Source organism: Takifugu rubripes, chromosome 4 (genome assembly GCF_901000725.2).
Source record: "Takifugu rubripes chromosome 4, fTakRub1.2, whole genome shotgun sequence".
In the NCBI taxonomy this organism is placed as follows: domain Eukaryota; kingdom Metazoa; phylum Chordata; class Actinopteri; order Tetraodontiformes; family Tetraodontidae; genus Takifugu; species Takifugu rubripes.
The window spans coordinates 8,475,083-8,709,015 of record NC_042288.1 but is presented as its reverse complement, the minus strand read 5'-3'; the positions used below and the strand labels follow the sequence as shown (position 1 = coordinate 8,709,015).

Here is a 233,933-nt window from a genome sequence, read left to right as displayed (position 1 = left end):
TAAATATCTTTTATGAAAGGCAACATTCATCATTTTCACCATGAAAACAGAGCAGCCAACAACGCCGATCAAACTCTCCAGAGACTTTCCTCCTCCAGAACCTGATTTAAGGCTTCCTTGGGTCCACTAACAATGGAGTAGGAGGGGCAACAGGGTAAAACATAGGAAGTGTTGTGACAGAGGAGCAGGCACATACATCAAAGCGTGTAATTTCACCAGATGTTGCTGGCAGTCGCCTACAGTTGCATTGTTTTACCCTGCAAGAATGCGTGGAAATAAATGCTGACTGGGTGGACTGATAGGATCTGTTGTATGATGCCACTGCACCTGGGGTCAGTCTCTATGATCCGACTAAAAAAAAGAGTAAAAATACGATTCCTTCACAAATGCAAGCATCACCTGGTGGGTTGAATCCAGGCCCCAGTTTCTTCACGCTGATGGGAACACTGGGGAAATAGATTCACACACGCAGGAGTGATCGGAGGCTTTGGTATTCGCAGCAAGACGCCTCTCTTCTACACTCTCCTTTTTACCTTTATTCCCTTTTTCTTACTTATACCAACACAGCCAACCTCAAAATGGGGTTAAAAGCAAAAAAAAAGGTTCTGCTTGATGTTTTGCACTATGAATAATGAGCGATAATTTCAGATTAATCATCCCAAGAGTTGAAAAAGTCACATGCATCAAATATGCACCTTCAAGATGAACAAATAGTATCACCCCAAACCCGTGGAGGAAGCTTCATTTAAGCAATTTTTATGTCTGGTTTTGTTTGGGGGGACATTTGGAAGCAGACTCCTGTGTATGCCGGAGACCCGGCAGTCTATAACGATTTTCACTGTATCAAATCAACTGTGAGGTTTTTTTTTCCCAGGCCTAGTCATAGATTTTCAGGGACTGAAAAAAAAAAATCGAAACCATTTGTCAACATCAACACTTGTAGCTGCATTGAAAATGCCGAACCTCCGAGCGCAGCGGACTGACTTATGAGCTTCTGTGGCTTTGGGCGAAAATTCCTCGGCTGCTCCTTCACTAAATCTTTGATTTTAACCTCTTTGCTCAATAAACAAGAGCACGGACAAAAAAAAGAAAAGCCAACATGTGACACACTGAGGCCTAGAAAGTCCAATGTAACATTCCGTAACATTTATTAATAAGAAAAACCAGACACTAGACCTTGTCTTTTATGATATTGGTAGCCAGGTCAGCTGATATGACAAGAACATTCAAATATCTAATTACAGTCGTTAAAAGGGTCAATAATCAACACCTCTCCCCAGTTGTCAGCCTTGTCTTAGGTGACTCTCAATGATCACCTGTTGGGCTCTATCGCTACAGAAGAACGGGGAGAAAAATCCCAGAAAGCAGCTCTGACAGCTAATCCCTGAGGCAGTCTGAGCTGCCGAACAGCGGCCGAACTTCTACAAAGAAACTTTCATGAAAAGCAAATATGTTTATAGCTTTAAACTATTGATCAGTCTGTGTGCTGTGATTCCTTAAGCTTTGTCGACACAGTTATGGCCTGTTTAGCGTGTTCTGGAGCCATAACCGGAGGGTATGTTAAACAAGAAATCAAAAATCTGTATTTGGCACTGTAGCTTTCTCTTTTTTTCCTGGTGTTTAGGCGGGTCAAAACAAGAGCTGTTTGTGCTTGTGTTGATGGTCTGAATGCAGACTAGCATGGACCAGATGAGCACTGTGATCTTTCCATTTTCATCTACCTGCATCATTCCAGGAAGAGTTCCAGCAGGTGCATGAAAGCGTGACGACCTCGGCGTGACCCAAGAGCTGCTGCGTGAATAAGAAGCCTGCGTGGACGCAGTTCCATTCCATCTGGTTCCATTAAGTCTTTTGCAAGAGCTTTTCCCCCAGATCTAAACTCTTCATTCATCAATATTGGTTCTTTTGACAAAGTCTACTTTAAATAACGTTTGATTTATAGTTTGTTTGCAGTGAGACTACCGTCTAAACGCCAGGCTTTATTCATCGCTGTTTAAAGTCTCTGCTTTGAGCTGCAAATGTGCCACACTGCTATCTCAGAGGTTTTCTCACTCTCCGCCTCCTGGACAATACGAGTCCTCTCTAAAGGAGACGTCTCCTGTCACCTGTCCCGCTATCTGCTGTGTTTACGCCAGCAGAGCTGTTAGCGTCACAGAGCTGTCGCAGGCGCCTCTGCCGCACTCACCGTCCCCGGCCTCTGTTTGGACTTCCTATTAATGTGTCACGGAACAAAGATATGCAAAGACAGACAGACGGACGGACGTAAAAAGTGTTTGCAGCACTGAAGACGTCAGGCTCAAAGATCCTGGGAGTCCATCTGAGTGCATAAAACCACTGCGTGTTCTTCCATCGTTTATGAAAGATCAATAAATAACTGCCTAAAAAAATAAAAGAAACTTTAAGAAATCGCAACAAACGGGAAGACAGGAGTAAAAGAAGACTGGGTGTTTGCAGGCTGGAGGGCTGTTGACTACAGGCAGGCTGGCGGTGATCAACCTGAGGCTCAACACCCTGAAATTAAAAGGCTGGAAGAAGGCTGGGAGCCAAAAGAGCCTTAGTCCACTTTCACAATGAATTTAAAGTCTCCCTCTAATGAAATGCAGTTAATGTTGAAGCACTCAAGCAGCAGGGTAGCCACTCTCCACATGTCTGGAAGTGGAGACATTTAAAAGGCCGCCGCTGTCCTGTCCAGCACAAAAACGCTGCTTATTTGCTAAAAATATGAGATAATTACTATAATATCCACTTTTTCTATTATTTAATTAAAATTGTGCTGGATTTTAGACAAATTAGGAACAAAGGCAAACCAAATGAGAGGAAGAAAATAAAAATAGAATTAAAAAAAAGTGCAATTAATGCCGATAAACCCTGAAAAAACTAGCCACTGATGATTGAATAACTGCTCTGTAAGTGATATTGACTGAGCTTTTTTTTGGCCATTGAGAAATTCTAGAGCCTGCAGCCAACTTTCTCTTTAAACTGAAGTGTAACTACAGTACATGGCTCAACTAAACATTGGTGTTTTTCGATCAGAGCGTCATGTTTTTGCCTGTTGGAGAAAATTGCATCTCCGGGCCTTTAATAACATTGATTTCCTCCACATGGCCCATCAACCCCACGTTTCCAGCACCCGGCTTTCTTTTGAACGTCCTGGGCCGTAGCTAAATGTCTTCTGACTGTTATTAGCCTGATGTCTGGTGTCTCCAAATCCTCCCTGTGGGAGCTTTAGTAATGGAATAGACATCTTCTTTTTTTTTTCTATGAGAATTTATTTCTTATGTGATGCCATAAGCTGCCGAGAAGCACCAGTCCCCGCGCACTTCACTGTGCGAGGAGAGGGAGAGTTTAATGGAAGATGTGAGAGAATTGGAGCTCACAGAGGGAGAAATGGAGGCTGCAGTAGATTTTACAACAACCTGCAAATCTATTGTGGCGTCTGATTGGTCAGTCATACTCTTCCAGTACTTTATTTCATGGGTCTGTGGGTCAGCGCTCTTTAGCAACATCCAGACAACCAGCGAGCTAACAAACAGGTGGGCAGTGCTAAGTGGAATAAAACCTCGAACCAAGATGAAGGCGAAGTGAGTGACAAGCAGCCATCCTCATACATATTATATGCTGAGATGCTGACATGCAGATTCCCCGCCTGTACCACTGAGGCGCCGCAGCAACAAAGAGGAAGACCACTCAAAAAAGGCGCCTCTGAAATATCACTCACAACCATATCCGGAGCAGTCACCAGAGGGCAGCAAATAAACATTAGATTATTTATGTTAAGTTTGAAAAAGTGAATGAAGCCGTTACACAAGCAGTGGAGAGGAGCACGATCATGATGGCGGATACACAGCAAAGAGTGGCTCGATGTGATGCTTCCAGAGAAGAGAGCAGAAGGAAGCGCCGTTCTTCTGCATGTGCCATTAACTGACACGTGCTGATGAGGTGAGTGTTTCTGGAGACTCGCTGAGCTTTGTGAACTGGAAAATTGCACCATGATTGGGAGAAAAGTACAAATTGGCATACAATCATCAGAACGGGCCCCCCAGTTAGAATGTGGATGATAACGACCTGGGCAGAGGAAGGAAAAGGGATCGATGAGCTGGGGGAGGGGGAGGAGGAATCAAAGGTCACTATGGTAATCCACAAGGATCTGCTGAGGTTGCAGCCGGTGACACCCTCAGCGTGAGAGAGAAGATGAACACGAGGCTGAAGTCTGGGAAAACCGCAGAGAGAAGGGAAGAGTCCCCGAACACACCTGGAACTATTTAACCTAAAGAATCAGAAGGAAACAGTCAACCTGCAAGTTAAAATCCACTCGTTAATTTATTATGCGGTTTAACCCCAAATATAAGAAAGATGAAGGAGTCAGACCTTTAGATTAATTGGAATCATCCATCAGTTCTGACAAGATTCTCCTGATGGAGACAAACAATGTGGCTTAAATTGAGTCAGGCCAGTGTCTCCTAGATTTACCCCAGTATCACAAATGTGGCCGAGGTCCCAGTACCATGGAAAAGATACAGAGAGAGAGTAGGAGAGAGCGAGGAACTAAAGAAGATAAATAAAATAAAATGAAACTAAAGGAAACGAAGAGAGCTTTAATGGACTGTTCCAAAATACAAGCAGATGAGAGAAGCCGGGAGGAACCACTGGTGTTGCTGCAATAATCTGGGACAGATAGCAGCACACTGGGGGCAAAAATGGGATGCACACCTTTTTAATGGGTCTAAAAGGTGTGATCAGGGATTTTTCTTCCTGTGATATAAAAAGAAAGAACGAAAAACACCTGGTTGAGTCGAAGGAGCGACTCGTGCGCAGACCTGTGCCGCTTCCACCGAGGTGGAAGTGTTGTGATGTTCCCCGAACGCGAGATGAAGACAAAGGCAAGTGGGAGAACTGGGAAGAAAAGACGTGTTCGGCTCCAGTCTCAAAGCCCAGCAGAGTCTCGCCTTTCATGATTTCAGGGTAGGACATTAGTCTCCTCGGGGCTTTAAAATGGAGGAGAAATGTTCTGATGAAGACTGCTGCTGTGAGAGGGAGAGAGGAACTGGATGGTAAACACATGTGAGAATAAATCTTTTTATTTATCCATCCAACAGGAACATACGTATATAGATGAGGATAGTCTGGTTTTGTGAGGTTAAGGTAAATAAACATACCAGGATATCTTGTGTTTGCATAGATGTTATTTGCAAAGAATAAGACTTTTAATAGGAGTGCTAATTGATTCTGCCAATGGAGACTTTTATTTAGATGATTATAGAGTTGGATTTATGAGAGAACAGATCAGGGTGCCAATGTTGTGGTACTTGAGGGGTGTTTACCTGCATGTTTACGAATATAGCCAACATTTCTGCACAGAATGATTTGTTCACGCCGATCATAAATAAAAACAACCTGGATTTTTTTAAAGTCTTGTTCAAATGCTGTTCCCGACTCTGAAGGTTTGTGTTTTTAAAGACAAAAAAAAATGCTAGAAAATGTAAACGAGCATAAACTCTGTCTTTCTCCTCATAATCCATCTGGTCTTTCACAGGAGTCTCATTAGCTGGCATTATGGGGGATATTCAGAGAGGAGAAAATCCAGGTGAGACGCCTTTGTCTCGACGCGGCTCTAATTGAGCTCCATCCCGGAGTCCAACCGGTCGCTCTCAGGGATTATTTCAATCTCCTTTGAAACCAGAAACTAATATGTAACATGGATCTATAGTCTTGCACAAATTAGATATGAAAAACCAAACTTTGTGTTGGACACACAAACAAAACAGCAGGAAAATACTCAGGAAGGTCGATTGACTGATTTTTCCTACAGCGGTAGCGCACAATAGCTCTGCCTGCCTGAAGGTGTCTGCTAGGTGATAGGATTCTCCAACCATTAGGGAAGCTTGCACAAGAATATTATTATTGATTTTGATCTTGAGCTACAGCTTACCAAATGCACAGACTTGTTCTATCAGCAGCAAACAATGGTCGCGCTAGCTATCGTTCAGCGCTAATGACATCATTTTGCAAGGATGCCGTCTTTCCCCTGAATAGGCTCTGTAAATATATTTATTTATCTCTTTTCCCCACTGTTGAGGAGAGAGAGGAGATTACCTGTCGAGATTATACCGCGTGATTAATGCGCGTTTGGACGCTGCAAGATAGAGCACATTTGATTTAAGGGCTAAAATGAATCTGTTTTGGATGAGAGGGACTAAATTGTCCACATTCGTAAGAAAGGGGAGAGATGCTAGATCATCCCAGGCTGATCTGCCTCACTAGAAACACCTGCTGCTGTTTCCTCCATCTCCCCCTGACACAGACAGTTCTGATCACCTCTGGCAACCCTTTAAAGTACTCGTCGTATGCTGATCCTTCCTGCACTCAAGCTGGAATTCTACAAATTCCCAACACTGGGACTTTGTTCGTTTTGAGCCATCACATATTTAAAATATGTTTTGAAGTAGACGGGAGATATCTGCAGAGAGAGGAAGAGAGAGAGACTGCTGACAGGACCCAGTAAAGATGGATTTTAAATACTAGGGACCAGTACTGACGGCAGAATGGCTCCCAATTATCCCAGCTGTCCGCTCGCTGATGCCATGCCTCTGATGATGACTACTGGTAACATTTACAGCTAGCATGTTTTCTTGCCAGGAGCTCATTTCTCTGAATCACAGCAGCCCCAGTTTGCTAATTTCTCTCCTCTCCTTCAGTATGTTGCCCAAATAGAGTCTTTTATTTGTATCTGGAATGTTGGAATTTGGGTCTGCAAACCTGGAACATTTAGTCAACACCTTCTGTTTGCAGACTGATTAGATTAGACGTTTAGATTAAACATTCATCCGATGTTCCGTGTCGCTTCTTATAGCAGCGACGTCGGTCTGAAGAAAGTTTCACTCACTCCTCAACTCAGAAGTCTTTCACCCTGGGGGTTGTTTAAGGGTTTCTGTCACGTTCGGCCCCCTCAGTCCCACCCCCACCATTTCAGGATTCCTGGTGGATTTGCTTGTTCTGGTTCAGCCTCAGCTTCCTTTCCCCCCATTCTTGTTCATTTCAGGCTATATAATGGGAAGCAGATCTTTATTGTGTTTTTGTACGACAGAACAAACATCCTGACAGTGAGTGACAGCACAGAACTTTTGCTCTAATGCAGAATTGAATGCAGCTTAAAACTGAATGAGGGGACACTAAAAAAAACAGAAACATCTTATGTTCCTTGTCCGCATTACTTCCTGTCCTATTTTAGCGCATTAGTAGAATTCCATTAACCCAAATTTCATATTTTTGGTTTTAAAAAAAGGCCTTGAATATTTTACACCAGAAATTCAGAGAATGAACTGAATGATCATGCATGAATTTTTATGTCCTGCCCTGTGGATGTTTTTCCAATTAAACACCAAAAATACACACCATTGGAGCAGATAGTTGAAATATATTATCAAACATTAATTTCTCTGAAATCTTCCATGGGAAAAAAAAAAGAAGTAGATCAGCCCCCAGCGATCAGAGACTCACAGATTCCTTATTTATCTGAACTCATCCTGTTGGTGTGGCTTTTTTAAAGTCATAAAAACAACAACTTTTTGCATCTTTCGGGGGGTTCGGAGCACCAATCAAATCTGTCCTCTTCAAAGCTGAAACTTGTTTCTTCACGTGGATATCACGAATACTTTCAGACTCAGGGTGATCTTCACATGGGGCCCCCTGGAATCCCAGGCATCCCATGTGTGATGTCATCTGTGCTCCATCAGGGAGTTTCATTCTTTCTGAAAGAAAGAGAGAAGCCTCTTTCTGCTCCTTGACAGTCGTAAACAGAGTAAAAAGTCCTCAGATGATTTTTTTTTGCTAATAACGAGTTTGTTTAAACCAACCTAGAGGATTATAGTAGCGCCCCTAGTGGCCTCAGTAAAGGTTTACAGGGAAGATTCAGGTGACACTATATGAGAAAAAAGCTAAGGTGAATCCAAAAAGCCATTTTAGGCAGAAGATCACAATGCTGATCAACTCTTGATGCAGCTCCTCACTGACATTTGGCTGCATGTGTCTGTATCAGGACGTGGAGGCAGGCTGACCTCTGCAGCTGTAGTTAACAAGATAGATGGAGCGGAGCGCCAAAAGGAGCTGCCTTTTATATTTGAAACTGGAAGGTTAATGGAGGTAAGCAGAACATTAAATGAATGGACTGAGGCCAAGGGGAGTGGTTTCTTAAAAAGGTTTAATGCATAAAGAAGTGGAATCAATAAATGGTTCTCCTGATTAAACCCTTTGCAAAATACTGGATTTGACCACAAAACGACAGCGGTGACGATTCTAACATCCACGCATTTGAAAGGTTTCTGCATCCTGATTCAGGCCCACGTCAATCCCTTTGGACCTGAGAGAGATTCAGGATTTAATATTTCCTCACCATCTTTGCTCCCGGGGAACTGTTGGGTCCCTATTCTCTTAGCAACAGCTGATAAGACACATGTTAAGTGCAACGAGGCCACTTTGTCGGGAATTGGTGCTAGATAATTCAAACTGAATTGATTCCGGAATGAAGCGGGGACACGACTCAACCCTGTGTGGCTTCTTTTGTGGGTATTCCCTCTAGTTCCCAAAGACAGTTTTCCACTTGTCACCAGCTTAAAGCCCCAAAGACCCTTAAAGGAACAGATGGAGACATTTCATGAAGTCGGGTGAAGAAACATCCTGATTTGTTACGGTTCCACAGGTTGTTTGAGGAGACGAACTGGGATTTCTGTTCGTCCACCATTTTAAAAAGTATAACTGGTGGCCTGGACGTGTTGGATGAACCTGAGGTCACACTGAGGACCTTGTGATCCTGATTGGAAATGTTCTTCACCATCATCAATACAATATGAGCCCCCAGAGTCAAACACAGATTTCCCTCAGTAAAATTTAAAAGAGGTATTAGGACGCCTTTAGTACCAGTATTTCAGGTGTTTTCTTGAGCCTTAAGCTCAAGAGCAGAAAAAGAGCGCTTCCAAAAATAATGCCAGTAAAGATTGGCAGCAGGTGGGTAGATGGGCGGAGCCACCCAGGTGAGACTGGTCACCTGACCAGGTGGTTCTGTGCGGCACAACAAAATCTAGCTGTCTGACAATGAAACATTTACATAGCATTCAAAATCCAATCATTATCCAATATCAGTAGTAATCAGGTTACTGAAGTAATCAAATAAACAAGCATAGTCTGACGTGTTATAGACAACACTCACTATCTGATTATAAAAACCTGCAGTGACGTAAATAAACAGGATTTTCTGTATTTGTGGTCAGTGCTTCTGGACGTAACAGTTGTTTTTTCTTTCCGCCGTCACCTACAGGTTATATACATGTCATTTCTACCTGCTGAGTCCAGTTTTGAAGGAGTTTTGAACCATCACCTCAGTGGTTCCACGCTCAACCTTATCTGGTGTGTCCTAAGTGTGCCGCGATTAAATCTGCTCAGAAGACGAACAGAACACGCAGGCACCGAATGGAACCATAGCAACAACCAACACCGCCGACTGGAAGATAACAGGATGACGTGGTGATAAGAAGAGGGATTTTACTCATTTCTCACTGTCTTCAGGTCACACAAACTTCTTCCAACTCCCTTTTTTCCAGTAAATTCCAGACGTTCACTGTTTTCCACCATCTGTTGTTCACACTGACATCACAGCTAAACATTGTGAAGCATTTCCCGTGTTCAGGCGATGTTGTGAACGTGTGCATGATGGGCTGGGACACTCAACGCACCTCACATGTTCTGTTTCACGTGCGCCGGCTTTTACCTTCCTTCTCTTTGTTGCTAAGGTTGCGCTGTGTCTTGCAGCAGCTGTAAATCAACTCTGTTTCTGTGTCTCCGTTCACACGCCACCACCTCTGTCGACTTTGGTTGCCTTTAGTGTGGAAAAGAAATGAAGGATGACCTCACAATGTTGAAACCCTGTTTTGCATCTTACGTGGAAAAATGTGAATAAAATATACCGACCCACTTGACACATGTTGCATCATAGCTCATACTGAGATGTAATGCATGGAACAGGCTCATTTATTCACGCTGAATGTGTGTTCTGCCCTGCAACTGCTCATTATGGGTTGCTGTGTATCTTAAAGCATGTGAAGAGCAGCAGCTCTGGAGATGCAGGATTGCTCCTGGCTGATCCTGAAGCTAATTCAATGTACGGTTTTACGGAAAATGAGCGAATGACAGGCTAATCTGTGAGTTTTGGTGAGGCTGTGGGTGGTGGAATCTTTCTTACCCTCTTCCTCCATATGTTTCAATGTTGTTTAACTGATGTAACACTGGTAAGGGGCTGCCGGGAGGAGAAGCGCTGTTAGAGACGAGAATCGGAGGACTGGATGGTGAGTTAACACGTAGACAGAGTCAGACTCTTGGCACCTAAATCACCCACAAGAGGGCATTACCTTTCATACTTCTGGTACCTTTTATAAAAACAAACAAAAAAATGGAAATATTTTCTGACATTAATGAAGATGACAAATGTTGAGGGAAGATTTGGTGACATAAAAAAAAGCAAGCTACACATGAAGTGCCTAATATCAGCACTCACTGGCACCTCAGACTGGCCTGCAGTTTGGGTTTGATGTGGATGCCGAGCCTGGCAGTCCGGCGCTTCTGCAGGATCAAACTGGAGCTCTTATCGGTCTGGCCCGACGGCCCCACCTCTCTCTCTCTCTCTCTCTCTCTCTCTCACACACACACACACACACACACAGACGCAGACAGACACATTGGACTGATGTTCTTCTCTGCTTTTTTGTGCCACGCGACCGACTACAGCCCAACAGGCTAAATTGTTTAGACCATAAATCTGAGATGAGAAAGGAAGTGAATGCAGGCCGAGCCGTGCAGGACCATCACACACCAGCACGCACCCGACATGTTATTATTCAATGTTGTGAGCACATTAATCATAATTCTGGTTTGTTTCATGAAAAATTCCCCTCATGCATCAATGGGGATGTTCTGCTCCATCCTCCCTCACAGCCTGAGCTCGCCTCCTTTGTCACAGCCAAGTTTCCTTCAACCATTCAGCCGTTATCATCCCACATGTTCTACAATGGACATTTGGATCTAAAAGAAAAATCCAAATGAATTAAAAATCAAATCCAGATATTACTGTCCTGTATGTTGTGATACAGCAGAGCAGCAATGTTCCCTGCCCCCTAAAAGCATTTCAAATCATGCGGGATGGAGCGCAGAGACACATTTAATGAGTTTTTCCTCCTCTCTGGGTTCTAATTGCTGATGCTCTGATGAACATTGAGCTTAAGTACCCACATGACAAAGGTCACTGTAGTTTTCTCAGCGTGCAGCAGTGACTGGTCTGGAAGTTGACTCATGTCTCTGTTCTGCGTTTCAGGACCTCGTTTTTACATTTCACCCTAAATGTGAAAACATGCAGCTAATAAAGATTTCTACAAGGACTCAACTCTGTTAATAAAATCAAAATAATCCAGGCAGCAGCCAAGGTAAGCCCACAAACTCACCACAAATCAGACTCTTTGGCTTGTGTTTTCCGACTGCCTCACCACTCCCCGGGATTTGTTGAAGCACAAACTCATGGCTGGATGGATTTTATGGTGTTTACTTCTGCGGGTCAACAGGTGATATCGAAAGGCTTCTTTTAAGGGATTAATAATTGGGCAAACTAAGTCCTCAGATAAACGAAGAAATCTCTCGGGCGATGCTGGTGTGCCAGAGTTCTAAGATTTATCCACGCCATTCAGGTGTTTGTATATCTAAGGGGCTGAATGGCGAATGCTCCCAAGGATCAGCCTTTGTGAGAGATTTGATGAAGTGTGACTTCTCAGGTGAAACCGAGTGTTGCAGTGAAACAAAAGTGTGCTGTTTGAAGTGAAGAGCACCGGCGCAATAAAGAACATCGTGTTCACTAAAATGGGCTGTAATGTTCTCAGCGTGAGGCTTTGGGGGGGGGGGGGGGGGGAGGGATTTATTTACCTATGTCGAATCCAGCTTTTACTTTTGCAGCCACATTTTACTGTTATCAAATAAATAAAGTTAAAAAAAAAATCAATTTATTTGCAAGATCTGGTACCGCTGCAAACACATCCACGTTTGCACGCTCCTGGTTTCATTTTCCTCCAAGTGGCATGTGTGTTTTTGGAACATCCAGTTCTGATCTGGCCGACGCTTCTCATGTCATAAAAGCACCATAAATAGCAAAGACTCATCCGAGGAATGTATCAGAATCCCATCCATTTACAATAAAATCAATCGGGGTAACAACATCAGAGCACTCTTAAGCCAGAGTCTTACCAACCAGCATTTTGATTGAAGTAACGGTTCATGTGGCCAATTGGTGGCAGCGGCGTGTGTCGTTCCACCCTTTAGTGAGTGTGAAAACAGCTGTTGCTATTAGTAACTCTTGTGTGCGGCAGGAGGGGGGCTTGGGGGTTGGGGGTGTCTTGCCAAAATGGCATTCATGTGCACAGAAAAGAGTGCGAACAGAAAACTGTTCTGCTGCCAGCGACAACTCGAGGTAAGTCGCATTATTGTTGGTGTTTGGCATTATGGCGGCTATATACTGTAAAGAAATCCTTGACACCAACAGCTCTGTGACTCGCGGGGCTCGCTGATAAGTGCTTCATTTCATGCTTCATTGCTGCCGTTTGGATCGTTGACGTGAGCTGTGGAAGCTTCGACGGCCAATGACGACGTCGGATTGTGAAGGATTCAAATGTTTGCTTGCAGGTTGACTGTGCAAAACCATGATTTTCTTGAAAGCATTTCTTGAAAACATAATGCTCAAGTGATTTCTGTATTCTGGGAAACATGCAGAGACTGTTTAGCCGATGCTTGTTAGGCCCAGTGGCCAAAGTACAGGCAAATTACCAATTAACAGTACAAATTTGAAAAACAAAAACAGAAACCCCACAATCATGTAATAATGATGTAATAAGCACCCTTTGCTCCTGGAGACCATTGCTTTGTGACTTCATACAGAGATTGAAGAGCGCCCAGTTGATCAGATACAACATAGAGACATTTATTTCTTGTTTCAACACCCAAAAACCACATGTTTCTTACTCCCATCAGTCCCAGAAAGCAGCATTGTTCATAGATACCCCAAAACAAAAAAGCAAATTAAAAAAATGCCACATCAGCTCCCGTGTTAATCTGCAGGCCTCTCTCTTTTCAATGTCCATCTTACCATCCACCGAACAATGTAAATAAATGCACACATGTGTATGTGTGTGTGTGTGAGTGTGTGTGTGTGTACATCTGTGAAAATATTATGACGAGATGAATGATTGGGTTGAAACGATGTCCAATGATGAGGCCGCATCCGGGCCGTCGTCATGAATCCGCCATCCCAAACAATTTTAATTCCAGTTGTCTTTTCTTAATTTCTTACATTGCTGATGCACTGGCATCTGCACACGTACGCACGCACGCACACACACACGCACACACACACAAACCGGGAGTTTTTGTTTAGTGCTGTAAATCCTCAAAGTGTTGTTGGTGAGCGTGGAGGGCTCTCCTCCTGTAATTCTTGGCTGGTAGGACAAGCTGTTCAAAAGGCAAGAGGGGGAAAATGTGAGTTCCTCTCTCCCATTTTGCATCTTGTGCAGGCTTCAGCTCCCCCCTCTCTCGCACGGCTGAGGGACGCTCACCAGTACTTTTGTGTTCCGTCATTGGGATGAAGCCAGGACCGACATGTGACTGTGTCAATACAAAACAGGGCGCAGAAAACCAAATAAAGAAAAATAATTACATCATTCCTGTGTTTCCATTGTACTTGGTCACTTTTTGAATTCCATATATTTATATCCATATATATTTATATATATTTATATATTCTTTTTACATTAAAACACCATGGATCTGACAGACTATTTGGTTTCTTTATGCCTAAGGAGACGCGTTTGTCATGTTTTGTAAATAAATGCATGTTTTTTTGTTTTTTTTTTCTCCGTACTGTCAGGGGTTGTGAAGGCGACCACTCGGAGTGTTTGTATGCAGAATGCATCATCGGCACATTGCTTTTTTTCCCCCTTCAATTCTGCATTTCTGTTTTGCTTCTCGCAGATGATGGAGCCCAAAAACTGTCAAAGACTGTCTTACTGAACGTGAATGTCCTCAACTGCGTCCCCTCAGTGGCTGCTTTGGCCCAGGTCTCTGTGTGATAGGCTCGGGCTAAGTAATTGGGTTTGTGTGGGTCCGTTACAGCTCGTAGGCCCGCCACTCCCATTAAGGTTCAGGAAGCAGACAGTTTCTCTGGGCTCTGCGGTGCCGCCGAATCCTCCCTCCTCCTGCTTCCTGTGAGCTAACACCAGCGCCCTGAGCTGCTCCTGTGCCTCCTCCAGCAGCAGCACCACCTCGTCCTGCTGCTGGCCGATGGCGGATGAGCAGGAGGAAGAAGCCAGGGTCGTGTGCTTCTTCCTCTTGTCCTCCTTGCAGGTCATTGACATCATGTTGTTTGCCGGGCCGAGGCTGGTTTGCATGCAAGACGCCTCGCTGTCGTTGTGACACTGGACGGCGGGGATGATGGGGATCGAGCAGGAGCGAAACGGGGGAGGTGAACGGCTGTGGCGACGTCCGGACCTGCGCAGGCTACGGGTAGAGGGACTGGGATCAAGCAGGGTGCACAGGCCTGAGCGTGCACGGCCGCTCCAAAGTGACGGGGACATGGAAACAGAGAACTGCCTGGTCAGGAAGGAGTCTTGTTTGGTGTTGTCACATTGGTTTTGTCCCTCAATTTGGCAACTAAAAAGATAGAAATGGACACAACAAACAGAGAAGTGAGCAAAGGTTACACGACTGGGGAGAAACTTTTTCTTTACACCTGAAAGAGAAACCACTCTGTCCTTCAAACTGTCTCCTAAGTAACCCAACCCTGGCAGAACAGGGACACGAGGCTGAGAAAGTCTGTCAAATTTCTTTTTATCTCTCAACATCTAAGTCTGTGCGTGCACACCGCAATCTGAAACCCTCAACTCACTTATGTAAGTGTGAGGTAACCTAGAGTTCATGTTTTATTGTATTGATTTAATTACTTTGAAGTATGTTGAAAATGAGGAATGCGTTTTTTTCTTCTTCTTCTTTCAGCTTCGGTCAAGGACACTTGAGCTCCTGCAGATATTTCTATTGATTTTGGAGAAGTTTTACTTCTGGGTCAAAACAGTTTCAATGTTTGAAATCCCTTTTGAGCAAGTCAGTCTCTTGTCTGAGAGAGAGTTTGTAATTGCACTAAATTCTTCTAACTTTTCTGCCGACTGGAAGACTAAATTGGCTCGGCTTTCTCCTCTGGTTGCTCCTCACAAAGAATCTGATGAAGCTGATCCGTACTTGTGCATCCTGCTTGTCTGCCATCATTATTTTCTACTGAGTCACTGTTTCTCTGGGAAAATTATGGGTGAAAGCATAAATAAGGCCACCATGATGGAAATAAAATCTCTCTCCCTCTATATGTATGTATGTGTGTGTATGTATGTATGTGTGTGTATGCATTTTTTTCCTTCTTCTTTCAGCTTCGGTCAAGGACAGTTGAGCTCCTGCAGATATGTATGTATGTATGTATGTGTGTGTGTGTGTGTGTGTGTGTATGTGTGTGTGTGTGTATGTAGTGTGTGTGTGTGTGTGTGTGTATGTAGTGTGTGTGTGTGTGTGTGTGTGTGTGTATGTAGTGTGTGTGTATGTAGTGTGTGTGTATGTGTGTGTGTGTGTATGTAGTGTGTGTGTGTGTGTGTGTGTATGTAGTGTGTGTGTATGTGTGTGTGTGTGTGTGTATGTAGTGTGTGTGCGTGTGTATGTGTGTGTGTGCGTGTGTATGTATGTATGTATGTGTGTGTGTGTGTGTGTGTGTATGTAGTGTGTGTGTATGTGTGTGTGTGTGTGTATGTAGTGTGTGTGTGTGTGTGTGTGTGTGTGTGTGTGTGTGTATGTGTGTGTGTGTGTGTGTGTGTATGTAGTGTGTGTGCGTGTGTGTGTGTGTGTGTGCGTGTGTATGTATGTATGTATGTAATGTGGGAGCGTGTATGACTAATGTGATCACCACCAAGTTTCTCTGATTGCCTCAAACCTGGAGCTTGGTTATGAAAGTATTGTCATAATCAAAATCAAAAATCAGTGGATTTAGCTGTCTTCTTGTTTCTGGTGTGCACAGGTGATGCCTTTGGGTGTCTGTGAAGCTATTTTAAGCACACCACTGTGGCTCAGACATGAAGAGCTAGGTGGGTTCCAGTCACCGGGCACACCAGTTTTCAGTACTGGTTTGTATTAGTGTTTTAATTTATATTTGCATTTTAGTCACTGACCCACTTAAATCTGAAAATACGGCACTCTCCATTTAGATGTGTGAAAATGGAGTCAAGGAAAGGTGTTTTCTCTGATCCAAAGGAGTTCTGTGTCCTTTACTGCCTCAGAATTTCTCCTAGACATGAAAACCCAACCAAAAAAAAATCCACAGTGGGGATTTAGCGAGTCCGCAGAGAGGATCTCAGCAGTGATAAAGACGGATGATGCGAGGGTGCTAATTCCCAAGATAACATTCACAGACAAATCTCTCTTTTGATGTGCTGAAACACAATCAGATTGCAAAAATCTATGAAGCAGGGTTCAAATATAGACCCCGGAGTGACGAGGGAGCAGCTCGCGGGGTATTACAGAGCGATTGTGAGAAAGTGAGGTGAGATAAGTGACTGGGCTTTTATCTTGTACAGGAGCTTATTACAAGTACAAGTGTTGTCATTTTCATTAATCCCTTCTCCCACAGATACAAAGATCCCATTTGTTTGCTCTTAAATTCTAAGCAGAGTCTGCGTGTGCAACACGCTGCACCGACTTAGACTGTTGGCAAATGTTTGCAGGGAAGCAGCATCCAGTGATAAATATTAGGTGTGAACACCTCCACACCGACACAGACGGAAGCTGCTCGGCTTGACTGACGGACACATCTCATATAGAGAAAAGGCAAAAACTGGCATGCTAAATAGCTGGGTAGGAGCGGGGGTGAGGAAAACTGACAAAGCATGCAGCCTCTCCATCAGTATTCTGGAGACAGCTTTATCTTTAAATAGTACTAACAACACAGGACACGCCGTCTCCCTGTCAGCCATTTTGCTGAGATAACTCTGGGCTTCTCCACCAGGCATGGAATGGAGCGGGCAACCTTTCTTTAAACTATTTTTTAACTGTCATATGCTATCTGAACCCCCCTCTATCACATTCTTTCCCTCCCTGGTTGCAGCTTTTGCCTTCTCTTCTGTATATTTCAGTGCTTTCAGCCCGTGTCACAACGAACGAAGCGGCCGTTTCTATTTCGGTGTCTGAAGCCCAAACGTCATCACCTTTGTTTCGGAGTGAATGAGTAGGAAGGTGAGTCACTGTATCTGCAGGCAGAGGTGCGTGTTTGAGGGGGCATGACCCCCGTGTTCCGCTCCTCTGGTATTTGCTACGTCCAAGCATAGATTTTTCATGGGAGGGGAGATTTGTGGGGCCTGTGACGCTCAGACTGGATCATTAGGAGCAACAGCTTACATTTGCTAACCAAAGCTTTGTAGATCACCTGATACTTCAAGAGCCCAGAGCTAAATAGGGAGGATTAGATCTGTCCAAGAAAAAATAAGTTGTTATAAGAGGATTTGAATTGACTGGGCGACATTTCACAGAAAATCACAGCCAGTGAGGCAAAACATGATCTATCACAGAGGGTTCTTTGGACATGCTGATTGATCCTGAAGCCAAAACATCTGCAATATGGCTGCTGCCATCCAGTCATGTCAGATGCTGTCAATTTCAGCTGTCAATCACGGTGCTGGTTGCCTTTATTTCTATGCCACTTAATATCTAATCACCATCAAAATAAACGACAGCCCGATGAGTCAAAGCTCAGACCTCTGTTTGTGCTGAATGGATTTTAAGGCTGCTTTTTGAACAATTACTTGAAAGAATGGAGAAAATACTGAAGCTCTGTTGTGCAGCCCACCACAAAATGCCCTACTTTCATCTGCCGTTGTATCGGACCCCAGGGTAAAACTAAAGAAAGGAGCTGGAGTGAAAGAACGTTAAGCCTGATCACAGGGGAACCTGAGCAAAGTGGGTGCAGCAGATCTGAGCTGACAGTTCAGCAGGGATGGATGTCAAAGAGAGTCGTGCTAGAGCTCAGGAGGCCTCCTATGATGGCCATATTTAGGTGATAACACATATAGAACACACAACCATTAAAGCAAACTGGAATGCTTTTAAAAGGGTATGTTTGACCTGTGACCCAACCTGCCAAACATGCCAAGAATGTGGGTCTAACCACTCCAACACTGCATTTTCCAACCATCAAACACGCTGGTCATTAGCATGACCGTAGCATGACCCCGGTCAATGGTATACTGCCACAAAACTGGAATTGGGTAACAAAGTTCACGATTTTAAATTAGAGCAGCCATAAGACATCAGAGAGGGTAAGGCAGAGGGAATACAGCCTGTATCATATCCTTTAAAGCACAAACACCAGGAGAAGGATTTCCATTGAACTGGTGCCAGTCCTGCGGACTACAACGTTGCATGACCTCGTTTTTATCTTTACTCAGCAGATTGGAAAAGAAAGGGATGCCGTGGCTGTTATGGGGATTAAAAAAGAGAAATGCAGTCTTAAAAAAATATATATTTGGGAATTGGCTTTGAAATATCCACTCTTGAAATAAAATCAAAAGCTTTGTCCATGACAGGCTTGCATGTGTCTGCTAAAGTGGCTCCACTGATATGGCTTAAGGCAAGAATATAGCACAGAAACAAAGCTGAGACCATCAGGAAGAGAGAACAAAATGAAGATAAAACTTAAAAATACTCCAGACATCTGAGCTGTAATAACACTTCAAGAAGGTTTTGTGCGTGTGCATAGCTAAAGCTTCAGTGTTCTGTCGGTCTTCATAAGACTCGATTTCTTTATTGATCACAGACCAGATTTGGTCTCTCAAAAAAGTCAAAGTTCAAAATCTATGCCCCAAGTGCTTCACTTACCCCGCATGTGCTTCGGCCTCTCTCTCAGATGAGTCCACTTCTTGAAGATGTTGGTATGCGGGGCCTGAACACTTGGATCCTCCAATTGGATTTAACCTTCCCTTGGCTGTTGGGGGGGTCCTACGAGGAACTGACCAGTGGGCTGACCGGACTCTATGATCCGGAATGGGAGACAAGGAGCCGCTTCTAAAAAAAAAGGAGCAGAATGTAAAAAATATTGGGGAATTATTATTGACAGTCACAAAATGCCTCATTTGACGTGTCTCTCTTTCTACTCCACTGCCTTAAATGTGCCTTCACATTGAGAGTGATTTGAATGGTATTATACTGTATTTCATGAATGTTAACTTCATTTTCTCAGGGGAGAGTGGCATCCAGGTGGGATATGTACTCAGACAGAAGATCCTCTTGAAAACCGCTCAAGAAATTAAAGGGGACACTTAACTTGTGCATCCCAGATCTCCATGAATAAAATAGTCCAGCTGAAAATCTTTCATAACAGTTATTTGTTGACAGCACAATCTGATCAGCGGGGACTCAAATAAGCTGCTGAAGGCGGAAACTCAAGACAACGTAGGACTAAAAGCGACTCTTAATATGGCTGCTATGACCTTCACCTGCTGCACTGACTGTGCTCCTGATGATGGTCTCCTGGGGGACCTACTTTGTGTGAACCTGCTGTCATCTGACAACATAACAGGGCACCAGTGGCCAATCTGCCAATTCAGGTGTCAATTGGATAGCACGGCCCTCGGCTTGTGGACATTGGACACTCATGTCGCCCTCATGTAGTTTGATTCTGACAGTTTGGACAGAGACATGAACAAGAGTGGTTCCATCTCTTTTAGGGCTCTGGCAGAGCTTCTGCTGTCCCTTTTTGCAAACTGGAGCAGATGGTGTCTTGCCTACCTACGACCCCCTTCACTTCCCCTGCTGTACTGGCCTGTCTCCTGCTATCTCCTCCATGCTCTTAACACCCTACTGGGAGAAACAGCAAACCTTCTGACAAAGTCAACAGATAGATGTGTCCTCCTGGAGGAACTACACTAGTTTAACAACTTCTGAGGGATGCAGATACCACCTTATATTAACACTAATGGTGAGGATAAAATACAAAAAGGGTCATGAACTGATGTTGCCTGCCTGTAACATTCCTGACTCGGAATGCGTGGTATTTCACAGCATCTCAGCATCTTTGCTCCAAGAGAAGAAAATGCCTTGAATTCTGGTGTATGATCAGACAACCTCCAGACCTTGTTTTGATTATCTGGGGAAATCCCCCTGCTCTGCATGGATCCCCTTAAAAGGAAGCTTTACCCCAGAATTGCTGCACTGTGTTTGCATCACAGATGAAGGAAACAGCACTGAGACGCAGACGCTTAAAAATCGAGAGTGACACCGCAGAGCAAAAAAAAGAGGCATGAATGTGTTTTACTCATTTTCCCACTGTGCAGATAAAAGGTTCCTTTTCATGTGGAATCCAAAAAGTGCCGTGTTGTCACAAAAACACACAAAACCTGGTCCGCAGGTAAACATAACCCACTGAAAAGAGAGGGATCAACATTCTATATGCTATAAAACAAGCACTGGGGGGGAAGGGTTGATGTATAATGAGGCACCCGATCAAGTGCTCTCTTGTTTTTGGCACTGTTTTGGGAACGTGTCCTTGCATACTGAAGTAGAATATCCAGCTTTGGCGAGACATGAATCCCAACTCCGTCAGAAGTCAGTATTTGTTGGACTCTGTCGGGGCAGATCCCACTCAGCTCTAACACAGGACAGAAAATATACATTTTAAAGTCACTAAGGAGTCCCGCACACATGTGTTTCATCTGTGCTGCATCCAGTCTGCTTTCCCGGCTTTGAGAGAGATGCTTATTAGCATGTTTATAGCTATAATTATATTTACAATTATTCATTCGGAAGCAATTGGCTTTGGTTGCTCTGTAATGTGAATCACTTAATTTCTCTCTGCACTGAAGGGAGGTATTATAGGGAGGGAGGCTCAACTGGCCATTTGTTGGTATAGTTTTATAATAAAACTGTTATCGGTCAGTGAGTGGAGTCGACATCTCCATTTTTTTTTTTACCTTTGATGTTTTTCTATTCCTTTGGAGTTGCTGGATGGAGTGGTGATGTGGCAGTGTTCAAAGCTGGACTCACAAACGTTTCCCTGGTGGAGCTGGGAGGACCGCTTGCAATACTGTCAAGAAAGCAACACAGAAGTGAGTCATGTTTGTTCAAGTTTATGCAAAAACACAATAAAAACATGGGATTTTCAGAATGAAAGTGCACCAGGTTTTAAAGGTTTCGTTGCTATTTTATTGTTTCTTCATCATTTCCGGTGAATTTTCTGTTTTTTCTCAGAGGTTATTACAGGTAGCTTTCGATGTAAGATGCATTTTCTCTTATTGGAAGTCATTTAAAACCAAACTGTAGAACCTATATGCCTATGGAACCTTTTCCATCTGCCATTTCACCATCCATATCTGGGAAAATATCAGGTTTTTTTTTTTTTTTCTGCCCGGTTACACAAAAACCACCAGAATTGGCAGCTTCAGACATCTGGAGCGGACCTGCGGCCTTTTCTGACAGACGGGCCTCCAGCTAATGTCGTAACACTTTCAATGACATTTCCATTTGTTCAGATTGTAAAAGTGAAATATTAACTGATCAGAACATCTTGGTACTTTAAGTGTTACAGTTCTTTTTTAGGCTACTTTATGACTGAATATCAGGGATTTTTTAGGAATATTCCTCAAACGAACAATAAAGTCAAGCCTCCCTTTTCTGAGTGGCTTTAAATATGCTGTTCTGATGCCTGTTCCATCTGACGTTTAAAACAAAGGCACCAAAAGGTCACAAGTGCTCGCAAAATTGAGTTAAGCTTAGGAAATTGCTGATGACATTGTGACAACGTCAAAGACAGCTGTTCTGACCTATTTAATGAGTGTGCATAAAAAAAAAAGAAGGATGGGACAAAATGTTAATGATGAGGAACGCGTATAGGTGGATATTAGCAATGTGCGATGTAACTGAAGTTAGGAGTTATTTCAAGGTTGAGATACCCACTCATGCAAAATCTCCAACACCACAGAACTGTTCATTCAAAGAGGGACTTGATTCTTTACAGGGTTTCAGAATTTAAATCCTCAGTGATGCAGCTTGACCTCCCCTCCTGCCACAATCAAAGGAAGTGACTAAACCACAGAAACATATTTAAAATAGTGTAGTATTAATATTACCAATGGTAAAGCTCTAGTTAAGGCTCGGAAAGCTGCTGTTTGCTTCATAAGAAAGATGGAGAGCAGCAGCGAGCACAGTAAATGGAGAGAACCAGTCTGAAATTATCCACGGCAGCGCTTCGTTGAGACTTATCAAACCGCAAACACGATCGGGTAATCGGAAAATCATTTTCTGAAGGTAAAAGATGAGGTCAGCATTCTAGAATTTCTGGGCGTAGGGCAACAGGTTTGATGCCATTCTTGTAAAAGATGGAATATAAAAGGGGTCAGGGATGAGGAACAGTGCCTGCAAGTCTAATTGGCCTCAAATTGCTCATTTCAAGCTCAAAAAAAAATCTTTCTGTACGTTATAAAGACAGAGCTGAGCTGCAAGGCGAAGCTCTCAATTTACAAGTGAAAATGTTTTTACAACCTTCCCCTCTCGCTGCAAGCTAAGCTAAGTGATCAGGATGGTGAATTCAAGTGGGCTGTGCTCATCTAAGAGTCGCGGTGAGCAGCCCAGACGTGTAGGAAGAGCTCAGAGCGGAGCGGCATCTACTCTGACCACGCAGACGTGTCCAGGCGTCTGGCCTCCTGGGAAGGGTGTCCAAGACAGAGATGATAGGGGCAGACCCAGGACAACCTGGTGAGATTGCATCTCTCCTCTGGGAGAACCTCAGTACGTTTCCAGAGGAGCAGAAGAGAAGAGGAAGTGTCTGGGCTCCCCTGCTGAGACTGCTGTCCTCCTGACCCCGACATCGAATCTTCAAAATCCCAGGATAAAAAAGGAACCAAAGCTCTTATTTATCCCGATTTCTATCCACCATACTTTTATTTCTTCAGTGCAAGTCAGACATTTTTTCTTGGAGGAGACATATTTAATTTCTTCCCTGAACATCAACAGATGAGTCTTGAAAATTGATTGTCAAACGATTATGACAATTAAACCTAAAGTGCTGCGACTTTCCTCCAGCACAGAAATGAAAACTGTCTTTTAATTCTACTTAAAAAAAATCACATTTAATATCAGCAGCAATCAGCAAATGAGGGGCTGAAATTATTACGTGAGTGTGACACCTTTCAAAATCTGATTCTGGAATGCAGATCAATTCTACTGAAGAGAAAATCTATTTATCATTATTCTTATTGTTATGTGTCTTTTCCAAGATTTAACACAGTGGCCAATTTTAGCATCCAAACTAAATTAATTAAGTTACCGCAGTGCTTCTATTGAGACATGTGTTGAGATTAAAGAGACAAAAGCATCATTACCGGCACCATTTAGACTCCTCTAATAAAGAAAGAGGAACCTATTTTTTGCCAGCTTCTCTCTCCAAGGTACAATTGTGTCTATTTGATACACAGAGTTCTCAGTTTGATGTCGGACTAACGAGGCTGTCGCGGATGCAGCAGCATCGTTATATGCCGCCACAGTGATGCAGGGAATGTTGGAATTGGTTCTAGTTAAACCACTAAAAAATGCTGCTAAAACTCTTAATCCACAACTTTCTTTTGACTTAAACAAGAAACTGACAAGCCTCATGTTTATACTGAAACTGTAGCAAATTTCCCTTTGACTGTTGAATCATAGATGAAGTCACAAAAGCTCAAAACGCTTAAAATGATGAGAAAAAACAACATTGAAATGGGGAAAACCATAACTGGAGACAACTGAAGGCAAGATGTTAAATTGATATATCAGATCATTGGTGTAAACTCACAGGCACGTCGTTGCAACCTGTTATTTATGTGTATGAATCACTTTTAGACACCAATGAAAATGGAGTTAATGTGACAAATGACTCATATCTGCAACACAATTAAGACTTGCCTCAGGAATAAAGAGAACTCAACCCAGGGCAAATGCATCAAACGTAACTTGAATAATAATGCTTTGGTCTCCTCCTTCCAACAGGCCTCAATTTTTGAAGGACTGAAGAAACCAGCAGACGTGTTTCACACAGTCAGGACGACCACTGAAGGACAGCAGTCTAAATGTGACCATTTCCCCCACAGCTACAGACACAGAAGCTCCACAACAGGACTCCACGACCAGTGAACACATGCTGGAACCAGATAGGGAGGCTGTAGTGCCGTGCACTAATGGGTACGTGAGCACGGTAATGCATGTTTCCATCCCAAAGACACGAATCCGCCGTGTGCCCGAGGCGCTGCCGGTGACGCGTGAGGAGGGAGACATCACACAATTTTGTGCCGAGACGCTGACATCAGGAACACAAACACGCACGTGATGATGGTTCATCATCACTGGATAATTTTGCTGCATTTTTCAGTGATCCCTCCTTTACACAGAAAATGATTTCCCATTTCCTATAACCAAACCCTGGAAATAGCACAGGGATTTAACAGTAATGACAAAAGCAATCTTATAAAGAGGGACAGCTTCAGCTTAGACGCCTGCTGCCTGACATATTTGTGTGGCTGCATGGTCCGAAGAATTCCATTGACCCTGTGTTTGTTGCACCGTGTTGAGCCGCTTTGGTAATTGGTGGCCTGCAGACAAAAATCAATTCCAGCCGTGTTGAGTAGGTGCAAAATAAATAAATACAATTTATTTGCATGGATGTCTCCCCAAAGGCTGTTGTAGAAATTATTTTTAAAAGCAGCACTCGTGCACTAAAATTCAAACCTGACCACGAGAATCAGTCATTCATGAGCCGGCGCTAACAGAAGGATTAGCAAAAGGTTAACTATATCATTTTGTTCTGTAGGGTTGGTGTTGATGATATGGTTTGATTTCATTCTTGTCTCGTGGACGTCGAGGTCGGCCGCCATGTCATGAAGACATGAAGGTCGTCGCGAACAGATGTCAGAGCAGCGCTGAAGACAAGGTTGCTGACACAAAGGAACGGTGACCGCCCGGGTAGGAGGGGGACTCGATCGTGTAAGCAGAGGAGATGGAAGGTGGCAGCAATGTTCCGCTGCTGTTTAGATGAACAAACAGAGGCTGACCAGCACCGAGGAGATTCACTTTTTAATTTCACACCCTGTTGCTGCACAAAGGCCCATCTTTTGTAGGTGAACACCACGATTTAACCCTTCCCCATGTAAAAAAGCTTCTACACCACCTGTCTGGCCTGAATGTGTTCTCTGACCCTAGCCTGCAGCTGGGGCTTACCTGCTCTGATGACATTGAAAACAGATTTCAGAGAAGGAAGCAAGAATTTACGTGTGTGATATCTTCTGTTGCCATAAAGCAGCAATGCTAATAACACTCATCCCTGAGGAGAATCACCCTCACTGTCTGCGTCTCGGCTTTTCCGCTGGATTCAAACTCTGCTGCCTTTACTTTCGTTTTCCAATTACACAAATGGAATTAAGTTCCAAATCAGCAGGTAGTTTCCGCTGTCTGAAGATATAATTTACATATCAAATGTAGGGTACTGAAGTAAAAACAAGGATCACTTTGCAGGTTCGAATTTTCAGGAGGAAGGAGTTCAGGAGTTTAAAGTTTGTGCTGTGTACCATTTAATTCACCACCTTTACCTTCAGAGCACAGTTGCCCCAAATTATTATAAGCTCTACAAAACCCCACCAGAAATATAAAGCCTAATCTATGAATTCTGATAGCACATGGAAGAAAAAGGAATAAGGAAACCTAGTGGAACTCATAAAGAAAAATCCTGGCAGGAGAGAGGAAATGAGATTGGTCTGAACAGTCCTCCCATTTATTCACATTAAAAAGGTGGAAAATGTTTCAAAAGTAGCACCGATAACATGTCAAAGGAAAGAAGTGTAGGGTTCCATTAGAGATTTAGAGAATCTTCTATAAGGTTGATTCAAATGACGTAATGGGGCATCAACGCTGTGGACGATGAACCGAAGTTAATTCATTCACAAATACACACTTGCACTTCTAAATATCCTTCCCAGAAACGTTGTAATGTGCAGATCTGACTGGCATTCAAATTAAGGCAATGCTTTTAATGACGGTTACGTCAGGCTGCACATCTGAGACGACGCTGAGCGCCGCGACAGTGATGAACGACGTCTCTTTCCAACCTCCGAATGATTGTCAGCCGCATGCTTGTGGCCAGGTGGAGATGGGAAAACACGCTGTTTCACATGCAGCCAAAAACTCCGGGGGGTTAATGGATTTTTTGATAAATATTCTCCGAGGAGACTGCACATTTGTGAAAATCTCTTCACACGCTGCTCACATGTCACATTTTAATGGATTTTGACTCTAAAATCTAATTTTGGCAACTAATGGCACACTTATCTCATAATTACGTTATAAACAGCAAAAGATGGGCTTGTCATGAAGGATATTGGCTCTTTTAATGCATTCTGTAGAAGGGAGCTAGACTAGAAGTAAAAACAGCTAAATTCACCTCATGCATGGGCATGTTGATGTCAGGCGTCCTGGTCTTGGTCTCCAGAGGATTGTGGGAATTAACAGCGTAGGTTTTCAAGCTGCGACTCTCCTTCAGGTGAGCCTGAAGCTTCGTTCTGCGCCTCCTGAGAATGGGAAAAAAAACAAGGCAATAATCGGAACGTTTGTTTGGACAAGGAAACTTGTGTGAGCAGGCTGAAATTTTTGAGGTTCTTAGATGACCTCATCATCGTATGACAGTAATAACTGGTGTATAACATTGTTCAAAATACACAAACTGATGCCTGAAATCTAATTAGTTTGACATTTTGAATTGGTCTGGTAGGGAGAGAAATAAATCAAAACAGCCCCTCAAAGAGTTGGTGACACTTCCTCAATTTCGTGTCCAAGGATCAATCACAAATCCCGGACTTGCATTTCTTTGATCGCAGGAGCGACAGACCCTGACAGCAATTAAAGGTAATTTCCAGTTTAGCGAGTCTGCTCTACAGCTCACTCGTGCCTGGTGGCCGTTTCTGCAGGGAGGGTGTGGGAAGCAGAGAAACAACACCCGATCTTATATCCTCAATCTGTAGCTTTCAAAGCCAACGATGAGGCGAGAGCAGGAAATGCTCAGAGTTGTACGAGCCTCTCCTCCTGATGTGCCTACATCTCCCTGAACGCACTGTCCTGTCCCCCGGCTCTATTACAGATCCACTGAAGGATCTTGTCCATCATGTCTGGATTTGATTATCCTTGTTGTCAGGCTGCTCACTCACTAACTCACAACACCATATTGCTGAGAGAAACCTACAGACTCACAGCCCAATCCATCACAGCCCACCGGTCCCTACAGCCTGAACCACTGGCTGCCATTACATTCTGATCATTCCCAGGAGAAAAATAGAATCCCTGCATAGGAAGAAGCTCTTGGAGGCAGGAATGGATGTTGGCCTATCCATATTTATTAGATTAATAAGTGTATACTGCAGAAATAAATATGCAGAAAAGATATGGAGGCGTAGTGGAGCAGCCACACCAGCTGATCTTCGGGCTATAATAGGCCCAGGAAAATGTGTGTGTGTGCACATAATGAGATATACAATTTGTTGCAAATATCCTGTCTGGGAGTTCACTCAAAATGTCCGATGCCCTAACACTTTTTTCTGGACTTAAATTAACAAAATGTCTCCTGTGGGTATTTTCTCAGCCCACACCCAACTGGGCTCATTACCAGCTTCCATCATTTCTTGCTTACTTCGGTCTTATGGCAGATTTAGTCACCAATTTTATCGTCAAAGTAAGTTTTGAAAGTTCATTGGAGCGTCTTGCGGTTTAAATGGAATCAGGAAAACTGATAGCCGGGACAAAATTACTTGTCATTGCAGCTAATTTACCTGTCAAATTAAGAACATTGCATGACTGGAAAAGGCGACAAAGATCTGGGTAAAAAATAGATGGAATGTTCTTTCCATCTGTTAGTCACGAATATTTTCATGTCGTGCATAAATGTCCAGTCCTACAGTTGTAAAAGCACGTTTAAGTGATCGAAACATTGGAGGAGTAAATATTTAAACAGCATTGGGAATGAAGGCTACATGAGCAATAAAATGGAAAGCCACAAATAGAAAGAAAACAATAAATAGAAAATAACATTAAAGAGAAATCAAAGCTATATGTTTGCATGCCCACATGATTGTTATGGTTCTAAACCTGTCTGGTAATTGATATTTATATTTTCATCGGAACATGCGTGTATGATTCCTTACTTGCTGCGGCAGTAGAGGGCCATACACACGGTCCCCAGAAGGCTGATCGTCACGGCGATGGATGTGATGGACAGCACCTGTCTCTTGTACACCTCTTTGCTCTCTGCGGGGAGCCCAAAGAGAGGCGAGCGTTAATATCGTAATATTTGATTCTTCCCGTAGGTGTCGGCGACTGTGTACGGGGGCACAGAAAGGACACAAGAGAACGGCTTTTATTCCAACTTCAGTGTGTATCCATGTATGAAATTCCACCCTGAGTAATTCAACCAGCCAAAAAATATTTCAAAATTAATTCCCTGCCATGCTAGAGCCCTAAACCCTGTTTTGAGGCCTGTAGTAATTCAGTTTTAATTTCTAATATTACTCTTCTGCAGCGCCCAAACCACCATTTTAAATCATCAGCCATAACAGCTCTCACAGGCATTGTGTTGCGTCTGCCTCGCAGAACGCTTCCGGTTTCAATCTAATTACTCAGTGATGAGAAATCCAAACCGTCCTTAATAAGAACAGCTGAAACTCCGTGCAGAAGACGTGTACTGCAGCAACATCTGCTCTCCTTAGTTACCACATGCTCCCATTTACCGGCTCCAGCGCATGGTGATGGTCCTGCGCTGATTTCAAAATGGATGCTGTGTGTAATGGAGCCCCAACACATGGAGGGAGAAAGAGTTATGGAGCGCGTGGACGCCATTAGCGGAGAAAAATGGGAGCGGTCTTGTTTCTAAGAACAAGTAAATCATAATTGCCTCCAGATACACTAAAAGGTCATCAATCAGGTGTTATTTAGCGAGGCCCGGCCAGGGAGTTCTGACACTGAGAGAAATAATCACATGGAGATGATTTTCCTGAATGCCCAGCCCAGCTCAAGGCCCCCTCCCCCCCCAGTTTTTATACACTTAAAGAAAACAGAGCTTAAAACCTGGATTCTGTCAACACAGACCCACTGTTGTAGCCTTTAGCCCACACAGATATTGCGTAATCACATATATTATGTCACAACCACCAGCCCATTATGTTGTACTTGTGTTGTTGGTGCAGCTCGTCCTCTCTTTAGTCTCTGTTTCTCTCCCTCTCTCATCTAGATTATGTTTGGGCCAGCGTTGTTATGATAGCGCTAATCAGCCTGAGTCATCACATTGGTTTGTTATAATTACACTATTAGAGAGATTTGGGGGAGGTTCCTCTGGATGCAGGTCAGCTGCAGGGAACACACAGAGGATGGAGGGAAAAACAGGAAATGGGAGCCGCGCGGATGCGCCTGCATCTTCTTCACAGACAGCCACACAAGAGAGCAGAAAGCCTGTTTTACTCACTTGAATCCTCATTTGAATTCCTCATGAGGCGAGCCAAAGCTGCCATAATCCAAACCCAGCAGGGTTGATTCTCTCACTGAGCGCGCGCTGTGCTTTTCATTGTTCATCGCATCAGAATTCTGTAGATTTACCTACATGGTTGCACGCGATGGTCGCTGCCATTAGGGTGCAAAAGTTCAATCTATCACACGCAGCCATACGTGGATGCTATATATGCACGGAGCGTGCTTGGTGTGAGGCCAATAATAAATATACGGCCAAGGTCAAGAACTTCTTCATCTTCTCCCCCTGCCCTCCCACGTCCTTGTTAGGACACCCCTCCTGCATGCGCCACAGTATGAATGTGAATAAATCATACAGCTCCAGGGAAGGGATGTGAAACGCACATGTTTATTCTTTGGGCCGCAGTTTGTATTTATTTCGGCCTTCAGCCGCCGAAGCTCAGCATTCCTACAGCCCAAAAGTCTTATTTTACAGCAGCCGCAGCATTATTGCAACATCTTGCGTGTATATAATAACATAGTGCCGCTTTTCTGAATTGCAGTTAAGGCTCCTGTGACGGAGACGTACGCGGAGATGATTTACGATCGGCCCCAGACTGAGGTGACATTTTGACAGTGTGTTTCTGAGCCCCCCCCCCCATGGTGGGTCTGAGTGTGCACTGCAGGGGACATGTTAACATACATTCAGCAGATTGGATTCTGCTAAATCAAGGAAGGGGGGCGCCACTGTGCACCATCACCGTGCGGTGGAGCCGGTAAATAGGAACATGTGGTAACTCAGGAGAGCAGGGACAGAGTTTGCCTGTTCTCCCCTGAGTCTGGGGGGGGGGGGGGGTTCTGGGTACACCAGATCTCCAAAGCTGCTCCTCAATATGAGTGATTTGACTGGATGTCCCACGGGTTGCTGGCAGATTCAGACCTTGTTATGGTCTGCTGGTGATATTAGGATTTAATAAATTCAATATTTGTACACTCACCAATTGACTCTGCCCTCCAGTTTGATGTGGGTCACATTGAATGTTCACTGGCAGTTTATTTATCTGGGATCAATGAGCCATACAATAATGGCGTGTTTGTGCCCATCAGAGGTAAAACATGACTGCCGCGTCCCGGTTCAGCTTGAAATCATTGTGACTCTTTGTCAGTCTGTTGTCCAGAGAGACGGGGGAAATTTTCTCATTTCACTATAGTTTCTCCATTTTTTGTTCCTTTTAAGGGATGTAAATGTGAGTCTCAAACACGGTCGGCAAAGACGGCGGACCTTTGAAAAGATATAACGAGCAGAGGAGAGATCAGAGGACGGAGACGGAGTGAGATGGGATTTCCAGCATTAGACTTTTCATGTTCTGCGCAGACTGCTGATGGAGGATAAAACATTTATTTATGCAGGCCGTCTGCGCTAGAGTAAGCATGCTCTCTTGGCTGGTCGTGGCTCTTTCCTCTATTACTCAGATGGCTTTATTTGCCTGTTTAAATATGGATTAGCTTTGGGTGGGTGAGGCATTTCTTTCTTTGGTTTTCTGAAAAGTCAAAACTCTTTCTGCCTTGTTCTCTTGATTTTTTCACGCTAGTCTTCCCATGACCCCCTTTGTTAGCTGGTAGCTAGCTGGTAGTCAGAGGTGATACAGTTGGGTCTTGGTTTCCTTCTGTGTTGCACGTTGCATTTTGCATCTCGCACAACACATGCCTCTGTCTTCAGGAGGAGGATCCATGTGTTTAAATTAATTTTCCTCTCAGCCTGGAGCCTGATTAATGAAAGCACAGTGAGTTTAAACATTGTTCTTTGTTAAAATTGGAGTTTTGAGACCGTGTCTTGGGGACAGTAACGCTCAGCCAAGAATTTGAATTGAAAGTTCTCTTTTTGCCAAGCAGTTTAAAAAATACATTAAGACAAATGTGGAATCTAAGAATGGTTGAATATGATCTCTGTTTCATGGTAGAAACATTCCAACCACTTTTTTTTCTTTGTAACTGTGCGTCTCCACTTTTTGGCACATGTTTATGGCTGAATTTAATCTTTTTTCATGACAAATATTAAGATCACCATTTGTCATCATTGGTGACCATTACAACTATTTCTATTTAGAAATATTCCAAAAATAAGATCTGATAATATTAAATAGTGTCTATAACGGGCTTCACATGGTCCAAAAATGAAGTGTTTCCATAAAGGGCACAGTTAGAAAACACTTTAACCTTTATCATAATGACCAGATCATTGGAGAATGAAAACAAGTGCAGTCACACATGCTGCAAATAGAGGAAGAACTTCACACTATTTGGTGATGTTGAAAATTTATTGGCATGCTCACACAAAAGGCTTTTGCTGAACACCATCCCACCTGGGTAATTTGTCCCATTAGATAAATTATATTTCCCAGGAGAATTCATCTTGTTTTGAAATGGATGTAATTTTAAGCAACATTAGCCAAAGTAATTTCACCCCGATGACATTTTTTTTCTTTTACCCTTCCAAAAGATCCTGACTCTAATTAAAACATTTAAAGACACCAAGTATTAAGATTTATCCATTAATAACAGGCTATTTGTGAACTCGTAAAAGCCAAAACATTGTTGTTAGCCGACTTGAGCTCAGCCAGGCTCCCGCTGCACAAGCTTGCTTTTGACAACAGCTTCACACTAGCAGGGGAACACTTTAATTACCTCTTACAAAAGAGATGACCCAATTTACAGTGGGCACGCAGTCCCTTAAGTGCTGTGCAGCTAGATGTTTGATGGAATCTGTCACTGTGAGAGTGACCGTTCTGCTCTTACCACCGCGCGTCACATACCACTTAATGCTAACGTATTTGCAACTTCTTATGACATGCTAGCAGAGTAAACTTTGAAATTACCCCAAATTTGAGAAAGGATAAACAACTCTGATGCATGTGTAATAGTGGTCCCACATCTGAGATGTGTCAATCCATCTGCATGGACTGTGGGGACAGATGAGAGCTGGAGGGACATCAGCGAGGCAACGAAATGTACAGCCTGAACAGTGTTGACGAGGTATAAAACCTGCATATGCCCGAATGGGAAAACCCGCAAAATTGGTCTGCTAAACATATCACCTGTCTCTGTCAGGTTTGCAGAGGCTCAGCAAGTTTTAACAAAAAAAGGGGCTCCTCTTTGTTTCCCAAATGAAAATAGAAGGCCCCCACCACCTGTTTCTTTGTTTCTTTCTTTTTTTTTTTTTACAGTCGCAGTCGTGTCAAAGCGTGGGAAGGCCATTTCCCAATAATCCGAGTCTTTAATAACATGTCTATAAGCATGGCAACGTAAGGGTGGGATAACAACAGCCTAACAACATGCTACCTCGTTAATAGCTACGATGCCTGATGCCGAGCTTGTGATTAGAGCCAAGACCAGCAGAGTGGAGGCTTGGCGACGTGTGGAGGAGCCACTGGCGTCCACCCTGCTCAGCATGCTGTTGAGGGAAAATCTTGCCTTTGTTAAAGAAAAAAAAACAACCCCAACACACGCTGTTGAGCGTGTGCCATGCATGTGCCATATATACACGCGCACGTGTTAATGCCAAGCACATTTGGTAGAAAGAAAGAAGAAAGAAAGAAAGGGATGGTGCAGGAAGTAAATACAGTACAGTAGAGAGCAGATAGATAGATAGATAGATAGATAGATAGATAGATAGATAGATAGATAGATAGATAGATAGATAGATAGATAGATAGATAGATAGATAAGTCTTGGTTCATGCAGATGGAAGATGACAAAAGATTGCTTACCCATGAACTCGATGCCCAAGTGATCTGTCGTTTCAGCGGAAGGGTGGGGGGAGAGAGCAAAAACAAAGTTATTGTTAACAACAGTGCACGTAAGCATTGTGTCACAGCGCGTATTCACATGCTCGCTGAGTTTTGGCCCCCCTTCATGTAGACCGCTGCCTCGCTGCTTCGGCCGGTGTCACATGGAGTCAGACGCCACGCGCTGGTCAGTCATGACACACGGAACGACACGCGGAGGCGCACGTGGGCGCACACGCCCGCTCTACTCCTCGACCTTGACCCAATCCGCGTGGCCCCTTTCTGTTGTTTTTAATCATCCTGATTGATGAGCGCGTTCTCAAGGTTGATATCTGGGAATCCAGATGGAGATATGACGGCCTGGCTACATCTGAATGAAATGCTAATGATCCTTGAGTGCACGTGGTCCTGGTTCCTCAGACGCTCCCGTCATGATGTGTGTCTACGGTGAGTCGGACCAACACCCCTGGAGCAGCACTTGGTTCAGTCCAATCAAGCTGCTGTTGTTGTCAGCAGAAATGGAGAAACGCTGAAGTTGCAAGATATTAACGGAAAGCAACAGTTTCGCCGATTTGACCAGGACAGGTTTGACCCGTCCGTCTGTCCGTCCATCTCCGAGAGTCCAACTTTCAGGCCAAATAACGGAGGTATTAACTGCTGCAGAGAAAAGCCAGAGCTGACATTTGAACGACATTTCTGACAAACGGCGTGCGACTAAATGGAAACATCCGTCTCACCTATGGCTGAAAAGGTAAACCTGTTTTCCCTGTGACTCTCTCCGGAGCGGCCCCTGGTCCCCGCCAGAGTCGCCGAGCTTCTCCGATCAGCCCCTAATCTTTTTACGTGATCTTGTGTCAGCAGATCATTTCCCACTGCAGCCGTGAGCCCCTGACCAGTGCCACCCTCAAAAATGACTGATGCTGTGTGATGGTGTGTGTGTACTACCTATATTTACACACGAGGTTGAAATTGAGGCAAAATTGGATATATTGTCATATTCTTTAAAGAAATCATTCTTTGAAAAATGCCTTCGACGACTGTTTTGTGCAACCTAACGGCTGTTGCACAAGAGGCTGAGAACATGTTAAGTAATTATCTGTGTTTTATCCCCCCAATTGTGAACGTCTTCCAATTAACATGAAGCTATATTTCTATTGCAATTTAAATGGCTCAATGCATGTCGCTTCTGGTGGATACTCTAGTGACCCCGCTGACCTTTAAAGAGACACCAAATGTTCTGCTTCTGGAGCTGCAGGTGCTGCTACAGTCAGGCCAACAAACTACATTTTCCATTTGGTGCAATGAGAGGAGCCTGGCACTAAAGCTACCAAAGGGGCGGATTGGATTTTCTCTGCAGCTTTCTGGGCAGAGCATATATCAACAGTAACACTGTCAGGATATGAGCTCCAGCTCCCACCGGGCCGACCCGTACTCCAGATCTATACACTCCAGCTTCTGTAAACCGCTTAAGATGGAGGGATGGTGTCACATGTTAAATGTGCTCGGAGGATGAGTCAAGACACCGGCTGGGAGGCGACCCAAAAAGACAGAAAAATAAATGTGGACCCAAGAGCACACAGTCGCTGTGTCCAGCTGACCATGAAAAGAGTGACTGTATTGGACAAGAATGAGCGTTGATGAGACATTTCTCCTAGATGCTTCCTGTAATGGCTGGAAACCCACGTTTGTGTCACTCGTTGATCCCATCCAGGGTCATTAGGCTCAAAGTGTTTAACACATAAGCATGGGCTTTACCCATCGTGCAAATGTTGGATGTTAAAGGTTTTTAATGATGCCCCACCTGGTACCAAAATTCCCCGACGGAAGCTTTGATTTTCCAACGTGAGTATGTTGGATTATTCATATATTTGTAAAGGGCCATTAGAATATTCTCAGAATGATGAAAAGGCCTTGTCAAATCTGACTCATGTTTCCAGTCGTCATGCCAAGTAGAATAATACACATTTGGGGTGTGTGTGTGTGTGTGTGCCTGTGCAGGCTGGGGCCGAGGCAGGTGGCAGGCAGCCTGTCGCCCTGCTTCCACTCCCTCTGGACCCACACATGGTGAGGAGGAGGGAGCCTCACACTGACAAACCGCTGTGCAGCTTCACAAAACACAGCATTTGCCACTTTCAGATGGAGTTCTGTCCTCACAGCGACCAGCAGTCGCCGATTAAGTTGAACCTAGTGCTGGAAACATTCTGAGGCCATTGGCTCAAGTTTGACCTTGAGGAGAAGACACCAACGTGGCGCCACAAACAAAACGAAGCATCCCACAGACGGCAGCGAGTGAGCGAGTGCGTCCCGCGCACATCGTCGTCTTCCTGTCTGAATTCAAGCTGTCCCACTGATGGCTTCTCTTACCGTGCGTGCGGAACAAAGGGCACACTACAAGCTACTTCCAATTACAAAGAACACTCTATAGAGAGCAGGGAATAAATTGATATGTTGGCAGATCCCGGCTCTCGAGGAGTGGAGGGAAAACTGAATGATTGTGTCAAATTGTCTGCAATTTAGCTTTGATGAAAATCAGAACGAATAAGTCTCGAAAATCTTGAGGCGAGGAGAGTTGAGAGTTCCTCCGCCTGACTCGGTTGCTCTCGGGAAAATGGGGGTTTTTGGATTTTGCCGTGATGATGATGATTATTATTTACATAATCAGTATTGACAAAGTATAAATGACTTAAATTCTGTCAAATTTTTGTAATCTGGATTTTAGACCGACGCCGTCCATCGAGGCTAAAGCCTGGACCAGGATGAGCCCTTAATTGCCTCATCAGACGGTAAAAATGATCCCTCTGGTGCATTAAAATGCTGCTACAAGCGTTTCGGTTTTGACTGGAATTTTAGTAATGAGGTTGCTCTTTTCCTGAAGATCCTACAGTTTGGAAAAACCTGCACAGGGATCAGCTGAATCTGACACCGCCTGCGGTTCGGCTGGTTTCTCTTTGATGAGCGGGATTATTTTCTCTGCTCTTCACGTATCTGCGAGTGCGAAGCTGCACTATCTAGTTGCCAGGCAGTAGAACTCCAACAACTCAGGAAGGCGGGGAGAGGAAGGTTTCTTATTCTGTCCTTGATCGAACGGGCGCTATATTAACATGGTGAGGAGACAAACTGGAGCTATATTAACAAATGTGCAACAGTTAAAGGGTGAGAGTTAAGAGCAGGTAGCTGCTAAGAGCTGTGAGACAAATGAAAGCCACTCTGAACAGAGGCTGATGGCTCATCCACAGCCATCTAATGAGGAAATTCTTGCATTCAACTCCGCTTACGTAAAGACGTCTTGAGATCGCTCCATAGTTTGCTGACGCCTGTCTCAGCCATTGTTTCATTTGAATGTCATATTTCTTTAACCATTTTCTTTCTTTTCCCATCACTGTATTCCTTCTGGCTTTGTCTTGCCTTCAGCAGTTGCTATGGCGACGTAAGAACCAGAGTTGCCGCTTTTGAAATAAACTCCAAGTCACGGCAGTCAAATAAAGCCAGGGTCATTTTTATTTGTGGAGACGTATTTTCCACATTTGCAGCTACTGGCCATGTTGGATGTAAGTGAATTAATTGTTTGTAGCTCCGGAAGGTCTTGTAGCCCCCTCCTAAAGATCAGATATGGCTTTATTACAGCTGCCTCTGAAGACATTACACAGCAGAACTGCAAATGTAGGAAGAGGATAGATATTTTTTTCAAATTGTCACGAGAACCCTCAGTGATCCAAGTAATAAATAAGTGGTGGTTGGCGCAGCAAGAAAGTTCTTGATTGGAGTTTGCCAAGTTTGTATATTCTCCTCATCCCCGTGTGGGTTTTCTCCAGGTAGTTTTCTCTAGCACCCCAACGAGCCCGATTAGGAATATTAATGGAAAAGGCATTGATGAAAACACATTTATTACAGTCCTACATTAGAAAAGGAAACCCCAAGTCGCCTTTGAGCGGCTCAAATGTAAAGCTTCAGCTCTACTGATGTGAGTAAATAAGATGATATTCCCTGTCCTAAAGAATCCTTCAGATGCTGCTTTACTCTTCACTGAGTCAAAAAAAACATCCGATTGAACCAGACAGAGGAACAAGGAGAGAAACAAAACTGAGTGCATCCCTCAGAACAGTTCTGCTGACTCTTTTGTCTTCGGTGGGGTTTTTCTGTAATTGTGGGGACGTGCGGCGTTCATGCGGCCATGTTAACGCGCATCCTGAATGGGGCGGTCGATTCCCAACTCAACAATTGAAGTTGCTCGTCATATTGGGGGAAATTGTCTTGGTGCAGCAGCCGAGAAGCAAAGTGCCAAAGTCTGAAACACTGCAACACAAACAGCAAATAAATAAATAAATAAATAAATACAGGGTTGATAACGCGTCAACCATAATTATTCGCCTGATAACGTCTCGTCCTCCGCAGCAACAAAGCTGCAGAAAAAGAGGATTTTGCATCAGAAAGTGGAGCTCTGATCAAGTGCTTAAGGATCTTTATCAAGACTGATGCAAAGGGTGAAATGCAGAGCAGAAGGAGCCATATTTACAGGCCAATTTAACCTTGATTACTGGAACAGGCGTGTGCTGCGCTCGCGTCTCTGATAATAGCGAACAAATTGCAGCAGGAAAGTGTTAGAGTGGTTTGAATTGATATACACATGTCAAACGTGCAATGCAAATACATGCAAAAGTATCAACTTGGTTTTTCCTTTTCGCAGCATTGAACGGCGGCTTATTTGCACCTCGCTTTTATCCCATATATATAGTTTTTGGAGTTTTCTCCTCTTTGCTCTCTTTAATATTCTCTTTTGTGCTGCAACTTTTCATCATCGCAGCTTTCATAAAAAATGTGCAGTTTCACATTTTCTGGGGTTGTTTTAAGTGACAACACAACTTTGAGGTGCAACTTTAATTAGCTGCATCCCTGTATCGTAATTACGCATTAGAATATGCATTTTTATGTTTAACTTTCTCTTTTAGCTTAAAATATTTGAGTGCTTTGTTGAAATTTGAAATTACGAGGCAGAAAAATGAATCGAACCTTTAGTTGCAGCACAAGGACAGACTCCGTGATGCTTTTGCTGCTGTTGACACCGTTGCGCGTGAAATCTGCTGTGCAGAGCCAGCGGCGAATTATAAAAGTGATTACAAATCAAGTCGAGAATTTGGGTTTGTTTGAAACTGCAGCGCACAAGTTGACCAAAAAGTTCGATTTCAGTTTTCCACAGATGCACAATTTTAATGAAAAGTTAATAGACGGATCAAATTATACCGAGCCTTACATTATATTTCAGGCTTCAGAATTATTTAATGGTGCTACACGTCCTTCATCACAACACCATCGGTGCTGTTCAACAGAGGGGAAATAAAGGCAGAAATAGTGAGCGACAACTTCTGAGTTACCATGGGAGCACCTACAGGTGCTGTCAATTATCATTAGGTGTGCATCTCTCAGAACACATCACTCTCAGTGACCCCGGGGCTAAAACCACGCACAACCTCAGACTCTTCTGCTACATTTAGTTTGTTCTGTGCGAGTGTTATTAACAGCATGTCCTGTACGAGAGTACAGTGTAATACGTAACAGGTATTAATAAATGTAAGTATGCTGCACTGATGCACCGACTTCTACTATAAGCACCAAAATGGTATTTTAAAGCACATAGCAGGAATGAGCTTCCGCGGCTACAGGCAACATAAACCCATTTGGAAGAACCTCCGGCCCGGAGAGAATTCCCTCGTCACCAAGGCCAAAACTTGCTTGCGCTATTCAGAAAATGTAATGTGATGTGAAGACATTTACATTCTGCTGCACCGACGCTCCAGCCAGTAAAATGAGTCACGCAAATGATTTCCCTTTGAAAGTCATGGCCAAAATGATGCTTTTTGCTCCACTCCAGTTGCCGTTCACACGTGATTGAATGCGGTTTTTCGAGCAAACTTTTAGTCAAGCTGGAGTTTATCTTTAAAATCTTCATCTGCTGACCATGTTTACATGAGCGGGTCTTTCGGTCACTTCCTCGGTGCGATTCCAAAAATGCTGGTTTCATGGGCTTTCTCTGTAATGAAAGCGATTTGTCAAAGAGATTAATTCATTCTGCTGTGGTATTTCATGCCTATTACTCTCCATATAAATTGCAGCTCAACGGTCAATCAGTAGGTCATCATTTATATACATCACAAACATTTTATTATATCATCTTTTCCCTGTGAAAGAGCAAAAAACAGAACCGATCATTCAAACTTGTGTTATCTAAGGGTTGACGTGCCTGTGAAGTCATTAAACTCTTAACATGACCCCAATGGTTGACATAAAGAAATGTCACAAGAAAGCCGGGAAGCTTTTAGACACAGCAGAGGACGGTCAGTCGGTGACTCAGTGACGCCTGGAGGGCTTTTTAAAAAGCGTGGCGGCGGAGAGAGACGGAGAGGAGGGTGGCTCGCCCGGCAAGTAAGGGAGGAGGAGGGTTAAGAATAATAAACTGCTTCCAAATGCATTGAAATGAAGAAGGACCTGAGATGGGCAGGACATGTCAAGAGAGACTTCGGTGTCATTCTGATGAACGATATGAAGGGTTATGGCGAGCCGCTCTGGAAGGTTCTCTGAACCCGGGAGTGGACAAAGATCTGGACGGTGACAGGCAGAGTAATAACTCAGCAGGACAGGCCGCTTGTCATGTGCACAATTCACATCAGACTCATTACTGTCTCTCCACTGCTGCTGTCATGCTGCCCGTCAGCCTCTTCGCTGTGTTTCTCACCAACGTCCGCCCAAATGATCAGTCCCGCATCAAAGGGGGCTAGATTCTCCAGGTTGCAGCTCTTTCGTTCTTCATTAACTTTTCATGTTCATCCTCACAAGTCTGGGGTCGTGACACATGAAGGACGGGTGGGCAGATTTGCCAAGCATAGACATGGCAACGGGACCACTGGTGAATGGAGAAATGGGGTTTTCTGGTGGGATGTTCTGGTTGGAGGGACCATGACTTGATCCCAGATGGGTGGGGGATAAATGGATGGATGACAGGAAGCCCGGTCAGTACCTGGGGTCAGCATTTATTATCAAATGATAATTGGATTCTGTCGCTCATTTGTGCACAGTTATTTTTGTGTGTTAATGTTTTAGTATAATACATAATAATTACATTACAATGAAATCAATGCAGAGAAAAACCAAAGTGCCGAACAGATCAGTTTTTTATGAGCCACCCTGACCTGAGAGTGCAAGCAATTTTTGAGGCTATATTCCATTTAGCCTATATTTTCTCATATAAAAGCAGCATCTTGACTCTGGTTGACCAGCACTGAATTGGCCCCTGTCATTGACAATGTTCATTTTCGGTTATCGTGTCAAAACCAGTGGTGGGATAAAAGCCTATTTCATCTCCATCCCAGCGCTTCAGGATTGTAGGAATTGGTTTAGCCATTTGGATTCTTTTATGGTACCAGTTAAATTGCCCGTTAAAGGGTCAACAAATCCAATAAGGGGAAGTGAGAGGGGGTGAAAGGTAATCTCAGAATAGCAGAGTTATTTTTAGCTCCTAGCTGCACAGGACTGGGGTCTCTCTTCCTTTGCTACACTTTCATTTGGGCACGCGACCTGAGCTGTGATCCTTGATCGGCGCTCTTGTTCTCAGAGATTTAATGACCAAAGGTCCTGGAGAGGGTCTGGATGGAGGTAGAGAAAAGCCAAAGCAACGGATTGAGATACAAGACGCTCATCTGTATTCAGAGCTGAAGGGTAGACGGGCGCGTGATTGTAAGACACGTAAAGTTGGGATGGATATTAGAGAAAAAGGCTTGGGCACTTCATGATACCTACTAGATATATCATTGAATCGTGATTATTAAAGATTTATTTGTTCTTAACTTTCCCTCTTTAATAACAACAAAGGAGTCTATTTTGCTTCAGTGCTACTGTTGGCATTTCTAAAATGTGATGTGCAGCCCAGTGATTCCTGCTCTGAATGCTGAGATTATAGAGACAATAGGTGTGTGGGAAGAAGCAGCAAGACAACATTTGAAATGTCCCATCGCTCCCATCATCTGCACTGTCATCACATTGACAGACAGTAACTCAGCTCAGTCAGTTGGATGAGCTCGAGATCAGCACCATTAAAAAAACATTTCAAATGGACAATTTCAAGCTATTAAGCTCCACTGTCTCCCTCACTCACCTCTGAAAAGGATATACTGTGAGTTCCCACCTGCCCTGATAGCATGTTGTCACAGTCCTTTAGCTCACTGCGTTTGGTATTAGGCCTTCATTTGATTCTGTATCTGTGCATTTCATAAGTAAATGTCAGCAAAGTTAAACAAACTGGAATTTTATGTGCAATGAGTGGCACCAGGCAATAAACGCGGAGGTCGAGGTAACAAATTAAGGCCAAGTGATAATGTTAATGGCACAAAAATGGAAATATAGTAAAAAAAAAAAAGAAAAAAAGAGGGAGATTGTTTACTTCGCAAAGGACAAAAAGACAAGGAAACGTCGGACAAATGTGAAAAATAGATAAAGCAAGCAAAGCGGTAATGTGAGACAAGCCGGCACAATCGACTTGCCATGTTTAATGACCTGTGACTGGAGGGTGGGCGCAGGCAGTGGGCACAGCAGTCTGCACTGCTCCGGGATAATCTGCATCCCACTGCCATATTCCTCACTAAGCACCAGCTGACAAGACTCATACTTCACCATAAATTGGGCTTTCCACATCCATTAGGGCGAGTATGTGAGCGGCGAAATCTAAAGTCTCGATCAGACGCGGGTTGGGAAGAGCGCAGTGAAAAAGCAGGAATGTCATGCGGCGCCGGGAGGGGATGCGAGAGTTATTGTTTTTAATATTCCGCCCCAAACATTTGCCAGTCAAATGTATAAATATCTAGAGAAAGCCAAGTCACGCAGGGGTGTACACTGGATAAATTACTGCAATCAATATGAATTTGTCCTTTTTCCCCCTCCCTCTCTTTTTTTTGATTGCCTGCTGTCCTCATCCATAGTCAGGTAAATACAGCCCAGCAATCAGTGTCCATTAAGCTCTATTGCAACAGTCAGTTTAGTATTTGTCACCGAGTTCACCTACAACAGAAGCAATATGATTTTAGAGAGCAATATAACGCCATCTGCTTCGGTCTCTTACAGAGGAATTCAGAAAGCAACCCAGCTGCGAAGCCATGGGTGGAAATCTTTTAGTTTAGTTTATTTAAAAATTTTAATCTGTTCAATCTGTTGACCAGTATGCAATAATTTGATGCATCTTAAGGTCCCTTGTGATGTAGAGTCGGGTCTCCACCTGCTGCACCACGCTGGTCGCTCCAGCAGGGACAATTCAGACTTCACGGTAAACTCAAGTGCTGGAGTGCCCAAAACTACATCACCCATCATGCCCGCTCTTCACCATCATGGCAGTTATCCTTTGGGAGTTGTCTTGGAAGGTACCCCAGTCCCAACTTTGTGCATTTTCCTGGCTAGCTTACTTTCTGTGATCATCCACCGTGTCTTTATTAGCCCTGAAACAGCAACATGTCTCATGTCCAAAGACTATTGTGTGATTGGTTGGAAGTTTAGCGTGGTTGTGGTTGATGACGACTGTGACCTTGCAATTGGGCCATAAAATTGCGAACTAAACTAATTTCACACCTGAACCACACCTGAGGAAAAGTGCCTTTTTTTTTTTTGGCAACGGTAGATAAACCTGATGAGACACAACACCTCTGGTGTCACTGTGATTATAAATTGTTCAGCTGCGTTATAGCAGCTTTACCGAGTAGAACAGCATTTAAAGTCAGTATGAATCTGGATATCACAGGCATTCTTCCAAAGCTTGAACATGTAATAAAGTGTATTTTAACACTGCACGTTTATGTACGGTATTAGAGTTCAGGACGTCAAAGGAAATGGATAAATGGTTGTAAATGAATGCTTTCTGTGACAGTCATGCTACTTGAAATGCTCCACTTAGTTGGGCTTTTATCACTGAATCCTGTTTTATGTCACACTAGAGTCATACAAGTAAAATTCTTGAATAGTTCAACTGTAAGAAAGTAATAAATTACTGTTATTGGAGTCATCAACAGGCTCAGGAGTAAAGCTCAGTTATCAGAATTTACAATGTAATGATTTAATACTGTAGAGTAACATAGCAGCTTGTGGATTTCTTTAATGTAATTTTGCAACAAAATGGATGAATAAATGTTTAGCCATGAAGAAATGTTGTTCTTTCTATGCAAGAAAGATCCTCAACACAGAGCAGAAAGTGTTGTTTCTGATGTTATGAAGAGCACGGTGTCGATCCAGGACTAAAAGGGATTCAGTGTCATCGGTGGGTGTTAAAGAAAGGCCATTATCTCCTCTTCAGAGCCACAAACATCCAAGGAACCCTGGTGGAGACACTTCTCATTGAGTTAGCTCTTTCTGTCACCCATAGAATGACAACAACACTAAAACCAAGGACCAGGTTCTTTTAACCCCCTTTCAAAGCCACTTCTATTCCACTTCATGCAGTTGCTTCATACAGAAATGTGGAAACCTTCATAAATTTCTTCGGCATGAACAGATCTATTTAGTCTCCCACCTCCAGCTTGAGCTTTATCTGCTTTTCATCAGAATCCAGATGTAACATCAGGCTGGTTGGCCACCTCCTAACCTTGAGTTTGCCCTTTTTATTGAGTGAAATAAACGTAAGAGCAAAGCCAGATTTTCTAAAACTTGGGACAAGAGCCGATGTGACATTTGATTAGAGGAATATCGATTTCTGTGGATTTACAGCCTGTGCAAACCAAACTACCCACCATGAAATGGAAAGAGTCTGAATTAACTTCATACTGATTCCAGATGGGAGTGATTAAAGGTCTCTCTCAGCTGTCACACTATTCAGGTACTGTAGGTGAGAGAATACGTTGACACGGAGGCTGTCAATGATGATGATGATGATGATGAGTGCAGAAGAGCAACACAGCACCGTGCAAAAGAACAGAGTTCAACTCTGTCAGCTCCAGGATGCTGCTGGATCCTGTGAAACCGATCCTGTGAGGATGTGACAACTGGGTTGCCACATCAGCAACCTCAACAATTGTCATGACAACAAGCGCCTTCCTTCTTCTACATACGCACGAGGATGACAGTCACAAGCCTTTGTTGCTCTCGGAGACATGCGGCGCCGACCTAAACAACCCTCTGATCTCAAACACGTCCCATTAAAAGAGTCAGGTGATAAACACCCTGGTGGGGCTTTTTAGCACTTTGAGAACTAAAAGCATGTCAGCAGTCATGTGGAAACCTCGGAATTCTGTTCTGCTTCAATGTTGCTCTATGCACTGAGTTTAAAAGCTTTCAAAATGTAAATATACTTGAGAAAATGCAGTTTTTCATATTTAATTGAAGAAAACTTTAAAATGTGACATTCCTTGATGTGTATTGGCAGTGTGACCAGCTGCTGACCTTTTGAATTTCTTTCTCTTTGAAAAGGAACAAAAATGCAGTTTTAGCCATTCTAGAACCAGATATTCATTCATTTTAAAGGAAAAACTACAGATGTACAATAAATGAACATACCTAAATAATGAGGTGGAGTTAAAACTGATTCTTAGGTTGACGCTTTGTCTTTTTCTCGATTTATGTGAACATATCGAGCTTTGCTGCAAGATTCCTGCTGTTAGTTTACCTGCTCGGGTTTCTGTCTGAGGCACTTTACTTGCACCTCTGACTTATAAAGTCTGTGTATAACTCCAGATTTCGACTCTCCTGTTTGCGAATCCACGAAAGTCATGACACTCTTCTCCTCTGAGGTGCCAAGATGTGTCTAATTTCCTCTGACGTCTCCTCCTCGGAGACTTCCACATGCCAAAAGATCCTTGGCAGCATGTGCTGCCCTGCTGCTGAACCTTTTTTTCTCTCTCTCTCGAGTTGACACAATTCAAACCTCAGTCCGTCTGAGATCCACGCCAGTTAGTGTTGGGGGACACGCTGGGCACGGGGCTCATGTGTGTCAAAGAAAGGATGGCACGGTGGAGGTTAGCCAGAGACAGATGGGGGTGAGAGGTGGCCATCAGTAGGGAAATTTGGAGGGGGGGGGGGGGGGGGGGGGTGTCAACACAGAGGCAAGAGCCAGAACAAGACACTGAGGCAACCTGGGAAATTAGAGGTTTGATGAGCTGCAAGCAAAGGAGTCGAGGAGTAATGCGGTGAAAAGATTATAAGAGGGATGAGAGACGAAGCAGCAAACTTAAGTCATTCTTCTTCTCCAGTTTTTTTTTTAACTTACCAACTTTTGTAGGCAGTAGACGTCGGATTAAGTGGGAGAAAAGAAACAACATTTTCATATTAATGAAAAAAAAAAGTTTTGACAATAAAGAGCAATAAAGAGTTCAGTCTAGAGAGAGCAGGAACCTCAACCAGCCATACGTGAGTGGAGAAAGTAGGGCGGATTTCTTCTAACCCAGCAGATTGCTTACAGCGTTGAAGTAAGGACATCTGAACTCAGACCAGCCAAATGAATTTATTTAGAGTCACAGGCTGCAGCTTGGAAATGGGTTTGATGCCCTCTGAAGATCTAAATAATTAAACTAGACCAGCAGCGAGAAAAGTTGTTTCCCGACTGCCTTAGCCACATTTAATCCACGGGTAGCAAATCACGATGATCTAATGCACACAATGGAAGATACCTTTGCTTACAGTTGTTTACACTTCCCTGGAAATGTTCTTAGGTTCTCAGGCACCGTATATTAGTCAACCCTAACCACCCCAGTCTACCGTGTGAAGCTAACAGTTGTAGCCAGTACAGGATCTCCGAAAGGAAGCATTTTGATGGGGTTCAGCTGGAATCAGCCAACTCTCATTTTTCCTCACGGACGAGCAGTCACGTGACATGTTTTTCTTGCTAAAATAGGCTCGTCGTTAGCTCGTTGCTTCAGTTAATGATGGGATCTTCAGAAGGAACAACGTCATTGTTTACGCTGATGAAGACGTCTCCTGGCTGCCAACAGGTTGGGGTCAATGGGTTTGCTGTACAAACAAGACGATGAGTATCACTTCGCTGAACACCACTGTTGCGCTAACAAGGACTGCCACCCAAATACTTGCTCGGAATTAAAAACCTCATTACTGACACTCAATTAATGGTCTGGAAATAAAGGATATTAACAGAGAGCAAGTGATAAAAGTGGTGCTGTGTTTGCCAGATTTAATCTACAAGTTTTTTGGCACCTTCTCTCCCTGGCATTGAATTACTTTTGTTCTTCTATTACAACCACAAAATAACAAGCCTCTCTTCCATCTCATTTCTTTTAAATGCTGCTATTAGAGCTTATGAAATAGTGAGACCGACTGCACATTGGTGACAATGCCGAGTACATTTTAGATTGAGATTGAGAAAAGTTGATATGGAATAGTCATAATGGGCTCTAAGGATGGCAGTTTAGGCAATTTGCGCGTGGCATTGAGAGGGCCATGTGTTTGGGAGATAAAGAAATGGGAGGAGAAAGAAGAAAATTAAAATGGAATTCAGTGAGAACAGAGGACGGTCGCATAACGAGGCTGGAATGCTTCGAACCAACAGATTATTTAATATATCAGGAGACTGTATTCAGAGAACCTTAAGTGATGGATAAATACTTCAGGGATCCACATTCAGTTGCATGTATCGATGCATTAAAGAGGCGTTGGGGCTTCAAGAAAAAGCAATCTTGTTGTTTCTTTTAATTAATAACTGAGGCTCATGGAGGATTTGAGGGAAAAGCAGCCAGTTTAAAGGCAATTACCCAGGTCATTAAGGTGGGAGAATCCGGCACTATTCAATCTTCTAAAGAAGATAAGTCTTTACAAGAGGAGCCACTGAACAGTTGGGAAACAGACCCTAAATCTTTCACGCATGCTTCACGAAGGAGAAAAACAACAACACTCCAACTGAAATCACTTTATCTATATCATACAAACAGCACATTATAGTAAGGCCTTCAAAAAGAGTGTTTTCACAATGATATCCATGGAAATATTGGACTTATTTAATAATATTTCACTTTCCTCTTGCACAGCAGAGCAAATGCCAGATGCTGGTGCCAGTCTGTAATATTTGATTCTCCCGTCTTTCATTATTGCAGATTAGCAGAACTCAAAGTAAACGTTCCAAAAGTTGTCCGGGATCAGAAGTTTCTCTCAATGGCGATCCCCTTTCATTTCCCTCCTGTTTGCTTTTGTATCAAATATGTGAGGGAGGATTTGTGTCGAGAATTTGAAAACTTACTCGGGTCCGACAAGATGGAGTCCGTCTTCGGCAGGAACTGGTCACAGCGGATCCCCTGATATCCCTCTCGGCACCTGTCACAGAAAAACAAAGAATCGGTCACGAGGCGGTGCTGCAACAGTCTGAGCGTGCACCGTTTCTCCTTTAGTGGGTGAGAGCAGAAAGAGAAAAAAACAATGTTGTTTTTCCAAACTGGAAACAAAGCTTCACTTTCACAAAGTCTGGAGACCGAAGAGCTTCACACTCCCATCTTGTGTTGCCTTTCCTGTGCAGATGGAAACCAAACCATACAGGAACGCAACCCCCAAACCCCGTCAACAGGCGCTAGCAGACGACAGTGTATCAAAACCCTCATTCTGCAGACACATGCTACAGTTTCTGGGTAAAACTCAAACTTTCTACGGGTTACTTTGTGCGGTGAAGTCATGCAACCATCATTAGGCAGCTAATGGCAACTGAAAGGCGCCTAGATTGTGTTTTAATTGCCTTCAGCTCCCTACATGCAGCCTGCCTGTCAACTGTCACCATGTTGTACACACAACTGCAACTGTGTTTATACATTAGCTTACGGCTATTTTACAACCACTTCACCACTAACTTCCTTTAACCTTCAGTGCTACTCCTGAAATTATTCCGTAACTGCAGAGTAAACACGAATTTCCCAGCGGTGACTCCCCCCCCAATCCCCACATGCATCTGGACACAAGAGAGATCAAGCTCACACAAGGATGCATCGTGACATATCAAAGCGTTTGCTCAGCTCGGAATGATAATAGCTATCCTCTTTTTGTCTTTCATCTACGGTGACTGACTTTCAATTATTAAATAAGCTGCAGAAGGAGGAGGATGGTGCACTCAGCTGTGCACGCCAGTCAGTGGGATTGTGGAGCGCCTGGGCTCCGGGCGAAGGAGGAGGACACACTGACATTGATCTGAACCTAAACCGAAAAATCCCAGGCAGCAAAAAGCAAAACGGCGCCGAAAACAATAAAAAGTCATTTCCTGAAGGACACTTAAAATGCTAAATTACTTTGGGGAACTTGCAGCATTCTCTTTCTATTTAGCAAACAGTAGTGAGTGATTAAGAGCACATAAAAATGATCTATTTTAAAGCAGGGTTCATTTGTAAATGGGTTTTTTTGGACCATAAAGGGATTCCAAGGAGTGATTGTTGGACAGTTAGCAAACGGCTGCTTCAGGTCACGTCCATGGGAGGTATTTTCTGCTGTAACTGAACATTGACAGAAGGCAGCGTTTGTCACACTAAGTGGAAGGGAAATAGATCCACATATTGAACTGTGTGCTCAGACTCTCTGTGTGACTGTGTGTTCTCAGAAGATGTCAAAACACCGCGGCATTGCGAGGGAAATGGATCAAAACCTCAGAGGAGCCAAGAGCAAGTGTCAGAGAATTGAAGGGTTCCATGCGCTTTAATTAGCTCCACAGCCACTAATTAAAAGAAGCAAGAAAATATAATGTGGGTGCACATGCTGGAGCGTTCGCATGTGAATGTCACACCAACGCACATAAGAGCACAAGGCAGCAGACAAATATACACACAACACCTGCAGGATGATGAATTTCTGCAAAAGGAAGTGTGAAAATATGCTGTTCACACACACACACACACACACGTTTGACAGAATGTGAGGAAGTGGCATACAATTTTACCGAAGTTAATTGAATTACATTTGGGATTTAAAAAAAATTAAATTATATGTTTAAAAGACATGTTTTAAAGACATAATTTGAGGTTCACAGGCATAATTTCATATCTTGACTGCAACAACCTTCTAATTACGTTTCAGTCTCATTAGTCGGAACAGGCAGGGACTAGTCTAGGATCTTTTTCCCGGGAATTGAGTGCTCTCAGTAGTAAGTTAAAAAAAGTAATAAAAATAGAATCACTGAAGATCATTTTGATTAAAGTAGGCACCATTTTTACATTCGCCCGGGTGCACTATTGACCAAAGACACAATCAGAAACACAATCGCACTCCTGAGGACCTTGTTTACTTTGGATACCCAATGAACTCATATTGGCTGATGTATCAAATCTAATCCAATGATACTGTTTGGTTTAAGTAGTGTCTGTTTGGACTTCAGAGGAGGACAGAGATGATTACTTTTCCACTTTAATGATGTTACATATCTCCTACTCGGGTGTGATTCTCAATAGTTCCTCCTTCCTCGCTTGATGGGAGAGAAAATTGAGATGGAAATCTGGTATCAGGTATCCAGGGAAGTCTTTTTTTCCTTCCCGGATGGCCTGATTGAAATGCATCTGGGGCGCCATGTCTGAGCCTGACAGTCAAGAGGAGGAAGCATGAGTGGAACTTTGTTCAGCGTATGTGCTATAAATACCATCGACACCTTTATGTGATCAGATTATCAGACATCTACGGTGCAGCCACACAGTTTTCAGACTGTTTCAGAGTGACCATTGGTCATGGGTTTGGTTGGACGCTGAGCCCTGGGAAGATCCAAACATCTTCCCTGTTAGAATGATGGATGAGGTCACGGGTACCTTTTTGTAGTCTCTCACCCCTGGAAGCAGTTCTCCTCACCTCACCGCTTGGTTCTTTCCTGTGTGGCTTTTCTAAGCCATGCCCAAACAATTGACTTTTACCACAGCTGGACTCAAGTCAAGGTTTAGAATCTCCTCAAAGATCTCAAAAATTCTATTTTCACCTTGTGCTTCCAGAGCACTGAGCAATGAGAGAATCTATGAATTCATTTCTTTTTAGCTGCAACATTCACTTTACTCCAGAGTACCCCGGGGTACACACAGAAACCACAGTATTAATCACTGAACCACCATGTGACCCAGAACTAATCCTGATGCTTAACCACAGAAACATTAGCCTAAAATGCCTCTTCTAGTCAGACTCAAACCACAAATGGTTCATATTTAAAACCCCCACAATGCTTTAAGCTTCACATTGGAAGCCAGCACCAGTTTTCTACAATTGATGTTAAAATATGCCAAAATTTGTCAGGTTAAAATAGGACGATAGAGTATATGGAAAGGACAGATGCCGTGTTACAGTCTTTAGCTATTGCGTTGCCTAGTTCATTTTTACTGCAAGAAATAAGACGAAAGTTGCTCTCAAGATAATGGTTTGTTCAATTTTGTGATTGCAACAATTGGATTGAAGGCATTGGTACAAAAAAATCCATTCTGAAATAATGCACTTTTCACAAATAAATCTTCTTTTCAAAATGCTGGTGGGCTTTTTTTTGTCAAATACTGTGAAGTCTACTACATTTGGGCAGTTCTAATTGCTATGATGATAACCGTACACTCAGACACGCAGGAGGAACATTTGAGGATGGTTCTTGTCCCACAATGATATTTTGGTTCAATTAAATTCTCGTTGAATTTCTGTAATTGGCCTCTTTGTAGCTGTCATTTCAAAAGTGGTTCTGCAGACTGGGCCCTAGTTTCTGCTCTGCTCACAGACCTGAAATCAACGGAAACGCTGTTGAATATCAGCACCTGGTGAAAACTGCAGCCATCTTAGCCTCCAGGGCTCCATGCACCTCTCACGACAGCTGACAATCAGAAATCACTTTACAGATTTCCTGTTGGTTTTAAAAAAAAACCAAAAAAACACGCCTTCCTCTTAATATTCCTCCACCTCACCGTGCAGATGGTAAGAACTGGCCTCCACTTTCCAAGGCACCTTTCTGAAAGGAAGTACTTGAATAATCCACAGCTTCTTCATGTTGCAGATCCCAAAATTAAAAGAACAACGATACTATTTCATCCGTTTCAACACTCGTGTCACCTCATTATTTCTTTTTTTCCCCCACATTACTACATAGTGGAATGGAATGGAAGCTGAGGATGACTAGAATTCTATTTACATCAACATAGAAACGTTCTTGGAACCTTTTTAACCTTGCTGTTAGATCAGAGGTAATGTTCTCTCAGATACTGTAAATAGGTGCGTAGTCTCAGGTTGTAGAGGGAACATCAGCCGGCGTTTGATGCCGGTGTCCCTTAATTATATCACATTTTCCCCACTTTAAAGACTACGTCAACACACGGCTCAAAACAACACCGGTAGAGGCATTTCATCTGTTAAGAGGAGATCCAGTTCATGGCAGCTTTAAATAGGTGGAAAAATGAGCAGTTTCTGCCAGTTTTTATCGATTTTTAGCGACGCGATGTTCTGGTTCCACCGGACTAAAAACCCTAAAACGCCTTCTTCAGTTAATATCTAATCAAACAACATTTCTCCGATTTTACGGGATTGTGCTGCATTAGTTTGCAAACGTTTCCAAAAGAAAAAGCCCTCAGCCTTAATCAGGGACAGTCTGACTGTTTTAGAAAGGTCCTCTCAACACTTCACTTCTCCCGTCAAGTTCAGTAGAAGTCACTTAAGTACTTTTCTACTGTAGAAGATCAGGCCACACTCTATAAATACATTCCTCTGTCTTGTGTAGTGATCTTGATATGAGCTGAAAGTACCATTACCGGTGAGATAACAGCTCATCTCACTGCCTTATCTCTGTTTCATTCTTCATCCATTTCTTTGCCTGTTTTCTCCTTATGAATATTAACACTTTATCTCTTGCACCACTTATCTCTGCACTGAATGATTCCCGCCCTCTAAGTCACTCTGATTAGATGGTTCGTTCACTCCGCCGCCTTCGTGGACGAGTCAGAAACATCTATTTGTTGCTAATAGAAGGTAACTGAGGTGCTTTAATCGATTTAATTGGTTGTTATCTCTGTCTGTGGGAAGCAACGAGTCCTCCCTTTTCACCAAAGACCCTCCTGTGGGGAATTACTGACCATAGAAAAGTATAACGAGGTACTCTGCTGAACACCGACCTTATATTTTTTTGCTTTGTTTAACCATATTTTTACTTGTTCTATACTTGATTATGTGGCAGCGACCTTTAGCAGGGAAGCAAAGAACCAGCCCGTGTTAGCAACCACATGGGTGGGAAATTGATCACGTCCTGATTCCTGAATACAAACAGAGCAGCACAAAAAGGCCAAAGGAGGAAACTTGAAGGAGAGCATGCAGTTTGTGCTGAAAAACAACGGTCCCATGAAGGCTCTGACCTTTGGATGAATTAAGCAGAGGGAAAGTCCGTGAGGGTAATCAGATAATTAAACTTGCTTCTTTTGGCCCGTTTAGGATTATTTTGTTTCCCTCAGGAAATATGGTGGCATTGTGAAAGTGTCACTTGCCTGTCGCTGATCCCTTCAGAGGGCACGGCTCAGAAGACATTTCACAAAGGATAAAACCTCACAAAGGGTTTTAAGCTGGAAACCTTTTTGGAAGCTGGCAGCCACTTCAGCTCCTCAGCGATGATGCTGGAATTTCAATTTTCAGTGGAAAACAGAGGAAAGTTTCAAAGTTGCAACAGTGGAATTATTGTGATAGTTTTCACATGATGTTTAAGTAAAACTGGTTTCAGTTCGAAAAAATACAGCCAATTTTGACTTATTTTTGAAGACACAACAAAAGCGTAAATATAGTTTTGTTGTCACAATTTTCCGAGCATCTTGTGATTTTGCCTCATTTAGTATGTTCCTAAACTCTCTTTCCTACACGCGTGTCTGAAGCATGTCCTCTTACACACAAGTCATCCAGACATGTCTCCAGCAAAAGATGAAGGGGCACAAACAGGGTAAGAAAGGTTGCTCCAAAAAGTCAGTACAACATTCAAAACAACAAAAATATGCATTGAGTTTCCTTTTTCTCCAAAGCAAATTGGGTTTCTTGGCTTTATAACAATCCTGATTAATTCTTTAAATTGTCCTATTCCTTCTTGAAACAAAACCCAGCCTGAGGGAAGCGAAGTGACATGTTGTTAGGATGCAGAAAACCCATCCTGAAAGTATATGAGAACGTGTTTGTGTTCATCCGTCTGACATTCCCAGCGCCCCATCGCCTGCAGGTAATAAGGAACAATTTCATCAAAACACCACCAAAGGCGAAAGGAAGGGATATATGTGTCAAAACAATAAAATTAGGATAAGACTACTTCAGTATGTTGTTGGAGATGCTTTAGACAAAGCAGAAATGAAACACCGAACATTAATAAAAGCAGCTTTGTGCTAGATTTATGCAGAATTTTCAGACATATTTGCCCTCTATTTCATAGTGTCAAAAATAGTGTTAAAACAATGGACAAAAGATCATGAAACACACCTGAACCCTTGGATTTCCATATTTACAGCACTTGCCTTAAAATAACTGCGCTCATAACTCGTGAACTTTGATAACTTGTGATGCTTTTTGATCCAAGTCACTTCTAATCCGTATCGATGGCAAATTACACCTGTAAAAGTCAGTTCCTGGCATTAATGAGGACATTGGCTGGATAAAAGATGCTGCATCAACAGAACCAAAAGCCTCGTTGACAGCATTCTTTAGCAGAAGGAGGGCTGAAGAGGAAAGAAGCTTTGGTACGGGGTGAGAAAGCACTGAGGGAAAACAACAACTAGCGGCTTATGTGACACCCCCCAACCCCCCCCAAAAAAGTCCAAAACACCAACACATCCTGCTTAGAGATTCATTACTTTTGAGAGGAGAGAAACTGCTAATGCTCCCTCTAGATTTGTTTCACTCAACTCCACCCTGGGAAATAAAAAGCGTGATTTCGTTTTATAAAGAATGCAAGGATGGAACTGAGGAGAGAAAGTGGAGCAAACATGTCTGTGCACAAAGAAGTACTGTACTCAGTGACATTCCTTATTTATGAAACAGTTAGCATGAGCTACTCAGACCATATTAGGTCCGTATTGGCCCAATTATGCCGGAAAATGCATCTGGTTTGTATAGAAATTACAGTTTTGTGTCATGAGGACAGCAGGACCATTTTTCAGATGTGTCTTGCTGCAAAGTGTCAGCCTGAAAGGAGCATGGTTTAGAGTGGAGGACAGGAAAAAAGCCCATGAGGTGCCAAACAACTGCAGATGAAATACGAACATATGAAGAGGCTTCCCAGGAATCTCTTCCGGCAATCAAGCGGGTGTTTGGGTGGGAGAGACACAAACACTGCGACATCTGTGGTATTAATTAGACAGATTTGGAGTGTGGTCTATGTGTGCAGCGTTGCTCCTGGCTCAGACACAACGATGTAGAGAGGCAGAGTGTGCAGAACTGCAGCTGAGAGTGAGATATGAAGAACAAAGATGGGTGGGAGAAGGTTTGAAAGTAACGTTACGACGTCCTGATACATGAAGGGGATTCAGCGTTTCCTCTCCCTAAATGTAGGCAACACATTTTAATGAGGAGGCAGAATCAACACAGCAACTGTCTCAAAAAGGTGTCACCCCTTCCTTATTTCAGCTTGAACTCCATTTCAGGCGTCGGAGCATTTAAAGGAACTCTGACCACAGGGAGCATTGTTGTTGGACAGAAAATGAGCTTTCTGTCAGGCGACCAGGTGTCTCTCAGTCACTCAGAAAACATGTTACCTGGCATGGAACAAGCGCTGCCCCCTGTGGAATCCCTGATTTGAATAGAGCGTGGCGTCCGTGTTGCTCAGGCAGCGAGGTGAGTGGGACAGAGAGCTGGAGGGAGTTGGCCGAGATGACTTTCACACCAAGGTCTCCACTAACTCTGCTGTAATGAGCCTGTCAGCGAGGTGTAAGCCATCAGAGGAAGGCTGCCCCCATCAACCTGGTTTCACGGGGGAAGGATGAGTAGCTCTGAGCTTGTATGCGTGCGTGCGTGTGTGGGAATTTTATTGTCAGATTTCTTTTCCTGGCCTCCCAAACAAACAAGCTTCTCATCTCTTTAAGTTACCGAACTACTCATAGCTTTGAAAAATGGCCGTTCACTTGACCTCCACGCTGACCGAGCCATAATATACACACTCACACCAGTCACACACCTGAGGGGGCGATGAGAAGAGAGGAGGAAATGGTTCTGGAACAGTCCTCAAGAATAAAATAGGAAGAACATTTAACATAACTATGCATAAAACGTAACATTTGAAGAATTTCGGACAATCAACTCTTTCGTAGTTACATTTTCTACATTTCATTGTGGAATTGGACTCCTTTTGGCCTTCTAACATCGTCATCTTGCTGACCTAGAAAGCTCAACTAATAGGATTTTTGAAACTTTGCTTACTTGGGAATTCTAATTATGCCGTCGCACAAATAACTATTCGTGAAAGTATCTCGGCTGTGCACAAATAGGTGTTTTGTGGTTAAAGCAGTACATTAATCTGAAGTGGGAGTGTGTTTGCAGAGGTATTGGCAGATGGGGGAAATTTCAGCTTTGTGGGTGATCTGTCACGGTACCGTTTTGACTGAAGTTTATCCCAAATATAAATCCAGACAAAGCTCCAATTCCGAGTTAAGAGCTTTCTCTGTCACTTTGGTTTTAATCATCTCTCCTGGAAGATATTTGTCTCTAATGGACTGAAAGCCTAAGGAATCGTTGCGGCTGGACGCGTGTCGCAGTGCATTTTTCATTTGTCTGAGCTCGTGCTTGCATGTGTGTGCACGCTTTTTTTTAAAAAAGCCTCCTTGATCCAGTCTTAACTGCTCTCGTAAACAAGCAGCCGGCAGATGTGCGCCGCTGCTCACAGAGGGCCGCTGGTGACGGCCTGTGAGAGGAATCCACAAGCAGACGTGCAGGTTTCTGTCTGTGGCCTCCTGTCAGCACAGCTGAAACTTTACTGGCTCTGCCACATGTATTTCACAGTCTCAGGATATACAGATAAAAAGATGTACAGACAGACAGAGCAGAACTTGTTAGAGGCTTCCATCAGTATGGAAACTTAAAAGTGATCGAGCCTCCATTCACTGTAGGCCAATAAACACCCACTAACGCCACAAAGCAGCTTTAACGAGCCCGTATATCATGAGATTTGAGAAAGGCTTGTGATTGGTCTATAAAGAAGAAAGAGGTGGATTATTTGAGACCACTTCTAGCTCGTAAAAGTGACTATTTTTCAAAACTTGCAAAAATCCACATCGATCGCCCAATTCTGATGAAAAAGAGGAAAAAAATGTCACTTTTTAAGCCTGACCAGGCAATGCAGCGTCAGCCAGAAGACCAGAATCATACAAAAACAAGATGAAGATGCCCTTTTACCTCATCCACTCGCTTAAAATAGAATCATTTCAACAGCTGCACCTGATACCAACCTTTAAACACTCTTTTTAAACCAGCTTTTAATAACCGGGTCAGGGATGTGTTTACAGAAAATCTGTTTGGGCCCACTGAGGTTATTTTTCTTGCTGTTTCAGGCTACCATGTTTGCTTCAGCGTGACGTGTTTCCCTTATATTAGTAAGAGCGGTCAACAGTGAATAAATAACACAAACATCATCTGCACACACAACTGCTGCTGTCATGATGTATAGAAGAGAACAAGGGGTTATTCATGCATATCCACCGTGGGACTTACTCGAGTGTGGAGTGACATGATCTGCTAAATAAATGCGAGAGATAAATGGCTTTTCTGAACTTGCCATGACAAAGTCAACAAACCGGCCTGCTAATTAAGTCTGCGTAAGTCTTTAAAGTGCAGGCTACATGCTGTCACAGCTGCCTGGCCGTTTAAATACTGTTCTCGTGGCTTCCGTGGCCTCTTTATGAAGCATTCACAGCTATTTATGACTCTTTGAAAGGCAAGTCACGGCTAATTTAGGGCAAACACCGCACACTCATTGGTTGTAAATGTCTTATTATGGCGCGGGGAGATATTCCCATATAATGGGCTGGTTGTTGGAAGGCTGCCAGAGGTGCATGGTGGAAGAGTAAAGTATTACAGCCGAGCAAATTAGTTTCGCTGCCACACAGGAGCTGTGCAGGTGGTGTTTGAAAGGGGCAGGCCTATGTGTGTCACACACACGCACACAGATGAGCGGCGACTGTGATGGATTGCTAGAGGTATTGGTGTGCTATGGGTCTGTGCGAGCGTTGCACAAAACCGGCTCAATGATGGAAAGAAATAAGGGTAAAATGGAACGTGCATGTTCTGTTCAGATTTTCCAGAGTGATTGGCACTGAGTGGCATTTGCAGCGGGGGCCTGCAGGCAGGTCTGGCCTCCCCGCAGGCCACGGAGTTCACGCCGCTTTCATTATCGCCGCAGTTTCAAACCCACCTCAGTAGAGGGCGGTAAATGAAGCGGCAGAAAGAAAGATAGCTAACTTTGAGTTACCTCAGGTTTAATTATCCCGTTGGCAGGAGCGCCGCAGTCATTACTGTTGTAAACGCCAGTGCGGACTTAGGAGGGATCTTCCCTTCCAAATTTCTCTGTGCTTGAATCAGCTCCCGGCTCAGCCTGTTGGTAATTGGGCTGCTCATCAACCTGGATGTCATGTCAAGGTGCTTCTCAGCTGGTGAGGATTCTTACACTGCTGAGCAGCATTGGCCATCCTTTATGAGGAAATTTAACCTGACTTGAATTTTGCCAGGACTTTTTTTACCTCTTTCCTGTCTGAATCAAGAGCAGAACTTATAATAATAGTAAGCAGGAACATAGCAGTGAAGAAAGATTTCAATACTTTCTTTAAAAAAAATATAATAAAATTTGTGAAATGTCACGGAGTGAGGAGCAGCCATGGGGAGTAGGTCGAGTTCACAGTGTCAGATGAAAGAAAAGCAAACATAAATAAATGAATTCAATTTGGTAAGCTACTGACTGACGCACGCACATTTCCCACCTTATCAAATTCCTCCTCGCTCTCTTTTTCATTTTCCTCCTTGTCTCATAACCTCGACAGGTGAACAATAGGGCACAGCTCCCCCGCTCAGAACATTTGAATTCTTCTTTTCTCTTCTTACTTTGCAGCCCAGCATCAAGGCCAGAAGCAGCGCTGCGCTTAATTCTCCATTAGAACTGAACGAGAAACTATCCAAGTTATAATAACAAGCAGTGAATCGTATAAAATACTCAAGACCTCATTACACTACCTTAAATCCATAATCAGAATCTTTAATAAATCCATACGCCCACTTTCAAGTTTTAACTAAGCATATATATTCTGTGGGTGCTTTGTTGGTTGGTTTCTGGTTCAGTTCCCATGTCTGTCTAAATTCCTCTCAGGAAATTGTTCATGTCACCTTTAATAGGACTAAATGTCTCCATGGAAACTAGGCATTCAAGATAGGCTTGAAAAGCTGACTTCCTTTCTGCACATGCATGTGCGTGTACATGTCTGTCAGTCTTTGGTGGCTCTCCAGACCATAATTCCTTTGCAAGAGAACTGCAAAGCCATCAGGACTGGTCAGAATGTGGCACAGCAGCGTCTGGGAATCAAAGCAGTCGGAATACTAAAAACACAAAATCGATATATTTCTCTTTGCCTCTGTCTTCTTTTGTTGCTTATTTATCTAACTTTATTCTCTCGCTCTGTGTTTGTGTCACTCCCTCCCTTGAAATAACCTCCACAGCTAATGATCTGCCGTGCCCTCAGCGTGCTTTTATTGAATAATAAATGAGCTGATCTTATCTCAGGCTCATCTCCAGCAGACTGTAGAAGCAGCAAACACACAGTGCTAACTCCAAGGTCATAAATTCAGAAACAAAGATACTTATGTGGCCCTTATTCACATGTGGACTGACACATCAGTGTCTGCAACAATCAATATTACTCTGAGTAAAAAGGAAGCTGCTGCTCCTGCCACCACAGAATAAGAGCTGTTTCCGTAGCAACATGCATGTGACATGTACAGAACATATACAGAGCGGGACCCAATGAAGCAACAAGACAGAAACAATAACCACCAGAACAGCTTCTATTAATTCTGTGCTTATCCAGCTAAGCTATTTGTGAATTTCTGCCCATTAGAGCTGCACAGGTTTCCTTTCTTAAGATGGATTGAGACGCAAACATTCCAACATGGACAGAAATGAGCCTCCGCTCGTATAAAAAATCTATTTCAATTCACAGTTTTCATGGATATATTTATTTTTTTGCTCAGTTGCCATACAGCAATGATGACAGCTTGCTAGCAACATCTCAATTTATGTACATTGCACACAGGCGCGGCTCCTGGAATTACATCCCTTGGTAATACTTTAAGTGGTAGTAAATGGGATGTAGAGGGTGATCCAGTTGGCAAAGAGATAATGATAGTGCTGTCTGCCAAAAATAGAAAAAATACGCATGTAAACCAGATTGAAACAGTGGAGGGAAAATTACAATGTAAAATGAAATCCTCATCATGTGAGAAGCTGAGGTTCGCCGCCTGATCGCGTCAAAGCGCAAACTCAAAGGTTGATTGAGTGGAGGCTGTACGTTGGCAGCTGGTGGGAACGTTCATGTCCAAAGTATGTTTACATCCGTTTCTCAGTCAGCGAGATGGAAATTAACTGGATCATTTGAAGACTTGAGAAGTCCCAAAAAGGGCATTAGCTTAAAGGTCAGACAAAAAACCCCACTAAAGATGGGGTGTGTGGGTGACAGAGAGAGAGAGAGACAGAGTGTGTGTGTGTGTGTGTGTGTGTGAGAGAGAGAGATTGCAGCATTTGGATGCAGAGACTCGTGGGGAGGAAGCAGTTTTATCAGAACTGTTTAGAGCTCACGTTACAGCCCCATAACCATACTTTTGGCCCCTGAGCACCTTAACGGGCAGACTGCGGCTTCAAGCCCTTTGCCATCCCCCTGCAGTTCCACACATGCAGAGCAGGGCGCAGCGTGATGACATGTACATCGCTAAATATAAGCGGGAGAGATCTGACAGAGAGCCGGGAGATCCGGAAACACAAACCAGCAGGATGGGAGCGGAATGTGCGGGCCTGCTCGTTGGCGTGCGAGGGATTTGGCTGTTGAAGAAGAGCCGCCAGCAGTTGGGAGAATTTGCAGTGATTTGACGGAGGGAGGCTCGCCACGGGCTGCAGCGGCGCCGAGTCCTCCAACAAAGAGCGCACAACAATTCAGACATGTGCAGATCCATACCTGTAAAACACCGGGGGATGCTGCTTCAGAGAGCACTGTCTGAGTGCTAAATGGCCCATTTCTAATGGATTTATGGGTGAGTGAGTGAGTGAGTGAGTGAGTGAGTGAGTGAGTGAGTGAGTGAGTGAGTGAGTTTTGAATGAGATGTCTTTTTCAGGCATAAATAAGGTTTTGCTCTCTACAGTATCTTGGACTGCCTAAAGCTGTGATTGGATCATCCCTCTGATTATCCTTTGCTTAAATGGCATCAGACTGTGGTGGCAGCTGGCTGCAGGGGTTTTTCCCGACCTCTCCTGGGGGAGCCCGAGGTGTTCCCAGACCAGATGGGATATATAATCCCTCCAGTGGGTTTTGGATGTAATCACAGGTTCTGTTCCCAGTTGGACGGGCCTAAAAACCCTTCAAAAGCAGCCATTAAGGTGGGCAGGCTGATAAGACACCACACCAGCTGCCTCTTTTAAACACCAGCAGCTCGGGTCCATTTGCTTTTAAAGCAGCTACTGGATTTAACCCCGACCCCATAATGAAGACAAAAATACACCTTCAATGCAAACGTGAGCTCTGAGCTGACCCTGTCATTTAACAGTGTCTCTTTATTACATTCTTGTCTGAAAAGCTACAAAAGACCCACCAATGGAGTAGAAGTGATGTACATCCAACACATTTCCACTCAGCTGTGTCCAACTAATCATCCGTCAGCCTGACGTTTAATGGCCTCCAACAGTAACAACCACTAATTGGTCCACTCAACTTTTCTTTGAGGTTTGAGTCTCTAATGGGCTTTTAGTCTCTAAATTTACACCTTTGGGCTTTAGTCCCTGAAATAAATCACTTTATTTATAATTGAGTGTTTTCTGTGTCTTCTTTTTTAAATCAAATGTATCTGTGCTGATGCCTCATTCTGCCTTCACTCTATTAGTTGGATGCTTTCCTTTCTCCCCATGTAGCTGTTTAAAAGTGAAAAACAAAGTAATCAGGGAACACTATCTTGTTTTACATTTTCTCGTGTTCTTTCGATCTCGCTCCCCACAGAGCATAAAAATTCCCCAGCAATCTTTCACCTGTTAACTATAGAAACCACCTATCAACCGTGTTCTTGCATGTACATGAGAGGTGTGTGAGTGTTTTTCCAACAAAACAAAACGCTTATGATGATTCTAAAAAAGCCCCAAGGTGCTGAGACAAAACAGACCCTTGCTCCCAACACAGTGTTGCACAAACACACAAACACACAACAAAAGATGTCAGCTGGGAGCTTTCCCGCGATCGTAAAAACGAATTATATTCCCGAGATTTTGGTTTTTCAGGGAAAGTTCAGGGCGTTTGTCCAAGCAACTGTCTAAAAAAGAGGGCTTAGCAATCACAACTGAACAATTCCATCCACTTTTTCCCGACCATATTAACCTTCCAGAGCTCAGACAGTACAAAATACATAAAAAAAAAACAACTAACTACTGCAAAGTATCATAATTAATGTACTGATTCAGCTCCAGGATGCATTACAGACTTTTACAATTACAACATCATTATCAGTTTTAGCCCCATTCTTCATTTCATTAACCAGATAACCAGATTTTTTTTTAAGCAGCGCTTTGAATTTGTTTGAATAGAACAAAAAAGAACAAGGGTTTCCCAGGAGAAAGGCGCTGTCCTATATGTACAGACACACCGTGAAAAGAAAAGTGATCCATCCAGCCATCATCTACCCACGGTGGGCTGTTTTCCAAGATGCTTTGCCGGGGTTCTCGGGGAATCTCTGCATAAGGCAGAATTCATGTCAGCATAATTATAATGTCTCTTAAGATAATTCAGCTGCTTCCAGCTGCTGGGATGTGTTTTGTAGAGTTGCATGCAAATGCTTTTGCCTCAGTTAAATACAGCTATTTATCATCTGTTGCATAATTTTGCTTACTTGTTGGCTCATTGTCTCATCACTGTATTTAAAGAGGTGCCTTTGTTTTCCTTTCACATGCTGGGTGGTGGATTTGCTCATTTGCCTCAGTCTCATTTGCACTTAATTATTTTCCCCATTATTTTGAGGCCGACCCGCTGTGCCGTGACCATTTCTGGCTTTATTACCTTGGCCATGACTTTATTGAAGTGGCTGAAGAAATAATTGTGATTAAGTAAATGTGCTTGTGCTTCGGATATCCGCATTTCCCCAAACTGACCTAAATCACTTTGGAGTTTAAAATCCAAGGGGAGACCAGCTACTATTATTTGAATAGTTCCATTTTTTTCTGGTAACATGTTGAAATCAATGTGAATGACTTCACATTAATTAATCAGTCATTTCTTTCTTTATCACAATAATACCTGACTAAAAAAAGGAGTAAGCACTTAAGACCAGTTTTGTGACAGGATTTCTTGTTTCTTTTGAAGAGAGACGTATGGCATAAAATCAGATTCAGCAAAAGCAACAGCCAGACAGCCCCCTGCTTGTTTTCCCATAAGGCCCATATTTCTTAAATATTCCCATCTTCACTGATGAACTGGGCCGATCCTAAAGCTAAATGCTTTTGGGCATCCTGGCTCGGAAAGGAGAGATATTATATTATTTATATGGACAAATGCTCAAGCAGCGCCTCTCCGGGTATTATGCTGAAATTGTGCTCTTTAGTTATCAGGCTTAAGGCGGAAAATCAAAGCAATGCTTTAAGTGTTCTGAGCGTTCATATAAAAGATCATTTATGGAGGAAATTGCCTGCTTGTATTAGTTATTTTAGGGTTCATTGCAGTGGTCAAACATTAATTTTACATCAGTTTAGGCATATTTATGGTTCCCGCCCACACTTATTAGTGGCTGTACTTAGTGGCTAACTCACAGGTCGCCATTGATTTATTTCTTTTGGCAGAACCAGGACAAAGGACACATGGAAGAGACCAAAATCCCTTACAGAAGTCACTGTGACAGGAGCTTGATAGAAAGCTACAGGTCTTCCACTGGAGCTACAAAGATCTGACTTTCCGTCCATCGATGAAGACAACAAAGACAGCAGGCTTTGGGGTGTTGGGGTCCTCATCATCTGCTCTTTCCACTCTAGGTGAAAGTCAATTCATGGCAGATCACCAGTATATCACAGGGCACACACCCTTCATCTCAACCAGAGGCAATTTAGCACCAATCTGCGTGATGTAGACGTTTAGAAGACGGAGACTCCGGAAGAGATGCCCACGCACTTCTCAAAGAACAAATCCATGCCAGGAGTCAAACCTGACCTCGCTAGATTACCACGAAGGTCACGATGCTGGAGGTTACTGACTGCTTCACTTGTTATTTACCACAATGTTTACAGTGCAAATGTAAATGTGTACATGCGGAGCGACGCTTGAGTGTTCATCGGCATTATTTCAATATCAAAGAGTTGTGCAGACATGAGCTAAAATAATGCTGCAATATCCCATAATCACATTGCATATACATTCATATCACATCTGCATATTAAGCACATTCCATCTCATATCTGCTACTTCAGGCCAGTGGCTTCACCTTTTATTCCATCACACACATGGAAAAACATGAACCCACTTGGCTCGTTTTGGCCCTTAGAGGCCTCTCATGTCCGTCCATTGAGGTGATCAAAGAAGAAGCATGTGACAGGAGCAAAGGGATCATGCTATTACGATGCAGATTCATGCAAATCCTTTGTCACTGCAAGTGTTTGTGTGTGCGTGATGTGTGTTTTGAAAATCATCTCAGAAGAAGTCGCCTGGATGCTGCAACCTGGGGAGTAGTTGTGCGTGAGGCTGTTATTTGAATACAAATGATGGACGGCCATATTGTGGCGCTGCGGAGCTTCTCCTCCCCCTAAAAAGACCTATGAGCTGCTGCAAATGTGTGACCAGAAAGATGGTTTTCTGCTTGGATTCACAGATGTGTGCGCTTGTACGTCCCGTAGGAACATTCAGGTTTTGCTTGATATTCACAGTTAAACTGCGCTTTTACTCTGAGATCTAGCATGAGTGGCCCTACCAGGCCCTATTAACCATGCATTCAATGCCCACATTCAACACATTTTTTCTGCAAACCTCAAATAATCCAGGCAACATGGGCATCTTTAGGAGCATAATGTGATTAAAATCCATCCATCCAGAGATCAAACTGATGCTGTAAAAATGAATCTGTTGTTATGATATATGATGATTCAAGTGTCTGATTCCAGGACCTCCGAACTCTGATCAACAGATCAGGATTTAGCAGGATAATAAAGACACCAAATAAAGTTGAATCTATCAAAGTGAGGATGATTAAACACTGTTGATTGAAGTGAATAACAAGATTAGGCTATTGTTTGATTAGGAGTTTACATGGTTTCTACTAACCTGATTTCCTAAGTTTTACATGATTTTTGTGATAATCTATTTAATGTGTGGAGAAGCCCCGGAGGAATCTGATTATCATTATAATCAGATTGCTATCACAGGGAGAGTCAGGCAAACCATTTTCTCTTTTTTAACCATAAATCTGCGAACACACTTGGATTAAACTTGAATACACAACAACCATACTGACTTTTCTACCTACAGGATTTGAATGTGTGTGACGACCCGTTGACCGATTAAAAATGGTCATCAACATTGACGCACGGACATAAATTAAACAGCGTTACTGATAATATCCAGTCACCTTTTCCCAGTTTTATCTTTGGTAAGAAATATGAATGAAGAAGACTCCAAAAAGCAGAGAAACAACAAACACCCAAGCTCAGGTGGAGGTCAAACTGTATACAAACGGCGCTTTAGAAAGCTCTCAGCGTCTTGATTTTGAGTATTTTCTGATACCCCAGACAGGAACCAGGACATGTGACTCATTAATATGGAGATTAACTGTCATTTGGTGTCATTAATGAGGCAGAGAGGACGAACAAGGCTTGACACATCAGAGTGTTGTGGCATGAAAGTGGATTAGCTTTGTCTGAGAAGCCACGGATGGCATTCTTGTAGATGCATCCCATTTAACACATAGGCTTAACTGTGTGTTTACAAGTGTAGACATAGAACAGCATCTACCCCAGCATGTCTGCATCTGGGTTGGCAAATATGTATGGCAGTTTGTCTCTTAGCCTTCCAGCAAAGCCGCAAAGTTGGAAACACACGAGCAATAAAAGAAAACTCACCAGTGGTGACGCGGGCCTGCAAAAATAACTTCCAATCACTCTGCATATCCCCTCAATCGATCCCCCACCCTCTTCTCCAGCTGCTGAAGGCATTTGCATTTTGTCGCTCGAAGCTCTGCTGTTACTGGAGTATGTCACTACATTCCGCTCTCACGCTCCATCTTATCCCCACAGACCCATAAACGGTAGGAGGAGGTTAAATTGTTAAACCACCAGTGCAGGCAGACATACTTCTCGAGACCTTTTCTGTTTGTCTGTGTAAGCCGCAGACGGTGGCGGCAGCTGGTTCGGGGAGGATATTTGTCATGCACTGCCGGTCACCCACTCCTCCACTGGAGGGGACTCGGGTGCTGCCTGTAGTCACAGTGAGATGCAGCGAGCGAATGACAGGTTGAGCTGCTAAGTCATGCTCGTCACATTTCTCTGGCTGACTCCTGTCTCTAACCTCTCCCTGACTTAAGAGACCTTCGTTTTTTTGTTTTTTTTCCTCAAGAAGTCGTCTCCCCTTTCAGAAATGGCTGCATAATTTAAGACAGGAAGCAGACCCTGATCAGACAACAGCGATGATGTAATGAATAATTAAAGCAAGGAGGAGACATGTCTATCTCTCTTAGTATGTGTGCATGGAATTTACCTGCTGCGCTCAGTGTGAGCAAAAGAGTATTAAGGGCACAAAGCCCTCCCTAAACTACTACTAGGACTACTATGCTTGTCAGTACCAACATCTATTGATTTCTACCTGAGTCACATGTATGATTGTTGCTGCAACAAGAGATCCTGCAGGTTTTGTCCTGAAACATCAGAGAAGAGACGGTGCAGCATTTGGGTCACTTGCAAACAGGACAAATGACAAAAATTGCCCAACCTGGGGTCAGCATTGCTCGATCTTATCTTTTTGTCTTTCAGGTTGGTGCTTATCCCTCCTTTATTTCAGGCCGCGCACCCGTTATCTATATCTTTGACCTACACCGGCTTGTTAGGCCTTGAAGTCTGTGCTTAAGCATCCAACAGGAATGCTGTAATGTTCCGAAAGCATGCCTCAGCATCCTCTCTGCCTTTATTGCTCTCACCCTGGTTTCTCCTTCTTGTGCTCTCTTTTCATTTTGGCAGAACTATTAGCCACTGCAGGACATCCATCCCTCCTCCTTCCAGATGTTCCGGGAGCCTCATACTTGCTTCTCTTCTTCCTGTCTACATGCACCCCTCCCATCTCCCTCTCCTTTTGCCTGTTTTCTTTCCTTTTTACTCTTTTTCCATTTTGTGCAGTTTCCAAGGTTACAAAAACAATAGAAGATTCTGCCTGTTTCCCTCAACCCCAACCCTGGTGGTTGTGGGTCAATGACCCTAATGTTAGGGGTAAATTATAGGTCTCTTAGTCCAATATTCTGGGGAAGCAGGTTAAACTGGCCTCCATGGAGGCATAACTGCAGCAAAATGGTTTCATTTGCTCTCTGATGATTCCTAACGGTGTTAGGGGAGACAGACATCCAAGAATCTCACATTCGTAAATGATTATATAATCTAACAGCTTTAAGTCCTACATCTTAGCAGGAAAATGTCACATGTTACTCCCACGCATGCCCCTGCACCTCTCTCTTTCAAATACCTGGAATGGAAGCTGGGCTTTCAGGCCGACGTGATCACAGCTCAAACATTCTTGAGATGACATTTCACAGTTGTCAGCTGCTGTCAAAGGCCTCTAGTCAATTACTGATGTGAATATCCAATGGCAAGTCTTTACATAAATCCATCTCAATAGTCCGCCTCTGCAACGATTCTGCTGTTGCCAACTAGGAAAAATGTCCAACCTGAACATCTCTGCAGCAAAGTCCCCGCAACAGCATCATATTATAGACTGATATGCTATACACAACTACAATACATTAAAAATAGCACTCTTTAATGGTGTCTCTTTACATCTGTGCCTCCTTCCCCCTTATTTCTCTGTATGTGTGTAGAGGTATCACCAAACCACAGCACTAACCTGCTACCTCATTAATGATTTTTTTTGCATTTATGATGTCTATTTCTCTCCTCTTTCTATAGTTTCCCCCTCCCCATCGCCTCTTCACATTTTAGATTTGAATGTTTAAAACCTTTAGTTTGACAGTTACCATCTCGTTGCCAGACTGAAATGCAAAGTGATTTGCGATTGTTCAGTCGCTTCGGCATTAAAGAGGAAATAAGGGCTCTTTGGACGGCGGTGCAGCATGTCCATTCTGAGCTCAATGTGTGGGGAGGTCTGGACGAGAGGCAGCCCGTTCGGACCGAGCCAGACCAATCTCCTGCCCAGCAGGAGCCCCATTACACAACATTTGGCTTCGTTCTCTCCACGCACGCGTCTGCCGGTATTTGGAACGGCGTCTGCGCAGCTGCACTAAAGCTCCGTCCCAACCTAAAGCAAGTTGGTTTTTGCATTCATCGTCCCGTTGTCACTTCTCGTAGCATATCAGTGAATTAGGAATGAGCGGGGGAAAAGCAATAATACTACTAATGATAATATTAAAATGAAAACAATAATAAAGTCAGTCAGTGCCAGCACAGTTGAGACTGTTATGGCTGAGTCTTGATGTTTCCTGTTTTTATTTTCAAATCTGCCTTTAGACACAGATACATCATACTCCTTGCTGGCAGGTACATGACTAATCACTTGTTTATTTCCTGCAGCATGTGAATCACATTCAGTATCTTAATTCTACAGATCTGTTGGTTTGATATTCACGCCACAGCTGCTGCAACCATCTCATTATATGGCGTTACATACTGGATCGGGCACTTCTCTGTCTGCGTAGAGCAAGATTTTATTTTTCTATTAATAATCAATAATCACCCCTGCTGCCGCGTGACTGTCGGGTGGTTTCTTGTTTCATAAGTTTTAAATTGCACCTCATAACAACCTGAAACATCCACTCACCCACTGAGAACGAAACGTCGGCATGTCTGGTGCTTTGTCATTTTAAAATTACGTTTTTCTAAGCTTTAATACACAAAAGAGGCCTTCTTTTGTGTATTTCAAGCATAGAAAATGCAGTAACAACAGTATGACACAAAACAAGTTTCATTCCCAAACCCTAAAACCAAGAATGACACACTCTTAGTTTTACACACAAAGCACCATTTACTCAGACAGGTAACATTTTGAGCAGTTGCTCACTTAAGTACATTTTTATTGGATTGATATTTTGGATTGACAGAAGTGCCCGATGGTGGATGAAGGTAATCTGTCAGCGATCTGCCACAAATGTCACTGATCAGCGGGCGTGCCACATCACAGGATCTTCACACAGACGCGCTGCAACTCAAGGAGACAGCCGACAGACTCTGACTTTCATTAACTGGCTGCATGTGAACGTCGTCCATGCCGCTCACACACGTGCATCCTGCCACCTCTGCTCTGAACCCTCAACTCCCTCTGACTCGAAGGATCAGTCGAGTAACATTTGATTTACTGACCTCGTGGAAGATATCAAATGCTCTCGGTATTGCCCCCCAAAGCTCAGGGGTCAACTCAATCAGCTGGTCATGGAGATTGGGCTGATCAGAAAGGCCTGGGCGCTGCTGCTGTTGGAGGCTCTGTGACAGCGATAAAGGCTATTCTCTATAGACTTTGAAATGGAAAAAAGGGCTCGTATAGCGCGACTGCAATCAAGCAAGCACAGCGACACTTGAAGGCACACACACGCACTAAAGTGGGCCCTCTGCTCCTGTAAAACACCACGAAGGCAGTCAGATGTTAAGGCCCGCTAATGGTTCTGCCAAAATGAAAATATGAATGTGATTCACACCCACGTGAATTCTTTCCTGAAGAATATGACAGAGGATTAACTTAACAAGCAACCCTGGTTCTTCTACAATATATAGCTAATACAAACATGTTGACATGTTTACGCTAAATATGAGTTGATTGCCTGATATATTTCTGCCCTCTCAGTGTCTGAGCTTATCTGGGACTTCTTGTCTCTCCTTTTACCTTGATTTTTTTTATTACTGCTCTGCCATCGGGCCTGTCTGTATTGACGGACACATTAAAATGTGTTTTAGATATATAATGTGATACATGCCTGAATCATTCAGTGACATTTGGTAGCATATTCTTTAGTCCATTCCCTGACATTTTATAAATCTACGGCTGTATTTATCCTCCCAGGAGGGCTCAGCACAATTACCTTGATAAGTTTGGCTCTGTTTCATGACTCATTCCAAAGTTTTTGGTTCAGGCCACGTCCAAATGTCATCATCATTATTATGACTGCTTTTTATTATATTTCCATTTCTAACAGGTCAATTCTATTCAAAATTTATTTATATAGCATCTGCGACAATCAAAAGAATGTTTCTGGGCATGTTACAGAAACACAGAGCCCCCAACAGGCAACAGTGGCAGGAAAAACTAACAGGAAGAAACCTGGACCAGGACCAGGACCATAATGGAGGTGTAGAAATAATTGAATTGTCTATTTTTGTGGTTTTATGTGACTATTTAAAGCTGAACAGCTCTTTTATTTCGGAGAAGTTCCAGTGTCACAAAAGAAATCCGAGTTTTACTAACAACCTTTGTCTCTGCCAGCTTTCAAGTCACTCACGTGTTTTCACATAATAAAGCAGAAAGACATTAAAACTCTATCTAGTTCCTGATTCTGATATTTGTGATATTTGGAATGTGAGGCAGCTGGCAACTGTGAGAAATGATGTTGCAGAATAAAAGCAATGAGCTGAGGGAGAGGTGGATAATGTGACACAGGGAGGAAGGAACAGAGCTGATGAGATGCAGTAAATTTGTTCTCTGAGTGCTAATAAAGAACATTTGAATTTGAAAGCAGGAGAGGAGCGAAGGGAAGGGAGGGCTGTTGCTGTGTTGACATCACTGGCCTGTGTTCAGAAGCTATTACCTTTTTGCACTCGAGGGATTTCTTGGGGACACGCATGCCACCAACGAATAAAACAACCCTGATGCGTCGACCACTCGCACAGCGGAATATATGACAGAACAACAGATTGTGTTGAACAGCAACAAAGGGAAGCGTCTCATGAGCAGAGTGATAAATTGCATATTAAATTAGCTTTAGCTCTATTGATCAGCGCACTGCAGGAGAAATGTATGCCTGGCATATCAGAGGGATTCAATTATACTGATATAATCAGCTCCCATTTCAGACGGGGCACGCGTTGAGCCGAAAGAAAGGTTCACGGCAAATGAGAAAGGAGGACTATAGGCTATAGGAATTATTGGAACATAGTATGGCAGAGAAATCTTGCAGTGCAGAAATGAAAATATTTATCAGGTTCAAAGAGAATTATTAAACAAGAGAGGGCACTTACAGAACAGACTACTTTAATTTCTGCTACAGTCTTTCTTACACTTCTACCCTCTCGCCCTCCTGCCATGCTTATTAATGATTCCTTGCCTACCCGTTCCGGTATTTCCCCTGTTTGAAGCCATTACTCCTCGTTACTAATTCAGAGGTAATATTTATTGGAAGGGCTCACTCTGGGTGTGTGGGGCTCAATGCCTTATTTACACATTTGGAGAGTTTATGGGCTGAGCTGCGATTAACTAGTCCATAAAACCTTTACCAATACGACCACAAATCTGCCTCGAGGGACGTTGCTAATGTGCATCCCCACGATTGAACTAAAAATAGGGTCTTTCTGCAAGAAGAATGCAGGGCATGTGTGAATTGGCCAATTTTTTTGGGACAGATTCAACAAAGTTCAACAAGCATCTTCTGCCTGGAGTTCTGGAAACTGCTAAACACGCTAGGCTAATTTCCAGTCAGGACACCAGTATAAGGTCTGGTTCTGCTCTGAGCTGTACACTGTTGATATCATTACTGGGTTTAACAGCACCATGTTCACCAAGAATGCTCACTTATTTGTTTGTTTTTGCTCTTGAGGTGGATGCATTGCTTCAAATCTGCCAGATGATTGATAGGCTGCCATGACTGATTAGCGTCAATAAGGCTTGACTACCTGTCAATCTCACACCGCACCACTTTTGTATCCATTAACTCTGTCATGTGAAACATATTACCGCAGACAAACTGCAGCCAGCACATCTGCCGAACCATCCTGTGCGTTGCCCATGCGTGGTGCAGAGCATTAGCGTCATCAACGCCCAGCTATTCTGTGTGAAAGCAAACAGGAAGCTGCTCCTATCATGTCTGTGCATTCCCCCTTGTCTTACTCATCCTTTCACTTGTCTCTGCAGCAGAATTCAATTACTCTCACACTCCCATATAATCACTTTTCATCCCTAAGGCTTGACAGTTTCCCTGGTCAGACAGAAAAAAGCCTAATTACTCTCTGACCTTGACTCACTCCCTTTCACTTGCTCTGATTTCCTCTCTCACGGCATCATCCCCGCTGAACAAGCCCCTCTCTCTATGACTCTCTCTCTCTCTCTAGCTCTTCCCCCTCACCTCCATTTCACAACATGCGAGCACCTTTTCAAACATGACAACCCTCAGGCAACTTGCCCAAATTTGCACCTTCGGTGTGCAGTGCCAGCATGTGAAGTGATTTCCTGTATAGCACCAGGCACCAGGCACACTCTGTCCACTCCAGCCTCACACACACCCGCCTCTAACTTCTGCCTCTTATTTCCTTCAATTTCACACCAAAGAAACAGACGCTCTCCCAACAATTTAAGCCTTCCATGATTGGTGGTGGTCGTTTTATACGGCCTTTCTTTTGGGCCTTCTTCCTGAGAACGTAGGTGCACCAATGAGAAAACTTGATGCAGGTGTCGCGATATTTTTTCACAATGAAAACACGCACATCCATACACATGAAGTTTTGTGTGTTGTAGCGCCCAGTGGGACGGGCAAAATGGTTAAAGGAGCTCTGTTGGGCCACTGTGCCGAGCTGCCATTTGGTTATATGGAAGGTATTGGTGAGCCAGTGCTGGTGGGATTTCGCAAAACCCAACTTCAAAGGGGGCTTACAGCCCTCTCAAACATAAGAAAGTGGGAAAAACTGATTATGAATAGGAGCTGACGTATCTGCTACACTGACTTCGGCTTGTGAAGGTCAATTCTCAAAGGAGTTTAGGAAAAAACAAGATTGACAGTCTCAGATTATCTGCGGGGAAAAGGTCAGAAAGGGAGCAGCTATCCACAAATATGACAAATTGACGGTGAAACTATCGAAACTAACAAGCCCGAGATGAAATTCATACTGTTCAATCACGTGACTCACAATTATTGCATCTTTATGATGAACACACCTCCCAACGGTGTCCAATTTACAACCTGGTGACATTTAACAGAGCGTGCGGGTTATTTTCAAGACATCTGTTCATGTCCTGCGTCTCACTTTTCCAGCTTTAGTGGGACACAAATGAAGGTTCCATTATCCTGCAGAAGAACACCCGGGTCAGTTCTATCTTCTAAAAAGGCACTTTAAGCTTCCAGCTTGCCTGAGTAGGTATCGATTACAGATTTGATTTGGTTCCATGTGTGCTGCAGAGCCTATTGTAAAGACATCTTAACAGCTTTTATCCCCAGAGTATGATTAAAAGATAGTTTGCAGAGACACGTGTTTCTTATTTTAGTCTTAAGTGAACAGAGAAATGTAGTTATTTTTCCAGCGAAACATCAACTCTAAAGATCAAGAAAAATGTAGGAAAATAACTGATTAGTAAAAGCAAAACAAATGAAGCGATCAGCAACTTAATGTCAGAGAATAACTAATGAGAACGGCCATTGCTGCAGCAAATTACTTCTTAGTTTAGTTATTTTCTACAGTTGCTTCATGTAAGCTGAGATTTCACCTTGTCTTGCATAATTGTTGAATTGTAGGATGTGTAATTACACAGGAGTCCGTCAGTTATTGTTAACATTGATGTACATCAGTGTAACTTCTGTCAACTATCAACTACTTGTAGAAGCCAGAGAGGAACTGCAGCCTGGCCTGTGCTGCAAATCTCCGCTCCAAAAACTAAAACTTCAACATCTCATTGCTCAAACTGACCCACAGATGCAGAGAGACTACAAGCTAACGCCCATGTGCGCTGAACTCAGCTGAGGTCTTTACTCCCTAATTAGGTCTCTTGGTGTGACCATCTGACCCGGTGTTGCTTTCATTCGCTCGGATGCTCCTGCACACACGCGGAGCTGCGCGAGCATCTCTGCTGCTCGGTGCTGTGCTGAATGCTAACACGACCTCGGTGTCAGCCTCGCTTCAACTTTGTCTCAGCCCATTCAAATGCACAAGAATACATATTTATGATGTCAGAGTGGATTCCCAGGTCTGATCTGCCTGCTGGATGGATGCTCGTACACTGTGCGAGGAATATGGGACGCTGTCAGGCCCGTGACATGAGCTTTTTGGGAACTGATATTATGGACTCTATTAGAAGGCAGGAATCTACAGCCAACAGGTTGATTACTTGTAAGGAAACATGATAAATTATTGTACATAAATGTAATATTAAAGCGTGAAAACAATCCAAAGGGGCCGTCTGCTGAAACATTATTGTGTTTCCTGGAAAATGCACATTCACACTCAGCCCAGATATCACATCAGTCATTTGTTATCAGCACAATTACGCTATATTAGATGGCTTTAATGTTATTTTCGGACGTTTCCTCCCCCGCACCCCATTAGTTCAGGGGAAAAGGATGAATGCATGTATAAGTACAGTGTGGCCCTTCAATTTACAACTTACTAATCAAATGATTGCAAAGGAAAAATAATCCACTCTAAATCTTCATAGCTCATGTGACATAACAGTTAAATAGATAGAGTACAGTAGGATTAAATATAGGCACGTATATGTATACCTCTGAGATTTTATTAAGGGAAAGAAAAACAGCAGAAAAACCAAAAGCGTGCATACATTTTCTACATAAATGGATATTCACGGCACCACTCTGAAGCCTTTGATGTTAGAAATTTATCTCTCTAATGTGCAAAGATACAAGGCTTAAAAGTGCATCATTAAACACCGTCCACTGTATAAATATACATATAGGACGGATTTATGGAACATGGAGGGTTGCGAGGAGCTAAACGCTGGCTAAAATTCAGTGGCTAATAACAATTTCTCTTCTTCCCATCAGAAGTGACAGTACCCATCCAGCCCGGGAACTCCCATCCTTGTGATTCGCAACAGATCAATATTTATGGAAACAACTCTATACGCTGCCGACTAACACAATCAAAATGATCGTTATCTCTCCTCGCGGTGCGGAGGTCAGCATCAGGCATGTGACAGTGATTCTGACGGACTGTTGCAGTGCCTGTGTCATTGTAATGTTATTTTAGCAAACAGATTTTAAATCACTGCGTTGGGAGGCATTAGCCGCCACCCATGTGAGCTCTGCGACAGCTGCCGGCTGATTTATAACACGTATCAAAGTTAATTCCACCGGCTTCGACTCCTGCGCCGCTCCATCTGTAATGCTCATCGATCTCCACTTTGTATCTCCATAAGCTAGTCTGCTGTACGCTAATAGAGGAGGTATCAGCTTACTTTGTGACCTTAATAAAACCTTCACTTTGTACTTTAGCCCGCTGTCTCCTGAATCAGGCGGCTCAGCGGCAGGCTCGCCTTAATGCCGACCCCCCCCCCCAGCAGATCTGGACACTGTAAATCTGGTCGCCCGCTTCCACATGCTGTTTGCAGGAACTGATGTTGTGACACGAGTTGTCACATAGTGTAAAATGCAAAAAAAACTCCTCTATCTGAGGAGAGTGACAGGTCGTGAAAGCACACCAGTGGGTGGAAGAGAAAAGATGGAGGCCCGATTAAAAGATGTGTCACCACTTCCTCCCACCGGGACTGTGACACAGAGCTTTTTACTGGCTAATAACTGATTCTGAAAAGAAGAAGAGTCGAACAGGTCCTATAAATTGCTTCACATTTTGTACTGTTCAGTCGTCACCATATTTAAGTTACTGCACTGAAGTTTGGGGCAATAATTACAAATCTAATGTGCAGTCATTGTTTATTCTCCAGGAAAGAGCGACTCACGGTGCAGGGCACGGGGGTCGTTCACATCCATTATTCTTACAGTCTCATTTACTTACATTTGCTGATCTGGGTGAATTTCAAATAAGGCACAAAGCTAAAACAAACCCAACCAACTGCCTGCAAATATCCAACAACATTGAGAGGAAGCTGTAATCTAGGAGGTCACGCTGATCTCAGAGCTGTTATCCTGCGTACGATGAGAGGGAACTTCAGTAGCTCTGATTGTGTGAGTCTATGGAACAGTCGAAATTAGGGACTGAAGGAATGAACAGCAAGTTTTTAAAAAGAGGTACAAAGAAATGATCTTCAGCAGCTATAGGAATAAGGACCATATTATTGTTAAGGTCTAGATATGTATGTACGTAGGTACGTGTATTTACATATATGTAAAGGTAAGGTAAGGTGATTATGATGATAGTGGTGGCAATACAAATTAAAATTAATTAATAATATGACTTTATAACAAAAGTAAAGCTAATAAAAGTGATATAGCCAGTCATGGCAGTGATAATGTTAATGATTGTGGGGTTAATGATTTTAATATACTGATTTTAATATACATTATGTAATGAAATTTACATCTGAAACAAATACTAAGACAACATAATGTAAGTATTGCTGGGTTCTAATGCCCCTATAGAGGCAGAAATGCTCGCCACAGGTCATTTTATTGGTGTCAGAATTTCTTTCCGCTGCCTGAACTGCTGAACATTATTATTTCTAACTTTTTTTTTGTAAATAGAGTCATTGGTGAGTCTCACCACTTGGTCCTCCTGCGGGGCAACAACGCCTAAACGGACTCTCCTGCATTGCCAAGGCTGTTTGGTTGATTCCCAGTTTCCAGGGAACTCTCTTCCTCACCGTTTCACCGTGCCAAGCCGGATGCACCTGCATTATTCCTTGACAAATTATTCATGAGGCTCTGGCTGCAGACGCGCAGAAACACACAGTGAGGATCTGAGTGCCGCTCGGTCGTGCACGTGAATCCCCTGTGTGGTGTGAGCCAAGTGGACTTCTGCTCAGCAACAACAGAAACGCTCCCCAGAGCTGAACACCCAGACTTTTGTAAACAGGGTTTATTTCTGCGAGCGTCACACAGAAAATAATGACTCACCCAACGTGTTTGATATCCTCTAGCTTAATATTTTAGCATTTTAATTGTGCTTGGGCCCGACGAGCAGCAGCGGTGGTGGATTTCCTCATCACGCGGCGCTGAAAGTGTTTAATCTCGACCCCCCCCCCCTCCAAAAAAAAAAACAACTAAAAAAACCAAAACTTGTGCGAGTCACTAGCGACCCCAAGTTCCCTCGACTCATTCTGTGTTGTTGCTCTGCTGTCTGCTGCGTTTTATTTGCGGTCAGAGACAGACTGAAGATGCTAACGAGGAGCTCGCCGGCAGGCAGCACACGTCCAGTTTAACACATTCAAAATGGGGGGAATTTTCCAAACTGGAGTTCAGCAAAACACTCAATGAGGATTCAGTCCCTGCGGCACCGGTTGCCGTGGAGCCTCACAAGGAGGCAGAGTTGTATTGATGTGCATCATGCTGAGATATGAGAAGCATTGGTTGATGCGTTCTACAGGCACGCTCCCTTGAACCAACATTTAGAGGTAGAAAATGTTTAGAATATAAGAATAAAGGTAAAATGTTTGAAATGTGGCAGGCAATTACTGTAACAAGCGTCAAAGAGTTTTCAGAGACGCCTGCAGGAAACCTGCGGGACAAAGGAGTAACCATGGTAACTTGGTAGAAAGGTCAGGAATATAAGCACGGTGATCACCAGAACCCCTTAGACTGCATTAAATATAACTTCTCTGACGTGTTTGCCAGATTTGTTGTGGTTTTTGTGTAGTTCCTCTTCAGCTGGAGCCTTTTGAAATATGGAGGCGTTTTGAAATTTTGTGCTCTTCATCAGCATCTATTTTTTTGAGAGTCAAACCAATCACCTTCAGAGATGAAGGAAAGGTGCTGCCTCTGATTAGATCAGTGCAGTTTTTGACGAGGTTGGTTCAAACACGCCACCCACGGTGTATGCTCTTAGGCGCACTCTCACGTGCACCCTGCTTCCCTCCACCGGGGGCACCTTACACCTATCATACTTTAGCTTTGGCATGGATCTCCGGTCTGTCGTGGCACCTTCAGAGTCACTTCCACAGGAGGAGAGCAGGGCTACAGTTTGCTCAGCCTCAGTCTGTAAAAGCTTTGTGGGGCTGCAACCCTGGAATAGTTTCACTCTTGGCTAAACACAAACAGCCTGGCAGTAAAGCAAACAACCTGAAAAAAGAAGAAGAAATAGAAGAAGAAGAATTGCTCCATTATTCTCCATGTTTCTGCAGCATATGATTATCTTTTTATAGCCGTTGGTGTTTATGAACACACATAAACACAGCCACCCACGCTCACACTTACACCTCTGAAACACACACACACACACACACACACAATGTATGTGCTCTGTTAAATGATTAAACAAAATGACCATGACATTATGTGCAGATTAAGTAGCTCTGACAAATAAATTCTATGCAAACACCAATTATTTTAGCTTCTTTATAGCCAAACACCAGACACGGCAACGTACACAGGATTCAGGAACTTGATCATATATTTTTGGTGATATCTGATGGGTGAATGATTGACATATTTGGAGATTTCCAGCCAGCCAAACACAGAACCTCACTGGGGCAGTTTCATTTGTGCTTTACTGACATTACTCTGGATGTGTCTATAGGATGAGTACTGCTAGATCCAGGATACTGTGGTGGATCTATAGATTCAGTAAAGACGGCTGAGTCTTGAAGAGCAACTTGTAGATAAACTGATGTGGATAGATTTTTCGTTCAGGATCTGCCGCCATGAGTTAATTGGCCCTCCGGCCATATGGCACTTTAGAGCCATACAGTATGTTCAGTTAATCAAACACATGTAATTTTGATCATTTTATGGGTTCTTTGCTCCGCACAGTTTCCTCATCGGAAGAAGGTTCTGGGTTCGATCCAGGCTCAGAGCTTCCTGATTCTTTCTCCCTACGCCTGCGTGGGTTTCCAAAACAGGCCCATCAGCTTGATAAGAGCGTGCGTAAGTTCACGTTGTGTTTTCCCGCCGGCGGATAAGATGAAACGAGCGGGTGGTGACCTGCGAACCGCTCATAGTCAGTGTAAGTAGCGCAGTAGGTAACTACAGTTACAGCTGGAGAAAGAGAACAGTTCCACTCTTACACATTTCAAGATCAGTGAATGACAAAATGCGGCCCAACAGTAGGAAGTCAAAATGGCCGTAAGCGGCCTGTCTGCATGGCAGTAACCTTGACCCCCTCCATAGGGTAAAACATTAACTACTCATCAGTGTTTAAGGACAGGAGGAGGCCTATGAGGGAGGGCAGAGGTTGTGCACGGGCCAGCCGTGCAAGAATATGTTTGGAAAACATCACGAGTGGGAGTTTGCGTGATCCTATAGAGCGCATACATTTGTGTAACGAAGCCCGATTCTTGTTAGTCAGAGACGAGTCGGGGCCTCAGGCTCTGCTGCATCTCTGAAGCCAGAGTGAAAACACACATCAGGCAGCTGGTGCACTGTAGCTTCCAGGTAGATTCTCTTTAATACTGCAGACACAGCTCATCTTCACTCACTCTCCCTTTCTGTTTTGCTCTCTGTATCTTTCCTCCTGTTTTATATTCACCTTTCAGTCATTAAAAGGAACTCTTCATGCAAATGGATTTTTGTGCGCTCCATCTTCCTTATTTGCTTTCCTTTTAGTTGTGTTATATATGACTTCTATAAAAGGGCAATAAAAACACAGTTTAAAGAAGAGAACTTGCAGAACAGCACTACATGTTTCATATTAGAGGGGAGAAAATACAATGCTAGTTATTACTTAAAGATCCCCTGAGCCACACTTGTCTTTGTGTCCAACTTCACATCACCCCCATTTTTTTTTGTATTTATTCATAGTTCCACTCTGCAGAAGGAGCGAACACAAACTCAGGAGTTTGGGATGAAAAGGGGGTTCATTTGCATTAATTTGCATCATATTAACACATCAAACCTGCTGACTTGAAAGGAATGCCTTGATTAGAAACACCATCCAATTACTGTACAGTATGTCTCACTCCTTCCACTTTCGTCTGTGTTTACACTTTCCCGCTGAATCTTCTCGTTGTGCACAACTTCTCAGTTGCTTTAGCATAACAGAGGAATATTACCAGCCCTATTTCCGTCATTCATTAATATTCCTCTAATTTAATCTCCCATTATGTGGTCACAGTCCTGCTTTCCCAGGGGAGGGGAGGACAGCAGGCCTTTTCTTAGCTGTCTAAATTTAACATCCATGTTTAAATGCATGTGGAAACACGCTTACAACACGCTTGCATGTGACAAATTGTGCAGCATCTGTAGCATGCAGCGTCCACGCTTTGAATATAGTTACTTTCTGCTGTCCTGTGAGTCCACAATCTCACTGATTCATGAACTTCCCCTCCTCTCCTCTCCTCTCCTCTCCTCTCCTCTCCTCTCCTCTCCTCTCCTCTCCTCTCCTCTCCTCTCCTCTCCTCTCCTCTCCTCGCCTCTCCTCCCCCCCCCCATCAGCAGGAGGGTCCCCCTGCATGAGCCTGGTCCTGCTCAAGGTTTCTTCCTGTTAAAGGGGAGTTTTTCCTTGCCACTGTTGCTTGTCTGGGGTTAGGCCCTGGGATTCTGGAAAGCGCCTTGAAACAATTTTGATTGCAAAAGACGCTATATAAATAAAGATTGATTTGATTGATTGATTGAAATAATTGAACTATAACCTGTCTGTTACCCATAACAGGCACAACAGGAGGAATTTCGCTGTCTGTGATAGGCACAGACTATTTTTCCTTTATGTACTGCGAGCCGCAGGTTGAAAAATTGTCTTCTGCTCTGTAAAACTAATATCTGAGGTCCATTAATCCTCCTGGATTAATGGCAACACATGCTTTATTTCTCTAATGCCGCAAACCCAAATTTACAACGCAAATGAATGCAATTCTTTATATTTAATTGCAAGAACGTTAAACATAATTCTGTTGAACCTGCAATTGCTTTAAACCTTTTATCTGAGCCTGGTGAATGGTGGCTGCTAACTTTGATTAAACTTTGTCTTTAAAAATGTGGTTTGGCCTCTGTTATTACAGTCATCATATTAAAATTAGACTGTCAGAGTGATGACAGATCACAATAAGCCCTTTCCATCAATAAGTTGAATATAATGTTTAGTAAAAGCTTTCAGTACAACCCTCCCACTGGCCAGTGTGTTGGTGCTGGTTGTCACTTTCTGTCAAAAATCACTCAGTCCTGTGGTTAGGACAATGAACACACACACACACACACACACACACACACACACACACATACACACACACATACACACACACATACACACACAAACTATTTACTGCTACCAGATCAATTTTAAAACCAATTACTAATTGCATTTTCATTACTAAAGGAGGCTGCAAAGCTTCACCATCATGACTCATCATGTGATTTCTTAATTATATGGTAATTTTGAAACTACTCAAGCCTCAGACAAGACAAGTGGCTTCAAAAAGAGCACAAAACTTAGATGAGTCATGCTGTTTCGTCTGCATTAACATCCTATGCGGCTGCAGAGAGGATGGAAACTCAATGAAGCTGTCCCATCACATTTTCCTGGTTTGTATTAACGTTCCTTCCTCGGTCGTGTCCCAGGTTTCCATTCTTGGAGTTTAAAGGGTTTGAATAAAAGCAGGACTAGTTTCTCCTTTTATCTGTTTAATTTTCTTTCAGCTCAGAAACATGCCCTGGCCCCAGCCTTGATTATTAATGTCAGCTAGGCACCAGTTGAACTCCCGCTTGGGTGCTGGTATTATCGTAGGTTGATATAGTCAGAGCGGAGATATAGAAAGAGAGATTAAATAAAGGGCAAGTGAGGGCAGGGGAGAGAGAGTAAGGGGAGGAAAAGAAGAAGTGCCCCAGTTGTTGGGAACGTGGGCAGCGGCAAACAGCCCACAGCTCCCCTGTAACGATAACGCACTTTTACACACTTTTGGATGGTGGGACACCCCGAGGAGGTAACACCCGCATCATGCACTGACCCTTTCGTGTCCTTCTGCACCCCGCCCCCATCACTGGGGTTTTATTGGCTCACAACACATATATTTGTGTCACATGATGAGCGTGACCGGAGGACAGGTTGGTTTTGAGATATAAACTGCGATGGTGCCCTGACCGGTAAAGCCTTCTAGCGGACATAGGTAGTGGATCCGTATCCGTGGGTCCCTTTTGGAATCCACTCCTGTCATACGAATTAAAGGTTTGTGTAGCTGCAAATGTAATGTGGGCTTCTGCTCTAATTGTAATACTTTTATTCATATCCTTTAATCTCCATGTCTGCTAGCAGCTGGGATGTGCGCTCTTGATGCTGAGGTTTTTAATTTCATGCGCACTCCTAGTTTAATTGGCTTGCCGTGTGCGCATGTGTGTACGTGAGGGTGTGAGAGGTATTGTAAGCAGCAGTCGCTCTCTGCATCCATGAAAACGCCAAGACAATCTGTCGGTTTTTGGACGTGGTTTAAAAAGGCCTGAAGTCATCATGCAAAACGGAAAGCTGACGTCCAGAGAGAATCAGGGAGAGATGAGAGGAGACGAGGAGGATTGGGAGCAAGGGATGTGGGATTATACTCTTGAAATGAGGGCTAAAGCAGCCCGTCCCACCTCTTGGGTTGCTCCTCACACCTTTCACAACAACTATAGATAGAATTGTCATCACATTGTGACTCAGTTGTGATATTTTTGTCCATTTCTGCTGTTTTGCGGCTCGGTTTTGGCGCCTTTTTAAAGCCTTTATTTTGCAATAGCTGACATTTGTTAGATGTCGTCCCTGCACCAGATTTATTTCAGTTGCACTTCTGCTTTTCACTGAAAAGGAAAAAAATAGCAGAGGAGGCAGCTTTAGTGAGAATATGAAAACCATACTGGTATTAAATAATCATTTAATGGAATAAGTGATTACTTCATTGCATGATCAAAAACATGGGACTGACACGAGGCTAAAAGTGGACAGCTTGATGTGGCCCTGTGATACACGCCTGTGTCGGCCCCTGGCTTTGCAGGGATCTCTTCAGAACTCTGCTGCCTAAACCTGTTGGCCGAGCTTTGCTTTCTTCTCAGCAAATCCGTCTCTAAAGAGGGCAGCGAGGTTGGCGCAGGTAACCAACAGCTAATTAGACCGAGGGAGACTCTCTTGAAAATAAAATCTTGACCCAAGATGCATTTATTCTCTTCCACAGTACAGACGTGGAATTTAAACACTGCTGGACCCATTTAAAAACAGAGCTTGATCTGCCGCTGGTAAAAAGATGATCAATTTCCATCTCTTTCTTTCTTCCCTTCAGTCTGACTCGTGAGGCATTTTTCCAACTGTTTTCAGGTTTCCCGTCTCTTAATCGTGTTCATTCTATGAGTTCAAAAAAAAAGAAAAGGAGAGTGAGGAGAGACAAAACCCAGACTACTCAAGCTGATGAGGCCCAGGAGTTTCTTATCAAAGGGAGAGAAAAACAAACAAACAAACAAACATTATATCTGTTTCAAAAATATTTGAACCAGACATCTATTAGTAGATTAAAAAAAAATACCCATAGAAATATCCGATGACAAAGGACTTAATCAAATTCAGTATTCAATCACATAACCTACTTTTACATCTGACTGCATTGGCCACTTGCTATGTTCTTAAAATATTATCTTAGTGCACTGACTAATTTACTGCTTAGCTGAGCACTAATGATTGAATGTTTCATAATGCTGCCCAAAGCAGAGTGCTGGTGTTTATGTGTGCGCACGCGTTTGTGTGTTTTGCAGGGTAAGAAGCTGGGTAATGTGTTTTGAAAGTCCTCACAAAGATAGAAGTACAAGGATGTGTGTGTGTGGGGGGTAAGGAACCGGGTAATGTGTTTTGAAAGTCCTCACAAAGATAGAAGTACAAGGATCTCTATCTCTCTCTCTCTCTGTGTCTTTGTGTGTGTGTGTGTGTGTGTGTGTGTGTGGGCTGATCCCTCCTGTCACGTGCCCACTGTTTGAAATCATGCACAACAGTTGCAGGAAGACAACAGGAAACAACACTCGGGGGCAATTGGAGCCTATTTACAACTGTTGGTCATGACACTCGTTACAACTGTGGAGAAAATCTTTGCAAACAGAATCAGGTTTCATCCGGCAAATAAAAATGATTAATTCTGCGACAAATAATAGCACAAAGCAGCTCAAGTGGCCCATTTAGACGTCTGGATTGATCATATTTTTACAACCTGGTTCAAACAAACACAAATTGAATCAGATTAAGCATTGATCTTCTGCCTGGGGGTGAAATTTGTAATTCTTCTGTTGACAAGGATGAATTAATCTCCACGAGCACGTCGACTGAAGTGCAAGTGTTTCGACTCTTGTTTTTCCAAGGTGAATTCAGCACGTCTGTTAAGTCTCTCCTGAATAGATCCATTTCACACTCAAATACAGATTTTTATTCACAAACGCTGAGACGCTGCTTTTCCTTGAACGTTAAAAAATGTTCAGACTTTAATAGGAAAACCTGATCTCGGCTGTCTCTGTATTTTCCCCTCTTGTGCACTTACATTCACGTGTATGTGTGCAAAATGCCTTTTCTCTTTAATTGCCATAGCAACGGCATTGTGAATTAGAGGGGAGGCACCATCAACTCCACTCCAGTCTCCTCATCCACCCACACCTTTTAGGCTCACGTCACCGCGGCCTCTCGCTCTTTTAGTCCGTTTTGAACTCATAAACAGAGAGAAACTCTGTTGTTCTGCCTCTTATTTCTTCCGCGCCGCTTCTAAACACATTCCATCATCGGCAGCGTTGACGATACTGTCGCGAGCTGTAAATAAACGATGCTTCTCCGACCTGTTCCAGACGTCCTAAACCTCATTACCAGTTGAGTTAATTGAGCTGCATCGCCCCCGAACTCATGAACAGAGACGCTCACTGTGCTCACGGCTGTTGTGTAGTTTTCTCAGTGTGACCCAGAATCTGCTCTTCCTGTGGGAACCATGATAGACTAAAGTCTAATTTCTTCCTGATCTTTTCTTTTTTCTTTTCTCCTGCACCCATGTGACGTCTCGCCTGCATGATAAATGACTTTATATAAACCCGCATCACTGGGATTCTGCTGCCGTGTTTGTGATGCCGCCGCCGCTGGACCCGGCGCTGCAACTGTCAGCATGTTTTCACGCGCTCAGAGACATGCACACGTACACGCCGTGCACGCCTCTGGGGACGCAACTCCGGCCTTTGAAGGAAGGGTGGGAGTTTTTTAGGGAGGTTGTTTTGGGATGCAATTAATAAAAGGCCCACAGTTGAAGAGCAAGTGCCCATCAGCCCTGCTCTCAAATCTGGGACGACTGAGATGAGAACACAAATAAGATGGCAAAACTTCCACGTGCACAGACATACGTGCATGCGCGTACAGAGCCACAAGTATAGATGTCTGCTTTTTAAGTGGGACTGTTTTAATACAAGAAGAACTACTTAAATGAGCTCACCAATGGTCTTTGGCCCATATTTGAGTATCACGCTGGGATATTTTTAAATGTTTGCCAATGGAGCATTATATTTTATGTATTATAAATGCCAAAAGTGCACGTTGTGTTTCCACAGCATAAAGTTTAAAGAGAAGCAATGTGGAAGCGGCAACACGCCGAAGTGAAATGAGTATAACTGTTAAGCCTTGAAGAAACCCAGATTGTTTCCTTGGACATAGAAAGCTGAATGGTTCCTTTTAAAGGTAATTTAAATCCAACACTACCTTTCTAAAACACCCAGCAGGAGACAGCAGAGCAACAATACTTACTTGCAGTGCTTGTGAGGCCCGCTGAGGGTCTCGATGACGAAACACTCGCCGCCGTTCAGGCAGTAGGCCAGGTCCTTCTCGTGACAGGGCTTGAAATGCTCCGAGTGCAGCGGCGGGACGGTCGGAGATGCTGCGGGACAAAAACAGAGACCTTCATTAGTCTTCAATCTCTTCATTTCTCCTTAATCTGACTCCTCTATCTCATTCAAAATTGAACCCAGCAGCTAATTCATCAAATAATCCCGCAAGTCACTTTTCCAGTAGCTTTACCCTCGTCTGCATATCCATAACAAGCATCTGACACTTGCTTGCAGAATAGTGCACATCGTTGATGGTACCAAGCACACCGGTGTTTGTTTGGAGCCTGCAGTGTTGCCAACAGAAGATGGATGGAGGATGGCTAATAATCTGTCCTGCTGTGATTAATACGCTGCACTCACACGAGTGCTGTTGGAAAGCCTGACTTTCTCTAACGATTTATCACAGCGTGTATGGACGGCCGTGGACGGTACACCCTTTTAGGACAATCTATCCAGAGTGTCCCACCAGTACCAAAAAGGAAAAAAAAAAGTCCTGATTCGTTTTTCCAGATTAAAAAGCCTCTTTAAAAGCTCCTCTGAAATATCTGGTTGTACAGTGATGAGCAACGCTTCGACGCTTCAATGACTGAAAATCATTTGGACTGAGAAGACCTTGATTACTGCCTGAGCTTGCCCTTTAATGATGAAGATCTCTCAATCAGGAGGCAATAATGAGATTCATAACAAGCCAGAGGAAAGATGTGTGAGGAGAGAGCCGTGGCCCCAAGATCCCTTAATCAACGCTGAGGCGTGTGTCTGTGTGAGGTCTGGAGGCACGTGGGGGTAATTTATGAGATGGCCATAGTGCAAAGGCTCCAGAGTGTAATGATAATCCTAAATAACCGGTTGGAAGACTCATTTACAAGAGGAAGTTGAGATGAGTCAGCAGAGACGTGGTTTTATTAGCTGGAAATATCAGATGGATGAAAGGGTCGCCACATTACAGAGCACCCTAACATCCTTTGATGATCATTAATAAATGCAGCAGAGTTTTAGAATCAGAAGAATAAATAAATAAAACAGGCACATCTCATCCAACAGCCCCCACTCTCAAGTTAGGCTAGGCTAGGGCACATGCTAACCTACAATTTCAAATGTTGCAGCCTATAACTGTGTGTGGTGTCTGTTAGCTGTATCGCAAACATGACAACCCTCGTAAGATGGACACACTATTATTCATCAAACTTTCCAAACTACCTGTAACGATGTTTCTTCACAGCACCGCAGAGATAATCACATAAGACCTCACAAAGCTCATTAGCAACATGTGGTGGATTAATTCTGCTAAAGGTTAAAAAAACATGGCTGCTTCGGACCGATAGTACCCGTAAATCTATAAAATAAGCACAATCTATAAAATGCAATTATCTGAGGGGTGATTTAGTTTTTTGGGGTTTTTTTTTTTGGAGCTTTACACAAAAGGACAGAGGATTGAAAAGATGACACAAGTTCATTTTGTAACTTGCAAATGCGGCATCAAACATCAGCAATAAATGCTGCCTTTCACAGCTTGATACTGTTAAAAGCAGCCGCGCTGAGCAGCACTAAGGGCTGTCTGACAAAGGCTTATTACTGTGATCGAGTCCATTAAATTCATACATGATCATTTCAAATGGACGGAACTTTGAAAAAGGACTTTTGTAATCAACGACTTCCCACATTTAATGCGCGTGTCCACGAATTGAAGCATTGTGATTTCTTGTTGTTGTGAAAGAGGTCGCCTGTTGAATCACCTCATTATCGTGGAAAAGTGAGAGTTGGGCACAAACTAGTTGGAATTTTGACAAAAGAAACTTCAAATGTAATGAATAAGCGACTCATTTTAATAAAACGCAGTTTTCCTTCGTACAGGTGCCAGCCACAAAGAGAACACGGATAATTAAATCTCAGATAGCGGAATTTTCCAATATTACAGTGTGATTCAGAGCGTCCTGACAACCGTCTTTTGATTTCCCACGTTCTGCACGCGGGATGCGTCGCTTTTATTTTGAAACATATTTTGAAAACAAGCCTCCGGGCATGTTTTCAGAGCTTGGAGTGGGGTGGGCTGTTGTGCTTGTCCCCGCAATAAGTGACAGAAGTGTCATTCGTCTTCCTTTCTTTTTGTTCCTGGTTGACAGAGCTGTGTGTGTGCTGCAGGTTGCACCGTTAAGCACCACTCATCACCTGTCAGCTCGCAAACAGCACACACTCGAGGAATTCCTTCACCGTAAAGGAAATGCAAGAGCCCGCAGCCGACGCGTCTGCAGAAAATAAGATTGTGACTTTGGAAACGTTGCTCACCAATGGTGGTTGCCAATCACGGCCGGCTGGGGGGGAGAGAAAGGTTGAGAGGCACAGCGGCGATCGATAACATCGAGCGTCGGATAACACAGCCCCCCACTTTCATCTCCTATCCCCTTCGTGTGGGTACGGTAAAAACAGGCCCGCTAACGTTCATCTTGGCGACATGGCACGATCTGGTCATTTACCATAAAATCAGCTTACACTCATGGAGCGTTGACAAAATGATCGAAATGTAGGCGTCGACAGAGGATCAACGCCGAGATAAAACCTAATCTCCAGCGGGTGCAGGTAATGCAGTATTCATGATTTAATTATTGTTCTTCCGCTTTGTAAATCCAGATCAGCTGGGGAATAAACAGACTGAGTCTCTGCGTTTCCCTCTTTCAAATTTCAAGATGGTGCCTGGCTCATTAAACCTGCAAGGAAGGACCTTTGGATTGGAGGTCTGCATCTCCTGAAATATTAGAGAGAATGGTTTTGTGAAGGTCAACATGGGCCACCTCTACCTAAACTTCTCTATTACCCTGTCACACTAGTTTTCTTGGATTTTTCCCCCTTGAACAACAAAAAAAAAAATCGTAAAAATATCATCTAGAAAAAATTCTAGATGATATTTCTCTCGAGACAACCACACAGAATTGATGATATTAGATATTTAGGGTCTTGTTCTTCCTCTTTTCTCCTGTCTTCTCAGCCAGCACATGCGTGTCAATCAGCACACGGATGAAAGGGTGAAAGTCTGTGAGGGTGACGGAGAAATGACCTCATGCTGTTTGTGTTTGGCTGAACCAGAGGTCTGTTCCCCAGCAGAGGTCTGTTCCCCAGCGGAGGTCTGTTCCCTAGCTGAGGTCTGTTCCCCAGCAGAGGTCTGTTCCCTAGCAGAGGTCTGTTCCCTAGCTGAGGTCTGTTCCCTAGCAGAGGTCTGTTCCCTAGCAGAGGTCTGTTCCCCAGCGGAGGTCTGTTCCCTAGCTGAGGTCTGTTCCCCAGCAGAGGTCTGTTCCCTAGCAGAGGTCTGTTCCCTAGCAGAGGTCTGTTCCTTAGCAGAGGTATGTTCCCCAGCTGAGGTCTGTTCCCTAGCTGAGGTCTGTTCCCCAGCAGAGGTCTGTTCCCTAGCTGAGGTCTGTTCCCTAGCAGAGGTCTGTTCCCTAGCAGAGGTCTGTTCCCCAGCAGAGGTCTGTTCCCTAGCTGAGGTCTGTTCCCTAGCTGAGGTCTGTTCCCTAGCTGAGGTCTGTTCCCTAGCAGAGGTCTGTTCCCTAGCAGAGGTCTGTTCCCCAGCAGAGGTCTGTTCCCCAGCAGAGGTCTGTTCCCTAGCTGAGGTCTGTTCCCTAGCAGAGGTCTGTTCCCCAGCAGAGGTCTGTTCCCCAGCAGAGGTCTGTTCCCTAGCTGAGGTCTGTTCCCTAGCTGAGGTCTGTTCCCTAGCAGAGGTCTGTTCCCCAGCAGAGGTCTGCTAGGACCGTATTTGCTGGACCAGATGATCATCTTGATCCTGACTTATTATTTCCTCATTTGTTTTAAACAGAACCCAAAACACTATTTTATAGAACTTTCACTTTTTTGGAAACATCTAAGTTCCCCCACAAATGAACCAGTCCTTCAACTTCCTGTCAGTAAAGGGAAGGTTTTCCTGCTATTACCTATAAACTCAATGCCTTCATGTAAAATAGCAATACGATAAAGGTCAGAGCAGACCTGTGATTTAAATGCTCTTCCTATGCTTAAAGGTAAATAAAATAGACATTCATCTCTGCTCGTAAAGTTTTTGATTCATTTTGATTCCCCAACCCTTTTCTAAACAGCTTAATATCCAAACTCAGGCAGAGCAACACTTCTTATCCCCTTAAATGGCTCTCCAATGTAGAAAAGTAATCTAAGATTTCCCTACACACACACACACGCACACACACACACACACACACACACACACACACACACACACACACGAACGTGTCTGAGATGCTTGCATCTTATATTTCTCTAGCTTGTTCAGATAAGACAGCGTCCTTCTGGAGCCTCACTTGTAGCCGATGAGTCAGGGTGGTAAAAGTAATGTGCTGATATCATTATTGCACAGGATGATCTAATAAAGATAGCAGCACATCTCTGCTCTCAATTGTCTTTTGTGCAGCTCTGACAAATACCCATCAATCCTTCCCAGACGCCGCGGTGCTTTTGAGATAAGAGTCCACGGATGTGCTGTACAAAAAGGTGCATTTAATGAAAAGCTGGAAAATGTGAGAATTTAGGAACGTCTAGAGAAAGCAATATTGTTTTGGCCGCCGGTGCTGTGTTTTTACGCTGCATATGCCGGTGAAAGTATGATTGGCCCGGTGGAAAAGCTGCGTGCCAATCTGCTTTTTGAAACAGTTGCTGAGAGTGGTGTGTCTCCTGTCCAACTATATATTCAGCTCAGGGGCAGAGAGACCAGGATGGCCATAGAGCGACGGATGAGTGAGAACAGGGAAGACAAAATGGTTGTATGGTCGGGGCTGCTTTAGGGAAAGAAGAGAGAAAAAGGTCTTTCGTGAGAGTGACCCTGCCTCTTAGCCGACATCAGCTGTCAAGACTCCGCTGCTTGTGCGTCTGTGGGGCTCCTAAAAGTGTGAGCAGGAACGTGGAAATGCATGCCGTGCGTCGCACAGAGCATCTGCTTGAGAGACTGGCAGAAACTCCACTGCAGCTGCTGCAGTGCAGCTGCATGCACAGGTGTGGTACGGCCCAGAATGATGGATTCGCTTAAGGCCTGGACCAGCGCACCAGTCTGCTCTGCTGTCCCTGAAAGTCTCTTCCCTGCAGCTCGGTATTCTGCTCTCAGATTGTGTTGCAGCGCCACAAGGTTTGCCAAATGAACAGTAGCAGGCCCGATCCTGCCCCCCCCCCCCCCCCCCCCCCCCCCGGCCATCTGCAGTGGAAAAATCCATTAGTCTCCAGGTGAAAGCTGCAGAGCACTCTCTCTGCATCGGGTCTACGCTGCAGCATCCATTTTCACTCTGGAGATTAGAGCCACTCCTTCCCCGTCTTGCAAACGTGGGAACGCGTTGCCGCACGTTGCAACATTGGTGACGGCAGCAGCAGAAACTACTGAGTAATAACAAGGTCGTAACAGTGTCTAAGCTGATGACTAACATCATGAATGAACAGAAAAGCCCAAAACGCTGATTATTATCATTCAGTCATGAAATTACCTTCACACAGCCCCTTTAATCTAAACCCAACCTTTAGAGTAAACATGCAGAATTATCTTCTACATTTTCTTGGGACAAAAACCATAAAAACAGGAGCAGAAATGGCGATTGCTGGGACTACAGCATGCCTTCCACCAACTCAGGCCCATTTAGGCAATACCTCTATATCACACACTCAGCAGTAAACAGGGCCCAGCATGTACCTATAATAAGACCATATATATGCCAGAACCTCTACGTCTCCATTTTATCTGACAGCTTAATCTCAATAATGTGTTACATTTTTTGGTGAACTCTTGACATCGACTGTAGTCATTGTTCACGTCCGATAGCCATGGCAACACACAGGGATTAAATTCCCTTATGTCAGAATGGTCAACCCCTTGTACATCTGCTCTGCCTTACATCTTTGATTTTGAATAGCCTGATGCAGAAATGTTTTCCACTTATATATGCTCACCACAACTTATTTGAATTTTATTCAGCTCATTATTGAGACCTTGATTCAAACTTGACTGTTAATATTCAAAGAAGCCGGACTGATCTGATACACACAAAACAGGCAACAAGGTCATTCGAAGGGTGTGAAAAAGGCTCCTTTTTTCCTTTCAAAAGTAAAACAGAATAATTCAACACAAAATGAAGAAAGTCTATTTACACTTTGCCACATGTGCACACTCAGGGGCTCACTGTGATTAGTTTGTCATCCCCTTACAGCTCAGCTGACACAGAAAGTGGAGTAAATTTCTTAATTAAGTCAGGAAGAATCAATTACTTTTGGGAACGGCTTCATTGTCCTCCCTCTCATGCCCAACGGCTCAGGGCCTCTAATCACATCAGAGAAAAGGAGGGGGCTCAACAACTTCTCTGACAACAATTAATCCCCCAATAAGTCAACTTGTGTCAATTTTTACATGCAATCATATTGTAGCATGTTTGGACGACGACAACAAGGACGATGATGATGATGATGATTGTGGTAGTGGTGTTTGCTGTTATATAGATTTTCATTTGACCACCCACTCTGGTTACCTGCTATTTGCTTACATTGTCATATAACTGATGTTCCATTTGCAAATGTTTTGTTTCCTGACATCCACAATTACAGTGAATCATCTTAGAGTGGAAAACACTTTCCTCGTACATGCGTGCAGCTGTAGGCACTAAAATACTACCTTACTCAAATATACAGATCCTAGTCTCAAATCAGATTTATTTGCTTTTCCGTAATTTCCCCTTCATCTTGTGCTTGTCTGCCCTTTCTTCGTGTCATTTCTTAGACTAACCCCTGAGCTCTCAGTACATCTATCATTTATTTCCTTTTTATCTTTCCTGCTCTTCCTGTGCTTCTCTGTCCATGAGCAGACCTATAAATCAAAAAGGAGAGCTGCCCAGAGCAAACACTCTCAAACACTCTCTCGCTCACACACACAATCAATACAAACAACTTCACCAGCAGCAAAGAAGCTGTGTGAGGCAGCAAAACAAACAGACACACACAACATTTGCTCGTAGCCGCTTGTGAACAGATCGTGCAGGACAAACGTATGATCAGACCGTTGTATTTCCTTATATGAAGAAAACATGCCACCTATGGATTTACTGTGGGTGTTTGTTCACAATAATCTGGGCCTTTGGTGGACAAAGATGACTCATTTTGCCAAAGAGCAAACATCCTTTCCTCCTCTTTCCCTGGATCCCATGTCACCAGGCCGCTCATGTATGTATGTTAAATACACCAACGACCTTCTCGGTAGTTTCTGGCATTTGTGTTCCCTCTCCAAAATGCAGCAGTCACTTTTCTCCAACGTGGGACACATAGAGGGACTGTTTGGGGAGACCAGCGATCCAATAACTCATCATCACTCACGGCAGATAAACAGGCAGGGGTACAGAAAAATGCTGGTGCTGACATCATAATATCTTCAGCATTAGTTTGTTAGAACAACTGTCTTTCAGATCCCATAATGGTATTGTGAAGAGTGGAACACGGGAGAGAGCAATTAAGAGCAAAGAGGGAGGAAAAAAGCAAACAGCGTCATGTTTTCAGTCTCTCCTTTCGCTTCTAAAGTCGGCACACTTCTCACCCTTTTGCCCTCTGCCAGTTCATCAATATCCCTCTTTCAGCCGCCAGTCTTGGCGGAGGCATTTCTGTCACTCCCATTCAAGTTAAGGTGGAAATACAACAAATCGGGTGATGTGTGTGGTGGCTAGATATGATCCCCTAGGACTGAACACTACACAGGCAAAATCTGGTGTAGAAAATGGAGCGTAAACATAAACACAACATATCCTCTGTTGAAGTTCTGCATGCGTTCACTTATTTTTGTTCTCTGTCATCTTTTTAGCATCTATGCACCCGCAGCAGCTACACACATCTTGTGTTTGCTCCTAATTCACCAAAGGGAGGTGCCAGGTGGAGACGATCCATCACGGTGACAGGTGGGCTGATGCACTAAGCAGAAAAGCCATGTGTGGCTGCGTGTCTGCCTTTGGAGACGACCTTGTCAGTCATACACCCGCTCATACAGGCCCCGTTAACATATGGTGATCAAATACAGCCAGCTGATATGAGTCCGCTATCAACACGGTGTCTCCTGCGACTGAGCTTTTTAATCGACAGAATGAAGGACTGCTCCTGGGGGCCCGCTAGCTGTTTAAGATTACCTGTAAATAATTCAGTTGTTCTGCCTCTAGAAAGGTTAATGAGGCAATTTAACAGGCAGGTGGGCGTGGCTGCAGGTTGCGTGGCGGCCGGTTGAGAGGAATCCTTCGTTCTGACCTAAAGCAATTGATTTTGAAAGCAGGACTTTTTTTTTCTGGTCACCAGTTTAGACGGTCCAACAGGCTCCAGTCTCTGACAAGAAAAATAGTCGACTCGAGACGAAACAGGAAGTAGAACTCGAGAGTCAGTTTGGATTAAAAGTTGTAAGCTATTTTCCTGATTATTAGATTCCAGTGGAAAAATAGAGATTTTTGCTGGTGTGGACAAAACAAATTCTGTACTGCCATGTAAAACATCAATCCAGCAGTTTTCTTTGGAGGATTACATTTTCCTCGCCCTCCTTGTGATGTAATAGAAGTATCATTTTTCCACAAGTTTACACCTCCCCTTTCCCCCCCCCCCAAATGCCATTGGAATACATTTGATTTCCGGAGGGAATTCGGATCCCGGCTCTATTTTTCCTTCTCTCCACCCCTCAGGATCTTTCTCTACCATCTCTCCAAATAAACACAAGATGAAGAAGGTGGTGACAAATGTTAATAGAATGTTATCCTCCGAGAGATCACTAAAGATTGAAACTAACATGTCAATGGAAGAAAAGACATCCTCTGCAAACCTGGATACCAAGGGCTGTGAAACAAAGGAACGTGTTTCCAGCATGAATAGGCCCAATATTTACAATTTACAAGGGCCACATCGCCCCTGTTGTAGTAAGGTTAGATAAATAAATCGATTGGTCTTAACTTTGTGTTTGTGTAGCAGAACAAGGACATAGGTCCAATTAAATGGTGGACCGAAGCCTGCATGAAAACATACCAACTGTGAGGAATGTTAAATTTTTGCCGCTAAAGCAGCATATAGCATCGTGTATAATACACGATATGCAATGATTTTCTCAGGTGCTGCCATGGGAATGGCTGGATCACAAGCTGGGAAAATAATACCTCTTTAATGAGTGCCAACCCTCAGGAAGTTATATTGTCATTAGATATTTTTATACGGAAACACTAGCCTGCCACATGTTCGTGTGTGTACACAGGAAACCCAGTGAACACACAATTTAAAATCATCCTGTTTTTAAAAGAATTCAAACACTGCAAAGCCAAAACTCAGAAGTAGAAGTACAATAAGAGTGGTAGAATGTGTGTGCGTGTCCTTGACTTTGATCCATACGCAGGACCAGCATCCTCATTCTACCAGCATAGGCAGGGCATGATTAAAGTTGTGGGGACATTTTGGCTGGTCCCCACAACTTCAAAGGACTGTTTGGGGTTCAAGACATGGTTTCAAGTTTGAGGTTACGGTCAGGGGGTTAGTTGGAATGGTTAGAGTTAAGGTGGGGAGCTGGGTAACGCACTATATCTATGAATGTCTCCACGAATCCAGAAATATGAGAATGTTTGTAGAGGCGAAACACAAAGGTGTGGAGGTGACTCATGTTACTTTTCTCGGAAGCCCACGACCTTTGAGTTGGATAGAATGGGAAGTCAATTGTCAAAACCAATGTGGGGAAATGGAACTAAAATTAATTGTGTCTGTCTGCAGCTTAGTCAAAGCATCCGGTCCGCCTGCCGAAGCCCGAGAGTAGCGTGTGATCAATGATCAATGCTATATTTTGCCGGTCGGTCTTCCAGTGAGCTATTTAATAATCCAGTCAGTCTCTGGGAGTGTATTTACGTACCACTGCAGGGGCAGTAAATTTCTGTCTGACAAAATTGGAAATGCATTTGCGATTTGTCATTAGCTTAATAGAGGCGGCTTATGGACATTTCATGGGAAGCCTGTTTGGTTGCAGCTCAGCTGACGGGTGCTTTCAGCTTCGTGGAGTCAGCAACGATCCACTCTGAATAATTTCGGCCAAGATGATTTATTTCTTCTAATGAGCCTAAAAGAAAGCCGTCGTCTGATCATTTATAAAGGAGAGAAGAGAGCAGTCAGGGAAACTCGGGTCAAATAGCATCAACCAGCAAATCATCAAAGAAAAACGAAATATTAGGACAGAAAGTTTCAGGCCCAGTGGTGACTGATGCAATGCTTCATTTACCATTTAAGACATCGCTGTTGGGATCTGACAGGGGTTTGAGATCAAGCTAAGAAACCAGGGATGTTTTTACATTTGTTTATAGGCTCTTTGGACATCTGAGTGCAACTAATTATGGAACCCGACACCTTGAATCCTACAGATGTTCGGATCAGAAAGAGGAATTACATTTACAAATGCTGGCCCTAATTTGTCTGCTGTCTTCATCTTCTAGACGCTTATCTGGATCTGGTCACTGGGCCCCTCCCCCAGCTCCATCCACCAGCTCCTCGGGGGAATCCCGACATGCTCAGGACAGCCTTGTTGTTGTCTGAGGCAATTCATTCTCAGACGGGTCTTTAATGGTAAATTGGTTTTTAAGTAAAGTGCGAGATAAAGTGTGGTTTTTGAAGAATCTGATAAAGATATTATAAAAGATCAGTGCAGCCCACCTGGAGGGCCCGTGGGGGAGACAGCAGGCCCACCAGCTGCAGAAAAAATCATCAGGGTTTGCTGTGATGTGGACTGGGCGGCAGGCCGAGAAGGCAGCCTTGGATTTGCGAAGACAAAACCAGGTAATTCCCAGATCCAGGGAGGGTAAAGAAACCGATTCCTGTCCTGTGGCATCCTGACCTGCTCACTTTCTCTTCTTGTTGCTTCAAGAAAGTGTGTAGAGAGCTACACTTCCAACAAAGTGAAGCATGACAGGCATAATAATCCCACTGTATATTGTCATATTTTTGCACTCTGCTGTTATTTGGTAGGAAAAGATTTTTCTCCACGTGGAAAGCGCTAAAGCTCCCACGGACCCATAAGCCACACACACAGGGCCACGGCTTTGAACAGCTGCTGCTGAGTCAGTGTGGGATATTGGAAAAAGCAGATCTTTAAAGCCCAAAATCTCAGGCAATGGAGAGAAAACTCCAATGCATTATTCATCCGTGTTGTCCTCATACAACAAAAGGATCTTCTGAGCAGGAAGCATGAATCCACGCGGAAGAATTCCAGCACCATCATATTCTCTCTTCATGTAAAAATGATACGTCTGACAAATGGCAAATGTTTCATTTTTCATATTCTTTTTTAAAAAAAACTTTATTTTGACCTGTAGTCTGGAAAATACAAAATAAAAAAGACATCCAGTCAACAGTTTTCCACTATTCTAATATCCCAAATGTATAGGCATTCCTCTGAAGAATTTAAAAATACTAGATGAAAGAGCTTCACATTCATCCCCATCCCACGCCAACAAAAGCCTCCGTCAGTTCGCTGTTCTCGAAGAGAAGATGGGAACTGAGCAGAGAAAACACACATCACAGCAGGGGATCGGACTCGAACCGCCACAGACGACAAGGCGCTCCGTTTCCAGCGCCCGACCCGCTGACGGCTCAGCCCACAGGAGGAGACACTTGACGCGACGCACGAGCCGAAAACACAAAGCTTTGATATCACGAGTCATCAAAAATGCACTCAGGAGCGTTTGACACGCGACACACTCACAGGAAAACCGTTGATATGCTGTTTCTGGACACACGCCAGAGTCCTTCACACAACTAGGAGCAATCTCAACCAGCAAGTGACCTGACGTGCACCTTCCTGGGGTGTGACAGGAAGCTAAAAGGACCCAGAGAAATGGGGAGTACCATGACAACACATGAAGTCCACAACAACTACAATTAAACCCATGAGTGTCTCCCACGACCCACTTCATGGTTGGATAAGTATGAATTAAATAATGTAAATAATTAAAATATAATGGATTTTATGCCTGCATATGGAAAAAGTAAATCTTCTGGAATCATTCATCAAGAGCAAACATTAAATCGGAGTCTGATAGCATTCATCAGCCTTTAATAAAGCCCCCTCCCATTTTTTTTTGTGTAAAACATCATTGAAAACTGCGCCAGATGGGATTCAATGACGTTCTTCATAAATGTGAACTTAAAAAAAAGCCTGAAAATGCAATAACAAAAGTGTTTTTGAATTCCTAGGGGGAAGGGAAGAGTTTTTAGCAGCCAACCATCCCAGGTGAATTCTTTTACAAAAACCGGCCTCAGTCCTCATTATTTCAGCTGTAACTGTACATCTGACAGGTTCGCTCTGATTCCTTATTGGACTCATTTCTTCTCTTAAACAGTCCTTTTCCAGGACTAAATGGAAGAGAATTACTTTATAATTATCCGCGTAATGCCTTTTGTTTGCTGTCATTTTGACAACCGGCACATAATTAATAACAACACGTGTTGCAAGTGCTGTCAGAATAATTAAATAATGTGTCTCATTTTGTAAATGTGGACATTACGCAAAAATGGGGAAATTGCTGTGATTACTTTAAATTAAATCTCTCGACCTGTTCTTTCCCCTCTCAATCATTATTGTTTCAAATACAGAAGACCTCCTGGGTAAATCCTCACCACATAACTATAGGTTCTCTGTTTTCCTTTCTTTTCTTCCGATCTTTAAATCATTCGATTTTGCTCTTCTATTTTCACAGATGCCACGAAGCCTCCAGAAATATAGGATCAATGATCCATCCATGAAAATGATTGAGTGTCTGTATTGTTGGATAGCTTGGTGAAGTTTGCCAGCTGAGGGCAGCGATGTGGACATGATGCGAAGCTAAAGGAGAAGCTTTCAATCAGCTTCTCATTCAACCCTGGCTGGTGGTCACATGTTGTGGTGAGCAAAACATTTCAAATACTTGAAATGAATAAAAGAGATTTTCCCATTGCATGGTTGAGCAGAGCCTTTAAGATAAGATGAGGGATCACTGTCATGGCTGCACAGGACCAAGAGACGCACGTTGAGCAGGATCAGCCAGCACGCAAAGAAACACACACGACTGTCTCTGACATGTCCAGCCAGGACGAGACGCCAGGGTCTGGACCAGGACAGGCTGGAGAAGTTAGACCGCTCGCCTGATGAGTGTAGAGAGCCGAGGGCAGATGTTCCGGACTTCTGAGGCCCTTGTTCCCCTAACAGGAATGCAGCAAAAGTCATTCATTTCACGTGTTCAAAGTCTGCTGCTGAGAAAACAAACAAATAAACAGTGGAAGTGAGGTCCAAAAATTGACAATTTTCATTACTTTTCTGAGGCGACACGATGGTTTCTGCTGTCATTCAATCTAACAGAGACGAGTTCCTTTTTTTATTTTTAAGCAGGGTGGCCACTTTTATTGTTGGATGTTCGCACGTGCGCACGCATGTGTGTGTGTAGACTCATGTGTGTGTGTAGACTCATGTGTGTTACAGTGCATCGGTCTGACTGTTTTTGCCTCCTCACTCCATCTCGAGTGTCACAGCTGACAGCAGCCAGGATGAAATTATCCTTCATCACAGTGCTGGCGTGGGAAAGCTAACCTTTAGCTGCAGTGACAGTAAATCAAATTACTCTCAAATTTTGCATCTTGCCATCTCTGGAACTGCCATCAAGACAAATTGATTCCACCAACAAGAATGAGAATCTCTGATGTGGATGCATATGAAAACGACTTCTGTAATTCACTACCGGGAATGCTATAACAGCTAGCTTCTGGCTAACAGTCAATTTGAACTTGGGCTTGGTTCAATTTATCGAGACGTAAACAAGCAAATCCTGTCTGAATGCTGCTGTTTTTTAAAGGTAGGCTGCAAACACCGGGAGAAAAAAAAGCTTTAAAAGCGCGTGTAGCTCTTTGAGCTCGAATAAAAGTTATAAAGTAGACCCTGTATATAATTTCATGCATTAACTCCATCCATTATTATTTATTCAGGAGCTGAATGTATTCAGTTTTTTCTATGTATTATAAATAACATACAGTACATGTTAAATCATATTTACTTCTCTGATTACCTGCCACAGAAATATTTCACTTGTAACAGCTTGTTATTTTTATGATTATTAATTCGATGGCCACCTTAAGCTTTTTCTCGCTTGTGCTTTCTTGTGTTTATCAACTGTGTTTTAGTCCATACGTGGCCAATTCTGACAAGCAGCTGCACAATGTGTCACAGTCAAGCTCCCAGATCTGTTGGCAGCATTCTGAAACACTTTGCGCCTATATTTGCTTGTCGTATTGTGGGGGAGGAGGAAAGGACGGAGCCACAATCATTTGTGTTCTTTTTTAAAATTTGACCTTGACATATGCATTCCTCATGATAAACCTAATCTGGAATACAGCCAAAAGAAAGTTAAGAAATAAACAAATATTCTGAAATAAGAGCTAGAAGGTTCATGGCTTCTGCTACAGAGGAATAAAGGCATTTTACCTGGTTAGCATTAGAAACCCAACATGTTTATTGTGCTGGCAGAATATCTTATAAGAATGGCCTATTTTAATTGGGTGTCAGAAATACGCACATGCAAGAACATGATTTACTGAATACAGACTCGTCAGCTTTGTTTAAAAATAGATCAAGTGAGGCTGCGTGACAATGAACAGAGAAACACGCAAGTTTGTTGCCTCAATCGAATGAATTTCAGGTTAGATCCGGATGATTGTCATGCCTCATGGCCTTTCCTGACACATAAAAGGCTTTTTGTCCATAAAGGACCTGCTTAGCATTCCGTTTCAGATAGCCGGGATAAAATCTCACATTTCCTTTCATCCCTGATGCACAATCACACCCGAAAAAAGGTAAAGATCACTTTCATTTGGATAATTTCTGCCACAAGAATAAACCAATGGTGTCAAGATAAAGAATTGTCCATTTGTGCTAACATCCAATAGGGATACGATGTCAGAGGCCGGCTCTACAACGAGTTCAATTTCCTGAAGATGAAGCTGTCCGCGTTCAGAAACATTTGCATTGTTTGAAGGTGCAGCGCCCAAAAGCGAAATACATACGAATGCAAAGTTGCCAAACATAAGTCATGCAGAAAATAGCTTCAGGCAGCAAATTCAGGCAACATCTGTTACAGAATCTTAATATTCTTCCACAAAGATTCAAGAGACTGTCACACTGCTGCTGTTTTCCAAACATTAACATCAAGTCTTTTTCTATTGCTTTGCTTAGTGAATGAAAGCACATTGATACCTTTGTTTAAAGAATCATTCAACACAGAGTGGAGGTTTCACAGCAACCTGCTGATGGACCCTTTGTGTGCAGATTGGTCAGCAGACATTTCAGTTGCAAAGTTTGAGTCTTATTACTGACAGGCCACCTGCAGGTGAACCATTATTTGGGAATCTTGTATCTCAACAAACCTCAAAATATTGGAAAATTGCGTCAAATGATCCTGATGATGTCTCTGGAAGCGGTCCAAAGTCAGCATAAAGGTTCATGCGTATGAAGAATCACTGAAGCTCTCTGGTAGATGTTTAACTTGAATGTTTCAGTTAACAAAAAGTGTTTTTCTTTTCCCTTTTGCCTTTGCTTTAGTCTGAAGTACTCCACATTCCAAGTGCTCCTCTCCTGCATGCGGCCTGTTTCCCTTTTATCAGAATAAATTGGGCCATTCCTGTGTAATCTCTCGTGGTGGTAACCAACAAACGCCGCTTGCTTCGCCATAAATGCCAATACTGACCAAATAAAAGGGAAGAACGGCCGTACAGTGTGCATGATTTTACTTGTACATTATTATTACATCAAACTAGAGAAAAGAACCCTTCCTCCACTTTGACTCAGTTTGTCAGACTAATTTGCAAGTGAATGCACCGGAGCGGCGGCGAGCAACCCGCGAGTTCTGCTGGAGACCAACTATGTTTTCTATAAACATGCACCCATTGGACATGATCGTACACCTCCATTCCATGCGTATATACTCAGGGTATTGTTTCACACATTCACTTTAAAGGCTTTAAAACAGAGTCAGATCTCAGCATGTCAGATGTGATTTATAATGCAACACTTACATCTTATCTAGATGTATTAAAGGAAACTCTGAGGTCTTTAAAAATGACCACAAACTCAAATCCTCTGGTATAAAGACACGCTGCTTGCTCTCCCAGATTAGCTACTCTGATGCCAACATACATATTTATAAGTGTCATATCAAAGGAGTATGCCTCTAGATGCATTTATTGAGATGCAAGGTGCTGCGATGAATGATTGATATCCAACTCAGATTTAGTTTGAAATCAAACCTTTGGCATGAAATTAATCGGGTACTACACAATCTCTGACTGGGTAAAGGTTGAGGATTTCCCCGTGTGGGACAATAAAGGATCTGAATCTGAATCTGAACCTTCAAATATTTGAGCTGGATGGGCTGATCTGAGGTTCCTAAATCCTGAAAGGCTTTGCTGAAAGTGATCTGATACTTAAAGAATAAGAATGGTTTCTGACTACTGACCTGCCATATTTGTTTTTCATACGCATTACATGGATTTGCGATCACATTCATTTGTTAATGACCAAGTTTAGAATTATTCAGACATTTGTATTCTTTTTTCCATCCATCCATCCATCCATTCTCTACCGCTACCGGTCGGGTCGCCTAAGGAGAGAAGCCCAGACTTCTATTCTTTTTTCCATGACACCAATTGTATCAATGCTCACAAGGACCTATTTTCCATCCTAGAATAATGGAAAATATTGCACTTTTCCTTCCCACATTGTCCACTTTGATGACTTTGGCTGAGAGTGATGTAAGAGGTGAGTTTGCACGACGAATACTGACAGACATTTCAGATGAGTTCGATTCTGTAAGGGGGATCAGAACATCCAAAACAAGATTTTGGACAATGCAGAAGACGTGTGAGGCTGCAAACTGGAGCACAGTCACCAATAAGGAGAGGCGACATTAATAGCACTTTAGTTCAGCTTGATCTGACACAGATGGGAGTGGATGAAAGTGCCACTTGGAAAATAGGTGAAAACCACATTTCATCCTCCAAACTTTATGCATGGCTGAGAGACTTCAGCAGACATCATGACCCCTGTGATGCACTACTGTATTGTATTTAGGGTGTATGTTTTATGGATGTCACTTCTTTATGCAGTTACAGTTGCTGCATTATGGATGCTGCGAGTTAGGCTGCGACCGTATGTCAGACAAATCTGGATGCCGACTTTGCATTTTCATTTTGGGTGCAAAGTTGGGCTCATGTCTGAAGAGCGGGAGAGGCTCCAGGTTGCTCTAGTGAGGCGTGGAGCTTTGCATTATGGATGCGTGGTCCCGCATGAGCTGCGTTACACACACCCTCACAGACAGTGAGCAGTCAGGGGTGTGTTGAATGCGCTGCTGCTTCCTGGATTAATCTGACATCTGTGGGGGACAAAAATGAAGGGAGGCAAAATGAGAAGGTAAAACAAGATTAAGGTGGTTGAAAAAATGTCCTTCGTTTCATTTTACCTATGGCTGATAATAAAAGGACTCATTTCCCCAACTGCTGCTGCTTATCGTCCTCTGTCTCTACATCCGTGTATAATCTTCACTTACAAGAAAGGTTGCAGACAGACAAAGTCACAGCCCTCGATATCCAATCCAGATGACTCTGATACCCTTTGGAGTCATGATACTTATAAATAGCTGTAACTGAAAAAGTAAATTTCTCACCAGCACATTTATAGAGGGTTAAAACATACAATGGGTTATAAATCTCTTATAAAAAGGCCGCCGTTGGCTGATTTGTAGGGCAAGCTCATGTGTGTCATGTCTAGGCTTAGACTGTGGTCAGATAAGGTTGCACAACCACAAAGACAGTTAAAAGGGTCCCTCAGTGTGGACAAAATACCGAGGAAAAGAAGTGCCTATGATCTTATCCCTTTATCACAGGGACTCCAGATGTCTCCAGGAGTGTGCAGAGAAGTTGAAGTTAATGTCTGAGTGAGATGGTTTCCTGCTCAATTGAAGTTTACAACGATCGCTCCGCATGACGTCCCGTCAAAACTACTAATTTAAACTCCCATCATCTGTGCTTTCAAGTTCAGCACGAAGCAAGATCACACTGCATTAATTTCAAGATTGCAAAAGTGTTTTAAAGCCTGTGTAATGTTTTTGCTTTAACGCTACTTGTGTAGTATAGAACAGTATAGAACGGTCCCAATCACCTCTCCAGGTGACGTGTTCCAGACACCTGTGGATGTTCAAACTACTACCTTTGAGTGAAGCTAGCAGACATCCGCTGATAATTGCCTCTGGCTCCACTTCCACAGGGTTTTTACATGTTATGACTCACATTTTTATGCAGCTGCACATTTGCTCCATGTTTTTAATGGTTCAATGGTTTTAGAATAACTTTTAAAATACAAACTAATAAATAAATAAAGAGTTTCCATTGATGTGAAGCTGTGAACAATAGTTATATTTAAAAAATGTCAAATGTCTTCTAACATACAGTATAATTACTATTGTTATGAACCCTATAATTATGAATTAATTCTCCATTACAGAATACTAATTAGATGGCTTATGACTGAAAAATCAGGTTTATATTTAAATAAACTTAATCTCTTTTTGCATTATATTGCACACAGAATAAAGGAAGAAGAGATCAACAGAGTGTATATGGATATGGATGGATATTTTTCTATGAATCATCTTTTTCTTTACAATATGTGGCATATTGGACAAGTGAAACCTCGTTTTGGAACGGTTAATAAACTGAAGCCACAAACAGTCAACATGTTCATTTCTTCAAATCTTCATTTACAACATCTGTTTCTGTAGCTACAAAATAAAAACAAAAAAGAGGCGATAACATCCATTTATACCCTCCTTGGTCCTATATCTCACTTAAGGAGCATCTTTCACCCCTGAATAAAACTGTCAACACATGTGATCAAGAGGTGAAGGGCAGGTTTGGTATCCGGGAGAGGAATGCAGAAGGGCAGTTGGGGTTGGACTTTGTAAAAAAAAGTCCAACCTGGAAATGGCCAGAGTGTAAACTTTTCCCAGAAGAGGCCACAACAACCAGTGTCTTATAGGAGGCAAGAGCACACAGGTGGACTACATCTGGTGGTTGGACAAAGCAGCAGACAGCAAAGGATGGTGTGGTGGGGGACAACGGTGAAGAGGAAAAGGACAAAAGTGGTTGAAGCTGAAAAAGGAAGAATGTTGCGTGGCTTTCAGAGGCTCTTGGTGGTCATGAGGTGATGACTGGACATCTACAGCTAATGTGCTGAGGGGGACAGGAAGGAGGAGGACACGGAACCATCTGGAAGGAGCGTAGATAAGGAAACTTGGTGGTGGAATGAGGAAAATGCAGGAGGGTACACATAGAAGGAGGTTCACTGAAGTTTGAGGTGGCAAAGACTAAACGGGGGTACAATGAGGTGATGCGGGGATAGAAAGAGTATTTTTAAGAGCTGATGAACAAGGATAGTTGGCGTAAATAAAGAGGTAGCCGTGGAGTTTTTGACTAGGTTGTTCAACAAGCTCTTAGAGAGACAGAGGAGGAATGGAACACTGTGCTAATAAAGTTCATGAGCCATACAATGAAGTTATGGAAAGAGCGGTGGAAGCCAGACTATGGAGCACTCCGTAGATCGAGAGGAAGCACATGACTGGGCGGAACTGTGGCGTTGTGTGAGGAGGTATGGAGTGGCAGAAAAGTATCTGAGGACATGCATGAGAGATGTGCTGGAGGCATGACAGAGTTCAAGGGGGAGGCGGGAATGCACCAAGGATCAGGTTTAAGCCCCTTCTTGCTCACTGAGGAGAGTGACAGGCTGACAGATGAGGTTAGACAGGAATCTCCATGGACCATGGTGTTTGTGGATGACATTGTGGTCTGTAAAGAGAGCAGGGAGGTCTGCCCTTGGAAGCAAAGGAATGCAGGTTAGTCAGAGCAGGATGGAATCCATATGTGAATTAGAGGAATGTCAGAGTAACGCTGGGTTACAGGAGGTACAGATGAAATAGGTGGAGGATTTTAAATACTTGGGGTCAACAGTCTACAGTACCCAGGTCAGAGTAAAATACCAGCGGGGATGTGCGATAATCTCTTCAAGAATGAAATGAAAGGTCCACAAGAGGGTAATGGGATAAGTGATGATGTGTGGCGAAGAGGCAGAGGCCACAGAGATGAAAATGATGAGGTTCTCTGTGGGAACGACGTGACATATAGGCTCAGGAATGAGTCCATCAGAGGAACAGCAGATGCAGGATGTTTAGGAAGTAAAGGAGAACAGTCAAGACTGAGAACTGGACATATGCTGAGGAGAGACAGTGAACACATCTGTAGAAGGATGTCAAGGGCTGGAATTAGAGAAGGACCAAGAGGAGGTTTATGGACTTCATAATCAAGGACAGGAAGTTCGTTTTGTAGGATGAGAGGAAGAAAAGGATATGGCCGACAGAGACAGTGGGGATCCCTGAGAGGAACAACAGGAAGTCCACAGGGCAGAGGATTGACAAGACCTTTAAGTTTAGCTGGGCTAGTGTGAAAATTACTAGGGTTATCTTCCTCATCATTAGGCATGTTAGTGTTGTGATCACCTTTGTAGGCAGAGGGGGCTGGCTTGCTGTATGTGTTAGATATACTGGTATGTGAATTATAATTGTATCCTCTGGGACAGCTTCTTTAACTTCACAACAGGTCTCCACAATAATAACGCTGGAAGAAGCATCAGACTTCCATATTAATGGGCTCCGAGCCTTGAACGCTCCCTTTTAATCACAACTTTCTCTTTCCCATGGCGATGGCATTAAGAGCTTTCAACTTACTCCAGGGTAAAACCAGTCTTGAGAGGTCAGATTGACTCAAGACTGCCTCAGAAAGACCTTCTGCAGGTCCCAATGATGATTATGATGCATTCACACGCCAAATGAGCTCATTTCAATGTTCTAAGGGTGTTTCGGTGAGTGGATGTGGGTCACTGAAATGAGTGACGCCACGCATGCTCACAGAAACAGGCTACTCTCTACTCCCACAACCACACACTCACACACAAATTACTTTAGATGCCGGCCTTTCCAAGCCTCTATTTTTGTGTTTATTCGTTGCAGCCTGTCATATTTTAAAAGCTCTGTTCAACTCAGTGCAACCTTGTGTGCTGATACTTTGTCAATGCTTTTCATATTCACCCTCAAAGTACATTTGAGCTTCAATACAAGCTGTTTACTCCATGGAAAGAGGGAAAAAGAGAAGTGAACACATTTATTCAAGGCAAGGAACAACAAACTAAAATAAAACGGCTTTTATTAAAAAGCTTTCATTGAAGCGCTGACACGTTTCAGCAAGGACAACTCCACTGCCGTCAGGCCTCAGATGAAATGGTTGCTACCGGAGACAGAAATGACACAAGCGGCGGTCACTCAAACTCTCCTCTCATTTGTTCATAACGGTGAAATCCTCAGGCTGTAGAAAGGAGGAGGGCAGACGCCGAATAAATGCGTGCTGCGTGATGAAGAAAAGGTTTAGTGACCCACGTTCATTTTCATTCATTAACGGAGGGAAACGACCTGTGACCCAACTGAAGCGTGGACGCCTGCATACACACGTACACATACACGCCCACACCTGCATCAACTACATGACATATGAGAATCAAACAACTACATGACAAACAGGAATAGGCCTGTTTACAGCTTTTCTAAAGGTTTTTATGACACCATCACCTCCATGAACTAGATCCTCTCAATATACAGTCGCTCTGCCCATAGTTGACTTGAATTTCAGTGTTGTTGTGCACATCCCAGATCTTTGTCCAACATCCTCCCTGCCTGTTCTTCCTGTGTACCCTATGTAGCTCTCCAGAGACTATATACTGTTACTATAGAGACTGGCAATGATTTTCCAGTTTCCATGGCGTTGGTTGGTCCAGATTAAATTGAAGGATTTCTAGGAGCTGATGTTCTGTTTCCAATGCGTTCATATGGGAAACAAGGACTATTTTTAAGTTTCGCACTTGTCATGTGCTTCTCAGTGGGATACGGAGAGGACAGATGTTTATTCTCATTAAAAACTGTCTGAGCCTCTTGGGTCGAGCAAAACGAAGCCTGAGCCTATCATTTGGAACACATTATTATTACAGTCTGAGCAGTTTGAGGTTGCTTTTCCCCTCAGCATTTGACTTTTGACTGCAAAGTTTGGCGGAAATAGTAATTTAACTCTTCGATGTGAAGGTGCACAGCCTTCAGCAAATTGCTGCTTAAAATGTGTCAATGAAATTGGAATGCACAGATTGTACACACACACACACAAACACACACACACACACACACACACACAGAGCTAATACTCTCATTGCACATCTATTAGCTGGAGTAAAAGCTAATGACGTTGCTGTCATAGATCCGCTCTTAAAATGCTAAATCAATGATAGCAAGACTGTTGCTGTTCAATGTGACTGTAACATTTCCACTGTTGTTTGTTTATCCTGACAATTGTCTCTATTTGCTGAGTGATTATTGAGTCATGCAGTTGTTTTTATGAAAACTGTCACATGGGCAAAGCGGGTTTAACATTTCAACTGCGCTTTCTCAGAAGGAAGCTTACCTGACATTTATCAGAAAAGGAGAAATCCAGAGAACAGCAGAGTATCAGAGAAAAAAAAGCTGCTGGATGCTGTGAACAGGTGCTATTTATGCTGTCATTGTTCATCATTGTTGCACAAGGGAGTATCAGGAACCCTTGTAACCATATTTACATCAAAACAGTTTCTGACATTGTTTTATTGTTATTCTCTTATCCCTCTGTTATTCAAGCCTTGTTTCAAATCTACTCTGGAACTTAATTGGATTTGACAATCAGACTATTGCCTTAAAGCCAGTAAGCTTGAGGTTCTTTCTCTGTGAAGACTGAAATCCAGCAAAAGTTTCGTTTTAGATGAACTCCCTCCTTCATTTTCAGGTTCACAGGACAATTATGGCATGTTTTCATTTCGGTCTGCTTCCACCGGTTTTCTGGTACACTAAGCATGACTTTTTTTTTCTTTGCTCCCACTCCCTGCTCTTTCAGCCTCAATTGCTCTAGTCCCCCCAAAGCTGAAAGGGAAATTAGCTAAGAAAACATGCAAAACAAGGGCATGCAAAGCAGTCCCAAACACACCGCAGAGCACACTTTTACGATTTGACAGTTTTACAAATTCCAAAACCCGACTTTCATGTCATGCTTTACATTTCGTTCAGAGAGCAAGCTCAGAGCGGGGGGGGAGGAGGGATGAAAGCAAGAGTATCCTCGACTTCACAGAACAGCGCCCTGACACGTCGAAGGACAGTCATGCGCCCAGCTTATCTGATGATAAGAACGGATGAGTCACACCAGCTGATAAGGGTCTAGAGCCCCTGACACTGCGTGGTGAGGGCGGACTGGGGGACAGATGTACTGAGCAGTGGTGTAGGCCTACTGCCAGCCTGGATCATGACTTGCTCCAATCCAGTTAACTGGAAAGCTTTCGGAGTAACTCTCAGTGCAGCTACATCCACAAGTAATTGGGAGTAATTCCTCTGGTTAACCTTATAATTTACAGGACTTTCCTTTGTTTGGTTGGGAATCTTAAATCTCACCGCTTTTAGTGTACATCCAATATGTTTCTGTCAAAGAAATGCTTAATAATGTTGATTGAATCTGATTTTAAAAAAAATCTTGTCTTGCAGAGAAGCAGATTTTGGCTTCCATTTCATGTCCGGAGTGCAGAAGAAAACTGCAGCGAGACTCCAGCTCGCTCAAAATCTGAAGCTCAAATATTAGCCAGGACAAAGAGAGAGAGAGGACATTAATCCTGTCCTCACTGCTCTGCGCCATCTCCCTGTAAGGATTGATTTCCAGGTTCTACTTCACATTTACGTCGCTAAATCTATCCTCCGCTGGTTTTCTGGAGGTTTCCAGGAGCTGGAATGCAACTTTCACTATTTACACCCCCAAACTATAAAACACCCTCGACCACTGTTAAACAAAGCCCGGTTTGCTATAAATTAGCTTTTAGCGAGCAGCTTTTTAATGCTCAACATGGTGCAGAATCAGAATGCTGAATGCTGTAGCAGCCACACACAGTTTTTCTCCATGTTTCTCTGGATCCCTCTTGTGGGAAATTGTTGCAGAACTTTGGCATCTGTCAACAAAAACCTTTAAACTGGATGATTTGTGGCCGTATCTGCTCCCAGGTGTCTACTTGGGTCGACAGCCCATCCTGACGCTCATTTACACACAATAATCCAAAGTCAATTGTGTGATGTCTCAGAGACGTCCTCATGTAATATGTTTCCAGAATGTTGTACCGCGTTTCAAATTGCCAATTGCAAACCTTTCAGATGATGCCAGTTTTGTGCCATTTGACTTTGTCTTGACTGACAGCAGTGAAGAAGCAACGCAGCAAGAATAAAACAATTCCAACCTGCCAAATGTATTATGAAAGCAGAAGCTGTCAGCTGACTCGGAGGCCGAATGTGAAGAGCAGCTCGTTGAAAATCCCCCTTACCTCCATCAAACGCCACGCTCATACATTCAAAGTGATGTTCAAGAAAATTATCTGAGACAATAATGTTTATAGTGAGCATGTGCGTGCGTGTGTGTATTTGTGAAATTTGTTTGCGTGCATCTGCGGGAGCAGCGTTGTCCTTGAGACACGCGCTGCTAACATGCACACTAAATGTCACATTATGCAGATGCTCCACTGAGTATAATGGGTGTGTGCTCTGCATGGAAGAATATGCTGCTTGCTGGGGAATCTCAGGGAGTCACACACACTTTCTGCAGACCTAAACTTAGCCTTTAACAGCTTTTGCTATTAAGCCACAGACCGCTTTAATCTTCTTGTTTTTGTCCTCCAGTCTTATTGCTGATTTCGGCCCTAATACATTTTTGAATATGCTCTAAAACTGTGAATGCAAAGTGGTTTGCAAAGGATTTTGAACTGAATTCTCAAGGTTTTCTAACTAAAACTTTAAAACCTCAATAATGGGGTTTTGCATAACTATCGGGAGTATGACCCAGCATCATCTAAACAAATGGCCGAGAGGAAAAGGGCAGATACTGTATGGAGAGATGTATATAGTTTACCAAAGGGAGAAAGAAATCACCATAGCAACATTCTTGATCTGATAACACGCCGTCACTTCCTGTTCCCTAACACACAAGACAACTTCTCAAGCTCCAAATTTCACTGCGGAAGTTTTCATTCCAGGACCCTTCTGCGTAGTTCATGCATTTCTGAACACTTGAGCGTCAGTATCATCTCTTCATTGTCAAAAAGAATCACAGCGAGGTATCGCGGACATTTTTCCACAATTTTGAGGAAAATTCAACAAAGATTTCAGAATGGTGCAATCCAAAGCTACTTTCTCCTCTACTGTAAACTCCTGTGGTTAGAGTGTCGGTTTCACTTGTGCCGGATCTGAAATGTCTAACAGTCCTATCGAGTCAGACTTGATTTACATTTGCCTTGAACAGCAGCACCCCCCCACCCCCACACCCCCAAACTCACCAAGATGTCAAGTTTGACATTAAGAGATGGGATTAGACATGATCTGTCCCCACAGGGGGCTCCGATTTCAACAATATGGCAGTGTGGCCTGAATGGCGGGTGTCTGAGCGGGCAGGAGGGAGGAATGGATTATTGAGGCAATAAAATGAGATGTAAACTAAAGGGCAAAATGGCAGATAGAGCAGGGCCTCGTGCTGAAAGCAATCAGACCTGATTTTATCAACATAGCTGCTGGGAAAAAGACGTGTGTTCCCGCAGTTCCATTTCATGTCCCACTCTGCTGGCTCTCACATCTCACTTTACATTTGCATGTAAAGGCCAAGATAAACTTACATGCCCACATCAGATGGAAACATGTGCGCATGCATGCAGACAGAGACGGAGAGCTACTCTATAATTCAGAGGCAGAAATGCTACAGGCAGGAAGGATGGGAGGCAGTCAAGACAAAAAGATACAGAGAGAAATGTGCGTCGATGCTGGGATTTCAACTGGAAGGTCTACACAGATTTAGAAATGGGACCAGTTTTGCACATGTTTTAGGTCTGTTCCCTCATCAGGGCCAGCTGACTTGACTTGAACTGTTAATTATTCCTACTGAGAAAACAGCAAAATGGGTCATTCTGCTGTTAATTAAGGGATAAATTATCATTTAAATGATATTCTATACACAAAACAATCAGTGCCAAATATTGTAGCTTTTTTGTATTCATTTTTCTCATTCTTGTTCCTGTAATTCCTTTTTGCTGGTCTGGTTCCTTAAACCTTGGATAGAACTCCATTTCAGATTTGCTAGGTGATGATATCCTCCACAGAAAGAGAGAATGAGTGAGAGGGGATAAGATGTGGTTCTGTAGAGGGACTTTCATCAGCCCTGAAGGGTCAAGATTCATCTTGTTGTCAGCGATAGGTGGCTGCATCCATCCATCTCTCCTCTGCCTGCCCTGATCGGCCCCCATCGGCCCCAATGCTCCGCCCACCTCTGAGGGAAGATTTCTCATGACGAGCAATTTCAGACGCGTTTCTGCTTCTTAAAAGTTACAAGAGGTTGAAAAATATCACAAATATGTTGATCATTTTAAAGAAAGATTAAAAGTAGCTCTTTAAAACAACTGCTTATTTAATGAGCCACGTGAAAAGCTCAACTTAAAGTTGTTAACTGCAATGATGCTAATCTGAAACACACTACAGACCAATTCTCCTGGTTAGCAGGTGCAGACTCAGATTGACCTATTCCTCCCTTTACTCCTCCATATGTGTGACGGTCTTTCCATTCACACTAAATTCAAATAAACTTGAGCTTCTCCACCAGGTTGGTGAACAAAGTTTTCGGGATCTTGAATTTCTCCCCTGAAGATTCGCTTTAAAATCCAAATCTTCCTGCCACCGGTTGACTGGCAGTTCTTCCTCTAAAGCGATTTATTGCCATGCTGCCAAACCACTTTCAACAATTGAGGACGCGCTCGCCAGAGGACACAAAAGCGTCCCCTTGTGACCGAATCATCACAATCAAGGATTTCACTCTGCATAATTGCCCAGGTTGAGCTGGGCTTCACGTGCTGTCTTCGTTCTTTCACAAGGTTAGCTCGGACAGTTTTCCTCGCATTTTCCTGCCCCTCCCTGCTCCTCCAAGGCTGTCAGACTTTGAGACTCCTCACTGAGAGAGGGAGCAGAAGTCTACGCACACGCCCGGTCATAAAGATGTTCCCTGTAGTTCCTGAATGGAAAACGCCATTAGGAGGTTTTTCACTTTTTTTCACGGTCCACAGACGCAAATCGTCTGTGGGCCGCTAACGTTGGCTGCATGCACAGGAGAGGAATAAAGCATCCACCCAAGACCACACACTGCTGTTTGAAGACAGATGAGAGCCGTGGCCATGTTTGCAAAACACATGTCTTTGGGGACAAAGAGTTGGAAAAATAAAGAACGAAGGGGGAAAAAATCAGCCTGGGACTGAGTTCCCTCCTCCAAAATACTTAGTCTAAGCACATGTAGATTTAGTATTAGCCCTATCTTCAATTACTTTTATCAGAAACCTCATCTGCATGTCAATTCAGACGTGTTTATATCCGTGTGCCTCAGTGTGCACGCCGCCATTTATCTGCATCACACTCAAAATCGATTCAGCCATTTGAGTCGCTTGAGATGTTGACAAAAACACAGCATTACCCTAGCAGGATGCAAATTTCCAGCTCATTGGAGCTCAATGATGCCTCGGCGGAGTAAAACAGACTGAAACCTTTGCAGCTATTCCAGTATCTCATCTGTAACCTGGCCGTGTCAACACCCCTCGACAGTGCCGCCTAACAAGCCGACGGTGCTCCTGGCTGCCAGTTGTCAGGTTTTTACACTCACAGGATAAACTTTAGCTCCGTTCTCCTTGTGGAAGCGACGTTAGCGTGCATCAAAATAGGATCCAAAGACTTCCAAAGTGCTGACCTGCCAGTAATTGTGTGAAGTGAAGACTGTGACGGGCTTCGCTCAGTTCCACATTTTGTTATATTTCATAGCTTTGGGCTCTGCTGTTAAGAACTGCATTTGTGCTTTAAGAGATCTCTTTGGAGATGAAGTATTCAAAGAGTAAAAGACTGAAGAAGCTTTAAAAGCTTGAACTGAATCATAGACTCTGAACCAGGCAATGGAATTAACGTCCACCTGCATGACTGAAATGTTCCGGTCGAAATGCTGATTTCAGGATGATCTGACCTGCAAAGCTGGTCAAATTGTACTTGATAACAAGCGGCGTAATTGTTAATGTGCTGCCTGTTGACTCATGCTGTTCCCTTAATAGGAAAATTAAGGGAACAGCATTTTGCCCCATTCAGCTGAAATATTACCTGAAAATTCATTTTCAATCTCCCACCGTGCACGATGGCCTGATTTCATTTCCAGCACGTTTCATCACTCTTTTCCACTTTTGGCCATGATGCCTTGAGGTGAATTTCCCATTTTTGGGTATTTTTATAACTGCAACCTGGATCTTCTCAGAAAATTAGCATTTTGAATGAAGAAAATAACTGAAAACTAATGACTGATACCCTCAAGATGCTGCCTAAAACCTTTTCTTTCACAGTGCCAGTAAACAAATACGTCAGTATCACATTAATCCTTAAGACTTTTTCTCTAATTTGAACCACAATTCAGATGAAGAACAATTAATAAACTAACAAGTTGATAAATAAGCAGCCTGAAACAACAACATCATGAGGAGCGATGAAGAAAAAACAGCCAATTTTAATCATCAGAAATCTTTCACTGCCACACTTTGACTGTTCTGTTTCACTTCAGTGTCTGTTGTGAGAAATAACTTTATCCCCCGGGTAATCCATAAAGAACTCCCTATAGAATTCAATGAAGTGGAAAGCATGTTTGCTTAATCAAGTTAATTATTCCCACGATACAGTTTAACGACCTGTATGATCAGGTTTCCAGTGTAGGTAAAGTTAAAAGCTGAAGCTGGTTTGAGTCATGCAAATTCACCACCCAGCTTTTAAACTTCACCTCAGGTTTTTTTCTTCCTCACACCAACATCTTAGCTGCACCAACTGGAATTTATGAGATCCAACAGCAGGTTGATTCCCAGGTTTTGGCATAAGAAAATGACTCTCTATGATGATAACTGGAACTCCACCAAAGACTCATCTCAAAAAGACTGATAAATAATTCAAAATTCCCTGTCAATTCATTCATCATCTTTTCCTCCGATCAGATATGATTACGCGCGCCCGGAGGCTTCATATCAGCAGGATACGACACATCACACCTTGATTTCTCATTAGTTTTCCATTAAAAGCCCTCTGACATCACCGTTGTCACTTCAGGTAAAGCTTTCAAGCTCGGCTGCAGGGCGCACACATCTCGACTTCCAACCGGGCTTCTTTAAAACACAGCTCCGCGTATTTGATTCCTGTAGAAAAGCTTGCTTTTGTTGCTCACACCAAAGCTTAGAGGAACGGATTAGGCGTATAAATCCCTAACTATGACCATACTGAAATACTCCAGCTGCATCTCCCCTGGATGAGACGCTCGTCAGCCAAATAAGGCCACTGCCGCTCAGCGTTGCCAAAGCCACTTTAGCCGAGCCGTGAGAATAAACACTGTGAAAGCAAAGATTTTCTGCTCCGCGCCGGCGACCGCGCGTCGCGCTCAGGCAGACGTGCGACAGATCCATAACCTATCCAACATCAGGAAATACGCGGCTCTAAATAACAGCAAGCCGGTCTGTAAAAATGATTACAAAAAACAAAAACTTACCTGTAGGGGAGCCAAGAGAAACACGGTGTTTGGGGGGGAACGCCATCCAAGCAAGGCCGGGCAGAGCAGAGGGCAAAAAAGAAAAGCATCTGTCAGACAGACAACTGGTGATAAATAATTGAAGGCGTTCTTTTTACGGGGGCTTTTAGGAGTGTCATTTGGGGATGGTTATTGAAATGAAAGCAAACACCTTTCTGTGCTTTAATATTTGAGCGGGTGTGTGATTGTCTGAGTGGGGGGGGCGAGGCCGAGAGGCGAGCCAGGTGATCCCTGCTTCACCTGGGCCGACCCGCCAGTGCCGCCGCTTTAGAAGCAGCACTGAGGGGTGCGGGGGAGGGGTTCCGAGGTGTCGCTGCTCCGACACGTACAAAAATCTGTCATGAATATCGCTTCATTCCGATCCCACACGAGACGGAGGCAGGGTCGGCTGCATGCCGAGCAGCTCTCTACAGTGGCATACATCAAGTTAACCAGCCATTCATTATGTATGCTGCTTTCTGGAGAGCTGGATCTACTTTAAATTCCAGCTTCCATAATGAAAAAAAAAAAAAGGCAGATGCATCCGGACTGTGTAACCATATCCCTTTGTACAGTGCAGAGTTTTATTACTTAATCCTCGTCAATATGATTCATGCGCATGTTTTAAATATACTCAAATAAAGGTGCAGCAACAACTAGGAGTGTTTCTAGGGGCAAATGGATTTAGAACACGTGGCCTCAACTCTCAACGGCCATGTGCTCATGCTCGCTGCATGCCAGCAGATTCTTGCAGGGTGGTTTTGGGACTGCTCAAAAAAGGCTTAAAAAAATCCATCATCATCAATATAAAACATAAAAACATTGCTAGCTAACCAAATACACACCCACCCACACACACCCACACACACCCAGGAATCTAATAACGCTGTCTTTCGCTCCAGATGTGAGATGGACACATTATTATATGATGAATTAGGAATGGAAATATGATCCAACTGAACAGAGCAATGAGATAAGGCAACTGGAGAAATTCCGCTGACAGAGGGAGGCTGAAAAGTTGTAGGAATTACACTGAAACAGCAGCTGTAAAGAAGGTAAAAAAATTAATCCCTTCACCAAAACTCAGACGTTTATGCTCACTTATCTGAAACCAATATGCCGCGCGGCATCTGTTTTCTGAATTAAATTGATAGAAATCAGTGCAGTCTATGGATAATATTTACAACTGCATGCAGCAGATCTGCCTGCAGGCTAAAGGAGAGCAGGAAGATTAGGCCGGGTGATAGACATGCAGAAGAAAGAGCAGCTTTTTCTGCTTCTTCTTGGTTTGCCAAGCTTGTGTAAAAATATAGAGTAGAATAAACTAGGATCTTTATTTCATCTTCAACAGATTCTTAAATGTGTGTTCCAAGTTGCACTTTTGGAGGAATTACTAATTTTACTAATATAAATACAAAAAAACCCAACTACTCCTGCTAATGCTAACAAACACGCCGAAAGACCGATTTTTTTGTCTTTTTGAGCTGTGAGATTCAATAATTCATGAACTGATTAGGGATGGATTTTCGTGCAGACTGTTTCTTTACTTATATTGAGTAATAATGCTCCGTTCTCTCCACGTGTGCATGACTGTGGGCGGCAGAATAAGATTAGTTTACTTAATTTCCTCGCTCGTGTCCCTCCCACAGATTGTCTGTTGAAACCCCTTCATCTCCACTTCCATCTCATTTGCCCAAGTCGCTGCCAGACGCGTTCGAGCTGCAGCGACTGGTTCGGAGAAGATCCGATGGCGCCACGTCACGCACCACATGCAGACACTCCAAAGCAACGGGGCCGGGGTCGCTGCACCCACCCTTTCGCTTAAACTGTCAATCAGCCAGTGAGTCACCGAGGCAGCGAGTGTGTCGCTTAGACGCAGTCATACGCTCAATCTGTCTGATGTATCTGTTCCTGATGAGATACAGCAGCTTCAAATTGTGCCTCTAATGCACGCTTCAGTAGCTCAAACCCAAGTCAGCAGGTGGATATTGGGATGAATAAAATCTAAATAAATCCTCCTCCCCTTCCTGCAGGATAGTGATGTCACATGCACAATGTCTGACCTCATATTCCAAATGTTACTTTTAATTGACAGAATAAGTGAATAGCTGCTGGCTGTTGTGGAGAATATACGGGCTCTGTTTATTGTCCATCTATTATCCGCGCTGATCCTATGCAAGACCGTGGGTAGCCGGCTGAAATGAAAAGCTTTTATTTTCTCTTCAACCAAGGTCACAAACAAGAGAGCACAAGGACGATCAGTCATTCCCTCATGTGTGCATGTTAAAACTGACAATCCACGAAGAAACATCCATGACGACTAATCGGCATTAGTCGATTTAATCGACAGTAATCGATTTCCGACAGTCTGATCTGTGGGGAAAAAAGAAAGACTTAGTTTGCCAAAAATAAACGATGAATGCAATGACGTATAGATGATGTGTTACTCTCCTTCCACTCCATCTGGCCAGACGCCTCCCTTTTCTTTTCTCTTCCCTCTAAGTCTTCCTATTATAGCACAGTAATGGCCCATAAAACATTAATTTCATGATTCCAGCAATATAGCTCTTAGCTATTGTCTGAGTGGGTGGTGAAAGGGTGGGGGAGGGGCAGATACAAGAGATTTGCTGGACAATAAATTCATCAGTGGGATCAGACTTATCCAACTGAACCTTGAAATGAGGGGGTTCCTTATGCCAAGAACTTAAAAGTCTGAGTTTATTGTTGTCAGATAAATGGAATTTGATTTAAACGACTCTTCCCATTCAGCTCCAAACACCCGAAGAAGCCACCGAGACACAGCTCTGCACAAAGATTTGGAATGAAAGAGTGACACTTAAATGAAACTCTTTCATACGAGTTCCCAGTTAAAATCTTTTGAGGCTGGTCGAGTGACTTTGGAATTGTGGCTATAGGACCATAGGCCATTAAAGAGCTTTAGAGAAGGAAGGGAGAAGGTAGCTTTCCCATATATAGAGCAGGAAGAAACAACATCATCCTTTATAGTTGCTCAGTGTCTGGCACAACTTTAATAACATGTCTGTTTGTAAAGTATTAAAGCTGTGCTAAATTTAGACCGCTCCCATAAAACAATGGGCATTTACTTCACTGTCCCTTTAGCAACTGTGTGCAAGAGGACTAGGCAGCATGATACATAGTGATTATAGGTGTAATTGGATTTCTAATTGGGAATCTCAGCATTATTTACAGTTACACTTCACCACCTTAAACCCTCAAACTCATTTGTTTGTTTTAGCATCGTTAAATTAGCATGATATTCTCCACCAGCCTCTGCATCCCATCACCGAGGTGCCGAACTGGAAGTCAAATGAAAACATCGGCACGAGGCCGCCGGGTCACTGGTGCTAACAGTTAATTGCTCTAACGAAAGCAGGCCCTCGCATGCTGAACCCCTATTATATATGGGACAAATAACCAGAATATTACTACCAAAACTCCCCAGGGCAAAAGGCGTCAGTGCCTTTCCTCCCCAACAGCCTCTCAGTCAGTGAAACTATGCTTCCTTTCTTCCGTCCCGGCTCGTATCAATAACAAACCCTTGTAGGAGACCGTGTTTCTCCACTCTAGATGACTGTGGCTGCACTTTTTCCTGTTTCTGAACTCATATATCACAGCTGGGCTGGGCCGTGCGACAAGCCAGAGCCCTGCATTTGGAAACACATTAGCTTTAAAGACCCCCTGAAAAACGAGAGGGGGAAGAGTAATATAGCTCTCCTGCTCTTTTGTGTGGAGCGCCTGCTGTGCACGTGTAAGATGGTCTTCTACTGCAGCATGGTGCACTAAAGAACGTGCGGTAAGGAGGCTGGAACAGATGCCACTGTTACGTAATCATTTTGTCCTGTAAATATATATATAAATCTATATATATATATGGACATTTGAAGGATTTTTTTTACCCTGTCTGTTGCTTTTTTCCCCACATGTTTTGGCTGATGGTATTTGAAAAGCTTCTGAGTCCAGCAACCATCAACACAAGTGGAGCATGCAGACTCCTACCAATTTTCATGTGTTCTGCTCCTGCCTTTTATCCCTCCCCTGTTCGGGTTGCCATAGGTACTGTTAAGGTTGTTATTCCCCTTTATTTGGGAGCGCAGCTTGACAACAGTGCAGCACAGTCTGGTAAATCGTTAGTACCCCTGCTGGGCTCGCTGGATCATCGGCTTTTTCAGACCAGAAACTGCAGGTTCATCTGAAAGGAAATAAGTCACCGTAGTGGATGGGCAGTATATCATTGATGTGCCCATCTGCCGATGTTAACAATGAGAAGGTGAATGGAGGAAATGTCAGTGAGCAGACACATCTAAGCCCTGTCGCTGCACCGGTGGACCGCCAGTCTGACCTATGAGAGTGGGGAGCAGCAGATCAAGCTACTTTCCGAACACCTGCAAACCTGAACATTTTCAGAACTACTTGGTCCATATTCTTAATATAGGCGTGCAAACGTCCTTGCAATGACATAAAAAAGGGAGCGCCATGTTCACACTGAACACGTTTGACAGATAATGTTGGTTTTCATTCGCTATCGCTCCCTGACTCCCCGACACCCACAAGGCAAGACGCTGATCTTCTACCCAAGCGCTTTCTTTTATTTTTGCCTCCTCATCTGAGACACATGAAGAGGTTTCCTCTGGGTATATTTGTCTCTGGAGAGATCTTATTCACTATTACACAGCTATACCCCCCCTCCCTTCTGTTAATGCTCCTTGTGTCCCTCGCTCCCGCTCTGTCTTTATTTCCCTGAGTGACATGAGATAAAAATCTTCAGTGAAGCTGCAGGAAACGCAGCGTGTGAAGAGACAGACTGCAGCAGAGAGACACGGATATCTGGAGGGGCTTCCTGATGGAGTCAAAGGCAGGGAGGAGTTGGTACACACTGTTTTTTGCAAATGTTGGTTTTTGGGACAGAAAAAACTAAATATAATCTGTTGGGAGAGAGCTTTTCAAAGCTCTGCAGTCGATACACCGGAGGTGTAGACAGTATACAAACAAGGCAATATTTAATTTACTGGAAACGTCAGTTTAAACTCCAAAAATGTCTTAAATCATTGTAATATTCTGCCTCAAGTGAGGCAATATTGTTTGACTACAGCCCTTAGGGGGGAACTGAAAAGAGGAATTTATCATTTTATTTCTGTGATTTATTTTTTTTACCTATTTTACTAATTGAAGATGTTTGGCTGAGAAAATGGAGTTTATGTCCTCACTAAGCAGGAATTAATTGGTGAATTTAGATTAATTGGTTCATTTTCTGCCTGTGTTTGGTGATTCTGCCGTGAAGCCACGCTGGAAACAGCAGCAGGGATTTAAGTTGTTTTACTGCAGCTGGAACAGAACTCAGGAAACACTCTTCATCAAAGGTTTTATACCTGCAAATACATTATGTGTAGTATCATAGACACACTCTGGAAAAGTCATCTTGGTGTGTGGCCCCCACCACCCCTTTAATTGCCTCACAGTGGTCTGATCAGCTGGTGCTGCTCCGTGCACAAGGCATAATACAATTTCAATGTTTGGCAGTAGCGCTGACACCTCACAGTGCGAAGGATTCCAGCTTGAGCCCCCGGTGGCCCGCTTGATCTTATCTGCAGAATATGCACTTTTTACTTTAGCAAAAACTGTTTACCTTTCAACTCTGAATAGACTTGAAGTAGAAATAAGCGTTAACATTAGTATGTGGTACAGTTTTCTAATGGTACCTTTGGTGTCCCCCTCAATAATTGCAGTTTGGAAAATATCCTGTTTATCGTCCATCCCTCCCCAATTCTGAAATAAGGTATCCACCCCCGGATGCAAACGCAGGGATTGTGCTGAGTGCGGCGATTAGCTCGGCCTGTTGTGTGCCTGGAAATGACTTCACTCATTTTTGACAAAAGGTCAGTACGAATGCTCATTTCAGTCAGCTAATGGTAAAAGCTAACAGTGGTGAGCGATCCTGGAGGTAATGAATGTAAATCTAATTTTTAGGAGTGGTATATAATGCGAATTAGATGGTACCTGTCTGTAAACTTGGGAATACAACTTAAGTCGTCAAACTGCTCTTAGAGGAACCGTCTCTCGTCAGAAAGGGAAGAAAGACAGGTTCCCCAACAGAGGACAGAAGCCAGAGGAAATATCACCGACCCCCACTGAGGCTTGTGTACAGTTTCAGAAGGACAGCCGCATGTACACGCATTGATATTTCATTGACGGTGAGGACTCAAAGAACTCAAAAGGTTAATTAGTCGTCATGGGGGAAACTCAAAGGACGCTTTCTTTGGGCCTCACTCAGCTTCCTGTTTTCTGATCTAAATCAAGAGATGGTTATAAAAAATAACAACTGCTCAATCAGACAATTCGTGGATCTCTGGAAAACATTGATTAAGATATCTAAATCAGACACAGTCCCAAAAAGCTGATACACCCCCACCCTGGGAGCAGGTATGGTGGTTGAGAGCTTTAGACATCATGGCTACATGCAGATACTGTAACAACACTACTCATGCAGGACATCAGTCAGGAAGAGAGATCACGAACATCTACTGTCTTCAACCACAATCTTAGGTCTCCTTATGACTATTCAGTTTTAAAATGAAAACTCTTCAACAATTTTCATGAAAATCTGTGACCTCCTGGCTCTTCAGCACATTAGACTCAAGTGAGCTGTGACTCAGTCGTTAGTGGCCACATAGAAAAAATGCCATCAAATGTCCAGGCGCAGATCCTCCAGACAAGTCAGAAAACAGCAGCCAGCAGTAGGAGTCTGCAGAAAAATCCTTCGCTGTGAAAATCAAACAGCTTCGAGTTTTTTGGTATTCACAGAGCCTTCTTTGTAGAGTGCAAGAAAAAAACAAATCCTTGGACCACTGCTGCTCCCACTCAGCTTTATTGCCATGAGCAGTTTCATTGGGTGCAAGTTTCCCATCTGTCTCATCTCACACTTTACACCAGACTAGATCCTTTGTTCCAGCTAGAATGAAGAAAACAACAACAGCACAGCCATCTTTGTGCTCTGGTGCTAGGCTGCTCTCCATTTTGGGGCTCCGTGTGACTTTGTAAAGCTAAAACTAAAGCTGGAACTCATTGCGCCTCTGATCAGGTTGAGGCTAACGATCAGGGAGAGGCTGCCCTAACAGCAGCCAGTGAGGATTGTTTGCAGTTGGCTTTTCTGTGGGATTGAAGAAACTTTCTGCGACGGTTCTCTGCTTTGATTATCAAAGAAGACTCGGTGTCTGAATTCAGCCACCAGGCCATTAGTCTGTGACTGGGTCTGAGAGATGAGGGAGCCTTCAGCAGCAGCCCGCGGGGAATTATCTGCAAGCATCAGTGTGCTGCTGAGGCCCACCGCTGGGCTCACGCCACACAAACACAACCGCCAACAGACACCTGCAGCCGCCGCCGTGGAGAGGAGCCAAGCTGAGTGGAAAAATGATTGGGAATTTCATGCTACTGTGGGGCTACACACACATGCAACCCCAAAAACAAAAACATTTCAACATTCAGGGGGAAAGAGAACATCGCAGCTTTTGATGATGTAACAGTCAAAATGAACATTTTATGTGCCTTTGTTGTGTTGCAGTGCAGGTTACGATGATGAGTTATTTTTCCTGACAAGGCTTAAGGCCTTTAAATGAGATATCGGAGCTGTCAGGGTGACTGAACTCTCTGCGCCAGGAAAAAGTAAAATTGCAATCATGAGTTCATGACTACTCTGCCTAACAAAGGTAGCACCTATAACAAGAGTGTGTCTGTCTCTGAAGGAAAAGTACCGGCAGGAACCAATGAAAGATGATAACTGGTGACACGGTAGCTACAGCGTAAGAGAGAGGCAGCATCACACTGCTAATTCTGGTCAGTTCTTCTTTGGTGCACAAATAAAGCCGACACAAATATGCACATTAGGAGTATTAAAGTGCTGCCTAATCGTCTGTATACATTAATTTTCCTCACCTTGAGGGAGTTTAGCTGCAGCAGAAGAAATGATAATGAGCTTCACGGTTTGATGAGCTCAACATTTAACTTTGCTAAAACCGTGTTCTCGTGATGCGCAGGCTAAGATATGAAACGAATACAGAAATATAATTATACTCGCCAACAGATAAATTGGAAAACAGCGTTCAACACCCCAAATCCCTCGATAAATTGCACGACTTTATACATTATGTAATGTTACGCTTTCATGTTTATATGTGCTATATTTTCCACCATGTGTCTATGCCACTGTAATCCCTGTGATATGGATTAAATATATTAAGATATTTGTAATTTTGAAAAGCTAAACAGACACATAAGCGTGAAAATGATTCATAAAAAATGTGATTGCCACACTGCCACAAATACAGTAAAACCTGGATTTAGCTGATAAATCCACACTATTTTTCTGGTTTTCTCTGTCTTCAGCATCGGGGTGGAGACTTAGTCTGAAACCTTGCTCAATACATCATTCATTTCAGGGGGAATAACTGGAATTCCTGCAGAAAAATGGATGGCAGACTAAAAATTATCAGCACATTTGTATGGAAATGCTGTATAATTTCCACAGTGTTTTCATCCTATATCAGCAGTTTGGACCTGCATGAGAAATAAAGTGTGTTTTGATGAATGAGCTCACTGGGATGTACGATAATAGACATCTTACAGTAAAATGTGGGATTCATTTCTTCATTCTCCGGTTATAGAACTGCTCTATCGCACTTTACCCATCCTGAAACAGGACGCCAACAGCCAGACGGTCTGATACCCACATGCTGAAAATAAATAAAGCCACCGTCGCCACGCTTGCCTGCAACACAGACACCGGGTTTTACATGTGCTTCAATTACTGTAATAACGGAGGAGGTTGTATTGCAGCCCTGGATTTGGCATTTGATGAATGAACCAGTGTGAAAAGGAAGAGGTGCAGTAAAACAGCACAAAACTGAAGATATATTTCACTCCAATTTTGCATCCCGATGATTTGAAATTGTTTCCACCGCCGGCCCGTCGATCCCCTCCGCAATTGGCAGAACGCGGCAGCGCCACCAGAGCGGAGAATTTATTCCTGCATCATTGGGCGGTTTGTCTTCGTGATGGCAAATGTGTGAAAAATAGACGCGGCTGCAAAAGTGCAGTCAGCAACGATTTCTCCTGTTCGGGAAAAAACAAAAAAAGTAATCAGGTAAATAGAGACGGCTGACACACGGTTGCAGGGAATTTTAATGTTCTAATTACCACCGACCACATGAACACTCCTCCTCGCACACATTTACCTGTGGTTACAATCTTAATGAGCCATATAAACATCACCGTTAACAAATCCACTTATCTCTTTTATCCCCCCTCTGCACCTCTGCACATATTGTCCAGTTTAATTAGGGGATTTTTCTCTCGCTCTCCCCTCCGCTGATAAACATCCGCCACGTTCGTACCGCAGAGGTCAACAGGCGCAATCTTTATGGGGGCAGACATAAGTTTAAGGACGCTAATCAGGACCACTGTCACCTGAAACACCTCCACAATACCTCACTGTCAGCCTCAAACTGTGACCCGTCTGCCGGTTCAACTGTGATGGAATGGTATATATAGTATGTGCATCAGCACATATGGCATAAATAACCTTGTGAAGGCATCGTTGATGATAAATGTGCAGTATTGAGGTTTAGGTTTTGGATGCACATATGTTAACACTATGAGGGAGGATGATTATGCCAATGGGATTAGAAAATGTTTTGGACATGATAAAATAGGGGGGTTTATCTTCAAAACCTGTATTTTCCCTTGTACAACATATAGTGTTCTGCTATTTTGGATGATAAATTAAGCTCAACTAGCTCTCACATAGGTGTTTTTTAATATATCATTCGTTTTCTCCATGGTTGGAGATGAAGCTTCGGATTAGTCTGGAAGTGATTGGTCCTCAGAGCACGCTTGACTCGTTATATGTCCACTTCATTACAATTTGCTCGTCTCATTGTTTCCTGTTAAACCTGATGGATCAACTCGGGCAGCAAAATTAGGCCAGGATTCGAATACTACATACTAAATTAGATGAACTATAAAAGGAAAGGGCCTTATGAAGCACTTTTTGGAGTCAAATACAGCTTGGTTCTCATTTGTAGTAGCATCTTGTGTTGCTCTTATCAACATCTGGTACATTGCTCGAGGTAAATCCGCCATATGGGCGGAGATTACATGAGTTTCTTTACATTGGACCTAAACTTCTGGCTTTTGTACAATCACAGATGCGAAGAATTGAAGAGTGTGCTGCAACAACTGATGTTAAACCAAATGAAGAGCAGTCGCGTTGTGTTTTACACAAGCTTTTGGCAACATTTCGGAAGACCTTCCGGGGCTGAGTGTGCATAGAACTCAAGAGCATCTGCGGATGTGTTGGGGTAAATCACCAAAACTAAATGGAACCCTCTACTGTTAATGTATAGCCTCAGTGTTTGCGTCTGTGCGATTGAGGGCTGCATTATGACACCACCAGAGCCATGCCCCATCTCCTCCTGGCCTTTATTCACAGCAAACCTCTCCATCCATCTACTTTTCCTCTCCTCACCATCCCTCAGAGTTCCCTTTTTTTCCTGCTGAGTGGTGGACGTCTGTGTGGATTTATGACATAGCCTGATTGGTCTTTGAGGTCGATATTTTCTGGAGGTTTGCACCTCCCGCTCTTTACGTCTGTTTGTCCGTTATTCCTCTCCGTGTCCGTGCCAGAGGCGTGACTGCGTTTGCCATGTGCCCACCAAACCGGATGGGGTGAGATGATCTGACTGATGCGTATTGCCTCGTTATCTATTCATGGCTATTTCCTGGAGTCTATTAGACCAATATGACTTATTCAAGTGGTGGCTTTGATAAAAGGTCTCCCTCTGTCTCTCCACTTTCACTTTTCAATAGCACTTGCCTTTCATTTTCACTGGATCCGATCTCTATCCTCCCTGCTCCCCTCAGTCAGACTGTCCTGTACTCATTTCACAACAGCGTGCTTCAGTTGGCTGGAGGAGACAGATCATACCCACTTAGTTCCACCTAGCTCAGTCTCGTACGCGAGAGAAGGTTGTGCGATGGTCATCCATTATAGATTTGGAAAATAATGAATGATTCCTCATTCACGGAAGAGGCGGCGAACAGTTTACGGCTGTGCTTGTGAATCATTTTGTTTTGACTTTTCAGTCAACTGATTAAAGTAAAAAGGAATCTTTTGATGGTTAAAAAAACAGCCAATTTAAACTTCATATATTGATTCTTTTCCTTTTAAAGGTCAGTAGCGATATTTGAGGACACCTTTCTGAAACATTTCTGTAGCCTGCAGTATGAAAAATATGTTCTCCACCATCAAAAGGCTTTGCTAACTGGGCTAATGCCGCACTTTGTTCTTCAAAACCTGGAGTAAGGTTCTTTTTTTTTTTTCCTATTTCCAGGTGAACTTTGCTATCAGATTAAGATGAGATAAGACTTAATTGCTTCTTGGCAGCTGGGAGCCAACTCTCAGCAAGAATATTAGTACAAAGCAGCAATTTCTTAGAGGTGTGCATGATAATTTCCCATTAAGCTTGGAGCCATGGGGATCTGCGGGGGATTGCTTCTGGGAAAAAATGCATAGGTCATTGGGGTCAGTAGGTGGCTCTCGGGCTTCATTCAGAGACAATTACTTTCAAGTACATGTGCGTAGATGAACGATACAAAAGGAAAGTTCATCTACTTGTGGTTATGTTTAAATAATTAGCACAATGCAAGGTGGCATTTCACAAAGACACTAAGATGGCCAGTTTTTTCCAGAGCTGCTGGTGTTACAGCCAGACTTGAGGAACTGTAGACAGTCTGTGGGCAGCACAAGGAGACAGATGGCTGACAATCCCATTACACAGCCTCTTAACCACCTCTTTCACGCTCTTGACTTACCCATGCAAACACGTTAAAAGTGCTTGGGCTATCCTGCCATTACATGTACTACATCACTGCAGTGTTTACAGTTTTTATCTACAATACAGAGTTAGCATTTCACAATAAATATGAGTCTGTGAGAAAGACAGATTGCCCCATGTGCCATCTATTACGAGGTAACCCATTGATTCATACAGTAAAAGACTGTCATTAACAAGTCAGTATACGACAGGTTGACACTGCAGGGCAGTTTTCGCCAATCATTTTGATGAGAGGGGACGTATGTATGGAACTAGACCTACTGGATGTGGAGGAACCCTGCAAGGCCAGACACACTTAGACGCCTCCTCAGTGAACATGATATCCAGCCAAGTAATCATCAAGAACACATTGAAGGCCATAAATGTTACTATTCGGTATTAGAAACAAAAGCAATGGCCACAGCGGTTTGGTGTTATTTCTTTAATTACATTAAAACTGAGTCCTTAAACAATGTCATTATGACGAGATCGATTGTGCCCTTTGATAAGCTGACAGAGCTGATATGGAGCGTGGTCATACTGTAGTTACTATCATTTACTCCACTTGATGTAATTAAAGCTGGGTCTGATGTAAAGGCATAATTAGCATAGCAGTAGCTTACTGTCAGTGCCAGCAATGGTTAAGAGTGCTAATTGCAGGGGCCTTTACGTTTCACAATAAACTCAATAGTTTGATAAAGTGCAGTTTTGAAAATGTCCTTGGAAAGTTCTGGTTTGCATTAAAAAGCAACAGCCCATTGGAGACAAAAAAACCCCAAACTGAACCCATATACGGGACAAATGAGCGGACGTTGTGTCAATCATGTTGTTATTAATGTGGAAGAATACTTACAGATAAGCCTTTAGAGCTTACATACGCTTCTTCATGTACAGGAACACGTTCAGCCAACCAGATAATGTGATCATCCATACGGTCTGTGGTCCTCTGAGCCTTGAGACTGCATTATCTGAACAGATGTTTCCACATCTTCCTTCCTTTACTGAGAATACATTAAATGGAACCAAAGGAAATTCAAGAAGTGGATGTAGCACAGGTTCATATTATTCCACCTACTTATAGGTGGAAACCTCCTTGGCAGGAGATGGTGTCTGGAACGCTTGTTTCAGGTGAGACAGCTGGAGATTACACAGCCACAGACTGACTAACAACATCCTGTCACAGCTTTGTGCTGCATTGCAAGCGTTTCCACCATGTATTTGGTATTAAAGACACATTTGCGGCCATGCGATTCGTCATGTCGGGAGGTTCAACTGTCTGACGCTTGAAGGTCACAAATGAAAAGGTCACATTAGTAATTGTCCTACTGATGGAATTATCTTTGTCACTGCTGGAGATACTCAGGAGCTTCTGTGCAAGAAATACTAATGGCACATGATGCACCCGCAATTTAGACTGTCACCTTTATCAATATGGCTAATTACACCAATAAATTCTGACCATTTTGGCTCTTGATTTTAACTGATATTGATTGTTACAGTGACATAAACTGTTCCATTGAAAAATACTTTTAAAAGGTTGCCTTCACTGTCATAAAGAGTAGATACAGTGAACGCAATCCAGGTTTATGACAGGCGCCTCTGTGGAGCAAAGGTCTGCAGGGTTAATGCCCCAGTGATGGATACAACAACCCTTCTGACAAGGTCAGGAGATGGGTCACGAGATGGGCAGTCAAACACGACCAGGTCCAGAGAGGCCCTTTGTCATCGCACCACTCTGACATTATCAGCATGAAGCTACCAACGACTGCAACAATTCGATTTGATGCGCGTGCAATGTTTTTCTTCCCGACTATTGCGGCCAATTTGAATGCTGGAAAATGAAATTCTCCAAAAATTTTTGTTGCCTGAATAACATAAAAGTCCAGTTTTTTCAGCATCAAGTGGGTGCTTGATTTTCCTTCTCTGACCCTGCAGAAAACCTCCAAACAGGCTCACTCCGCTATGCTGGTTTCTGAGTACTCATCCAGATCAAGGTCTGGCAATTCAATATTTTTAAAAATGCATCTGGGCCTCCCACAAAAGAAGATGATAGAAGTTGTCTGCAACATATGAGGCTTCCAATCAAAGTGATAGAGGCAGAGCTGGCAAATAATGGACTGAAATAAGCTTCACCCTGGTTCTCAGAGCAAATCTCCATAGCCTTGTTTGCTGGTCAATTTTCACACTGGGATGATCACAAAACTGTCCAGAAGGAATCTGTTTTATATGGGAATGAATACATTCCTAAAAACTGAGCTTTAATGGAATCTCTGCTTGGCAACAAGTATCTGGTGATGGCAAGTCAAGGGAGTGTTTTTGTGATTCCTCAGAGAGATTCACAAATTATATTTTGTGTGTTAGAAAAAAAGACCAAATAAAAAAAAATAAAAAAATATTTGTGCTGCATAAAAGCAGGTGTTATTACATAATTTATTTTATTTAATAATTTCCATTTTGAAAGGCTGACATTAACTACAAAGACAGGGCATCATCGTTGGGGGAATGAGCAAGCCCACAGTGTGCAGGATGCTCACAAGCACTCAACGGCTCATGTTCACCCATTTCAATGCTTCTCATTCCATCTTACCCGTGTTGTTCACGTACTCCTCTTCAGCTGCCTCTCTTGTAGGAGTCGAAGAACAATATTGATGAAGGTGAGGAACCACAAAGCCTTTGTGAATCACAGTGCTGTATATTTATAGTCCATCCCACTCGCTTGATCAGCAGCTTATCCTCCATGGCTGCTTTGTTGAGCAGCGTTTAGTGCTTCTGATGTTACAGGTAGATTTATAAATCTACCCACTGCTTTATCAAATACATATTCACAATTTTAAAGTAAATCAATCAATCATGGAACTCGTCATCTTCTGCAGACCAAAGCGTTCACCGTGATTGTGCACCCTCAAAAAAATCGCGAGGCACTGGGCCGTTGAGAGCTGACCGGTAATTGATTTTCAGTTCCCTTGTGATTGCAGCGCATCGGCCGTGTGTCTCTCCTCAGCCCACTTTCCCTGTAGATCAACATCCTGATGATCGTTCAGACAAATGTAAGTCCATTTCCTGCGTAAACACTGTTGGAATTAGAGGGTGAAAGTGGTCTCAGTTAGCAAAGGGCCCTGCTGTCAGCCCCACTGTGTTTTTCCATCCTCCAGGCACAAAAGGATGAATCTTTCTGCATGAATGTTGTTGTTTTTGTTTTTAATTTGACATGATTACCTCAAGTTTCTTGGCCTCTAGGAACAGGTAAAAAAAAAAAAGTGAATCCCTCTCTGACGTTAGTCGCAGCACTGGTTTGGAGATAACAGCTTCTTAAATGATCTCATTTCAGTACTTAGCTAGAACCTGCTCAAGTGTTGAAATCTCCTAACATGTGATAATGAAATCCTGATGCATTCGTGGCATAAAGATTCTCAGCACCGCGCTTGCAGCAGCACACACCCAACCATATTAAGTGTATACTGCAGATTGGAGGCTGGTGTTTTGGAGCTATTTTCTGTCTATTCTATCATCAATTTCTATAACCCGTGAAAAGAAAATCGCCTCAGAGGACCTGCAGCTTACGAGACAAGGTGCACGGGCGCGGGTCTGGAGACGCAATCCATTTTTATCAGCCTGGCCAGGCCCAGGGTTCATCAGCCAATAAAATAAATAAATAGAGCTGTTAAAACTTCATGGCTTTTCTCTTAAACTACGAATAAGTGGTGCAATAAGAGCTACTGAGAAACTGTGACATTTGTAAGAATCAATGGCTGCTCCTTTGTCGTTCCTGATTTCTGGGCCGGCTTTCGGATGATTGATAAAGCACCTTCTTGAGTTGCGCTTGTCAAGTAGGCCCGCCATAAATCTATATGCTTGTTTGCTTGTAGCTGGGATGCTTCGTGTCACATCACTCTCTCATAGCGCCCTCTTAAGTGTTTATATGTGCACATGTGCAGCTAATGCGAAAAGAAATGTTATTTTGTGGATGGAGCGAAATCGATAGAACATTACTGCAGCTCTGAAAGATGGGTCCTCTGGTTTATCCCTTATCTCTGTGTTCTGTTACACTGCGATGCCTCCAGCCATTCCAGGAAACCAGTCACCACTTCCTGTTTAGGGTTTATTGTGACTGAAAGGCTGACGCGTATGACTGAGAGCATTGTTAATAGTTATTGCACGTGGAGCCGAAAAATGAATAATATTGAGTCGATTTCATAAGCAGGCAAAGTAGGAGCAGAAGAGCCTGAAGGCTGTTTTTATATCCTCGACCATCAGCCCTTTTTTTTTTCTTTCAAACGTAATGATGAATGCAATTTCATTTTCAGCTCTGCCTTTGCACCTACAGCCAATATGAATCTATTTGTTTCTCTTCATACATTTCTGCTGACTTTGTCATCGGTAATTCTGCCGACAAACGCAGTCTTGCATTAAAAATGGAAACGAACGGCAGCCACCAGTTAAACTGAGGAGAACTAAACTGAAAATAATGACTCCTAGCAAATTTGTCTTTGAGGTCAGTGGCATTTATGCATAGATCATTTACATTCGAGTTCTTGTTTTTTCTTTTATTTATATTGACATTTATTTCTTAGCGGCTGGGACAGCCAGTGGGATTGGGAACAAACCTTGAGCCCTCCAGGCTGCTGAGGCTTGTGCGTGTTTGACCTTCATCACAAAAAACTATTACTGCGGGGTGCAGGGGCAGTGGTCCAGGCCAGTTTCTGGCTGTGCATGATCTCCCCGTGTCTGCGTGGCAGGTACTTGCCCCCCCCCCACCTTCCCTGCCCAAAGATATGCATTGGGGGTGGGATAGGAGAATTGGTGACTCTAAATTGACCCCAGGTGTGAATGTGAATGTGAAGAGTTGTCTGTCTTTGTATTTTAGCCCTGTGATGTGCTGCCGACTTGTCCTGGAAGTACTGCACCTCTCGCCTGGAGGCGGCTGGGAAATGCTCCAGCCCCCCCACAATCCTGGAAAGGGAGAAGTGGTAGAAGATGGATGGATGGCTAGGTAGGCTACATTAAACCTCTGCCTGAAGCTGGAAGCTCTATTGTGCAATCTGGCTATGACGGCCATGTTGGATTAGGTCCGAGACTGTGGGGTCCTGTATTCATTAACGGAAAAACATGATACTAATTATTTATTTTACCTCGGTGGATGCTGCAAATCCTTTTGGATTTCAGTGTTAGGTGGGACCAACTCCGCTGTGTTCCAGTGTCAGAACAAGGAGTTCCAAATCCTAATCTACCACAAATTGATGGCAAATTTGTGGAGGGAACCTCGATATTCATGGTGGACAAAATGCAGAAATCACACAATAAAGACTTCTTTAAAAAGCCATTTGCAGCAGTAGCTTTGGAAACAGGGGTCTTATCCACCAAAAGCCATTATGAGATTGCAATAAGAGGGTTTAAATGTAATTTATGCAGAACTAAGAAAGTGGCCATTCCAGAAGGGGTTGTGGAGAGACTTTAACACAGCAACACAGCAGCAGTTCTATCTTCTGCTCAAATACCTGTTTCATTTAATCAGTGCTGTGATTTGTTTATAGTCATTTAGAAATTCTAAAACAAAGGAATCATAAGTACAAAACTCCCTCATGGTGTCATTTGGCCTCTTTGTCCCTTACTTTAATTTTGCAGTAGAATCCGACATGGAGCCAAGCACTGCATTATGTCATCCTTTCTGTGTGTGTGTGAACGTCTGTCCTCAATTTATTGCGTGTGCTTGTGAAGGAAAATGCTATAAAAAGACATTAAAAAAAGAAAAGGTGTCTAGAGAAAAAGTTCTCACCGTAATGTGAAGCAGGCACACTTCATTAACAGACTTTGCATGATGCAAATGTGTGTTGCTGCAGATAATTGTGGGGTGTTGATAACATGAACGAAACAAATGGAAGATAGATAGATAGATAGATAGATAGATAGATAGATAGATAGATAGATAGATAGATAGATAGATAGATAGAGATAGATAGATAGATAGATAGATAGATAGATAGATAGATAGATAGATAGATAGATAGATAGATAGATAGATAGATAGATAGATAGATAGATAGATAGATAGATAGATAGATAGATGTACTGTATTTCTGTGAGTGTTGGTAGGGTGGGTGGGTGCCAGAGTAAGTGACATCTGGGAGGAGGAGGAGAAAAAGACAAGAGCTAAATTAATTTCTGTGTGGGCAACTTTCAGCGGCTCCCTCTCTCTCATTTTCCCTCAGAAACATAAAGGAGACACAAATGCAGCTTTTCACGGCTTCACTCCGGCAGTCACGTGGCTCCGCCAGAGATAAAAGCACTGAGGCAGCCTTTGTTCTAGTCGTATGTAAAATGGATTCAGAGTCAGGAGGTGAATGCGGGGTGAACGTGAAGCCGTCTGATTTTTCCTTTTTTTAGCTGAATTTATCTGTGTCATCATCTGCGTCACGTTACCATGCAGATATTTCCTCTCTGTCTTGCTAACAAGACATTAATCAAAACATCAGTGATCTAATCAGAAAGTTAGATTGAATTTGGCTTAAATTATGAGTATGACATCGTCATTTGTTATTTCTTACATTTTCCCCATTATTGTGCTGTTACTATCATTGGATGAGAGGGGATTATGGGGATAAATTGTGATAATACCAAGAAATGTTCACTTTGATTCAATATGCATTGTTGTCTTCATTCCTGTGCTTGTGACAGGGTGAAGGTCAGAGCATTTCTGAGAGAAACAAAACAAAAGAAACATGTGCACCACTCCAACAGACTTACCCGTGTCAAACTTCGGCATCTTTCCTCCATTTACGTGAAATTCCGTGGAAGGGAAATAATAATAAATCCGACGGCTTGTGGTACTCCAATTTGTGTGAAATCAGGTGGACAAAATAGCACACAAAGACATCAAAGGGGGTTTAGTGCCGCACGGTGTTCAACAAAATGTGTCGCAAACTGTCGCGGATTAAAACTTCCTGGAACCAAAACAAGAACAACAATCTCCCCTCATTCACGCACACATGAAAAGGATTGGCTCCTACTGGTGGAAACACGAAACAACAATGTCGCTCTCCCAGTGACACAGGAAGTGCGCTAAAACACGCCTCGCAAATGCTGTCAAGACAATTCCACAGCTCTACAGCGTTGCAGTCCTACATCTCCGGGGTAAACTCGCATGTATAATATGATCTGCCTCTGCTTCAAACTAAGGGGAACAAATGGAGACAGGATGTAAAAGCCCCACGTTGAGACACGCTTGTGAAAGGCTGGCCTTGATCTTGAAAATCCTGTTGGGCTTGAAATATCAAAAATCGAGGTCAGTGCATCCGCAGTTTTGTTTCCCGCAAGAGGGGCGACGGCGTTGGTAATGCCGTTTGTTACCTAACTTGTGTAGGCAACGCCGCAGTTTTTAAAGGGCCTGCAGCGTTGACGCAAGGAGACGTGCGCTGTGATCAAAAAGAAAATGCCACGGGCTCTGAGCAGCATCAGAAGCAACATGACATCGTCCTCGCAGCCGTTAAGTTTTATACGTAGCCGACTGTAAATTTTTTTGATCAGCGAATGGAAGGCAGTTTTAAAGGGAGACAGGCAGAGATAAAGAGAGATGTTCTCCAACGCCTCTCTATGCACAAACAGCAAAGAAAAACACACAGCTAATCTTCTTCATCTCTTTCTATGTGTCATTCTTTCCTCCTCTTCTTTTACCCCTGTGCTCATAAATAAGGCAGGGGGAGATTGTGGCGCCTGCGGTGATAAGGGATGTTAGCTGGGAGAGATCGGGAACTTGTCCCACCTCACATGGAGAGGCCAGAGACGGGCCACGAGGATGTCTGACCCCGGTTCAGTTTTAGGGGCCTAATTGTGGATTCCAACAAGCTGCTAGCACATATTGCTGTTGCCTCAGCAGATGTGTGTCCTAAAAGTAAACTGCATTTTACAACAGGCTGAATAAACAATGCAGACCGCCGGCTGACCTGAGTCAGTGTGGTGAACCTGTGTCACTGTTTGTGTATTTAGTGGGGCAGATCGTGAAGTAGCAACCCAATGAATAATTGAAATGCATACTTCCACCTTGTCATGGTATGAGACTTGGGTGGATGGGACCAATTTCAATATTTGAGAAGCTGTCAGAAGAATGGACTCGAAAAATGGAAAATGGAGCCAGTCTGTTCTACAATATCCACAAAAATAGAAGGAACACGTTCAAGACTTTCCATAATTTGTGAGTTATTTCCATCTCTTCTCTCTTCATTGCTCCCCCTGTAATTTCTAAATGGGATCCTGTAGGGCAGAATTTGCCCCATAGATGTTGCTATAACCATATCGGACCAGCTGGCTTGGCCACTGAACCATTTCCACAGTATAAATAGCTCATTATGTGGTACAAATCAATTATGACTGAAAGAAAAAAGAGAGAGAGGAAAAAAACCTTGCAAAGAGGCATCGTGACCTTCTGAAGTGACTTCCAGAAGGACACAAAGGATGATTGATGGGAGACGCCACGCTTAGCAACTGCACAAGTGGGTGCATTTAACTTTTGCATGATGCAACTGCTCCTCAGTGGCTCCTCTTCGAGACGAAAAGCTCAAAATTGCTGGAGATGATGCTTATTGATTTTACAAATTCACCAAGAAGAAGAAGCAAAATACTCGCCTGGTGTTGCAAATCTAATCTTTTGACAAACAAATATGAAATACAGAATTGGAGTCAATTCCCCTGCAGGTATTGACAAGAATGCTGGATTTAATGCATCAAGCCATCGGTCACATCCAGCTCTGAGAGCTGGGCCAGAACCTCGACACTGGCCATGTCTCCTTTTCTGGTGCACATTGAATTCAATGCACCTGAGCGGTGGTGAGCGTTACGAATATCTGCCATGATATTTCTGTGCATTCATGTCTAGACGGCTAACGGTGTAGTCACCCCAAATAGGCTTCCCTGTTTTTGACATATCTAACGCACTCTGGGTGTAGGTTTAGGAGGAGAACATCGAAGGATGATGTAATTCTGTAGCGTCAAACCCTGCACAAGTCAGTGAGGATTAGACATACTCGGGAGGTAAACATGGACAAATCTCTTCCTTATTACTGTCACAATCATGCATCCATGTCTGCTGAGCTATTTTGGCTCATTCCGTTTCAGTCTTCCCATCAACATGTCACTCTTCTTACTTTCTGTGCTTCCATCCTCCATTTTCACACACGAGCCACTCCTGCCTTTCTCACACTCCTTTCCTGATTTGAATTTATTCCGACCGCCAAGGTTAAAAATAATGTGACTGACTCCTCAGGTTCACCTCGAGAACTTCCACCTCCACGGAGCAGTTTTGGTGACATGTTCCTGCAGGTCGGCATGTTGATCAACTCTTTGAAATTAATTTCCAGCTGGGGTCTCTTCCTTCCCATCCCCTCACCACCTCTCTCTACTCCACTTCAAAATCAGTAATTATGTCCAGGGTAAAGTGGAGCAAGGGCAAAGCAAGGCTCCTTCCATCGAGGCAGCAGCTCCTGGCTTCGTTCAGGCAGCGCGGGCATAAAACAGGCAGGCCTTGGCACATCACTCTCTCCCTGCATGCTCGACTGGCAACACCAGGCCTGCATTATTACACCGGCTGAACACGCTGATGCAACACTGAGCACAAATTTGTGCTTAGTCAGATGGGTGGAGACTAAGGCTACGTTGGTATTTGGGGTGACTCTTCGTTCCAAGCCAAAGTGGGAATGTCTTATAGCCATCGCTCTGTCCGAATGGGGCTCGCACATTTGTCAGCTGCCGTCACACACTGTTTTTAAAGCTAGGCCGTGGAGATTTGCTTCCACGGCTGTTGCATCCACGCATGAGAATGCTCCGTGCATGATGTGGTTCATGTGGAGCTGAGCATGCGGAGCCTGCAGACAGGCCACGTTTCACCATCGTAGCTGAACACCCAAACAAACAAAAGAAATGGGAATTGAGAGTCAAGACAGAGACGGACCGATGGACAGACAACCAGACGGACAGACAACCAGACGGACAGACAAACAGCACTTACCTGTTTTGTTGTCATCGAAGGATTCATCCAGACCCGGAAAGGAAAAGAAAAGGGAAAAAACACATTAGCAAATGCCAACACAAAAACACATTCAAAGTTTTAACGATTAGCCAAAAAAAAAAAAACTGCAGCAATCTGGCACTAAACATTGAAGTGAGCTCTTCGGCGAAGCCTTCTGTTCAAGAGCTTTCAAAACCCCCCGCCAGTGTTAAACCTCTCCGGGATGACTTCGGCGAGAAAGCTCGTTAACAATCCGGGTCCGGAAGTCACGAGGCTTTTCTAAACCGGCTGCAACAGGGGCCTGACAGCGCGTCTGTGCTGCTTTTGGGGTGTGACGAAGCTGTAATTGTTTGTAGCATCCCAACAATTTTGATTCCCGACAAAAGATGTGGCGGAAATGGCAAATGTAGACAAGCTAGCGCTGAAACTCCCGGCTGTGTCGTTCTGTTAATTGGATAACATTGACTGTTCACACATCAGTGAACAGTCACTCCACTCACGATTAACAACTTGAACTTGCTTTGTGAGGTGTTTTTTTTACGTGACAAACAAAGAGGCAGATGACCAGATACCAGGCACAGAACGCAAGAGAGAATCAACCACCGAGTAACTTTGGAAAGGCTGTTTTTGCATAATCTCTTCTTTGCAAAGAGTCTAGCAGAAAAATAATCAGCCAGAAAAAGCTATCATCTGCCTACACAGAGCTGAACCGAGCGTATCAATCCATGCTCGAGCTCTGTCCACGAGTTTGTCTCCTTTTCAGTCTTCACTTCAGCTCCAGGAGGTCACAAATGTGATTCCTTTTATTTCCCCCACATAGGAATTTAGAAAAGACAATTCAGACAGCCTTCCTTCTCACATAAGCCCAGATAGCAGCGGCATTACGGGAAGTCATCTGTGCTTGTTGGTGATTACAGATGTGGTTCAACACTCTTGTAGGCGGTTGCCTGAACATGTAGAGATTTAAGAGTGATCGGACAGATATGGAACAAAATCTGTGGGGGAATGAGTATAAAAATCATATATCACTGAGATAAGACTTCTGAGGTGATCCGGACAAAAGGCTTCGGAAGGCTCAAATATAATTTCGATGTGTTCAAAAGGTGTCCGCCAGTGAAAGAGCTCTTATCGGCCAATCCAAGTGGGCCTGGATAGATGGCAGCGGAAATTCAACGTTTGATGGGTTTAACTGCAGCTCTTTGGTGACAACCAGGATCAACCAGCCAATCAGTAAGCAGGGAAGTAAAGGGCAGAAACAAGTGGGAATAGGACAGCCAATTAAGTCATAAAACATCTTCAAACAGGTTACTAAAGACTCAAATAGAGTGTAATTTAAAATGATCTTTGTTGTGGTGTTTAGCATGCTGCTCATGATAAAGGTTTAGATTCACCAGTCCAGTGCTCCTGTTGATATACAATTCGGATGTCTCCTTCTGCACCCTGAGAGCCCCGGGGCACAGGGGATGCTGCAATCCTTTGAAATCAACCGTAAAAGTGGAATGGGGTGATATCAGTGGCGTGTTTCTGTGCAGGGAGTATACCCGAGTTTCCTTCTCATGGGAACCGCACTGCCGGTTAACCGACACACGTCAGCCATATGTTATTTGAAACCAAGACAGAGTGTCATGAGGAGATTTCAGAAAGTAAAGTTGGGGGTAGAAATCACATAATTACAGAGACCATCTGTTAAAATATTAATTATTATTAAATAGGATTCCCCAGGAAGGATCTACCCCCTCACAGGTGAAGACCCAGCAGCTGGATTAAACACTCTCGCGGGGACACACTCAACTCAGCAGGTAGTTCCACAGAGCGCCGACCTTCATCATGGTCATTCTTTAACCCAATTCACCAGACGAGAACTCTCATCTGCCTCTCTAATGCAGATCTAATCTTCAGTGTGACCTAAAAGCTCATTGAGAAAAGCAATCTAGCATGATTTTGTGATGTATCCAGGTAGAAAATGGTTCCATTGATGTGGATTACATAGTCGATGCTCACCGAATGGACCAGTTCACAATGCAGCCGTGAGTTCCTGACAGACTTTGTGCACCCTTGTGCTCCACACAGGTGGCTACAAGACACAGTGTGAAACTCTGGGGCATCTCCCTCCATCACTGCCCACTCTGAGCCACTTTCTTCTGCTGTAATCGTGTGCAGATCAGCGATAGTGGAATTAGGAAGAAGACGCAGACGTAGGCAGGTTTATTCCTCAGACACTCCCACACCCTCCCAGTCGAGCGGCTACGCGCAAATATACATAAACGATGTCCACAGTTTAGAGCAACGCTCATAAATCCACACGCTTGTACACACAACAAACAGTAATTCCCAAATCTCAGGGAGGGCAGTGCCCTCGCCCTCGGCAGGAAAATAAATAAAGTTGCACGCTCTGGGGCGAGTGTGTGCACGGCCAGTGCGTGTTTGTGTGTTTACCCTGCTGTCTGAACAGAGTATTAATGACCACTGCACTGTTTTCACCCGCAAACTCAAGGTGACTTTTGCACGTTGAACCGCAGCACCAACCTCACACAGCTACAGTTACAATGCTGCAAAGTTATTCATCCTCAGAGGAACGACGGAATCTTTCACATTTACAGAACGATCCACACTGACTTCAGTAATAGTTGTTGACTACTCCTTTAGGCTAGATTGCAGCTAAAGGCTACATTGCTGCAGCTAAAACAAGCACAATGTTGTATAAAATAGTCAAAAATTGAGTTCCAACACTGGGTTTCTAAGGGAACCCAAACTGCTAACTGTGATCCAAATATTTAAGGGTGAAAAGATACGCTGACAGATGCTGATTGTAACTATATTTGGATAATAATAAAGATGCAGATGCAAAGAAAGAAAGAAAGAACATTTGCAGTAGATTTGAACACGAATGGAACCGTGTCCACATTTTCTAAAGTCTACTCTTCTTGTAATTGGTCATCAGGCAGTGGTGCAGAGGGACTTCCTATAGGGAGACATATGAAAGGGAAATAAAGCCTCGCATCCTTTCGGCTGCTGATCTTTCAAGCTGATCTGAGCAGAGGAATTCACTGTGGCTGCAAATAATAAGGCCTTGATTCATATATGATTTCCATAAGTAAATATTTTCCCAACAAACAAGCAAAGATGAAAATATACTGTACATGCACGCACGCAAACACGGACAGCTCCACGTGCGTGTTTTGCTCCCGAACACTTCAGAAACATCAGAAGCTTAATGAGCAGGATAATGTAGGCGAGCGTCTTGAAATGCAGCTTCTCATCTTTGACAATTTCCAGATTCTCACCTCCCTCTCCACCTCTCCCTCTCTCTCCTTCTTAATCCCTTCTTCCTCCCTGCCCTCCTCCTCCTCTGCCTCCCCCTCTGTCTCACTGCAATTCAGTTTTAATTGCGTTCTGAGTCACCTAATTCCTCTGAGAATTAAAAGAAAAAAAAACTGTGAAGGAGAAAAGAGAATGATGGGGAAAGAGACAGTGGTGGTGGTGATGGTGGATTTAACCCTTTCAGATCTGATGGAACGTGGAAGCCAGAAGATGTGAGGCCTTTAAATGGGACAAACGATTACAAATCTGCTCACTCCCCGCTTTTGCCACTTCGTTCTCCTTCATCTTCCCGAAGTGCGACTGATAGCAAATTCCAAACTTCTTTGTGTTCCCAATGAATAATAAAGACAAATGCTTCCTCCTTTGGCTCCCCTGCTGGTTCCCCATCGTTTTTAGGCCGCGCTGCTGGATATGAATTCCTACAATAATTCCCTAAAACAAACAGGCCGTGTGTGTCGTGTCAGCAGCACCAGTGTCTGGATGCAGCTTTGGTCAGTTCTGATTATTTGACATACTTGCTAAACAAAATAACAATAAAAAAACAGGAAAGAACTCAAAATATAAAAATGCATTTTTGATCCACTCCCCTGTTTTAGGGAGAGAGAACAAAGACACTATTTCCTTGGAGAACAAATCCTATAAGGCTCACATGACCCAGTTGCAAGCATAAATTGGCTCTCAATATGATTTTTCGACACGTTTTTTAACGCTATTAAATAATTAAACCAGTAATGCTTTCCGACAGAGGATGTAGAAAAGCATCATTACAGAGGAGAAATGCTTGGAAGCTCATCAGCCATCTTTGCTTTTGGTGTTTTCCTGGAAAAATGAACACATTAAACAAGCACGTGTGATAGTTACCGCGTGGTGGTTAAATTCTCGGGCCGACAAAACCTCCACGAGCATAAGTGTGCAAAATAAGTGCATTTCTCATATGACAGACGGACGGACAGGTGGTTTGGATTCGGTTTGAGAATTCAGCAACAACGAAACCCAGACAAAGAAAAGAAGTGAAATGGATGAAAGTGAATCCAGAGAGGAGCGTAAATGATGTATGATAAAATGAGGGCGTAATCCAAGGATAGGTGGGCATACATAAAAAATTAAGGTAAACTGTTCTGTAAAGTCAATGCCATCCTTTCAACTCTCCTTGACTGTTCTCCCGTGGGTTCACACAGACTTTGAAGCTGAAATCAAGGTTCTGTAGCGGTGACCAGCCATATTGGATTTAGTTGATGAAAGCGGCCCGCGAGGTTCCCTGTGAAGACGTTTCCCGCTAAACAACGGTGCATCCCCACTTCGTATCTGCAGACTTAAACTCAAATAAATGCTAAAATATGTTGCTAGTCTGGCAGAATTATTAATTCTGGATGCAGGAAGTAGCTCTGACTAAGCCATGGAGGATAACTACTGATGATGGGAATAATGCCTCGCTTGTATGCACCAATCCACTCCGGGTTTATTCAGGGCTTTGTTCAGCCAGCCATCCTGCGCTGGAATGGATGCAGAGATAATATTGTGCTGCAGGAACACTCAGTCAGTGTATTTACCGCCCTCCCCGTAGCGGAAGAGGGACAGAAACACATTCAAAACCAAGTGCGGACATCATCGCCATAAACTACGTCAGCAGTAACTCCGAAAACCTCAGAACAAAAAAACAATCCAAATCTCGTTTTCTTTGAACCGGTCTTTGAAGAATCAGCGTGAGATAGTAGTCAGTGCCGCCAGCAGGGATTACTCAATGAATGCAAATCTCTTCTGTGCATCAACTCCACAATGCGCAGCGCAGGTGACTCCTCCGAAGGCACAGAGCAGCCAGCCTGAGCCCACACACCCATATCTCCATCCTCATTCTCTCACATCTTTGCAAGCAACAGTCGCCCGTCCACAGGTATAAACCCCGTTTCCCTTAAAGACCGCTGATGGAGAAACAAAATAAAGAGGATTAACAAGTGAACAAAGTTTGACTCGATGAAATCGCACTCTCTCCTGCACAATCCCTGCTTCTCCCATGACTGTGGCTGAACTGATTTTTGGTTTTCGGGGATACGATAAATGAAATCCTCTTTCTCTCTCTCCCCCTCCTCTCTGATTGCCTCATTCTCTCCATCTCCCAGCGTCTCCCCGCCATCCTCCTCTGTTTCATTTGTCATTGTTGCGGTTTGTCCGCTGGGAAATGTTGATTCTTGGGGTTTTGATAAAACAATGTCGGCCATCTTTGTCAATTTCTACGTATTCCTCTTTGTTTTTCCCAAAGCACTGTTCAAACTGTTGTAAACTAAGGGAAAAGATAAAATATTAGGGTTTTGCAGCAACCATTTCCTTACATTAAGACATGAAACGGGCCGACTGTGGCGCTCTGCCTACTCCAAGGATCTATTGTTTGCAAATGGAGCAAACAACCGCCAATCGAAGCTGTCTGGATCTTTACAAACACGAGAGCTTTGATGAACGGCGCGCCGCCAATGCAAATGTGTACCTAATGAATATAATCCGTGTCCTTAAAATGTAGCATAGTGCAACAATGGAGTGGGAAATTTACATGAGCGCGTTCCCAAAACTGGTGGCAAGCCTTGTTTTCCATATCTAGCGCGCCATGTTTGAGCAGCCTCCGCCGTCCACTCCAGCAGGCTCATTTAGCAGCTCTCACTGGTTTGTTAGAGTCTGTATTCACACATCCTGAAGTGAATGCTTCGCTTCACTGCAGTAAAATGGGCTTTCAGTGGTCACATAGAGGAAGCCTGTGTGCCAGTGTGTGTGTAATTGACTACATAAATACATTCTGATGATGCTTCCTCATCCCAGAAATGAGCAGAGGGCAAAGAGGAGAGAAGCAGGACAGGGAGAGGAAGCTGCACCTACACCTGCCAGGTGACTCGAACAGATGGTCAGATCCAAAATCAGCTCGCCGGGCATCGCCGGGCTGGCACTGTGAGCGCGCGTTCGCGTGGATGACGTTAGGGATGAGCTCACACGTGTACCCCCCCCAGTGGCAGACATCTGGCTGCAGGTGTGAGTCACACGCCTGGTCCGTGTGCTGTGTGTATGAGGCTGCATTCATTCCTGTGATATAGCATCATTAAGAGTCCTGATACTGGCGGTCACAAGCTAATCCTACGTTTGCCCAAGACTCCTTCATGCCTGAGTGTGAGCAGAGGTGCTGAAAGCACGAGGAGCATTGTGACATTGACAGAAGAGACTGTGGAAAGGCTGGGGGCTCGTGCTCAAACGACTCGCAGCCAGATTTTAAAAGGATTCCATCAGTTGGTTTATAAATTAACTCGTAACAATTGAGCCAGTCCTGCTTCCAGTACATGAATTTCATTACAACAATGCACGCTTTCGTGCAGTAATTATCGGGTAAGAACATATAATTAAGACAATTGTTAGACAACACTTGCCAGCGGACCAAAACATCATCTACACTTTAAAACCAAGGGAGCTAATGTATGGTGATTCTGCATTTCTGTCTCAGCGGGGATGTGGGTTTTGTGCTCTTATTCAATCTGTCTTCCGAGTTGCTGTGGTTCCCCACAGCTCAGAGTTTCAAGGCTTCTTAATGTCGGCGCCCTACAAGACCTTCAGCGCCGCCATTCACCATATGGAAAATGAGCCCCACTTTGCTGTTGAACATTTAGTGCGTATTCAAACACGTGGAAACACTCGCTTTATATCCTCCTCAGCCGACAGTCGGCCCAGATTCATTACAGAGAAATGCCGTGTCATCAAAATGTTAAATATCCTGACTAATATTCCTAATAGTGCCACTCAAATATTAAAGCTGCTTTGGGTGGTTTATGGTCATACATATGCAAATTTTATGAAGATTTCATTATTAGCATACACCAGAAAGGCTGGCACATCTGAATGCAAATTAATTTCAGCCTGACAGGGAAAAAAAGGATCTTTGGGAAAAAAAAAACAAAATTAGCAGATTTTGAATATCTACATTTAGAGAAAATTTGCCTGCATCATGAATCATTTTTTAAAAGAGTAATAATGTAACAGTGGTATCATCTGGGAATGATTTTATCCACTCTGGGAGGGAAATAGCTGCTGGTTCTGTTGTTGGCAACGGGGATGAGGCAGGTCAGAGCTTGCAGCATCGATTGGTGAACATTGATGAGGGGGGAAAAAATGGTTTCAGTTTACCGCCTCTGACTGAGATAAACAATGTTTTAGGTTGTTTGTTTCACAGCCAAATCCTATTATTATTGCTCTGCTTTTCGATCACAAAATCTCAATTGTAGCTCTTAGCTGGCTCAACATGATACACACGCCCACACATACCAAGAAGCCAGTGGTCGGCAACCAGCCCCTCTGTAGTTTCAGCACAGTCGGTATCATTTTGTATGCTATCATCATTTAGAAAGCCTGCTGACATCAAAACAGCTCCAGCAACATGCTGTGCATCAAACATACCACAGTGACATTAAAATACTGCTGAGGATACCTGGACCAGACAGTGGTTTGCATCCCTGCCATTTAGACATTTCTGATTCTCTCCTGACTTCTAAAAGGGGCTCTTAAGGTGCATTTGAAGAGCAGAAAACATCAAATGACCTTTTCTTATGGGTCCCACACGTCTGAATTCCGTTGCCTGCAGGGAACACTGGATTATTTGTTCAACCCTAAAGGTCTTCGCTTCTTAGACACCCTTTTTTTTTCTTCACAAACTGCTCCCTCCATCTGTGCTGAACTGTAAGACTAATCTTAGTAAGCTTGAGGAAACTAGAACGGAGATCAAAGTGATGGAAAAAGGCAAATCTGCTTTATCTTCAGTTTTGGGGGGTTCGGCTTTCGTCTTTATTTTCAAGTGTGTAATATTGAGCCATAGGTCTTGAAAAAAAAGCATTTAACACCAGGAAGACAAGATGAAAGTTTTTGTCAGATGGGACCACGATAGACTGTCGGGCCAATCTATCTTTATTTCCCTGTGGTGTAGGTGAAACAGACCACTCTCTGTGCTGCCATTATCCTTCCTGAAAGCCAGGACAGAAGCCTCCCCGCAACAGTTCTTCACTCTCTCCACTTCCACGCCGCCTCCCCATGGATGCTTATTCAGACGCACACAGATGGCTTTTTTGGCTGCAGGTTTTGAGGAACAAGAGTGCCAGTGACATATATAGATATATTCACGCCGAAGCCATTTAGTTCTGGTAAAAGAACTATAAAGAAAAGACAAAATGTCTGTCTTTACTGTAATAGACGCAGTTTGATTCCCCACATAATAATCAGGCGTCTCCGATGTCATTTCGACACTGAAAAAAATCATTTTCTTTGAAACTTACACAGAAAGTAGATGCCAGAGAATTATTCTCTCGCTGACTTTACGCTTTCCACACTGTCACAACCACGATGATCTTTTAAATCTGTGATTGCAGTTTTATGACATTGTTTTGAAATGATGAGTTATCTCATTGGCCCCGGCTACAACAGTCTAGCGTGCTAATGCAGGTGGCACCATCCAGCAAGTACGTAGTGGAGGATCTAACTCTAGTCTCCATTAAAAGTGCCAACAGTACCACCGTCCCCTCACAGCAAGAAGGCACTGGGTTAAAACCTCCTGGGACGGAGGGAAGGATTTCTTCTTCTTTGGTTCCCCCACAGAGAAAACCAGGCATTAAGGGGTGATCTACTTACATTTGATTGGTAGTCTGTCTTTGTATGTTGACCCTGCAATGAGGTTGCCCAGGGCTTATCCAAAGTTTACAAAAAAAGGATGCAAAAATCACTTGATATAAACTGTAGGATATATGTCTGTGCGTGAATTTGAAAATTCTATACACTAAATCTCACATCTTACTGGCATCTCCATTTGTTAATGCTAGCTAACACGATTTACCTACTCATTAAACAGTGGCTGGAGGTTGCCACTGTGAAAATACTGTTAAAATTCATCCTGCTATGTGTCCAAGTGTGTATTGTGTGGGCATTATCGAGTCATGCTGTCACCTTGCGTGGTACAGGTGGTCAGGGTCACAGAAGTGCAGTATGCAGGCAAGCTGTTGCAGAGCATCCATCTGGACTCTCTATCCAGCGTGCGTCTGTGTGTGTATCTGTGTGTGTGTGTGTGTGTGTGTGTGTGTGTGTGTGTGTGTGAGACTAAAATAATGACCTTGCCTGCATTATAACCAAGTATTCTGATGTTTTTTTAACGTTTAAGAATCAACTGTTGCCTTTTAAGGTATTCAAAAGCTGCCTAAAGGCAGCCTACACTCTGCCCGTCTCTAAAGTGTCCTCTTCTAGTCCGTCTGCCGTCTGATAACATGGTTATTCAGATTAGATTGCTGTGAGGTGTGCTGATGAATTTCATGGTTTGCTGGCAACCTGGCGTGTAAGCCACTGGGAAGATGCTGAAATGTGGATAACTGTAATTAAAAAATATGCAATTTGTTACAATACATTACCCGAGCTGTGATTGCGTCTGCCATCAAAGCCGCAGTGCTGGACACGCTGTGGTGAATTAAGCTAATGGGCATTATTGATAAAAGCAGCAACATGATCAGTAAAATGGCTTCGTGACATCAATCTGTCATCTGCTATTAAGAAACTGCCTCAGGGGATCCTGGCAAAAAAGGTCCCAGCGGGAAGGAAGGGATCATTCTTGCCCTCTCTCCTGGCATTTCCAGAAGCAGGACTCAACATAACCCGAAATGAGGGCGCGCACACTTTGCATACTTGCACACTTTGGAGACGCTGGTGCTGGATTCCATTCAACAGCAACTTTGGTCTAACCCTAAATACCCCAACGCTGGAGATTTACCCCTGTTTTTCTGTTCAAGAATCCATCCGATTTATTCAGAGTCGGTCTAGTTTCTCATTAGCGCGACAAACAGCTCAAATTTGTCAAAGACATGCGCTGTGGTGCAAATTTTCAATGATGGCGCCTCTTCGCACTCAGTTGAGCGACGTCCACTTGACAGTCGTGCTCGACTATTAGACTCGTGCGACTGAAATTCTCGAGTATTGATGAAAGCGCATCAATAAGTCATTTCTTCAGCGCCAGCTCCTTGAAAACATCCCCACCATTGAAACCTGGATCAGTGCAAATAGGCAGAGTACAAACATTTTTGATCTTCACTGTTTTTTCACTCAACATTCAGAATTTAACTCAGAATTTTCCTCTAGAAATTAAAACTGACAGCAAGTCTTGAAGACAGGAGGGGGTTTTATTATTTAATACTAAGTGTGTGTGCCATTAGCTGAAGATATTTCTTCTTTCACCACTTTCTGTTTATATCACTGTCTACCTTTCCCTTAGCGATTGCCCTCAACAGCCCGGCGTTTGTCAAACTTATGAGTGTCACTTCCCCTCTCACTGCTTAGCTGTAGGATGCCTCTGTGGATGTGCGTGCACGTGTGTGTGCGTGTGTGATACGTGCCTAAATCTGTTCCCCTTCCGTTTTTTAAAGGAATGTTTGGGTAGGACCCATTTCTGCTCCAAGGGAACTGATTAGAAATTGAAATCAATTAAGAAACTAAACTGTGAGGGTGAAAGGTGGTAATTTATGTCGAAACATTTACATTTTATGTAATATATTTTATATTTGGTTTGTCTTTGCTTCGTTGTTGTTGACGTGTGTTTTGATGCAAAAACTGTTAACTTAATGTTTGGCTTTTTTTTTTTTTAATCAGATAATTGCCAACCTGAAGTGTACAGTGAATGCAATTATGGGATACATTAGAAGCAGGTTTCCTGCATGATTAGCATTTGGCTGACAAGGACAGTTTGGACCACAGTGACCGTAGATGTCTGAAGTGCTGACGGGACAAACAGCAAACAAAGACTTGCTGATTGATGCATGAACGTGAGGAAATCGTTAAATCCTCTTCGACTAAAGATGCCAGAGAACACAGTTATGTTTACACCTGTGACCATCTTAATTTCAATAAAGGAGAATTCACTTCAGAATCTCCAAACACATTTGGTACTTTGGGCAAAACTCAAGAAATGTGCTTCCTTCCAGCTCAATATAATATTATTGTAACATTATATTAAGCTAGAGTGTTGAATTAAAAATACGTATTAATGGCTGGTGACTGTTGACGCAGACTGTTAATCCTCTCAAAATGGATTTGAACAAATTTGGAAGCCGAAGAAGCTAAAACAGGAATAGATGGAAGTTAAAGAGAATAACACTGAGAAGGTTCAGAAAATGATTCAGCATTATCTTTGGCGTTGCACTGAAAGAGAGCCGGAGAAGATGTAAGTGGACAAATACAAATAAGTGCTAAAGAAATCCCAAGTCTAAACTTATCACATAATGGTTGGCTCTATTTGGCTTTAACAGTAAAGAATGAGGCCTCAGGGTATCGCAAATGGACAAATTCACTCTTCGCAACATTTTGAGACCATCATCTATTTTAGAGACCATCCATTAAAAATCCTAGCACTTTGCTTCCTTTGTGGACTCAATAGTGAAGTTCATTTGTCAAAGCTAAGTTAATTGGTGCACTTTGTCTTGTCTCTCAAGATGGTTCAAACTAATCTATCACAGAGGGCAACACTCCCGTGAAATTTCTATCTGCATTAGAAATGCAGAGAGAGAGAGAGAGAGAGAGAGAGAGAGAGGACAATCAGAGGCTGTGCTGATCTTACCTGTCTCTGGAGCAACATAGTGTTTTATTAACACCTTAAACATGACGCAAAATCAAACTATCAACATCTGTTTTGCCACAGAAAACGAATCAGTTTTGCATTTTCAGTTCGTCTTATTTTGTCTTCTTAAAAAAAAAAATCAACAGTTATGCCGGGAAAAGTAATATGAAATATAAGGGAAACAAATAATGGTGAGTTATGCATTTTACCTCCGTCATCTTTCACGCAATCCACGTGCCTCTGCGCTATATTTAGAGGAGCGGAGGTTGCCTGATTTTGAACGTTTTTTTTAGGACTTCGCAGCAAATGTTCTCTGGTCAGAGGAACAACTCAACGCTCGGGCTAGCTCATTAAAACTGTTTATGTTCCAGCGCAGCTAAGGGGAACGTTGTTAATGTTTACACCCTGCCTTTTTTCCCCGAACATGAGTCTCTCATTAGGGGATGCATGTTTGCTACATAATTATATGTTGACAACATAAAATAAGAAACTTGACACCAACGCCGGACAAATGCTAGCAGTCAGAGTAGTGGATGTCCTTATGTTGTGTCTGGGTTAGGCAAAACAGCAATGGCGAAGTGTTCCACCCCTCCCGAAAGGGCCTTTCACTCCCCCGTCATTATCTTCCCAGTGTAAAGAATTTAAGGGCTGAATACTGCTTCCTGGGGCCTGTTGGAAGAACATAGGTTGTTGAGGTGGGAGTTTTAATTGAAGCTACATTTCTGCGCTCTTCTTCCACACTTCTGAGACATTTTGAGACTCCTACAGAGAGGAAGAGGGCCAAGTTGGAGACAAATCCGCTGTGTGATTTTACGATCAGTATGGCCATGCATTGGCAAGGAGAAGGTGGAAAATGGGAGCATGGCTCCAGTGAGAAGGGAGAAAACTTCTGTGTGGATACCGCCTCAGTTGCAAGTACAAAATAAAAAGAGACCATGGTGGCTTTAATGCTTGACTCCATAGATTTAGTCTCGTCATTCTTCTGGGTTGGCTGGTTTTAAGTCCTCTAAGTTTGTGTGTTTGTCTTATTCTAGCACAACACAGCAGTTGGTATTTTCAGAAAGACCATCCCTTTCCCTTATGACCTAATGCATTATGTATCTTCACCATCAATATTTCACCTTTCCTTTGGTAGATTTGACAACATTGGGGGTTATATAATTTTTCTTTCCCAGCTCTGTGAGGGCTGCCTTCATTATTCAGAACACACAGCCACACCTTGATTTGCTGACAGGCCCGAGTCGCTGGGAGGATTTAGGCGGAATGTGCTGGCCATGGAAATCCTTCCATACTCATTCTCTCTGCAAAGGAATGACCAGCATTCATGGCTCATACTTAAGTCTCTCAAAGGATTTTTACATATTCTGATTGACTGCTGATCTGTTTTAATCTGATGTTTATTCTGTCTTTTTGAAAAATAGAATGGGACAGTGATTGGACACTTAATCCACAAGGCATGCCCTCGGGATTTTATTCGTGATACAGGCAAATACCATCAGTAATGGTGAGCATGGTGATTGAACACAAATATTTTTGATGGCCCAGAATCCGGAAGATCAGCGAGCAAATCCTTGCTTATGTTGTATTCGCATTCACGCATGTAAACCTTTATGAACACAAACACCGCCCAAATTGGCCAAACCCGGAGTGGCTGCCTGAGGGTCTGGCTTCGGAAAAGGCCACGGCAAATTGAGATCACTAACAGTTCACGTCGCACTGCCATTTTCCAGCTGGATGCTTGAAAAGCCCCAACCTAAAAGCCAGGGTAGGAGGTGAAGCTGTGGTCACTGCTGAGATCTGGCAGTGGTCACTGTCACTATCGGTGCATTATTACCCGACTTTTAGGCATCGAAGAGGAAATATTAGAGGTCAACAAGAGGCTTTACTGTACCTGATGATGCCTGATCATTGCTGCCTTTCAGTCATTTGAGTCAGTCACACTTCCAGGATCTATTCCTGTCAGGATTGTGAATCGCACAACAGGTGGAAATGGGAGGCAATTAGCAAGACAACCCCTTGAGCATGAAGTAGCATGAGGTCGAATCTGCCACCCACAAAACTCGCTCGAGTAGTGCAGCTCATTCAAGAAGCTGCGTCCTTGGCTGGAAGGATTGCCCAAGTCTCCCGGCTCAGTGTCTCGAACATGAAGGCAATAACAGCACGCCCAGCAGCAGGGCTGCAAAGAGCCCCCCCAAAAGCAGCTGGCCACTCCTGCTCAAGTTTGCACCCAAACTACTGAGGGGACCTCTGGTCACACCCGACACTATTCAGCCCACTTGACATTTTGCAAAGAACTCCACATCAACATCAGCCCCATTCTCAGATTAGCTCTGTCCTCAATCAACCAAAAGAAAAACAAATCAATTCAAAGGGATTAATGTCTATAATTTTTAAAAGCTTCCGCAGGTTATTGCACTTATGTAGGCCATAATACTAAAATCAGTTGATTTTGGGACCACGTGCAATTTGATTTGGACTTAAAGAGAGATTTGCTAGACCCTAGGAGTTTGCCAGAACTGCTTTATGAATAAAATGAATCTTCGCAGCTGCCATACAACTTAACTTTTTCATGAGCAAAGAAAGTAGAAGAAGAAGGGGAAGTTTTTATTTTTCATTATTCAGTTACTTGCAAAGTAAAACTTATCCTCACCACTGTAGGATCAGAAGAAACAGAAGAAAATTTACATATGGTCCATATGGACTTCTATATTTAACCATGACAACATGCATTTATTGTGTTAACAGCAACCAGGGACGTGCCTTCTGTTGCTGAGTCCATCTTTGGCAATGTAATTCAACTGAAACCTGTGTTACTTTCTGAAGATCTAATGTGAGCACATGTATGTAAGACCGCATAATAACACACCATGGGCACACGCACCCATCTGGGTCCACCCACGTATGTACCCACTGCTGTGTTTTCAGTCGTGTCCAACTACAAGGGTCTTCAGTTTGCATCGTAGGTATCAAGTAGACATCGTCTGAGTGCCTTTTTCTCCATCCCATCAACTGAAGACAAACTTCAGTTATATATATATATACACACACATACATACACACACACACACACACATATATATATATATATATATATATATATATATATATATATATATATACACACACATATACTGTATATATATATATATATATATATTTCCTCTGAGAGAAAATTAAGTGGTTCACAATTTGTTCTCTTAAAACAGGAATTTCAGTTTCCTGTTCTGAGCCTGTCACATAAAGGAATATATTCCTAATGAGAAATGGTTCTACCGCATGGACACTGACTTCATACGCTCATTGTCACAGCTGATACTCCTGTTGTTATACTGTCTTCTCCTTGACTTAAAATGAGTGGTATTGCGAAACGTGTGAATTTTTTCAGGATAAAAAGATTTTCACCCTGGATAAAAGAAAAAGTGGAAAAAAGCTCCAAAATACCCTGACTTTCAAAGTGCTTTCCTGCTTTCCCCGGACCAAAGCTGTAGCACGTTAAAGGGTGAATCGGCGGTGCTACGCTGTATGGCTAACCTTAAAGGTGACCTTCATCTCTACTAGTCTAATCCTGTATGTGCAACAACAAACCCCAAAAGTTTGCAAGAGAGCAGCACGTACAGAATCCGACAGGTAGGTTTGTCCAAAAATCGATTCCTGGAAATGAGCATGAATTATAATCTCTTCAACATTGCACTGCAAAATAGGATAGGGAAGGAGAATGGACCTGCTTTCAGGGACCGTAGGGGTCTTCTGTTTTGTAGATGGAACTCAGACAGGTCTAATCCTGAAACCAGGTATTAACAGCTTGCTGGGGAGGTGATAGTATCACATTCAGCCAGGAGGAGAATGTAGCTGACTCAGGACAGACCGAGGACATGAGTGAAGAAACGCCTTTGGAAATATACAGTGAAATTAGTTCTGTGCATTGAACCCATCCTGGGGCAGTGACTAGGAGGCACCCAAGTTGAGGGCTTTGCTCGAGGACCCTTAACGCAGGTGATGATGAGGGCAAAGTCCTGGCATTCACCTTCCCCACACAAATCTCCTGCCAGTCTGGGTGTCCAAACCAGTGACCTTTCAGTACAATGCTCACTTCTCCAGGCCACCACTGATTAGATGTTGCGTTGAGCACCCTGGAGAGGTTGGAGAAGGTAGTTTCAGAGAGAATGATCTGACGTCACAGCACAGACCCCTGACAAGACAAAGAAAGATGTCCCTTCTGTATCTGAGGTACTTTGTAATGCATTTAAAATACATTTTTTAGCACACAGCGCACCGTTTATGGACAGTTGCAGTTCTCTCATGCATGCACAGATGTGCGTGCTGCACCCCGTGCCAAAGAAAATTATAAATAAAAGAATCTGAAGTGATTTCAGATGCATAATACTGCAATGTCTTCAAACGTGTTTGTGGGACACCTACAGTGTCGACTTTGGGCGATGATCAAGACAACCCCCATCTATCCATATGGCAACGAAATCTGCACTTACATTCAGTCCACTGCTTCACCGCCTTATGTAAGGGGAAATGGCGGAAGGAAAGAGGACAAATGGAGACAGAGAGTACTGAAGATGCAAGAGCATGAAAAGCTAGGGGTTAAAAACAAATCAACAAAATCTGACTGCAATCACTGAGCTAGCACAGCCCCATTTATCACTCCATCACTCTCATCACAGAAAATAAAAATAGGACTCACAAATCAGCATCCTTCGGAAAATGGCTCTCACTTTAAGGCTGCATTTGCATTTATGAACAGGCCACTTTTTTGGCCAAATGCTTAAATCCTTCCGTGTGATTGGGCCAACATTCACAGCGACTTTTGATTTATTCAGAGAGATGTTCCCCTGAACGTATCACCATGGATACGGACACGGATAAGCAAATACTGGATACCTAAAATGAACGGTGGGAAAAACCTTTTGAGCATTCAGATTATGTTTCTACCATTTTTGTCGGTGGCACGGACAAAAATGTCACCGAAGTGACTGAAAGCCGACGGTTTTAGCAACGACACTAAAGTGGGGGGAAAAAAGAATCAATTTGTTCTGCTTCTCATTATGAACTGGGATCTACGCTCGGGTCTCATGAGAAAAGATAAAGTTAGAGAGGATGGGGGAACATTCCATAATGTTAAATAAAAGAGTGAATATGGGAGGCTGGGATTTCCAAAACACAGCCAACAAAAGCCACTGTCAATCAGAAAAGTACATTAAGTCTGTGAACAGGTCATACGGGATTACATAACAGGAGCTTCCCATGCTGGGGTAAGGGCTTGTTTCTGTCATGGTTCATCACATCGAGGAAGACGCAGAAAACTCTACAGCTTCTTAAATTCGCCACCTGGCGTGTGAAACGTGGCGTTCAACTCAAAGGTTCGGATGCACGGAGACGGGCGGCTAGGTGAAACCAAGCCTAATGTGGTAAAGGAAGGCACAGAAACACAATAGTTATGAAAACTCTCTGATTTTTGGTTGCCATTGAAAAGTAAAGTCTTTAGTCTCGTCATGACTAAGAGGACTTTGTTGCTGGGTTCTTCTTAAATTGTGGGTGGCTCAAAGAACAGACTGGTGACTAAGCCCTGACTCCAAAACTCGGCGATAAACACACTTCTTTACTTTCTCCAAAAAACCTCTCCTCCACCGCAAACTCTCCTTCTCCCCCTTCAGCCAAAACCTCACCGATAGATCACTAAATAACAAATATCAACACCTTATTTTGCTGCATTCTAAACCAGGCATGCAAGGAAATATCACAGCTGTTATTATCCATGAACAGATCGGTTCACACTAATTTATAGTAGCATTTTCAGCCGTTACTTTTTAGCCTCTAATGTGCGTCTAATAGAATCATTTTATAGCTGAGCTCTAATGAGGACGCCTGAGGACACTTGGTTCACTGAAACATGTTTTTAGCTGCCCTGATCCATGTGACTGCGCGTGCTGATGGGTTTAAACATTATCTGGGGTCCTGACAGACTAAAGTCCGAGGAAATGAAAATATAACTGGTTTATGCGGGGAAAAAATTGCATCTTTGGACAGACATTCACCGCTGGGATCAGCCCCTCCGAAGTGACACTTAGCTCAAGTGAATTGAAGGGGAATTGCAAGTTGGATGTTTTGATGCAGATTTGACCCAGAACAATCCAACAAATGCACAGAAGAGACCAAAAAACACGCCAGTGTAAAAGTGAGTATGATTTACAAAGGTGTTTTCATTTCTCACTGTGAAGGAATTCATGCGTGAAATGAAGATAGATATTATTTTATATTGATCCCCACATTACATAGTTTTATATACACGTAATAGAGACGAGATGGAGTGGATTTGAAAATGTTGTAACCATTACCCACCCAAACACACTCATGCACATTATAATCTCAATTTGCTCTATATGAGTTTTTTTTGCTTGCTTTCATAGACTGTTTTAATCATGCATCTCTGAAGTCCGACTGTTGGAACAAGGGCACATTAACGAGCCTCGCGGACGGGTATTTGGTTTTAATTAAGTTGTTTAATGCTGGCGTTGAAACTAAAGTCAAAAGTCATGTGGAGTGTCAGAGAACGTTTCCCATCCAAACTCCGCACCACACGGCTTGAATCAGTATACATGAGATGCAGCAACATCTTTCGAAATAGAGTCAATTTAATGAGATGAAGTGAGAGGGAGAGTTAAAATATGAAATTAAAGCTACAACACTCTCTTGCGTGTTCGTGGCTGCGGCTGCTGTCTGAGATGGACCCTCAGAGACCACCGACTTCAGCATTTGCATTGCAAATCAGCCAGATATTTCACTTCCCCCCCCTCCTGGATACAAATTTTTATTTTTCCAACAGTGCGTCACTAAGGGCACGTGGTTGCAGAAAGCCCCGTGCTGAGGGAGGCGCCATCATGTTTAACCTTTAGTCTTGCTGCAGCAGCCCACATGTTCCTGAATTAACGTGCATGCACGCAAACATCAAGCGGCAGTTCAAATATAAATAGAAAACACTCGGGCAGACTATACATGTATATTTAAGATACCGACTTAAACTGGTTGTTTTTCGAGCCCCCCCAAAAAAGGCAGAATGTCAGAACCCGCATTTACGCTCAGCAGCCTCGGCACCAACACAATTACTGGGCAGGAAGATAGGCGCGCTTTGGAAAGCTGTTGTGTTTATCACCAAACACTGTGCTCATCTGAGACCGATTGGCCTGGTGGAGTTTGGTTGAGCGTGACATAGATTTACAGGTCTGTGGAGACCAAGATAAGTCAGAAACGGTAAAAAAAAAAAGATGATTTTTTTCAGGACAACTCCTTTTTCCCCTCCTAGATCAGGGATAGATGAAGTCTTCATCACTTTTGCTGTCGACAAATAAAAAAACAACTTCTTGCAACTGGAAAAAGATGAGCTGTAACTGGGAATTAATGGAGAGGAAAGTGGAGCCGAATTTAGTTGTTCCCTTGTTTAATTAATGAAAACATGTCTTAAGTGGACGCTGTCCCTACTGGCTGGTGTATTAGTCAAACTAAGCGATGCTGAATGCTGGAGGACCGGCGCTCCGTCTCATGTGGACGCCCTTCAGCACCTCCTCTAGGGTGGGATCGCTTTTAGTGGCAAATCTGGGCTCCACTTTAAAAATCAATCACATCACCTGTGCTTGTGAGAAATACTTTTGACATCAATAAAGGGGTCCAAGCTTTAGCGTATTTTAAATAAAACATAGGCTGACTGACAACATGCGTCTCCTTTCCCAGATCTGAACCATGCGTATGAGAGAGTTTTATACTATAAGTGATGAAGACAGTCTAGTGGTCATATTCATGATGGTGAGAATACATGAACTTTCATATATGAGGACGAGAGAGTAGAAGAAGAAGAGATGACCGGGAGCAGAGCAGCTGTCGAGATTTTTCACTTCAGTGCACCAAAACATCAGCCAGCGCCACAATTAGAACACTCGTGGAGATCGTTGAATTAGGCATTAAACAGAAACGATGCACATTCTCAGAAACAAATATTTCAGGTTTTTTTTCTTTCTCTTTTTCTCATTTAACTGGAGCAGGTTTAAGTACAGTTTTCACTCGGAGTAAACCTTCCAGCTGTTTTGCACGTGTTTCCAGGTGACCAGCTAGCCTTGCAGAGCCACAGCCAGGCTCTGAGGGAATCATTTCCACATCCCCGCATTTCCTTGAGCCTAGCAACTGTACAGTCACAGCACAGGAAGCGACTGCTCGTGCACAGATAGCACATCTGTGATAACTTTTGTTAAGTGTTTTCGAGTCGTTTTACTGGCGCCACCGAATAGCTGCGATAAACCGCCGATTTAATGCAGAGCTTCATCCATCCAGTAACAGCTGCTGTAGAAAGTCTCAGACCAACTGCTGCATGGGGGCATCTTGCTCTCTCTGTCTCACATGTGTTGTTGTTGTTTGCAGTTGCCAGGTAATCGGGGTTAGGCAGACAGGGTATTTTTCTTGGGCGTCCTCTGCTTGTGAATATTGTAGGATGTTTGAGTAGGAACAAACTGAAGACACGGCTCTCACATGAGACCTCTTTTCCTTGTGATTTTATTTCATGTCACAGGAGTTCACTGTGGGAATTCACCATCTGGAGTTCTCAATTAGAATCTCAATTAAATTCAGATATTAAAAAGAAGTCTGAGATGGTTTTTGTTTGCTGTCTTTGCGGGTGGTTTTATAACTTTTTAATTTTTTGGTGGATTAAATCTCAACACGCAGAAGCTGCAGCACTGCAGGATCCAGGTTTGAGCCTGAAAAGAGATGCTGACTGATTCGCTCTGCTCCACAGCTGGACTTTGCCTTTCAGCCGTATTCTCGTAAGAGCTTAGAGGAAGACGGAGAGTGACAAATAAACATATAATTGATTCCTTATTTAAGAATGAAACATTGGTTCTTCTCGCCTGTAATGGTTCTATCCATTATCTCTCAGACAAGCTGCCTCTTGCCTCTGCAGGAGTAATGGCCTCCAGCAACACTTCTTATCAAAATAGGTTTGTCAGTGGCTGTTTGTGTGGAGGGCGCTGTCTTTGTGCACGTGTGTGCGAATCTCACGTTGATTTCAATTTGGGCTTTCGGCTCCCAGTTCCCCTCTATCTGATAGGCCTGGATCTCGCACAGCTTGGATTGCTGAGTTAAAAGAAGCGATGAGTCAGCAGTCAAAAGGAGACAAAGTTTTTGAATGCAAGCCGACCGGATAGGATGTGCAGGATGAACTGCAGCCAGACACAGAGAAACACACGTCCCAATATATAATCCAGATAAGAGTGAGATTAGGGGGGCTGCTCTATATAACAGTCATCGGTACATCACAGGATCTGATATCTAACATGCTAAATTGCAGTTTGATTTAAATAAAGCTTGGTCATGAGTTATTTCCATATAAACACTGAGGCAAACTAACACCCATTTCCACACTGATAAGCATCCAGAGTAAGTACCAAATGGGTATTTCTGAAAGTGCATATGCTGCATAACTTAATTTGATGGCTGAGTAATTAAAGTCATCCAAGCACAGACTGCATATCAAATGGTGGCTGCTGTAGAACACATGGCCAAGGCCTAAATTAAGTGAATTAAAAGTGAGCCGGGGCTCTCAGGCGAACCGTTGACGCACGGCACAATAGATTTTGGTGCATGCGGTAGTTAAATAAATGCAGCGCCGACACATCCACCAGCCCACATTTGTGGCGAGGACGTGGACGTGCGCGTGTGCTTGCTCGTGCAGCTGGAACCAAACATGCTTGAGTGACTCTTACTGTGCTTCACTTTAAAGAAACCAGAAACATCATCTGAATATAAAAATGAAGACACGATCAAGCGATTTCAGCATTTGGATAAAACGATGCTTTCAACGTTATTGATGAGAAGGACTATTTATCTTCATTTCCTGAGGTATATACTGTATTTACATGCATCACTATATCTAAATTATTCTTTAAATGTCAGCCACAAAGCAAAAATCTTGATTAAACACACAAAAATGCCATCAAATTCTTCTAAAGCGATGCTCCATAATAACACAGGACTTTCAATTCCCTTAATCTAAAAGTACCAGACTGACGCCACCGGTCACCTCATCAAACGCCGCGTTGATTTCAACAGCGAGCTGAAGCCTTTTCTGTGGACCAATCATCACGTCTGAAAGATGATTATGTTCAAAGGATGCGGGGGGGGGGAAAAAAACCCTTTCTTAAATGCAGGATTGGTAATTGAGTGTAGAATATAGTTAAATGACCTCCTACTGCGATGCTTCCATCGTGGTCACATATGTGCTGCACTGTTTTTGGTAAAGGCTCATAACGTCTCTTCCAGCAGCTGGCAGCAGGACACCTTCCTACAAGCACTAATTTACATCATAGTCAGTAAAAACTAGTGAAGGAATTAGCTGAAGTCTTGGCAAAAAGTGACAAAACCCAAGGTCAAATCTGAGAAGATGGAACTCCGCTCGCTCATTTGCAATGACTTTGGCCTCGTGTGAGAAAGGAAGCTCCAGACCAGCTCTCGCAGCTCCCGAGTGCACGATTCAGCGCGTTCATGATATTTCCTATAATTGGAAATCAAAACATGGGACAAGAAAGACCTGCAGGTCGAACATCTGGCTGCCCCCCATCCAGAATGTCCACCAGTGCCTGCTGAGATGAGGAGTTCACGGACCAAAAGGCAGAAGAAAACTCGCACCTGCTGCATAGTTTGTGAGCAGCCATTCAAGCCTCATTTGTGCTTTATGTCTGCTTTATTTAAGATGTGGGTTAATGTATTCAAAGTCTAAAACACATTTCACAACCACATTTTTCTTTTATTCCACTAATACTTTCAGAACCGTTACAGCTTTGTAACACAGGAAATGTGACATGTTGCTTCTAAAATTGAGACATTTCTTTCATTAAAGAATTTTGATGGATGCAATATGACATTGTTTCTTCCGCAGCGAAGGCTCAATGAGCACCCCCTTTTTCCTTCCATATTCTTCTCTTACACACACAGATACCCCTGCTCTGTAAGTACAGTATACAGCTCTCCTCATCTCCCTTTGTGCTTTCTACAATACCCACTGCTCGCCTTCCCTGTCCTCTTTTATTCTCACTGACAGAAGGGGAGCCAACAGGAGAGATATGTGGGAAGCACATCTGGGTTACTCATGTGCACGTACTGATAGGAGGGTATTGTGTAGGTGGATGGGTCCCAGCATGTTTTCGCATGCATGTTTGGGTGCATATCCATGTAGGCAGCAGCAGGCGTTTAGGCTCCAAACATGCCTCTTATTCCACATCGTCATAAAGCTGCTTAGCACCGCACCGCTCCATCCCCCCCCCCCCCCCCCCCGTTCCACTCACTCTGTGTTTATGTCTTTTAGTTGCTCACTGTTGCATGGCCGATTCTGGCCAGAGAGCGCTGGGAGAGTTTCCTGCATCCCGGGGAGGTGCAGGCTGTTTGAGTGTGTTTAGAGAGTGCAGCAGCCGTTTGCACATTTGCAAGGCCTTTATTTTCAACGCGCGCTTCGGAGACAATGATCATTTATGTTTTGTAATTCGTTCGGCTATGTAAGAGGAGTTATTGGTTTTAAAAGTAAACCGCTTCAAGCTGTATTACCTAATTAAGGCTGTTCATGCATATTCAAAACATTTAAGAATGAGGACATGCAGCTTTGTGGCACAGGCTCAGGAAACTGGGTTTATCTAACACTAGGTATGTTACGTAATGTGTTCAGAAGTAATAGGGCAACTTTAGACATAACTAATATTCAACTAATAATTGTTCCAAACACAAGTTGTATAAAACCTCCTGTAAGATAATTGCACTATATCCTTGACATTGCTCCAGTAAAATGGAAGAAATAAAGAGTAGAAATTGTCTCACAAGTGGACAGACAAGCTGACGCCACTTGTGCATAAGCAGAACCAGTAAATCTCACAATATGGCCACTGCAATCACACGGTATTGATCCCATTTAGAGCCAGTCTGGGTCGCAGCATCCTAACCACCCATGCAGCTATGAGGCCATTTATAGTTTCCTCCAGCTGCACTGTCACTCCTTCCAAGGCTGCACGGAGAGAAACCAAGAAAGGAGAGGAAAACAAACCGAGATGTTTTAAAGAGGATGACTTCATTCCCTCTGAGGCCCTCTGGAAGCTGATCACAGCCGCATCGGTTGTTATTCGGCTCCAACAGCTGCACAAACTTTTGATGTCCCGCAAACCTTTACAGGCACTGTAACTGCGATAAAAGCGCCCAGTTGCCGGGAATTCCGGTTGCCTTCCAAGAATTGTATCATCAGAATGCCTTTCAATAAGCCGATAACTATTTAAAATAATCCACAGTCATGTAGCGTGCACACGCACGTATTTGGTTAACACAATCCTGAGAAGCAGTTGAAAGAAGCAGCAAAGAGAAAATATAAACAGTTTCATTGCAGCTGTAGGCGTGAATGTAAAGCTTTATGTGAAAGTGGGGGAAATACTACTACTAGAATAATTCCAGAGAATTATTTGAAACTTAGGAACACATCATTATCTCCTGCCTGCCTGCGACTCGCCGGTCTGCAGACAATACCGCTGCTGCTCGAGTCCTATTATTTAAAATGATATATTATAACAGCGCGTGATAATCCTGCCGAAGACATGACAGATGAGCATCATCGGTCTTTAGAGAAATGTGCGAGAGATGAATCCGTTTTCATCTACTTGAAAAAGCAAACTACAGGAGCAAATAACAGAGGGATCACATACATAATGATTAACTGTTGCGTTACTGTAATTTAATTACGCCGTGACAAGTCGATCTCATAGCCACAGAAATCAGAGCTATAAATCAAGAACACGCTGTAAACATCAAGGATTCCTTATCAATCACACACACTCGCTCTTCTAATTACATTCTGCTTTTTCTGGTTATTGTTGTTTTTTTGTTTTTTTTGTTTGTTTTTTTTAAATGGAGGACGTCCACGTATCAGCATCAGTGGTGAAACAGCCTCGGTTGATCTCAAGTGACGCGGCAGACCTGCTTTTTCCCAGACAACGGCCTTGTTAGTGCGATGTTCACCATCAGCAAAGGGGGATTACTCAAGCACAAAACCAAACTGACAGGCTGGTTCTCTGCAGGCTGCATTTTCCAGCCAAAGCTGTGTGCTGTTTTTTTGGGGGGTTTTTTTCCCTCTGTGGCTAACTGCTCATGATCCGTTGTGTGTATTTACATCCGCACACAGAGTCCGGCAGTTCGCTTCGAGTTCATTTACACAGCACAATTTAAAACAAGCGCGGAAGTGCTTAACAATGCATGAAGGTGAATAAATAAACAAGCAGACAAGAAAACAGTTAAGAAGATGTCCAAGTTGTACTAGAGCTGTTTGAAAGTAAAACTAAGAGGTTTGAGCAGCTCTTGACCTATTCCAGAGAAGAGGTGCAGCCACTGGCAGAGTCAATATCCTGACTGGTTGACCTAATGCTGGGATGGCCGACTCCAGCCCTCGAGGGCCAGAGTCCTACAGGTAGACAACACTTTCACCTGTGGTTCCACTTCCTTGGAGAAAGCAGTTTCAGGCTGGTGGGACACACAACCTGGCTTGAATCCGGCCCTTGAGGACTGGAGTCGCTGACAAAAACGCTGAACAAAACAACTCAAGGAATGTTTTTCCAAATATTCCAAACGGTAATGCAAAATAAAATAGAGCGGTTGCTGGCAGGTGATGTCATGACATCACATTATAAAAAAGCTAAAGATATCAAATACGAGGCCACGCTTGCTTGCCAGAACCTGCCACAATAATTTCCGGCATCATCCTACAACAGATTCTTTATTAGAATATTGTGATAAATAATTCTAGAGTAACAGGAATATCTCGGGGATAATTACTTTCAGCAAAAATGGCCTCCAATTAGTTACCATACGGCTGCTGATGATGTTCTGGCTGCCACCTCTAGAGGCCCCAATTAAAACCCCTGATTAATGCACCTAACAGAATCATGCAAAATGCTAAAGAAGAGGTAAAAAAAAAAGGTCTTTTTAAATGCCCACAAGCTTGTGTAGACACACAGATAAACAGTAACACACACAGACACACACACCCACACACACTGTGGCCAGTGCCTGTCCTGGCCTTCAACCTCCAGCTTGGTGCATCGTACGCAGGTGGCCAGCCTCTGCTCTCAGGCTGACTAATGGCCCCAGAAGAGCAACACAAGATTCCATCCATCATGGCTGCCCAGCTATGAATATTACACAAACAGGTACATGCGCACACAAATCCGCAGCCATGCGTGCCGGTCGTGCGTATGCACAATCATGACCTCACCAAAAGGCAAATGCATTATTCATAACGCTGGAAGTTTGGAGTTTTCAGCTCTTAACGGGTGACGACGCAAGCGAGCAAGGTTGGATCGCATAAAGGGAGAACACACACGCTGTGTGTCATGTCAGTGTTTATCTCTACTGATTGGTTCTATTCCCGGCCACGTGTTTTCATCCATCGCGAGCCTGGGAGTCATTTATTACCATTTGCCTTGTCAGTCAGGTCTCTGATCCCCTCCATCCATCTTTCAGAGCAGGCAGCTCCCCCGCCACCCCCCCCCCCCACCCCCGACCCCCACGTCTCCTCCCGAATACTGTTCAGCCCCTTGTTCAGTATTCAAACCCATAACTGAGGGGACGCACTCTGATAACTATTCAGTAGATGCTGCACTACACCATAAGCGAGTTGGACGTGATGTGAGATGGATGGTGATATGGAAACAGAGAAGGGAAGAGACGGGCAGAAGTTGAAATAAGAGAACGGAGGGTTATCGGAAGGTGAGACAGATAAGAGAAAAAAGGGGGGAGAGCTAGATGAAAGAGGAAAAAAGATGAGAGAGAGCGTGCTGAGGAAACAGCGGAGGAAGTTCAGCAGAGCAGCGCAATGCAACAGGAAATACAGGATAATACAGTGAAGCAAATCAGGTTTTCAAAACAGGGGAAAGAAAAGTGCTTTTAGATATTTTAAGTCATGGAATTCTGCAGCTTAGGAGAGCGAGAGGTGAGCTTAGGCTGAGAGGGAGGGACAAAGACGGAGTTAAAATGTGTCCAGCTGAAACCAGCCTTCTTTTGCTGCTTCTTTCTGGGATCAAACTCAAGCAATGAAGAAATTGGAGAAAATTCAAAGGTTGGGCCTCAAATTCGAGCAAACCACTGCCTCCCTCAGCTTGAAAGCCACGTGGACCCCGTTTGGACCTTTCTGGCTGTGTGAAGCAACAATCTTTTGCAACACATGCGTCAAATCACAGCTAAATTTTGGACGATGGCTTTTCCGTCCTCCAACTTCTAAACATTAACCAACAAATCCTGCCAACAATGAACAGGTCGGATCAAGCTTCATCCTATTGGACCGTAAATACCCCCATTCTAGATCCCCGTGCAGACTGTTGATTCCCCCGCTCTGTGCCCTCTCTTCACAACCACAGCAATAACACAGCCTGCAGTACACTTTATTCAGCGTCTGAGTGCCGCCGATGCTACACCATTGGGTGTGAAATGATCCCAGAGTGAATCACGGCGAGCGGCAGGGCCAGGTGTTCAAGCTCTGCTTCTCTAATCAGTAATTAAGAGTGGAACCCTCGAGTCTTTACGCCCTGGAGAGGAAAAGCTGGAGAGGCAAAGAGACCCGGGTTTATTCCTGCTCAGCTCGGAGCGCTGTGAAGCATGACTCACGCCATGCATTCGGGATGCAAAGTCACTCCTCTCGACCCCCCCCCCCCCCCCCCCCCCCCCCCCCCCCCCCTTCTGGGATTTATAACACTAACATTCCTGAAAGTCGCATCTGATACGGGCTGTATTCAACAACCTGTTCCAACCGATTACGCGCCGGCTCGATCACCGGTGCTTCCTTATCGTCCGAATCTGCTTAAACGCTGGTGCCGGGCTGCATTTACAGGCCTTCAAGCAGTCCATCCTAATTGGTTTTTGGATCAAAAGTGGTACAATTCACAGTTTGGAGTTGGGCTGACTTCAAATCGGTGTCCTTAAGTAAGCTGTGCGGATTGGGACGGATTTGACTTGAGCCGTATCAGTTCTTATCTGAACAATGCCTCGTTTCTCTACTGCAGTCACACAGAACAAAACTCTTGGGTCACTGGCTGACAAATCTATGCATTTAAAGGGTTACAGGGGTAAAACGACGACTTTGCCTGTTTCCTCTCCCTACGGAGACCCAGATAGACTCCAGCAGATGGTGCTCGGGCAGAAACACTTTAAACACACTCAAACACGTATGCTAGCAATTCACATTTGCATTTGATTCCATTTCATTTTTTCCCCCCCAACTTAGTGGCCCATGTTCTACTTAAAAGAGAGACCAAACAGGATGATCAGAGCAGACTTTTGCTGTCCTTCGGCTAAAGCGGTAATTATTAAATTATTGAGCCACTCAGGGTGTTTAAACTTTTATGGCGAGCCATTAGCATCCGAGCCAGCTGAGGTAGACTGGAAAAGGCAGAGTGCTGCTCTGGAAAGAGGATGCTCGGAGAGATGCGGACAGGAGGTGGAGGCAGCACGAGGAGGCGGCGGAGGCCAGGGAGGATATAGCTGACATAGCTGACCTACATAAACACATCTCACACGGCATTCTCTGCTCCTTCTCTGCCCAGACCAGCTTTACATCCCGCATTTGTCATGAAATCTTCTCCTCTTCCTCCTGCTCATTGTCACATTTCCTTTATTTTCTCCTCTGCTGCCAGGATGAGTAAATGTCATCACGCAGAGGAACAAAGAGTACTTGACTGCACGTAGCCGTGCTGTGCAGAGTAACCTGGCAGCTCACGCTGCTAAATCAAAGAGATACAAACGGCGGACGGAGGAACGTAGTGACAGAAATGGAGGATGGAGGCGGAGAGGAAGCTGATCAGATGAGATAGAACGATGGCTGATTCAAAGTGTGATGTGGGCGTCGGCTTTAATGTGGATTCCTGCGCTTGGTAACGTGCACCTTTGACTTTCCGTTTCAGACAGATTTCATACTGATGCAGTTCTGGGAGCCTCCTTGTCATAACATATAAGACCTAAATGCATCGAGAACGGCGCCGCACTTCCCAACGAATCACCGTGACCGGCCCAGCCAAAGTTTCCACTCTTTTTCCGTTTTCCTTCATGTAATAATAATGGATTGTGTCAGAATTTGAAATCGGACCTCACTTGAGCCTTCAAACCACCGAAGCTTCGCCCCCCCCCCCCCAAAAAAAATGTACTCTTTCACAGTCCATCAGCTTGTAGCTGGAGTCTTCTTACCCTGACATTTCAATTTTAACATTTGCTTCTGTTCCAAAGCTTTACAACCTTTACAACAGATCGCAAGAGATTAAAAAAGAAAGAAAAGGAATCGCCTATGCTCATGACTCAAGACAGTCGAAAGTATAACCAGAGGTCAAAAGTTGACTCTTTAATCTGTACAGATGTGACTTGGTGTAGCTTAAGCTTCAGCTGTTGCCTTCCAGATTAATACAAGTGATAATATGTCAGCTTTCGGGTGACAATTGTACCATCAGGCAGGGATTCACCAGATTGCTCAAGCATAAATGTTAGTGATGGATGTGAGTGGTGGAGCGGAACAATCTTTGTTTTAGATTTAAAGCTAAAGCTGCCTGTGATGTCCACTGCTGATCAGACTGTGAAAGAAACGACCTTAATAAACTTCACAGTTGCATCATGTAAAAACAGACACAGAAAAAGGACAGATTGCCTTTTTGGGGTTAAAATTACCGCACATTGATTCACATTTTGCATTTTGTTTAGGACCAAAATGCTTTAAAGCCACCATCTGTGCTGTAATTACCAACTGTAAGGTTGTGGCCTTTAACTTTTGCCCTTAATACCTCCTCTCTGATTTACAGGCTCGTACAGCACAACTGTCACCGAAAGGAAGCCTCAGTAATCTAAAGCTCCCTTACACACACACAACTCCACAGTGTGTGTTTGTGTAGTCTGGTGTTACTGACATCACACCACAAGTGAGTGCGCAGCCTCCTCTGCAGACAGTCCCAGTTGAGCTGAAATGGTAATTACGAGTTGGTGATTTGTAATTACTCGAGGAGTCTCCAAAAGCAAGCTGTAATCACGACCATTTCCTCTATAAAATAACTGCTTGATATCTAGCGCTAGTGGCTCAACAGCACATCCTGTAGCTTCCAACAGAATCTGGTTGTCATCACGGGAGATGAGGAGCTGCTGGGAACCAGCGGGGAATTTACCAGTAAATTCACGAGTTTATTTTTGGAATAAATCATACAGCAAAAGGATGTAGAGGTGCTGGTCTCTGCTATAATAGCACGAGCATGTTTGTCTCTCAATAACACAGCTCAATCCGCAGCGACAAGAAAGTTCTTTGAAGCATTTTTTAAAATTCTTTTTGACATGCAAAGAAAAGAAGGGAAGCCTCCATTGGAAAGGAGAGGAAAAGGCCCGATAATGGCTGTCAGCACATGCTAAAGGATGGCTATTAGCGAAACACCACTTTGCAAGCTCATAAATATTTCAGCAGCGTGTCAAAGGCTCAGGACTAACCTCTCCCTCGCCTACAAGTCTTCCTCCCATCATTCTGAAGAATAAAGTCTAGTGAACAGTTCAATGAATTCATGAGAATGGATTTTTACCTGCAAGCTTCATACAAGAACACTCAAGAAGTAAAGAGCTTTTGCTGTTTTACCCAGAAAAACCTCCCATGATTCACTGCTAACAGCAGCTGTGCAGCGTGTGTCCACCCAGAAGCTTCACTCCACGTTATGAGCAAAACTGGATCATTGTTGCCTCTTACTCTCCTCCTTCACCTTCCAGTCACACACACACACACACACACACACACACACACACACACACACACACACACACACACACACACACACACACACAGACTTCTGTTCTCACCTCCTTTATTCTCAATCCTTATCGATTTCTCTGCGTTCTCTTTGGGACGTCCTGAATGAATGAGAAAAATTACCTGCAATGGTGAACAAATTGGACAGTCATAGGCCCCCGAGCTCAAGCAGGGCTCAGCACAACACACGGGCAGCAAACCAGATTCTCTGGTTAGCCTTCACACCTTTCCTCAGAGAAGAAGCCGCCTCCATTTGTAGGTGTTAGCTGATATTTGGGGAGATATTTTGAAGATATAGCCTGCTCTAATGCCTGCTAGCTAGCAAGCGTGACATAAATGTTGTTTATTAACCAAAAACACTGCTGACACTAAGGTTTAGAATTCTGACTGCAGGTTTGGAACAATTTACACTGTCGCTGCCCGTCCAGGTATTTCCAGGATGCAGCCACATGAACATCTTCATGAAACAAAGCCACAATTAGCGAAAGCCCCTTAATTGCTGGTTTGTTTAGTCATTATCCAGGACTGGAGGGAAGGTTTCGCAAAACCACTCGAGGGTTAATTTTTTCAGCTCTGTGTGACCTTTCCACACACACCTCTGCGGGAAGTCAATTTAAATAGTCCCACAGCTGACACCGAGGCTCCGCTCTGATCAATGGCATAGATCGGCAGTATCTGCTCTGCTTTTTTTAGCCAACAAATCTGTTTAAATCTGCAGCCGTGGGCTCAACATTTTTCACGTTTCACCATAATTCACAGTTTGTTGCAATTCAGCGCACAAGACAGTTGACAGTAGAGTTTTTTTTTAAGCCTGAGTCCAGTCAGGTTAGTCGCCCAGGGCTGAATTCTACGGGAGACACTTGGACAAAACATGCTGGGCGTGTTAGTGTTTGACCTTTTTCATTTCCTTTGTTACTTTTGGTCAGAATCATTTATTTTATTTTATTTATTTTTTTTAAAAACTGGGGGGAAAAGCTTGGAAGCAGCAAAAGGATCAGCACCGACTGAACTCCAGGGGGTCTGCGGATGGAAAGTGGCCCGTCTGATCAGCCCCCTGCAATCATTACTTTCATTCCAGCTGAATCCTGCAGTCAGACAGAACAAAGCCAATAAAGACGGCGGCCTCCACTCGGAATCATGGCTTTCAGCAGAGCGCGGGCTGGACAGCTGCGGTGAAGTTTAGGCATTCTGGACAGCTCGGCGAGTGTTGCGGCGGGGCACAGCTGTCCCCACACTAATTAAATGGGACGGAGACAGCAACACTGTGTAGCAAACAACAGAATCACCGAGATTACACACTTAACTGGATTCGACTTGAGCCCGACCTTTAGGGGCCAGCTGGACCGCATCGACAGTTTCAACTTTAATGATAGCTGGTCTGTTTTGTTTGGATTTCTTACTGACATTCCTTGTTTTACAAGATTCTATCAAAAGCCAATGCCAACGCCCCAGGGAAAACTCAATGGAACACAGTTGGTTATAACACGGGGTCAAAAGTTCTGACCTTTAACCTTGAAACCGTCATCAGAACTTGATTCAAATAAAAGCAAACTGTTTTAAGAGACATTATCATAGGAAATATATGTAATGATGTTTTGTGATTTCCTGCCGTTGTATTGAGAGTTGAGGGAACCTGTTCATAACTGTATCGAGAGCATACATTTAGCTACAATAGCAGAAGGTGTGGAGAGTTTTTGAGGCTGGAGGGGCGTGTGGGAAAGTGGAGGAGTGGTAGTAACAGGAGATCCGGGCGGTGGTGGAGTGGCGTGTGAGGGGACGAAGCCTTGAACTTCAGGAACTGTCAGGTGGTGAGGAAAGCCGTGGAGTGGGCTAGAGGACAAACTGGGAGAGCAATTTAATTGTCTCTTGAAACCGGGCCTTCTCACCCTCTTGACAACACGGCCCCGGGCCTCCCCCGGCTCACCAAGCACCTGCGGGACAGCTTATGTGCACACATCCCAGCATCTCAGGGCGGTCTTTGGAAGGGTTTACCTTCCTATCTGGTCTGAGTAATGCTGGATAAGCTCCGATTCCAGCACAGTTAAGGGAAGCAAAATAAAGCAATATTCCAAAATAAAAAAAGATTCTATATATTCTTCTGCCAAAATCTTTCCTTTTCTAAAATGTTGGTCGATCGCTTTCCAAAGATCCTAAACATTACATGCCAGCAATGGTAATTATTGTATACAATATTTCTGTCTCAGAAAATAGCACGTCGCCGAGTGCGTATCAATTTTAATCAGGCCCCAATTAAGGGCATATACATGTGGAGTTTACAGTGATAACACACGGAAACACACAGACGCATTACATAATTATGCCCCACAGAGTGAAGTGAGAAGAGGCATAAATACCGGATTAACCTCCCTGTGCCACACTTGGCCGTCGGACTGAAAAATCTGGCTGGGAAGTGTTCACTTGTGCGAATGTCTGTGCATTTGTTTCGACATGCAAACATAGATGCGGCACAGTGTGCCATGTGTCATTAAATAGACATAAAAAGTTCAAAGTGATTCATTAAAAATGTTTCCAAGCAACTTTAATATTGGAATCAGTAGATCTACAAACACAGTAATGATGGTTTTCATGCTCCTGTAGCATTTTTCTAAAATTCTAAATGAGCTAAAGAAAATAAATGATGACTCTGGACCTCCTGAGTGTGAGAAAACAGAAGCTTTTGTCAGCACCCCGTTAGCTCGTTCTGGTGTCTCACACTCGGAAGGAGCTTGGATGCATTTTTTAAATGTCTTCCTGTTGGTTTCTGGGCTCTTTTTCATCGAGGCCTTGCCAGTGATGAGGATATATTAGTCACACACATGTTGCACTCACACACTTGAATTGATGCCCGCGAGCCAAAGAATAGCTCACGAAATATTGAGTGGAAGCTAAAGAGCAACTATTCTTTTGCTATTATAAGTAAAACAGGAGGTGTGAGTGAGCAGCAGTGTGCCCCGTCTCTGCTATATCGTTTTTTGGTTTTAGAAGCTAGCGTGCTAAAGCTAGCAGGCTAAAAATATAACCATTTGTTTAAAGTTATAGATCCGAATACAGTGAAATTTCTTTGAGCTTGATGTTGCTGTTATTTAGACTCAGACAAATACTGACTGAGTGATGAAACGCAGACGAAACATCACTGCTGAAGGAGCCAAGATGGATGAAAAGTGGAAACGACAATGAAAGTGGGGCTAACGCAGCGCTCCTGATTGATTTGACAAGACAATAACACCCAAACAAAAGATGCGGAACAACAAAACTCTGTATAATTATGGACCGAAAACTAGGAACCATATGATTTCAACTTTTTGCATTCAATTGAAGGGTTGGCATGCAGCGAGAACATCACAATTCACGTCTGAATTCATCGAGTCGGGTAACGTTCAGTGAGAAGTGTCCCAATCACCGGCTCCCTCTGTTGTGCCATTTCTCTGCAGAATATCAAGCGGTGACGGGGGCTAATGTGGTCTGTGTGGCTCCACTGTGATGTTTCTTAGTTTTCTATTGTTGGGCCTTTGTCATCTAATTTGGTTCACATAATTGGCCACGGTGGGGGGGAAGAAGGTGTGGACGGACATATCACTGCCAAATTAAGTGACTCGGCTTACCCAGTAGGTTAAAACCTCCTTCCTTTTCTTCCACATATGTAATTCTCTGATGCAAAGTATTCACAATAACTACATTTACCTTTTATAAAAGGCACAGAAGGTCATCCATTTCTTTTCAATCCCTAGTTGGACTTCCACAACTCGCCTCCACTAATAAACGAAGATTAATGTGCTGAAATTTAGGTTATTTGCTTTAAATACCGCTCCCGTGTACTCAGAGATTCTTCCCGCAACAGATACACGAGAAGTGCCTGCATTGCACTTCCGCTGTCTGTCTGGCATAAGTGATGCGCTGTAGTGCGCTGGGATGTTTTACACCCCATAAATCCTGGATATTTGGACAGTTAGCCCGGTACCGCATCCTGAAGGGAGGTGGAAAGGATTTGTGCCTTCCTCACCCAGCAGGCCTGGAGACATGATAAATTGTCCCACAAGAACAAACCGAGTCCAAATACTTCAAAAGACTCTCTATCATGTGCCTACAGACTGTAACACACACACACACACACACACACACACACACACACACACACACACACACACACACACACTCTTCTGTCTGAAGCATACATGCCACAGGAACTCACGCTGCTGCAGTCACACCCTCCAGCTCCAAACAAGAGTTCTAGAGGGTTTGATTGACGCGCTCCGGAGCGCCTGTTGATATTTTAAAATGCTCTTTGGGCATCATCAACAAAACCAGCCATTTGGTTCACGAGACATGTCTCGTAAGACCCGGCGATTTGATTGATGAAGCCGTATCTGGCACGCTTGGCCGTGGCTCACTCTTCCGTGTTACCATCCGTCTCGGTGTCAGCTGCTGAACTGCAGCTGCGCTGCAGCTAAAAGTCCAGTTTCAGGAGGCCAACATCGTAGCGTCCAGCTCTGCAGATGATTGTGTTCTATTTGCTGCTGCAGGTTTTGGTTGCAGATGCTGTGTACATGGAAATTAGGTGTTAAATTGACTCACTGACTTACAGGACGGTGGGAAGCAGCACAGCTGTAAGGAGCCTGTTTTTATTCTCATTTGGTGAACACTTTCTGCACGACCAGCATGTGGTTCTCCTGTTATTCTTTAACACGTGGAGAAAAACTTTCAAGATATTTCCGCCCAAGAAACAAGACTTTTAAACTCTGGCTGTGCCAATTTAACTAAAATTCACATTCATCGTAACGCTGTTCAGATGTCACGAGTTGCAGAAACACCCCATCATATTTCCTTCTGCAGGTAGGTGTCCCCGCCTTCTCTATAACTTTGCATCCCTCGACCTTATTTGAGTTTCCATAGGATTAAGAGCAGGATGGAAGGCGGGGAGATAAGAGGCAACATGTGGCGGGCAGCCATTAGAGTGTGTCATATGAGATTGTTCATGGTTCTGGGAACAGCACTGCAGAGTGGTCCCGCCATGTCTATATACTGCACATTTTCCACATTGTTGCACTCATGGAACCGGAGCATCTCTTCTGCAGGTATTTGTCTGAGAGACCTGCAATGTTTGTTGTAAAGGGGCCTCATGAATCCAGCCGCGAAGCCAGTGTTTGGGTACAGAGGCAGGCTGTTGTGTTGATGCCCTTCAGAATGCAGAATGGAAGTCAAATCAGAGGGAGACGCACAAACTTCAGTCTGTTCCCCAACACTGTCATGCGACATGATGGATATCCATGATATCTAAAAGCACTGGCCTTAAAGGAAGTCGCTAACCTACAAGCAGAATTACTTCCTGTTGCTTGAATCACCTCTGCATTGAAGTAAATAATCGTTCACAAAGTAAACACACATTTTAATATTCCAGCGCCACATATTATTTTAAGAGCTGCCAACAGCTATGATGTTCCCTCTGATCAGGAAATTAGCAGCTAGCTTCTGGAGCTACCTTGGTTATGTCTTACGGATGAAATGTTTCGATGGTTCCTGGTCGAACTGCATTTGCATTCGTTTCATATTTGCAAATCTGCTAAGTGAATCTCGGCGATGCGATTGTAATTTTTCCTGTGGTGAAAACGGCTTCAAACAGGGCTGATTAAACCCCACACACTGACCGCTGCTCTCAGCATTCCTAGGAAACAATTATGCAAACCCACCACAGAAACTCGAGTTTGCCTCATCGGATGCCTGCTGCGTGCCCACAAATGAAATAAAAGGGAAAGTGGTTGATTTCGGTGGGCAGTTGGAGTGTGGGACTGTTATCAGGCCGGAAAGGCTGACTGTACTCCGAGATTTCCCATATGTTTCACCAAAGGGATGTGACCATCGTTTCAGTCTACTTACCCCTGAGGAGTATGGTACAGATGTGTGCTGGGGGCTGGGGAGAACAGAGCGAGAGAACAGATGTGCTGTAAAGGGGGCTACATTCAGTCCGATCAGACCAAGTGGCCGCTCATGTTAAGCCTCTTAGTGCCGAATCAAATGACACTACAGCAAGAGCTGCTAACCAGAGTGCACAAAAGTGCATGTGTGTGTGTGTGTGTAAAAGCATCCATTTAGATGGAGCTTGGTGTCTGTGACCACGCTCCTCATGTCTCCAGGCACATGGACAGTACAGGGAATTACAAGGCCCAGCTTTACATCCTCCCATATACTGGAAACAGCTGCTGGTGATCAGGTAACACAGGATTAGATCAGTCTCATCTGACATTCAGCCATCGATGGTTTACTTATATGGATTAACAGCAAAACTCATGTGGCTGATGCAGCTTCCAGCACATGGAATTAACCAGAGATGCTACGTGATGGCTGTATATTGTGAGTGAGGCGCGTGTGGCTTAGAACCCTTACACTCTACGATAACCAGAATTATTGCTGAAGAGTCGGACATATTTGTGAATATTTCATACTTGTGCTGAGTGTTTTTCAAATGTGGCGCTGCTATTTTCATTCCCGTACTGTATCTAATTTATTCTACCACCCCCTTGCTTCCATTTTAAAGATTCATGAGGGTGAACAGTTATAGGATGACAGCTAAAAGCTTTAAATTAAACAGTTTTGTCGATTTTCAACCGATGCTTTATTGTAGTTGCGTACAGCCCGGAATCGGAGGATCAGTTTATGAAAACTGTTTTCCTCATATGCGCGCTCAATGTAAAAGTCAAAAACAAATCGTTTAAAAAAGGGGAGAAAGAGCGGCTGCACATTTTTCACGTATGTTTTATTCATTTTTCATTTGTTTGCTCGCGTCCGCACCAGATTCTTAATGCACCGTCTCCCTTTTCTATCTCTTTGCCTTCCACCTTATAAATCAGCTCGCTGCACAAGTCCTCTTTGCTTTAGCCTGTCACATTGAGATTTTACTCCCACTTGCTTGGGGAGGGGGGGGATGCTTTCTTGCTCCTTCGGCAAACACCGGGTGTGACTCGTATCGTGTTTCAAGCCATTACCAGCAAAGCTGAGCCCTGGGAAGGCAATGAGAGGAGGGAGGTTAGGGAATGGGAACGAGAAGGCCAGAGGACTCCCAATCTATCACTCCGCAGGCTCCTGGTCAACTCACCTCCCCCGCACGGCATAATAGAAAGCGATGGGGCCTGCAGCCCACCACGCCCAGCTCGGGGTCAGAGCTCTCACCACTGTAGCCATTTGTTGCCCCTTTATCTCGGCACCCCTCAGACGGAAACAAGGCATGCAGACGTTGCCGATCAAACTTGACCAAACGACTCGCATTTGACTCTTTTCGTGTGGAATCTCAGACCCCCGTTGCTTTTGCTAAGGACTGCTCACATGTTTTGTACCGTTTCCTCCCAGTCAGCCGCACGTGGCTGCAGACATCTGTGGGCTGATTGCTACGCAGCGACGTGTCATTTAGCAGCAAAGAGCGAGCCTGATGAGCAGAAATCTTTGTCCAACAGCCTGCAGTGACAGCGCGGGATCAAAAGGAGCTGTGACAGGAACACACAGCGGCAGAACATGCCGGACGTAAATCACTTCCACAAACACTTTAACGTTTCCTCTCTCCCAGTTAAAGTCAGCCTGCTCGCTAACCTGTTGCTCTAATTAAATCCACATTCCTTCAGGCATCTTGACAATTTACTCTTGTAAATAGCTTGTCCAAACACTACTGTAGACAGTACAAGTCCAAGGCTAAATTGCTTTTGACGTATCTTACGTATTTTCCCAGGCAGGTTGTTAATTGCTCGTGTTCAGACACGCTCTCGGTGATGGTTTCTCGATGGTTTGAAGCCAGAGACGGATCAGAGCTTTCAAAATATGGAGCTTTGGTCTCATTACGATTTCTGCGCACAAAATATGAATGAAATCTAAATGAAACACAGTTTGGAAAAATCCAATTAAGGAATTACCACATTACCTGCTCTGCTTTGATCTACGAGTCAGCTGACTGCATGGAACTGCGCCTTTTGAGCTCTTTTGAGAACTAAAAACATGTTTAGCTCAGTCACTGTGAGAGATTTTCAAAAGATCCATACAAACAAATGGCTCTTTCTTTAGAGACGCAGAGCAAATAGTACCTTTGTGCTCCATCCCATGACTCCATCAGTTTTACTACACAGTCTGGAGCACATGTGGCACATGGAGCCAGGAGCAGCCCCAAAACAGAAGCTCGGGCATGTCAAGAACATCAGCTGGTGGCACATTGCCGTGTCAAAATGGAAATAATGAAGCTCAAGTTGCCTTTGGCTCCACAGGTGCCAGAGGTTTACGTGTAGAGTCACAAAAATCATTTAAAAAAGTTACTGAAGAAAAACTTTTTTACACAATGTGGCCCGTAGCACCACCTGCATGGCAGGGAGGGTCACATGACTTCACCATCGGTGCTGACTTTTGTTCTACTCCCTTACAATTATGTGAGATGGTGTAAGAATTAGAACTTCTGCTATTACACCAAGTCATTTAAAAAAAAAAAAATCCATTCTTATTATTGCATGAACAAAGTGACCCAACTGCAGAATTTTATATTTCGGCCACAGACCAGCTTGGCAGCTAACTGTCCAAGTCATTCTGTTTCCAAAAAAGGATGCGCAGCAGTGCAAATGTAGGTCTCCCCAGCACGAGGAATGGTGCAGAAGCAGGATTGAGGGGAGGCGATTTATGTAAAGGTTAATGTGTGTTGGATGTTGGTTGCCAGGGGGAGCTAGCGCTAATAATTGTAAGAGAAAATTCTGGAGGCGGGCTGGCATTTGCTCCTTTTCCTGTTGAGTAGAAAAACGGGCGACTGGACATTTTGAAATAATGAGTGGATGGAAGGAAGAAAAGGAAAAGAGAGGGGTAGAAGTGGATGATTGTTCACACAGCCTGTCTGCACGGAAGCTCACTGTCATTTTACTGCAACTGATTTATAACCATACGATTTAAGACCTGTACGTGAATAAACAAATGCTCTCCAAAAGACCTGACATGACAATTTAATTTGAAAAGCATTATTTACACTCCATTGCAAGCGAAACCCTCAACTGTGGTTCAACTGTCCGCGTCAAAGCTTTTAGTTTAGTGGAGAGTTTAAAAGACGATTTTAATTACAGGAAAGCCAGCGGGAAAGTAAAGAAAGCTCAGGAATGGACCGCAGCACGATTTCACCTCGCACGCTGCGGCGCAGCCATCAGGAGATATTAGCTCAATCGTCGTTTAATGGGTGAACTCGAGCGTTAAGTTCCAGGATGTCGTGATATAGCGCTAAGCCTTTTGTGACGGGGAACAACCGTCCTTAACGTGACGTATTTGTCACGATTACACAGCTGACGGAAGAGGCGTAATGGGAGCATTACTGACCACTATGAGGAGGGAGAGCAGCTGAGGGAGGGCGGGATGAGGGGAAGCAGAGAGAAACTAGGCAGCAAAATCATTATAATTCCATTGAAAATGTGTTTGTGTGGTTAATGGTCTCCACCAGTGAGTTCATCAGTGTTTTAGGTACATAATAGTTGACCAAACCTCGCAGTCCGTCTATGAGGTAACACGGGTAATGTTGTTGTTCGGAGTGAGATAATGCATGTTGATCTTTACAATGTTTAAAAAAATAAAAATCATATAACACGGCTTGTACTGACAATTCTATTGAACAAAGATCTTCTATTGATGATTCGCACGAGAGGAAAAGACAAGAAAAACCTTTTTTTCTGATACAAGTCCCGTTTGCATGTATGTTATCCCACTAACACTCCCAGTATTCCTCCTGCAGGGCACTGACATCACACAGATGCCACTTTCAGTCGGCAGATCCGTGGGGAGGTAAAAGCGTCTTTGTGTCACGCTGTCGATGGAGAATTTAAAGCATGGTTAGCTAAAACTTTGGTAGAGTATCATGTGTGGAGATCAAATGGGGACTGCTAAGGGAGCCACCACAAATGAAAGAAACTGCTAACAGGAATAGACGGAAAAGTCACGTCTGGCTGGTGTGATCGTCTATGATGGAGTCATTTCAGAAATGGAAGATCATGATTGGATCAGAGATAACTACTGGTTCTTTGTAGAAATAATTGTACGCCATTTCACACTGAGTGCAGCAAGCCTTTGCCTTGAAATGTCATTTAGATTCAATAAAATACAAGCTATTTTACCAATATAATATATACTATACCAATGGATATCATAAAAACTCCACAATTGGCAGCTCTACTTCTTTACTCGGCTCACCCTTTACCCTTCTGCCCGCAGTTACACCCTGATTAGGCCGATTGACTTCTGCAAAGATGATTATCATCGGATCTAATTGGATCTGAGTCAACACCTCACATGCGCTTCATTACTTGAAGGGAGAAGAAGACTCCGTGTTCTCGTATCTTCACTGACAGATCCTGTCAGTTCCCCCCGTGTTCCTTTCTGGCCAGCACACCAATGGAGTTACACTCCAGCTGTCTGTGTGTGGGAGGCTATGCGTCTGTGTGTGTATGTGTGTGTGACTGAGTTTGTGAGAGAGAGAGAGAGTATTTGTGCTGCAGTGAACAGAGTGATTGGTAAATCAGAGAACAGATAAATGCACAAAAGACCGAGAGAGAGCAAGAGAGAGACATCAGTCATTACTAACAACTGAATGGCAGAAATGGTGTTGACACCTCATGAGTGTGACGTGTTCATCACCATGGGAATGAACTGAATGGGGTAATTGGTCTGAAGGATGTTCTGGAGACGCACAATTCTACTGTCAGCCTCCATGTTTGCCTTCAGACTTTATCCTAAACTTTCCGACACATTTGGTCTGGAGAAAAGGGCCAAATGTAATTTCAAACGATTTGCTCACACAAAACAAGAGGCAGCAGGACGCCAGTTTATGACACAATGGAAGCATCCTGCAGTCATCCTCTGCTGCAGCAACACCGGGATATTTTGCCACAATAGTGTGTTACTTCAGACTTTGCAGTTTTTTTCAGTGTGTGTGTGTGTGTGTGTGTGTGTGCATGGGTATGCAACACCAACCTGCTCGAGCGTTGCTTGTTTTACCTGGACAGCAATATCAAACCACTTTACAAGCTGACTGCTCAATAAAGGCTGAATGTGTGTGGTGAAACCTGAGAGCTGTGGATAGAGGGCCCATTAGAGCACATGTTAACCTCAGATATGGTTCTGTTAGCCTGCAAAGTAAAACCCGGCTCTTGCTTCTACCCCCCCCATATGTTTGAATCTTTGAACATAATACAAAAACAAGCCAAAAAAGAACCACAAATATATGGTTCAAGTATATCATCACATATTGACAGTGATTCCTACCAGTTGTGCTCCTAATTCTGTGGAAGATGCAGGCTCACAGCCCATAATATGGACGTAGCGCCGCTGCGGCTACCAATTGAGTTGCTAACAAGCCAGCCTTATTGTATCAAACTGCGCTCGCCACCTTGCAAACAGCTGACACTCCTAACCCCCTGAGCCCGATTCTATAAACAGCATCAGAACCCTGCCATTCATCACTCACCACCAAACCAACTCTGGCTGGGTGTAATGTAAATGTAAATGAACTGAGTGGGCAGAGACGGCAAAATTGAAGGAGAATGAAGGGAAAGCTGTGTGTCGCTGGATTAGAGACCCTTTTTTCCCCCCTTCATCGTTCCTGTTGAAAATCTCTGGTCTCGCCAATTCTCCTCCTGCCCACTCCAATCCATTTCTTCCTCCCCGTTATTATAGTTAAGCTCCCCTCCTCTTTTGCATCTTCTCATTCCTTCCGTACATTCTGTTAAATTCCATTTCTCGTCCTCCGCCTCCTGGCTTTGCTGACAGGACACATGCAGATAATCATTTCTTATTTCCCATCTATTGTCTGCAAGCGTGCAGCCACCCTGACAACCCACAGAGCAAAGAGGTAACTGGAGCATCCACCCATCACCACTGGGTCCATTAAAACATGTTGTTTGACCATAAAATGACAAAATGTTTTCAACCTCAGCTAATCAGTTTAGAAGCATGGCTACTTACCTACTCTTCAGGCACTGTGATGCTGTCAAAGATGCTAAACTGTGGTTACCGTCGATACCAGTACGGCGGGAGGATGTGGCGTAAAGCGAGGCAGGTTACTCCTACCGTGACGCGCTACTCGCAGCAGTGTGGTAGTTATGCTGTGGTATCTGTGGCAACCATTACTGTGGTGAAATTGGTCGACATATTTGCTTAAGTAGAGCGAAAATGAGAAATGCTGCAATCTCCCAAGCATTTTGATAGATTTGCGAATCCAAAGCTGTTAAAATGTTATCCCGCTTATAATGTGGGAACACAGACGCACATAAGCATGATCAATGTCAGACTCCAAAAAGAGCGACGGCCCAACCATCTGCCCCAAGGACAGGACTGAGAGGACTGATGGCTAGCATATGACACCGAGTTTACCGGCTGGGTGTGAGGGTGTGTGTGTGTGTGAGTGTGTGTGTGTGTGCGCGACTGAGATGTGTTTCCCCATCAAGGTGACCTTCTAGAAAGCTTATCGCTTCCCTTGGAACCCTCTCATGTGGTAACACAATCAGGAATGTGAGGTGAACTGCGCTCATTTCCTGCATCACCGCCCTAAATTTATTTTTAGTCTCAAATAACTGGTGCCAGCATTTGCTGATATTCTGCATTTTATTGTTGGCAGTAGCTCAACACAAAGTACACAATTTACTGTTGTACTAGATATTCAAAATCCTCCACAGCTGTCGCGTCTCCAAGGTGAAGCGAAGCCATTGTCCACCGACAGTGCAGTCACCGTCTCGACAGTCTGATCTATTCCTCTTTGTTCTATTTCCTCCCGCACTGTCAGGCCTCCACCAGGAAAAAAATAAAAAGTGAGCTTCACACAGCCTCCTAGAGAGATGCTGGCAACAATCTTTGAAGCTAAAAATAACTGCAGGGGAAAAAAGAAAAAAAAATGAGCAAGCTCGGGATAATCAGAACCTACAGCCATATGCAAGCTCACTCCCCTGCACGTAGGGATGCCTGCTGAACTGCTGAGTGGCAAAAGCCCTGGATACAATCACGCTGGGATCAATATATCACAGAGGGCAGAGGATGGCTGAGGTGGCTCATGTAATATGGATGAAAAATGCAGCAGACACACCCACATACAAAGAATCAGATATATCGCTCCCTGAGAAGCAGGACCCCTCCGTGGGTCTGCCATTAATGAGTGGGGAAAACAAATTTAGTAGATTAGTGCCAAGTGTTGGTGCCGAGTCAGCCTCCGCATTCCTCTTTATTATGCAAACAATGGTGATGATCCATATTGTGACTTAAAAAGCCATCAATTAATATTATTATTACTTCACAGGCCAGTATTTGTTTTATTTATTAACTGTATATTCTGAGAGTAATTTACGAGTCAGCACAAAACGTGTCTAATGATTCGCTCAAATGAAGCTGCAGGTAAAGATCTAGTTTCAGGTGTTTCTAATATCATGATGGCTTTGAACGGCCCAGACGTGAAGCATCAAAGTACACCCAGATCCCCGTTGGAGACCTGCTCAGGCCTGAATCGTTCAGACTTCCCTGCTGTCCACAGAGTGTGATTCAGCACCATCTCGGCATTCCATCAGCGTTAACAGCATTGTTTTCTGCAAGGTGCCAAGAGCAGAAGCAGAAGCAGCAGAGCGTGGTGAGCGTAGCTTTACTTCAGGCTCAACATTTCTTATTCATGAGGTCAAAGTGCAGCACATTAAGTCGTATACCACAAGTTATACGACTTAAGCTGGATGTTTGGAACCGCATCCATTTCTAATGTTATTAAAAGGCTGCAAATACTCTGAAATCCAGGAGACCTCTGGTCCCCAAACCTTCTGCATGGTGAGGACAATAATGAACACTCAGGTTCCCCTTTAGCTGGTTTTTACTGGAACCTTTCTCCATTTTAGTTCGGTCCATTCACTGAAACAGAGTCTAATGAGAAGTGTGAGCTCACTGTGAAAAAGAGACAGAAAGTGTAAACCACTGCGGCGTCTCCAGTCAAACAACATGAAGCTACAGCGCATTTGTCTATATCCACAGAAAGAAGCTCCAAAAATTAAAAGCATCAACTCCAGCTCGGCTCATGTGGTGCCTTCGTGGCCCTTTAGGCAGTTCACTGTGTGGGTTTGGTTTGGGGGGTTTTGTGCATCTACAAACTCCTAGTTTGACTTTCCTGATCCCATTTGTCACGGCCCACACTCCTGGTCTGGAAGTAGAGGCGCGGGATGCAACTGCAGCTTTTGGCTATGGTTGAACCTCAGAGAGTCTGATGTTGATTTGCTTACTTGTGTTAAACGGTTTGCTGCTGTAGGCCAGCTGACCGATTTATTTACAAAGCGAGCCAAAGGTGGGCTGTGGGGGGATAAAAAACAGATTATTGCCCCAAGGGAAGTCACCATTTTTTTTTTAAAAAACCATGCTAACAGAAGTGGGGATTAGAAAGTCATTTTTTGACGTCTTTGAAGAAACTATCGATCTTTTAAAACCAGCAGTGTGAAAAACAGAACTGTCCTGCTCACAAGAAAGATGAGGGAAGCGCAGGAAAAGCCTCAACTCACCTTAAACCTCATCAGTCACCTGTGCTGTGTCCATTCCTCTCTAATCAAGAAAGCATAAATCTGCATTCATTAAGATCTGAGCAGCATGCTATGTTTAATTTTGCTTTTTATCATCTAAAATGAAGTTGATTTACGAACCACCCCCTCCGTGTGCTTCCAGCCATCATATCTGCTCCTTCCCAGGATGGAAAATGAGCGTGCCCTGAACACCGTGACCTGAACGGGGTGCAGGTGCTCGGAGTGGGATAATTCGTCAATGGGTAATCTTCAATTATTTACATTTTCCTCTACATATTGAACATGTTTCTCTTTTGCATCATTAATGTTTCATCACTCTAGCCTCTGCAGGACGCTCCATCAGAATGAATCAGAGTGAAACTTCTCCCCACGGCATCTTTGCCAGATTTAAATTCTAATCATGAATGTTTTTGTGAAATAAAAAAAAAAAAAACACTTGGCTGGGGGTCACGGATAGCTGCTCAACAAACACATCAGAAATATAATAACAGGAACAGATCATTTTTGGTCTATAAAAGCAGCCAGCATGATTTCTTTTTTTTTCATGTTATCATGACATGTGAATGAAAGAGAAAATGAGGGAAGCACAGGCTCGCTGTTAGCTTCCTCACCATTTGGGTTGGAAGACCACCTGAGATCTCGGGTGTGCTGTACACACTCAGATGTCCCGGTAATCCTGGAAAAGTTTAAGGCTCCTGCCTCCATGAAGAAGTGATCGATAAACAGGAGGTGCACAAATTATATCACATTTTAACTGACCTAAAACCTCTGTAAAATACAGATTCTTAGACGTACTGGATGGGCTTAGATGGACATGGACATTCTAGGTTGTGTGTGACTGGGTGCCACTGGGGACTTGCGTCTAAGCAATTCATGGAAAAATTAATCCGAGGGTAAAAGAAAATTTTGCAATCTTTTTTAAAGCCTAAAATCTGTTTTAACCATCCCCACGAGACTGTGGGCAGCACAAAATAAATTGATCAACTGCATTAGATTACAACTCATAAAGTATTTGTATTAGATGGAACATTCTAAACATAATAGACGTTTTGGAATATGGCAAAACTCCATGTAAAAGCAACATGCTGGGAGCAGCACTCTTAAATTTATATGTATTATTATTGAGGCGAAGAATGTTAGCAATGAAAAAGCTAAACATCCAACATGCTGACAAGTTCTGGCTTTAGCTTCAGCCTTCTTTAGAGGCGTCATCAGCTCAGTCTGGCGTCCTCTGTGCCCCCCCACGCCGCTTATTGGAGGAAGGTGTCCCAGGCCTGCGAGAGGACATAAGCCCCCTCGTCTTGGTTGATGGCTCCGCTCCCACGCTTCCTTATTTCGATGAGCTCCTCGATCCATCTGAATTTGTTCCTTTCTGATGCACTGATTTCTCCTCGTCCCAGTCCATGATGTGGTTGTTGCTTCTGTAGTGTCCTGTTATAACTGTAGTGTCCTGTTATAACTGTAGTGTCCTGTTATAACTGTTATAACTGTAGTGTCCTGTTATAACTGTAGTGTCCTGTTATAACTGTTATAACTGTAGTGTCCTGTTATAACTGTAGTGTCCTGTTATAACTGTAGTGTCCTGTTATAACTGTTATAACTGTAGTGTCCTGTTATAACTGTAGTGTCCTGTTATAACTGTTATAACTGTAGTGTCTTGTTATAACTGTAGTGTCCTGTTATAACTGTAGTGTCCTGTTATAACTGTAGTGTCTTGTTATAACTGTAGTGTCATGTTATAACTGTAGTGTCCTGTTATAACTGTTATAACTGTAGTGTCCTGTTATAACTGTAGTGTCCTGTTATAACTGTAGTGTCCTGTTATAACTGTTATAACTGTAGTGTCCTGTTATAACTGTAGTGTCCTGTTATAACTGTAGTGTCCTGTTATAGCTTATTGCTTTTGGGGTAAGTCAGCCTGCTGTCTCCCTCTCACATTCCCATTGATGATCTTTTTTTCCAGGTCATGAATTATCTTCCGGTTTCTCCAATTTGTTTTGTGGGAGGAGTTTCATGGAACTTTGAAAATGATTTTAGATTTTCTTGTCTGGCATTATTGTGTCTTTTGGGTGCTGTTGTTGTCGGAGTTTTGTGTTATTTTCACTGTTGCTGCACTGTGTTGCATCGGTTTTGTATAGTAGTGTTATTATACATTGCCTGTCTGATAAAAAGAAGCTCAGCCTATATTTGAGAAGATGTCAGAATGGATCTAATTGATCCCAGAGCTCCCTACGAGCCCTGTAGAGGCAGGTAAAGAAATCACTAACAGAATTCAAGGACTCATCCTTTGAGTCCTAAGACATCTGACACCTCTTCATCGATAGTCTTCATCGAGGGTCAGAGAGGGTCTTCAGTAGACCCTCTGTTGCAGGTCTGGGTGCTTCATTTCTCCCATCAGCTCCTCGAGTGTCTCTAAGGCAGCCCGTCTGCATTTTACTGTCCCCGAGATCAATTTCCAGGAGGTTTGACGTCCACAGCACCTGGGACAGCTCCAACTGAGGGACATCACGGACTACCGTCAGGGACTGGCAGGTTGCTTTTGTCAACACTCTCGCAAGACGTCTTGCGAATGTCTGCTCCTGGCTAACATCATGTCCAGATCCAGTCTCTGATCTCCTTGTCTCATTTTTAGCCTTTTTAGGTTTGTGGTCATCATCTGCACCCTGTGGTCGGAGACAAAGTTCCAGAAATTCTGGCAGGAAGGGAGAATGCCTTCAATCGACAAGGCCCCCACCTTCCCAGTTGTCAGTCTCTCGGCCATCATTTTGATGATGAGAGCGACCAACACTCCAGCTTTCTCAAGTGGCAGCAGAGGTTTGGAGATCTTCCTTAAGAGCTCTTCCATTGGGAGTCCACTGACTGTCGGGGCACTGGGAAGATCACTTGTGCCAAGTGTGTGCGTGTGTGCGATATTGGGAATATCTGTGGCCAACTGCTGCATCGAAGAGTTCTCCCAGGCCGTCGTACAAGTGCTGTGTAGAGAGAATCCTTTTCTCTCCGTCTGCCATGTGGCAGAACGCAGCTCTTACAAACACATGGAGCACCGAGGTGTTGTGTAGTTCGACAACAGATTTTTGCACCTTAGTTCAGGGCTTTGAGGTGAACGTATTCGTCTCACACTGAATCTCTTCGTGAATTTACTGGATGCTTTTGGTATTCTCTTTATCTCATTGGGAATTCCATTTACTCCTTTTGAGGTCCAGCACAGCCATTAGCATGAAGTGAATTGTCATTGATGGCACTTTTATATTTGGTTCATGCCTCCAAAGTACGTATTTGTTGGAGGATTTGCAACACCAGTGTCCGGGGCTTGCACACTGTGGACATCAGCTGGCACAGACACTCAAAAGACACTCCATGCTGGTCTTTTAGGGGTTTTTCTGCAAACTTATGCATGAGTCTGTGATCATATGCAGATTAAAGACCTCCCTGGTGAACTCCAGACTTCCCAATGAACTCTGGCGGCATTTTTTTCCCCACTTCCTGTATCTCCACTTTTGAACACTCGGGTTTGCTCAGGTCACCTTGGTCTTTCTTAAACTCCCCTCTGAAATGTTCTAAGGAGCAGCTGGTGGAAGGGATAAGGGCATTTCCCACTCTGTGACGTGACCATCAGCCCCTTTAGATACTAACATATTCTGGTGTAGATCTCACTGTGTATCTGCTCTGAAAGTACCTTATCAAAAACAAGCTAAATGACACCAGGTGGCCTTTCTTCTGTGTCAAAAAAATGGGTCACCTTATCCACTAAAGACTCAAATCTCTCAGAGGTGCGCTTGTTTAGAGATCCCGGAGCATTTCCTCAGTCTGTTCCCGCAGCACCACTGAGGTTGTGTGTGAAGAGTTCTTCATGATTGGCTTCCAGGCAGTTTCTGCCTTGTGCAATTGTGGATTCTCCTGAAATATCACGACGTTCCTCTGAACACTCTGTGGTTCATATTCAGTGGTGGAGTATTGTTATTACTGCTATTAAAGTAGTTACTGAAAGCCTGTTGTGACAGTGTGTGACTGGGTGGAGGTTCATACAATCCTACCTTTAGCCTGTGTGGAACACGTACAAAATTGGGAAAACTTTCCAAATTACACAGAGAAGGCAGGGAATTAAAACCAGAACATGCTATCAATGATGTGACAGTAGTCAAAGCAATAAAGTGCTGCCCCTAAATTAAAAGGTCCTTTTAATTTTTCGAGACAAAATGATGATGGTCCTGCTACAGACTACAGAAGATTATTGAAGCCTTCGCTCTCCTGTTATCATACATATAAATCATTTTTTTCTCCACTTCAAAATACAAGAGCTACCAAAATACACATCTAAGGAAAAAAATCTCTTTAGTGTGCCACCTTAACATCAACTGATAGAAGTATTCTATTCCCCATTCAGGACTATCTTTCAATCTTTCCATCCTCCAGCAGTCAGGCTCCTTTTCTGCCCATATAGAGTGTGTGACTGATAGGTGGGAGAAGTGCAATTCTGTCGCATCCACAGTCATGGTGATGGGCTGTTAATCTGGATTTAGGTTCCAGGTCCACTGTCTCACTGCAACCTAATGCCACTGAGTGGCCCAGCCTGAAAACTGTCTGCAGCCGAGCATCTTCTGAAGCTCAACCCTGACAATCACATAATGATCTCTAATCAGTGATCACAATCTACTCGTCAGCTCGGCTTCTATCAAATATTTCTACATTGTTGCCTACATGATGCAATTAATGGTTACAAAGCAAGATTATTGCACAATAAAACTCATTCTTTCATTGCTGTATTGACTTATTTGGTTCTTTTTATTTAAAAAAATGAAGGATTGTTTTTATATGCATCTGCATAATTATTTATAAAACTTTTGAATTTTAAATTTAGTTCTAAGCATCACAATAATAATGACTACTCAGAAGATTAATTGCTCCTGTAATTATTAGAAAATGTTGTAAAATCTTTGTTGGTTTCACTGTTTTTTTCCCATAATAAGCCAGCATGACAGTCGTGCTGAGGCATCGACTGGCATTTTTCCCTACAGAGCAAAGGTTCCTTGACCCCCTATAATTCTGGGACCTCCCTGTGTGCCTGTAATGTGGGACAGAGGGACAGTTTGAGATTTTGTAAAGATCAAGAGATTTAGATCCGTCCATCAAGCCTTCAATTTGACATTTGCTAGGTGAAAGCCACATCTCATCTCACAGAAAGCTTTTATTGGCAGCGCAACTTGACATCTTAATTAGACAACCAGAATGTCACCAGATACCACCCAGGCTATGGTATAATGTCCATGAGCTCAGGGAATAAAGTTTCCATTCAGAAAAGTAAAAGCTGACTAAGAGCTGTGACTCTTTGGATGGCAATAAGCTGTGTTGTCCTGTGGGAAATAAATACACAGTATTCTTTTTTTTTTTCGAATTCTGGAACTATTTAAGTTTAAAATTGCATTTTTGCATTGCTACAGTTGAGTTTGCACATAAGTAGGACTGATATCAGGGGAAAAAAACACTGTTGCACATGTAGATCTCATTCATCCATCTTCACTTTGCCTTTGGGAATCCTGAGAACAACATGTAAACAGATGACCTGCACTTAAATGGTGATGCAAGCTATTCAGAGTAATGAAATATTGACACCCACATATGTAGCTAATGGATAGTTGATGAGAAAAGGGTAAAATTGGGAAAGGTGACATTGGTGACACTGATTTCATTCTGAAAATGACTGGAACTCGGAACTTTCTCAAAAAAAGCCAAAAAGACATTTTCCAGTGGATATTTAATATATTATGAGTGAGGGTGATTGAGAGGGAGCGTTGACAGGGGGACCAGATGAAAGAACACATTTTCAACAGGTAATTATTAAAGTACGGTATGATGATGCATGGCCTCAATTTATTTTAATTGCAGTGGAATTATAAAGATTTCTGCTTTCAGATTTGTAATTATCAGAGGAACCATTCGGTGGTAATCTGCGGACCTATTTCTGTCTGAAGCAATATTTTATTTTAACATAGAGGCCACTACAGATGAAATGGGGGAATTGCTGCAGTTTGCAGTAGAGTCATTTGTTTAACACAAAATCAGTCCGGCCAGGATGGCAGAGCCATGTTCAAGATGCATGGATCGGAAATCCTCCATTCCAAAATGTGTAATGCAAATTCATGGATTTCCCACCAAAAAAGAAACTGACAGGGCATCAATCTTGAGGAGTAATGATAAAACGTTGAAAATACAGCCCAATCCTTATTTAAATAAAGGATCACAGACATGAAGGAGGACCTGAAGAGATGTCCAGCAAATAAACTGACACCATTTTGAGAGCAGTGACAAACTATGGAGGAGGACCTTGTGTGTTGCTAAAGCTCTGATCAATAGCATGTGTGCTCGGCACCATTTCAGTCAAGGACGGATGATGAAGAGATGATCAGGAAAAAGAACATCCATACTCTCATGCAAGAATTCTTTTTTTTTGTTCTAAATAATGCAGTTCTGCTTTCCACGGACCCTGCCAAGAACATTTCTTTAACAGATACACGGAAAGTCATAGAATTCAATTTCGTTCTTTTCCATCTTCATGCTTAAAAGGATTTCTGGATAAAGTCCCGACTTCCCCACTCTGCAATGCCAAATTCATTTTGCACTTCCTGTCACAACCAATGTTGTGATTTAAAAATCTAAACACCAAAGTCCAAAAGGAAGCAAGATCAAACCTCTGCCACCATGTTAGAGCTTGATAAGTGGAATGGCTACCGGACGATATGGACTGATGGATGAGATGGAAAAATGATTAATTATTAACTTCAGCAACAGTTGACTTGACAGTAAAGTCATAGAGTGTCAGATGAAGACCAAAGCTCAAACATCGTTCATAATAATGATACTGTAATCATCACAGATCAATTCTATACATTTAAGCCATACACACAAAATGCAGACATTATTTTCTCTGCTACCACTATATTGTTTCCCAATTGGCATGTTAAAATATGCCAACTAGCCATAAAAGCTTTAAAATGCCACTGAAAAACAGGCAAACAGGCAACATACAAAGGTCCACTTACGTGTTTTCCGGTGGCTGTGCGAACGTGTAGACACTGTGGTGGATAGAGTCGTTGTTTGCTCTGTGGTCCACATCTGTGTCGAGTCGTGGAGCACAGTCGGATTGGCCGGTGAGGGGCTGGAGGTTGCCACTCCAAATATGAAGGTTGTCCTGGATGCCACGGTGGTAGTAGTATAACCTGAAGGTCCGCGTCCGTGATGTACAGGATTCCACGGCGTGACTTGGCTACCTGAGGCTCCGCCCCCTCTCGGGTTTATGGTGGTGCTTGTAGCGGTGGAAGGAGTTCTTCCTTTTGTAACAGTTACAGTTCTTAGTGTGGGGTTTCCAACATCAACTGAAGGAGTAGTCGTGGTGGTGGTCGTGTCGGGACTTTTGGGGATTCCACTTGGTTTAGAGAGAAAGATAGGATCCTGGCCTATTCGATTAGCATCCACCAAGTCTGTTGGAACATAATCCCGAACTGTACCAACAACAATCCATTTCAGCAGCATCAGACTCAATCCAAGGCCAACGAAACCAATTAGTAAGGGGACCACACACAGCCATGTCTGCTGGCGAGGCCAAACAGCACAGCGAAGGGGGCCTTGGTCCTGAGGCTGGCCCTCACCCCGACCCGCTGTAGCTCTAGATCCTTCGGGCTCCTCGAGGATCACTGCCCCAGAAGGAGCTGCTCCAGAACACTCATTCATCTTTCCTTGCCTAACGTCGTGGCTCATTGAGGGTTAACTCTGTTATGGCCATCCATCGCAAATGACAGAAAGGTTCCTAACAATACAAGCAAGAAGGGACAATAAAAGTACAACAGTGCCAAAAAAAAAGAACATATGGGTTTCAGAAACACATAGAAAAGATTAAATTCAAGGAGAGAGAGGAAGGGAGGGGTGGAGGAATGATAATGGCGAGACACAGTCGCGACCACAAAAGCACATTCACACGGAGACGCATTTAAAGACACCGAGACAAAAAAAGGCCCCCTTAGTCCACACGTAGTCCTGCCGAGGTGCTAATGTCAAACAATTCAACTTTGAGAATGTTTGCAGTTGAGCAAGACAGAAGATGAAAAGAAGGAATACTTCGAAGCAGGAAGAGGGACAAAAGGTAGAGATGGGAGGGATGGATGGATGGATGCAAAGGACTCATTTACATATGTGCATGTGTCCGTGGCATCGATCTCGTGATGCCAGTGCAAGAGAAGAGGGACAAGAAAATGGAAATCCACCTCAGTTTCTATTTAACATGCAACTCTTCCTCCCCCCATTTAGACAATCCATAATCTCTGTTTGAGTATAAAACTTACGGGGTGGGTCTGAATGCTTCCCCACCCAGTGCAGTTCAAAAATGAGATATTTTCCAATGCAGCTTGTTCCAACAGCTTTTGCCTAGTCAGCGTCCCCCAGCTTTCAAAATCTCGTTCATAACCGAAAGAGGTTGAGCTTGGAGATCCATTTTTTAAGCATGCGATCTCGCTGAACTGAGTTTCTTCATTGTCCTTTCTCCACTCGGCTTGTCCCTTCCTTTCGGATACAAACTCAAGCCCACTTTGATGCTTTAACGTGTGCTCTAAATTCCAATGCAGCCAAAAATAAATGTGCAGAGTCTAACTGATCTTTCAGGATACAGTTAAATAATTCAAAAAAATTAGAATCAGCGCTTGAGCCAGAACAAAAAAAAAGACTGAGGGGTGTTGTCGAGCAGAGGTATCACAGGGTGGATAAATCTGCAACTGTGACGTGATCCAGCTCCTTCACTAACCGGGTATGGATCAGATTTCCCAGAGCTGTCCACTCAGTGTCCTCCTGTCTGCATATGCTGTCCTTTGATACTGCAGCAAGCAGTGCGATAGCCTTTCCTCATCTGTTTGCAGAGTAAATTCCACCACAGAAGAATAAAATGATAGAGCAAGAGAAGCAGAAGTGGATGCAGTGAGCGAAACTGTCCGCAGAAAACAAGATGCAGTTAGAAAACACAAAAAGACCACTGACAAGAGGCGACAACGTTTGAAAATATCCCAGCGAGTCTCTCTGAGAGCGTCCGCTCCCTTTGGTCCCCGAGAGCCTCCGCTCTTTCTCAACCGCCTGTGATTTGTTGGTCGGGTTGCCAGGATCCTCTGCCTGTCCTTCCCTCCAGGATGCTGCCTCGCAGATGCTTGGAAACGTGCGCTCCGCTCTAGGATGAGAACTTGAAACAACGCGGCAAAAAGCTCCGTTAACCCACCCCCCCCCCGGTGAGGTTAAAAACATTCAACAATGCAGCTGTCTTTACCGGTGGCAATTGTAATGCAGAAGCACATACAGCTGCCTCCCTGAGCTGCCACCGCTGAGAGACAGTGAACGAGTGTGCTGGTAAAAAAAAAAAAAAGCTCAGGCACAGACAGAGCACTGTATGCACCGTGAGAGAGAGAGAGAGAGAGAGAGAGAGAGAGAGGAAGGGAGGGAGGGAGAGACAGAGATGGAGGGAGGAGAGAAAGAGGCTGCACCTGCTAGATGCACCAGCAGTGGGAAGCTTGCCCACCTCCGTTAGTAGGGTGGAGAGTGAGTAAAGATGCAGAATGCATACAGAAACCCAGAGAAAAGACAAACGAGGTGTGTGTCTGTGTGTGTGTGTGTGTGTGTGTGTATGTGCTGATAAAGATAATGAGAATGGGTTGGGGGAGGGAAGGAGTGAGCTCTGCAGCGTCAGATGAAGCAGCGCAAACGGGTGCAAACAGACGGAAGCAGATGCACGATGCAGGGGCATCTCGCTCGCTGCCTTGGCCCCGCCCACTGCTCAGCGCCAGGAGGGATAGACACATGACAGGATGAAGGGACGGATTTTCAGAACAGACTCCCTTCAAGTTGTGTCATGCGCTCGTCCCTGCAAAACAGCTGAAGCCCAGTAGAGATTCGTTGCCTTTATTGGTTTGTTTCCTTTTGGCTGCAGGTTTTATTTTTACATTGTTTTGCAATATTACAGAGCAGTGTTGTTGCAGTGTTGTTACAATTGTAACTGAATACAGTAAATACACACACACACACATAAAGTGCTTTGGATGAGCACTCAATCATTTTAACAAAGCTTGGTGTGTAAAGCCAATTTAAAGTGTATGTCACAACAGCATGCCACATATAAGTTGATCACTTTGTTTGTGCACAGAAATGCACAGAAATTGTGCTCATGAGAGTGATGGCACCACAACACACACACACACACACACACACACACACACACACACACACACACGCTCACACAAACCATGAGCAGCAGTTGAGCCATCAATTGGTCCCCTGTGTAAAGTCAAGGCATGTTGTGCACACCCGCACAGGAATGACGGCCGCCCATTAAAGCGGCCACAGTTTTTGATAGTTAGGTACTCGTAGCAGCTGCTCATTCCAGCCTTTAAAGAACAAATGTAGTCCTTCAAAATGGTCAGAGATGTAATTACCCGAGCAGAGCAATAACAAGTGTGCGAGGGTACAGTCTCAGGTGAGTCATTACTCCAGGAAGTTCTCAGCTGAATGTGATAAAAGATGGTCGCCAGTGTAGAAAATCAGCGTGCAGGGAGCCGTTCAGCCTTATTTTAACTCGCTGCACAGAAAACAGCAACATCTCAGGTCAAAATGAATCAATCTCAGATCTCAGAACCTAAAATATACCATCCATAATTACAGTCCCTCCACAAATCTTACACATTTTAGGCTAAATGTATTTAGCGACATACTGCTTTTAATATTCCACGGATATAGTTAACATTTGATTATTAATATACAAATGAACGCCTCCAGATCATATTATTTGTTATATACCAAGCCTTTAATGAGAGAATGGGCAAATCTGGTTCAAATGTACACTTTTGAAGATGCAGGGACGAGTCTCTACAGTTTAGGAAGGTCATGTTTCCTGCATCAGGGCCCGGCCAAAGGTTTCTGCATTTCTCAAGCAATGACAACCTGAGCTATATACAAAAGTTAACTTTTTCCTTTTGAAGGTGTTTTTTGCTTTCCTTTGTAGTCTCCACTTATCTGTGAGTTCCAATAACATTACAACATAAAAGGCTTTGGTTTCACAAACACATGCAGCTGTGTTTAGCATTGGATGAACACATTCATTTTATTTTTTTAATAAAGCTTTCAATTAAATTCGCCTCTGTTCTGCCTCTCAAACTACCAGTTTTGTCAATTAACACTGTAGCATCAAGTGGCAGTTTCCTGCTGAATCGATACTGAATTAAATGTAGTCTTTGCCAGGACACACACACCCTGGAGACCTACTGATCAGCTCAGGGACGCGGCATGGACACGTTACCTGGAGATGGACCACAAAGGGTCAAAGGTCAGTGCAACACCAATTGACATTGAGGAAAGGCCTCAGATTTTGTTATTGCAGATTAACACAAACGTTCAGGAGTCTTTAAAATCCAGAGACAATGGTTTCCTCTCCAAAGTTTGTTGTTTTATTTTTCAATAAATCTGAATCCCAGGTAGCTGAAACAGCCAGACCTGTCTCCTACTAATTGGTGAGAAAAAAGAATCTTTAAAGAGATACCCCTCGTGTCTCGTTCGTCTTTGTGTTTGACCTCACCGCACCTGCGCTCCAATTGATTGTACCGGACAGATAGATGCTACAAAGCCATTAAAGCCAGGGTCTCAGTCTACCCAAGGATGCTGGTGTACAGGAGGGATGGTTGTCTGGGCCCTTCAACATAAATAGCAGGGAAAACTTCTTGTTAGCAGAGTGAGACAGCTGTCAGCACTGTCAGATATATGGTAAGTTTTTTGCAATTCTAATCAAAAGGCTTTTTTAAAAAAACCTTTAATGTCTCAGAGCAGAGACACGCTTGTGTTTGAGGTTATGACATCTGTAACTGACACAGTAAGTGATATGGTTGATCCGGGGGGAGGCTCATTGGGATCTGAACAGGAGCTGGGTCATCATTGACCTGTCAGCGGTGTGTTGTTAACGGTCAGCACACTTGACTTTAATTGGCACCTACGGCCCCGTGGCGTTCGTGTGAGGCCTGATCACCATCAAACATGTCAGGTTTAAGCGTGAGCGGGCATGAGATCTCAACTGTTGCCATAAGAACCAGGCTGGACAAATCAACATGTACTCAACAAAGGCTGAAAATTTACAGGTATGAAGGTGTTGGAGTTGCAGCATTGGTCCATCTTACAGTAATCCCCCATCACTTCCCACCAAATTTAATTATATAAAATGTGAAGCTAAAACTGCAAGAGGTGATAAAAACTAGTGGAAAATCCCAACTATTTTGATTATTACAAACTGAATGCAAAATGTTAAACCAGGAAAATTCAGAGTGCCTGTGGTTTTAATTAATAGCTGATGTTTCCTTTGTGTAATAAAATCACTCCCAAAAGCTTTAAACTTTTATTTTTAAAATCATTTGATCTGACTCCACAGTGTGAAATTGTTGATTAGAAAGTTGAAAAAGTTTTATATTTATGGTTTTCATGTTGTAAACCCAGTTTTCTAAGCTAGGCCTTTATTGTGGGATAAAACTGATGACACATCTGACTTCTTTTATTCTCACCATAATTGTGTCTACATCCAATACTTCATTAGAACTAAATGCAAGTCTATTTTCACCTCTTCACTGTTATGGTTTCGGATTTGGACTGAGCATATTTTAGTTTTTCTATAATTTTAGTGCAATTTGGGTTAAACAAGTGACAGCCCAACATCAAATTGGGGTTAAAGAATTTTAAAGAAACGAGAGCTGTGAGCAGCACCGCGCCACCTGGTGGCCCATCCTGTTATAAACAATTACAGTACTGAAAATCTAGAGGCACCGAAGCTCATATCGACAAAATCAAACATTCATTAATTTGCTGACTCGAGGATTTGTTTGTTTGTTTTGAATGAAACACCAGAACAATATGAAGAATTAAGGTCAGGTTTGTGGTCATGTAGGCAATCCTCATAAATCACCACAACCGCCACGACATCCAAGAGGACTTCTTTGAAGACCAATGAAAAATGTTTGTATTATATTAGGTTGCTGTTCAATATATTCACACAATCTTACACAATCAGAGACCCAAAGTCCTTTTCTATTACTTGTCGTGATTCACTTATCTTTTTTCAATTAACGTAAAATAAAACATTCTCTCAGCCCCCAATCGATAGCAATCAGCGTTAATGATCAATAAGATTAAAGACGGTACGTGGGCCCATTTAGGAGAGAAAACTTTCACCTCTTTCTCACTCTTTTGCTCATAAAGGAACAAAATAGTCGCAAATTAGTTTTTGACACCGCTGTCTACACAATTAGCTACAGTGAAGAGTTAAAGAGCTTCATTTAAAAGGTTATAAAAAGAGGGTTTTGGTAAATAGTGTGAGGTAATAAAGGTGGAAAAGGGGATGCAAGAGGGTTCAATTGGTTGCCAATAGATGCAAAGACAGAACCAAAACTGGAATTGAGCAAAAATTCAGATTCATCATCCTTATTCCTAAAACCTGAAGAACAGTTTCTGTGCTTTGGGCTAAAAAAGGTATTTCAAAAAAGAAAAAAAAGAGCCGATGTGCATTCAAATATGGACTTCGATCCGCTGCTTCCCACCAATATCCACTCATCTTTTGAAAGGCACTCCTCCATTTTCTCCAGTTTTGAAGCAGATCAGCTCATGCTCAACTCAACATCTCTGGACCTTGAACACACAGAAATGGACGAGTGTTTGCACCCTCAAAAAAAACCCAACAAGATCACAACTTAGCTGCTTCCTTTCTTTCCAGCCATCCTTTTTTTAATCAGCTCTCAACCAGTTTGAGAGAAGTTTAATCAGCACAAAGGCAGGAAAAAACAACACAAAGACAGCTCATTTTCTTCACCTGGAGGTTTTCGGAGCCCTGTATTGTTGCCAGGGTTCATCCTGACTGACCGCGGATCAACGAGAAAGTCTTACTCAATAATGGATTCTCCCATATGTGTTTACTGTCGACGAAACCTCCACTCCCACCACCTCAGCAACATCATCTCTTCACTTTGGCTCAGTAATGACGCGTGCGCTGGAGCACAGAGACGCCTTCCTGACCCTGCTGTGCCCTTACAGCACTCCCATTTGGCTTTGTGTCGGTGTTACAGCCAATCACAGATGTCTAAAGCCAAAATATGCCAACACGACAGCGGCGGCGCAGAAAAATGTAACGGCCTCTGTAGCAGACGCTAGAAAAGACAGTGTGCACGGAGCGTTTTCGCTTCAGGGAAATCAGGTAATTACCGGGAAATCTGAAGACTCACTTTAGCGAGACAAGCCGGGGTCGAAGCAGTGGTGTCAGCAGAGCCCAAAACAAGTCCACAGGAAGTAATTCGGCACAGCTCAGGGGGAGGGAAAGGAGTGAGGACTAGGCAGAGGAACAAGGCCAGGTGAACGCGATCAAGGCAGGTCGTGCGAATGCAGCTAGAGGAGTTTGAAACCCTGCACATGTTACAACAGTAACATACAGAGTGAAATACAGAAGCTCACAATGGAGCCCAGTAAATGAGGCACTAGAGTACAGCCAACACAGGCCATTCCCATCTGCATTCATACATGAGTGAATCTCTCTCCAGATCTGTCGAAGCTCTGGCATCTCTTATCGCTCTGCTTTCATTGCGTAAAAAAAAAGAGAAAAATCTTCACTCTGTGCACGCTGACTCCTCTGATACCCTCACAGATGAGGTTCAGCATACGTCGGCTACATCCTGATACAGATCTGGACAAACTCAAATGTTAAATGAGTTTGAATTCTTACATTATTCGTAGATATTCACTGTTCTGGAGCTGACCCTTGCAGAGGTTTGGCGTTACAATGCTTCATATATCCTGCTTCAACGCATATTAAATAGCCATTTGCCTGAGAATGAGTTCATTTGGTAATTGGTTTCCACACACAAGGCAAATTGACCATTTGACCAGTCTGTGTGGACGGATATTGTGTCCTAAGCTGTTAAGTGCTCATTCTGCGGACAAGATGGTGCACCGACTCAAATCTGCATAATGGGGCAATTTTCATGCAACTGACTGACAAAAGCCCTGGTTTAAGTCCTCAATGCATCAGATAAACCCCACAAAATTCCCCATTTTTGTCGAAAGCAATGACGTTTTAAAGTACATCCTTTACAAATTAAATATTTTTCATTTTACATAAGAACCACAGGGTGATGTTCACATAACTTAAATCATATTTGGTTTAAAGTTTTGAGGCTGGCTTCCGTCAAAAGGCAAAGCATTGACTTGACTGCAGATCCTTGTCGGAATGTCGCTTCATTAGATGAGCGGCAGCATCTGAATGTGCTGCAGCTGATCAGTGACCAGCCAAACTGTTCACAACCACTAAAAGAGGCGTAAAAAAATTCCCTTAAATCCTCAGTGAGCTGCAGTCTGCCTTTAATGGTCTGAATCTCCCAATGTTCTCAGGAAAAGCTGTCAGGAAGAACGACGCGATGTGGCTTTAATAGACGTGTGCGGCCGGTTTGAGATTTATTTTTATATTATTATGCTAATTTGCACATTGTCATTGTTGCACATTGTCACATTTGCACATTGTTTTCCAAAGTTCATCTGGGAAAGAGCTGAATCGGAGTCAATTACCAGTCTTCTGCTATACATCACAGCAGTGAAATCCAAAAAGGAACTTTCATTAACTGTGGTAATTAGAGTGGATGCATAGAACTTAACTGTTAAAAATTATCATGAAAAAGAGGTTTCACTGATGTATTATGTTAAATAACAGCTAAATTGAAGTACTGTGTAGAATCTGCGCTGATTTAACTATCATCAGTCTTCATCTCTTCAGATTTACTGTATATCATTAATATTTTGCATAAAATCTAAATCTTTTAACCATTTGAAGGTCATTATCATCTTCATATTATAACAGTAATGCCAAAGGCATTCTGCACTGTAAATATTTATGAAGTCAGTTTCAAACATGCAATTTAAATAGAAAGACATTCAATTTTACTGGCACCAGAAGAAGAATTTACTAATAACGCAAATATAATAAATATATAAAAGACCATAAAATATGATGGAAAATAAACTAAGCCTGCTTATAAAACTATATGTATGCTGTAAATTTCTCCTCTTAGCATTGCTAAACTGTAAACATTTTAATGTACAATAAACATTCATTAACCTACCAGAAACTATGATTTATGATCCTGACAACATGCTGCTTTTGTAGCAGCGAGAACTCACAAGCAGTGAGTCTGGAAGAATAATAAGATCTTTTGGGCCACTCTTAATAACACAAACATGGGAGATACAGTAATTAATACAGACAGATTTACATGGCTTCGATATTCAATTCCGTTTTTGTCACAGTTGAAGTGAAAGGATCTTCATTCAGGGCAGAGCAAGGATTTATGGGATTTAGTCGGAAAAATTGCAATTGGAATATATATTTTGACGTTGATGAACTCCAATTAGCTGGATGGACACTACTCAGGCGACTCAATGAATGAGGCAGCATGCTTTCTCACACCCATGCACACAAGTCTCACGTGCTGCCCCACAACGTGGAAGAACAGCGGTTGGTCCGGCTGTGATGGGCAGCTCCTCCAGAGGCAACACGGTGCCTTTCTCTCTGCATCAAGCTGAGCTGTCAGTCAGGACCAGAGCAGCACCGCCACAGCGGCTAATGTGTCTTTACCTCCGGCACCTGTTGGGCCATACTGGGAATATCCGGTGACAATAGAGAAACTGATTTACCACTGGCTGGAGGTAATATATGCATTGTCAAATATTTAAATTTTGCATGCACCTTTGAGGCTGCCACTGCCACTCATCGGTCCCAGCCTAGACCTTCGAATAAATGAATGAGGCTGTATCGTATGGCATTGTACTCCTGATTCCTAGGCCTTGGGATTCATTGCACAAGTCCTGAGCATATCACAGCTCGCTATCAACGCTAACATCTTTCTGTGATGTATACATAAAATAACTGTATGGACAGAGAACTGGGACATGTGGAAACTAACGCGGTAGCGTGAGCATCCCATAAGCCCTGTTGATGGGTGGGGAGGCCATAATGTACACTGATGTAATTAGCTACTTCATTGACTCGGTTGCTATGGACGGCAAAGTCATGATCTCTCAAAAGCTCTGAAGCTTATCAGGACTTCCATATCTATTAATCCCACATCGCAGAGCCTGGATTTTAGTGTTAATATCTGGTGAAATACAAACAGCTGGATGCAGTTGTGCTACGTCTCAAGGCACTGGACCTGTGTTTGTGGTCAGCCGCTACAGTTAGCCACTGGGATATGCGAACAAATCACATCTAAATCACAATATCATAGAAAGATCGAGGTTCTGCTCAGGAAAATGTGTACACATGACATACGCATAGGCCGTGTGTGTGGGGGGGGGGGGATCACTAATATGGAACCATTACAAAAGCAAATCAAATCAATAAATAGATCGGCCCTTGGGCAATATGAGAACGTGATAATTTCACTCAGTGAGGGGTCTGTTTTTAATTTACCATGGACTCAGATAAAAGGAGAGCCTATCTCAATGTATATCTCATAATTATAACTTAACCAGTATCTTAGTGGGAAGCCCAAGATTTTTATCTCATAATTACAGATAACAAAGCCAGTAATTATCAGGAGAGATGAAAATTACATGTTTGCGCAGTCAGTGAGTAAAGGAAAACATGTCTAATAAGTGAAACATTTAATGCATTTACAACAGGACAATAGCAAATTCTTGGAAATGGATCATAACAGTGAGAGCTGCCGTGTAAGTTTTTATCCATTTACAAAATAGAAAGAACCTGCAATGTTCCTGCCAAAGAGAAGGAGGGCTAAGCTGACTGATCCTGGGCAGTTCATTGGTCAGTGGCAGTACACAGCTGGTTTTAGACACACATGTCCCCTGACACTAAAAATGCACACATTTAGGCTGCACGTATATTAACATAAAGAGGGATCATCTAGCATGCTTCACAGTTGCTGAGGTGGGAGTTTGAGCCCATTTGATTATGTTTGCGGGTGTTTAAAGCCCCTCCTAAAGATGGCAGTTATGAAAAGCAAACATACGAGGGCTCTGTGGTTATTCTCCCTGCGTGCAGTTACCGGGGGGGCTGATCCACTCTGACTGCACAGGATGTAAACATGCTTTTGTGCGAACGCCAAACAGTCTGAGCCGGGGGTACACATAGACAGTCAGCCTGAGCAGTCTCTTGAAGGCAGTTGTCAAGCTGAAGGCTCTATGATGGGATTGTTGGCATTGACAGGGTCGCACAATCTCTCACCTCTCCTGGTTTCTTGTTGGACTGCAGCAGTGTTTGCTCTGTTTGTGCCTGTGTGCGGCTGTGGGTCTAGAAGGGGTACAACAGCAGTTTGACTTTTCTTTTTTTTCCCACCTGGATTAAAAGTACCATTTCAGAACACTCTGGGGATCCAGAATAAATCAGTCAGCCATGCAGCCTTAGTAAATTCATACGTGCGTCTGGCCAAGGATGCAGAGATCAATCAGAAAGTCTCTCATTACCTTTAAAAACTGGCACCTCAGTGGAGCAAATGCTGGCTGGATGATGCCATGACACAGCTCCTCACAACTGGGCGAGGAGCTGTACCCTGCAATGTTTGAATGTGTTTGTTTTGGATAGAATTCTCACACATTTCTCCCCTCAGCAGGTTATTAAACTCCCAAATTGCCCAGGAGCGGATCTCTTCGAATAGGTAATGACGGCAAACATTCTGATTGGGAGATGCAGGTTCAGCACACCTCCACGCATGCACTAATGAGGAGACTGTGCACAGAATGTCCAGTTACCAACAGGAACAAGGGCTTCCAGGTATAATCTATCCTGCATTATTAGCATAGCAGTATTTTCTAGCCGCAAATCAAGCAAAATACAATATAAAACAGGCTGTGTTGATATTGGAGCGAGTGTCTCTGCCTACAGATGAACAAGAAACTGACCAATTATTACCTTAAATGCCTCTTTATTGTCCAACAGCTTAAAGCGTCACTCGCTCCAGAGCACTAAAATCCTGCTTCAGCCATTTCAGTCAAATTAATCAAAGATCCAGATCAAATCTCTGACTATCCAATTAATTTCCTCTGTGGCATATTTTACATAAGGATCAGCGACCGGTGTAAGTGGGAAAAATGACCCCATGAGTGGCAGATGGCAAACAGATGGAAGCAGTTGGCACGAATGTCCACGAATGAAATGCATCCCAGCGTCACGGAGGTCTCGATGCGTACGCTGGAATAACAGCAGAGCGGCTGTTTCTGACGCACAAAGGCTGGTCAGCTGCCATAGATATGAAAGGAAGTGTGAACATTTAGAGATCTACACTGGACATAAAAAATAAATGCGAGTTGTGACGTCTCAGCCGTTAATTGTTTTTTGTCCCAAAGCAGGAAGCATTCTCGTAAACATACAAACATTTGCGGGTGCAGGAAGTGGGACGCTGGCACTGAGATAACCCTCGCTCGCGTTTTTTTCTACTCCATTGTCTTTGTTTTGGTTTATTGGATGCATCACAAATGACATTTCCTCTCACCATCCAGAAAGCTGTGGCGTGTATTAATGCAGCCCATTTAAAGAGGAAGTGATTCTCAAATGTACGGAGCAGATGGCTTTTACATTTGGTGTGGACTCCAGCAGGGAGTGCTCCACCAACCGACCACCTGAAGTTGACAGCAGCTTTCACTCAATCTCTTAAAGCTAACCACTTGAGCTATGGGGGAGGGGGGAGGAAGGAAAATGTAATCAGCGATGAGTAACCCCCCGTCCCCACAGAAAGAAAGTTTTTGTTTCCCTTGTTTCATTTCCATCCCACCTACCTGAGCACTGGTGCAGCGACACCAGGAAGGGGTTTCGCTGTATGTTGAGCAACATTCTGTCAAGGATTTTCTTTGTAGCCCACTGACTCACTGCGCTGTCGTGGGAAGAGGCCCAGGGGAGAGATCCTTCCTTCTTAGTTTCTTTATGCAGGGCTGTGATCAAATCTGCATGTACGCTGCATTAATGGATATAAGGATTCTTTAACGCATCTACTAAATTCAAAGGACTTTGTGTTGACCTGCAGCACCTTCAGCTGACCTTGTCCTTTATATTTGGATCAGCTACTCACAATAGATCATCAAACATAGAAGAATTTAGTCCCCTCACAAACACACATCGTTGTACTTCTGTCTATGTTGGGGCTTTCATAGACATCATGCATTACCCAGCTCCAAACCCTAATCCTATGTACCAAAACTAAATCCCTGACCCAAACCAGAATGAAAACCCAATTCTAACTTCAACCCTTCAATTCTAACTGAACACACTTCCCAAAATGACCAATACGTAGCAAGTAAAAGAACACACAGACAGACCTAGTTTTTACCCCACTTTTATATACCTGCAAAGCCTCCCTGAATAAGTCCAAATCACAAAAGCAACATGAGCAACATGCAACTGCCGGGCTTCAGCCACTGGAGCGAGATTACAGCTATTTTACTTAAAATTTGGCTTCCTGCTGACAGCTTCCCAGTGGGATGGCAATCTTACCTGACAGAAGCATCCTCTAGCAGCTTCACAGGGAATACAGAGAATTTTACAACCCCTTTGCCGACAAAGGCCTTTCTTAAATACAGTGAACAATATACCAATCAAGGATAAAGACACGGTGACGCGTGTGGAATTATTACAAAACCATACATACCCTTTCAAGATAAAAGAGCGCAGCAATAGGCCCGATAAATGAGAGATGTTTTAATGTGGACTTCATAGTTGGGGTTAAATTAGTTTTTCTGTCCATTTGTTTCATTTACGTGCAGCGTAACTGCTTAATGCTGTTTCATCTTATTTTGTATTATAAACAGAAACAGGTGACCATGTAATTAATGTAGGTACAGCAATCATGTTTAAAGGAACATCAGACACGACAGCTAGGCAGTAAAACCACACGGATGATTGAACAATATCATTGTGGACACAGGAAGTTCGGTTTAAGCCTCCAGAATGTGCCCAACCAGGAAGCCTGTCAGGGATGAGTTAATTCTTGTTAAAAATGTAGAACAATAAAAAAATAGAACTAAAATGTCTTCAAAGACGGAAGTTTGGACAGATGATGAAAACAGCTCTGGGTGAAAACACAAGCTGAAATGTAATGAGACTCACAAACGAGAAAGAGGCGTTGACGGCGTGCCTGTAGAAATTCACAAATACCTTTTCAGCTGCAATTGTGGCAGTAAACTGTCAGGCAGGCGAAAGCACCGACGGAGAGAATACAAGGCTTTCAAGCGGAGCGAAATTCTCGGCGTTCAAATGGAGTTGATTCAAATTTGAACAAGAGTTCATTTTCTAAAGGATTGAAGCCCAAATGAAGATCAACCAAACATCAAAAATATGGTTTCCATTCAGATTTCAAGTAAAATAAGTTTGAAGCTCAGAGACCTTTATTAAACATGGGTTTTGACAAGTATCATGATAATACGAGTATAATGCTTATTAAAAAAACATGACGGGATGACTTGTGCCTGAACAGCAGCCATCATGATATATTTATACAGCAGCTCACATGATTGTAGAAATCTATAAGACAAGAGAAACAAGCAGGAAAGCATGACAAGTCCGCTGGTGTAGCAGCACAGCCATCCAGACCATAATACTTACCTGACAGACCGAATAAATGAAAAGTCACGTTATCCAGCTGAAAGTAACATGGAGGCACAGGAGGCAGAAAGGACTTGTGTCCCGTGTGGATGCATCAATTAAAACGCCTTCAACACAGACGCCCTGCAAATGGAGATTATGCGTGTTTATGGCCTGAATAATTTAAGTGTCCTATTGCAGCTGCTGGCACAGAGAACTATGAGACCCAAAGGGACCCAGAACCCAACACAACAATCTGCACACGTGCTCTTGCAAGCTTCCTTTATATTCTTCAGCGGTTTTAACATGCTTAGATCACATTAGGGGAAACTTATTTAAGGAATCAAACCATCCTTTCTTAAATTCTTTATTTTGACTAATGTGTGTTCACTCGGCTGTATCGTTTCTAAAAAAAAAAAAAAAAAGAAATCCCAACTGGATGGCTTTTTGGAGCCAAACGGATTATATTACCTCAGTTCACTAAGCAAAATTGATATTAAAGTGTGGGCAGGGAGAAAGTGCTCCATAAATTTCCATAAATACTGACAGTTTAAACTCATCAGAAGCATTCGGATACGGTGGGATGATTATTCCTCGGAAAAAGAACAACTTCCTTCAGATGCAGTGGGCAGCAGTCTTCCCGGCAGGTACAGGTGAGACTTCACCTGCCATGTCCTGATGGCCTCGTCCATCACTTTGCCACATTGACACTTTAAACTGGTTACGTCAAATTAAGCTGATGTATCATGGAGCTAAGGTGGACCTTTAAAATTGGTTTTGCGGCCTGTTACGAGGAATAGCCCTAGATTCATCATAAGTGCCTTTTATTTGTCCCCAGGCAGGATCCTGTGCTCTTTACTCTATTCCTCTGACTATAAAGCAGCTATGAGTCGTCTGTGAAACTGCCGCTCTCCTGCTTGGTTATTGACAATAATGGCATGATGAGGTAAACTGCATCTTTAACCTCTATGTGTTGCTCACTAAATGCTTTTGAGCTATTACGGCTACAAGCTATTTTCTGCAATCGTGACCGGTTTCATGTCACCGTGCGTTATCTTCATTTCAGCCTGTTGTAGCAGTGTGGATGGGTGCTCATTTATAGTGACCGACCTCGCCCTGCAGGTGCTCACCCGCCAAGCTTTGTGACAATGTAAAGTTAAGGAGAAAACAAGCTGTGCCATTTTTTGAGCTCCTTAATTTGTTTTCCCATCAGCTTTTAGCGCTCAGTAAAGTACCTTGCACTGTATGTGACATGCACCGGTTTGAGAGGATAGTGGTTGTTCTCTTAGAGCTCCGAATATTGTCAGTGCCATCAGCGAGGGGCTGAGGACTGGTGGAGTCAGTTCGAGGAGTACAGGATGACCTCCCGAGCCAAAGCTGTGTCACCTTCTGCTGCTGATAATGCACGTCAAACACTCAGCATGATCAAAGATTTAATAAAACCCTCGATAAAGTCAGAGGATCCTGGAGGGATGAATGACCGGCTTACTGATTATCAATTACTGATTGGAGTGTTACTTTTCCCTTCTGTAGCACCACTGTGTGAGGCTGTTCTGTCACGATAACAACAAAACAAGCGCACCCTCCTGATACTGCAACTCATAACAGCCTATGAAGAGGAACCTGGATCAGCATTGGTCAGTACACCTATTACAGAAGATACCAAGGACAATCTTTCAAGTCTGCTCCTGATTCCATGTGGTCTTTTGGCTTCTCTTTTATACCTCCAGTTCAGAAAGCTTTGGGACATCCTGTTCACATGAACATAATAGATGTATGGGTCTGGTCTCTCCTCTGTCAGGTCAGCCATTGTCAGGAGGGCCCCACCTCTGTACGAGCCTGGTCCTGTTCAGGGTTTCTTCCTGTTAAAAGGTTTTTTCTCCTGCCACTGTTGCTTGTTGGGGGTGTCATGCTCTGGGTTTCTGTAAAAGTACGTTATTGACATTGCAATTTCAAGCTGGGAGCTGATTGGATTAAACATTTGACAGACATATTACCTGTAAATTAGTTTTTATGTGTTAGCATGTATCAGCGATACATTAAGCTTTCTGCTGAGAGAAAGCAATGGATATGTAAAATGCACACATCACGTTTAAATCTTAAAGATCCGTGGCAGAATCATAGGTTTGGTTCAGTCTTCATTAATCTGTCAACAAGCCATGAACTGCATGGTGGGTCCCAAATTATTGCACACTTCAATATCAGAAATGACTGGAAACCTATAACTAGAGAATACAATGTTTTACCTTGCATCCCCCCAACAATGATGAGCAGCTCATTTTACTAGGATCTTTCAGAAATAAGAAGTTTCCCACCAACATCTCATTAGCCGAAGCTTAAAGTGAGGCAGTTTTACATTTATGCTTCAGCTGTCAATCTGGAGTTTAAGCAGACAGGACAAAGGGACTAAGACAGAGGCAGAAAGATAAAGACAGAATGAGGTTAAGCACACAACATACTAATCTCCTATATCCGTTCACACAGAGACACTTGCCAAGCTTGAATTTAACAGTATGCTAATGTGTTAGAATGGACAACATTGGGTTTTTGTACTTTAGACATACAGTATATAGAGATCCAGAGGATTGTGTCCTGCCTTTTGATGGTGGGTCAGAGTGGGACAAGGAGAAGATGGAAGTCAATGATTAATAATGCATTCCATGTGAGCTGACAGTTCCTCTTTGATGGGTAGCTGCCTGGTTGGGGAAAATTCTGACTAGTCTCAGGAACACATTACTCAGTGTGTGTGTGTGTGTGGGTCGTATGTTTGCTTTTATGTTATCGTGGGCCTCCAGCTCAGACCAGTCTCTCTCCATCACTTGAAGTACCTGCTTGAGCCCTTTTATGGCGGCACACGGTGCCTGTCTTGGTTTGTATATCAGCCACAGGAGAGTCCCCCCGACAACCACCTCACGTCAGCCAATCCAAACAAAAAACAGGACAGAATTTCTCGGTAACCTTCAAAATAACCAGGATTCTCATACCCAGCTACAGTGACGGGGATGGATTTTCCCTTCACTGGCTGTCAACTAACTAGTTAAATATTTTACAGCTATTTGTTTAATTCAATAGATTATAGCCCTAAGGAGGGGACCATTACTGTTATTTGCTGCCCTTTCTCGATACGCTTTTCTCTGCCACAGGGGCTGCTGGGCTCTGCCGTCTTCTTCCGGCCAATTCTGTACATCTACAGAATGATTGTATTCAAGAATTAAAGAACCCAGCATTCTGGACCTCTCTAGCGTTTTGTCAGTGTGGATTCCCGGATCAATGTAGCTGTCCACGCTGTCCTCAGTGGTACCCACGATGAGACTGGTCCCTGAAGTACCCCTGTTGGGCTCTCTGTGGCGCCTGCCATATTGTTTCCAACCAGTGGAGCGTGTCCAGCAGCTTCCAGAGGAAGGCAGGTTGCACAATATGTCATTGCATGCCTCCTCCAGTTAGGTGTGGGGAAAATAGCACATCGGGCCCTTTTGGATAATGCTGGGAGTTTCTGGTGAGTGTTGCACATGAGGAGGTGACATATGAACAGTGACAAAAGCAACAGTCACAATTCCAACAGTTAGAACAATAGTTGTAGAAACTGCGTGACTATTTTTGAGTTCCTGTCTCCAAGAACACGCTGTGTCCGTTCACGTCAAGAAGGCCAGTATAAAACTAAACAACACTATTTTGTAGACGCTGTAATTACTTGATTTTCTTTAGGACACTAAAATCTGACTTGGTCATCAAAATAACTGTCAGTTTTCCCTTTAAGTCTGACAATTGAGGTTAAAATGGCTGCTATTCCCGAATGATAAATGTCTGCATCTCTACACTTCAATCACACCTTAACTGACAAAAAAAAAAAAAAAAAAAACATTATTACATTCATAGATCAATGTTGAACTAGACTGTACGTTTTGGAAACGCCTTGCACCAATCCATTTTGTGTTGTTTTTTTATGAGCTCTCATCTTTTAAACTATTCCAACACACTGATAGCCATTTAAGTCGCTTTCAAGGACTCACTGTTCTTTTTAGTGCGTTGTCCTGGAAACTGCAAATAAAGTCTTTCCCGTATGTATATGACGCGTGGATTTCTACTAGATTTGCTGAGGTGTTGGCTCTGATTGCATGCCCAGGAAGATTAATTCCACAATAAGGACAATGCCAATCAGGGCAGAGTACCCCATTAAACTCAATCAAATAAAAACAATCATTGATCTGGAATCCTGTGAAAAACAGGCTCCTTGGTCCATAATGCTCCTGTTTCACCAAGCAGAAAATGAGCCTGCCCACAATCAAACCAGAACACACAGCAGGTGATGAAGACAATATACCTTCTTATGTCTGATTACAAAAAAAAAATAAAAAAATCAATCAATCAAATAATCCAATTTGTTACAGTAAGTAACATAAAAACCAAACAGCATGATTGAAGAGTACAATGCCAATCTGAAGTAGCGCTTTGTACCGCACGGGAAAACGTCTTTCTGAATATCTGGAGCAGTTCCATTATGCAGCCTTACATGAAGGTGAGTCAACAGGGAGGACAAAGGACCAGATGAGGGAGAGGGATGGAGTCAGTGGCTAATCTCTCATTTAACATCTGCTTTCTTGTTCCTGAAGCCGGGGAAATAGCTCCAGCTCATCAGCTGATTAAAGCTATAATCAGTCACCCCGGGTGTGTGTTTGCGTATGTGTGTGTGTGCACACAGTTGGAACAGTAATAAGGGGTTCTGCTGTTACACAGGAAGTCAATTTTTACTGCTGTGACGTGGCGCAATGGTATTTGTTTTAATTGTATTTTGTACAGCAGTGTCACATGGTCAAACATTGGCATGCATCCATGTACAATTTTAATATTCCACAAGGAAAAATGCTATCATGAGCTGATTTTCCAAATTGTGTAATGTCAATAGAGAGAGCTGCACATATATTCCTGCATATGATGCTTCATATAAGCATCAAAAGCTTGCGTGGAGTGTGATTTTGCCAAAAAAGAGTGTGTTTATAGCAGTAGAGTAGATAAAATAATTTTGTCTACACTTCCTGAATTTGATTGAATCCGAGTTACATAAAAATCTGTCCAAATCTCCTGGCACCAGTGAACACACACACACACAAGTGCATGTGTCTGTCTGAGGCTGTGTTCGACTGTGTGTGAGGGGGGGGAAATTGCCAGAGGAGACAAACAAACACATCTTTCACACTGAGCCCACATGGTAACCAGGGAACACAAAAAAATAAAGAGATGGAGCGACTGCATGCAAGAGGGGATGCAAACAGATGCTCAGGGATGAGGAATGAAGAGGAGTGAAGGGCGGAAACAAGGCTTCGTAAGCTTCTACAGTTGGATTTTAGCATAATAGCTTCCAGCTCCCTTAATCAACTCCCATATATCCTCACACACACTAACGGCAGAAACACCAAATTCGTGATTTGGCTTAAGGTTTAACTTCTGTAAAAACGTCAAATCTGAAATAAATTGCATTTATTCAAGCTATAAAAAGGAGATGTGGCTTTTAACATTAGCCTAGAATGTGGGATTTGTGCAGATAAAGGAACCAGTATATTAAGTGGAAAAATCAAATGAATTTATAGTGATGTTCTGCATTTACATACAGCAGACGTTTGCTGTAGCCCCTGTGCCCAAATATATAATCAAACTAAAGAATTCCCAAACCTGGCAGAGAAAACAATATACTTAACACCTTCTGCTCAATCAAAAATCCCTTTAAATCTGATCCATCTGGATGGGTCTCGGTTACCTTTGTGAAGAAAACACAACAGGTTAGCAAAAAAAAAAGCCAATGTCAACATTCTACAAATGATTCAGTTTAAGTTAACTGGTACCATTCACACTTAAACTGAAGGATTCCCTCTTTTGCTAATCACATTAAACTAAGTCACTATTGGCCTCAGAATACAGCAGAGGAGCCTGAGGAGTGAGTTCAGTCACCCTGTGAGTGAGATTAATTAAAACGGTGTCATTTTGGGGGAGTGAGTATTCTTGACAGCCATCTGTGCTCTAAAAAAAATTCAACATTCTGTTTCTCAGTGCGTTCTGCAGCTGGGCTGTTCTCTCCTCAGGGCCCGTGTGTGTACATGAGCAGAGACATGGAAAAGTTGTGTTCCAACAGTCATGCATGAAGTTTAATTTGTTGTCACAAAAGGCCTTTAATCCATTTTACGCTGTAATCCTTTCAAATCTGGTGCCTAAGTGGGACCATTTAGAACAAAAAAATGACTTTGTCTATGACAAAATCCATTAAAATAATCGAATGATTTATGCTCACTTGTCTGCGAACCCCCCCACCCCCCCAAAAAAAGAGAAAAATTCCCAACATTGTGGGGAGGCCACCCAGAAAAACATGATCGTTGCTTTAGAACACATAATCCTGCATCTCCCACATGTCTTTGACGCTGCTGAGCTGTGGCGTGATGAACTGGCGTGGATATAAGTGGATGGATATGCCAGAATGATCCGGACAAATTGCACCACACTGCAGCCGCTCACATCTGCATACACACTGCAGTAATTTGCCCATCTATTGAATTTGCAAAATTTCCCATCATCCCATCATCCATCCACCTGTCAACATGAGGATTGTCCCGCATGAGCACCACCACCCAGCATGCTCTGAGGAGGAGGAGGGGGTTAACATATTTTTCCATACTCCTCAAGAATGCTACAGAGCCACTAACCTCTTTTTGAGTGAAAAGCAGAGAAAGGGATGTTCAGAGCTGAGGCAAGTGACGCTGTGCTGCTCGCTGGAGGTGCTGAAGCACCGAGCTGTGCCCTGCAAAAACGGACGGCTTCGCTTGGTTGTTAAATGTAAATAGCTGTTCAAAAGTTCACATGCTCAACTCCTCCTCAACCCATTCAAGGCCGTAACACAGAGCGGATCACTCATCACTCTTTACCGCAAAGCCTCCAAGGTTTCTCTGCAACCCTTGGCCAATCCTGTTTGTGTAAAGTAATAAATGCTTCACAAAAGTTCAGAGGGAAGGAGGGGGGGGCTAGCGACACATTTTACCAAAACATACATTATTGGATTTGCAGAATATTGCATCATCCATCTTTTCTCACTACATCCAAGCTTTTCTTCGGGTGTTATTATATTAGGAAAAAATATCCAGAAAAGAAGAAAAAGAACATGACCTACAGCCACAGGTTGAACTTGAGTATTTGCCCTGCCATACCATGTAATAGGTACATGTAACAGGAACGCAACTCACCGCCTCATAGAGGTTATTAAGAGGAAAACCATCCTGAGGAGAAAGGAGCAGACAGAAGAGGGATGATTCAAAGTCTCGTCTCAGCTCGTCTCCTCTTCATCCGTTTATCCGGGACCAGGTCGTGGAGGCAGTGTGGGATCTGTTCTAATTGACATGATCGTCTTCAGCTGGAGCTGTTCTGCCCTGTTGCCTCATCTGCTTCTCAGTGCAGCTGCCAGTGATGCCCTGATCACACTGCCTGCATAAAGCTGTGCTAGTTGCTCCGTTCCTCAAGGTTCTCTGTGTGTATAAAACCTTCCAGTTTCCTGAGTTTCTTGCATGCTAGTAATTTTTTTTTGTACTTGGTCTGCAATTGATTTTTTTTGTTTTCTGCATTGTGGGTCGGATCTGTCGCTGACTAATCCTAACAGGCAGCAGTCAAGGCAGAGATGCCCAGACTTTCCTCACCTCAGCTCTTCCAGGCAGATACTGAGGTGCTCCAAGGCTCCCACAATCTCTCCAGCGTATCCTGGGTTGTTATCCTGGCTGTAAAAGAGGCCCGACCCTCCATGTGAAGCTCAGCCACATAATTTTGGCCGCTTGTGTCCGGGATCTTGTCCTTTCAGTCATTATCCAAAATTCAGGACCAAAGGTGAGAGTGGGAGCGTTGATTGGCTGGTTAATCCAACCTGTCTCTTTTCACCACAAAAGTCCAGTCCACCCGTCCACTTCACATCACCTCAAGATACTTAAGCTCCTTCACTTGAGTCAGGCCTTCTCCACCAACCCAAAGAGGGCAAGCCACCTTTTTTTTCTGGATGAGAACCATGGCCTCAAACTTGGAGGTGTTAATTCTCATTGTAGCTGCTTCACATGTGGCTGCAAACTGCCCCAGTGCATGCCAAAGGTCCTGGCTTGATGATGTCAACAGAATAGGATCATCTGCAAAATCAGACGTGAAATCCTGTGGTTACCAAAGTGGACTCCCTCCAGTTCCCTGGCCACACACAGAAATTCTGTCCACAAAAGCTATGAACAGAACCGGTGAGAAAGGACAGACCTGCTGGAGACCAAACAGCCTTAAACATCGGACCCCGTACTCATGGAACATTCCTATGGCGGATGCTACGAGACTTTCCCAGGGAGGCTGAGAGGTGTGATTCAAAGTTTGCAGAGATAATGCAAAGGAAGCCAACTGAAAAAGAGCAAGAAACAAACCAATGGACTCATGTCACCATGAGTTTGAAACGGCACGCATAAGAAAGAACCTTGATAATATCTTCACCATCATTTCTTACTCTCACGTACACAGTCAGGATAGAACAGAGATTTCTGCTTTAGAGCACCAATAAAGAGCTGAAGGAGAGGTCCATGGTGACACACACACACACACACACACACACACACACACACACACACACACACACACACACACACACACATGATCAAGCTCCAGCTCACGTCTGCCACTGACAAAATGTCCCACTCAATCATGTTCGCTTTTCTACCTTCATTGTCACTCTACAATGCCACTGCAGCGTGCGTAAAACACCGCCACACATTTTTCACATTCACACCCTTATCTTGTTAAAACGTTGAGGCTCCATATTACCAATTATTTCTTATTTAACACGGTTCCTAAAATGAGAATCTTTCATGTAAAATAGAGAAACTCAATTCCTGTTTTGTGCTTTTCCACCTGTGATCGCTGGTGTCCGTGAGCCAGTTTACCTGACCATGAAAGTCGGATCATTATCTGATTTCTGATTAATCAAGTAATTGAATAATCTGATAACTAATCTGATTAATAACTGACGAGGTAACGGCAGCAGTAGGATCATGAGAAATCCGACTGGTCCACCCACATTTGGCTCCAATTCTCCTGTGTCTTTGTGGACGCTCACCAGTTAATCCGATTGAATTAGTTCTTTGACATCGGCGGATAATTTAAAAACTGGAGTGACACAGTCACAATGCGAGCGGAAGACAGGAGACAACAAACTTGGCGCGGAATCAACAGGGGAATCAAGGAGCGTCTTCCGGGGTGAAGACGAGACAAATTTCCTGTTAATTGAAATGAAAACCCAACCAGACAAAATCAGGTCATTTATTGAAAATAATGAGCAGTTTGTGTCACTACGCACATCTCTCCTTCAAAAGAAATCACACAAAGGGACTGAACCCCATAAAACAGGGTGTTTCAATCATCAAATTCCTGAAACGGACGTAAACACGTCGGATCCGATGACTCCCGGGTATCAGATTTTCATGGTCATGTAAACCGGCCCACTGACAGCAGCGTTTAGAAACAGTGGAGGCGTTAATACAAGAAAAAAAAACCACTCACCAAAGCAGTCACCTATTGCATTTGATCTCACTTACTGATAAAAATTGGATTGAAAAACCTCAGATTGAATAAGATGCTCCGCTCTCTACCGTCCAGTATCTCCCCTTTATCAAGTCACTCCCAAATGTTTACGTGTGCTCCTCCAGCAGCAGTAACCCATTCCTGCACTGGCAAACAAAATTACATCTGTTAGGCTGAGGTGGGTCTATGTGGATATAGAGATAAAGAGACAGCATGCAAAAATCTCATTTATTACTGCCGTCACAGGGTTGTTCTGAGAATACAGCCACGGTCCTCACACTGATATAAAAAAGCATTATAGAAGCTGACAAGAAATAGTGTGAAATTCTTTGTGTTTCATTGTGAGTTGGACCATGTTTATTCATGGTTTTGGTTGTAAGACAGCAGAAATGGTCCCCAAATGTTCTCAGGGTGGTTTGTTGTGCGGGAGGGAGGACGATGTGCTGGTTCAAGTCTGGTAGAAAACAGGCGCATTTGCTATAAATAATCTGCCACACATTCGCTATTTAAAGGTGAATGTATGGCAGACAAGAGAGAAAGCAATTATTAAGATGTTTGAGAGTGATTGTTTTGGATTAAAGGTCCACTAAAATACTGCAATTACACAATGTATTACCGTGGCTACCAAATGATTAAGATTGCTATTTTCAGTGTTATTGCAGGAAATAAGTTTAACCCGCGTGATTGTTGGTAGTTAACCATAGTGATGGGTGAATAACAGCAGATAATTGGTAGGCTGGACTGGAAATGAAGAAAGAAATGGAACAAGGACGCGCATGGAAAACACATTCCAAAAACATGTGTCCTCCAACCCACAAACTGGATTTTATGCTGCCTTTTGTCCTCCACCGCCCATTTGATGATCAGTCATTTGTCGCTTTTATGTGATCTGACCATTAAATCATCCCGATTAAGCCGCAAATGCTGGAACAGTGATTCAGCAACATGATTGGAAAAATTAGGGACATGTTCAGGTTGTGTTTAGAACTGGTGGAAATCAGTCCAGCCCCCAGATTTCAGGTCATCAAGAGATGCAAGAATCCTTCCCTGGGTACAGCGCGCCCCTTAAACACTACAGTCATTCAATTTGAAGCAACCGTGCCCCCCCCCCCCCCCCTGTCTCTGTATTGTTGTTTTAAACATTTTATTAAGTTGCTGTTTTAAGAGCCCTTTTTAAATTAATAAAGAATTCAGTCAGCTGTCAGTGCCAAACAAACACTGACTCTTGTTGACAGCCACTCTCTCTAATTAAATCACCATTTTTATGGTCTCGTCTCAGCAGCAGAGGGATGCAAAAGGAGTTCTTTCCCGTCTTTCTCTACTTTAATGGAAGTCGAGGCGCTTGTGTCGGATATAGTGAGAAGTGTTCCATGGATCAGAGCACACAGGGTTCAAATGCACCAGCTCTGCGTCATTAATATTATTGGTTCTATTATTATTTCTTCCTCAGCTGCACTCACAGATTTTGGCTCTGCCAGATATTGATTTGGAAATAAACGGCCAAAGTATCCTCTGAACTAAAAGCTCCAGTCAGAAGAAATGACTATTTTTGATACCCCGACAGAGAAATGGAAAAGACCAATAATGCGTCTACCTTAAACCATGCGATCACATATGGATTACCTGTCAGCCCTGCTTAACAGTTACCAGCGGCTAGCAAGGCAACAACAAAAAACAACCCCAAACCTGAGAACTTGATCCAATTTTAAATAAAATAGGTCATTAAAATATTACCTTGTGTAATATTTGTAATGGGTTCTAGGGAACAGATGAAACAGATGAGGGTTATGGGGATCAGGGACGGGCTTGAGCCACGACCCTGCAACGCATCATTTCCAGTACAAAGGGATGTTCCATTGGAGGGTCTCTTCTCGTGCCCAGCGGCAGAGATCTCACGTTGGGACCAGGCAAGTGTTGCAGCTCAACATTTGCTTTAACAATTAACTATAATTGATTTTTTTGCTGAAGCACATTCCTCACCAGCCACTTTGACATGATGAGCCCATGAAGGCCGGCTGAATTAACCATACGTTTACTACATTTACACTCCTCTGTTTCCCTCCTCGGAACTGCAGCTTCCTCCACATTCCTGCCAACACCTCCGATGCCGCCATAAAAAACTTCAAAAAGTGAAGCTCATACATTCACTCAAGTGCTTTTAAATTCATTTATTTCCATTCATTCCATGTAATTAAGATATAATTTTTAAAAAGCAGCTTCATTGATTGCCGTTTTCCAACGGCAAAATATTTCAGCGTCATAATCGTCTCCTGGCTCAACATTTTAATGGGGGAGCGTCAACTGGCAGGGATAAATCTGGTCCATCCCCTCTCAGCGCTGAGTTTTTGGCTTCCCTCTGGGAAGTCTAATGATCTGTTTGGCCGAGATAAACTGTCCTAAGTGCCCTCAGCATCCTGAGTCGATGCTCCAATCCCTTCAACTGTCTCACTTCCACCCACCCGTTAGGCTACATGTTGCCCATGTGGGGAGAGATACCTGGCTGAAAGTACATCTTGGGGCTGTGACTCACATCAAGTAAACTCAGTTTACCCAACACGCGCATACGGTGTTGTTAAGAGACTCAGAGTTGAGGATGAAGATGTCTCAATAGCATGTCAGGCATGTTTGAAGCCACATGATGGAGACCAAAACCTGCGTGTGGTTCCTGAAGGTTGTTTGAAAGTCAACGCCAGGCTGGGACGTCTGAGTCCCAACAGTCAGGTCAGCGTCACACTCAGATGTTCCAGATCCATTCGAGGAATGGTGCATCGGACCATCCAGTGATGTTCCTCGGTCTCAGTCTTCTAGGCTGCAATAATGTCAGTCACCATCAGGTGTCATTGTTCTCGCTGACAATAAAGTTTCAGGACATTTTACTGTCGCCTCAAATCGATTAAAGGCCCCAAAGCTCCACAACACGGCCTGATCCATCCATCACTCGCGAGGCACCCAGCACTCCCTGCCTCCTGCAGCTTTTACAGGAACCTTTAAAACATCTTTTCTGCCATTTACCTCTTTCCTGCCCTGAACGCCCCTCTTCCCTACTGTCAGCTGGAAGCAGCTATCAGACCTCAGACTAGAACTGACCTGACTGCTAATTTCTGCCCCACCGTAGCAAAACTGGAGAATCTTAATTGTTCTTAAGACAGATTAATTACACATTTAAGCACACTTTTAGGAAAAGAAACCAAAGCCAAGGATGTGCTCTGCTATTTCATTACCATTCTGCCTGCCTCATTGCCGAGGTGCCTGCATCTGTCAGCTGTAAAGCGTTTGTTTTTTTCACCTTGAGGGTTTTTTTCATTATTAAAAAGCCTTTCATCTTTACTCTGCAAGATCTGTACTTGGTTTAAAATGCATCAGCTCCAAAAAGCACCGAGCAGAAGAGCATGTAGCCGAACATTAATTAGTCAGGTTGGCTGAATGCATAATTTATGGATCCTAAACTTGTCAGCACACCACAACTACGCCTGACACAGAAAACCATCACACACACTCATGTGTTCACACATGAGCGGGCACGCTGACACCATGAGGGGATTATGGAGGCATTAAAGCAATTCCAAGACTGTAATGTGCCTCAGTAATGTAGGTGAAACAGCGCAGCAGTAGCAGCGGGGTGATTTATGTAATGTTGATATTCTTCCATATGTTTTATATTCTGCCAAGTCATTACCAGGTTGTGGGGGTTTAAGTGATCAGACTAATTTTTCAGCACTTACGGCCCCTGTGTTGATGATCTAGGTGAGCCATAATCCCTCTCACTTTCTTACAGGTTTGAATAAAACAATCCAGCTAATGAATTTCAAGCTCATTTCATGATAACACAATACATACTATATGCTAAAATATTCACGGTGTTAATGATGACATTAAACTGCTTCAGTATGATGGAATTCCTGGATTATTTCTTCATTTTGAAGTATTTATATGTAAATATGAGGTAATATGAGGTTTAACCTATTAAGCAATTTAGTTTAGCAAAGCAAAGAATGAACAGAAGTTCTACTATTTTGCATGAAAAAGAAAGTTAATTTAAGTACGCAGTGGGAAGGGTGTCGTCCTTGTCATGTGAACGCGAATAACTTTGAACCTGACATTGTTGGAAAGAATTACGTCTTCACCATTTGCTGGTGAAATGTGGTGATTGTGGTCCATGTCACACACCTAAATTCACAAGCTCCCTTCAGGAAATTCAGTTGGCTTCTGCTCGTGCAGCAAACATGAGAGATGGGAAAATCAGAGGCGGCTCAGCGTCCTCTGAAGCTACGACGCGGCTCCACACATATGCACGCGCACACACTCATGCAGGGAGACAGTATTTGAATCGTAATTAGCACGAGCTGCAAGAGGACTCCAGCCGGCCTCGGAGGCATTGAAACGGGAGCAGAATGTCCACAGAACCCTTTGAATGTTGATCTTTAGGCTACAAAACAAAGCTACTGACAAACAATGCACAGGCATCATTAGCAACTTCTACACATGTGTTAACGAGGATAAAAAAAAAGGAGCTGCAGTCTGAGAGCCTCCAGCTCACACGTGTCATCATGTGTTGAAGGGAATTATCATTAGGACTTTTTTCCTCACTCCCACTGCAAAATAGGTCCAAACAGAAATGCAGCAGCTTTGGTTACATGCAGGTTTGCTTTGCCTTAAAATAGGATAGCAATTTAGCATTAAAAACCTTTTTCATAAGAGTAAAGAGTATAACGCTCAATCATAATAGCTGCACTCCCTCAAAGTACCTTCTTTAGTTATAAGAAAACATATCAATTATTGTCAGTGATTCCCCTAGTTTAGAATTAAAAGAGCAAAATAATCCCCAAAAAAAGCAAAATATAAAACAGTACCAACAAAAAATATTCACAATAGACTAGATTTTGTATTTGTGTCTCAAGGTAACCAATTGTTGAGATGTGTTCAATGTGTTCAGCACTAAAACTACCGTAATGGCCACAAACGACCAGACCCATAAAGCCTTTATGGTGCACCTTTGAGTGAGTGATGGTCACACGACGAGAAGACCGAAGCATAAAAGGACACACTGAAATCCATCAGGGGAACAATCAGTCTCCCATATAAGTTTCAAATAGATCTGCTTGAGTTGGGATTCTGTTGAGGGGGATATTTCTCCCCACCCAACCCCCACCCATGTTGCATCTCACCACCTGTTTTTTTAATCTTTCCCTTCTTCCCCACCATGGACACCTCTCCTCCCTCCCACATCCTGCGTGCTGCCAGACTGGAGCGCTGTGCCCAGTGCTCTGCGGGTATGTCCATTAAAGCTGTGGCGGGAAGGATCATTAGCGCTGCGCTTCATTTACTATGGCCCAGCATCTAAATCAGCTGTCAGGCACCTCCAGTCATTTATCCAGAGTCCCACTCGCAGCCATTAGACAGTGCAGTCTGTCTGCTGCGTGTCACTTCTCATCTGGCCAGCATCCCTCCATTTTACACTCCCCTTTTTCTATCCCCTTTGGTCGTCTCGTGATAAATATTCCCATCAGAATACGGCGGAGCGGGGATTGTTATTCATGTCACTTCTCAGCACTTTTAACGCTATTGCTGTTAACATTGAACGTGCTTTTTGCTCGTTCCCCTGATTGTGATGCGTTCAGGAAACGGTGCGTAAGCAACAATATCTGTTGGAAGGCAGCGTTGCCACAGACCACTCAGGAGCGCCGTCGCTCCGACTGCTCCGGGTCTCTCGGAGGCACGGAGGAACAGGATACCACGGTGATTCCGGAGTAATTGCGGTGATGCAGCGTTTGTTTGTTTTGGGAGGCGACGGCATTCCTGTTCTCTAACAAGGAGGATTCTTTCAGTGCTCAGAACCTTGCTGAGCTTTAATCTTACAATGGTGTGGAGGCATCACGGCCCGGGAAATGTGTTCCATACTTGAGAAGTTTGAGGGATGGGGGGCAATTAAGGGTAGGGGCAACTTCAAAATAGGAGCAAAAGAGAATTCAACTCATTGGGAAAAGCTTTTTTTCCATGTGGATGGATGGATTGAAGGATGGAAGGATGGATGGATGGATGGATGATGGATGGATGGATAGATGGATGGATGGATGGATGGATGGATGGATGGATGGATGGATGGATGGATGGATGACAGATGGATGGATAGATGATGGATGGATGTACAGATGGATGTACAGATGCATTGAGCAGAATGATGCTCAGAGGAACTCTCTGGTCACTTGTATGTAAAGGAAAAGGCAGGAGAACACGTTGAGGAGAAACTTGGCTTTAAGGGGAGGATAGAAGTGGGTTAAGGTTGGGGTGGGTGTTAAGTTGTGGTGCCTCAGGGATACATAATGGATGAAAGTCCTTACAAAGATAGAAGTAGAATTCTGTGTGTGTCCAACAGTCAGGTGGTCGGGGAGGACATTTCCTTGTCAACAACTCAGAGAGTGATTTGACTTCCCAGGAACCTTAAGGGACGGTGGACCCAGATTAGGCCGGTGTTCTTGAGCGAGGTTATAGAGCTGGAGTGTTTGGACAGATTTACTGAGGTGTGTGTGTGTGTGTGTGTGTGTAGGGGGCAGAAGAGGGACAGGGGATGGAGACAAGGGGCTCTCGGCCTCTCTCCATCACCACCACGGTGCAGCTCTTCACCCTGGTGTAGCCAGTGGAGCTCAGTGGAATTTGAGGGTGGCGGGGCTGAATCGGGGGGGGGGGGCGGTTTGTCATATGTGACAGATCCTACCTAACGCCCGTTATTTTCAGAGCCTTCTAAAGCAGACGCCGCTGTGATCTATCATGTTCATTGATCCAGTGATAAAATCAAATAACACTGCTTTGTGTGGCCTTCGAGGGAATCAAAAGCTAAAAATACACACGTGTCATACTCCACTGCAGGGTTTTATTCAGCTCCCCTCTGCTGTCTGGTCGGACTGGTTAAATCAAGACATGCATAAATTCATAAACTGGTTGATAGCCGACAAATTGCAGTTTATTTGATTACAATAAGGCATTTGGCTGCGGAGTTAATATGATACCAGACACAACTTCCTGTTTGTAGTAAACTGGATTTATGGTGTAATCCAGGCTTCTAACAGCATACACTGACATGTTATTCTCTCAGAACAGAGGACTGAGTGCCCACACACACACACACACACACACACGCACACACACACACACACACACACACAGACACTCACACACACACACACAGACACTCACACTCATCTTATATTCCCTCCTCTCTCCTGTTCTCAGGATTTGTTTAATACCATCATCGGTCATTATCCGGCTCCCCTCCTGTTACTGAAGCAGGACCGAGGGTACTCACAAGTGTAGATAAATACATATAGGCAGAAATAACCCTCCTGTCTCAGCAGCAACCTGCTGCTTCAACAACATTGTGTAGCTCTTTTGCCATGACTTTAGCTCAGCTGGCTGTGTAGTAGTGCCAGTACTCATCTGCCAGCAGCAAACTACTTAAACCGAAGCTAGTTCATCCCCAAAATGTTCAATGCAGTTTAATGTAAGCACGCTAATTAAAAAGTTTTAGAAAATAGGACCACAGTATGGCTCTCAGACCAGACAATGCTGACGTGTTAAGCAGCCATCTTGTATTCTTTTCGATTTGTATAGTTGGATGGATTTGATGGTAAAGGTCTATCAGTTCCATTTCTGGGCAGGCTGAGAGCTTGTTAACACGCCGCTGTTCAGGGTGATAAATGTCTATGCTCAAAGAAAGACTTTAAAAGAAAAGATGAAAAATAGCTATTCAGGAGAGGTATATACTCGCCGCACTTTGAAAAGGTCTTCCTGTCGCTCTTACAGGTCTTTTTCCGGTCTCCTTTTGTGGACTGTTCAAGTCAAACCTATTAAAAATTTGAATTTCAATGGTCTTTATTGTTAGCAATTGTTATCCCTTTAGCCTTTCAGTGCTACTGATCTTTGCTTTTCTTTCCTCCACTGTGAGCTGGGATGACAATTCTGCTCCAAAACTCACTCGGATTCGCACCGCCATCACTCGGACAAACATCAGCTGCCTCTGATGCATTCACAAGGTCGCGGGGGGTTGTTCAGGAGGGAGTGTTTCTGTGTTATTGGCCTATTTTGAAACGTTAACGCTGGAAAAATGAGTTTACTGAGGTAAAAGAGAGAGATTCATCAGGCTCCATCCATCATTTCTTGCAAAATGAAGGGTCGTAGAGAGAACAGGAACCACCCCAAATGCTTGTCATTTTTGCACCCATTAGAGAAGGACGTCCACTGAGCCTGAAGGTTGTCCAATTATCTTTTATAGTCAGAAACAGAGAAGTGCAGTGAAGCGCATCGAGTGTGTATTGTAATAACCAAGCAAATAAATCTTAGCGCAGCCAAAGCCACAGGCAGGTGGGGCAGGTGTAGGCCGTGTGTGTTGCATTAATTACCAACTATGATGGCCCACGCGTGCAGCCCAGTGCCCACGCTCTTCATGCCACCCACACACGCCATCGCACACCCACATATCTGGAGGTTTTCATCTGACCGAACATCCTCTCCTCTCTTCCCCCGTCATCAGCGCTCAGGCTCATCTCCCCGCCTCCGTTTAAACAGCCATTTGGGACGCATTATTCTTGTTTTCCCTTCAACAGTTTTTGCTTTTTAGGACGGAGGGTGGGGGTGGGGGGGCATTAACAGCAGCAGAGAACTGCTATTTCTCATGTAGAACACCAGATCGGTGACAAGAGAGTTTAAAATGGTGCAGTCTTCTGCTGTTACCAGCTACCGTTTGATCAGAAATGAAATAATACACCAGACTATAACTTCTCCATGTCTCCTTTAACAACGTTCATGTACCGCAGGGCTGCAGCAGTTGAAGAAAATGGCACGATGCCACTTTAAACCGAGATGTAAGTAAAGAGTCAGATTTCTCCAGGACATGAAAGGAAAACGCGACAGGGACGCGCTTCAGTGGGCGTCTTACAGAGTCCACAGTGTAATCGGACCTATTACACCTCATTATGTGCAGGTAGCACAGAACAGCTTCAGGGACTCCCCCAATCCCCGCAAAGGATGTGAGGCAGCAACTACACACAAGTTTTCAGCTGCAGATCATCAGTTGTAAAAGATGAATGACGTTAACCACTGTTAGTAAGAGCATCTGCATCAATATTAGCATTCAAAACCTGATTCTCCCACCAACACACAGATCAGGGTGTGAGTTAAGTGCATAAAATAGTCAGCACCAGTTCAACCTTCCTCTACAAACACTCAGATTAGAGGATCCTCCACATATGGGATTTAAATTACCCCCTTCCACTAAATATGACCAAAAAAATGTTGCCATGAGGTTTAAAAGCTTACAAAAATAGCTCAAAGTGGAGGCAACAGCTGTGTGTATCTATGGGTGGACACTGTGTGCTGTTGTGTTTAATTGTAATTGTGATAATTTGTGTAGGAAGATGATGTGACTGCTAGAAACCACAAAATAGACGAGATAAGAGCCTTCACGTCATCTTTTCACAGGTTCCTGAGGTAATGTGAAGACATTAAAGTTGTTACGAGAGCGAGACAGACTATATTCTACAGTATTTTCCGTCATTACAACATGTACGATTATCAGGTTTTCAACTTTTTTGTGTCTCTGCAAGCTGCTGGGCATCTGGCAATGCAATGCTTTTATCCACTTTGAAGAAAAACACACATCATGGTTGCTGACGCTGAATCACATCTTGGAAGCTGCTCAGAAATATTTACTTTTTCATATTTTAGCCAAAAAATTTGATGTCATTTTAGCATACGACACCTACAATAATTTATTGCACTAGTACGATTAACAATGGACTTTAAAAGTGCATTTTTTACATGTTAGCTCGGAGGAAATTGACATTTAGAAATCAAGCTAACACAGCGAGATGAGCATGTTCTGGAGCACGTACGGTAAATAAGGTAAAGAGCATTAACACAAACCACAGCTCACCAAACCTGTACAGCGGACAAAATGGCCATGTGTTGCTCTAACTTGCCAACTCGGGATGGTTGTGGTTTTCCGAGGCCGTAGGTCAGCCTGAAATGGTCGACTGAAAGCAAATCCCCACCTATCAGAGCAGAGAAGACAAGATTTCAACGTTGAATTAATTACACTCCCATGCATGTATAGTAGGACAAAGACAAAAGTCCAATTAAACGGCTTTACATGCACTAAGCTGAACATGGAAACGTACTGAGTGTTCCATGAGGGGGCAGATTATACGGCTCTATTATACAGATTACATATGAATTAAGTGGACAGATGAATTTTAGCGTAATCTTATCAGACTTCTCCTGGTACCTTAACCAGTTTATTCTGTCGAAATTTCTGTGAAACCATAACATCAATAAATAATGACAATGTCTTTGTGGAAGTAGGATCTGTAGGATTTGCAATGTTTTCTTAATCCAGCATAAAGTGGGATTGCTTGTGTTACTTTGGTCATCCAAATGGAGATTTCATGATAACATTTACATGTCAAATTATAATCCAACAGGCTAATCTCTTCTGGGAATAGACAGTCTCTTCACAGACTTCTTCCACCACAGCAGGATTTGCTCTGTTAGGACTAAAAACAAAACACTGACTTTGAGCCAAATGAAGCTTACATTAAAAATGCAAAGTGAATGTGGGAGATAATGATAAAGGGCTTACAAATATCATTGTTTTGCATCAGTTTGGCGTTAAAATGTGTAAATCACAGATTAACGCAAACATACTTTTCCGACAGACCAAAAAAGAAAACAAAAGTTTGACTTTTTTTAATCATTTTAAAGAATGCAGGCTAAAAAGCCACCTGAATAGCAGGAATCCTAAATTGCACCTGATGATTTTTAAAAATATGTCATTTAAGAAAAAGTCAGATTAATGGAGTATGTGTATGCAAATGCAAAAATGAATAAAAAAAAAAACACATTTGTGTTTATGTTGGCTGTAATGGTGGATCTATTTGTAAAGCCTCCTCTCACAAAGCCATTTGGCTGTTTGGGAGTCAGCAGGTAGAAATAGTTCCACATGTGGATGGACGACAGTTGACCTTTGCTTTGTGCGGTCTGTTGAGTCCTTATCTTCCCATTGCAGGGCCCACGCTGTGGAACTGAGCCCTATGCTAATGCCACTGAGCTGGGCGGGGAGGCTAACGCTCCCAGGGCCTTCTTAATGTATATTATTAACAAGTGTGTGTTCAGGGACCCAGACTCATACAGGCTTAATTGATGACATGCCAGTTCAGCCATTGTTTTCCACCTCTGGTAGCTCTCTCTCTCTCACACACACACATACACAGACACACACACACGCGCACACACAATGGAAGTGATTACCTTTCATGACACACATCTTTAGAGCTGCATTAAAAAAATGGATGGATTTACAGGCGTCAATACTAAACATAGAATTTAGATTTATATGACATTTATTTTTGCTTGCCTCTGGATTCCCTTATTTAGTTTGTGATGAGTTTAAAACCGTAATTTATGTCTGATCAATCCAATAAATCTGTTATCCTGCCAGAAAGCACATTGCTTCACAGATATAAACACACATACACAAATTCTGCATCTTTTAGCCTCATATGTTTGCTGTCCTTTGTCAGTCACCAACATAATCACATGCACGGGTCACGTCTATTCAGGTTTTTATCCCGTCTATCACGCTGTGAGGGAGCTGTGGAGACATGAGTTCTGGCAGACTCCCTTAAACACGGGACACTTGAAGGCAGATTACTGAGCTGCTTCCAAAATTCCTGCTGATAAAGTGGTAATTAGCGATTCACAAGCTGTTGGACGCTAGCTCAGAGACATTTTTCTCGAACTTCTCCGCTTCAGCAGCTAACGATACCCACTGCAGCGTTTTTTTCCTCGCTAATGGACGAGGCGCTTCCATGAGTTAAAGTGGTTGTGCTCTGATGAATTCATATGATGGAAAAAAAAATTAAAAATCAACCTTTAACCGGAGGATTTCAATTTAGTCCATTTAAACCTGGCATAGGGGTTCACAACAAACATTCCGATCCCACATCATCTACTGTTTGTTACAAACATCCTCACATGTCAAGGTAAGAGGAAATAAATAAAGAACTCAGCTGTGGCAATACACTGGCTTTTAGTCGCTTTAAAAAACAGCATCAAAACACTCATCCTGCTCTCTGCATGTCATTTTAATATGCTTATCACCTAGTTTACTGGAGGCGGGCAGCTATTGTCCCGATTGTATCTTGGAAACTTGTTTTTTTTACCGTGACAACGTCAAAATATATAGAAGAGGGAAAAGTGCACCCGAAAACACGTGACGACAAAAACGCGCCTCAACTTCCTACTTGAAGGCGCCAAACCAGCACAAACAGTGAGCGCGGGGGGGTGTGGACGCTGGAAAGCTTCTATTACGCGCTGAGCGGCGTGTGAGCTCAGTGAGTGAATGGACACAGGGAAAAGGAAAAAAGAACCTGTTTTGATGAATATCTGGACAATGAATATGAATATCTGGACACGGCCGACCCTCCGTCTCATTTTATTGGGTTTCATTTCGAGCGTTCTTGGCTCTTCCGCTCTGTCCGTATTCACGCTAAAGGACCTGTACCTGGAATTGCTAGATGAGGGCTTCCACCTCTGCAAAGGATGCACAGGAGAGACGTCAACAGGAGCCATAGAAAAGGAGTCGTGGACATGACGCTTAATTGACAGAAGTCCTAAACGGGTTTGCGGAGGGGATCCAGTGGCCATGGTCCCGTTCAGCCACAGATGCATCCGCCCCATTGAAGCTCCCAGTCAGGTGGAAATGTTACCCCAAGTGCACTGAAGCCACGCTGGTGCGATGGTTGTGGTGAAGCTAATGCAGCAGAAGCCTGTAAAATGTGCTTTTGGCTTTTTCTTCAGGATCCCATTATCAATCCCACTGCGGAGGAAGGTGCAGTGTGTGTCTGCGTAGCTGAATACAGCAGGTGTGTGTACGCGCGTGTGCTTGATCAGCACTCCTGCCGCCGATCTCATCAACTCTGCTGCCGCTGGGCATTCTGGGACGACCCAGAGGAACCTGTGTAACAGCAGGTTCCAGTGAAGTCATTTCCACTCACCCACCTCCCTCCAAACTCGGAACCGCCGCGGCGCTCTGCCTGCGCCTTCAAGTGAGAAATGGGGCCGATGTGGCCCAGAATCGGCACGTTGGTGGCGCTCAAACACACACACGCAATACGGAACACCGTGCAGCATCCGTGCGGACCCAACCGGGTCTCAAACATATAAAATTGACGCTCCACATGATTGTTCCGGTGGTCTCTCTCTCTCTTTACACTTTCTATCATCTCTCATTACTAATTTACAATAATTTGATATATTTAACTTGGATTAAATGTTCTGTTCAACCTTTGCTCGGGCTTAAATTGGTGCAATTAGCCCCGGGTCACTTTCAGAATGGTCATTAGTTTGTATATAAGAGGTGAGATGCAGCTGGTGTTTAGAATCACCCGACCGTGTGTGTAATTTGCCGCTGCTCTTTTGTGGAGAAGGTTTATTTAATTTCTGTTTCTGCAGCGTCGTGCTCATAAACCCTCGATTCCAAGCAGACGGTGGGTAAAGATCGCTGGTCAACTGTTGTCGGTTAATCGTGGAAGAAGCCACCTGCTCAGTAACTGGTGTTATGATCACTTGACCTTCTCTGACCTTGAGTTCTCGTCTCTCTAAAGACTTTAGATCCATCATCGGTGATCATCCGCTGGGGTCTCGGTATAAAACCTAAACTGTCTGTCCAGATTACGCAATTATCCTGCACAGCAGCATCACACAAGCTTCATCTGACTGTAAAAGAAAACAAGTTTCTTTATCTCCAACATTATATCTGCACTTCTGGGTCACGACATGGGCTCGAGCTGTCTTCATCCGTTCCCACATATGCCGAGCGTGCACACACCGCTGGGCCCGATAAAACGTGTCCCCGTTTCTTAGCCGGAGATATCAGAGCATTTAGAAGTCGTCAGGATAAAGGTTATCGACAAATCTTCCTGCTGCACAAGACTATGACAGCTCACCTGTCCTTAAGCTACTAATACCTGATATTATCCTCTGAAGACGGTGGAGGAGGAGGCCCATGTGCCGACCAGCGCTGCGGCGCTTCTTTAGCTCTTTAAAACACCAACCTAGCTAATTCCCAAACAATCCAAAGGTTCTTTGTTCCTACACTCCTCGCCTTCATTTTTGCCTCCTTCCACAGTCAAGAATCACACAGTTGGAGGCTGAGTTACTCAGAATGTTTCCACTTTTCATTTGACAACATTGCTTTGCCCCATGCGGTCTCACCTAACACGCACACACGCGCGCACACAGGTATTTTCGTTTTGTGGGTCATAAACTGTTTTCATCCCCTCCCGTCATTATTAAACGCCTCCCTTTTATGGGACTGCAGGTAGAGAACAGAACACTTTCTATCCTGGGTTCGTCCTCCCTCTGTACTCAGCCTCTGGGGGAACTATAAGAGCGGGTGTGTGCACAAATCTCCCTGAAACATCACATACAACTCAAATATTACCGGTCATTGTAGCCTAGCAGAGCATTGAAGCATTGAAAAAATATCTAAAGGCCCCTTCAGTGGCTGACTGAACGCCGATTTAATAGTTATTACTGAAGCTTTCAGCCGAAGTGTCTCCCTTTGTGGTGTTTTACCCCCCCCTTCCTCATACTCACCACCAGGCTACTGACAGACTGGTACACTTTTATTAATGCTCGACTCGACCGAGACAGCGTTGCTGGTGTCCTTGTGCACAAGTGTGAGTTCTCCTGTGCTTTGTCTGTGTGTCCGCGAGCAGGTTGAGTGTCGTCGCATCTCCAGCACACGTTTGCTAAATTGGTAACTCCTCAGAAAGGACTGCGGCCTGTCAGTCAGCTGTCACAGGCGGGGCGGAGATACACGAGAGGAGGAAAAGAGGAGCTGGGATGGGAAGTGAAGGGTCATGGAGGAGAAGAGGAGGAATGGCAAGACAGCTGAAAAATAAGTGTATTCATTACTCAGTGTCATGTGGATGGGGCTCACGTGCGCTGGGCTCCCCACCTCTTGAAGAACTGTGTTGTTGTAAGACTTGACAGTTGCACGACGCTGTGACCTCAGTCAATCAATGGGGACCCTGTTGTCATGTCTCCTCTCATTTGTCCAATCTCCTCCTAAACGCATGCATAATGAGGGGCGACGGCTCGCAGACGCCACTCGCACGTAAACTAACCGTGAGGCCTGGCTGGGGCGGGAGCAGATGTTCCGGGAGTACGAAATGTTGTACGATATGAATGTTTAAAAAAACAAATAAAAACAAAAGTAAAGCGAGAATGTGACCTGGTTGGTTCACTGTGCCGGGTTGATGCCGCTTTATTAGCAGTCTGATCATTAACCTTTTTAATAAAAGAAGCTATGCGATTCCCTCTTTATTAGGCTTCATTAACATAACTGTTATCGGCTTTATTAAAATTTACCGTCCACAGAAGACCACAAATATTTATGCGCTATTATTGCCTCCGATCACTGGTTATGGGTTCACTCGCCGTGTAGTTTACCAGAGAGCGCTTCGTGAAAAATTCATGTGGTGCTGAAAGGATGGAAAAACAGAAACCTTAACGGCAAACTCAAACGCCACACTCCATTTTATCACATCCAGGGTTGTTTACAGCTCCGATGTGGTTCCCTGTAATGATGTGATGCTGATTTGGTTCATCTGAATTGACTCCACCCCCATACCTATGTGTATTACATGCCAACAGCAGTCAGATCTGCAGATGTTCCAACAGGTGTGTCTATCAACATTCCTCTTTATTTTCCTCCCTCTGGTTCTGTTTCTAATTCTGCACATTTCTGAGACACGGCAGCTACCTTTGATATGCTGAACTAGCTTGTTAGCACGAGAGTACGTCCTCTAAAATGTATCTGCCCGTGTGTGATCGAGGTTCGCACACACGTCTCATTAGATCTGTTGAAATGCACCAGCTGGAAAACTTTCCGTGCTCGTGGGTCTTCAGGAGGGAGTGCGAGTGGGATGAAGGATCCCGTTGTGTTCGTCGGCTGGATGTGACGGATACCGTGCACGACTTCACCTGCTTTCGGGTCGCGTCCCAACATTGTTTTCCATTTTGTTCATGGAATTCAAGCGAGCATCTGCGGTACTGAATGACCCCAGAAGAGAATTATTCAGATTCCACCAGGATTTGGAGTCTGTGTTGCTAACGGATGCTAACATATCTTGTATGTATGAGGCAGAAGCTGATACTATTAGGTCTTTATTTCTTTAATTTGAGGAGAATGAGTCATGATGAAGAGTAAAAGTGACCACACAGTTACAATTTAATGTCCAGTCTTGATTCGTCAATTTTCCGAGGGTTTTCAACCTTCTGGGGGTTCACAAATGTTGCCTTTTTCGGTTTCATCCGACAGAACAATTTAGAAGGATCCAAAGGTCTCATTGGGGGATTTAAGTACACAAATGAACCAGCGCTTGTTATCAAACTAAATTATCTTCATGCACATTTTGCTGATTGCTTTCCCACTTTGTTTCCAGTCACTTTAGTTGCAACGCTGCTTTGTTGATTTGGTAATTAAGGAAAGAAATAGACTTTTCCATTTTGCCATCTGCTTTTGAGTTTGTCTTTGATTTTGATTTTGATTTTTAACTTAATGAGGTTTCCAGGAATATTGATACCATTGATGGTTCCTTAAATAACACTTCTACGGACCACAATTGAGATTCAATATGCCAAATTTGAATGAAGAATGGTGCAGCTGGTACATCCTCAGAATTAGGTTTTCATAGTAAAAGCATGCTATGTGCTCCAGAGAGATTCAACCCTGCGCTCATCCCACAACATGCAGATGCACACCGTTGCTCCCACCTGCATCCGAGTGACTACATGCCAACTGAATCATGTCGCTGTGGCTCCTACAGGACCACTTTCAGTCCTGTAGGCCCACTTCAGCTGGAGGCCATGTCTCTAATCGGCCTCTGTTGATAGGAACAGGCCTCTTTCATTAAAATGATCCATCGGAGTATCTGTTTATAAGCCTTTAGATAACGCAGCAGTGTGTCCCTTAACTAGTTGGTGTTAATTACAAACCGCCATTATTATTCCTCCAATATTTCTTATTTATCTGCATTATGGGCCATATTGCATTATGTATTTGCTGGGCACTCGCTAGCATTTATGTCCTTTTATGAGCATTAGCTAAATTCTTAATGATAACTAAACCCAGTTCATGTGCAGAAAAACATTTAAAAGGAAAGACAAGAGACAAACAAGCCATTAATGAAGCAACATTAAGTTAATTGAGATATAAAACAAACCAAACTGTTATGATCAAATCTGCATGACCATAATTATATAGGGTTATAATTTATATTAAGGGGATGGATCGGGATTCATAGGAAACACACACCTTTAAAACTAGTCTCCTCTCAAACATTTCAGCAACTTCTGTATCTTTGTTGATCCCGAGTCACGGATCTATGAGCACATGGATGAAGGACGGCAGTAAACGCATACATCAACATCAACAACAACAAAAGAAACACGGTTATAGCCGAGATGTCAAGGAGAATACAGTTCATCTTACACTGGGTTCTGTTTACACTGAGCTATATTTCTGTCGCTGAGTTTCACCTTTTGTGTTTGCTGCTCCACCAACATGTCCAGCAACCAGTTAGCCATTATAAATCATAGCAAAAAAGTAGTCCTCCTCTAAGGTGACCCAGTTTCCTGCCTACCGTCCACTGCAGGCTGGGCTTTGGGTTAGCCAGGATCTTATTACTTTTCCCACACAGAAGTTTGATTTGAATATTTTTCTGTTATATAAAAGTGTTTTGCTCTGTCTGCATGGGAGATGTTGTGTTATTTACTCATTTGTTCCAAAATATGGTTTATTTTGCAGATACTTAATGTGATTTGTGCTTTTAGTGGAGCTGCTTGTTGAGATCTGAAGAACAAAACCACTTCACACTAAGGATTATTTCATGGACCTAATATATGTAGGTAAATTGGGCTGCCTGTAATTATTTCTCACCGCTTCACCTTTGTGTCCCACGTCATTGTTGCAAAGTTGAGGACCCTCGGTGAGAGAGGAAGGCGCCTCCGTAGGTCCGATTCTTCACAGAGATTTGTCTGAGTGAAGAAAAGATGATTTCGACAGCCGAAACTCTCCTCTGAGGAGTCACAACCGTTGTGGTCACAAACGCCCCGTGGCTCTCCTTTAATCTTTCCATGCCCTTCGCTTTTGGTTAAAACACAAGTGTTTACGCTCAAGTCAAGTTGCTTCGACGCTGTGATATAATTCTCCTTTTTGCCCCTGCAAAGTGAGCTGCCACCCTGAGCCAACGTCAGTGTCTATTTCTAATCCCCACAAAGGTTGTTCCGCAGGAAAGGTGATTAATTAATGCAATTAGGGCAATGACGGCTTCAATTAAGGTGCTCATAAGCTTTGAGTTGAGTAGCCCGGTAAGAGCCTTTGGGCAGAAGAGGGGGCAGAATGAGGGAATACAACCAGCTGAAAGTAATGAAATGAAAGATGACGGTTCCTTGAAGCCGTACAGAGAAATGGGAGAGGAAAGGCGATGGTGGAAAAATGAGAAATTAATTAGCTCTTAGTTCCTCTGTTAGCTTCTCCGTGCAGCTGTGATTGAGGTCACTCCATCACTCAACTGGGTGATTCCTACCACGTGTGCATTCTCGTGCATGCGTGAACATGTAGACACAGGTGTTGTTCCTACTCACGTGTTGGTTCCCTGGTTCGGGAGCTCTCCTGGACTCTGGGTCTGCGTGTTCTTCGACTGTTCTGGCACAGAAAGATAATATTGGAGCAGCTTCCTGCAGTTGGATTAAATTAAGCGTTTGATTCACGCACTTATGCAATCGCGATAATTGACAGCTCACCAAAATGATAATTGCGCTTGTGCCGTTTCGACTCATTGCTGGTTTTAATTACCTGAGGAACAGATGTTTGCACGGGGAACCGAGGACCAGGCGAGTCTTCAGGACTACAGCAGTTCACGGCAGATCCGTGGCGTGTGTGATCACTGGGAGAAGATACGTTCCTCCTCATTAACTGCTTTCATAGATTCAGAATGTAGCACCAAATAAGTAGCATAGCAAACCTCCAAATACAGGCAGGAAGGAGGTGGGCAGCGAAGCCCTGCTGCGAGCAGAGTGGATGCAACCACGATTATTATGATCTTGTATGTCTTAAATATGCTAAGTCGGAATGGTTCAAACAACCGGCGTGTTCGTTCCTCCCACCAGCTGTCTCACCAACACCTCAGAGTTTCTGGCTCTCCATTACAGCGGCGTGTCGGTACGAGAAGAAATCCATCTCACAAACGCGCCCTCACAGTTAAATAAATGGGAACATGGACCATCTGTGGAGGGCCCCCGTCTTCTAGCTCTCCCTGCAGACTGACACTTTGCCTCCCTCATTGCTCATCACCGACTGTAAACATCGAATAAACGCCACATGTCTTGCAGAGTAGCGGCAGGAATCACTCTCTCAAAAACCTGCAATGGAGTTGGGACAAGAGGCTGTGGATCCCTCAATATTCACTCTGTGTGGAAATTTTGGGAGCAAGATATTGTAAATTGCCTCCTGATTAGGTGCAACAGCTGGCATATAGGAGTGAAGCAGGGTAAATTAAGTGCCATCATAAAACACAGCTTTTGTGCCTCCTTTGGCAATTTGCTGCTGACTAAGACACAATTACACACATATTAAAGCAAAGGCAAGGCAAATTCTTCTAGGTTGGATGTGAAACCAGTCAGAAAGCGTTCTTTATGGGAGTTTGCCCTCGTGATCCACACTGAATTGGTTTTATATGCATTAACATGACTCATGACCCAGGCGTGCTGCGAACGGCTGACGTCGGTGGCGCTTGATTTGTGTTCCTTGTTAATAAAAACGTGAAGCACGAAGGAGAGGCCGATAAACCGGCAAATGAACAGTTGAACAGCTGCTTGTCAAAGCGGCTGAAGAGAACCTGAAGGTCTCAGACAAAAGCAGTAAATCAAATCTGAAAAAACTTCAGTCCTGCGAGTTGGCAGGATAGACCATAAAATATGCTTTTGTTTTCCCATTATACAACTGATTGCGCAATGGCATTTCAAGGCCATAAGATCAGCCATTGCAGAACAATTCTATCTTACATTATACCAACATACATAATTGGATATTATTTGGAGTTGGAAAAATGTGTTTCATGTCTGCTGTGGCCGTTCCAATAGACACTGAGATGTGGAGTATGGGGCTGTGGAAATAAATGAGTTACACCTTCATTTAAGAGCAGACTGTTGTTCCATCTGTCCCGGGCTTAGCACGCGC

At 43.5% G+C, this 233,933-nt stretch overlaps 1 protein-coding gene and 2 long non-coding RNA genes across 5 annotated transcripts; 1 reads left to right on the top strand and 2 right to left on the bottom strand.

Annotated features, from left to right (window-relative positions):
- Window positions 1–3,816: 3,816 nt before the first annotated feature.
- On the top strand, window positions 3,817–9,900 carry LOC115249567 (uncharacterized). Its single transcript, XR_003888241.1, has 2 exons — window positions 3,817–3,939; window positions 9,311–9,900. It is a non-coding gene; the product is annotated as an uncharacterized lncRNA (long non-coding RNA).
- Window positions 9,901–12,983: 3,083 nt separating this feature from the next.
- On the bottom strand, window positions 12,984–191,814 carry nrg3a (neuregulin 3a). 3 transcript variants are annotated; one of them, XM_029835563.1, is made up of 11 exons: window positions 190,779–191,814; window positions 189,483–190,246; window positions 85,435–85,564; window positions 47,587–47,660; window positions 45,610–45,612; window positions 33,366–33,389; window positions 28,305–28,407; window positions 26,555–26,681; window positions 21,066–21,178; window positions 18,976–19,161; window positions 12,984–14,727 (listed from the first exon to the last, which is right to left on the bottom strand). In XM_029835563.1, the coding sequence occupies exons 2-11, from the start codon at window positions 190,195–190,197 to the stop codon at window positions 14,115–14,117; spliced, it is 2,088 nt and encodes a 695-aa protein (XP_029691423.1). In that variant the 5' UTR covers window positions 190,198–190,246; window positions 190,779–191,814; the 3' UTR covers window positions 12,984–14,114. The 3 variants fall into 3 exon arrangements, with proteins under 3 accessions (XP_029691423.1, XP_029691422.1, XP_029691424.1); XM_029835562.1 differs by having other exon boundaries at window positions 189,483–191,814; XM_029835564.1 differs by lacking the exon at window positions 45,610–45,612 and having other exon boundaries at window positions 189,483–191,814.
- Window positions 191,815–210,174: 18,360 nt separating this feature from the next.
- LOC105416333 (uncharacterized) lies at window positions 210,175–212,378 on the bottom strand. Its single transcript, XR_964498.2, has 3 exons — window positions 211,288–212,378; window positions 210,754–210,848; window positions 210,175–210,688 (listed from the first exon to the last, which is right to left on the bottom strand). It is a non-coding gene; the product is annotated as an uncharacterized lncRNA (long non-coding RNA).
- Window positions 212,379–233,933: the final 21,555 nt, after the last annotated feature.

What these genes read in the sequence shown, in the direction of transcription:
- nrg3a (XM_029835562.1), bottom strand. Translation starts at nt 190,197, where the DNA reads ATGAGCCACGACGTTAGGCAAGGAAAGATGAATGAGTGTTCTGGAGCA. An exon ending in TCAACATGCCCATGCATGAG is followed by an intron (nt 21,179 to 26,554) that starts GTGAATTTAGCT and finishes CTTTCTTGACAG; the next exon opens with TATTGCAAGCGGTCCTCCCA. An exon ending in GGAATAGAAAAACATCAAAG is followed by an intron (nt 19,162 to 21,065) that starts GTAAAAAAAAAA and finishes CTTTTTTTTTAG; the next exon opens with AAGCGGCTCCTTGTCTCCCA.